General features: G+C 45.1%; 1 protein-coding gene and 1 pseudogene across 1 annotated transcript; both read right to left on the bottom strand.

The window, feature by feature from the left end:
* Positions 1-10,413: 10,413 nt before the first annotated feature.
* On the bottom strand, positions 10,414-14,799 carry LOC106646725 (dynein axonemal intermediate chain 3-like; annotated as a pseudogene).
* A 22,809-nt stretch (positions 14,800-37,608) lies between these two features.
* LOC106646724 (neural cell adhesion molecule 2) lies at positions 37,609-239,553 on the bottom strand. The gene is made up of 14 exons (XM_089591267.1): positions 239,129-239,553; positions 82,483-82,612; positions 62,315-62,520; positions 60,619-60,729; positions 57,791-57,997; positions 47,670-47,824; positions 44,210-44,354; positions 43,997-44,127; positions 42,869-43,028; positions 42,487-42,786; positions 41,255-41,554; positions 39,791-40,039; positions 39,273-39,427; positions 37,609-38,047 (listed from the first exon to the last, which is right to left on the bottom strand). The coding sequence occupies exons 1-14, from the start codon at positions 239,220-239,222 to the stop codon at positions 37,625-37,627; spliced, it is 2,766 nt and encodes a 921-aa protein (XP_089447393.1). The 5' UTR covers positions 239,223-239,553; the 3' UTR covers positions 37,609-37,624.
* Positions 239,554-269,950: the final 30,397 nt, after the last annotated feature.

Genomic DNA, 269,950 nt, shown 5'->3' with positions numbered 1-269,950 from the left:
CCCTCCACCACTTTGCCCCTGTCTACGTATGTATACTTGGGTGTCTCGCGTCACCGAGGCCGAAAGTTTAAGCCTGAAATATTTAAGACAAGCAAAATCGACAGCGACAGTTATATGACTTTGCGCGACTTTCAATTACATTTTAAAGCGAGAGGCCCCCCGGGACGAAGTTTGGTGAATAATTCCCTTCCCTTCCCGAGTCATATTGACGCCTGCTCGCTTTCTTCTCCTCTTCCTCCTCCTACTTGTAGGGTAGCTCGAGAGACGAGAGGCACGTGTCCCTTATTTTGCAGCGAAGGGGAAGGGGGGCGGGGGTGGAGATATCGTGCGCAGGCAACGTCGAATCCTCGGGGTGGAATTATGGGCTCGCTTGGAAATTCATGGCCGGCAACTTGGACGGAAGAATGGAGCAATTAATGGCCGTCATGAGTCTTCCCGCGCGAACGTGCTGGACAATCTCTTTCTCTTTCGCTCGGAGTGGCCAATATAGCCGGGGGGATTTAGACCAGCCAGCTCGAGGGAGGGGGTGGGTGTAAGGTAGCGCGGCTCCAACAACGAGCCCAAAGTGAGTTTCAATGGAATTCCCGTTTTCGAAGACGTGCCCCGACTGCCAATACCCTCCGTGCGGATAAGACCGAGATGTTCCACCCCACCCCCTCCTGGCTGTCGGCTCTTCGTAGCAACTCTCTCTTATCGATTTGTTAAATTCCAAAAGATGGTTGTTTTTTTTTTTTTTTGCAGCAACTCGGAAACCTCGTACGATAAACAATAAAGCACAGCACGCAACAACGTACCTAATAGGAATTGCGCGCCTGCTATGATACAAACTCGACTAAGCCGGGCAACAGTGAGACAGTGAGATGTATACACCTCGTGCACAGTGTAAGAGACATACTCGTGCCGGCTGCCGACAAGAGATATACAGACATGGGGAGGAGGGGGGGCACAAAAGTAAACACACGGCACGTATCGCGCACCTCTAGACGGAGTAAAGAGCTGCATGTCCTCTTGCAGTGTTGTTGCAGCATAGTTACACAAGTTTGCGCGTCATGTGCGCGTTGGGAAATATACATGTATAGAGAGAGAGAGAGAGAGAGAGGGACGCACAGCGCGCAAGAGGATCTTTTAATCTGGGGGGGAGGAATAACAGTGTAGGTGACGGTACACCTGCCGGGTAACAAACTGCCTTAAAAACGCGTCGCTCGATAAAACTTTGCTCGCGCGTTTTGTCCGAGTTATCTTTGTTTCCAGGGATTGCATTGGGAAAGAGAACAGGTGGTCCAAAACGAGTCCAGGTCAGAACGTCTCTTCGCATCCCTGTCCGAATTCCAGTTTTTTATTTTTATACATCCGATTGAATAAAAAAAAAAATAACGGCACGGTTGCTCCTCACAGTCAATTTGGGCACATCTCGTGTTGGATCGTCATGTCTCTGTGGTGATGGGTACGTGTCATCAGTAGCGAGGAATAATATCAAGTTTGACGATGTGCGGGTACACACGCGCAGCGGAGGAGAGACGCATCCGCATCGACACACGCGTCGTATCCAGTGAGCCTTATCGAGTCAAGCGAGGTAATACGCGGATCTATTTGAAGCGGGGGAGGAAAAATAATGCAGGATGTGAATGTATATATATATATACACGTATCTGACCCACTTATACTTCGACTCGGTGTTGCGAGGAAAATCCATGCTGGCAGGGCTTTCGAGGTCGGGTGGAAGGAAAAAAAAGACGGAGCTAAGAGCAAGAGGGGGAGAGAGAGAAGAGCTGACAGGGGCATAAGGACACTGGCACTGATCGTCCTTTTCCTCCTGCAGTGGTATACATTTATATATATATACGCCTTGCTTTTTTCGGAGCCGAGTTGGGACGGGGTGGATGCAAATTACATTAGGAGGGAAGGCCCGGGAGCTCTTGGTGATTCAGTTGCAAATGGGATCGATTATATATCGGCGCGCGAGCCGAATCCCGAGCGACCGGTGGATTAAAACGTTCGCCTTTTCTCCTTTGCTCCCCCTCCTCTCCTTTTAAATGCAGCTGGATACCCTTTGGAGGTCTTGCTTGACTCGGGAATACGATTTTTCTCCGCCATGCCTGGGCTTCTGTAAGGTACTTAAATCCCAAAAGTGATTGTACCGGGAAATTTGCGAAATTATGAAATAATTATTTTTCTTATAATTAAGGATACGTCAAATCTGTGCACACTATTCGTGTAACAAATTAATAAACTCATCCTATTTTATTTGATGCAAAACAGCAATTCACACCAAGGAAATTGCTGTTTTACCTGTACCATACACTTTAAAATCACGTCTGACCAAACTCGATTTGTACTACTTGCGATCGCTCGAGCCTCGCTCGAATTCCAAACCTGCGTGGTTTTTCAAACTCGTGGCTGCGAACGTGAACTCTTACTACAAAAAGAAAGAAAAACAACACCTTCCCTGGCCAAGGCATTGAAATTGGGTGCACCACAAAAAAAAAAAAAAAAAAAAATTAGCTTCCTGTGATTTGTCGTTTCTCCCCTATGGAGTACTTACGCCTCTGCAGCCTCGTCTGTTTTACTTTTTCTCCTCGTTCATCTTCGGCGTATCGCGTGGGTGTACCAACACACCCATACACACACACACACCCGTTATAAGGGGGGCATAAACATAAACTCGCGGGAGCATAGTATACGCGCATATAAACACCAGCGGGGTTTTTTCACGTGAGATACGCTGCTCTCTGCTTGCCTCCTCGTAATGGCCGTAATGTTGCTCGTGTACGCACCCGGTAATGGTCGCGGTGGCGGGGTGAACGAAAGCTTCGGAGAAATGCTCGCATTTACGAGACTCCGGGGTGCAGTTTTCCCACCATCCGGTCGATCCACGCCTTGCCGATCTCCAACTACCACGCGATTAGAAGAAAACCATCCAAAGGACCTCGACAGGGACGCTCGAGCTTAGATTTTACTGCTCCATGGAAGAAATGTAAAAATACAGTCCAGCAGAGTATAGTCCCATAAACCATCGATAGCCCGAGCTCGCTCTTTTTTTTTACCGATCTACAGTGCACAAAGCAGCAAGTATCGGATTTTAAATATTTACCACGTGCCCATTAGGGAAGCGCAAACAGCACCAGCTCAACGACAGATTGTGCAGCTTATCGCGAAAAAAAAAAAAAAATTAAAAGTCTTGTATCTGGAATCGTGAGGAGTAGCAGTGTACGTATACTATAGAAGATCAAGATTGACAAAATGATTCGCGTGTCATCGTCGAGGTAATGGGAGGTCCCCCCGGTACAGCCGAAAGCTTCTCCGGGGATACGTACGAGTATATATATACACTGCACAGAGGGGCGCGTGTGTATACGTGTGTTATCGCGAAACGAAGCGCGTGTACCAATTTACCGGCATAAACAACGAGCCGACGGGGGTAGGTATACCCCACAGCGGCTTGGAAACGAGGGGGAAGGCAGCGGCTATCGGTTATTGCTAATCGACGATCGTTCGTCCCTACTCGATTACACGCTAATCACTGGCGCGACCCACCATCGATTACCATTAGTCCCTCTATCCGCCACCCCCTCTCTGTACTCTGCCCCGTCTTGTATACGGTCACGCCTGTACACACGGGCGATGACATCGACGAGCTCCCTCGTCTCGCCGAAATAACACGCTGCAGCAGAAGGATCGAATAGTATAGAATATAATGTTGAGTCGGTGTTTATGAGATCACCTCCGTATTGCTTGTTAACAGCGCCTGCCGGCAAGTTGTTTATTCGATATATCTGCTTGTGAGTTGGTTGGGCTTATGATTTACATCGAGTTTATGTTGACCGGCTGATTCGTCTTTAATCCAAATAATGAACAAAGTGAATGATAAAACGTGACAAAAGGTTTTAATAATGAAAAATGCAAAATCAATGATGAATGTGTGTAACGTTTCATTGGAGCAAAATTTTATTAAATATGCAATTAGATTTGGTGCTCGCCATTTCTTTTGGATGTTTATTTTAAAGTGATTCGGGAAAAAATACACTTCATGGAGCACCAAATGAATAAACGATTGCTTTTAAGCCCCATTACGTGTACACCTGCCAAATGAAAATCTGATATCCGTGTTTTCGAAAAAAAAAAAAAAAAAACAATGAAAAAGTGATGGCGACGAGCAAGGGGCATTCATTATTCCTTGAGCGGCACGTAAAAGCTTGACGAAAATTCACGCGCAGCGGTATAAAGGATTACTTCGTTCGTTATGAATGATTTTTTACGAGGGACCTGCCACAAGTATATAAATATTCATCAAACATTAAAGTTGAATTATTTTTCAAATTGACAAATGATTTTTCCATCGCGAGGTGGGGTATGGAAGTCGTTCGTTCATTGGCTATTTATGGAGAATCCCTCGAATACAAGTAATCCTTTTTACCAGTGGTATAAATTATACTCGGTTGTCAAGGTATAGATTTTTTTCGTGCAATTTAAATTTAATTAAAAACCGGAAAATAATTGGCACAAAAAATGAGGAGGAAAAAAAAAACCCTATGCTTTTCATTGATTTAATATTTCTACGAGTACACCCTATTTCTCATTAATTCCCACTGCTCGCCAAATAAAGGAAAAGTTTTTTAAGCTTCGGCACTCGTGTGTCATACAGTAAACCACTCGAATTTCCAATCTAAGAAAAAAAAGTGCGTATATAGCTCGGAAAAAAGGTATAAATCAAGCGGGTGCTCCTCCTCCATTGAAAACCCGAAACTGTCGAGTGTCCCGGAGGACCCTCGTTTTCATCCCATCTCCAGATACTGACGTCGATGATGCTTGAAGTACAACATTTCACGATACGAGCGCAATTTTTCATTATCCTCATCTTCCCCTTGCAACATCAGCTGTCGAAAAGTATTTCGATGAACGTGCACGTACAGCAACCCACGAATCGAGCTGGAGCGATCAATCGGGTGATTCGCGACGGCAAGGACCACCAACGACGATGGGGGGGGGGGGGAGTTTTTTAAATTAGTAATCAAAGCGCGAGCGAGCGATCCGCAGGCGGTTGCATTAGCATTACCGAGTCCGCGGAACTATCGGAAAATTCGCGGAAGAGGTTGCTTGGCATCGGAGGGGCGGGCGAATGGGAAGTTTCGAGGAGTGTTATAACGCGATTAATATCGCGGGTGCTTATGCTCCGGGAGTGGAATCCCTCGGCTAGTGCCGAGTTGCGGAAAGTTCATCGGAAGGTGTTCAGCCAGCTGGAAGGGAATTGGATCGCGCGGTGGGTGTGCGTTTCACTGCAATTGGTATTTAGCGGTGCGTGTGCCTCACCCCCCCCCCTCCGCCACCCCTAGATCCATTTACTCAGCTGGCAGCTATGGAGTGCAAATGTACTTGGTGTTCCTCCCTCCCGCTCTCGACGCTGTCGCTTTACTTTTCGCGATACCTTACACAAACATTGTTTCAACTCACCATTTTTTTTTTTTTTCGTTTTCACGCACCACTACTGATTTTACTCGTATACGTTATGTTCTCGCCAAAACGAGCGTGGCGTCGATTAACGCGATTGGCAATTAGCTTTATTAAAAGTAAATAGTCCCACGAGCGAGAGTTAATTTCATTTTACGGAATTTTTGCGAGTCCATCCTCGAACGCTGCATATTATTAAAACTCCCATCGCCCGTACATGCCGCGTCCTCGAGTGCTGGAGTATCGCCAAACTCACCCTCCCCTTTCCCTCGACTCGTTCCATTCATTCCGGCGTGAGTGCCTCGAAAAATAACTTAATAAATATCCTTTCTCTCTCTTGTATTACCGAAATTGGCTCGTATACAACGCGTACCTCCCCCTCCATTTTTTTTTTTTTTTTTTTTTTTTTTTTTTTTCACCAAAAAGCAGCAACTCAGCGTGATACGCCACACCGCAGGCAACCACCGAAAATTACAAACCCCATCTCAGCTTCCTGGCGTTCGCAAAACAGCCTAATAAACGATAATATTGCACGGTGACAACGAAAAAAACAAAACAGGATACACGAGGGGTAGGGGCATCCTCGGCAATATTGCAGTCTCACGAGATGCGCGGGGCTCACGTCGCCTCGCAGGGGACTTCCGGCGCCACGTACATACGCGCAGGAGGGCGCGCGAAAACAATGGAGGAGCTCGGGCAGGTCATTATCTTCCAAAAGAGGAGGGAAGCGCAACTACAAGCTCCCCAGCCCGCGCTCGTCACAAAAACATGTTGTACCACCTGTATAACGATGGTTTTCAACCTTTCAAAAATAATACTGCAACGATTCGTTCCTCGGCGTCGCGGCACATGGGACCTTTGCCACCAGAATCACCCACATCGGTAAATAACGTCCTATGGATATCGGAGATAACAGCAGGAAACAGAAAGTATACCCGATCTCGGTTTCCCTTTGGATCCCGTTTTTATTTTTCAGCTTTCAGACCAGCGTACACGTACGCTATGATTTCTCTCTGCACCAGCGCTTAGCCCTTCGTCAGCAGTATAGAGAGAAAGAAGCAAGCGTTAACCAGTGGGGCTGTGAGTGCCGTACCCTAGCCTGCGTATGTTGCTAGACGATGGCAGATCGAGTGGGGTACCTTTGACACGATCCGATTCAACGAGGCTGTTATTTCATTCCGTTGTTTGGTCAAACGTCATTTAGGGACGATTTTAACAGCTGGTAGGAAAAAAAAAAAGAAATAGAAGAAGAAGAAGGGTTGGGGAAAGTAGGCGATGGGCGCATTACCAAGTACAGTTGTAGACTCGAGAGGTGGTGTCCGAAGTCAAACGCAAGCTCTCGAGGATGGAGTAAATAAATCGAGTCGGAGCTGCAGGCGTACCGAGGGCGCAGCCCATCTTTCTCCTTTGGGTCAATTATTCACTCGGTGCCCCGATATAGGTGAGCGCGCGAGGTGCCGCGGATGTATTTTTACACGTGAAGGATGAATTTTCCCCTCATTGGTGCGGGGCGACCAGGCTCGGCTCTCGTACGCCCTTGCACCGGCAGCCAAAGGCACAAGTTTCGTTTTGGAACAGTTGGCGCGTGAATTTCCGCGTGATTAATTTTCAATTTCAAACTTCGATCCTCCCCCTTTGAACCCCTTGGTGGATTATTGTTTGTTGGGCTGTTTTTCTACCCTCCACCGCGTGGGTCTTCTCAAATTTTACTTCATTTTTGCGGGCAGGGGCTTACAAGTGCGTGGTGCCATTGTTGGGGACAAAAAAAATAACAAATTCACGTGTCACTGGAGGTCCTACGAGACGAATTTTGCATTTTGCTCGAATAAATATTCCATCGCTGAAAAATCACTTCCTCCCCTCGAGCCCGTCCGCTTCGGCCTTGTTCTATAATGGATGGCATTTGAAGACGCGAATCTGCAAGTTTATAATTACACTTTTTGTTCTGATTTACCGGGCTCTGCCAACTTTTTTCGCTGGCTTAAATAGCGAGTATTTTTTTTTCTCCTCTCTCCGCTTGTCGCCGTTATAAAAGCTCGGAAATTTGTCATGATTTTGGTGTACCCTTCCCTCGGTACACACAATTATTTTTCCAACTCGCCATTCCTTCGATACCACCCGCACGATCCAACCGGTAGAAAAAAAAAAAAAAAAAAAACAATCCTCCCGTACACTCGATAGGTAACACTGCGCACAATGGCTAAACGCATTTTCACGACGTTGGTCCGTGTACACACGGAGGGAGGAAAAAAAAAGGAGAGGCCATTGAAACGATCATCTGCATTATTATGCCGTCTTTGCTATCTCTCTCTGTTTTCCTTCATACACGAGAAGAGAGAAAAAGATGATAGCCCTCCTCCTCCCTGTAGCCCGGCTCTGATCTGCTTAAAGGCTGCTCATACGTACGCTCGTACTACTGAAAACATTTGTTCCCCGACTTTACCTCGCAAAAGAGCTGTTCCCTCTTTTTTTTTTTTTTTTTTTTTTTTTTGCTCCTCGTAGTTGTGTCCACACATTCATATACTTTCCCTTCAACAAGATTCGGAGTATTATCCTCGTTGTTTATTTTTCGCACCAGTCCAGTCGCTGGAATTATTTTTTTTCCTTCCGAGCGCCAAAGCCTCGGCACGAAATAATCCCAAAGCTGTTTACGGTAAGCAGATCGAGTGAAACGGTCTATACTATTGAACGAGAGTATGAAACAAAATCGATGACCGTTGAACGATTTGCGGGTGAAAATACATTTTCTTTTTTTTTTTTTATTCCCGAAAAGAGAGAAAGAAAAAAAATGGAATTCCCGCATCGGCGAGCATCCATGGAGGTGGAGAGGGTGGAATAACCATTTTCTCGTGTACGCGGCCCAGGGGCACTCGGGCGCACTCGGTGTACATACGGTCTCCCCGTACCGGGCCAATCGAGAGAGAGAATAATAGTTTTCGGGGAAGAACGAAATTTTTCATGGGTAAAAATCGCGCTCGCGTCACATTATACTACATACGCCGGAAAATCACATCCCATTACTCTCTCGTTTTGTAAAAACCAGGGGCCCCCCTCCCAATAACGCAATTGGCCCTAATTTATCTCGGCGACGGTGTAATATTTACCTGCAGTCCGAGCGTATATGTAACGTGTGTACACGCAGTTGGCAAAAGTTTTGGGTACATACTAGTTTTAAGACGAAGCGGCCAAATGGATTTTAGATATACGTGTACGGGTCGGGTTCCACCGTTGGGGAATTTATTACACGCGATATCGCGAATACGGTGATGCAGGACCGACGTACCGACTGTACATGTATATATACCATACCGCATCGGGGGCGGTGGAGGGAATGTTTCCGAACTAAGGCAATAATGCCGCGCGGATAGTTTGCGAAACTCGTCCCTTTATGGTTGCCCTGTCCCTGTGTTTTTCCCGGGCAGATCACCACGAGGCTATAGTATACACTATAGTGCTCCGATCGGTCACGCGTGCAGTTTTATTGCGCTTGCTCGCACACACCGCGAGGTTTACTTGCCAACTGGCGCTTCTTCCACTGTATACCTGAACCAACGAATCCCTCGAATATTAATTTCTCTCTTCAATACAGCCACTTACAGGTTTTTTTTTATTGGGAAAGCATTTATTTTTTACACCCCGTGGCTCCCCGCTGGTTATTATTCCACGAAGGGCGATGGGGGGGCAGCGGCAAACTTTTTCAAATCAATACGTCGCTCTTGCTTTTTATTTGCACGTATATATATATATCCATCGGAACGTTGGTAGGGTAGCCAGGTATTGTGTACGGTTCGTATGACTGCGCGTCACGTTTTTCCATCGTTCCCGCTGCGCTGGCTCTCGAGTACGGGAGGGAGCCTTTTATCTTCCATCTCGGATTTCATTTTGGTGCCGCGGGGCGGGAAAAACCGATACTTTTTTAATGTTTATACAATAGAGCGACTCCCGACGCTCGACTCCTCTTTTGGCCTCTTTGTACATGTATATATTATTAGGTTTGCAAGAATCCAAGTTAAAAGTGGCGCGATGAAAAAAAGGACTGAATCTTTCGGGGGCGATGATGGCCAGGGTATTAAGCAGTGGGGGGGGGGGGAGAAATTTTCCGCAGTTTTAGCGTTTTCACGTTGCCATTGGTGCCCCGACCCACTTTGGCCAACGCGTTTATCAACGACCAGAGCTAAAAGTGGTGCATATAGCTAAGGGAATGAAATAAAGGGAGGAAGGAGGGAAAAATCCAAGAGCCATGTACACAATGACTCGGCGTTTATATATGGTTCTCGGGTAGATTTGGCGTCTCATTATTATTGACCCGCGGAGCGTTTCATCGGAGCAATGGCCAAACGGTAGGGAAGTTATTTTCACAGCCAGTGGTGTTTATTCATCGGCTGGAAAGAGGAAGGGAAAAGCGAAAATCAACAAGGGCTCGCATTTTTTATTTTCCAGGAGCTGGCGGCGTCGTACCGGGGGAAAAAAAAAATTAATTTCCCTTTTCACCCCCAACTGCACGGGTAGAAAATTTTCCGTCAGACCATTACGGCGAAACGACAATTTTACCCTTGCGTAATATAGCCCGTACACGCCACGGTGTACGCGTGCGACGACAGGGGTGAGTTTGGATCTCGCGTCGTTTGATGGAAATAAGGCTTTCGCGAAAGTCAGCGCGTCACTGCTGCCGTTGAAAGAAGGGAATGAAAAGGAAAAAAAAAGGATGGAAAAGTAGACGTCGCTCCTGGGAAATAAACGCCGGAAGACGAGCTCTCTCGTCGTGACTGCGGCGCCGTTGTCGCCGTTGTTGCGAGGAATCGGGAGAGGAAAGAAATTGAGGGAGTACAAATGGTCGGGAACGTCAAATTCATTTGCATCGGCTGTGGTGGACCGACTCGTCCGGCTGATGGGCTACTTTTTATTCGTTCGTCGCGTGTGCTCTCTCCCTTGCCAACCCTTTGCTTCCCTTAATTTAGACACGAGTGCCTAAAACGAGCTATCCTGTCCTTCCGAAGCATCCGCAGCTTCTTTGACACTCCGAGACTTTGACTTGCCCTCGGTTTGCTCCTGAAAACCATCGACTCGAGTGAAAATTTGTAGGAATAAAAAAAAGCCAGGCCATCGCGACTCACGTCGTCAGCCGTTCCAGCCGAGTCGGGGGTCCCGGGGGGCAGGGTGAACGCGGTCAGGAATTTCCGGCGATGGCGGGGAAAGTGACTGGCCACCGCTTCCTGGAAGAGCTCGGGTGCGCTGGCCATGATCCGCCGTCGGCGCGCCTCCTTCTCCTCGGCCTCGCGCTTCATCCGCAGCACCGGCTCCTGCCGTCGCTCCAGCTCCTCCTCGCGCAGGCCCTTCTTCGTCAGTATGGCTCGCTGCATGCGATCCAGCTCCCTGCCCACCCAACGCTCCCGTGACTCCTCCACCAGCTGCTTGTACGTCTTTTTCTACGCACGGAGGGGACGGCATTTTTTTTTTTTTTTTTTTTTTTCACTCGTCACGCATCGGTGGAACATTGTAGTATACCTTGGTCTTTGTCGCCCCGTCGGGTTTCTCCTCCACCGGCTCACGCTCCACCCCTGATTTTTCAGTGGTGCGCTGTTCTTCGGTCTCGGCCCGTTTCTCCTCCTCTTGCCGGGCAAATTTCAAGTCTTCCAGCTGCACTTACCCATCGGAGCGATAATTCCAGGAAGGGTGGGAAAAAAAGGAGCTTTGTCTCACCCGGCTGATTTCGTTGTCAGCGTAGCGGCGCATCCAGTCGAGGCTAGCGGGGTCCTCGAGCCTCGGTGCCACAAAGATCCGGAAAGCCCCGTTGTGGTCGCAGACGCCCACGCACCGGGAAGCCAGGGGCAGCTCGTGCGCGTGCACGCCCGTGACCGCGTTCCCGGACAGGCTCTTGGTAGCGCTGGGCTCGTGGACCTTGACCATCAGGTCCCAGATCTCGACGGTGCCGTCGTCGCGGCCCAACAACACCGCGCTCTTCCTGCCCCCGTCCCAGCAGCAGCTCGTGTACCTTGAGAGCGAACAAAAAATAAGGATGGGGTAAATGACTAGGGATTAGAGCAACACACCCAAATTCCGATTCCCTTTGGAAGATGGGCTCGTCAAAGTCGTCCCTCCAGATGGCGAACGAGCGACCACCCACGGTCAACACGAGGTCGTGCAGGTGGGGCGACCTCACCGCGTGGCTGACCGGGCCGTCGTGCGCATGCCGGAGCCAGAGCCACTTGGTGTTCTCTTTGTTGAGGGCCAAGCCCGTCGAGTACTCGAAGCCCTCCCAGGTGACGAGGCCGCACTCGCCCAAACCCGTCCCGACAAACACCGCGTCTACAATATGGACCCCGCACTGTCGAAAGGACACTCCAATCGGATGTACGGTCCGACAATTTTTTTTTGCTCACGCAGAGGGGACTGGTCATGGGGGTCCTTTTTCGCCAGTAGGTTGTAGCATCCGCGCTTGGTCACGTCGGTCGAGCGTGTAATCGGTTCCTTCTCGAAGCTCGGGTAGCGCAAGCTCAGCGCGCTCACGGGGACGTTGCGCTTCGTATCGGGGTTCGTCACGATTAGCACGTACGTGGGCTTGTAGGTACCGTCGAGGCGGTTGTACTCCGACACGGGCTGCTCGGGATCCCGTGGCTGCTTGGCCAGGTTTTTCTTCTTCTTACCCTTGGGTTCGTCCTCGTCCTCCGGGGGCAAACTGGTAGCGCGCACGGGACGGCGGAGCTTTTTTTTTTTTCACTTTCAATTTTGGAGGGGGTGACTTACGTCAAGTCCCAAAAAGCAATGGTGCCCTCGTTGCTCGAGGTAACGAGCTGTTGGCTCAGGTCGGCCTCCGCGGTGTCCGCTGGTAGATCCTGGACCATGCCTCTGTCGTTGATCTTCCGGTACGGTGACAGCCACTCGATCTTTGTGACTCTATCCGTATGGCTGTCCCTCGAGCTGGACGTTGCCGCTTGCCTCACGACCAACGCGTCGCGTCGCTCCTGCATTTACGTCAATTTTTTTTTTTTTTTTTCTTATTTTCATTTTTAAGGTTTCATTACCAGGAAGTGGGCCTTCATCTGGACTTCGGTTCGCACGATCGGCCGCTCCGCTTCCTCGATCTTACCGGCTATGTCCCAGATGACTACCTACGTTTTTTATTGCCAGTTAAATTTCACTCCCCCCCCCAAGGCTCGAATTGTCTTTGGTTTTATCGATGATTTTAATGATTCGACACTAATAAATCCTTTACCAGACCGTTGTCGCAACCACCGATGACGATGTTGCTGTTGCGAGGACAAAACGAGACGGACGTTATGAGCGCCTTTGCCTCGAGAACGAGTTTCGGCTTGAGGGAGTCGTCGAACGACCAGACGAGTACTTGATTGTCGCTCAAAGTACACTCCTGAAAAGGATTTTTTTTTTTTTTTTTTTTTCAAAGTGCCCATATTCGAGCAAGCACTGCAAGTACACGCAATGGAACCTTTTTACGCGACTTGCCCTCGACGATTTTCGGCGTGTAGACCGCGGCCATGACTCCCGTCCACTATCGAGATTCACAATGTAGGGATGGAGAAGAGCAAGATGTAATAATACATAGGAAGTACGAGTCGAGGACCACCTGGGGATGCCAGCTGAGGTCGCCAATCACCCGGTCCCGGCACAAGTTGCCCTCGTAGTAGATCTGCCGCTCCTCGTAGATGACCAGCGTCCTCGTCACCTTTGCTTCCGATCGCTCCGCCAGCTCGGCGTAGTCGCTCTTGTACACGTCCCACGTCGCGTTGGCGTGCACCTCCAATAATTCCTTTAGATACTGTTTTTTTCCTTTGTTTCCCAATACGTGTATAAAATAGGCACCTCGTAGCACATATTCTCGATCTTGGCTTTGATGAACTTCTCGAGCTCCTTGCGTATCTTCTTGTCGTTGGGGTCGACCATAGGTGCCCCGGACTCCTGGTCGAGGGTGCACTGGCTCCACGCGTTGACCCGCACGGCCGTCTCGGTTTGCGCGTCGTTAGTTTTTATCCTCGGCACCGCCCTCGAGCCCCTGTCCACGAGTATCTTTTCGACGTTGGCAAAGATCTCGCGGTGCGGCACCACCTCCACGTAACCATCGCGCCGATCTTCGCTCCTCACGCTGACCAGATGGGTGGGCAGCTTCAGCTGCTCCACTTTCGTTTTCATCTGCGCACAATTTTCCCCTTTTTTTTTTTTCCTCTTCACAAGGTAAAAAAAAAAACCCGCCATGTCACAGGGGGGTCGTCGGGGGCAATATGGGAATTATAATCACGGGCCACCGGGAAGGGGGAGTAATAAAAGTGACCGAGCGCCCCGTATCCCCCGGTGTCGCGAAATTTACGGCTCAGCCGCGGCTCCGCGAAATTTATCGCATCGGCCGGAAATTGAATTAAGCCGAGCGTCTTCTTTGCCCCCTCTTTTCGGAATAGAGGAGGGGAAGGGGGAGGGCAATTTACATGCGAGCACCTTTGGGCTTTATTTTAACTACCGATCGAGCAAACGGAAGGGAGGAAGAAAAAAAAATGGCCCCACCTCAATATCGAAGAAGGGCCGAGTTGGCTTGACGATAGCATCGTCGACCACGGCAGCGCTGCCCCACTCGATCCAACTTCGGGGTTCCTTGAACACTGCGGCGCGCACCCATTCCTGCTGCTCGCGCCTCAACTCGTCTATACGGCGCTCGACCTCCTCGCGGCTCCGTTCCGTCAGGCATATGTAAAATTGTCCCTCGTTGGGATCGATTGTGGGCGCGTAGCCCACCAGCACCTCCGGGGCACGGTAGCGCTCGATTTCCGGCTTGACCGGCAAAAAGTCGCTGCTCTTGGGATGCAGCTCGAGGTTGTCCTCGATTATCTGCCGGCGCACGTACACCCACGGGTACTCGGTCGTCACGTTCTCGTCTATCACGCAGCCGATGATCTTTTGCGTGAGAGGTGACAGGCTCAGCCGAGCCACCCCCGGGACACCCTACATAGCCGAGGAGAGGTGTTTGCGCTGTGTATATTGGAAGGGGGTGGAGCGGGAAAAATTCAAGACCAACCATGGAATCGAAGTAGCGGTCCTCCCATCCTTGGTCCTCCGGTAGATCGGAGCCAGTGGTGCTCGACAGCATGGCGTAAGAGGTCGAGGTAGAGTTGTCGGTCTGCCGTAGCTGGCTGCTCGTGCCCGATGCTGATGCGTTATCATCATCATCATTGTCGGAGCACACGTGGAAAATTGGGGGATGGGGTTCTGTGTTCTCTCACCTTCGTGTCCATCGCACCAGGAGCCGTAGTACACATCGTCGTCGATTCCCTTGCCAATGTAGTAATCTTCATCGTCGGCAGGGCGCGACTCCTTGGTTTCGATGTGATCCTCCGAGTTACCGTGGCTCATGTTCTTTAAATGATCTCTTTATTCTATTCTTTAGGTGGCCACGCGGCTTTTTAACCTCAAAAACAACGATATTCGCTATTTGCAGCAGCTGCAATGGTTGTTCGGTTATAGGTTACTTTCCCCGCAAGCTCTGCTCTTCCTTTTCTTTTATTTTATTTTTTTGGCAAAGTAAGATGGATTATCATCAGCAATTAAGACTGTTGTTTTTTTACACCTCAGTACAGAGATATTTATATACCCACTCGTGTGTACACTTACGGCTCGATTCAACTTCTTCGCCCACCACTGACACGTATCATTGCGAATATCATTATTTCATTGCCCAGAAATCTTGAGTGGCTTTTCCAAAGAATTAAAAATACACTAGTTTACGTTTACCTGATCATTAACTATTAGAAAAGACAAAATCGATGAATGGTCATGCAAAAAAACGACCTATATTCAATAAGATTTATCATCGCGCGCTGCACTGACAAAACAGCTCGACGTCCGAGTATAAAATTTACATCCATAGAGTTTGCTCGCAACCGACTGATCATCGGCGTAAAATTCACTTTTCAGCTACTTGCTCGAATCTGCGACGTGAAAAAAAGAAAGAAAAAAAAAAAAACAAAAAAAAAGGAATCCAGCTCCACGTTTGAACTTGGGGACACACCATTAAAAAAAGCTAGCTAAATATTATTTTCCGTGTAGACAACAAAATAAATAAAACGTAGGTATGCATGCTCACGCGATACAAGCCCAGTTTTGAGCTAATTACGCCGTAAGATAAAAAAAAAAAAAAAAAAAAAAAAAAAAAAGGTCAAGAAACAGAGGGGATGGAGATGGGTCAAAAGAGGAAACAGGAAGGAGAGGGATAAAGATAAACAGCCAACTCTCCCGGACGCTTGCATATACACATATACATACAAGTACACGTCATAGAAGGAGAAAAGCTGCGAAATCGTATCCCGAAAACTAATTTCAGCCACTACCGCTGCCTAACGTATATGTATAGGTACACACACTCACGGTCCGCTCTGCTTTTATCTTTTTCTCTCGAGAGTCGAGCTCAAAAGCCGACCGGCGTGCACGAGAGAGATAAAATCATCCTCAAAGAACTGGGGCAGGTTGTACACCCGTACCCCTCGAGGGAGCCCCTTTTGACAACTGTAGCTGACGAATGGGGGAGGTTCGTTATATAATCAGCGAAAAGTTTCGCACGCCTTAAGAAAAATTTCGTATACTCAATAGTCGGGGATGACAGCGGTTTTATTGATACCATGTTATACACACGTCCCTCGTTTGTATTCACGTGCCCCCCTCCATCCTCCATTTTTCAGGTAAATTGGTCTGTTATTATACATATAATACATGCATGTGTGAGTATACACGGAGGGCAAGCGGGAGGGGTTGGGCGAGAGGGGGGACGCGATTAAAAATAAGTAGCTCATTTTGATGGATTGCGCGGACCGAGACGTGAAATTTACTCGGTTGGGTGGAACAGGCTGGTATCGATTTTTGTTTAATTGCCACCCCTTCCCTCGAACCCGAGTCATTTGCTTTTTGCATGGTTTTACAGTAAATACAGCGGTTACTATTGTTAGCGTTACAAGGAGATGAAATGGAACTGCCGTGATTAGTTTTTTTTTTTTTTTTTTTTCTTCCGAACCATTTGGGAGAAACAGGGAAATGTTACTGAATACTAAGGTGGACTGAATCAGGTCACCGAGGATACCCTCACTGGTTATTTAACATTCACTCGTCTAAAAGAAAAAAAAGTGAATATACCTGGGACTGACTTTTCAGGCCCAATAACCAAATGTAATCGATACGCGCAAAGAGACTTGTTTTTTTCCCTCGCGGAGCTCTCGTCGCGAACATTGTCCTATTGCCCAGCGCATGCTAAGAGAAAAAACGCGAAACAAAGAGCCGCAGACAGAGAGTAGGCGCGTGTATATATACAATAGAACCTGCATAATGTCTCGCTTGGGTTATAACGGCACGTTCGCGGAAACGATATTACGTCACCCCTCCCGGGCTGCAGCGTGCAATCCACCTCCTTTTCTTCCACACGTACACGCCCGCAAAAGGCACGAGGTGGCGTTTCACTCCTCTCTCGCGGCTTACTCCTTTTCTTTTCCACCCTCCCCGACTTTTCCTCTCTCTTTTTTTTTTTTCGTGCGAACGCACATGAAAGGCCCTGACCCCAAAATGCACCCCCGACTCGGGATTTTTTAATTGAGTTTGCCCCCGATTTCGAATAGCAGTCGAGGCTAATGAATTTTCACTTGTTTGCCGCTATTTCCTGCCTACAGCTTTACACGTGCAGCTACAGCTTTGGGGGGGTGGAAAGGGGTATAGCCCTAATTTCATGGTTGTAAAAGTACAACGCGCCAACCACGTCCAAAAAGGAAGGGAGCGGGGCTTTTTGTCAGTTTTGGTGTAACGAATGAAAAATGGAAACGTCGATTGCGACATATAACGACGCAAAAACAAGCCCTACGTGTATCTACAGTATACGTAAATTCGCCAACTGTATAGCGGTTGGGGGGTAAAAAGGGATCGGCAATCTGATTCGGATCGTTTGTAATTTCGGGGCTCGTCCGCATAATGCGCAATAATTTCGCCGGTAGCAGCACTGGCCCGTTGTAAATACACGCGCGCGAGTTTCCCATCCTCCTCGAGCTAATCGCATGCGAGTACAATTGCGTATACGGGAGGGCAAAATCACGCGATAACGCCCCATGGGCGGCGTAAACCATCGGCGCGCGAATTTTCCACGAGCAAACATTTGGGACCGCATAGGCAACGCGCGATGGACCCTCGGCGCGAAATCATTGTTGCCGAGAATTTGCCAGTGATGTGATTTTTGGACCGGACGCTGTTTACGTTGCAAAGAGCGGTGATTTGGTGTACAGTCGACGGGAAAGTGCACCGGTGATGGGGGTGAAAAAAAAAAAAAAAAAAATACTGGGCTCTGGCAAATCCCGAGTATATACGGGAATACTCGAGTTTTGTGCGTGCCCGCGCTTAAATTTTCGGACGAGTCTCGTTCAAACAGAGGATCTTTGCCGCCTCCTGCTTTTCCCAAAAGTATTTCCACCCGCTCGGAGGAATCGCGTCCGCAAAAGGGCTTGCGTGGCTCCGCCTTGAACTTTGAGTTTGAATTTCGTCGGCCGAAAGAGAGCTCAGCTGAAAAATTCCCCGCGCCACACTTCAAACTCCATTTTAAACACGCGCGGCCGCGCTCGTACAAAGTTATGAGGAATTTCAATTTGCAAGCTCGCAGCCGCAAGCTCTCTCTCCTTTTTTTTTTTTTTTTTTTTTTTTTTCGGATATCTGGTGAAAATAGGGGCAAACGCGGTATACGAAAAGTGGTGGCAAAATAGCGAGAGCTCTGCAGCTGAATCGCCGAGAATACCGTAAACAAACCATCAGCGCTGCTTTTCATACCAATCTTCTTTCCGCACATTTGGCCACTTTTCTAATAAGAAGCAACAAGAGTCTCTATACCCCTGTGTTTTTGTGTTTAGCGTTGGCTATAGCAAGCAAATAGTAGTATCTGCGAGAAGCAAAGAACATACTAACGTAGAGAGAGAGGGATAACTGCGTTGTCACGGTTGACGGGAGGCTTGAAAGCCCACGCTCACGCCACCGCTGTTGGACAATTTTAGCAAAGAGCACCAACACTACTTTTTTTTCCAAGAGCTACGCCCGAGTATAATTTTTATGACATTGCCACCCACGATTTTATACGCTAGCCACTGCTGATCCGTACGTATATACACGTGACCATACATAGTATATATATTAGAGCTCATATCCCGTATCATTTTTCTCGGTAAAAGTGGCCATAAATAACATAGTTACGCCCAAGTGAAGTTATATAAGCTGTAAAATATTTACTCTCGCTCCTTTTCTTCGATTTTAATTTATTGGGAAGGAAAAATAATATGTGTATCCCTCGCCTCTCTCATCGCTTTTTTTTTTTTTTTTTTTTTTTCAATCGGGAGCGCACGTATATAAATACGTAACCCACAAGCGTCGACCTTTGCGATAAAAGTACCGTAATATCGGTACCGTATATGACGTAGGGAAAAATTGTACTTCCAATTACGGCCAATGCATCATATTGACCCTCACATATAGAGCAAAAGTCGATTGTGATCGTTATTATTATTATTATTATTATTATTATTATTATTATTATTATTTTCATAAGTCTCTTTCTAGTTCTACGTTAATGTGTCACAACAAACAACACGTAGGTCAGGCCTACCGATCCACGGATGCCTAGTTAATACCGATTTCCGAACTCTGAAATAACTAGACCAATTAGCACTCGCGTCTCACCCCTTTGATTTGTCTTCCCGTCGTATACGTATGTACCACCGAACTTTGCCACTGTATACCTCGCAAACACATACGCGTATTGTTGCAGATTCCACAAAGTACCTTCCCCACATGTATATAATACACACAGATGTATGGTTGTACATGCATAATATATGTACACCCGCATCGAGCTCGTTCGCGCGGCCAAAGATTTATCGCTCGACCGCGCTTCCTTTCCCTTTTGCTGTGTTGCGTTGTTTCGAAAGTTTCGAGGACATCCGCCATAGCAGCAGCTGGTTATTCATCCGATTTCCAGGCTCGATTGAAATTAACTGTCGTGTTATACTTGATATAGATTTATTTTTTGATCGGTTGAAACGTGATTTTTTAACAGCTAAGCTAACTTTTATTCGATAGTATGTATCCACAAGTTAAGAAAATCACGAGAAAAAAAAACATCATAAGATCACGAGTACGTACATGTACGTTTGATTAGCGGAAAAAAAGTACGTATATACAGTACACCGTGACATGTCCATTGTACCCAAAAGAAAATATAGGTCGATGATCTAACGTCGCCTGTAATAAAAGACCATATATAGCCCTGCTGCAGTGCACTCCGATCGAGTTAATAAGAGAGACAGTCGGAGACGCGCGCACGAGAAGAGAAGAATAGAGGGGAAAAAAAAAAAGAAAAAAAAAATGGGGGACTACGGGGCGTGTATAGGTACAACGGTACACATATATAGAGGTGGGGTGCTCGGGGCAAGTCTGTGATTAGAGGGCCGCTCCCCTGGATGTAGCTGGTAATTATCAATTATTCCAAGTGCAGGCCCTCTCGGCGCGACTGCGCGGTGCATTCCCATCCCCCCAGACTATCTGCCATGTACGACGTTTATACGTGCGCATTGGTGAAACTCCACACGATGACGTTGTGCATTATATTTTATACTCACTTACGGCACGAGGGATATCGATAATATCGGTAATCGTTGTTATTTCCGCGAGTGGAAAAACAAAGGACACGTATCAGAGACAGGGGGGGGGTGAGGGGAGGGATATCGGTTACCAAAGAGTGCAAGCATGTGGTAAAACAGTGGCTTTGAGAAGGAAGCATCCCTTGAACAGTTTCACGGAATCAGAGAGGGGGGGAGAGAGAGTAGGTAGTCGGGCGAGCTGTCCTATATTAACGGGCACGATTACCTTTTCAACGCCAGAACGGAAAGGAAAGTTTTCATCGAAGAGGATAGTGGTACTTACACCCGTTGGCCCGAAAATTTGAGGTGGGTAATTACACGAACGAGCGAATGGATTCTCCAAGGAGAGGGAAGAAAGAAGCTCCGAGCGGATCAGAGGGGAACAAAGGGGGAAAAACTTTTCCGTTTGAATCTGATTCCAACGGCTGTATCCCTTCCGCTCCTATATTATGAACGCGGGGGGTGTCCGAGTTATCGAAAAGAAAAAAACCGCCCGGGAAACCCCCCCCCCCCGAACTTTGAAATTTCGTTCAGCTGGGCCGTACATTGCAGGGAACCATCGGATGCTATCTGCAAGGAGATACCGGCTATCGCATCGCCGTACCAAGTATATATTTAATACCATACCGGCGCGTGTTCAGATTACACCTGATGCTTTGACATATACCGGCTGATTTTCCTTTCCCGTTGTACAGGGACTCGTGTACGGCAGCTTCGATGATTGGATGCTCCGGCGAGCTAATTGAGCGACGTGAGCCGGTGCACCCTCTTTCTTCCCTCTCGTTCCACACACGTAGGTATACATTGGCATATACAAGCTGCCGGTGTACCTGTGCACACACACGCGCGCGCGCTCTCGTTCGATTGGGTTTGATGAGGCACGTATAGCGCATATGCCCGCCGATGCGTAAAGTCCTGGTTACGGTACACGTGTGTGTATATACGTATATACGCGTACGAGGATCCTTTCGAGGATTCTCATCGCCTGAACTGTTGCGTGTATACCTTGTACGAGTCCTCTCGCCAATCTGCCCGAGCGAGGATTCCGTAAGTAGTTTGCGCTTTTGCTTCCTCTCCCGTACATACCTTTGGCTGGTTTTGGGTGTATATTGGCGCCTGTTGTGCCCCAGAGTCAATGAATTCCGGCTTGCCCGCAAAACCATTGTACAGAGGAAGCGTCGGCATATCCCTCTTTCGAGCTGTAAATGACGATGCTTGGAGCGCGTGCAAGAGTTAAACGATGAGCGATATTCCAGAGTATTGAGCAAAAGTAGCCGAGCCCTTGGTGGAGGACAACCACTTCGAGGGGGTTCACGGGTGTATACACATATATACATACGACACTCGCGCGAAAAGGAAATTGAATGTACCGGCCCCCGTTCCTTTTCGAGGGTGAAAATGTAAAACGGAAATATGCCGGGCTGTATCGTAAAGTATGTATATACACGCTCGCCCAGCCCCACCCTTTCTCTCTCTCTCTCTCGACTGCGGGACTCGCTTGGATCATTTAAGTTGGCATATTACAACTATCTGTTTGAGCAAAATAGGAGTACGTAAGCAGTTATCTAGCGCAAAACAGCAAATTATATAGCTCTTCGTTTTCGTTGTCCTTTTGTCCGATACTCATGATTTGTATTGTCACTATCCCTGCGTCGTGAAGTTATAACTTTGTAAACTAAGATGTATATTGTAGCGATACCATACACTTAAGAGTTCATAATGCTTTGTATTGCTGATGTAAATATTGTAAATGCTGTTAATGATGGCGTTCTTGCGATTTCTTGTGATTTAGATTTAAATTTAATGTTTACTATTAATAATTATACGATGTATGCCATGTAAACTTGCTTTTGCCATACGGGTGTCTACCACCCTTGGCATGAATAAATCCTGTTAAATTCAAATTCTCTCGAATACATTTTTTACGGCCCAACTTTATCGAGCGCTGTAAATTTTACCTTACTTTTCTCCTCTCGCGAAATTACGGCTCCCCCGTCTCAAGCAAGGGCACTTGTTTTCCGAGGACCGAATGTGTATATATATGCATTCACCGTTTCCTTGGACAATCCGGGGCCTCGCGATGTTTATGCTCATCGTTATTCGCGAGCAATCATGGGGGCTGCGCTCGTGTGTATGTATATATAAGATGCGAACATCAGCGCCAGTATATATACATGTATATGTACGCTTCGAGGGTACAACGGACGGGTGCGGGGGATTTATTAAGCCGACGAGCTTAGCGGGGTCGCGTGGCTGGATTTATGGGGTTAATTAATCCGGGACGCCTTGGAGCGCTCGTTCTTTTTTTTTTTTTTTTTTTCTTTCTCCCCAATTAATTTTTCGTCTCCATTGGTTGTTGCTCTTTTTTTTTTTTTTTTTTTGCCTTTTCTCTCCCTTTCTTAGCCTTTTCCGTCTCTCGAGTGGACACCGTAGTCTACATGACGTTTCTCGCTCGTCACGCACCCCCCGGTTGCCAAAAAGGCCAATCGCGGAGTATCAGCAAAGTGAAACATCAAAAGAGCGAGAGCTAAGGGGGAAAAAACAAACAAAAAAAAAAAAAAAAAAAAAAAATATATAAAGAAAATTCGCGTAACAATGTTCTTGGCGTCGAGAAAGGGGTGCAATTAACGCCCCTGTAATCATCGGTGCAGGCGACGCACTCTGTCCGCGCCCTTTTATCTTCGGCAGCGACACCCCGGCAGCGTCGCTTCGTTATACCGGCAGCCTCGTTAACTCCGGCGAGGGAGTATATACACGTTGTAGGCGACGGTAAGCCGACACTTTCTTCGCTCCAACGGAGCTTGCCCGCGGAAATCAATTTCTCAGAATCAGCCACCCCCTCCCGTCCCTCTTGCTCTTCTGTCTTGTACTCGTCGCCTTTGAAAGACGAGATTCTTTTTTTTTCCACGCCGGCAACTTCTTTCCCTTCGAAACCCTCGACTATATTGCGTGCAAAAAACAAAAGGAAACTAAAAAAAAAAAAAAAAACGCATTAAAACTATACGCGAGGTATTTTCCGTACACGCGAGCCGGTGTAATATATCGTAGACAGAGGCGTGGGAAAAGGGAATAAAACGGCTCGTCGGATCGATCAAACAAACAATCAATCGAGAGCTCTTGTTTTTTCCCCACGAAGCCCCTTGAAGCCCTTATACACTATGTTTTCATTCGCAGCGGAAAAATATAACGAACGCCCGCGTCTGCCGATTCGCACGGGCGTTAATCCTCTATCTCTCTCTCTCTCTCCCGCTGCGGAACTTTGATTCGCCGACACGAAAATTTCAAGTCGACGAAAGAGAGCCATTTGCATTGCTGATGCAGCAGTCGTACTATATAGACGCAAGTCGCGGGTGAAGCGAGGGGGATGAAAAGTTTTAATTTTATACTTTGAAACACCGTCTCGCGAAAGGAGTTGGGGAGGGGCGAGAGAAGGACTCCCTTCTTTCGCGGACCGTTCGGGTTAAGTCTTGCGATTTCAAACTGAAATGCACCCGCCGGTCGATGATGTTACATTTCTCCCTCCGATGGACCGGTAAACCATATAGGCACAAACACGAAATCTCCTTCTTGTACGGAAAATGGCACTGCACGCATTGTACATCGCGGATTCGTTGGACTTGTTGAATAATTTTGCACGGGAAAGATAAAGGGACGTATTAGTATATTTTGGCAATCACGACGAGAATGGCTTCAGACTCCCGATGGATCCAATATACATACCTGTGGATACATATGTCGTTCGAGGGAAGGGGGCAAAGAGCTGCCTGTCCGCCCGCGGCGACGCTCGATATTGTGCACCTCGACCGATAGACGAGATATCGAGTTTACGATCGATTAACGGATGGGAGATTGAGCCCTCGGTGCTGCGTGCACTTGCACAGAGGGATATTTTGGAGCGGCGAAGGGCAGGAGATGGAGGGGGAGAGGAGGGCAAAGTCACGGCGAAGCTCATCTTGTTCGGCTGGATGATAACATAGGACAAAGAGGCACCTGGCGGAAGGCACCCCCCCGTTGATCGTTAACACTACAAGTAAACGATTTTTAAGACAATTAAAGTTACATTTTGAAATACGTTGTGTCGCATACGCAACGAAAATCTTCGGCTTGCTTCTCCAAGATGCTCCTAAGAGAACACGAAGAAAAAAAAAAAAAAAAAAAAAAAGTATGACGTTCCACATGCCCCCTTTGCTCCCCTAAATCGTGTAACAGCTCCCCTAATCGAGTCAAGATTTCGCAGCAGCTTGAACAGGTACACGTTACATACATGAGTCGTTGGTGCCGTCTATAGTTCAAGTCCAACGAGACAATGTCTCTCGGTTGGTCGCGCCCGCGCTCTAAAGGTACACCATACGTATATACATACATATATATATATCACTGCGTGTACCGCATTTGCAGCCTTGTTCGGTTCCCCGGAAGATTGGCACATGCCGTTCGTTACGCGTCGACGTGTATATACACATATACCTACATATGTATATATTATACTATCAACCACCAGTGCAGAGCCACAACACGCGAACAGAACTGCCGATGCTGTGCAGAAAGAGAGAGAGAGAGAGCGTGGATCAGAGGGGGTTTGGAGGCTTGTAGCCTTTGCATTATGTGCGGTAGAAGGGAACGTATACGTATACGCAACCCTTTATCAGATACATCGTATAGAGTTCCCACGCGCGATGGTGTTATGCGTGTATTGAGGGTAGAGTTGACGTCGCTACGTATATCGTTACCACGGGCTGTTTGCCGTATGAAGCTATACCATGCGCCTCATACCGACGACGGCGGATGGATGAGCTCTTACCGATACCTCTCTGTCTGTTAATTAATCATCGATCCTGTAACGCGGTGTGCGAACACCCGACGTAAGTAACCTACGTAGCGATAAACCCTTCCACCGCCAAAAGCCGGATAATGAGACTTCTGTGCGAAGCTCTTACAATTATGTCCTTTTGTTCGAATCATATGTATGTATATTGTATATCTCTTGTGCATGCAGTTTGAACAATACCGATACCTGTACATCCTGGTACGAGTTGTTAGTTTAATGTGAAATCAGGCTTCAGGAGCTCCGTGGGCGTGATTTTTTTTCGCCCCCAGCCTCCGGCCCTCCCGAAATCAAGAGACAAATGGGCGTGCGCGCATAGTTTATCCAAAGTAAAAACAACCGCGCACCCACACCAACACGAGTCGATCTACATGGCTCCGCTGGTGGTGCTGTACAGTCTTTTTTGTGTCTTACCTCTCTATGCATCGTCATCACTGCATATGCATGTATATATATATATATATATATATATATATATATGTTGCGTATCAATACGTACGCGTGTAAAGCTCAAAAGCCTTTATGTGTGCAGCATCATCCCATCTATTTGAGTGCGTATAGGGTAATCCAAAGGTATTTTAATTACAGCTTTTTCCTCCCCTTGGCATGTACAAGCAATCAGCCTTTTTTTCCCTCCCCTGCTTGCATATACATCGCAGGTATCGCTCGGTGGTTTTTACATGATTCGCAGGCGCCTACACAGTCCACCGTTGTACAGTTGATCGACCGGTTGCAAAGGGAATCTCCAGCTGCACGAATATTGAATGTCAATCAAGCGTGACGCTCATTAGGGGAGCTTTTGCGTTTTCTCCTTCGATGTTTGCTTTCGCCGGCAAAGGAAGAGAAAAATAAACGAGGCGCGGAGGAGGTAGCGATGAAAAAAGGAGCGAAGGAAAAGTAAAAGGGGGATGGAGCCGATAACGCATTTTAATTGCCGTTTTAGCGGGAAGGCGAAAAAGCTTTGCTTCCTCCGCGCCGCGCCTGTGATTTGTGGTGTGTTTTGCATTTTCGCACTCCTCCCCCCCCCCTTTCTCTCTTTTTCTCGTTTGCTTTCACCTCTTTCGCTCTGGACCCGATGCGTGCACCCTTTCATCTCTTCTGCTTATTAATTAAGCGCGTATATGCGAATGAAGAGAATTCCGGCGACACGTACAGATTGAAAGGGAGAATTTTCAGTGCGCGGATGTGCTCGAAATACTCCCTCCTGGAAATTGCGTGCTTTTTTTTTTTGTTTTCTTTCTTTCTTTGCTTATTTCATGTATAATGGACGTATGGATGTGACGAGAAAAGTGCTCTTTTGAAACGAAACGTGTTTTACGTTTTTTCTACGAATCAAATAAAATTTTTCAAATGCCAATTATCTTATAGTAACTGGATGGCTATTTAGCCCCCGGGTCGTTTCAAGAGCAAGAACTTTTTATTATTTTCACAAACGGTGTAAATAAATCAAAAGACGTGGTGAGCAAAGTTTGAGAAAATTCCGGTAAAACACTAGTGGCCCTTGTGGTATTTTACATTTCGATTAACTCTATTTGTTCACAGATGGGTAGTTTATCCAGAGAGGTAAGATACAATATGGTCTTCGAGTCGCAGGCGCAACAGCTTACCCAGTGCTTTCGTCTACCCTACCCCACTGCAGTGGATATCAGTGGAAAAGAAGGAACGAGGCAACAGAAGAGACATACAAGAGGAAAATGCGATTTTCTGCAGGAAGATAATGCATGTATACACATGCGCACTTACATCCGAGGCAGATACAGGTATACACACGTATGCGTGGAAAAGGAAAGGAAGCAAAGTACGTGGAACCTTCCACCCTCCCCTCCTTCTCTAGGGAAGAGAAAAAAAGAGTCCAACGTGCATATAAAAGGAGCGAGGGCGAAGGGTAGGGGGAGGGTTACAAATGACCCCGCGTATAGCATTCCGTATTCACGGCCTCGTACTACTGGCATTTCTCATAAGTTTCGCCCCAAACTTTTCCCGTATTCAATTTGTGTGGCCCGAGAGAGAAAGAGAGACTGACCCCACCCTCGCTTATGATCTCCTAGTCGCCCAGCTTGTTCCGTCCATAGCATATACCTTGGCCATAGGTATGGGTTATCCTGAAAAATAGACAATAAGGGAGGAACTCTTATTCGTTTGGGCATATAAGAAAGGCAAATGTCTCTAAATTGTGCCAACATTCACAAAACTATAAATGACAGTAAGTAACCGATAAATTAGGTAAGGATAAACTTCATATAATTAGCTTTATTGTGTCGAAATGAACAGGTGTTGTCACCTTCGTTGTTTGTTGGCCATCCTTAATATACGTTTGCCCCTCCTGTAAATACCAGTGTGACCCTTTTCATTTGCGACTACTGCACAGCGGGCAGTGGAAAGAAAAATAAAAACAGAAAGAAAGAAAAAAACAATTGGTTAAGGCGGATATGGTTCAATAAGACCAAGTGCATTAAAGACTTATTATTATTTAGCATACAAAGTTAGCACATTTGTCAAAAGTCATTCTGATAACTATATTATGCATACCTACACCTGCAGTACGTATAATTAAGGTTTGAAAATGGCAACGAGTATCGTAAGTGCGTGTGTGTGTGTAGAGCTCATTTAAGTTGACCGATATCAGGGGTGAAAAGAAAAAAATCGTTATTAAGGTTGACACATTTGACTTTCCGATGAATGTAATTTATAAAATTCGGTTTGAATGAATCGCGCTGGTTGTACGTATGAATGTTCGTCGCTTTTTCGACGATATAAGAATATTTCAGTCCACAGCTCAACGAAGTTTGCTAGAAAAGCTTTAATATTCGCGAAAACAAAAAAAACAAAAAAAAATCGTGCGTGGAAAAAAGTTTTTGGATTAGCAAAGTGTCCCTCAATCATATTAGGCCAATCAGCGCACACGCGAAAGAGCGCGTACTCCAAAGGGGGTGTATAATGCCCCTGATGAAATCTCGTATTGACGAGACGATGAAGTAAATTTTTTCCGTTCGCCGGTTTTAACCCCTAGATAATCCCACCTGTAATCCCGTGATTTAACCTTATACAGTCTTCATCGGTCAATATAAAGCTACGGAAGCAGCTTATACACTCCCTCTCTTTTCTCTTGCGTCCTCCTCTTTTTATTTCTCTACTCTTCTCCCCTTTCCCCCCCCCCGGATTTTCATTGCTAGCTTCTTCTTGTTATGCAACGTGCAGCACCGAACGTTGATCCAACCCTCTGAGTAAATTCACTCGTTTCGTGATGAATGTGATGGAAAATAATCACGTTGAAAGCTCAAAAAAAAATCCTTCCAGTTTTTTTTTTTTTGCCCTCCGAAGATGATAATTATCCTGCAAGCATTTTTTTCGTTTAATCAGTTAATCTCAAAGAGGGTGAGTGCACCCACCTACGCGAGCTTTTGTTATTAAAAATATATATTTTTCATTCCGGAAAATGAGTTTGCAGATGTTGTTGCGTTTGACGCTGTGAAAGTGATTTTCTTGCGCTCGTGGAGTTAAAAAAAAGGGAGGGAGGGATTTGATGGGAGATTTACACCTGCAAAAGATGCGACTCAAGAGGTGTGGGTGGAAAATCGAAATTGACATTTTTATAATAACTCTCTCTTGAATCCGTGTGGAGCAGAGGAACGTCGCTCGCAGTGTAGTAGGGCGTGATTGCTTGTCAGAGAGGAAATATTGCTTAGCCGAGCATCGGCGCTCAACAATATTGGCGTGGAAAAAATAACTCTGGGGTAATTTTTTTTTTTTTTTATTTTTTTTTTAAAGAAACTGTCATTTTGCTTAAAAAAATCCAACAGGGGATGAAGGAATTTCTTATTCTTATTTGTCTCGGGTTGCTCAATTTTTCATTCAAAATAGCTTAAAGGGTATTAAAAGCACGTAACCATATTCTTTTAACTTTTTTTTTTTTTTTTTTTTTTTTTTTTTTCTAGCTTTAAAAGCGTAACTTTTCTTTTGGAAGAGAAAAAATTGAAAATAAAATTTCACGCATCGCTTTCGCTACCTTTTTTTTACAGCTGGATTTCCATTTGATCCCTGGAGCTTGTAAATTTGACCATGTATGCCACGTGCTTTTTGATATTTTTTCGTCATTCTGGCAGGCAAAAGAAAAGCTAGCAAAAAATTCATCGAAATGGAAATTCGATGGTACTTTTAATTTGGCGGTTGTCTCTCTATTTGCGTATCTAGTTTAGCTACGTATTCCACCTATGCCTTTAGAGTCAAAAGGTTGCGTTCAACGTGTACTTTTTAACATCTTTTTGTCGATGATAGCGTGTATCTTTTTCGCTTTCTCATTAAAAAAAAAAAAAAAAATTTTTTTTTTTAATAAAAAACAATCACTGGCTTTAATTGCACATAATGCACGATTTTTTGCTAAAAATCTAATGTTAACAATGTACACCTTTGGAGTAATTAGAGCAATTTTGAAGGAAAAAACAATTTTAGAAAAACATTCAAAGTATTGTAATACGTGATTATTAATAGGACACAATAAACTTTGGTATTTAATATCTATTAAACTTATCTGCTTAAAAAATGTGTTTTCTTCAATATTTTATTATCGTGAATAGGAATGAATGAAAAATTTTTTGAGCATAAAGAAGTTACTTGATTCGAGAAAAAAAATTTTTTTCATTTTAATGCATTTAAAAGCCTATTTTACACGTTAATAATTTAGACCGACAAAGCTTTTAGGCGTGGGAAAAAAGAATCCCTTACGTATCGTAAAACAAACAGATATTGATTAAACAGCATATAAGAAAATAAATAAAACAATGAAAGAAAAAATACCTTACGCGTCAAAGTTTAATTTTCTTTGATTTTTGTTTATCAGTTTAATTTTCTCACAGACGTTTAGACAACACAATACACGCACCTCAAGTACAAAGTACAACATTAAAACGCCATCAAACTATACTAGTGGCCTTTTTTTTTTTTATTTTCCTCTCGAGCAAAAGTGGACCGCATGCTTCCATTACCCCGTACCACGGCTAAAGTGCCAGTTCTTGTTTAAGGTACAAGACAGAAACGCAAGAGGACGGCGCATGGACGGAGAAAAAAGCGAACAAACAACGGGACACAATCAGAAAAAAGGGATTAAAGCGAGACGAGGACTTTTTGTACACACACTCTATAAATACCGATGTATATACGCGCACGTGACTCGAGCTTCGGACGAGGAAAAGTAAGAATCCGCACGGAGCACATCAGAGAGGAGAATCAAAGTGCGAAAAGAAAGAAAGAAAGGGAGAGAGAGTGACAACGATCGGCAAGACATCGGTATAGGAGACACTCTGCTGCTTTCTAAAGTACCGCCCATAGCGTTCGTGTCCATTCGTACAAACCCACGAGAAAGATGAAGAAGGACGAGCCAGTCGGACAGAAACGGGGTGGTATAGTAATAGCTCAGCCAAAGGTACATTGCACGCACGCTAGCTCGCGCTCTCGAAAATCGCTATCGGGGATAATTCGAGTGAGAGAGAAAGCAGGGGTTCAATCGGGGTATGCGATACATCGCAATATATCGAAAAAGTGTAGTGGTATCAAGACGTCAATCACCTTAAACTGCATTCAAAATAGGTTGTGGTTACGTCACGTTTCATCTTACTCTCGATATATCGAATACCCCGATTGAACCCCGTATGTCTCGTAGTGGTGCTGGCGAAAATTGCCTCCCTGTCCACTTGCAAATGCAGGGTGCATCGTCGCGATAGAGACGTGGCTTTTTTGTTTTTTTGTTTTCTTTGTCTTCTAATTCGTGCAAGACGGAAATATGGGAATTGAATCGAGCGGACGTGGGTGATGATGTTCGTAACAGGCAGCCGGGATGAATTATGGATTTAATTTTTGGCCCGCCGCTGTTCCATTGTTGCCTGCTGTGGAGGACAGGTGAGGGGTATGACGTGCCTCCCTCACTTGGTCAGCTCTATACCTCGTTATACACGTGTGTACCTTGTTTGGAAAAATAAATTTAGTACATTTCATCGATGATCGCTTTCGGAGAAGCTTGCAGCGACAACGTTGGCATTTTTGGTCAAAAGTTGCTTACGTAAGACCAGAGGACTGGCTCTCCCTCTGTACTTTAATAATGAATCGTTGTTGTTCTGGCTGCTCGCAACGAACCAAATCAATCGTTAATTATCCAACGACATTTTTTATGGAGAGAGTTTCTCCCGGTTAGGTATATTTTCATAACACATGCACCCTTGGGCTCTTTCGTGAGCACCGAATCCTACCTCTTTAAAATTTATCCTCCCCGAGTGTGTGTATGCACATAGGGTGTACTTTTGCGAGGCATCCATCTCTTCTTCCCCATACGCCTTCCTCCGGCCCTGCAATAAAAAATGCGCTCAACCGGGGTAAGCGATTCACAAAAATAGGTACCTGTGCCTTATACGTATAGTGCACCTTGTACACAGCAAGTAAAAGGAGGCTTGTCACTCCTGAGGATAACAAGACGATTGCACGAAAGGAAAGAGCCAGTTGGAAAGGTACAATATACTTTAAAAGTTTCCCTTAAAAAATTTAATGCACGTTGTTCCTCTTTGGCCGTATTTACTACATATAACTTGCTCCTTCCTCCGACTCCCCGGGCTGTAGCGCATGCATACACGTACACTCTCGCTTCTTTTTTTTTTTTTTTTTTTTTTTCTCTCTCTCCCTCTGGACGTCTTTTTTCCTTGCCTCTCTTTCGCGTATTAAATTGCTCGCGAGCGTTGTGTCTTCGTGAAGAATTCAGAGGCGCTAAAAGCACTTCCGTGCCCCCCGTCTGATGGGAGCAGGGCCCCCAACACTCTTCCTTAGGCTCTTTTCTCCAGACTTTACCCTAAAACGATCGGGAATTTCCATACGAGACAATCGTATAGTCCTCGTCTGGCCTCCCTTTCTGCCCCGTTTTTTTTTTTCGTATTATGCACGAGCGCGGGTTCTCAGGACGTCATCCACCATCACTCGCAGCACTTCCAGCTATGACATATAAATATATATACCTACCTACTGCGCATATAGAAATAAGTGCGGAAAAAGTACTAAATCCAGCTCACGGCAAAAGTCGCGGTGTTGCAGCTTGTATTTTTCGAGGTAAAAGAAGAGCATATACAATATCCTACAAGTAGTCAGCCAAATTATTGACGAGATGACTCTTTTAATGCAGAAAAGGGCATTGAATAAAAAACAAATTCCCATCTCATGCGAAAAATAGGGGAGGGGGGCAAACGATGCAACGTAATCTGGAGATGTATGTGTAGGTGTGCGTGTATAAAAGTGTACACGCGTATAGCCAAGAGGATTATTTACCAACGAGTCCTCCTCGTCGAGATCACCGCACCGATCTCATTTTCAGCGGTGCTTTTCGCTCTGTCGGCAGGGGTAAAACAATGGACGGGTAATGAGATTTTTATTGACACGTCCTTCTTTCTTCCAGCCTCCCCTGCTGGTTGGCTCAAATCGAGGGCAAACTCTGCAATTACAACCGCGATTGGGAGCGTCTCTCAAAAATTGAATCCCCGTCGTATGCCTCCTACTTACCCTCGTGTTGAAAACTCCTACTTGGTTGTTGACCAACGTGCAGGCTGCGGACGTCCTTTTTTGAAACGGGGCGGGAAATGCAAGGTTTGTTTATTGGGTTTTCTCTTACTTACTTGGAAGCTTTAATCAAATGTATCATTGTTCCACGAGACTTTTTTTTTCAAGCACAATCGGACGATTGACTTTTGGATGATAAGTAATTTACAATTGTTGCAACTATTATTCAAAATTACATTTTTTTATTTAATTGGATCACAAATCCTTCGGTTAGGGGATCGGATGAAAAATAAATAAAGGTGACATCAAAGTGGTGGGACATTGGCTAGGACTAACAGGTAATGTAAAGTAATAAAAGAAACACCAGTTGTATTTTCTCTTTCCATATCAACACGTTTATTTCATAATACGATGACGTATGTATGTATGTATATATATTTATAGATCTATAATTATTGTAAATACACGTATTATGGTCGTCGGTCTGCCATCCACCCAGTGTCTTTATTTTTTTTTTTCTCCACCACAAAGCGACAGCTTACAACATCGGCTCTCGAATTTCCACTCTTCGACTATTTTTTTTTTTTTTTTTTTTTGACCATCGCATCGTGGCGGTAACACGTAACACGCGACCATCGACAAAAATCGACGCGCGGTCGTGTAAGTACGTGCATAAAAACACGGATAAAACGGCAAAGTCGCGTATATAACATTAGGAATTTCGAAATATAGGTATCTCTTTCTTCTTTCGCTCTGGCGCTTATTCCGCACGTTTATAGTCAAATTTTTTCTTCTCCCCCCTAACCCCCATGTCAATAACATTATACATTTTTCAAACGCTTTTTTTTCCTTACTTCCAAAAAAAGAAAAAGTTAAAACATCGCAACAACAACACGACATCAACGTCGATAAACAAATATACTTTATTTATTTTTTTCCCCCTCCTGATCCACGCGCGACTCCCCCTTTTTTTTTGTTCATACATATAAAATTTTATTTTCCCCGGCATTTCATTGGCAGACACTTTTCACCCCGACAATTTGTATTTTCCTCCGGGGCCCCTCCGCTCTCGAACGCGATAAATAAAAATCGAGACGTGCCCGCGGTCGCGAACGTGCACGCGGTGTGTACAAAAAAAAAAAAGAGGCGTACAGATAGGCAGAACAAAAAAAAAAGGGTCGCACCCCCCTGCCCCTATTTTTTCGGGTGTATAGGCAGGAAGAGAGATTGTCCCAGCCGCGCACAGGGAGAGCCCCCCCCCCCGGCCGAAAATATTCGGGTGACGTCGTGCTTGCGGTGCCGTGCAAGCTCTCCGCAAATCGTTAACGAGGCGCGTGCTTAAAATACCTGAATCACCCCCCCCCCCGTTGCCCTCTCTGTTCCAATATGTACATGCAGGGCACTGGGGCTATCTCGGCTCGGCCCACAAATATACAGCGGAAAACTCCGAGGGGTGGAAAAAAAAAAGAAAATAATAATAAACCAGCACGAGATGACGATTCGGTGGAGGAAGGGGCGAGACGTCCGAGTGAAGTGTCTCAGGTCCGAAATGTACGCGCTACGGGGTGAAAGTTCCTTATTCAGGCTACCCGTTTTAAATACGAAATTTACAATATAAATGTGAATCGTCAACGTGTACTTACATGCAGAAGAAAGACAATATTTGTTCACTCTTCTTTCACGCACTTTTCACTCCAGTTTTTTTTTTTTTTTATATATAATATACGTATACGTACCCATAACTTTATTCACTCTCTTTGACTCCAATCATCATATATTTATACACTCATCGTCATTTTTTTTACCTTTTATTTATTTTTGTTTTCTATAATTTCAAGTTATCCTTCGCACAATTCTCTCCTTTCGTAATAATGTACATGTACAACATATATTTATATATATATGTATCTTTTTCATAAAGCTTACATACTTCGAAACTCTCTGTTTACAATATATTATGTATATGTATGTATAATTAATACGTACCCGCAAAAACGCATGTCAATTCACTTAACGCACTTTGGAAAAATATGTATGCTGTACAATGAATCATATATGTATTTTTTAATATTTATATTACAAGATAGTTCGAAAAGAGTCAAGATGTACCGCTGAATCGCATGGATCAACCGATACGGTAACATCGTCATCATCATCATCATCATCATCATTTTCTTCACATAAGTATTATTATTATTATTATTATTTACATCATCGTTGTTCGCGATGGAAAACTTGCATGCACTATTTATACAAAAAAACGCCTCCTAATTGTTTAAATTAAAAAAAAAAAATGCAGAAAACGTACGTGCAGTAATACAATACGATGCCTACACGTACGTATATTATATGCATATGTAGAGCTCGGAAAGAAGGCAAATACACCCGGTAATACTCATCTTTCTCTCTTTCGCTCCTCGAATTCAGACGACGCTCTATATGTATAAAAGAGTGCAGCCGCATACTCGTGTAAGCGCCAGTCTCTCGCTCATGCAAGTTCTCCATTTCAGGGCTGCGGAGGAGGAAATAAATGGGGGGTGGCGGAGGAAAAAAAAAAAAAAAAAAAAGAAGTTTAGCAACAGCAGAGGCAGAAAAGGGAAGCTCGCTCGCTCGCATGATGCATGATGCATGAGGAGGAGGCGGCAATCCGCAAATTCCCTCGACCCTCCTCATGTATACGTATACATATATACTTCTCCTCCAGTGTAAGTGGGTACACATATATACATGTATATGTATACCTCTCTTTTTCTTCATACACACACCCTCGATCTCTCGCTCACGGTCCTCATTCGTTGTTACAAGATTATTCTCATCAGCTCCCCTCGATTCGTTTGCCACGATGATGACGATGATAGTTATAATCATACGCCTCGCGCCATCGAGGACGACGAGTCGCGTACAAGTAAAAGATATATATATATTATATATTGATAATGGTATTATGTATAACATACGGTATTTACAGAATATGTACATTGTATATATGGTCATACGTGGAGATGGGAATGGAGGGAAAATCAAGTCAGACACGGGATGTGGGGGTGAAGGAGGGAGAAAAAAAAAAAAAAGATGATTAATCCATGTTTTTTGCGCGTAGGCTTGTACACGTTTGTTTCATGCGTTTTCGCGTATTATATTACCGAACCCACACACCAGCGCATAAATTGTCAAGTATAACCGTGGAGGGGGTTGGAAAGGGATGTTGGTACGCGTTGCAGGTAGGACAGCCACGCCGAGTATGGGTGTACCTGGTAAAACTAATGCCCTAATGCTCGAATAAAAAAGTCGTCCGGGGAGAGGCGCCCACTGAAATTAGAAGCGGCGAACACGCGTTCGCGGGCCAAAGGGGGAAAGGCTTGTCATCCTCCTCTTCGTTGTTGTTGTTGTTTTTTTTTTTTTTTTGGAGAGCGTCAGAGCGCAGTGGGAGAGAGTCCCGGTGATTTGTAACGCGGCTGTATGCGGTACACTCGGTGTAAGCATGTTTCAGGCACAACCAGCCCCGCTCGTAGATGACCTCTCCAAATTGCCAGGAATTCAAATGAGCGCTGTTAACGTTGTCGCGCTCGTGCATACGTGTGTATTACACGTGGCATCGATCGTGCGGCACATTTAGCGTGTTGTACTTTTTTTTTTTTTTTTTCTATTTTTTTTTCTTTCTCGTTTTCGTTCCGTTTGTTCACGTAAACAGGTATTTACGTACAGCGTCTCTTCCGGGAGGTCAGTCCTACTTTTTGCCTGACCCGTAGTCGTTGCCGCGCTCTCCTTTTCTTCCCCCGACCCCTTCCCACCCAGGTTTTTGCCCCTTTCTCTCCCTGACTTTTGGCAGTGCAAGATTGATAGTTCCATTATACCCCGATGCCGGTTGTTTCTACCTACATACCGTTGTACCCTGTGCTGCCCCGGCGTGTAATTAGCTCCTCGCGCTCGTTCTCGGCGTCTGGTGCAATAACGGATACAAAATGTACCCGTTTGTCGAGAAAAAAAAAAAAAAAAAAAAAAAAAAACCAAGTGATAGTTACACCGTACGTATACGTTAGTTATTACAAAATCATATACATTTGTGTTGGGTATATAAAAATATATATCTGTGTGATTATACAGTACCGAAGTTTGTTGTTGAAAAAGCAAGGGTTAAAACTATGGCACACGAAATCATACACATGAATAAATCAATCTTTGTGAATGCCATAAGTCGTTTTATTAAAAAAATCTATAGTATAATAATTATAATAATCTTATATATATGTATATAATATCATACAAAATAATACTATTGTGTATGTATAAGACTCTCGATTCGCCGGAGCTGCGTGATGTCGTTCTTGTAAATACTTACGAAATCCAAAAATAAAGCCTCGTAATTGCGAAAGCCCTTCGAACCAAGCCTAGAAATACCCTTTTAGAAAAATAATAAGCAATAAAAAAAATGGTCCCCACTCCGTTGCACATAAAATTACGAAAAAAAAAAAAAAAAAAAAGAATTAAAAAGGCGAGTGGTATCGGTGACTTTGGTATAAAGGTGGGGTACGGGGTAACAAAAAAACACTCATTCTCGTATCACTGTTCTCTCGTCACTCATGTGGTATGTACATAATATATAATATATTTTCACCATCCCGCCAATGGCTTTCCCCGGATCCTCGATACAAATTGAACGTACACGCATGATGTCTTGTGCACATGTTATACGTTTGTACATATTATTATTATTATTATTATTATTATCGTACAGGTAATATATATATATATGTATATGTATAGAGAAATATTTGTGTGAAAAAGTGTGGCAGTCTTGAACAACACGACGTACAATTGATTTGTAATACCGAGAAAAAAGCAAAGTTGAGGTATATCGTGAAACGAAGGGATAGATGAACGCGATGTACTTTGTCCCAGTGACCGTAACGCAAACGCCAAACCTATATAAAAGTGTATGATATATAGACAGTGTAGATCCCGGAGTGAAGGAAAAGCTCTCTGTCGGACACAAATAGACGCGCACAGGTTTACCCAATTCCGAGGCGCAAGAGGTGTCAAAGGGAGGAAAAAGGGGTCAGCGAGTATATATATATGGGATGGGTTGGTCGTGCGGGGAGAGGGTAATTTCGAGGTTCGACGCGTTCGCAGGCAATCAGACGTAGTACTCGTTGACGTTGAGCGCGCCGGGGTCGCGTCCCTATACGCAGCTCTCCTGGCTGGATATAAGGGGCGTGCGCACCGTCACGACTTCCCGGGGGTAGGGGGGCGGGGGGTGCTGGTGGGCCTTGAGCGGCAGGGTGTCCTGGTGTTGGAGGAGGCTCGTCGAGTTGATTGGCGGCGTGCCCGGCGTGGCTATGGTGAGGCCGGGCGGTGACAGCTGGTCGATCTGCTTGACGGGTGGCCGGGCGTTGTGGTCGATGCACGCGTAGACCGTGGCCTCTTTGGGGTAGCTCGGGGACTGGTGCTTGCCCCCGATGATCACGCCGGTGCCGTTGTTGCCGAAACCAGCGAGGCTGCTCAGGCCACCGAGGCTCGCTAGCTTCGCGTCCGCTCCGGCTGCCGTCGTCAGGGCTGAGGGCCGCGGCAGGCACAGCTCCGCGTACGTCACTTCGCCGCTCAGCTGCGAACAAAAATCATCACATGTTCCAAACAAGGATCCTCTCTCTCTACCTTATTGGTCACTAACTATACATAATGTGTACCGATTGCTACGTGTACATCATTTTTCCATTCTACTATCGATACAACAAAAACACCCCTATTTTTAGTTTAGTATATGTTGTAGCGCTTGGATTTACGGTGCACGGTTTATCTTTGTATAATCATGTGAAATTTGTTGAATGGGCCTAATGCCAAAATCGTTTTTATGCCAGAGAGCCTTAATGAATTATCTACCCATGTCTAACAGAACGAGGATTCAGGATCAAGGAAGCGCGTATACATTTTTGTGCCAAGCAGCTGCACAGAAGCTTACGAGGAACAGCTTACATTTACCCTCTGGCTTAGGCAAACGGGCAGATAGATGTATATCGACGCGGTGAAGGGCTAATACCCGTAAACCTCGAAATAGGGCTCGGCTAATTTGACGTAACCCAGTCGTGGGCTGCATACCAAAACCGCGTCTTTCCAATTGGTCCGGAACTCGGGGCGTCGCTTCTAATCAAGACGGTATAAAGTATTCACGGAGACGCGAGCGAAGAAAACACAAATCAGCACGACCGATGCTGAGCTATACTCTCGACAATCGCCGCGCACATCGAAAATGCTCCCTCCTCTGCACTATGATCATTACAGAGGGGACGGGGCGAAATTACTCGTTACGAGTATAGTAGCTAATACAGAGTTCGTGCTGGTAGAGATGAGAGAGATAGAGAGAAGGGGGTGCCAAACTCTGACGAGGGCGTTGCATGCATGTGTGTATGTACATAACGGGGTTGGGGTTGGGGATGGGGGGGGTGTGCAGTATAAGCATAGTAGCACATACTTAAACTCGTTTCGCCGGCTAAATTAACGCGATTTGTTAAAGCATGAAACGCGAGTCGAGTGCAAGAGAGGGGGTTGTTCTTGTTGTTCATGCACGGGTGAGAGGTAGGGATGATGTTTCAGGGGTGGGCTTTTGTTGTGGAACTAATTAACTGAAAGTTCGCCGGATGGAGAGTTGTGCTCGTGATGCCCCAACCTCGTGCCGGCGCGCGTGTCCGGATCCTGTGTGCGATATGCAAGTTGGGCGGCGATGCCTGATGCGCGGTACTAAAATCGATGGGGGTACAGCTTTGGATACGCGCGTGCATGTGTGTAACGTGCGGGTGTTAAAGCTAGAGAGAGAGAGAGGGAGAGATACTCACCGGCAGCGTGGGATAATTGTTGTAGTCGTTGTGCGATGAGTAGGTCGGCAGGTGATTCGGTTGCTGGCTCCCCGTAAGCGAGGTCGTCGAGTCCGGCGTCGTTTGCACTGCCAGCGGCGTGCCGGCCGTCGACCCTGTCAGCTGGTAGTCCGAGTCTGTGGGCACGACCATTGCAAGGTTTTTTTTTTTTTCTCTTAGTCCTCCTTACTACAGTCCCGTTTTAATGATTTTTAGGGTCATCAAAAAGAAAAAAAGAAAAAAAGAAAAAACCAAATATCTGGTGGCAAGTTACTCGTGTTATTGTACAAAATTAATTGAATGCTTTTAATTTTGTAAAACGAGTTTTCGCGCTTTCGAAAGTTACAACCCTTGATTGACGTAGTTTGTAAAGCTCGCGCGAAATACTCCCCCCTGAGCCCTTTACGCGACAAATTGTTATTCCATGGAACGAGTACGTAAAACTTTTTTAATTGGAACGAATGTAGCAAAACACGTGCACTTGTAAAAATGAGTCCTACCTTTGTTCGTGGGCACGACGTCGGGGTTGCGATCGTCGGCGTCGTACAGATCCTCGGAGCTCGGGGCCGTGGCCTTTTTGAGGGGCAGGTCTCCCGGCCTCTGGGCCCTACGGTCGCTCCTTACCTTCAGCGCCAGCAGTACCATGACGGTGCACAGCAGCAGGACGCTTATCACGCCGACGAGGATCCCGAGTATCGGCGTCATTTCGAAAGGCACGGGGGTCCCTGTGAACAGTACGCGCACTACTCCTGCGCATGCATTTCTCGAGTTTGCCAACAATAAAACGCGTGACGCAAACAAACAAACAACACGTGCAGCATACATGGGTTTTTATTTTTTTTTTTTTTATTATTATTATTATTATTGTTTATAAAATATAGCCACGTATGATCGATGAGTACAATTTCCCGAGAAAAACGGGACGCGGTGCTCTTTTTCGCCCCACGCGCGAGCCGTCGTAAATCCCGAGCGATCTTTGAACACGGCGAGCCCGTCGCGCGAATTTATTTCACCCCGTAAGGTATATGCAGATCGCACACTTGTGCGCGCATAATTCGAGCCCAACCCCCCACCCGCCCATCCGTATACACACATTCGGCTCAGCCCCCTTAATAACTTTGATTCTCGAAGCGCGTGCTCGTTCGCCCGCGGAGGTGTATACCTGCGGAGCACCACTCGAGTTCCTCCGGCAGCGACGGCGCGTCGGGGAAGAGGACTTGAATATTCTCTCTACTACTTGTACCTCCTCTCTCGTCTCCCGTGATTTTTCCGGGGCAAAACGTCGAGCTCCCCCGCCCTCTCCTCCCTTGTGCTTGCATATTAACGACGTCGTCGCAAGGGAGCGAGAGGGGAGCTTTTGAAAGCCGATATTCATTAGGGCGAGCGAAGGTCGGGATTTTTGTACTTGAAAAAATGCTGGTGCCGTCTACATCTGTATTTTCGGATGCATCTGTTTACCGCATCGACAATTCGTATATTGCATAAAAGAAAACATCAGATTGGAAGTTTTCGAGTTATGGCTGTAGTGCCGAAAACGACGCCGATCACGAGGAAAGAATAGGAGGACGATTTTTTTTTCTTCAATTTTTTATTTTCGAGTAATGCTAACGCGTCCCCGGCTCGGCGATTATTATTATAATTATACGACTCTGGTAACATTTTTCGTTGGATATCAGCCGAGTTTTGAATTATTGACGATGAATTAAAACGAACGGCACCTCGTATACTGTGCGACTTTTTTTTGGTCAATGTCAATTTATACACACACATTTTGCTCGGGTCGCTTAACCAGGTTTACTGACATCGCGTCGATACACCACCCACATAAAATTGACGGAGAAAAATTATGACATTGTATCCGGAAAATTGTCAAACACGTGACATATATACCAAGCACGTACACACGGACAATGAGCTTCAAGGGGTGGGGAATTAATTTAAAAAAAAAAACACAGTCAACTTACCAGTCTGCTTTTCGGCGACCTTGAGGGTGAAGCCCTCGAGGAGGGCGGGGTCGCTGCGTCCCTTGGAGTTGACCGCGTAGACGGCCATGCGTAGGACGCGGCCGGGCTCGAGGTTGTAAACGCCAAAGGTCGCGGAGTCGCGGGCGCTCACGTTCGCCCTGAGCTGGCCGCTGTGCTGGTCGTAGACCTCGAGCTGGAAGTGCTGGGTCTGACCGCCGTCGAAACCCGCCGTACACTCCACCGACAGGGATTGCGTCGTTTGGTTCGTCAGCGTGCAATTGTACGGTGGCTCCGGCTTACCTGTCGACCGAAGGGGGGTGGGTTTAAGTACAAATCAATAAGCTACAACAAATTTACTTTGAATTGTTTTTCTGTAAGAGATAGCGACACGACCACGTTAAGTTTGTTTTTTTTCTTCCGTTCTTCCCCCAGAAATAAACATCAAACGTGACTAGCGAGCGACGAAAATGTCAAGTAAGTGTGCAAGTAGATAGAGGCAACTAACCAGTTGTACGGTAACAAGAGTGCAAGGTGACGCGCTAAAGAGCTCGTCGGAGCTCGTGGGGAAGATTTTCAAGCGGTTGCTGTTGTACGCATACGTAGGGGTGTAGAAGTGCGCGTCGCGTGGGTAACGAATCGCCGTCTCAAACGAAATGCTCGCGGGCACGATGACAGTGAGCACATCGCGCGTGCCGTTGTTGTGTAACAGTTGCGCTGGATTATACGTATGTATATATACATAGGAGTTATCGCGCGTGTCGCGGTGTCACGGCTCCTGATGCCGCCACGGCTGTCTTCATTATCAAGAGCCGTCGTCGTGTAACTCGTTTGCGTCACGTATAGCTGTCGAGAGGCGAGAGATTACTCGCACACCCACGCCCGTTTGTTCGTGGCTTTCGGAGAGTTTCGTCCTTTTTCTTTTTCTTTTTCCTCTCTCTGACATCGATCGATTGTATGATTGTTCCCCGAAATAACAACTGTACGACCGTACGATCGAGTTATTCCATTAGGTGTATAATTTTTCGATTTCCGCTGTATACATCATTCAATCGAGTTAAAAAATCAATGATCGACCGGATAATCGGATAACGATGCTGCAGGATCAGGTTAACGATAATCAAGGATCGGTAAAACGAAAGTCGCGTCCCAAATGAAATTTCGCGTATATATATAAATATATACGCCGTTAGTTGGTGTGTGCGAGTAGAAAAGGATGAAAAAAAAGGGCTCACCAGCGGCGATGATGTGGAAGACGCAGGGGGTCTTTTGCTGCCCGGCGGCGTTGCTGGCCCAGCAGGAGACGGTGCCGTAGTCGAGCTCGCTCGCGGGCTTGTACGTGAGGACGCTCTGGGCCAGGTCGGTCGAGTCCTCGTGGCGGGCATCCGGACCATTTGCCATCTCCTCGGTGCTGTTGAAGGCCCAGCGGAACTTGTCCGGGGCCGGGTACGCCTCAACCTTGCAGAAGATGCGGGCCTCCTCGTGCCGGGCCACCCCGTAGATCCGCTTCTGCTCCGGCAGGCAAATTGGCTTGTCTGCGCGGGGAGAAAAACACCCGTCAATTCTCCACCATCTCTCTATACCCACGAGTTGTTTCGCTACGATATAGATACTTACACATGATCTTGAGCTCGACGTTGTTGCTGAAGCCGTCGCCCTCGACGTTGCTGGCCGTGCAGGAGTAGTTGCCGGCCTGCGAGCGCTTGACCTTGCGCAGGGCCAGGCTCGTCATCTGCACTATCATGCCCTGCTTGGCGTTGTTTTGCAACACGTTGCCCTGCCAACAGGATAAGAAATGGTAAATAACGTCACTTATATAGGGCACAAAGTACAAATTTTTTTTTTTTTTTTTTATACTATAGTGCTCTACGTCCGGCTCCTTTTTAATAAGGGCACTACTATGGGCACTTAGCACTTGGGAAAGGGACAAGGAAAGGGATGGGAGGCCTCCCATCACTGGGAGGGGGGTAGGGGGAATTAGGCAAATTTGCTGCGAGAAGGTCGCCTAAACCCTCCTCGAGGAGCATTGCGTGGTGAAAAAGCTCATGTGAAAGACACAGAGGTACTTTGCCCGTAAAAGTCGCACTGGCCGGGAATTGAACCACGGTCTCCCGCGTGCCAATCCACGACCTAGCCGACCGAGCCACCGCGCGCTCTTACACAAAGTACAAACATGAGCGCCCGAAGGTATTAGTGCACGAGTCGCGTGTAACGTTTTTCTTACCGAGGGTGAAAAGTGGGCCCAAAGTGATACGTGGCTGATGACGCCAAGGGAGGAAATTTCAATTTAGTTTCGAGACGCGAAAGGAGAGCAGAGATAGAGGGAAATAAAAGGTGGGTTGTACACAAAAGCAGCGAGTCGAGTTTCATTATATGCGGGGCACGGCCGAGGCATACATTTTTCTGCTTATTTCGCCGGCCGCAATGAATTTTCACTGGCTGCCGGTGTTGCAGTGGATGAGACTTTTTTTTTCCCCTCCGTCTCTAAACTCGGAAAACTAGAAATTCCGGTGTAAATCGGCAAAGGAATTCGCGCCCAAAGGGGAGGAACCGCAAATACTTTGTCGTCTCTGCACTTTCTTACACGCGAAGAGCTCCACCAGCCGCTGCTGCTTCGTTTTTTTTTTTTTTTGCATGAAAACGCGGAGAAAGGGAAGGGAAAATTCGAGAGCGGAAGCGGTGGTTGTTGCTAGACGAGTTTCGGATGAATTTTCGGGGTGGGAAAAAAAGGGTGCAATAACTCACGTTGTGCTTCCAGATGACTTTGTACGCCGGGGGATTCGCGTTGACCTGGCACTCAAAGTACACGTCGTCGTCCTCCTCGATGTCGTTGGGATTCATGCTGGCGCCGAGTTTCAGGTTCAACGTAGGGACGTCTGCAATCGACAACGCGGGACCATTTCGTTAAAATCAGCCTCTTGATTCGCAAAACTTGAAAGTGTATACCGAGGTACTTACAGTAGACGTTTAATTTCAACGAGCCCTCCTCCACCGCGCCAGGAATGTGTGAATTTTCCGCTCTGCAGGTTATCAACTTGCCGTTGTCCTCCACCTGCGGGGTGAACGTCAATATCGACGACGTCACGTTTCCGTCCTTCGACGACTGAAATCAAACATTTAAATCACCCCGATGACGATGATTAATATACATGTACATTGCCGTTTGAGCGCGGCAACTCGTACACGACGATTATGATCGTACGTTGCACGTGAAACCACACACACGTTTGTATATTATTCAAAGGCTTACAAAGTGTGCCAACCATTCGAGTGACCTCGATATTGCACTTTACCCGCAAACTACCGGAGGGCTAATCACTTCTCGTTTCACATAAATTTAAATTAAATATTTATACCAAAAAGCGACAATAAGACGTGTGTGTATATTATAGACGTGGAACGTAAATTGTTTCTAAGGTTCGTTAGCGGACGGAGACTAGGTCAATTTAATATTCATGTGCGAGCGAGCACTGAAAATATAGCAGGTGGGCAGTACATGTACAACAGCGGCCGAGCGTTGTGGCCGACGTTTTGTGTCCTTTAAAGGAAATGTCTTGATTTCATCGAGCGTGAAGGGAGTTTAATTAGAACGGGACCCTCGAAGCGTCCCTCCTCTCGTGGGATAAAACTGGCGAACGTCTGCGTATAGGTGCCATTCGTTTCCAGCGAAACTCGAAATAATAGCTATAATTGAGCAACTATTTCCTGCAAGACTGACCCAGTTGTACTTGTCTCCTCGGGGTAAATTTTGAAATTTCGAGAGAATGAAATTTGAAACATCTATAGGCTAAAGAAGAAAAAAACAAAAAAACCCCCTTTGTTCTGCCTGTCGAAAATCAGCCGCGATGAACATCGCAACCTCTCCATATCCACAGTCGGATTTGCTAGTCCAGCGGTGGTACGGCAGCCTCTATAGATTCGGGCGCGACAGCCCGTTATCTATTACACGGCCTCATACAGTGTATACGTATACACGCGGGCTCACGCGCCTGTACTCTCAAACACCCAACCAGCGTGTATAATTTCTCTCCAGCAGCAGGCCTTGTGCATACCCCCTCTGGCAATTCAAATCGCGGATCACGTGAAGTCGGGCTGCGTATACGCCACCTTTACCATATACATACACACACCCCAAGCCCCCCCCCCATATGTGGGTGCATGTCTGTCTGTGTACCAACTTCATCTGCGGTCGACGCGTGATGTACTGCCTGATGAACGTCGATTCCCACCGGCACTAGACTCCGACATGACAGTCATCCCCGCCCTGTACACCCATGCATTCGTGGCCTATATACGTACAAATATATAGGGAGCATCGGAACCGCGGGTATATAGTGTTACTGTACCGCGCGTTTCCGCAATGCATTCGGAATCGTCGTGTTCCCAGCCTCTTCCGGCTTACTTGCACGCGCCTATACATGCATACACCTAAGCTCCGCGGGGTAGTTAACCGACTGCCACTGGATTATTGGCCCTGATCTTGGGGAATCAGCGCCGTTCGTATATGGGCTCGAGAGTAATGAATCGGAGCTTTCAACTGATGCACGCTATCGTGTATGGCTACGTGCCATACGAATATAGACGTGATTGTTTTTCTACGAAACGCACGGCAAGATCATGAAATAATGTCTACTTTACGATGTGTACCGCGTGAAGTGTACAGCGTAGGGCGTAGGGTATAATATGTAGGCTGTGTAAGAATCATCAAGTAGAAATGTCCGAGTTTGGTCAGACCGGCCTTGAACACGATAACCGCATGAATATCAAATCGCCCGGGCTCTAATCTCCAACCTTCGACTTTTCCGAGTTGATTGATTGTACATTTCATGCCTTTGTATACAAATGTACTTGTTTACTCTGTTATACGAAACTCCAATTAGCGACCGATGCAGGATGGATGGATTTTCGATGAGAAGTAAGGGCAAGCGAGTTTCTTATTCTCAATCAAGAGCTGCACCCTCGACCGTAGGACGGTTTGCTTCGTTTTAACGCGCATTCGCGCCAGTTGACGTTTATTACTTTTGGAATTAAGTTTATCGGATTGTCGTTACCAAGCAAGGCTCTTCGATTGTAAAAAAAAAGAAAAGCAAGGGGGCTTCCGATCGTAATCGAGAGACGCAGCGAAACCAGATCCAGCGGTGGAGGGTGGGCCGATCGTAGCGAGATTATCGCGCGGTTTTTCACTCCTCGCGCCATCAACCGGTGCCCGTTGTAATTGCCGCATAGCGTGTGCGCCCAGCTAATGGCCGAAATGATGCAAATACCGATACGGCACGAGCTGATGCCGGTGATTCCCGGTGGCGCGACCACCCGGGCGAAAAGTCCCAGATGGGAGATTTCGGCTCGGAGTAATGGCCAAGAGGGCGTGACGCTCGTTTCGCGCGCTTTGAATAATAATAAACTTCTCGGAGGCGAAGGTTGATTTTTTTTTTTTTTTTTCAGGGAGTGTAGCGTGTAGTCGTTCGTGAAAACACTGGTAAAGCGCGACGGGGAGTTTTTAACGAGGTTAAAAATACCTCGAGAGTATGATTGAAAAAAAGTGTGTAATTACCAGCTCCGACCGGTGTTTGCTCTCGCGAGTGCGAAAAAGACGCGCGTCCTCGGCAAATACAACGCGGGAATCTGCATGTACTTTTAAAAGCAAAATCGTGTGCCCGTCAATTAACTTTCACCCATTTTTCTACTCTGCCGCCGAAGAAAAAAAAAAAAAAAAAAAAAAAAAAAAAAAACCCTCAAATGCAAATGATAATAACGAGTTTACGAATTCGCTAACAGTTGCTACCTGCTATCCTCGGTTATATAAAATACACAGACACGCACGCTCGTTTCCAGGGAGTCACGAATGGTTTAATTTTTGGCGACCAGCAGCTAAAAGAGTCCACAGTCATCCGGGTCACCCCCTTTTTTTACACTCCAGACGCGGTGACACATCTCCTTTTGACTTCATTAGGGGACGAAGAGCCAAACCCCCCGTTCCAGCCCCGTCGTTTTAATCTCGCGATTAATGAAAAGTGTAGGACGAAGTGCCCGCAACATCGCGCTCTCCCTTTCTCCCCTTGTTTGGCGCTCCTCCTCTTCTCTCATTACTTAGCGTTAATTCACTTTGAAACGTCTACTCGAATATCTTATAATCTCGGCTCTCGAGTCTTTCCCCCCATCCCGCCCATATCTTTCTTTCTTCCTCGTCGAATTTTTCTTTTTGACCCGTCTCTCCTTCGCACTCCTTTTGTTTCGCCCCGATTCTTTTGATAAGGAGGACCGACGTTTCATTTATCCGCTCTTTACGGGGTCCCCCAAAGCTCTCCTCTGTCGCTTAATTGATGAAAAAGACCTTCTTTTTTTTTTTTTTTTTCATTCGTCCGCGATGGGTGAAAATAATCCAGAGTCGTCGAAAACGAGGATTAAAACGTCTCTTTACCTGCGAGGTGTAATTGGTGAGGCGCTGGTTGTCCATGAACCAGGTTACCGTTGCGGACGGCCTCGAGCCCACGGACACGCAGTTCAGCTCGTACTTGCGACCAGCGCTCAATGGCGTGTCCTTGTCTGTGTTTATGGTCACCTTCAGCGGACGAACTGAAACAAAAATGGACAATTTTCGTTTTCACCTTTTTCGAGTAAATTCTGGTTTGTCAAGATTCCTCTTAACTCCGGGTCGTCCCTGCAAAAATTTTAAAAATCAAGCGGCACACGGGGTATGTGGGTCAAAACGACATTGGGCCAAAGTAAGGGGCTCCCCGGCTGGTACTCGCCGAGACTTAAACTCCGGCCGCGCTGGTCCTAATGCATTTCGAACGAGTGCAGCCACCGGAAACGAAAATCCAAGTGGCACTGGCGGCAAATCAGCGAACTTCTGTTTCCCAGCGCGAAGCGTCCGGATCGACGACCTATAGCCCTACTTACGGTGTAGCGGGCACGTTGGGTACGTGGGAGCCGGGAGCAGTTTGTTTAACGTAAAGTTGGCGGTTGGAATTTTAGTTTTAGCCGGTTGTGAGACAAGGAGGCTTTGCGTATCAAATCCGTGGGGAAAAATTTTTACGTCAAAAGGGCCATTTTTTACCAATAAAAAGGCTTTCGTTAAACTCGTTCAGCAAAGACAATTCGCAAACAACAAAAAATGTACAAAAAAAAGAATCAAATCTAACGTTTATGTTTTTACATGAAAATAAATTGTGAAGACACCGAAGCAACTTGTAAAAATCAATAGAGTATCCACGTCGCGCAAGGGGTGAAAAAATTTTTTTTCTTACAGCCATTGGATGCACGGATCACAAAAAAGAAAGAACTCTCGAGCGAAGGCTCACAATACTCAAGTGCGACGAATGGGACTGCAAATAAAGACCAGCGAAGGGGGGGGATGAGGGGTGAGGGCGAGAGATTAAAGGAGGAAGAGAGCAAAAATCAGCACAGTGAATTAAGGGGGTGCGAAAGGGAGGGATATAAGAACGAAATGAGAAGGAAAACAAGCGCGGGAAAGATCAAGAGAAAGTGGCGTGAAAAGGAGGGAGTTGCGAGATTCTCCATTCAAGCGACTCGTCTTTTCTCCCCTTCCCTTGCGAGCTGCCGAGCTCGGAATTAAACTTTCCCTGCTTAAAACTTTTGACTCCCAATGAAAAATTTTTTACGTTCCCTCCTTTCTCACCAAGTCCCTTTATCCCGACTGCTTAAGCTTTGCCGACTTCTTTCGCTTTTGCTTACATTTCTATAACTAGATGATTTTCTTTCGTCGCGTTTCTACCTTTTCATTCCCCCTATCCCCCTCGAATTCGAGTGCTGCTCTTTTCTACCTCCCGTCGCTGAATCACTTTTCATAAGAGCATTGAAACGATCCACACGGGACACGGGAATATTTCAAAACTTACTCGTGGCACTTTTCTTTTCAATTTTCCAGAGTTAAAAAAAAAAAAAAAATAAAAAAATGGGGAAGGGGGATCTACGAGGGTCGTAAACACTAAAGCCCCCGCGATCCGAAGCGATAATTCCCGGGGATTACGTACGTACATGGCGTGGCGTAAAAATTAACTGGATACTGGATACGCGACCAAAACAGCGAAAAAGGGGAAAAATAAATACCAACTGCTCGATATTTGCACGAAGCGCTAAGGCCAAAGGTAACATACGGACGCGCGAGTAGTCCCCGGACTTATTGCCATCGCGAATTGAAAATACGCTCGAAGGGAGGGGGGGGCTTTATACGCACGCCTGTAGCGTGGCAGGAGTTTTTGCGCGCAGCCATTACCGCCTGTTTGGCTTTTCCCGTTTGCTCCCCGGGTTCTATGTGTATATACTCCGCCGAACATTATCACTCGTGGGGTAAAACTCTTAGTACAATTTTGAGAGGATTTACAAAATATTTCCGTCTCGGAGAAATCCCTCGCTCCGTTTTGTCGATCGCGAGACCGAAAAAACTCGCGCAGCGTGAAGAACAAAAAAGGCCTTGCTCCGTTAACCCCCGAAAACAAGCGGGAGCTCGGTTTTTTTGAAAATGAATTCGCCGGGAGCAATCTGCGACAAAAAGGGAAAAAGGAGAATAAAAACTCGGAAAAGATGGTCGCTCGACGCGGCTAAAAGGATCGAGGGACTTATTGGAAGAACAGACAGCGCGAGAAACGAAGGGGAGTAAACAGAGATAGAGGAAGGAACGAAATAGAAAAACTTTGGTCCCGCTCCGCGTTTTCTTTTTTCCCCCCGATGGGTCAGAAATTCCAGGGCACGGGTGGGTCAACACGGAGGCGCGCGAGAGAGAGATCAGCGAGTCGAAAAACCAAATGGGAGGAAAAAAGAGGGCTGGAGATGAGGAGGCCGAGGGTGAAAAATAAACGAGACAGCCGTGGGTGAACCAAACGGGAGGGAAAAGCGCGCGATGTATCGGGGAGGTAGGGACGCGTGCCGTACGCTCGCCAACCCTCGTAGTTGTCGCTGCAGTACAGGGTATAAGGGAAGGGGTCACCCGAGACTCACTCGACTCGCACTGGCGCGATCCACGTCTGAGAGGGCCCTTCAGACTCTTCGAGCATCAAAAGCAGTCCCCTCCCGTCTTTCCTCCCCTCGTTCTCTTTGGCCCTTTTTCTAAGCGCGCGGGTCTCCCTTCGTTTGCACACAATCAGACTCGAGAGGGCCGAACTGTTCCGCTCGTGTCATTTCCCCCTCTACACCCTTTCATTGCACCGGTGGGCCGTTTTTCACGGGGGAATTTCGGTTCGTTATTTTAAGCACCATCCGGGCTCAATTTCCAGGGAAAGAAAGAGTTTTCTATTAACTCCCCCACCAAGAGGGGGGGAGGGGGTCGCCCCCCGTGGCCGACCTACGGCGGCGTTTTGTTCCCGCGTGACCAGTCCGTCTGCCTCCTTTTCTCTATTTCCTCTTTCACCCTCCCCTTAGTTATCGCGTAAGAAAAACCGGGGCTCGGCTGTATAGACTTTCCAATTTTGCGCAGTGCGAATTCTTTTGTCTTCGCGGGGTGGTGGCTTTCATTCTTTCGAGCGCGCCGGCCGATCTTCCCTCGGCTTTTAGCGCGAAAAATAAACAAAGAAAGCGTGCGCGACGAGAGATTGTGTAGGTATAAGGTACAGGAGAGTGGCCGCGCCGCACAATGTGGGCATCCCCACCCCTTCGCCGCCGACAAATGCAGAAGCTGTTTATTGTCCGAGCTGAGCTTTTTTAAAGCATCTTTTTCTCTTCCATCCATTGTGACTCTCGCTCCGTTATTGTTACCTTTTTTTTTTTTTTTCCTCTCGTATCGTATTATTTATCGTATCCCACTCGCTCTTTAAACGGGCATTTTCCGAGTACTCGACACATACACGCGTACTTGCGGAAGAAATCGGGGACAAGTGGCAGAGACATGGGTGCAACTACGCAAAGAGATGGAAAACCGGTGAAACATTTCCCGGGTGGGTGTGTACACATGAGCGCGCGGAACTACTACCAAATGGATGCAGCCCCGGTGCGAAATCGTCGGATAAGTGCAGGGACAACCAAAGCGAAATTTTGGATCCCAAGTCCTGAACGTTTTTGCTCGGAAGTGCGCCCGAAAGCGTCACTCTGCCGTCTCCGTACAGCCAAGATGGTATTTTATCGCTGAACGAGGAGGAAAAAGTAGAACCAGCAATTTTATCTACGTACATCCAGCTAAAAGTAGTCGTAGTTCGCGGTCTGACCAACGAGGGTCTGGATCTACTGAAATCAGCGCAGTAGTACTTGCCAAGGCAGCGTCACGTCCCCCGTCGTTTTCTCAGTGACAACGTAATGAAAATAAAATAGACGTTTCGCCCTAGAAACGTTTTCCCTCTCACGCGACAGACAGCTGCTAGACAGTCCTCCGAGGGGGGGGGGGTGAAAATCCTTGGAAAAAAACGAGGAGGAGATCGACGGTCGGAGGAAGAATTTCACTTGTCGCGACTCGCTTTTTCTCCTCGTCTCTTCCTCTTTGGGGGGGAAGAATCGAGGGGTAAATCGCGAAAGAGAGCGATGTACCCTCGTAATTCCCGTGAGCTCTGTTACCGCACCGTCATATCCCCGCCGTTCGCCCCCTTGGGCACCTTGGCTCTACGAAATTTTCCCCGGCCATTTTATACGTATAGTCACCTGATGCAGGGAACATTCCGAAGTTTAATTTCATCAATTTTTCACCCCCCCCCCAAAGTTCGAAGCTCAGCTTTATTTTAAACTCATGCCACCACTGCAGAAAAAAAAAAAAAAAAAAAAAAAAACTGTATGACGTTTCGCAAAGTTTGCTTGTTTTCAGTGTACATGTGTGTGCTCTTAGCCTGCAAATCAGGTGCCCTCCCGTACACGCGTCGTCCAATTTCAGGTGGAAGAGCTGCGGAGAGAGGGAGGTAGACTCCATTACCGGTAAACTGGGCTCTAATTAGTCAGGCTCGATTAGGGAGTAATGCAAGCGTCCCTCCACCCAACCATTATTCTCCATACTGTTCCCTTCTTACGGATAAGTGGGGGGGGGAGGAACAGCCGCTCGATTCAATCCCCCGGCGTTTGCACTGCTTTCTCTCTATCTATCCGAGTCTGCCTAATAATCTCCCCATTCAGTGATTATCGTTCTGCTTATTTCTTCCCCCACCCCCTTTGGCTCTCGTTCCATCTACTACTGTTCTCTCGGGTGCTGCTGGCCCTTATTTCATTGGCCTCTTTTCCACGCCAGAGCTAAGCTGTACAGAGGAGGAATTAAGGGGGGGGGGCTGTTATTGTGCTCAGACGCGCGCTGCTCTGATGCCGAGATCGCGTGGATTAAGGAGAATCCGGGCTTTCTTTCTCTCTCCCTGGCTCGAGGGATTCTCTTTCTCTGGTAGTATCGCAGGAATGGACTGCAGCTCGTTTTTCGGACCCTCTCGTCAATTATTGCGCTTACTTCTGCAATGAATCGGCCTTATTTTCACCTCGTCATCGAAGCACACGAGTACACGCGCAACCGAGGATCTTTATAAATACATCACCAACGAGATGAGGGTGTTTTATACTCCAAAATATTTCCAACTCCACTAGTGAAAAAAAAAAGAGTCAAGCAGAGCTTATCTTCCTTCCATAATGCTGAGACAATAGGTAAAATCTCTTGGTGCGCGGAGTTACCGTATCTCGATGTTTAAGCTATCGAAGCCACGCGGAGCAAAAACGTTCCTCGGTAAGTAAAAATAAAAAAAAAAAAAATAAAAAGAGGGAGAAAAACAGAAAAGCCTGGTATAAAGGACGACGAGAGAAAATCGTTTTTCTCGAGTGCAAAAATAAGACTTCTCTCTCTTTCTTTTATTTTCCCTCTCGTTGTCTGCCAGCACTTCTTCGGGTTTATTTTTACCTTTGTTTTTTTTTCTTTTTTTTTCAGCCAAACTTTGTTATAACACTAAGTCGGCCAGCCGGCAGTGCAGTGGACCAAAAGCTGCGAGAAAAACAGAGAAGGAGAAAAGGCGCAGAGCGTCGATTACGTTTCGACCCGGAAACAGCTTGGCCCCCTCCGCTCTCCCATTGTGCACCAATACTATATATATATATATATATATATATATATATATATATATATATATATATATATATATATATACATGCACCCTTGCTCGCGTTTATTCGCCATCGATTATTCCGCTTCGAGAATTCGGCGATCCGATTTGTCGACCCCGCCCCACCTGACCCCACGGCCCTACGCTAAATACGGGCAAAACTAGCACTCTCAATTAAGGCGCATAAGCAGCTGCAGTAAATACGAGATTTAGCTCGGCGCGATCGTTAGTGCTCTCGTTTGAAAAAAAAAAAAAAATAAATAAATAAAAAAAAAATAAAAGCTTTTCAGAGTGAGAATAAAAACCTACAGCTGCCCGAGTTAAGCTTAATTAAATAAACACCCCACGCCAAGGGCCCTTTTTCCACTGTCGATATTTTCTCGCCATGCAATAACTAACATCGAGTCGCGTTGATTGGAGAATGAAATAATTAACTTGCCTACCTCGACTTCGAGATACTCTGTTGTAAGTGCAGAAAACCAGAGGTGGACAACTCGAAGGCGCAGCACCTCCGTGTGGGCCCTAATCCCGGCCCTATATCTCGAAAGCCGATGGCGCGAGGGTATACGAGTCTCAAAAGACAGCTCGCCGGACACTATACCGCATGGATGAGAAAACGAGAGAGAGAGAGAGAGTTCGCGAGGGAGTTTGGCGGAGAAGATTGCAAAATTACAGCACCCAAGAGAGAGAGAGAGAGAGAGAGGGGGGGGAGATAGAGCTTTGGCTGAAAGCTCGCGGGCTGTACGTATAATGCACGAAAGTCAAAGTTTCGTGCCTTGAGATAGTTATGACGTAACTCTGTCGATATTTTAGTCCGGTTATTAGGCTTTACCCCCCCGCATAGCCTTTTCCCACCACACCCGGGTTATTACAGTGTTCCTCTCCGGCTGGCTCCTCTCTCTCTCTCTACCCGGTAAGCAGGATGTGTCCCTCCTCTAACCCACCCGACACTGTCGCTAAATCACGATAGAGCTCTCCGATGTTCTCCACTACACTCTTCCTCCTCCTGCTGCTGAGCCTCGAGGCGCCAGGCGAACGTCGGTTGGATAGGTAAGTGGTGGTGGTGGCTTGCGTTCCGCCGTTTGGGGCTGCTTGCGCGAAAATCGATTGCCCGGAATAGCCTCCCCCCTCCCCCTGAACGGTTCGGAGCACTTACGTAAGTACGCGAGATTGCCACGTGAATTTCAATTCGGATTAAGATTAGATACATCCCTTTACCGTCTCGGGCACTTTCTCTTTGCGCTTATATGCCGCGCCATAATACTGCAGTATCGGCGCTTTACCGATTTTTCCAGCCTTTCGTTTTATTACCGCTTTCCATCGATTTCACGGGGGAGGTAGATAAAGAAAGCTCAACACGTGTGTAATTATATTATAGCTCGTTGGGAAGAGACGAAGGGGTTACGTGGACAGTGGTGAAAGGATTTGTTAATATCCCATGCACGCAACTCGCTTCTGGCCCGCAGCGTACATGTATGTACGTTTGTACGTATACTTACTTGAGATATGGTACACGCGCGCGTTAACAACAACGCCAACACGTGGAGACACGCGTATACGAGCGCGTGGTGCATAAACATAAACTTTCCCTCCCACGCGCCTCGTATCGGACGTTGATGGTATAGTTAGGCTCTTTGCGCCGGGGTGAGATAAGAACAGGGGGGGTGGGAGTGGTATGGCACTTTACGTGGCGCCACTGTATACGTAGTCGTGCGTCCCGGGAGCACTGATAGGATCCACCGGGGGGACGTATTCTCGCGCCTTGTACGTGTATCCCACTCGAGCTCCTTCTCCTTCCATTTGCGCGGGTGGTGCGGAGGTTTATAGGTGCTTGGGTTAAGGAATGCGTGCATGCAATTTGTATCTACGGGAATGGATGCGCCCCTCTTCTCCCGAGTGACGATGGCTTTTCATTTATCAACTCATTTCGCGACCTTTAATCACGATCGTTTTAACGCGTACCTTTTTTTTGATACGTTACATGCGGTATACGTTTGTACGTCCTTTTTTTTTAGTGTTTTTCAAGAGTTGCGACCGCTTTAGTTGTTTCTTCACTAAGTCATATTACAAGTTGTACTTATTGCTGCAATTGGTTCCAGTCTAGTATTTACTGCAGGATCTACTATACTTTTCGTTAATGATACTTCAATGTGACTAGATTGTTTCTGGGACAGTGTTAAAATAAAAAATAAAAATTTCAAGTCTTAGTTAGACAAAAATGGTCCTAAAATTATACAGACGAAGAAAAATAACAATAACTTTTATTTAAACAACTTCAACCGATATAAAGCTACGGAAAAAGGTGATAACGTATACCATATTTAGTATTTCAACAGTTTTCACCGTGTACCTGTATAAACCACGTTTTTTTTTCATCCGGAAATTCAATAAAGACTCCATCGTTAAAATAATGCTCGCATGTCCTATCAGGAATGACAATCAATCACGGATTGGAGGATAGGAAACACACACGTGTGACCAAGCGCAATTTTTCCGTTTATTATTTTTTCTTATCTCTCCTCGTGTGTGTACACACACTGCTCTGTGCAAACAAACAATCACGTGCCAGACACTTTGAAGCGGCCACTTCGTGTTCCTTCTATTTATTCGATTCGATTTATTTTAGTTTTCTAGCAAAACAAACTTTGTATTGGTCTAACAACAATTTTTTTTAACAGGGGTCTATAGTTTATTTTACCAGTCAAAATTATTCGGGGACGTAGAATTTTACATTTAATTTTTTTTTCCTTACGCAACTCTAAAAATGATGTATTTATATCTATGCGAATCTTTTATTATTCGAACCATCTTATGATGGGAGTGGTGCTGATGGTGAGTTTTTAGCAACTGGCAGACATTTTCTAAAAACTACTGAATTATTCGACATCTATACCGCATATAGCTTCCAGACGAATCGGAAACGAATTAATAGGCTCATACAGAAAGATGATAGAGTAAACTTTCCCTACAGTTATACCTGTCCTTCCGGTTACGGTCCGCTTTATGGTCCGGAAGGACAGATTTAACTGTCGGTACTCATCGTCTCTTCTCGAAAATTTTTTATAAGCCCCCTATCGTCTTGAGGAAACTTTTTGACCTCTTGCCCTGACACTTGTATTTTGTTTATACAGACCGTCTCGTCTCTTCTCGAGATATCGGTATTTAACATAATCAATTTCCCTTAAACGTATACACGAGGAAATCGCTATTACACCAAAATTGTTTGGTTTCTCTCTTAGGACTCGGATCTCGATAAAAACTCAATTTCGTCAAAAACGTCAGGCAAGCTTTTCTATTTTTTTTTTTTTTTGCGCCCAAAACTTTGGCGTATAACCAAACAATGATAAAAAAAAAAAAAAAAAAAAAAAGCAAAGGCACCTCTGCTGCCTCTTTTACGTATCGCGTGGCTCTGCGACACACGAAACTCACCAACGTATTCAACGACAGATCCCTTTCGCTCGAGCGCGTATTTTCTGCCGCTCGGATCCAACCCCGAGATATATCCAACCCCCCCTAAACACACCCCAACGAAGAATCAGATTGATTATGCGCGAGTGCGGGTCTCCTGTGTGTGTGCGTATACGTGTAACCTCGACGGTCACAAAAAGTTATCACGCCAAGATGATACGGGGATTTATCGCGTGGCCTCTGTTTTTTTTTCCCCCGTCAACTCGCTTGTGTACGTGCCTGCGCGCATGTGTATGTGTGCGATTCGAGTACAGAATAAATATTAAAGTGGAAAGGACAGGACGGCGGCTTTTCCGCGTGGGCTGCACGAAAACGATAGCTATCGTGACACGCGCGTCCAACCCTATATGTACGCGCAATCGACAATAACGTTTGCGTAGTTGAGCACCCATGTATACCCGTATTGTGACCGATCCTTTTTTACTTCGTACTTTCTCGTTATGTATACACGTGTAGGGTAATCATCGTATACAAATACAAAAAATTATCTCACTCAAGGATATAGACACGTAATAATATTAGTAATAGATATTATATATCTTTGGAAGCCATGGCTTCAACAGCTCTCTTTCTCTCTGCTCCTCGCCTGCGTGCACGAGCTTATCGCGGGTTGTTATTTTTTCTTCTTCTGCTCTCCTTCATCAACTCCTCGGTCTTTCTCGCGCGCGGCCGCGTGTCTTCAGCAGCCAAGATTTATTACGGCGATGATTATCGTAGCTTTAATACGCTTATCTCGGGCAGTGGCTCCGACACGTTGTAGCGTGGGCCTTTTATATGCTCCTCGGCTGAGGGAGGATAAATCTCAATGTCTCGCTCGACGTGAGTAAAAGCCGCGAGACGCCGTGTATACAGTCGCTGGGTTGAATCGCGATGCAACCTCTTATCTCTAAACGGAATCACTTTGACTGGGATCGCGTATGAGTCATGCTGGTTTTTTTTTTTTTTTTTTAATCATAATGCCAGTGTACCGTTCTCACACGAGGTGACAACAGAGGGTACAAAATGCCAAAAAGTAACCATACGAACAATAAAATTTTACGTGTAATGTATACTATTTTATACTCACGGTGTATCTCGATGGCCACGTGGGTAGAGATGGGCATGCTTATGTTGTTGTTGGACGCCTGGCACTCGAACCTCGCGTGCAAGTCCGCCCTGCTGAGGTTCTTCACGATCAGCAGGTTTTGCCTCACGTTCGGGTAGCCACTCGCTTCGTCCTTCGCCTCCAACAGCATACCGTCCCGCCACCATCGCACCGTAGGCACTGGATTACCTGTTGATCGTTCGACAATTACTTACAATTCAAGTATATACGGTTGTATAGCATGACAAGCAATCTCTGGCGATGCTGAATTTTGGGTAACGACCCCTGAAAAGTTACCGCTTAAACGGCGCTTCTTTTCGGTACATAATATAGGATCGTGTGGTGTGGGTATTACTTTCTCACCTCGTACGGTACTTTTAATCAAGATGTTTCCCTCAAAGCGCGCACGTGTACAACCCTCGTAAGTTAATCCACCAGCTTCGAGGGACTTTTATTTTTTTTCGAGTCTTTGCTCGTGCCGTGTGTACGCGCGGAAGCAAAAATGTTTCCCTGGCAGGGAGAAAATGATGAAAAAAAGGAGGGGGGGGGGAGTGGGAAAAGCACACGGTTTTTAATCCACCGAAAGGAGCTTCAAACGTGAAGTGTATGCCAACGCCATCAGAAAAAAGGGGGTGACCTAAATAAGTACATGTAAAAAGGAACATAAAAAATAACAATAGTCGTTGCATGCGATTGTACATAATATATATGGAGCGAGGAGGGAATAAAATAGTATAGTGATTTAATTTGCCGAGAGTTCCTCTCTTTATGCGCGCGGTCGCGCGAGTGGAGCATTATTACGACGGTGGAGGGACAATGACACTCGCGCACCATACATACAGAGTCGCGTTAACGTGTCCCGACTACTTAGCGTCTCCTCCCCGTGTAAATACCCATCCTCTTTCCCTTTTTTTCCCCGCATCACGTGCCCGTCTGTATACGTGTATTACTTGATGCGTGTGCACGTATATATATATAGCCCCACCGACGACGGTCCTCCGTATGCGCTCGCGCCAGCACACGTTAATTCATAATTCATAATGGACGTTGTTGCGTGCGGATAATTTTCCCCCTCGAGGTATACACGGCAAAGTTGCTGTCTGAGCGAGAGAGGGAGGGAGCGTATAGGTACCTTGTACTACCACCGAGGAGTATAGGAGGAGGATACACCCCGCGATGATGGAGTGGGCAAGAAAAAAAAAAAAAAAAAAATGCAGCGCACGCTGCTCTAAATACGCATCATTCCGCGGAAAATCGGCTGTTTTGTGGATCCCAAGCTTTCGCCGATATCGAAAAAGTCTCGTAAAGTTCATCAAGTTGCGTTCGGACTCGATAAGTGAATTTTCTTTTCTGAAATTTTTTTTCTTCATCGTCTTAGGTGAAACCTTGCGTTCGTCCTTTGATTATGGTTCAACAGAAATCAAGAGCATCGATCGCACATTCTCGTCGGAGAGCTGTATTGTCATGAAAACAGAACAATCTAAAAGAAAAAAGGTTTTTTTTTTTTTTTTTCATAAAATGGAAAATTTTTCGCGGAACTCCTCGCAACACTCCCCCCTTTCCATCCTCCTTTCCGCTTCGCTCTCGACTCCCGAGCTTTTTTCGATATCATTGTTGTTTCCCTGTAATTTTATTTTCATGCTCGCACGTCTTCCCTCCTCCGTTATATACTCAATGCGCACACCACATATGACGACCACTGCAGTAGTTTTGCGTATAACACACGTGAGGGTGCATGCAGACGCGAACTTTTTTAACTCGGTTACACAGGAGCCGCGAGTTTTGAAACGCGAGCAGGGAAGGATTCGGCTTCCGCGATATTAAAAAAGATTGCAGTTTTTGCCCCCTCGAATCCCTCGTGGAGAATAAAAAAAAAAAAAGAGTTTTCATTCCTCTCCGAGGTGGATCGGATGTTGAAAAATTACATTATCAACTGAAATAGAAAAGAAAAAAAAGAAAAGAAATTGGTGATAGAGTGACAGAAACGACGAGGAGGCATGAAAGTATTTATGGGCGAAAGTGGATGAAATAATGAAGCGCTCGAAGCGATTTCACGCGAACGAGCAAATATACGTATACATATACGGAGGGGTGAGCGTGCCTCTAGAGCAAGTTTTCAGACAGGCGAGTCCGTATACAGAAACATCAGAACCAGCGCGCACGAGCACGTAAAAAGAAGGAAATGTGTAGGAATTTCGACGGAGCACGAGACGAGAGGGGGTGTAATTTCGGGCAGTCGGACGCACGGCGCGGCCGAGGCGATAAAAATGAATTTATCATCGGGAACGTCGGGGGGTGATGCTTCGAGAGCTACATTGTACGATATGTTGTATATATATATATATATATACGTATATATAGCTACGAGGGGGGTAAAGTGTGCAGCAGCGGGATCGATTTCGCGGTCGGCTTGCGCGATAAATTGACGAGAGCTCTCGAGACCGCGGAAAGTGGGTCTGCGGGCAGGGCGCGCGGGTCAACGGGAAAACGATAATTAAGTGCACACGGGGGGCTTCGACGGACCAACCGGCCGCGGAAATGGCAGATGGAAATGATTGATTTTCGCATTATACCGCACAAGCAGCGGCAATGCTCATTTGTAAATGACGTCTGTATCACAAGAGTGTACAACTGAGCGTGTTTGTCTATTTTTCTTATTTTTAGTCAATCCTGTGCAATGACGTGTATCGTGTACAGAGAGAAATTTTCGTTTTAAATTAGCGTCTTCCAATGATTGGTACTGGCCATCGAAATGTTTTTTTTTTTTTTTTTTTTTTCACGGAAAGTTCAAGGAGAAATTCGTCATTTACCTCCAGACACGAGACACTTGAGCTGCATGTCTCCGCCTTCCGTGAATGGTCCTGCCATCGACTCGACAGGGTCGCCGTACTGGTTAATGATCCTGGGCTTGCTCGGCGGTACTGTAACAAAACAAAAAAAAAAGCATTGATTTTCGTATGTTTTCATGCCCGACGTGAAAGCCCAGCCCCGCTACCGGCAGACCAAAGCCATTAATTATACGTATACGTACACCCTATACACTTTGGATATGATATCCCCCCGCGAATAGAGAAATGCCCGTGTCATAGCTCTGACGTCGTATTACTTAAAACAGCTCGATGGAACGTTAATCATCGCGAGGGGATGGGGGGCGACTCGACAACGAGCGGGGGGTGGAAAAAAGCAGCTCAATTTTTTTCGCTTTCGAGTCCAACGAGAGTTTTATTCCGGGGAGCCGACTCGTAAGCGGGAGGGACGTTGATTTACGGTCCGGCCAATCAACTTTGGCTTCTCCTCGGAGTGGTGCACAGACCTCGTGCATGGAACCGCCAGGACTATACGAGTATGTGTAAGTGAAGTATAGGTACTAATGACCGCCGCTTTCGCGGCTCCGATGAAACGTTCATTCGGGTTTTTTTTTTTTTTTTTTTTTTTAGTACGTGTGAGCACGGCGAGGAAAAGAGGAGAAAGTCGTTCGTTCTTTCGAGCTTAAACTGTAAAGTCTGGTGTACCTACACATATTCCGGTCAGCGGTAGAATATCCCTATTTTTTGATCTCGCGGGAGTCGAGAACAAAAAATAAATCGTCATCACGATTGCAAAGGGTTGTTGTTTTGTTCACCAACTTGGCGATTAATGCTTCGCGAGGAGGCAAAGTGATGGCGCAAGCCAGAGGGTTCGCGTCGAGGGGGGAAAAAAATTATTATTCAAGTGCGAGTTCAAAAGAGGACTTTGGAGCGTATGTTGATTTTAAAAACTCGGTTAATTAAAACTAAAGGGAATGGAAACGAGATTACTGATCAAAGACTTTGTGGCGAGCGAGTGAGTTCACGGAGAAAACTAATTTTGCTGGGGTCGGGGGTTTGCTTGATCCAGAGTTATTTTGGTTTTTTTTTTTTTTTTAACTGTTTATACGCGTCGAGTATACAATTTTTCTGTACGACTTTATGATTAAAAGAAAAATTGTTGTTATGTACGTATTAATGTGTCGCACAAAAAGTTCGTATCAATGCACTGAGATCAATAACGTTTGTATCGATGAATTGTCCGAAAAACAAAATAACAAGTATAATCTTGTAACGAGAAGAACAAGAGTATAATAATAAGTTAAAACTAAATAAATGTTAGAGTTTAGATACGACGCTGAGTCAGTGAGGCTGCCAAATTGAAGGGGTAACACCATCAAATACCACACCCTTAAACCTAAGACAGGTGCCATCTTAATTTAGTAAAATAAAGGGACATTGTCTCAGTTTCACGGATATCCAAAGTTCAATTTGATTTCTGACGGAGTCGGTTCTCCGATTTGGTTGCTTGTTTTGTCATCATATTTTACAGAACTCAAAAAAAGGATGAAATTGATATTGATCAATACATACTTATTAAAAAAAAAAAATAATAATAATAAGATGTAGAATGAGAAGAAAAGGTATCATTAGAAAAAAAAAAAAAAAAAAAAAAAAAAAAAAAAAGAAAGTACGATAGAGCAGTGTATAATATACTCACTGATGATGGTCAGATTGACTCGCGAGTTCCTCGTGGGATTTTTCTTGAAGTCGACGCGACACCTGTACTCGCCCGCGTCGGTGTCCGTCACGTGCTCGATATTCAGCGTCGCAGGATGCCTGTTTGTCTGAAAGGACGTCCGGTGATTCAAGTACTCGACCATCCACTCCGACGGCTTCAGCAGATTCTTTCCCCTTATGTCGTAGCTGAAACAGCAAACCAACCACGAGAAGGGCCATTATTACGAAAATCCATGGTAATTTCCATTATCATCCCCCCAATGTCATTCCAATGAGGGATCAAGTATCGATTCACCGTCCAGGGTCCACGAAAAAGCCTTCCAGGGGTTCGAGATTGAATTTTTCCGCGATACTTTTTCCCATCGCCACGCATGAAAAGTCGTATTAAATTCACCCAAAAAGCTCATATAAACGAGCAAAAAAAAAAAAAAAAAAAAAAACACCTCGAGCATCGCTTTCGCGGCGGTGGGAGGCAAAAAAGCGTTATTTACCGCTACGTACGTACGAGGTTGAAAAACACTGATAGCCGCGAGTGGTAAAAGTGAAAGCAGCGCTCGGGTGAAAAAAAAAAAAAAAGTGCTTGGGAAACATTTCATTGCTCAACTCTTGATGGCTGTATGTATATATAACCTGCGATGAAAAAAAAAAGGGGGGGTAGAAAGAGTTGGTTTGGCGAGTGGTGGGAATCCGAGTACACTATACACGAGAGATCGAAGTGGGTGTCTCGCCCAGCCGTCAATTTCTTTTCACCACTGCTGCCGATGCTCAACGAGCACTCGTGTACATAGACGCGCATGCTTTCTGCGCGCAGATAGGTATATATATATATGTATGAGTACACGAAAGAATAAAAAAAATGCCGCGTCGACGGTTAAAAAAGGGCAGCGGGAAACCCTCCCTCCTCCCACCCTTTCTGCCGGTATCTGCATGAAGTGCTTGATTTATATTTGATCGAATATATCCCGCGAGCAGCGCTTTCTCTTGATATATACCATCAACGCACACGCGCGTAGAGGCTGAGCTGTATATTATATACCCACCAGTGTGACGAAGAGGATAACAAACATACAGTATATATGTATGCATATAAAGGTACATAGAGGGCGAGAGCGCATTACACCGACTTTCGTTATGTCCACGCTGCTGTTGTCAACCGCGATGTACATCTACACACTCGCGCACGTCCACCCATCACGCGGGTGGTATATTTGCAAGTGCCCATCCCTTGCCTTATACATCTCAATGGTCGATTGTACGTAGATGTGCGCCGGGGCGAGGGTTGAATGCAATTTTTGAATGGCTGAACATTCTGGTTATCGACGGGACCGTCCGATTGTGCATGCATGCGTGTGCATTGTGTGTGTATGTATACGAGTAGAGTGGCTGGATTGTCGCGCGTGACGTTCGGCTTTGGTACGCGCCAATAAATCGGTGAGAGCCACAGTAGGGTTGGCGACCAATGACTCCCTCTCTCTGCGATGCTGATGAAAAGTGTACATATTTGCGTCGACGGAATGACGAATTTTTCGTGAAAAGAGTCTCCTCGCGGGTTTGTTTGGAAAATACCACACTGGTTTCATTTTTTTTTTTTCGTATCCATATCTATTTGGGATTTGGGCCGAGCAAAAGCACCGTCAGCTCTATCGATGCTGGCCAAGGCCACGTAAAAAAGTAATAAAATAAACGTGGTATTCGAGCGGCTCGCGCTTTATTTGTACGAGTGCGGGAGGCACGTAATAACGAAATTGATGAGATCGCGGGTAATTTTAATTGACAAGCATCGGAATCCCGTTCGTTCGGGGTATGTGGGAGTAACGCGGAGATGCGAGGAATTCCCCTCCCCCCCCTGCGTAGATTTTAATTACCAAGTGGGCTGGTGGGAGGGTTTCCCATTAGGTGTACTTTGTGCACTCGAATTCAATTTAAGGGGTTCATTCACGGTGCACGTACGCACTGCACTCGTGAACCGCAGTTATTAAAACCGCCCATTTGGGCTGAAAAGTGTATATAATAGCGTTAACCGAGATGTACAGTGAGGGTTAAGTAGCGAAGAAATTCTTGAACCACGAGCGAAGTAAATATACGGTGTTTCACACCCTTTGGGCCGTGTCAAATTTTCCGAGCAAGAAGCTACAGTTGACCGCGCAATTGCGAAATTCTCGTGCCGTGCGAGAATGCGACTCGAGTCGGGAATCCTAGAGCGGAAGGGCCAAATTCGTGTGAAGGGTCCCCCCTCCCCGAGCCCCTTCTCTACGTGTCACGTGGATTGCTCGGTTGCTCCAACAATTGTTTTGCCTCTGCAAATACACTGTTGTACCTACCACAGTAAAATGGACAATTGACGTCTTGGAAATTTTGCCGGATGAACATTACTTTGCACATTAACTTTGTCACGAAATTATAACTCCACAAGGTCACTGAAATCTCATCGCTTTCAACAATACACGTATAGTCTCACTGATGGAATCAACAGAATTTTTACTTGTGCGAGCGATCGTTGGAAAAATATTGGGTATATCACGTGGACGGGAGAAGCGGAGTTGCAAAGTTTTCATTTTGGTCGAGAGAGAAAGAGTCGACGGTGCATTGGTAATCGAGGGAGTTTGTACAGGTGTAGATATATATATAGGTACAAGAGGTATGGAAAACGTCGAAAGCGAAGTAAGTACGTGGCAAAACAAACGTCATAGTCATTAAAAGTTTTTAAACGCGTGCCCCAGTGAGGGAGGGGGGAGGGGGTAAAGCTCTCGGTTTGTCGATGTTGTGGTGGAAGTGGCGTTGCTCGAGAGGGTGCAGTTTCAATGAACTTGGAGCCAAAAGTTATTGATGGAGCTCCGCAAGTAAGTATACCTGCATTAGTGAAATGATTGCGCTTCGTATCAAAGCTTCCACCGACTGATCTCGCACAACCAATCATACGGATTATATTCGCGTCGAGGATATGGGAAAACGAGTTGACGAAACCGAGAGAAAGTTTTTGAGTGTGTATACTAGAGAATGGAGTGATTTTTCATTTTTTTTTTTTTTTTTTTTTTTTTTAATTCAGCAATCAAACGTGACTTGGATCAAACTTTCCAAGTGCTATCGCTGCTCGAACTTCCGAGGTACTCGTACTTTTTCCTACTTGGTGGTACAGCAGCAAGAATCGTTACGAAGTTTACATCATCGATTTAAAAAAAAAAAATGTCTTGTATTTCTTAGCTTCGGGGAATTTCATAGCGGTTTATTGAACAAGATAAGCAAATTTATGCACAAAACAAAAATTTTGCATTCAAGCGTGACTGCTACAGTGTAGAAAAGGCATATAGGGAAATGCACCAAACTAGTGGGGAACCGAACGATATAGGTGTATACCGAGATAACAGTAGGTGGATATAATCGGCTATAAAATGTCTAATTTCCACTGTCAAATGATGAAAGTAGTTTAGGGTTCCCGTGGAAATGAAGCTTATACCCATTATTGTCCAGTAATTATCAAGGTTTTTAAAAAACATAGTTCACTTGTTTGTTTCTGTAAACGTATTGATTAATATTATTAATCGCATGAAATTACTTTGTAAAAAAAAGTGCAAAATAAGCCTCGTGTTGTCCTGCCCAAAAAACAACCACAAACGATACGAAGCCCAATGATCGATGAAACCATAGTTTTGTCCGGTCCACGGGACCCATTATTCAAACCCACGGCGTAAAAGATTCAATAACCCCGCGTGACTTTTTGTCCCAAGTGGTTCCGACCTCTCGCGCGCACCGGCAGTGATTGTCTATTAATCTCGGCAGGGCGTACAAGAAGTACCACTCCCCGAGTAAGTATATACACCATGGCTGAGTTTGTATCAACTGTATATTATACGAAATAAAGTTATATGAAATAAAGTAGCGTCCTGCAGCAGACAAGATGAAGCATTATGGGCTTGGCGCCGATTTGCCGCAAGAAGAGAATGACTACTCGGCTGCCCACCATAGGGAGGGGCTGGGGGTGAGCTGCATAATGTAATATAGGTGTTGGGGATCCGCCTCTGTGTACGTGTGCGAGTATATGCAAATCAAAGTTTCTGGCTCCAAAGAAGGTCGCAGTTACCCCCTCTCGTATATATATATACCGCGCACCTGCCGGCTGTATGACTTAGCGCTTCAGGATATCCTCGGCTCGGCGTTGTAAATTTCTCTCCCCCCTCTCGCGAGCCACGCGTGTATATAAATTCGCTCTCCAAGAGCCGGACTTATGAAATATTAATAGCTCACCTAGTTGCCCAACAACCATATACACGGCTCGACGTATACGCATGGACTCGCACTGGGGGGGGGGTGGGCTACCCACCCCCTTGTGCCATTGGCACCCAAATTGTCCGTCCTTCGGTCGTGTCCTCCCGGGGATATCGCTCGATGATATCCCCGGTGAATTAATTCTTCCGTCTCCCGTACCGAGGGTTATATTTATACGCCACCACCATCACCTTACCCCCCACAAAAACGAATGTTTTTTTTTTTTTTTAAAAAAGGCAGCGCTAGTGCCAACGAGATACGATGCGTTTCAATTAACCTCCGGAGCTCTTGGCAGCTCCTCACGAAGAAGAAGAAGGGAGTCTTTGGGCAGTCCCTGGTAGATCGATTTCGGGGAATCAACAGCGGGTGGCTGGCTTGGCTCATAGTTGCAAGCCAATTTCGAGAGACCGTGCAGGGGGGTTGGGGGGTGAGAGCGTCAACGACAGCACGGAGGGACGGAGGGAACCATTGCCAGTTTTATATACATACACGTGTATGTGTGTGTACAGGCAGTGGAGGTAGGGGGGTGGGTGGGTGTGGCAATTCCCGCGTCTGTCCTTTTGCCAAGAATTCCAGCGGCTCTCGGTACTTTTGTACCCTTGCGGCAGAAGCTGCGAGAGAGACCCTCTGTCGTTACTCGGGGCTACGTAGGAAAGAAATAGGAAGCTTTGAAGAGGCAAAGGGAGGACAGAGAGTGGCTCTCCTGCAGCTCAGCTGGGGTGGAAACGCGAGCTCTGGTGGGATACACACACACACGTAGTGAAATTGGTTCTGTGAGCGCGCGAACGCGACAACTCTATACCTACGGTGCTGTCGAGCTGAGGGCTCTCTCTCTCTCTCTCTCTCTCTTTTGCACGCTCGCCCACTCCTTAACCTCGGGCTCTTCTTCGCTTCGACTCTGTGGCGAGTTGCGGTGGCGGCAGCAGCGTCGATTTGCATATTCATTAAATGCTCTCTCTCTCTCTCTTCCCTTCTCTTTCGTTCGCTCGGTGTGCCATAGGTGCCTACGTATATACGTATACGGGGTCGGAAGTGCAAGTACAGGGCCAACTGCGCCAAGCCCCAGGTATATGTGGTTCTCGCTTCGGGCTCCCGTTAGCTCTTACGCCCGAGATACGGGGAGCATCGAAAAAGCACCTCGTGCTTATCTGCATGCGCGCGAGTTAAGTCTGCGTGAGGATCGAATTTAACTTATTTGCAGGGGACGAGTCGTACGTACGTACGTACGCGTGTGTGGGTAAGATACGATAGGTGTGGGGAGGGAAGATGGAAATCGAGCCCGGCACCCGACAAGACAGCCGCGAGAAGAGTGCCCCCTCCCCCTCTGCTTCTGTGTTTTTGCAGGGAAAGGTCTGCCGTTAATGACCGAAATTTCCAGCGGACGGATTTGCATTTTGACTTGCTCTGTACACTCCGGAGCCCAGAGTTCAAACTCGATTTTCACCCCCTCGCCAACCCAACCACCGGCTCTTTCATCCCTGCAGCTGCAGCGAGATAAATGTGTAGACGGGGCGGGAAAAAAAAAAAAAAAAAAAAAAAAACAACGGGAAGGAGGACAAGGTGCTCGCTCCGAAACTTTGGGACGAGTCGCAAGGATCCGCAGTTTTGTTTTTCTTCCCTCTTATCTCTCCTCTGCCAGTGGGCAACGAGCAATTAAGGTCCTTCGTATGCGGAACCAAAAAAAAATGATTTTTAAAAATAACCGAGAAACTATACGCCCATGCGAGGAAGAAGCATCGATAAATAAATAAACAGTCGGGCGAGGTAGGTCCTCTAGGGTGTAAAATTGTCGCGTAACGAGCGAGTGGCTACAAAGTAGACTAGTTCATAATGCAAGCGCAGGGATACGTATACGTACTATGTGTGTGCACGTCGCACGCGAAACGCCGGCTCGCTTTGTGCACACACATTTTTACCCCTCCACTGGCTGGCACCTTTCATTAGGGCATACTTACACACCTACTGCACTCACAAGCTAGAAGAAGAAGAAGCGGGAACTTGGGCTGCGTGCACTTAGCCGCGCCTGCACCTGCTCTGCACCCGTATACTTTAACGTATACCTGTGCTCCTCTCCGTTCTCTTTGGCGTTGGTAAAAGATAGCGTCAGAGTTCGAGAGAGGAAGGGACTATGGGGTGGTGCAGCTGTAGCTGGTGGGAGAGAAGAGTTTACCTCCAATCGGATCGCTCATCTACGACCCTCCGTTGCCCGCTCCTCCTTTCCATCCATAAATACATGCACTATCCTTCGCCCCCGTGTAATTTCTCTTCCTTCGTCTTTTTATACACCCTCGGGCTACTGCTTTTACCTTACACCACATTACCCCCCCACCATCGCGGGCGTTGATTATCCTGCATCCCGACTCCTCGAGAGTTTCGTCGCTCGAGCATCTCTCCGAGGAAAATTTCGTCACAACACTCGACTATCGCGCCGAGGCAGGCTGGGCTTTCATTATTCATGACCTCGGCTGCCTTTGGGCATCACGCTCCTAGGGGCGGTTCATATAACCACCGTCATTTTCGGGGAGAGGGCACGGCATTATGCAACCCCGCGAAACTTCCGCGAATTGGTTTCTTAACTATCGCCAAGTGCCTGCTTACAGCTCCCGTGTACGCGCGCGCATACGAAGACGTAGCGATGAGAGGCTTTTACGCTAAATTGCGCTTTTAACGCGCTATCCACGGCTGATGATGGCTCTGTCGAGTCTCGTTGTTGTTTCGCGATGGGGCACATGTGTAACTACAGCTTTGCCCATCTGATCCTTTGGACGAGTGTGTGTTTTAGCTAGAGGAAAAAGTTGTCATTCCAGGGGCTACTTGGTGAATAATGTTATCGTTGAAGGTTGAAATGGACCAATCGATCCACCGCCTTTTTTGCATATTCAAAGTAGACTGACGGAAAGAGGGGAACTTTAACTCCTTGGCCAACTATATACATACGGGGCTCGAGGTATCTATATTTAGACAAAAATTTCTCCTTGGTTGGGAGGGAAAAACAAAAAATCCAATTTTCAACCCATAGGTATATTTATGCGAGCTCTTATCTACTATCCTCTCGGATAAAAAATGAGCTCGTAACAACTGTTTTGAAGTTCTTGTAACTTTTACAGCGTATTAAAATTATTTAAATGCAACCCCAACACCAGCATCAAAAGTCCTTTGGGTGTACGCCCTGCATACCTGAGCACGCAGAGCATCATATATGAGTCACCCAAACACGTACTATACGCAGTCTCTGTCACGGCTTGATGAAATTTCCGCAGAGGTGATGACGCTCGTTCGATACAATGACACGTAAAAGGGAGGATTTGATTAATCAACTATTCTTTACGGAGAAGAAGAATGACGGAAAGGCTGCAGAGAAAAAAAACACCAGCGAGCCTGCACGCACGTACACGATGCTCGTGCGTGTACTACGGAAGGTATAGCATAGGATGGAGTTTCAAAGTGACGGAGAATGAAGGCCCGATCCTTTTTTTCTTTTCCTCCCGCGAGGTTCAATAATATCACGCTGACTTTTGATTGCAGTGGAAAGCTGGCCTATAGTTACGTATGATACAGGCCATGCTCGTACGTGCAGCACTGGTAACGAATGGCCTCAACCGATAAACGTCGCCTTAACTCATTGCCGCGTACACGCACGCACATGCTCCCTATAGCGCGCTTCGAGTAGCCGCTCCGTGTACGTATACCCCTTTCTAGGCTCACCCATTTCCTCTCCACACACACACGCACACGTATATACTTTTATGCCCGGTGAGTGCGTGCCGTTGCATCGGACGTCTCTCTTCCGCTTTAAATGGCTCTCGAGCGGGTGACGGGGGAACGAAGCCACCCCTCCGTGTGTGTTTATTTCCAAAGGACGTTTACTATACGGTGCGCCATTGTACGCTCTTGGGAATAGTAAATGAAGGACTTTAATCTCTCGGAAAATTATTATTAATTAAAAGAGCCGTGGCAGTGGATTATTTATCACGCGGAGCTACTTTTCTTTTTTTTTTTTCCTCTCCCTCTCTTTCTTTCTGTTTTTTTAATCAAGTAATGCACTCAATAGCGTTAAGAGCATTTTAATTTGTAAAATGATGGATTTCAAGAGCCACCGTATAGGCAACCGTAACATACCTATACTATATATAATAAATACACACAGTTTCGCCACGGCGTTGGAAATAAAAAAATCAGGCGGTCGCCGCGTCTGACCAATTTCGGGTATTACTACTTGCTCGCCGCGAGCTCTTTTTTTTTTCCTTTTTGTCCCTGGCGCAAACCGTGTCGCACCGATCAATGATTCGCGTCTTAAAAATCACCGTGTATATAAAGTAGGGTACACGTCGTGTGCACAAGTGCGCGAAAGCGTGATGATTGCAAAGAGGGAATGCATCAGGTCCTCGAGCACGTTCGAGAGCTTAGCGCTGTCTGACCTCGTGCACTACTTTTCTTTTCCCTTCGGCAGTGCCGGGAATATATAACCGCAGGATCATTCGGTACTGTCGTAAAAGACGATGCCGGCCATCAAAGATCCCCTGCCGTCAGAGTAAACACATGACGCCGAGTCGCACTGCGGATCGGTCCGTGATTATATTGCGATGACGCGGCGGGTCTCGGACACGCATGGCTTCCTTCTCCTTGCGCGATAATACCCATACGTGCATATAATGTATGGCCTTCGCTGCAGCGGACGAGGAGAAAAGGTTGAAACAATAATTACCCGAGAACAAAGGTGGAGAGAAGGGGGGGTTTAAAGCCTCGCGGAGGGTAGTAAATGCTTATCACCTCCGAAAGAGCGTCGCCTCAATGATAAAACACAAGAGTGCGATGCTTAGGTGTGTACATACGTGGCACAATGCGCCCGTAAAAGGTATACGTCCGTCGGAGGAGAAGAAGGAAAAGAGCCGTGGAGTGATACGGAAGCCGAAGGAGCTTTCTCTCTCTCTGTTTTTCTCCGTATGTTGTCGTAGTTCCGCGCTATCGTTTCCCTCGGCTCGGAATTGCTTGTTTTAACGTAAAGCCAGAAGTTTTCTGAGAAAACATTTTCGCGGAGTTTACTGATACCCAGCCTCCTTTCGCTCCCTCGACCTCTCTTTTCTTTGGTTCCTTGGCCCACGATGATTTTACGCTCCACCCCTCCCCTTCGGGTAATTGTTGTTGCGCAATCGTTGAATAAAACATGCCCTTTGGTGAATAAGCTTTTATTTGGACCGACGAGAGAGTCATGTTGTAATGTACCTTTGATGCTCGATTCGCGAATGTTATTTTGATTTAGTACAAATATAGAGAGGATGAAAGAGAAAATGGGGGGAGGGGGAGGTTGGTTGCATTAGGAGAAACGAGCGGATTACGCGGAGAGCCAGAGATGTGGGTCCGAAGGGGAAAAAAAGAAAATCTTAATTCCAGGGCGATTGAAATAGAGTGAGTGGATTAAAGTGGGCATTTTAAAAATTCGGCTACCCGTGAAGGACCATTAGAGTGATTACCATGTCGGCTACCGGCCAATGGATCGTTACGTTCGAACACCGAGAAAGGGAGGGATGGGCGAGGAGGAGCGATAGAAAATGACGCTGAAACTCGCTCGAATGAACTCTCTCTCTTACTCTCCGGTCCTTTAATCACAATGGGAGCGGAATCGGGTCTACCCAACGGCAAGGGAGGGGGGACTCGATCGAGAGAAAAGGCCGACTGTGTAAGCCCAAGGACATTCGCTCGCTCTCTGGCGCCCGTAATTAACTGGAAAGTCGGACAGCCCGGGCTGCCGGAGATTCACCTATGCCTATACACACCCACACACGGGCCGCTCCGACCGGCAGAGCGCAGATATGGAATTTCTATTGCGCGCGCGCGTGTGTGTGCGAGGGGGTGAAAAAAAAAAGGAGGTCACGGGATTGTTGCTATTGGGTTGGCTCGTGGGACCATTTTTTCGAAAATTCTCCGCCTTTTTTTTTCCTTCCACAAATTTAATGCTCACCAGAGTGCATGAATCAATGGACAAACAAAAAGTGCATCGAGTTGCGAGTGGTGGCAAAATAAAGTTGATCGAACGGAGCTTTTTGGAATTTCAATTAAAATTTGGCAGCGATTGGATGTTTTTTCCATCGACCCAATTGTCGTCGAGTGATTTTTGATTAAACTCGTTGAAACCTTCGATTGCACTATTAATCAGACTGTGAATTTTTAAAAGACACAGAGCCACGCACAAAGCGCACTTTGGAAAGCCCGGGGGTGCGACAACCAGCTCGATAAAACTTTCAGCTCTATTTGTGCCATGAAAAATTAAGGCCCATCTCCACCGAGGGTTTTTATAATGGGATTGTTAAATTTTTAACGTTTTTTTCACCCACAAAGCGAACCAATCGTGCGTTCGTTGCGAACAAGAGGGTTAATAAACAGCACTTTCTCTCACATTCTCGTTGACTCGTACACAGCCACATATACGGGGGGTCGGTGCAGCGTAGGCGTCCGCAGAGGGTCGCGAGACAAAGGGCCCACAGTCATCAGGCAGCCGCGCCAATTAACGAATTCAATTCACAGCAGCGCTCGCTCAGCTCTCGGTTAACCACACCACCTTGCCCACGGCTGTGCGCGTACACGTGTACATACACACACACACATATATTTATATACTTAACCTAGCCACCTGGAGGGTAAGAAGCGATAATTCTTCGCGTCGCACTCGGCCAAGACGAACCGTCGTAATTTCCATCCGCTGGATTTCTCTTGTAGCCGAGAGGGAGGGGTGAAATCCAATTCCGAGGCGCTAGCTGGTAGTTAGCTGCCGCTGCCAGGGAGGCGGCTCTAATGCTCGGTGTACACAAGAGGGAGCGACGTTAACAACGAGACGGCGGCTGCATAAGACGTCACGTAGAATTCCTCGGGGAAAGACAAATGACGACGACGACGGCAAGGAGAGAGAGAGAGAGTTTCGGCGTGTTTGTACAAATAAACCGAAGGAGGATTCAATTAGAATATTTGTTCGATGCTGCGCTGCTGTAACAATGTAAGACAAAAAGTTGCTGCCTCTCCAAAGGGGAGGGGAGGGCGGGTTCTCCTAGAGAGATGTGGAGTTAGGGGCTCTCTCGCGAGTTCGACATCTCGGCACGTTGGTTCAAGGGGGCGTTAAACAATGTTTTGATGTTTTGGTTTCACGAATTATCATTGAGACGCGTGTACGCGCGTACAGAGGGTTCGTCTTTTATTAGCTCGAGTGAATTGTTGTTTAATCGAGTTTATCGAGTTTGTTTCATTTGGGGACGTATACATGTGATATGCGTATGAATTACGAGTGTCCGTCTGGTTCGACGCGTGAGAATAAATCGCTCGGGTGTTGTGAATTTAATTAAAAATTCATGGCTCGCGCTGCATATGACGCTTTCGAGCGCGGCGTATCGGCAAAAAGGTCGAAAAATTCCGATTGCGAAACACTGAACCTTCATAATTATAATAATAATAGTTAAGCGCGCAACGATTAATCATCCGTGAATTATGTTGACGTTTTTTTTTTTTCATGTATTATAATCGGAAGGGGGGAAAGACTTTTTGTATTATTTATGCGCGGTGTATATCATAAATTATAATGAGTCCCGGTGTTTTATCATCTGCTGCTTGGACCATACTGCATCAGCACTTTTAATTTGAATTTGAAAATTTACAAAGGATAAACCCTCTCCATCCCTCCAATGTCTCTCCACCCCTACGATACACAGCGACAAATCATCGATAATCATCTCAATGCGGAGTTTCTGCTCGTTGTGGTCTATACAGCATTTTTAATGGATCCAACAAATGTTTTTTTAGATTATATCTTACAGACAAAGAGTCGTGAGAACTATAATAAAAAGTTGTAGGTAAAGGATCAGGGAATAGATATGGATGATCGGATAACTTTGGTATCTGTAACGAGAAGAAAATATTGTGATACTTTGGCTATGATTACTAGTCGTTAATAATAATAAAAAAAATAAAAATAAAATAAATTTGTAATAAAGATTGAGTGTCAGACTAGTATACGTATAAATGTAATACACGTTGTTACATCAACACCTTGTTTGTAAGGATTTTTTTAATGAACGTGGTTGTAGTTACATATAAAATCAAAAAAATCCTTCAATATAGATATGCTCGTTCAGTGTATGTGTCTTGTATGTACAGCTGTCATGTACAAACTAAAGGCATGTTTTCAGTTTTGCGTTGAATAATTCCAGCGGTGTACAACGGAGAATAAATTAACTTGAAAATTCAAGATGTCGTTCGAAAAACACATCCATTAGTGTTACGAAATAGTACGGTCCGTACACAATAAAATACTGTAGAAGCACTATGTCACGAGCTTGAATGTACGCGAAACAAATAAACGACACTCCCTCATACCAATTAATTTATGCTTTTCCTTATCAAACTCAACAAACGCACCCATTAAAAAAAGCTTTTTTTTTTGTTTTTTTTTTTGTTTTTTTGTATTTATTTGCCACCGAAACATTTAAGGAACGTTAAAAACGTAGGGCTAAAATGTTACTATCCGATCACGGCCACACTAAAACGAGCCTTTAGCATACCGCCAACGCACTGTTGGTTCAACGGCAATAAATCATACACAGCAAAGATTACGTTTCGTGTTCCATATAAGCCCCGTCTAAGCGCTGTATAGAAATTACCAACAAACGAAGAACCAAAGGTGTTGGGTGTTGGCTCGACTCGTGGGTAATCTAGGGAAGGGGGGGGGGGGTAACATCGGCCGTAACCAGGGTATAATGGTAAAGGCCGATGTTTGCTCCTCCACCTCCGGTCGGGCTCTATCCAGCTCTTTCCAGGCACACGGGTGGCCGTGTTGCACCTTCGCTATCTTGGTCCATTACGTGCGTGTGTGCAGTATCATAGTGCCCTCGTTGCCGAGCGGGCGAAACAACCGGCCAAATGAAGACACATCGTTTTCATTATGAGCTACCTACCCGGGCGACTTTGCCGCCAAACACCCTCCCCAACGCCGTGGCTGTACGCGGACAATTTCTCGCCTCTGCGCCGCAGCTGTATACACACGCGGGTATACAATACTATACTCTTTTCTTGTCCGCCGTCGTGGCGGGGTGTATCCCGACGCTTGTGTGCTCTCGCGTCATTTGACGTGACTGCGCTATCTCTCGCTTGACAGAGTGCCCGGGGAAATTAACAGCGCCACATAATATTGTCCCGTGTACCTGGCAAACACGGTGGCTGCACGGTTGTGCAACGACGGCCTGTCGGTCATCGTCTACCTGGCAAGTCTTTTTGATGTGACGCGCTCCTTTGTGGCCTTTGCGAGGAAGGGCATAAGGAGTCAAAGTCATAAGTTTCAATGTGAGAGCGCACTTTGTTAAGTATCCTCGTTTGCAAAGGGAAAAATCATTTCGAATGAAGTGTTGCATTAGTAACATGACTCGTTCGAGTATAAGGAATGCGATTGAAATGTTAAGTAGCCAGTTGATCGAAGGGAATTGAATTTGTGAATGATTATTTTAATCGGAAATTTCTCAAAGTAATATCGATTTATGACAACTGAATAACTTGGTATATTCTCGATTTGTAACTAAAACTAACGCTTTTGACATGATTGATTATCGATAATGACGCGTAATTTCATTGTACACGTATGACCCAAATAAACGTAAAAATACATTAGTATCGATAAAACTTGACATTTGTAAGTTGATTGACAATAATTTTGATACTCCACAAAATCGATAACTTGAAGATGCAATTAATACGGTTACGTTAGTTATGTTAGTTTTATGCTGTAACGACAATTCTAGACAACATGTTTATTTCGTATAATTGGATTGCTTTTACGTATGCTTATTGGAGCTTATAAAAAAAAAAAAAAAAAAAATTAAAAGATACAAATTTCAGCAGCATACAGAGGTAAATAAAATGTCAAAAGAGTTCGTGGCTGGCGTATACCTTGTTAATGAAAAAATAAAAATTTAATGAATACCACAGGGACTGTAAGTATCGCGTGAACCGACCCGAGCAGTGGTTAATAAAAATAACGTTCAACGCGTTTCGGGAATAATATATTAATGCATTGAGAAGATTAAACGATTTTCATTTTATTACTGAAAAAGTATGAATCGCATTTCGTCCAATCGAGTGTATACAGTGGATTACATGAAACACCAATAAAGTACATTTTTAATTTAAATTTTAATCGCACACGACGTTGTTGTTGTTGTAGAAAAAAAATTTTTTCCCCAATGGCAATCCCATGAAAAAAAAAAAAAAAAAGAAATCTTGAACCGAATCCCTATACATATACCGCGAGATGCAAGCCCGTGAAAAATTTGCCTGTCATCTCCAAAGATGCGCAGAGAGCTGTACAGTAGGAAAAAACAGAGACTCCTTCTCAACCCGACCGAGTATACTCAATATGCAGATTTTCCCATGAATTTCTAGATTTATTCCGCAGCAAGCGAGGCGCTACAGTGCGTGCCGGCGATTTATAAGAGTGCGCGCGAAGAGAAAGCTAAAAAGTGCAGGGTTTGGTGGAGGGCCGGAAAAAGGCCGCGCAAAAATACAGGAGAAAGATGAGAGGCGAGAGCCCCAGAGCGCGGGCCGCATTTATCTTGTTCCAGTGAAGGTGAGCCCTGCACCAGCCGCGTGTCAGGTGGAAACTGCTGGCCCAACTCCCCGGCAGCTCATCGCTGAAAAATTTTCGCGCGCCTCAACAAAAAATCTCGAGAATATTACCCGCAATTTATGTGTAAATTTCAACGCGAATCCGTCACTCCCTCCCTCCATCTTGCTTTTGTGCTCGTTCTCGTTGTTGCCGCAGTTAGCTACATTTATCTGTACCCCTGTAAAAATTACCCCCCGCGTTGTACTACGTAAGCCGAGACAGTTTTATTTTTTTAATTTCCCAAGAAATTTCATCGAACACACACTGTCAATCAATTTCCACGGGGGAGGTACGAAAAGCAATTTCCCCGACAAGAACACTCAAATGAAGAACAAGGGAGCGAGGGATTAGTTTCGGCGTACACACTTCCGCTGTTTCAATATTATCTTTAATTATCGAGTTTGAATTGCGATTAAACTCCCTGAGCTGGCCCGGTCGGGCGTACATACATATATATTTATTCGAACTCGAAACGAAATGAAATCAACGGGTCAAAGAGGAAACTCCGATAAAACTCTCTTAATCAGGATTTCACGCCCACTCGCTTATAATCCACATAAAAGTCGGGTTGGGGAGGGGGGGGGGGGCGAACTTTTGATCCTTGGACTACAGCGACAATCGCGCCATTGCTCCCAACTGCTCTTTTTACTCGCCGCCACGGGAATTTAATTCAGCGTTAAAAACCAAAGAAACAATTCACCAACGAAAAAAAAAGGCAAGCGCAGTTTTTATCTCGCGAAGCGAACGAACGAACGAAAAAAAATGGGGGGGGGGTAGTTAAAAAGTGCTTATCGACTAATTGCTCGGTATTTGCGCCAAACGCACTGCTCAACGACTACAATAATAGCAACACCGTTGTCTTTGGCAACAAAAGCGCCGGGGCGACAGCAAAGTACCGCGGAGAGTCTCGGGGGTGCGATCGAGGGTCTATATACACATTCCCCGAAGCCGCGAGGAAAAACAAGGGCCGCTTGTCAATTAGGTCGCGAACAATGTAAGGGGGCTATACGTACAATAGGCGTATTATACACATACCTGCTCATTGGCTGGTGACAATGAGCAAGTTGATTTGCGCGGTGGAGCTCGATGTGATACTATACCCCCAGCCATATCGCGACTGCGCTTGAATGGGGCTTCGTTTTGTCAATTAGCAGGAGCAAAGAGAGGGGGGGGGGGGGGCAAGGCTACAGTGACTTCGATGAGGCCGGTGTAGCGAACGTCGCCGATTGAAAATTAATTGGCTTCTTTTGACGGTACGCCTTCGCGCGGTGCATTATGACACCTATAGTCGCAAACGGGATCACAATTTGGCTCGTTTGAGAGGCCTACCGAGAAACAATGGCGACTCCATGAATCGATGAGACGCCGGGAGTGAGAAAGAGACATTTGCCTTTGTGCGCTACTTTCTCGCTTCGCTCGATGGATACTCGCGAGTGATCGGTAATGGAAAAAAAAAGAAAAGAAAAAAAACGACACCAGAGCGCAGCTGTTGTTTATACGTCACGCTCATAAGCGTGGTGGGCACGGCCGATATTATATTTACCCTCGATCGATTCGTTCGCGGTTTTACAGTCGAATAAACATCGAATTGTTGTTATTGACTGGCGATTCGCGGGCCAATGTATACCCCACCTATATGCAGCTCTCGAACGCTGACCCGGCCTACTTCTCGGCAGCCGCGCGAGTGTGGATGATTAAAGGGAAAAATGGCCCACTTCTGGATTTGCTGGGTCCTTTGAAAGGCAGCCCGCTGAATAAGAGCGGCAATAAACGGGGCGTTAATGAAAATGATTCGAGAACTTTGCCCGGGGGCGACTCGGCGCCAAAACAAAGAGCCGCGAGGGCGTCGTTTTTCTTTTTGGTCCGACCTGACGCGCGTGTGAGGCTTGGCTTGTTTCAAACCTCGCGGTGTACCAGACAGCGTAAACTCGATTTGATGGACGTTATTTCTTCAACCCGAGGTTTACTGTAAAGAAAATCGTGGTGGATGCGTTATTTATTGGTGCGCGGCAAATTACACGTAAACTCGATAATTTCACTTTTAATTAGTTGGTACGGCCCGTGGGGAAGTATAACGGCTCATCCGACGACTTGATAACTGGGCCACTGCCACTCCCTCCCTCGTCGCCCCACTGACGTTGAACATTGTTTTCTGAACTACGTTTAACAAAAATGCAAATGACTTGTATTCAATGGATTCCAATTACGGGCAATGGGACATTATTGTATACGCAATATTACGGGCGAGGGGTGAGAGCATCTCGTCAAGTGTCCCTTAATGAATGCCGACTTATAAGTAACGTGCATCTTCGCTCAAGTTAGATATGCATCAACTTGAGTGAGATGACAGTGATGCAACAATACGTAAAAACTAGGGCCATATTTATTAATACCCTCTAAAAGCTATTTCTTTCCATAAGTGTGAAAAAATACTTGGCGTGCAGTGTACACGTACACGCGTGTAACACGCACACTCACAGACGCCACGGGGCTAGGTCAGTCGGTTTTTTTTTTTTTTTTTTTTTTACAGCCTCGTCGAAGCCCGTGTTTCCGCTACAAGCTGCACTGGCGTCATATCCATAAAATATGCATACCGCAAACGAGATAGAGAGAGCCAGCCCGTATACGGTACTTACGCGTATACAGTTATGGGCGCCGCTACAACCGCCCGAGGCTTTTTCAGTTGCTCATGGCTCCCTAACCACGTCCCTCTCGGCGTCTCATATGCGTTTATCCAACGAAAAATTACACGCGCGCGTGTTTAGCATAACAATTGCGCGCCTCCGCAAAAACTACCCGCACATCCTCGACGGTTACCATCTCGCGGCGTCGATTGTTTCGCGAGTCATCGAATTACAATCCTCGCCCAAGTAGAACAAGTCGGGCTTTGGTGCGCCACGAAGGAGCGAAGGCATAAATGCCGTGGTAGTTGCCTTCGTACCGGCGTTTTTCCTACCCCTCGTTTTTAATAAAAGTTCAATCACGCGTACGCGCCGTGGCACGGAAATTTCCCGAGGTGGAAAATTTTATCGTCGCCGGGGGCGCGCCCATATATATATATACACATGCATACGTACAGGGAATATTCCCGGCCGGTGAAATTCATCTTTTGCAATTAAAATGTTATTGGATCCGTCGCTTCGGCGAGTGTTGTTGATAAAACGTGAGAGCGCGCGTGTAATATCGCTCGCCATGTAAAGCAAAAAAGAACGAAAACCCGAGCTCGTCTCTGTGCAATATTCTTGGGAAACAGTGGATAATCGATAGAAAACCCTCGAGCAGTACGCGCAGGTATAGTTACAGGACACATCTCCCGCTTCAGTATAAACACGTCTTTGCTCATAATAAACAGGACATTTTACGCCCAACGCAACTCGACACCCCCAACATCATCATCATCATCATCATCACCAGTTGCAACTGCATGCCCAGCAACGTCGCGTTGTACTACCCGTTGACACGCCAGCCTCATTATACCGCGTATATTACACGCGTAGCGGCGTACGTACACGGCACCCACCCGCCAATTGATCTCGCCTCCGTCGCATGATACGTATTCGCCGGGTAGGGTGCTTGTACGTAAGGAAGGATCACGCGTATGTCGCCGGGGGGTGGGGGCGCGGAAGAAAAGAGAGCATTGTATGTAGCGAGCCTTATCGCGCAACGGCCGATAGTCACACGTCTACACGGCTGCCCCGTACACGAGGGCTGCAGGTGCACGTCTACCGCGCCAAAGTAACATCAAGATATCCCGCACTCGCGTCGTTGTCCCGAACGTGTTGCTGTATCACGTAATGTACGCGTCGTCGAACGGCCTATGCGCTCCTTCTTCTCCAGCTCCTATAGAGTGCGCCTCGGGAGAGAAAATCATTACCACGGCGTGGCCTCGTTCTGCCCCTTCTCTTTCTTATTTTCTCGCGAGCCGAGCTCTTTATTTCGCCACGACTTTATACATCACTCTGGTGAATGTGGCGCGGGTCGTGCAGCTACGGGGGCTGGCCATTAATCCATCTGGTAACGCGACACGGGAGCTCGCCGAAGAGATCCGTTTGATAACCAAACGACACTCGCTCGTGATTGATGCGGAGAAGCTACCGCGGGGCCGGTTAAAAGGACTACTTTACGACTTCAGGGGATGGGCTCCTGTTGACTGACACCGGTAGTTTTTTTTTTTTTTTTTTATGAACAATATCTTGCGGCTTGTCGATGCAACTTTTTTTTCTTTTTTTTTTCTATGTTTTGTTGTGATATCGTACAAATGGGCTTACGGTTAACGATATTCGACTTTAGTTGAATGTGTGCGAGGCATTGAAAGCTCATATTGAGTGAGCGTCAATCGAGAGTGAAGTTTGCTCTCCTTGTCTCAAGAAAACAGTAAAGATTAATGTAAAATACAATTGCAATAAATGTCATTGGATATTAAACTAAACAAGTATTGATATGTTATGACGTATAGTGGTAAGCACATCTGTATAGTGAGTTATGTTACTACGGACGCTGCACATGAAGATTGAATCACGTTGCTTATGATGAAGCAACGTACAATATAATGTATTCATCAAGTATGAAAAAAGTAATAATGATGTCTTTGTTTTGATTTGGTACGGATTTAACTCGCATAGCAGTTCATTGAAAGAAAACACGTATATATTTGAGTGAATGGACAAAAGTCAGTTTCGTCAAACCAAATTAAATAATGAAAATCCAATGCAGGACTCGAGAATTTACTATTACATGTGCCAATTATTCGAAACGGCGCTTTGTAACGATACCGAACAAACGAACGCGTCATTCTATTTCGAGATTTAATTATCTCCTGTAATGAAAAGAGCGCCCGTGAGTTTTCGTGTAAATCAATTTAACGTAATTCAACGTTGTATTCTCGTTACGCATTGGTTCCGATAAACAGGGAAAATAATCAAGTCGAGCTGACATTTACATTTTCAGTGCGAGTACGTGAATACAAAGAACAGAGTACACGAGTCCCTCCGCCCCGCACGGGAGCGTAGAAAACCTATTGGGGTGTTTTTTATCTAGAAACGGGAGCGACCAACCTTGTACAGGTACTCGTGGAATAAATGAATAAATTAAGCCTAATCGCGTGACAGCATACGCGTACGGCTTTTGGTATCTATATAAAGTTGAAGCGCGTGTGAAAACACAACAGTTATGGTGTTAGCTCGATCAATTTAGAAAAAGTAAAGACAAAAGATGTATAGGTATACGTGTCAGAGAGGGGGTGGACTCACCTGTAGATGGGAATGATGTCCTGCCTGTACCAGACGACGAGGATGAAGGAGTCGTTGGCCGAGGGTGTGCTCACGTCGCAGGGTAACTCGGCCGTTCCGTCGAGCACCGCCCTCGCGAGCTGGAGCGGTCCTGCAACAGAAAATACTGATCGGATAGTCGCCACCTGAACCCAACGCTACGCTGAGCTATGTTGCTTGCTACCAAACTACCATCTATCACGTTTAACGTGCAGTCAAAGACACACTTTTCAAATAATTTCCCTCCGTGTGCGTATGTGTGACTTTGATTCGTTTTTTTTTGCCACCCCCACATCCCCCCCCCTTCTCCCACTTTACCTTTTCTTCTTTAGTAAAATACGGCCATGTCGTTCTTTCTCGTGTGCACGACGTGCGGTGTTTGAAATTACGAGAAAAATGCTTTACTGGAGCACAACTTGTATGTAATATTTCTTTTTTTTCCTTCAAATGATCAGCATGAATTTTCGGCGTGAAATTTTTCTCGTAATTTTTACCACAAATCGGTGATGTTGATATACCTTAGTTTAAAATGAAAAAAAAAAGGAAATGCACAAAAGTGCGCTCCATTGCAAAGTTTTTCAAAAGGAAATTACTTTTTCGACTATCCCGGGGAATACAAATAAGACAAGAATGTCGGTTGATCGTATTATTGTTCCATCTCCTTCTGGTTCACTTTCGCAAAACTTTGACAATAAACATCAACTCCCGGGGTAGATATCTCAGGCATTACCCAGAATTTTGAATCCCGCCCCGAGGAGTGTATACGTATATAGTAATTTCCACGGAGATATTTAATTTCACGTCTTTGGAATTTCAGGGCAGCAGAAAAAGAAGCCCCCCCCCCTGCATAGTACGAAACATCTCAAATACGGCAGAGGAGAAGAATTTTCCAGAGCCGGATGAAAGACGCCCCCCTCTTTAGCTCCTTTTCGCGGAGTCGGAGGAAATCGGCCAATGACTTTCCGTCCCCGCGCACACCCTTGTACACATACCTATAGATCTCTATTAATTCTCGTCCTGAAAAGAGCTGCAACTCGCGCGCCAAGAGCTTCCAAAGGAAACGCGCCGCACAGAGAGAGAGAGAGAGTCCGTACGCGAGAATGAGTAAAGACTTGCAGGCAGCAAAGAGAGAGACGGGCGACCGGGCAAGCACAGACGGACGAGGGAAGCGGCGGAAACGGAACCGGACGCGAATATGTCGGCCTCCAGCCGCGCGTCCTCCCCCTCTCTCGGCACGAGAGCTAGTCCCTGCACGAAAATTGGTAGGGTCTGAAATTTACGAACAGATTCCCGAGGTACCTTTCCACAACCCCGACCGGTCAACCGCGCGCTTCCTTCCTTCTTTTGCTCCTTCCCTTCCTTTTCCTGCTCTCTCTCTGCTCGTAATTCCTACACCTTGTGCTTTTTTTTCTCCTCCTTCTTCTTTTTCACCGTCTGGTCTACCGGCGCACGACCGCACACGCCCTCCCGCGATCGTCTAATTCTTATCGGATCTGGCAACCACGGGGATTCGCGTCGACCACTTGCGCCGAGAGCCGAACCATAAGTAATAAAGCCCCCCTCTATTACTCGTTGAAACGTGACGATGATTTTAAAGCAAGTCCCTGGTCTTTCAATGCTTGCTTCTTTTGTTTTTGTGGATTTCAGTTAAACAGAGGGAAAAAAGAAACGAGGTGAGCCCAAGCGCGGCAATAAAAGTAAAAGAGGGATCACGGTGCATGAGGTCAAACGGGCCGGAAAGCATTAACGGCATTATCGGCTCACCTGCAATGGCCCGGCACGTGTTTACGGCAGTTCGATTCAACACAGGGGTGTGTAAGTATATATATATGTACGCTGTGTGCGCGCAAGCAAAGGGCCCGAGCGAAAAGCTCTCTTTCAAAGACTTTGCTGCGTCGTAGCCGCTGCCACTTTCGTGTTTATCCCCGGCGTAAACACTTTTCGCGTCTGCACTCATACACGTATCATCCCCCCCTCGCTCTTTTCGGGCAGCGCCCCGGTAAATATTAGAAGCCACTTTCAGCCCCTGGAAGTTTGGCTTCGTGGGTACAGGTCGGGGCTTTCCCTTTTTCCTCCCTTTTTGCCGTCATGGCAGGGCAAAAGACTCCGGAGCTGCACGTGTTTTCAATAACTTTCCCGCAGCTCTCGAGCCTTTCTTTCTTTTCCTCTTCTGATCTTCCGAGCGCCACGCGAGAGCTGTGGCTGCACTCGTGGAAATTCCTTTGCGGAAAATTCAAGTGGTTCCCTTTGTATATCGGCTACTGCTTTTGATTGGCCCGTTGGAGAACTAATTTTCGTTCCTTTTTCTATCCCCCCCGAGTTTGCTCCACGCATTTCGCATCAGTTTACTCTTTACGGTATAATTTACTCTACGTTCAATCGTATTTTCAATCGCGCGAATGAATCGGAGGGGCAAAAAACCCTATTAAAAAGTCACAATGAGTCAAGCGCACGGGAGCGCGAACAAACTCAACTGCGCGTAATCCGATGAGCGATGAAGAAAAAAAAAAAAAAAAAAAAAAAAAAAAAACCCACTTGGCACTAATTATTTCGGAAAAGTAATTACCCGCAAAGGAGTAATGAAGTATATCGAGCGTGGAAATAAACTTGAGATAATCGCTTTGGAAAAAGAAAAAAAAAGGGGGGGAGCGAGGGAGGAGGAGGAAAAAAAGCGTTAACAGATGCCCCTTTAATCTAATAACTTCGCAGACCCTCTTGAGCGCCCTCGATCTAATTATCCCCGCGTAAAAAGATCCCCTTCAGCACTCATTTTTAATTTAAACTTTGAGCAAACAAAAAGCTAAAAAGTAACAATAACAGTGATGATAAAAGGGAAAAAAAGAAGAAAAGACTAAAAACGTAGTAAAAATGTAAAGAAAAGGAACGAAATGACAAGAGCTGGGTAACGAGCGAGCACCGTCTCCCAGGCGCATGAACAATTTTTTTTTTTTTTCCTCCCCGTCTCCACTGTTGCTGCATTCTCGTGTTTTACTTATTTCAAGGATAACTTTGAGAGAACGCCAGACCGTGTAACCTCTCTCTTTTTTTTTTTTTTTTTTATTACATTGTATTATATATATGGTGTACATACACCCAGGAGGGGGAGCGTCGACGAGTACGCTCGGGTGGAATGACATTGTTGCCTCCCCCTTCACCTTTCGCCCTCTTGCTCTTTTCCTCGCGGGCGCCCTCGTCCCTCCCGAGCAATAGTGCCATTGCCGTCGAGTTTTACTGCGGTGTTCTGATCTCGACCGGAAATTGTGCCGAGGACGCTCGGAGTCTCCCGTATCAAGGCGACGATGCCAGCGTTATATCTGCCTTCCCTCGGCTAAGACAGGTGGGGGTGGGGGACAAATCTCCCGGCTCCCATTGTTTTTATACCACCTCCTTCGCTCCCCTGCTCCCCCGCGTTCCATTATCGTAGGCGTCTAACGTGTATTTATTTGTCGCCGTCGTGGCTAAGGGGACAGCCTCGATGCTTACACCGTGTGGAGTGTGTCGCGCAATTTTCGCGCGAGTGGGTGTAAAAGTGCAGAGATGCGGTATAATACACGGTGCGCATCGCGTAAATAATTAATTTCTCCGATGAGATGTACGTTACGGGGGAACGGTGGGTACCTACAGGCTTTAGGGGTGAAAAATTTAAAGCATGCAGCGCTGGTTTTCACGTGAAATCTCACGGTTCGATTTGACGCAATTTTTGACGTTTGCTGGTTATATTGTGTATTGTAGGGGATTCAGTTGCTGACGTTGATCGAATCAGATGAGCGCGCGCGAACAAACTTTTTAATGATTCCGAGAACTAAGTGCTGCGACAGCCATGTGCTTGAAAATTCGCGCCTCTTTTTGCTCATAGAGGATTCATGTGGATGCAAATGGTAGCCATGATATCGTGAAATTTGTTTTATCGAGCGAGAATTAGCGAGTCCATTTTCGTGATGTTCGTGTTCATGTGTTTCTCTGTACAGAAGTGGATGATAATTTATAGTCAAGCCAGTTTATTTGTTATTTGATTCCGTTTCACTTGTAGAGTTATTATTGTGTTTTTATGTTGCAGGTACATTTTATAACGGGAAATTCAATAAATACTCAAAGCATGTTTAACATAATTGTGAAATTATTCCTGTAATAATTCACAAAATATCCAGCTTCTCGCTACCCAGCATTTCGAAAAATTTGCTTGTCAAATGTAACAAAATAATATTAATAACCACAAAAGCTCAATTTAAGAGCACCAGAAATCAAAATTAGAATAAGACGTAAGTGATACACAATTATCGTATATTCTTTATGTCTGACCCAACAGTGATATTACTACTTGAAAAGTTCAGAGAACGTTAAATTTTGATTGAAGCAAGGTAATTTTATGATTAGTAAGCGAATACAAAATGTATATCAAGAAAAACACGTATTTTCTGTTCCACCTATGTATGACCAAAAAGGGATGTTTCTACTTAAAAAGTTTAGAGCATGGCAGATATTAATAATGGCAACATTATGATGGAATGAAATCAATAATTGGGATGAAAATAAAGGTCAAGTGGGATACTTGTTTGTCCAAAAAAACGGCCTAAAAAATAATATCGATGATGACGATTATACTACGCAACAGCAATTAAGATTAAAATAAAAGTTAAGTTAGATAGGTTTATCATCAGTTTTATCCATGTCTGACGTAACGTAGAAATTACTACTTAAAAATGATGATTCCATTAAGAACAATCAGCATTCAAGATAAGAACAAGTAAAATACGTGTTTTATCTTTTCCATTTATGTCTGACCCAACAGTATGACTATCTAAAAATACCAAAACCCAATAATAGTACTAAGTAATGTTCACTTAAACATACTCTGACGGATGATAATTCTGATATGGCTCCAGTAAAATACAAATTTGATCTGTTTCACCTATGCATGACAGAAAAGCTGTATTACTCATTGAACAGCTTGAATTAATACAGAATTCATTGACACAATTCAACAGAACCAGCAATAAAAATACCAACAAGGTTCGAGCGAATAATGATATTAGTGATGACAACACAATTTAATAGAATCAGAGATTAAGATAACGGTCAAGTGAAATATGCGTATCTGTTTGACATCAGTCTGACCAAACAGCACTATGACTACTTAAAAACCCAAGAGCCCATTTTATAGTAATGAGTGATGATTGTACCAAGAAATTATGAAAATTATTAGGATGTGGGTCAATTAAAGTGCTTCCCTCCTATTCCTGATCTAAAAGCCATATAACTATCAAAAGTTGGTCTGATTGGCCTGTGTCTGACCAAACATGGGTATTACTACTTGAAAAGTTGAGAGCACACCGGTTCCATCGAAAACCATGCAGTTGCCAGCTTCGATCCGAGTCATTACGACATCACCACAGCTCGATGATTCTCCCTGGACTGCAAATGGACGCAAATTAAATCAAGCCAGAATAAACAACGCAGTATAAACCACTTGGCTGGTCCCCTCATGCGTGCATGGCTTAGCTTCGCGCGCGAGAAAACAGGAAGCGGGGTCAAACAGACGCGGAAATCTCGGCGTGGTAGCTATCTACCGTCATAACACGGCTGGGGAGAAAATCGCGCGTTTCCCGGTAGCCGTAGCTGCTGCAGTAGCAGGGTGGCTAGCGCGGAGTCCAGGTAAGCCGATAATCCGTGGGTCAGCCGTGTCGGGAAGCCACACAGCTCGGCTTTTAGCCCTCTGCGGCTTTCTCTTTCTCTCTCTATTACGCGAACCCCACCCCGTGAAATTCCGTCGAGCGAATGTATGGGAGCGTACTCGAGTTCGTTGGGCGAAATCTGATATTCCGTTGCTACTGGTATTTGACCTTTTTTTTCTGTTCCCACCTTTTGTGGAGCCACTTGCATCTGTTGCGAAAATGTGCTCTTTGGTCAACGTCTCAATCATGCCATGATACAGAGAGAATGTAAAATTAAAATTTATTAGGTGATAAAATTGTATTGTCTTTCTCTTTGTTAATATGACAAAAAAAAAAGTGCGAGTAATAAAAAAAAGGTTCGTTCTCACTCTACTTCAGCTGCAAAATTGCGTCTGACAGATTGCGACGCAAGGGTTTTACTTTACTTATTTATTTTTATATTTAATTACAAACCTTCAGCAGCTGCACAAGCGTAGGAGTAACAACGGAAAAAAGAAAAAAAAAAGCCGTGTTTGTATACACATGAAATTCAAAGGGGTTCCATCAAGATATTATCATTGCACCACACGCGCGATTGCAAGCAGCAGCAGCGACAGTGGAATCTGTCTCGCAGGGAGAAGCAAGCGCAAACGCGAGGGTGCTCTCGCTCGACTGGTCGTGTTTTTTCGCCTTCTCTATTTTTTATTCCCCGTCGCCTGCTGTTGCCACCACCGTTACTTCTGCTCTCTCCCATAACCATATATATATACATATACCCGTACATGGGGGTAGGTGGGTATACGTGCACGCTCCCTTTCTCCGCGCTATCTCCCCGGCAGCTTGCACACTTCAAGCTGTCGCCGATCGCAAGAGTCGCCTCGCCTGCCACGAGGGAATAGCTACGGCAAAAGTAGAAGCAGCAGCGACCGGGTCGGGCAATTCACTCGGCTACTGCTTTTTCGTTTTGCGGACTGGATGGAGGCGCCGATCAATGCGTCGGCTCCTTTCGTTTTCCCGCGTCTCTCTCCGAGCGCCCGCCTTTTCCCGACTACTTTCTGCCACTTTGCACTCGGTGACGGAGAAAAGACAGAGATAAAAGTGCATTAGAACTTAGAAGGGGCACACACATATATTACCTATACCCTTGACGCGCTCGACGTGGCTGGGAATATTTTCAAGTAAACAAGTTGGCTGACAAGTGAATGATATACAGCTCAAATTCGCCCTGCGTCAATTCGGCTCTACGTGCAGCTTCGAAATTGACCATTTCGCTGGAATTACAGCAGCTTACCACCTCCTTCGATCGCACAAACTTGGCTCGGTCCCAACTTTTTTTTTTCTTCCCCCACTACCAACAACAACTATTACGACGACGATAATAACCTTCATAATAATTCCGGCACCGAGTGAGATTAGCAATTACCAGCCATCGCAATTCGATCCTGGCCCGTACCAACCACTTGTAACCCGCCAACGGAGAGCAGTTCAAATGCAGGGGTGGGGTCCGTCGAACGATCATCCTCATCGAATATCGTTGATAAAACTGTTAACTTTTTATGCCCCCCCCCCCCCGTGGCCCCTTTACCTAAAGCGCGCGTAAACTTTTACGACGACCGTCTCCGAGGATGGGGGAGCGGTCGTAAGAGAAAGGGAAAAAAAGCCCAGACTTGTAGCGTCGCTCATTGATAGAGCCCTGAAAATCTCGGGCGATTGTCCTGAGAATCGCGGCAGCTGGATTATTACCCCGAGTGGCGCGACGCCTCGAGAAGTACGGGGTTGTTACGGTGGGAGCCCCCTCCTGCTCCTCGGGGCCGTTCGGTGCTCTGGGCAGCTTTGCGGGAGATTCATGCCCGATCCGGCCGGAGAGATAAACGCAGTAGGTATGCACGCCGAGCGATCGGTGCACGTATACTCACGTGGGGGAACTCGTAAAGATAGGGGCCCCGAGATACGGCCAGAAGACGGTCCAGTTGTTGCGAGGATCTATGTGTACGGCAGTTACACCAACAGCAGCTGAAGTGCCGTGTGCAGTAAACCGCACTGCGTTGGGGGAGAAACACCGGAAGCCCATCGTTGCACTTTGGAAAAGGCATTTGTCATAGCGACGAAAAAAAAAAAAGAGAAAAGAGCGCACAAATAGTAACACGGAGCTAGAGTTTTGCCCGACCGATGCGAGAGGACCGCGAGTGGAAAGATTACCACGCGAGAAGGTTGGAGGGTTGGGGACCGATGGCGCGATAAGATAGGACTGGAGTGCTATACCGACGGCATTATCCCCCCGTGGCTTAATTTCGTGCAATTAGAACTCACGTGTGTGTACATGCAAGTATACGCACCGAGTGATGGGGGACGGGATCCCATTTGCAGGGTTGTCCATTGTACATCACGAGTCTTTGGACCAATTATCATTTGGGAGCTTGACTGTTGTACAAAGTGTTCAATGTTCGCCTTTGATATCCCAAAGTGAGTGTTGATCGACGTAGGCATGGTAAATTCACTTGGGAGGCGATCGATCAAAAAGTCAGCTTTTAAGTTGGAGGGAAGGGAAGGGAAAAAAAAGTCGGGTTCGTTATCCGGGGCAAACTTATCCCGCAAAACAGTCTCGCCCCGGTAGTTTTCCCCCGAAAATTTTACATTGGCCGTGTAACAAGCATCAGCCCGGCGCTACATTACCGCGCGACAACAGCAACCCGAGAGGGCTGTGCGGGAACTTTAGGCCGCCACCCGTCCTTCCCCTCCTCCTCGAGGCTCGTTCAAAGTTGAGGTAGGGAGGGGTGGGGGGTCGATAGCGTGCCTCGTTTCCATCGTGCGGTAGCTTTCGCTCACCCGGAGGAGCGCGCTGGAATTGGGATTTCCACCTCGAATCGCTTCGAAACTAACCACAAGACTCTCGCTCGCTCATCTAAGTTTCCCGCGGGGGCGCGTGCACCAGTAGCTATTACCACACCGGGAGGTGCCCCGTGCACCACCAGTCATCGGCACGCCAGCGTCGCTGTGTACGCGAGCAACCAACCACCAGCCATAGCTCTCGATCGCCCATTCGACCGACCGTGCCCCCGACCTGCATCTTCTCCGTTAGCAATTAAATTCATACGACACGACTCTCCCCGCGATGTCACCCCTTTATTATACTTTGGGGAAGAACCTACTTATACTCATGACCAGTGATATATGTTTGAACATGTACATGGACGGTTAAAGATAGCGCCTCATGTATTTATTCTTTTTATGAGATGTCCTGTTTACGTGTATATGTATATTACAGAGGGTAGGAGGATCGATAAAATCTGTGCTCTCGTACGGCACCCAAGGACGTAGCTCGAAGGAAATGGAACGAGCGTAGCGGAGATGGGTACTCGTTCGGAGGGGATGGAAAACAAATGAAGAAGCGAACGTCTGCATTGAAGATGTGGGATGAGGAGGAGGAGGAATCATCGGGATGGATGTTTCCCGTTTGATAGGTGAGCCTCCAAGGGGAGTGAGCAAAGGGAGTGCGGGAATTATTCGCTTTGCAATGGTGATTTTTCTCGGGAAAAACAGAGAGCATCGAATGCCAAAGGCTCGTGGCTGTCGTTGTCGCGTATCTCCCTCCTGGATTTGAAAAGAAAACAGTCGACGGAAAAAAAGCCCTTTGACGAGGGAAGAGGGTCACATCGCCGGTCGATGCAGAGAAAAGATAAAAGCGGGGGGAGGGGGTGAGACGAGGGTCGGAGTACCAGCAACGAGAGAGGGTCAAATTCCTGTCACGCAGGCGGAGGAGGAGGCCGAACGGCTGGAAACAATAAGCCCCCCCCCCTCTACGTGACGCTCCTCCGAACGGGGAAACGGAGAAGAACCCTTCCCTCACCCCGTTTGCCACATACTCACGTGATAAATACATCCTAGCGCATCATTCGCTCCTCGTCCACCCACGTACACTTGCTCCGCACACGTGATCCAGCTCTTCCTTGGCCCCAGATAAATCATTTCTCCGTGGAGCTGAAGAGTGATCATACGTGTACAGCTCTCCGAGTGATAAACTCGCGTATGCCCTGCCACGTCTATGAATGTAGGTATATATATATATGTTTGTGTATACGAAAACCGAGCTGTTACTCCCGGATCGACTGAGTCGGTGCTGTTGGTGCGGGAATCCTTTATCTCGCTGGCCCCGAGGCTCAGGCATGTAGATACAGTTGCGGGAGAATCCAGAATTTCCGATGAGCCGGGCGTGTGCTATACCCATGACTTTGTATTGTGTGCAGAGATTTCAGCTATACCTGTAGTTGGAATTTTTAAAGAAGAGACGCTACTTTTTTTCAGGTATGCGTTGGGGAAAACTTTAGGCTTTACCTTTGGCAATATACCCTAATCGTTTACATGATTAACGAGCTCCCCTTTGTATCGTCATTGCACCATTCGCTGATTGAGTGGTACAATACATTGTCCACTTTAATCATATAAATAATTGTTATTCCACGATTATCTAAATTATCGCGTTTCACCCTCTGTACTATAATGGCAATGAATAATTTACCCACAAACAATTAGCTAATAGAGATCCTCCAATCCGATTGTCATTCAATGGTATCCAACGATGCTACTAGTGACACGATCCGTTATTTATTATCCAATTAATTAGTAACTCGTTACAATGAAATTTCCCTTAACGAGGTTGGAAACGTTGAAAAAGAGCAGATGAAAAAGAGGAGTCGTGTAAGACGCGAAAGAGAAGTACCACTACTACGGTTCCAGGGAGAAGTAAATCGAAGTTGTCGACGTCATCGATGTATGGAGGCGACATGGAGCACGACCACTGCGGACTTGTTGAAGGCGAAACGAGAGCCAAAGAGATAGGAAAAGGGAGCTGTGTGGGTGGATGAAAAAACAAAGAGCGGACAGTCCACTGGCCGAGCAAACGGACGTGTTTCTACCCGCTTCTTTTGCTCCTTACGTGTGTCCCTCCTTCGACCCTCTTGGTCCTTAACTCTTTTGGATTTCCACTCTGCAGACTTGCAGGACAGCAAGGACCCACTTTATTCCCCAGCTGGCCTCAGAGTAGTCGGTGGTGCTGGTTGGATTTCCATTTGCCCGATGCTCCTCTGCGGGAAATCTTTTTTCCGGTTTCAGGTTGGGAAGAGATTTTTATCGCGACTCTGCAACATGGCCGTTGACCACCCTTCTCCAAGTACTTACTCCTCGTTTCGACCCAATGGCACGACCTTACACGATTACTACTAACTCTACCACGAAAGATTTCACCAATCAAATTTAGGGTACCTTCACTACAACAAACGAACGAAACGAAACCTCTATGAACATGTCACGTATATCCACTTGTATTTAATCTATAAGAAAAAAAAAAAAAAAAAAAGGAGAGGAGGGGACATAAAAAACGACACTGCGGTTATCTCGTCATTCGAATCAATTACACTGATTGCCTCCCGTGGGAAAATGGTGTCCGCGCTCGGTAATCGATTTCTCATAGCGCCGTGGATGCGGTTCCCTCGCTCTCTTTGATTTTGACGTTCCCTCTCTCTCTCTCTCTCTCTCTCTCTCTTGTGTTTTGTTATTTCTAAGTGTTTTGTATGTTATTATTTTTTATGTATTCATCTTATTGCGTATGTTATTTATACCTCAATTTACTCATGTGATCTGTGCTCCAATCTATAGCTATGCTATTATTTTAAGCTACCTGTACTGTTTGTAAATATTATGTTGTCTTGTACTATATAGGGCCCCTGAGCCCTTAGTACCAAATAAATAATTCAATTCAACTCAATTCTCTCTCCTTCCATCTGCTACACTTGGCTCGTTGATGAGCAATCGAGCGCAGATAATGCGGGGACTGCACGCACGCACACGCGCGATTCTCGTCTATGATCGATTCTCTCTTGCCTCGACTCGTCGGAGCCTCATCAACTGCCTCTCCATTTCCTGGATTTTCCCTCTCGTTGAGACTCTTTTTCTTTTCTTTTTTTTTTTTTTTTTTTTTTATACGTACATCAAAGGTGCACTTGGCCGTATCAGTCCTATCGGAAATCACACACTTTGTTCCGATTTACCACCGTTTGTAAGTATAACCATTCGGAGTCATTGGAGTGTGCCCACGGTACTTTAAAACGATTTTCCACGATATTTTGGGTGCTACATTAACTTGGCAGCTAATTAAAAGAGTAAAATTCATTTGGATAAACAGCATAAAGTCACAGGTGTTTCTCTCTGACAACAGGAACAAAAAGCGATTAATAAGAGGAAAAAAAAGGTTGAAATTGGCAGTGGTGCCAAAATTGATGACTCGCAACAACTGCTCAGTTTATAACGGGACAGCGGCCAAAAAAGCAAAGTAATTACGCCGCGGCACTGCACTCGAGCTCACCCTCCCGCCGAGAGCGTTTTAACCCCCTCCCCCTCCGGCTCTTTTTTCATCGGGCCTAGATACGTACGCGGCAAGTTTCGCCACACCAGACGTCGAGCTAGTTCTGAAACACCGACGTTTATTAATGGATCGAACAATGGGGCCGATCCTCCTCGGGAAAACGATCGCCTTCTCGCCCCTTTTATCCCCTGCTCTTCCCCGAGGCTATACACACCCCCTTCTCTTTGCCTCTTTACTTTAGACAGGCGCTCTCGCTTCTTCGTACTCGATTCATTCATCTTTCAAAGCGATGAAATATTCGCCGAGATCGTCCATCAAAACGCCCCGCGCTAATTGGGAAGTATGGGTGTATCATACAATCATATATTATATACTCGTTACGTTTTACAAGGATTCAAGAAGCCGGTTTGGATTTATTCGTCTCCGAAGAATCGTTTGTGCTTTTATTTTATTCTTTTCCCGCCAACGGTCGACCACACGATCAGTCAAGTCAGCGCGACACGAGTGTGTATACGTATAATTCAATCTTGTTGTCCGAAAGAGAGTCGGGACAACCGGAGCGTCGGTGTATCATCCGGGTGTGGGGAGGGGAAAGAACACGGGGGATTAGGACTGATGTATACACGCGTTCGGGGATGGGGAGGGGTAAGGAAGAAGAATGAGGGTCGTTCCCGGCGTCATCTCTCGGAATAGGGAAGTGGGAAGAGGGCCGCGGAGGCAAGACACGCGGCCGCCACGGAAAAAAAGGGGGCAGTGCTCTCTCGGCTTAAAGTTCCCTCGCTGAATTTAAGGGAGATTTAAGATCATCGCCGCTCTTACATCTTTAATGCCGGCGCGCGCTCCTCCCTCCTACCTCTTACTTCTTCTTCTTCTTCTTCTTGGGGGGGGGGGGAGTTTAGGGCTGTATAACGAGCTGCCTCTATTAGCGCGACTATCGCGTAATTTTTCGACACCGGGCGCGGAATGGCTGCTTTTAGCCAGCCCTTCCCTCGTACCCCATAAATAGTTGATGTTCTCGAAAGGGGGTGCCTCGTTTTCAAATTAAGAGCTCGTTTCAGGGAGAACCTCATGAATGCTCCATCATCCGATACACCGAATGTACATTCGCATATTTTTAGGCGCACTTCCTAGCGATCTCTTTTTTCCGCCATTTAGTTCCCTTAACCGAATAAATGGAGAGTAACTTTACGTTTCTCCTCTCTCCTTCGACCGGTGAGTAATTTCTTTTCCCCACACTTGCGGTAAAGTTTCGGTAAGTCGGAGATTGTCGAACTTCGCCGAGAAGAGGAGAAAAAAGAGAGAGAGAGAGTTCGATCTCTTGCGAGGCAGAGCGAAAAACGAAAGAAAAGGGGCCCGGCAGTGCGAGCGGATTGAAAGTCTTGGATGGAAATTTGCCCACTCCCCGGTGCTGCTGGCATAATTCAGAGACCGTTTTTCGAGCGTCCAACTTTAGCGAGGAGAAATCGTAAACACCGCGAGAGAGAGCTTTCCCCCACCCCCTTTAGCGATCGCACGTCAGAGTGACTTTAATCCAAAGTTCTGGCCAAACGGCATTTTTCCCTTCCCCCTCTTCCATCTGCTTCTTCTTTGTTTTAAAGTTTACCCACTGAATAAATAAATCCCTTCGAGTCTCCCTCGAGGCTGTCGTTGACTGATGTAACTACTTGTAAATTTCAATAGCACTGCTCGCACGAATGGTCATAGGATCGTTTCAAGGGGACGATCAAGTGTGCAAGTTTGAGTTGTGCGAGTGGCACGTTCGGGGACAGGGCTATCTATCCTCGAACCTAATGAGATAGGTCCATCCGAGGCCGAACGAAATGTGGGGTAATGGTTTACCTGGAAAGAGTCCATTACTCAGACTTTTTTCACTTTTTTTTTTTTTCTCAACCGAGTTACAGTATAGCTTCGAGTACTCACATTTGGTTGCAAATGAGACTCTCGCACTCCGTACCATATAGAATTTTGACCTTCAGTGGAAACCACTTGTTTGGCAGCGAAAAAATCCCTTTATACGATGCCCCGCTTGTTATACCCAACCCCATCGCAATATGGAAGACATGATTTATTCCAGCGAGTGGTTTTGCAGCTAGTTAGAGAAACTACAGGGAAGTACCAACTCTGCAGGATTGACCTTCGCTCGCGTACCGGTGCTCAAAGATTGCCGCCAGTGGTTGCGCAGCCGGCCGAGGCCCAGCGGAGTGGCTAATGGAAATCTCTTGTAACCCCTACACTCCCCTCTGAACTTTCGCTCCCCTCCTACCACTCCGCCTTGTGCCCAGTTTCCTATGGCTACTACTCTAAGTATGAAGAGGTGTCGGAGGACTCAAAGGCTCACTGTTTTTTTTTTTTTTTTTTTTTTTTTTTTTTTTTCGCTCAAGATTGGAGGAAAAGACGCGAGACTTGTCGCACCGTCGAGACTGTAGTGGCTGATTTGTCCCAACGAAAAATCGCAGGGAGAAAGTTGTTTGTCCCACATCTGCTGAGCGTGAAGGATACCGAGTACCACAATTTTCGCTAGTCGTTTCCTCCCTTTGCCGTCACGGTTGTATCGTTTAAATAGGTATCTCGATTTGCTTGGAAAGTAGTTCAAAGCTTTGTCATTATTTCAGCAATTGCGTTAGAGGAATAAGAAAAAAGAAAGCCCAGAAAATTTGGCTCTCCAAACTCGCGCCGGAGGCAAATAATTTCCAGCCAAATCGCGCACATCAGGCATTTTCCAGCCGAGAGAGCCGGTAGGTGCGGAGGCGCGTTTGATTTATACCGTCCGTGCAACTTGGAGCCCGTAATTTTCGTCTCTGGCTAATTATACTCGTTAGCCGATGCCCGACTCTCGAGCGCGAACCGAATCGGACACCAAAGAGAGGGATTATACGGGTTCCCCGGGTTTTTTGAAAAGCCCGCCCGCGCCCTGTTTACTCCCCGGGAGTACAGGCGACGGGCCGTGTGATTGAACGAGTTTCGTAATTTTTTTCCAAGTGGACCAGGCAAATGATAAAAAAATCAATTTCATTCGTTTGAGGCAAACAAGCGCCGTCCCCTGGAGAATCGGAAATCGACGAGCTGTACTTTTCATTTGAATCCTTACTCTCTTCCTCTCTCCCGTTGCAACGCAAACACCCCTCATTGTACTCTCTGTCCAAAATAATCACCGCGCGATGTAGCTCGCTATGATATATGTACGTATTAATACACTGGATGTTTTTTACGAACACGATCGCAACGACTTTCCTTCCTCTGTAAATGCATACACTCCGTTAGTTGGTTAAATCAATCGGTTGTGAAATAAACGAGCGAGCAAACCCATCGAGTCACGAGGGTGCGATACGTTTGAATCACGAACCACGCGGGTATGAATTTAATACGATAAAACAACAAACTCGAACGCAGAGAGAGAGAGAGAGAGTCTCTTGGCCATTACCAAAAATTTAGCCACCCGAAAACGCAACAGCGAGAAATGTAAAAATAACTGGCCTCTCCATGCGCGCGTGCAAAGCGCCCCAATATGCGCACCGAGAGGGTAGTCCGGCCGTATGTACTTGTCAACGGGGGCGCGGGAGTTTAGGGAGTTTGTCCACAGTGGTGGCCCGGAAATCGACGTCATTATACGATGAAGTATGGAAGAGCCGCGCAATGATTATCGATATCGATTTCCCGACCGCCACTGTCCCGCGCTAATGGTTTTTACAATTTATCTCTTTTCCCCGATTTGGCGAGCAGAAAACTCCCTCGATTAATAGGATCGGTGGCCGTGGATACACAGGAGCGCGCATGTATACGCTATCGCGATTAAAATTTGTTGATTTCATTTGTCCGCCGCTACGTGCACATGCACCGGAATTATTAACATCTGCCCGTGTGTACTTTGCTCGCCGCCGGAGCGAATGAATGGTGGGCCAAAAAATGTACGAGCCCACGCGACGGAGATACTTACTCATCGGGGGGGGGGGAAATTAATTAAAACTCGGGGGTGATTTTCTTTTTTTATTTTTCGCGGGTGGAAATCGGCGGTGTTTCGGGCCCGGATAAATAAATTTTCCGGGTGACGTGTCGCGAGCTCGGAGGCAGAGGGGCAAACGGGAAAAAAGGTGATTTGGAGAAAATTAAAAGTCGGAGCGCGTGAATTTGAAATGACAATTTTACGAACTGCGTGATCGAAGAAGTTGGCAGAGAGGGAGGGGGGAAACGCAAATATCCGAGGGAGGAAAAAGTGACGGAGAGCGGGAAGAAGAAAAAAAAGGGGGGTGGGATACGTCAGCGCAAGAAAAGCTCGGGAAAAAAGTTTGGAGACCGGCAGGTGGGAGGAAGGGGGGGAGGTCTATCAACATCCTCGATATTCCTTTCACGATCCGACAATCTTGCCGAGGAAGGGGGGAGGGGGGGGGGTTCACAGCCAGATGATCCGAGGCCAGTCTTTGAGGGAACGGGGTCAGAGCGCCGTCACGCCCATCCATCCACGTTAGCGTTTCCGCGGATCGTTACGCGGAAGGATGATGGCTAAGCCGCCGGACGCACGGGAATGGCGAAGCTCCACTGTACCGCGACTCATCGCCCGGCAGCTGCTGCAGCAGGACGATAAATCTTTGATAAATCTTATCCGAGCACGAGCCAGTTCTTTTTCGTTCGGCTGCCCTTTTTTTCTTGTTTCAACCATCGGCTGTACCTACAAGATAGGAGGGGGGATGAAGAAAAGATAGAAAGGCGGTGGCTGTTTTTTAGAGAATTACCTCTGACCTGAACGAGATTTTGCCTTAAGCTGTATTATTGAGTTTGATGAAAGGCAGGGAAAATAAAGGGGAGAACGAATTAATGGCGATGAAAGGGGCTATCGTTCCTCCTTGAGGAAGAAAGGTGTCTCCGCTGTAATGCAATAATCTCCCGAAAACAATGCCGGCTGTCTCGTTAAAGTCATCGTTCGCTTCCCCCTCCCCCGGGAGAAGCGGGATTAAATAAGTACTGAAAGAAGCCAGCTGGAAGAGATTTAATATCGATGAATCCTGGCTGGATTTGAGGAAACACTCGTCCCAAGTAGTACGAACCGAGTATAGTCAGGCAATGGGCGGATCATCGTTTTTGATCCGGGCGTATGCTGTATTGTCTATACATTTTAATCTAAGGAGGGTAATGATAAGCTCTGCGTGAAAACGCGCTGGGAAAAAGAAAAAAAATCTCGTTCGACAATGATCGCTCCGCTTTACGCGAGGAACATTCCATTCGAGCGACATTCCGACTCGGAAGGAAAATGAAAGAGAGCCACGAGCCCCATTTCGGAGCACACATTTCTCCGCGTGAATCCTCGACATCTGTTTTTAAGAATAAAGTATGACATTTTCTTTGTTTTCTTTTTTCTTTTTTTTTCCAAAAAGCGAAGGGAGGGTGGGTACAGGTGAAAAGAATGGGGGCTCGAACAGGAGCCGAGAGAGCGAGAAGAAGAGCGTAAAGAATGAACGAGATGGGGGAGCGTGGAGGAGGAGTGAAAAATAGAGCGGAAAGGGGGGGGGCAGGCCTCTCTCTCACACCCAAGGAAAAAGCCAGTGCGGGAAGAGAGATGTATAGACGACGAAGCGTGCCGCACTGAATGCCAAACGAGCTGCGAAAACGCTCGAGTGTGCGGCTTCTTACCCCCCTCCTTTTCGCTGGCTATATTTTTCTTTTTTGCTTCATCGCGCAGGCGCTCCATTGTTTCTTTTTTTTTTCGTCCCCAGCCGCTCCTCGCGTTTTATACCGAGGATTCCAGGGATTTGTCGTTTTGAGAAAATCGGATCACTCGATACATTATGGACGAGGATGGGGCGCTACTTGTTTTCCTTCGGATTTTCATTTCAGCGGTTACCAAGGGTAATGTACATCAGCCTTGACCCACTTCACGTTTTCGCGCAAAATCACGTACCCAACGACCACAAGAGCCCCCCCAGACGAGGATCCATTAGGCGTGCTGGACCATACACACTCGGGGTGGAAAAAAAGACCCCGATTCATCGTCTGGTCTGATACTCCTGACAAATGACGACGCACTCGTCTCCCCGGGCAGTTTACATCCACCTTCCAAAAATCCCAACACCCGAGCGAGCCACAGTCTTCGTTACGCGCTTGGCCCGACCTCTCTTCCTCGGAAGTCTGCTCTTTGTACCTGGCACCCCCGCGAGCTTCATCCCCAGACGAGTTGCCCCCGGAGCAATCGCGCCGGAGACAGTCGTCGTGACGTTTTCATCCTCACGAGCACATGGTATAGGGGTGAGGCTGACGGCGCACCTCCTACTCCTGCGATGTTCTGCTGACGAGTCTTTGTTACTGTGCCCGTGGCGTCGCCTCGCGCATTAGGGGCGAGGCCAGTGAGTGATAAATTATGCGAGGACTCGTTTGATTACGTGATACACTGGTGGAGTACAAGTGACGCCGACGAGGCCTCCGGCTTTTGCGCGAACATACCGATGATGGTTAATCCGTGCCGACTTGTATCGGCGGAATGGGTGCTCTTACGGGAGTAACCAAAGACACAATTGACACTCGACGATTCGATGGAGGGAGAAAAAGAAAAAGACGGCGGTGGCGAAGCTCCATTAGGAAGACAATATCATATCCCGCATCGAGACAATACCCCGGTTCTGTACTGTAAGACGAGAGGCAGCAACTTCGACGGCGGTACAAGTGTACATGTTCAAGGGAAGGGGGGGGGGCAGAGTAGTATCGTCACGCTGTCGTAGCAACCCAATACCTCGACTGTCGATGTACACACTTGCGCGTCCGTCTATAGCATCTAATGAGGATGTCGGAAGTGAGCTTTTTTTTCCTTTTCGGTGTACGAGGGGGAGTAAAAGAGAAGGGCAGTAAAGACGATACAGAGGAGCTCCGTTGCTGCAGCGGGTGAAATTGACGAGTGATTGTGTTTCATGAAAATTGGCGGAAGGGCAGCGGACGAGACAAAGAGAGAGAGAGAGAGAGAGAGAGAAATGTAACGGGAGAGCTTGCGACGACCGAGTGGCACTTTTATGCCCCCCTCCCTCCATCGCATCGTTCTCGAGAGCCCATGGCTATTGTCTGCTCCCGGAAAACTCGAGAGTACACTAATACTCTCGGTTGGTTTTGACCCTGTGCCGTCACTTTTATTGTCCCCCCTGTACACCAGCTCACACACGGTTTTTCCGATAGAGAGACAAATTCATCCGGATGTTGGCGGTACTAGCTCTGGCTAGCTTTTATTGCCGGCTGCGGATGTATCGAAAGCGCAGAGCATGCCTCGCTCGCCGCTAATTGATTTATCGCGGTGACAGCGGGGGTAGTTTGCATCGACGCACGGGCGAGCTGTCCCCGATTTCCCGACAACCTTTTTTATCGTCTCGTTGCTCACCTCATCACGAAAGTATCGCCAAGCAGGAGGTCGCAAAAGTCTACCATTTAACGGAAGCACCTTATACCTGTACGGGGTGAGCGTTATCTCCTTACCAGGATGGGTTGAGCAGAGCTGTTTACTTAATCAGTTGACACTTTTTGTCACCACGTGCGAATTAGCCTTTTTGCGCACTAATTTTTCGTGCCACATGTTTTGCGTAAATGCATGAAAAAAAGCTCAATGTGTTAACAATAAGAAGCTTGCGGCTTCAGGGAAGCTGTCAAAAGCCCCTTGCCCGAATAACCAACTGCACCAAATGCAAGCAGCCCACTTTTAGGAAACGGTGAAAAACCGAGCAATTATCCAGACCGACATAGCGCTAAACAAAATCAGCGTAACGCCTCATCGCATCGGTGTCATCGGTGCCATTGATCGAATGAGCAACGAAAATCTGAAAGCTTGCACGGTTATGATGGCTGATAATTATCCAACGAGCTGGATCTCGGTAATGCGATTTCATGCCTCCAGTCTCTTGCGCATTACTCTTTCATAATAATTAGCACCCTCTCTTGCCGGTGCCTCCGAATCCAGGCCAACTCCGCGGCTCCGGGTGCTGATTTTTCTCCCTCTCTCGCAGCCGCACTCTACAATCAAGTAAATGAACCCCCTGCTCTAGAGGCGTTCGATGAATTGTGTGCACGCCATTCTTCTTTTTCTATTGTAATGTCCTTACAAAATATTACAAAATCGTGAGACTCTTTACTTTCTAGCGCACGCTTGACCGAACAAAAAAAGGATCTCCTCTTCTCTATACGCCCCTAACATGGTACTGTCGCATTAAGATCTCCCCTGTTGCTCAGTTTGCTACATCCACTCGTGATCATCGAGCCGTCGGACCATCAACCGATCACCGGCAGAAGAGAAAGAGGTTTCCCCCTTTCCAGACGAAGGAAGACTTTACGACGACTGTGTACGTTTCCAACGATAATGGCCGACGATCGGAGGATGTGCAGCCGGCTTGTCGCTCCGCTCCACCCCCTCCCTATTCCTTTGAATCGCAGCTGTAAACTCAAGTAAAAGCCTACACGTGCGTTTATCGTTCGAGTCTACGCGTGAATTATGGCTTGGGTTTTTTTAGGGGATGTGGTTCGTGAACGGGGATGCGAATGAGAGATAAAAAATAAAAAAAATAAAAAAATGCAATGATTTTAAATAATATTTGCGAGTCTGATGTTATCCAAAACTATACTCCCTATTTAAATCTCGCTCTTTACTGGTTTTGCCCTCCGACCCGAACAACCTTCATTACTTCAACCTTATTAATTTTCTAGGGCGGAATGTCTGAGTGTGTGCACGTATATAAAAGCTAAAGCATTATGGACACACACGATACGCCTCATTAGTGTTTTTTTTCTCTTTTTTTTCTTTCTTTTTTTTTTTTTTTTTTTTTTTTTTTTTGAAGGCCGCCAGACAAACCGAGCGCCTCCTCGTAATTGCAAGGGCGTCGATTTTTCAGACCTCCTTACCCTTGCCCCGAGTACCATTAGCACACCACTAAAGTTTACTTTTACGAGATGGAGCCTTCTTATGCTTATTTTACTATTTTTATTATTATCTTCTTTCATTTCTCAAGAGATCTAATTTATTTCGTTGCGCTATTTTTCCTGCAACAACGTGAGTACTTTACGTTGAACACTCTCAACGAGGAAAAACACGAGCCAAAGTTTTAAAGGAATTTTAATTTAATCTAAAGAGAGAAAAAAACACGGTTTAATTATACATGCAACAGGTGAATAATAATCGTCAAACAGTTGTAAATAATATTATATTGTAAAAGCTGAGGTTGAAAGAAACAGGAAAACAATGGCAGTGAGTCAACGTCGTGTTACTGCATTTATAACACACGGTATCGTCGCGCGAGACAAAAGGGAAGCTGGGGGGAAAGTGGGTCGATCGCGATTCGTCACGGCACGTCGAGTCTCGCGCGCGAAACAAAACCATTAGCCAGTGGAAAAGTTGTCGTCACCCTCCTAAGCGCGAACGAGCGGGGCAGGGGGACGAAGAAAAGATACAGAAGCACATCGCTACAACAATGCCCAAGTGTCCGCGGAGCGGGTGATTTCACGCTACGCTGCCGAACAGCCTTTAAAATGCACGGGTTTCACGGTCAAGGTTCCACCCGTTTTCGCCAGCGAGTTCTCTATTGTCAAGAGCGCACACCCCTATCTGCTCATCTCGCTTTGTTTTTTTTTTTTTTTTTTTTTTTTTTTTTTATTCTCGCCTTTTACAGAGAGAAAATAAATAAGGGGGTCACAGAAAGTAGGGCTCCATCAAATGACAATGTTGCACGTGACACTTGCATTAGAAGCGAAAACCCTGACACGAATGCACCACTCGGCCCGAACCTCTCTTTCAAGTCTCAGATTGTAATGGCAAGCTTCTTTCTTGTTCCTCGCACGCGCGTTTATATACACCTCGGTCTTTTGTGTGTGTTTATTTTTACGCGCAAGCGATTACACGCGAGAGAGCAAAAAGCCCTGGCCATTCGAATCCTTTCTTCTTCTTTTTTTCCGCCCCAGCTTTTACTTTCGGCAAAAGATGCGAGGGACAAAAGGTTTCCGCGATTTTTTGAGGTCGACTCGATCTCGGCGATCACGCTCGAGCCCTTTGAAGCTAAAAGCTCGCTCGGCGGGAGAGCTGCACTCTGCTTTGCGAGGGGCAAAAACATCCCCCCCCCCTGGCCGCGAGGACTAATTTTCCCCGCGTTCATTTGGATGCTCCTACTAAAGTTCATCAATTGACTCGGCGGCGAGACAACTATTTCCTTTTGCCAGTCCCTTATATATATTCACCGGTCCAAAGTTTCCTAATCGATTTGCCCAACTATTTCGTCGGTCGATCCGACGAAAAATAATTCACCCGCCATCACCATCTCTGTACACCCAACCCGTACAGCAAACAGCTCTTGTACAGGGGTGTGTAGGGTTGGTGCGATGCATCTCCGCTCTGAAGAAAGATAGCCCCACGGGGGCAGACAGGGATGAATTTCAGCTGTTAACCGACGGGCACCTGCACGCACCGTATATATATACAGACACTCGTGCTCTCGCAACATGTATATACGTACAAATTTAACGTGGCGGTGCTTCCGCCTCAACAGCAGCGAGGGAGTGCACACACACACACACACACACACAGAGGGTGTCTATAGGGGCAGAGTACACGAGAGCAAGAGCAAACTGCAAGTTCAAATCGAGGTAATTGACTTTGAGCGCGAACGCTTCTATACCCTCTCCCTATCTCTCAGCCTAAACTCCCGTGTACTATACTACTACTACTCCTTTTGCTCCTGGAAAGTGTCTCTGTGAAGCAGCAGGCTCGGCCTTAAGCTTCCTCCGTCTCTTTGTTTGAGAGCGCGCGCGCGTGTGTTTAGACAATGTGTATAGCCTAGTCGGTAATACGTGTGTATATGCATACGGATCACGCCGCGGAAGCCGATAAGAGCGAGTTACTCGCCTCGCGGATTCCTCCAGCATAAAGTTGCTCCGAACCCTCCTCCCCCCACCCCCCTCCTACCCTATACGCGCGTGTACATACACACACGTATAGGTATATTTATATTGTACACGTGTACTGCACCGGCTTTCTATCTGTCTTACTTATTTGGGCGGGAACTCGTGTCTGCGGCCCCTTCCTTCCCGACCCTCCGGCTGCTGTTTGCCGAGGATGTGGTGTAAGGAGTATAGCTCTCGTGTGTGTTCACGAGGGTCGGGGATCACGCGAATTTCGCAGCTGATTCTCATCGGTACCTCGTCGGGAAATTATTCGAGCGCGCGATCGGCCACGATTGCAACAACTTTTCGGGTAAATTTTAGAAAATTCATTCGTAAAAGCCTATCATGGAACAGAGCGAGTGTGTTTTTGTACGAGGAAGCAATCACTTCCCCCTCCCCCCCCCCCTCCCGAGACGGAACAATCAAGCCAGCCAATTCGAATCTTAATCAGGTAATTGCAGACGGAGGCTGTGTGTATACACGGCTGCAGAGGAAAAGCAAGGAGGGAGACAAGCGTGCCCCGCAGGTGGTGGCTAATGAAAATACCGCTACGAAAATAAGTATACGACACGAGGCAAAATATACATACCCCGTGAACCTAAACGTGAATCTACCCTTTTGCGGTGCAAAAGGACGCAGAGAGAGAGAGACAGGGGGCAAACAAACGTCATAATTATACCACGCCTTTCTTCCTCGCTGCAACAGAGAAAATAATTAACCGATGCAAATGAAAGCGTCTCCCGCAGTCCGCGCTACTTCGACTCTATTACCCCCATCCCAGGTCTATATATACGATGGTGGAGCCTATGAGGCCGGAAAAATTGCGGAGTTTATGTTGCCTGTGTACAGAGGGAGTAGGTATATATGCAGTAGCGGTGCATTAACGACCGCGAAAACTTGGGCGCGTGGAACACTGCCAGGTGCGGTGTTATTCGATGGCGTAAGTATATTAGTCGCGCTGCGGAGCATCATTCACAATGTATACAGGCAAGAAAGTTACAACCGTCTGTGTATATAGTGGACCTTCTTTGCGCGCGTTAGCCCGCAGGTATGTAATGCTCGGTACCAATGGATACATACGTTTGCCGGTGCGTAAAGGTACACATACAACATGAGCTCGAGCTAGCTTGAACCGGCTATTAATGATTTAGGTGTGGCTCGAGTGTACTCCAAGTATGGGAGGGGAAATGGTTATTTGCTCAACTATATACTATACATATGCCATATGTGGCAGCACAGGAGTAGGTGTAATCGTAGACTGTTTGTGCCCGTCGAGTAATACGTGCGAGTGTCCGTTAGACCGACCGATCCAAATCGAGGCTGTGCAAACTTGTTCACTAGGTAACCTCTGTTTTTGACACAGATATCTAACTACAGCCAAGTTGCAAGCTCGCGCGCAAGTATAGACGTATTGTTTAACTCGAGTTCCATCGGTACTTTTTTTTTTACAACGACCATCCTCTCGAGCATACATACGTAAACTGTTTTTTTTTTTTCATACCATCACGAACTGTGTGTTGTATGATGTGCACTCACACAGTTGAAAATGTACCATCACTCGGTGTACACTGGAGAGACAATGGCCCGTGCGTAAGTTGTGCGCTCATTACTAAGCTTTCAGCTCGGGTTCCTTTTCGAAAGTGGCACTACCTTTTCTACTTGCGAGTGCAACCGATTCGTGGTACGTGTAACAGTTTACTGTATACCTCCCTCTCTCTGCCATGGAAGACGTTGAAAATGGTGTGAAAAAAAAAAGGAGTACAAGGAAGGAGCGCGAAATAGGCATGTACAGAAAGTGAGGAGAGATGCGCTGCGACAATGGGGTTGGTGGCGAAAGTGCGCGCCTACTTACACGGAACGTCTTGTTCGCACATGTAATGCATATTACATATATATATATATATATATACGTACACGTATGCACGAGCCCTGGAGTGCTTACGAGCACATATTATATACTCTCAGTGGCGCAAAGTAGGTCCCTCTGGCTTACGCTTCCCTATACGCCTGTCCCTTGCTTCCTCTTCCCGTCGGAGACGCCCTCCCTGCATAAAGTCAACCGTGCAAGTATACACACAGTCCCACACTCCCCCAACCTGCAGCCTGGCTTAGTGCTTCCGGCTTTTCCTTGCACTTGCCTGCCACACTCTCTGCTCTTCTCTTTCTTCTATGCTACCCGCTTCCCCTCTGGTCTCTTCCGCAGTTGCTTCGTAGCCGAGAGAGGGATATGGATGAAGAAATTTGGCATTAAAAGTTACAAATTTTAATGCGTTTTACCGGGTACTCGAAAATCGTGACTATAGCTCGCAAAATTATTCATTACTTTTGGAAAATCACTCGAGCTGGACAATTGATGTCGCTCCCGTGAGGGGTGTAAGCGTAGAGGGAGGAAAAAGCCTAATTGACCGGAAGAATGAAGTTACCCACGAAGCGAGCCATCAACTTTGTTAGGGGGGGGGGGGGGAATTTAACTTTGAGAAAAGTTTAAATTAAATTTTCAGCTGCCCGCGCGCCTTCTCAAGAAACGCAGCCTCCGAGCCAAGGAGCCAGCTAATCGACTGGTTACTCCCTGTACCCTTACACGCGCACAGGTGGATTAATAAACTCAAACATCAAGTCCATCATCGATTCGGGGTGGATGGGCATGAACGTATAGAGCTAAATGGCCCGGCGTTACGTACAAACGAGCGGGAAATTTAGCGCAACGATTCGACGCGATCAGCGTTAAACAAAAGCGAAAACACTTAGCCGGGGGCCGAGATAAGAAATATGCCAGTGGGGGGAGAAAAAGAAGGGGGAGATAAAAACACACCCGCCCATTCGGCTGATTGCCGGGGTCACGTGCACGGATATACATGTAGATGTGCTTATGGCGTGGCTGCGACTACTTAGACTTCGGGAAAAGAGAGCCGTTCCTTTTTTTTTCTCACGGGGAGCTTCCATACGGTAAAGAGCTCTTAGTCCGAACTTTATGTGCGGGCACGTACTGCGAGGCCGACCAGCGAAGATTACCGGGCGAGGCGTACATACGGCGCCCGACTAAGCTGGCGTCGTTATCGTTTTTTCGTAAGTCGGGGATTGTTTTTCGTCATTTAGGATCTACCCACTCTGCAAATACAAACGAATTCGCGAAACTCGAAAAGGCTCCAAAATTGTCGCTCTGCATCTCAATGGTTGGATTAAAGAGACAGATCTACTTGAACTCGTCTTTTTTTTTTGCTGAGACAAGGGGACGCTTGGACCAGTTGGCTCTATACATGACCAGGTCGCAGGGAAGGGAGATACGCAAAGGGGACGGTGTATAAGGTTGCCCGAGTAACGTGGCCATTATTTACGCTCCACTTTGGTCCGTACACGGGGCACTTAACTCGCGCAGCGTCTCTCCCCATTGGATATTCAGCGCGGCTCACTTTTGACGCTGCGGCTGCTGTTACGCACGCGTCATCGGCCGTAAAATCGGACTCTTGACAACCGATGCGTGAATTCCCGGCCCGTCCGACCGTACGCTGACTCGTACTACTTGTCCCTGCCATTGTCGGCGTCACCGGGCGGACAAGGGTTGGTGCGGGTTGCTCTGTACGCGGCCCTTATATTTTTTAGCCCAAAGTTTGGCAACGGTGCCCCGCTCGGAAATTAATTTAGCTTGACCCGCGGGAGGGCTCGCAACGCGTATGCACCGCAACCTCGACTCGCTTGCTTTTCGTAGCTCTAATTATTTTTCATTAAAACTTTAATGGCTGCTTCGCGAGTCTGGGGGCAAAAATCATGATATTTTTCCCCCCCTCTCTCTCTCGGATGATAAGACTCTCTTTACATTAATGCAATTAGAGTTACGCGAGGCGATAAAAGTTAAATCGAGTTTGCCGCTCGGGTCACTCTCGAGCCATGGGGGAAATGCACGATCCGTCCATCTTTAACGAAATTAACACTGGAATCTAGCGTATGTATATTAATTTGGTAAAAACTTTATGCGCTATTTCGTCTTTACAAAATACCAATTTCCACGCTCGTATACGGCACTGCCGACATCTCTAAAATGCTATTCGCATAGTCAGCGTTTCTAGCACACACACACACACGTACCCCGGAACACTCCTTTTCTTCCGTATCATTGGCTTTCGGCCCAGCCGTGTAATTTACACCCCCTTGGCTCTCAAATTTACCCGAATTGAATTCCGCGAGCAATAAGTGGCCCGCTGATGTGAGAATGAAACGCCCCGTCATCGTCGAACGGCAATAAGGTATATATACTTGCGTGTACAATCGAGCTGGAATTTCGCGCAAGCTCTTCCCTTCGAGCGTCGCTCCAACCTCGTCGTCGTCGGTGCTGGTGGTTAATTAACATTGAAATTAGTTCGCAGCACGAGTTTGCTTCTCGATTAATGACATTCCACGCGATGCGGGATCTTGTCTGCGCGTGTTCAGTCATGCCCGGGGAAATTTGACGCGCGGCACAAGTTTCGTTCCAACCGATCCCGACGAGTTTCAAAAAACCACGATTCAATTACATTTCAGCGCTGGTTTTCAAAAAATCCACTCCGTTTCCGGTTCACCCATCCCAGATAAACCCGAAATCCCAAATGTCCGAGAATATAGCCATGCCGTCACCTACTTTGGTCAACCCACTTATACCGGAGCGGGGAATTTCATTACCCACCGTTCGCCGCTAAAACCCAGGGCACTTCACCTCCGTATCTGCCCGCACGCGTGGACCCCGAAAAACATTAGCACACGCTGCCGAGCGCGGAATATCGCCCCGTAAGCAGAACAGAATCCGAGGGCCGGTGGGGTGCTATCGTGCACAGCAGTTTTTATTATTAACAAGTGCGGTCTGACCGTACACGTGGCAATTGTCGCGATATCACCCACCACTGCACGGCGATACGGCTCGAGTGTCCGGTATGGAAATGGCCTCCCTCCCCACCTCCTGCTTATTTCTCTCTTTCGAGTTGGACGCTGCTCTCCTCGCTTATACAACGCGTTTGTTGTTGTACACGAGGGGAGGGAACGTGAGTTTACCTATACACGCGCAGGGTATAAGAAAGGGGGAAGGCTCCGATGTTGATTACAGATCGAAAGGGGGGGATCGTCTAGTGTAGACATTTCTTCGCTGTTATGTGAGCGCGTATTCGCGAGTTTCCGTGATTAGTTTTCCCTTCACGCGAGAGAGATGGTGAGAATCGTACAGCCTTTCCACCCCTCGTTACTTTCGATATTTCTCGGTGATTGAAAAATGTTATGAATACCGCGAATGATGCCTCGGTAACACAACTCTCGACGAAGCCCGTAACTTGGAGCTCTCATAGTTTTTTTCTTTTTTTTTTCTCTCCAAACAATTTTCCAACTGGGCTCTGGCGCTTGTATTTGCTTACCGCGTTTCTCACGCTCTTTTACACGCAGTGCGTACGAGGGCGCGAGCGCGAGCCGAGAGAAAAGAAAAATTTAATTTTCCGGCTGAAATTAAAATTTACCATTTTTCCGCTAAATCTTCCTCTCTCTAAAACTTCTTCTCAGTGCATATACACACACACACACATGTATCCACGTATACGCGTGCAAATGCGTGGGAGGGCAGCAAGGCCACGGGGTGTAAGCGGAATGAAGGATGAGCTCTGTATGAAAATCCCTCTTTCATTTGAGATTCCAAGTTCTAGCGCCGTGTCACTGCAAAACTCATTTTCAAGGTAATTAAGAATTTAGCCCGCCAACTTGGGCCCCCTGCAAACCCTTTGCACTTCCCTCTTGCTCCAAATCTCTGTATGCCCGTGCATGTGTGGCTGGGTGTGCGCGCTTGGATGGCACTCGTCGCAGAAAGTTCCCTCTCTCTGTGCACGTATGTATATACGTCTTACGCGCACAGAGTTTGAATATCTCGACCAGCTGCGGCGACTCTCGAGCTCTTCGTTCAAAGACGGGCCACGGCTCGGTACCATCGAAAAGCACATTTTTCAAATACGCCCTCTTTCTTGCGCTTATTTTTTTTCTTTTTTTTTTTCAATTCAAGCCCAAGATGTTCCGGGTGCTGATTTGAAATTGATTCTCGTAATGTCCCCTTGGGCAGGCGTAATTTCAAAATCAATGGCACGACAGTGACACCAGCGTTGTTGGATGACAATTGGAAAAAAAGAGCCCCGAGCAAAAGTCCATGAAAAAGCACGATGGCCGTAGAAGGGGCGATGAAAATAGCTTCATGAATCGGCAAATCGCTTGGAAAAACTGTTGCGTTTGCCCATTGGGGAGGCGATTCTCATTTCACACCCCACACGATCTCGTTCGGTTTGAACTTTTGACGCGCCCGATGCACCACTGCGAAACTTGGATAGCGCACGAATACTCGCCAACCGCGACCAAATTGAAACACGCTCGCCGAGTGCTCGGCTGGGCAAATCAATGCCGTCCCAGCCGTGAATCGCGGCACCGGCAGATAATAGATTCGAAAGGAGAGGGGGCTGTGCGAGCGAAATTGGCTTTGAATCGATGCCCCCGGGGCTGACCTTTACACCTGAGACGTCGCTGGCCATTGTTGTGGCCTCCCAGCTCGCACTCCTTATTTTCATCCCCGACGATTGTTCGGCTGACATCAACTGCAGGCCCGTTGGCTCCGGTCATTATCTGCTTTTGAAATCGAACCCTCGACAGCTCGCAAATCCGAAGATGGGACATACCAACCAGGCTAATAATTGATCCGGTCGCTGTGTTGATTTTTTTCACTCCCGAGTGCTCAACGCTAACTCGATGCATCATTCACACAGTGCAGGTGGGCTTTGACACTTATTGACAAAGAATGCGTATACACGAAGCTATTTTGTATTCTCATCATCTCCAGTGAAACAGCTTCCCCGGACGCTTGCATCGCTCACGAGCGGGAGAAAATCGCCAGACAGCATATCGAAAGTGTAAATCAAGCTCCCGGGGGCATGAAAGGCAGCAGCGATAATTCCCGGAATCACTTGTGCGGGCCCGGTAACTATGAGGTAGGGTCGGCGAGTGGACGTGGGCCGCATAAATTCGCCGGGCGAACTTGGGGCTCATTTGAATAATGAAACTACGCAGAAAGAGAGCAGTGCTTTGCGCGTCAAGGAGCACACCGCAAAGTCGATCGGCCTTCGTGGAATTCGATTATCGATCGCAGCCCACGGTTGCTTGCGCCCCTTTCGCCCCACGGGCCCGGCTGGACGTAATGAAAATCCTTTTGAGGGTCGTACCTGCCCCCCGTGCGTGCCTCTGAGTCGTGTCGCGTTTGCGGTGTACGTGCGCTTGAAACGGCAAATGTTGAACGTCGTGTGTGTGTGTGTGTGTGTTAGTGGTGTATAGAGTCGACTCGGCTAAAGGGGATGAAAGAAGTAGCAAGGAATTCATGCTCCCTTTGATACCCCGGCCCGAGGAACACGATGCTTTGGAATATCAACTTGTTGAGTGGGGGGATCGTAAATTTGACATTCAGAAAAATAACAGTGGGGTAGTGCCAACTACATTAAAAACACGAATCTGTTGGGACAAAAGTTTCAATCCACGAACCTTTTGTTGGAGGCTTTGGTTGAATATTTGATTAAATGACGAAAAAAGGGATTTATGCACAAAAAGAGGAGCTGGAGAGGAGAGGATGTACCTTTTCAATTCATCCGCGTGCTTCCAAAAACACATTACGTCATTGGTTGGGTCGCTATGGTTTTTATTTTGGGGCTCATTGCCACCCAAACGTTGGTAATAATCATCACTTGACGGACACTTGATAACGTAGCCCAACAGTGTAACTGACGAAAATTTCATTAAACTGATTTCATTGGTATGGTTGACGTTACGAGTATTGATACTAAATGAAGAATCCTGCTCACTGAGAATACGTTTGTCTCAAAAAAAGTTGGATTGAATTTTGATTGTCAAGGTACTTTGTAAAAATGCTCTGGCTCATCACTGACAAATGAACCGTGTAACTCAAGTTTTTTTTTTTTTTTCACATAGTGCCTGACAATTATTTCGGAAAATTTATTAGAATTACTATTGCAAGTACATCTCACACTGATGTCATTTAAACTAATTCTCTAACGAATCGAAACTACCATTAATATACCGGGATTGACAACGTGTTAGATTACTCGTCTGACCATACATTGATCTATACTACTAATATCTGCATACCTCCGGCGAACGAGCGTACAGTGTGTAGTTCGTAGTTTCACAGGAGTATTTCTATTTTAGAATGTAATATTCGACTGGCTCGTATGGTTTCGTTATCAATTATAAAAATACAAGATGATAGATAAGACAGTTAAACCAACTTGTTAATTGGAGGTCGGTTGAATTTCTAAAACTGTCTCGGCGAGGCAGACAAAACCTTCCCTCTGAAAGTTAAATTTATACACCGCTCTAATTCTCACATGTACGTTTCGTGCGCGAGAGTGAATATTATGTAAATGACGAAACGTCCCACCCACGGGCGCATACATACACACATATACGTGCTACAAAGACTTTTCATTCCCGATGAACGTAAGATAATATTGTACTTTTCGATCCAGCGATTCTCGTGTACGCTTTTAATTGTGCTTTTTCGTGCGAAGCGAGTTGCTTATCTTTCTGTCCATCGTTCCATTATTAAGACGTGTTTTTTTTTCGACATCTAACGACCAAATTTCATACAACACTAAACGACGTGGAAAAAAACTTACCTGTTCGTGTGGTTCAACGAATTGAGAGGTGACATAAAAATACATACGTGCAAAGTGGTAGTGCCAACCGATTGAATTCTAAACTCACCTGGAAACAGACAAAAAAAAAATCGTTAGTTTGAGTCAGATCGCAAACAAAAAAAAAAGAAAAAGTTAAATAATCGTAATTTATTTTGGGACTAGTTTTAACATTAAAATATGTTATTTTATAAGGTAGAATATAGAACCAAATGAAAAAGTTTACATGGAGAAAGACCAAAAATTTAATTTAAGGGACGAGCCCAATACTTAAAGAGCTGCAGGTAGAAACAACTGTTTTTCCATAACAGCACAATGTTAAAAAAAATCTCCAATCACGAGCATGTACAGAGCACGCACCAGTGCACGTGCGGCAAAACGACATCCGGCTCCACCGCCGGCAAAGCCGTCCCGAGATTAGTCTCCCTCCTCTATACGTATGCATGTGCACGTATACAAGGTACACAGGCTCTTCAGCCGATGGGTATATGAAGTGCCGGATCGACCGTCGGTGATATCCTCCCCGAGTCGTTTAACGTCCGCGTCAGCTGTACTTGTGCGACTATTCCGATACTACAGCTACAGGTATATTTGTCGAGCGCGCACGTATCGTTTATTACCCCTCGCAGCGTGACTCCTCGAGTCCGTGGAATCCGGGTATCATACGTCCACACAGGCGTGCGCTCCTCGATGGGAGCAGATAAGCTCGCGATGAATTGGATTTGATTCAGGTGAAAATCGACTTCTCTCTCTTTCTCTTTGCGTTTCCAACTATTTTTTTTTTTTTTTTTTTTTTTTTCGCGTGAAGGACTCGTGAAAATAATCTCTTGCCGAATATCAAAGCGACTTCGAGTTGCCGAGATCACGCGACCAATCACGGGAAACGGCAATTTTCGTCTGCTGTGCCACGAATGACCTTCTGTGGTTTTAACGCGAGGCACTTTATTATGTTAACGATCGAAACGGCAGGTATCGGCTCGAAAAATCGTATGACCTTGCACACGTAGTTATTTCGCGCATGTTACTCGACCTCAATTGAACGATTGCATCTTGCTCTGGAAAAACATGCAAGGACACGCGCTCCTTTAGTTTTGTTTCTTGCCTGGAGCAACGTAAGCGTCTGTCACACGAAAACTTTTTGTTTCGCACAGGTAAAACGTGTCACGGGTGATACAAAGGTCCAAATGAAAATATTGTTTTTCTGCATCAATGATGAGGTGTTATTTAATTTCGTACTGGAAACGTATAGGTGTAACAAATCAATCGCCGATACGGCCGTTATTTCACTTCCTCGATAAAACACTCATGGTTTAAAAGTAGTCGGGCATTGATGTCATGATTTTCGAGACAGCGCTTGTAACGTAGACTTCTCGCTATCGACAGTCGCCTTCCTCATCTTGTGACATTTTTAGCGTTAAATTATCTTTGACTCACAAAATTCGTTCCTTCGAGCTACAAGCACGTGTGCGAATGACGCATGATAAAGACAATTGTGTGACACGCTCATCTGTTTTTTTTTTATTTTATTCACTCACGACTACGTGACGTGTATACACATGGACAGACGTGTTTGCTCACAGTTACCCATACACAGTAGCGGTGCAGGTGGTAGTAGTAACAATGTACGAAATTTCGCCAACAAAATTAGGCTACGCATTGAATTTCGTATTAATATAACACAGACGGTGGGAGCAAACGAAGGGAAAGCTTGTTCCCCTCTCTCGGTCTATTTGGAAAATCATAATGGGGTGGGGATGAACAATCGGGGACTCGCGAGCACCGGGGCTGAACTTATAGGAGCAATATTTGTTCAGTATCGGTATAACAGCTATACAGGGGACGGGCGCGCTCGCTCCGCTCTCTCTTTCTCTCTCTGCATCAATGTATACTATTATACACATGCATAGCCCAACGAGATCCACGTGGCGCAATAACAATAACACGCGTTCGCGTTAACGAGATTCCCGTTAATTAAACTGAATTGACACCACCACCGCTGCCGCTGCTGCTACAACAACTATACTGGCATTGTTCGATATTGTTATCGATCATTATCCGACGTGACCTGCATTACTTTATTCTCATGTTATGCCCAGGAGTGGGGTCTGCGTGGCATATCGAATTTTACCTGAAATCGGATTCCCCTGTGTATATGGTCCATACAAACACATGCAGACCACTTTTGACCAAACAGAGAATACCGTGTGAGCCGTACTAGCCGCCACAATGAGTATCAATGGAGAATAATATTCGAAAATAAACTCGCAATCAATCGACAACCCTCGCGATGAATACAACGTTTCGCGTCGATGGCTATGGCAATCGATCATTCGAAGAGCTTTCCCCGGCCAAATGGATGGAGGAGAAAGGAGCTCGATAAACTTATCTGCCCCGCGATGCAAGGCACACACACGTGGCTTATGGTGACGAGAGAAAATCCACGTCGTTGGAGGGAGCGGGGAGGGTATAGGCTGGTTTTTCCCGCAACGAGGTGCCTTTTCATTACAGTGGAACCACGTTAACCGCAGCCCCATTGTGCAGCTTTTCGGTCCAATTAGAGCGCGAGGGGGGGGGGAAGAGGGGACTGTGGCGACTGATTTTTTTTTTTTTTTTTTTTTCTTTCTGGTATTATTTACTCCTCGGAAACCGTGACGGGCGTAATGGAAATTTAAAAATAGCCAAGCGTAATCGAGACGTGTTTGCCCGGTGTCTTTCCCCGTTAATTGATTTTTCAACGCCGACAGGGGACGAAACAATTTTTTTTCCCTCTCGCCCGACGCCCAAGGCTAATTATCATCTTTTTTTGACGCTGCCATTCGCGTATACCATCTAACGCCCCGTGTCTGACTGATTTGTCATGTGTGTCTCCCTCGGCAACGTATACCTTTTATGTCCTTGTACCGAGTCGAAACAAAATCGCGAAACGAAGCAAAGTTCGGGCGAGTAATCAGGACCCATGGTGTTCGCGGGTGTTAATGAGGCCAAAACGCGAGGGGTGAATCATTGCCGCAATCGTCGCTCATATACACCAGACACTCTAATGCCGAAAACTGAATTTATCAGTGTCGCTGGTTCTCGCTGCTCGTTGTGCTTGTGTGTATAGCGCTACCAGCGCGACTACGACGAGATAATCGAGACACCCAACAGTTGGCGCACACAACTTACTCTGGCACACTCGAGCGGGAGTGAACTCCGAACGGGAGGAGGTACACTTTCCTCGGGAGTCATCGATGCATATTCATACACGGTTTAACGCCAGTGCCACACTTTGCGCTATAGGCGGTACTGGATTGCACGCAGAGTTAGAGAGTACAGGGAATAGATGGGGGTGGGGGAGGGGGTAGTGTATACACGCACAGTCAAATGGGAAGCACGTATACGTAAACATAGACACGCACCCATCCCGTATAGAGCAGAGACTGTTCATTCCACACCAGGTACACGAGGGCGTGTGACTGTGGTCCGTTGGTTGGGAGCAGTGGCTACAGGGCTCCTCTATATGCACAGGTAGCCGCGTTCAGGTGTTGGGCGGGGGTTGCGTAGCAAGGGTGCCGCGGGCGCGAGTGGAAAGTTACGAATCATGTTTGTCGTACGTAAATTAGCGAGCGAGTTTCGACGCGTTATTCCCGCCGCGGCTGCCACCAGCAGCCCCGTCTCGGTGTGTCCGTACATTGTACGTATGAGGCATAATACCTGCACCCAATGGTTTTCTATACGTAGCTCATTCTCGTGTGAAGTAGTCGCCACGAGGACGACACGGGTGATGGGCTGAAAGTGCTGCTCATCCACGTGATACGTTTGTTTGGAAATGACATCGGAGTCGTAGTAAATTGTTGTGATTAAGGACAATCGATGATATTTTCAAGGATTTGGGAACAGATGAGGAAAGATAAGACCTTTATTGAGTTATATATTTGTATATAGAAACGAAATGAAGACTCCTCTGGGAAAGACGGATCTTTTCGATTTCCAAGCACAGCCGGTCGAGTCGATGATTTAACAAACATCACTCCCGCATGGGCATTTACAATGTAGGTATATATATATATATATATATATATATGTGCTCGATTGGACAATCAAAAGGCCATCGATCAGAATACAAAGTCACTGACTGATCAATCTGTTCCTAGATCCACTCCCCCGCGTGCCCGAGGCCACGATAGTCCGGTTCGTGGCCCAAGACGCATTTCAATGAATAATCCTGGATAGGCCGGTTAGCCCTATACTCTCTCCTCCCTGAGCTCCTCGGCTCCTGAAACACAGAGGGCTTTCAGCCACGTGTATGGATAAGCAGCCCCCGGGAGATGCAGATAAGTGGCCGGACATCGCAGAGAGAGAGGGAGGGAGCCGTCCCCACTGTAATCAATCCGACGTCCGGTGTATAACCGGGGATGGGGAGGCTCTCGAGCTTTAATTTATCGATGGCCGCCAATTATGACGGATATCCCGGGCACCTGGGAGGGGGGGTGCGGTTAATTTTCTCGCTGTTCGTCAATGCTCTCCCGTGATTTGCACCCCCTTGCCGCTCTCCTTGACACTTTTGCCCTTTGCATGCATTGCGCGTGTATGACCATCGGAGTGCAGGTTCGTTTAACCGGAGTTGCCGACAATTTTGGTGCGCAGCGAGCCAGAGCTCGTACAGCTAAGCCCGGGCTGATACGCGAAATTCGTTATCATTGGCTGGTCGCGTCGCATGTAGATTAATACCATCTGACTGTACTCCCTTTGGACCACGAGATCCTGTTTGTCAGTTGGATGCGGATTTGCATATGCATCGGGAACAATCGTCGAGCCGGTTTTTAGGGAGAAGCACGGAGTGCGTGTAGTGTACAATGTCCCGAGTGAAGCGAGTCACTGCCGGGGGCTTGGCTCTTGACGGGTACTCGCTCTCAGCTTAATATAATACAGGGCTGGTACTGTCGAATACGAGATATATAGAGGGTAAAAACGTTGAGAATCTACTCGTGTATTGTATGATATACAAAAAACGCCCCCGGGGCCATACATATTTGGTATACGTAAGGAACGAATAGAGCAAACGCACCAATGTAGCTGCATTCCTGTAAGTATAACTCCGTGTCCTCAAGGACACGTACGCATACTTGTGGGTCTATTCGATGCCACGACGCGTGCCAGCTATTCTCGATCTCCCTGTTGGAGACAAAAAGTTCTTATGCAGCGCGTTGGTGTGGGTATACGTGTACTATTTCGTGAAAGACCAGAGATCTTTTGATTGATGGTCGAGACCTCGGTGTCGTTCCAACCGATGGACACCCGTCCTTCACCAAATAGAAATAAGAAACACTTTTGTGCGTCTCGCGCGTGAGGATCATCCCTTTTTTCTATAAAATATGCGAGTCCTTTCTCCCCCTCTTTTTTTTTTTGGTGCTGTTAAGTAGAGAAAGGAAAAGAAAAAACGTAGGGTCCGACTGTGCACGTGTTGCCACATTCACGAATTGCAAATGCCTTTCTTTTTTTGACGTGTATGCATGACGAATCCAAAAAGATTCCCGAGTTCCCTGATCTCTTCGTGATCGAGGTTTGATACACACGCCCATCAGAGAACAAGGACGAGGAAATTTTACATAAATCAGAATTCTCCAGATGTTATTGTACAAAATAACATTACAATACGTGTATTGTCCACCTCGATTTTTTTCTTTCCTTGTATACCGGGTGATATTAAACCTCCTCTCGATAAAAAAGAAAAAAAAAATCTAAAGAAACTCTCTTCCGGAGGCGAATTCCAGCCAACGTGCTTCCAACTTTGGAAAAAAATTCAACTGCAAGACCACAGAGGAGCCAAGTCTCGCAAAGGTGCAGAGAGAGATCAGAGGGAGGTATTCTCGGCGGAACGACGCCACCGATACACCGGCGCAACGGCAGAAAGACCCGGCTAAATGAAGAAACTCGAGTACTTTCACCCCCTTCCAACCCTTTGTGCTCTCCTCCCTCTATTTCACATTCCCGGCAACGACGACAAGGAGGGGGGGGGAGCTCTTTTGGAGCGTCTCGCGGCTGATACTTCCAGCTCCTTTCGTCGTGTTTCACTTATTTTCGACTCGCGGAGCTTCTTCAGCCACAGTAGCGTCCTCCCTCGAGTTCCTGGGATTCCGCAGCGCCAATCTCTGGACCGCTCCGTCTGATGCGAGTCGTATACAAGGGGGGGTGGCTCTCGGAAAGGCTAAGGAAGCGGACACGGAATAGCGACTTGTACATGCACACCCACGTATTTACGGGGGGAGCCGTTTCGGGCTCGTGTGTGCGAGCCCCGAGGGACGTGTGGCGCGAGCCTTTGAGGATGCCGGCGTCATTTCGAATGCGAATGGTAGTGGCTTCGATTCCGCGCGCCACTCACCCGGGCAAATTCCCCGAGTCACCTCTGGAGATGCGCGCCCGGCTTACCTGCTTCGCTGGCTCCCGTGCGTGCGTGGCTAACGGATCCTTTTTTCCTTTTTTTTTTTTTTTTTTTTTTCGCACGAGAGATTATCCACTGCTGCTGTACTCTTGAAAGGATTTTTTTTTCTCCGTGCGTTATAGCTATCCACTTTAAATGTCTTTTTAATTGTATAGGCTATCCGAGTAGGTACTCGAGTCTAAATGATACTGTCAAAAGTTTGGTGGTTAAAATATGCAGGTATTTTTTTTCGCTTAGAGCCCGAAATTTCAAGCGTGCATCATTTTTTGCGTATTTTAGTACTTTCGCACAGTCTTTAGAGTTTTTGATGGATGGAGTTTTATATTGGAGGCAACTTTATTTGCGTGGAAAAAATATATAAGGTGCACTGCACGCAATTTCAAAATTCGCGGGAAATATGAAGTGCCAAATACGATTAGATCGGATGGAAAGAGCAGAGCACGGCGAATTTTCGATTTTCTTGGCTCCCTTCGAAAGAGAATTTGTAAGGAGCTCGTGCGGTTTGCACCGCTCGGGCTTCAATCTCATGTACTTGGTAAAAAAAGAGTTACGGCTCACGTGGGAAAACAATTAGCTCCGCATTGACCGCAATTGTTTGGACAGGAGAAACTCTCAGCCGGTGTCAACGAGGTCCCGGGGAAAAAAGCAGGTAACAAAAGAGACGAGAAGCTTGCCCGTCGCACGCGCAACACACGGAGGGAAGGGAGAGCCGATTGATTCCACGGCGATGGTAAATAAGCGAGAGCAACTCTCCCGTTTGGGGGTTGGTAAATCGGAAATTGACATCGCACTAACTCGGTCGACCCTCACTGAGATAATGGATGGCTCACGCCCTAACCCTCTCCCCCCTCCCCTTCATCCGTGCACGGATATAGCAAACGTCATTCCCTGCTCCGCGCATCAAAGCAAGCTCTCGTCGTTTATTGTCTCTGCGTTGGGTTGGACCCACACAGGAGGAGGGGAGCCCAGAGGCAGAAAGGGGTTGGAGCTTCATTGTCGAATATAATCGTGGTTAGGAGCTATGGGGTTTCGGTAGCGCGAATCCACCGGCCAAGTTCTCTCGAGGAGTCACTTTTGCACTCCTCAGGGACTAAACTTGTAATTGCGCCCCACTCGGGTGAATATCGTTTACGGGACGATCTACTAGTGTGTGTGTGTGTGTGTGTGTGTGTGTGTGTGTATGTGTGTGTATGTATTTCTTGTATAGTTAACGTATAATAGAATAGGGTGGAGGAGAATGGAAGGTTAACCGTGTTGGGTCCGTGCAGAAAGTGAGTTTAGGCCATTTTCGGCTATTTTTTTTTTCCTCCCGTTTCTCGCTATACGGACGCTTGGTTTTCGAAACGATTGCCCCTGTTTTAACGCTAATTTTGAAAATATTCAAGCCGAGGAGAGCAATTGCTAGGTTGTTTTTGTTGCAGACACATATAGTTGTAGGTATATATTACACACACTGCATGTAATTCAGCACCAATTATGGTGTGGCTTGTTCGCTCAACCATTTTTACCGCGAAAAAGGAAAATAATTAACTTTATATGCGCGCGCGTGAGATATATAATTCAAATGAGGCGTTTTACTACTTGCTTTGCGCAATTTACCGTGAAATTGACCTACCGAGTGTTTTTACACGGACGCCGTGCAGGATATACCACGCCAGAGGATAATTTAATGGCGCGTAATGAAACTTTTTACAGCATCCCTGAGTAAATCTATACGTTATTGTGAGCTAGAGTTTCGCAATTATTTTGTATTGGTCCAGAAACGCATGTAAGGATTTGCTCGTTGTGTTTTACTTGAACTCGAACTAGAGTAGTTGGCTTACACGAAATAGCCGAAAACCGAAAAATCATTGAAGCGTGTGATACTACTCGCAACGAAAAGTAAATACAGCAACTGGTTGCGCTTATAAATTATGGCAAGTGCCGACCGCAATAGATTATTTCTCAAAAAGTGCTTTCTTTCCTACAAGGCTACGGTGAAAAATCGAATTCGCAAAGGCAGTCGCAATCCAAAGTGGGTCTCGGGGAGGTCAGAGAAAAGTCGTACACACACGTGCGCGCGATAGGGCAAAGTAACGTGACGAGCGACCATACGATTGCTGATAAGACATCGCACAATACAGGTACACAACGTGTGTGACAAGCCCTTAACTTTCCAACTTTCTCGCACGCAACTGCGTCCAGCCAAGCTTAAAAGCTAAACGCAATATCAGCACTTCGCTTCAAGTGCAGCAGTTTGCACCCCGAAAAGACCCTTCAAAATGGACTAGGGGATTTTTTTTTTTTTTTCTTATTTAAAGCCCGTGCCGGAAGTACTTACATAGGCGAGAAAAAACACAGCGCAAGGGGCTTCTTAATGAATTCCAACACCCCATTTTCTTTGTCGAGGCCGCAGACTGCAATATCCCACTCTTTTGAAGCAGGTCAGCGAGCTATGGTCCAGTAAACGTCTCGCGCGTTGTTCCCGAATGAAAAACACGCGCCGCGGAGCTTTTCCTCCTACTTTGGCACATTTTAACTACGTGTCCAAGGACTCTTTGATACCCGAACGGCGAGTCCCTCGACTGTTTCATCTCTCCCCCCTTGCGAAGGCTCGTCGTATTGTTGTTGTCCGTCTGCGCGCAAAAGGAGCCCCATCTCTCTCTCTCGAAAAAAAAAAAAAAAAAAAAAAGACAACACAATTCTCGAGATACTCTGCGCCGTGCAAGATTACAACGAGCAACTCCAGTTTTCTCCGGCACCGCAGGTATTGTGCCAAAGCGTCTTTTATTTCTGCGGTATCCCGGGCACAGACTTACATACACGTGCAATGTGTGTCCAATGCACACGAGGACGCATCACGTGTCTGTGCTTTCCCGAGTCTCGTGTTTGCGATGGCCCGCGTTGGTACAGCCGTAACAACGTCGCAGCGTCTCCGTATTATGTGTGCAGGGCGCCTATCTCTAACGGCTCGCATTATCATCCCCGCGCCGCGGTCACGGGGATAGTAATGAAACGCGTCTCTTGTTTCTCTTTTCCCTGTGTTCTCCCGGGGATGATGCGGCCGGTGATGGCGACTCTTTTGTGGCTCGGAAAAAGATTATGTCGCCTCGGCGTGTGCACGGCTATTTGTTTTGTTGTTCATTAGCGCGCGCTGATGCACAGAGACCAAAAGCTCCGACTGATAAACCTTTTTCTCTTTGTCCCCAGCTTCTTTTAAAAGTATACCCACGAGGGAGAGTTGCCATGTCGGGGCTTTGTGGTTACACGATACAAGTTGTTGCACGGTAAGGACATTACTGATCGAGAGATCAATTATCGAACCGAGTAATTTGTCATTCGTTTCCTCTGATAAGCTTTTCACGTAAAAGCACGAAACGAGACTGAGGATAGTTGTATTGTGATTTTTTTGCAATTTCACGAAATTTATTGATACGTGAAAAATAGGTGTGCAGCTTATTCGCAGTGGGTATTTTCACTAGTCAATCGATGAAAGCTTGCATTTCCAGATCGGCGGGTGCAATTAAAAAAAAAACACGCTACAAAGCGGATACTTGTAACGGATTCTATCAATTGATGTTCAATTCACGGTATTGAAAGCAAACGCAAAGATAAGAAGTATAAACAAAACGGGGTAATGGGACTATTTGGTATATCAAATTATACTCGATCAATTAACTGAATGGCAACTGTTACCACACCGTCCAACATTGCCCTAAAGTCATTGCGATTGGTGCACTCGCGGTTTATGCAACAGACATGAAATTGAGTATAATCAAATCACTTCGATCAAACCCCAATCTCGGAGCCTTTATTACGGCTGTTTGGCGCAGTGGCGATACTATATTCGGGTCGACATGCATTTTTTTCAACTCTCCCTCTCCCAAACGATCAATATCCCATATACGGCGGCCGTAAACCCCAACGACTGCAGGCTGTCCTGAAACAACAATGATAACAATAAACGACAACTCGTCCGTCGTTATAAAGCAATTAATTGATTAAAAGCGACAATGCAGTTCCACCGTCGTCACTGACGCGACGAACCAATTAACTTCACCCCCTTCCTTCACTCAGCGCGCCCGCTGCAATTTATTTATTTTTTTTCTCGCCTCTCCGCACACTCGCAACAATTTATTCTTCCTCTCCGGCTGGCTGGTCTCGATCGGCCATTATTCCGCGGTCACAAAGGCAGCTTACGTGAACTCGGGCGCGTACACATACGCTCGCCGGACGAACAGTTGGCCAGTACCGACAAAAAAGGGCGAGAGGGGGGTGGCGGTAATTTTCCACCGCGTCTGTCTTTTTTCTCTCTCGAAAATCGGCCAACTGTTGGACCGCGAGCGGAAAAGCGCCCGCTTTTGATGTCGGGCACGCGTGTACCCTCTTTCTCCGTGGATCGAAAGCCCCGCAGTTTTAATTCGGCTCTGTACGTCCGAGCTTTGCGCAGCAGAGATTAATCACACCACTGGATGAACGCGGGGTTTTGCGTGTTTATCTTTGAGCCCCTTTGAAAGAGACGCCCGACGAGATTTCGAAGCGTTATTTGTCTATTTCAGACTACACCTCGATACACGTGCCTGCATGTTGTATCCTTGGGTTCATTGTTTCCGAAATTGAATTCCTTTTTTTTCCTTATTTACTAGATTCGCCGAAACAAAAAATGAAGCGACCCGTGCTCCAATCCCAATAAAATTTGCGCGAGCTTTGAGTTTACGTCTTTAGTGATCTTGTTCTATCTCAAATACTATACAGCCCGACGAACGCATTTTCTCCAACTAAACTCGAGCGATCGGCAATCAATCGGTTCCCAAAGCGTAATCGATCAATCGTACGGCTTGCAACGAGGAGAGATGTAAAAAAAAAAAGAAAGTAGTAAAGAAAACTTACGGCTTCCGGCTCTTGTACGGTATTAATTAAAGCTCCGATCGATCCACGCGTGTAGTCGCCCTTATCGCGTCAACCGTTTAAGCTCGACTCCACTCTCTACTCATCAATTAAATTCAGTGATGTATATGCACATAGAGAAAGAGAGAGAGAGAGAGAGAGTCGTGCACGCACGCATAATATTTAGTCGCCACAATACAGCCACGCACGGCTCGTAATTAACGCCTGCCACCCTGTCCCGTATACTCGTGCTCCGACCAGTGCATATAGTAATAAATATATAACTTGTACAATAAGTAAACATGTCAAATACATGGGCCTTGCGTGCGCGCCCTGCTTACAACCCCTTCGAAAGCCCCCCCCCCCCCCAACTCCGTCCTCTTTCTTCGAACAAAAGAGCGCCAAGTGCAAACGCATTCCCCGCCGCTCGAGAGCGGCCAACCGTGAGCGCGTAGAGCCCGTGTTGCATGTACAACCCCTTCACTCGTTGGTCTATCCCCTGCGGACGGCGGGAGAATCAATCGGGTTGTTTATTAATGGACCGTGTATAATGTGTTACAAGCGGTACGTCAACGAGTGTCAAGTGGCTCGACGGTAATGGGAGAACCACCACAGCTTACACCCGTGATACTATATTACCCGTTGTATATACTGCACTTCTTCTTTTCTTGTCCATCCGAGTTCCATCAATGTCGCTTTTGTTGATTCATTTGCACGGTTTAAACGCCTACAGTTGCTTGAATTTTAGTGAGCCTGAATTTTACAATAACGATGGGCAAAGATGACGAAAGTCGACACGTTGACGAGCATTGTCATTTTCAACTCGAGGATTAATTGTGCAGGTATACATTTAGAGGGTAAGAGGGGGATGATCGAGTATTGCTTTTCGTACAGGTATACATCGAAGTTTGGGGACTTGAGCATCCCCTTTGCGAGGACAAAGTTACTTGGAACTATATCGGCGCTGATGACGCGTGTACACAATCGAGCGCGAGTGCGCGTGTCATCCCTCCCCTGTTTCCGAGCATCGTTGAAAGACGCCAAAAATGTTTCGTGCAAATTGATAACGCCTTTGGAGGTAAAAACAATTGGCTCGTATGCAATCTTATGTGGGGGTAAAATATTTACGAAATAAACCAAGGACAAAAAAGTAAGATTGACAACCGTAGCGTAAAGTTTGGCTCAAACGAAAAAGAGTAGGGCCCAACACTAACAAGAAGTGAATGAACGTCTACGAATAACACATACGAGCAAACTCTGGGGAGGCGATACATAAATATATGTACACAGAGAGGCAGCACGCGCCAAGAAGAAAAAGAGACAGATGGATATCTCGAGGGGTCGCAGACGAGATGTGGCCCCGCACTATACCCTCCGACAATTGGACCCGCGCGGGGCTCAACGAGGAGAGCGTTTATCGTCACCGCTCGATGGGGCTCGCCTATACAACAAGCCACCACCAGAGGCGAGAAAGATCAAGAAGACTCTCCCAGTATACACCATACCCTACTTACCAAATGCGAAATCGTTGTACCTACGTGGATATATGGGGTGCCTGTACGTAAAGCACACTTTGGTGTGTTTATTGTTGTTGTGTATACCGTGCAGGCGCCGATGGGAGGACCGGCAGATTAAACGACCGTCCAAAAGCTGAGGTTGAGCCTTCGCATGTGCGTACGAGTGCAAGGACCAGAAGGGGACGAGAGGGGGTAGGTTTCACGAGGATAAAAGGTGCTCTTTCGACGGTAAGGAATACAGGAAAAAAAAAAAAAAAAAAAAAAAATGAAGGCGTCGGGGTCCCTCTCTCTCTCTTGCTCGGCCGATTTAATCGTCTCGTGCAACCCTGCATGCCCACACCACGAGCAAAATAGTGCACGTTTATGTATAATATCTGTGTATATACATCCATTGACGTGTAAGAGTATTCGTTACAAAGGTAGTGTACGAGGAGTCTCAAACTCTATACTCTCGAATGAACGATTTTCTGCTCCATGTAAGGGTATATATATATATATATATACAATAGCCCAACGCCAACGAGCGGGGCGCGGACGCGCACACACACTTGTTTTCTTATCTCGTTTGTTCAGCATCAAGCGAAAGTATTGTGACATACTTATAGCCGAGGGAGAAAATCGAATGTCATTGCAGGGCCCTGAATTAGCCAGATGCTCCACGTTTTAGACTCCGTCCCCGTGGTGATGTATATATATATATACATGCATATAAGTACTTGAAGTACTTGTATTTACAGTGTGTATGTGTGTACGCGAGCTCGAGCTTTCAAGTACTTATGCGTGTATACCATCAGTAAGAGCCCGAGTTTTGAGGACGTACTTACGAACGCCTCGTCGAGCGTCATACGCCAATATCAAATAGCCGGGCTGCAGGTAGGGTGTATGGGTATACTCCCCCATTCATGTGTATATATATATATATATATATATATATATATATATATATATACACTTGTGTTCTTGGAAAGTTTGTCGAGCGCGGTGATGCTTGATAGGCGCGGCTCGAGTGCGACACAATGTGACGTAGCGTAAACCAAAGCTTGGACTCTTCAGACTTGTTTGGATCAAGTTTTTACTTCCTCCGGCCAGCTGCTGCGATATATACTATACCATACGTAGGCTCTAAAGAATCAAATTGTGTGAAAATCGGGTGGAATTAGTATTAACCTCCTCCATTGTAAATCTACGTTGGATTCGGTCTTTTATTTGTCAAGTTTTGGAAAAATTGAGTCTATAAAGCGTCAGGGATTTTACCAATTTTAACGCAAAACTAAATTGTTTCTCGTCGTAAAGTGCATAGGTATTCTCTGGTACCGATACAAATCGCTCAACAGGTGCACGTGTGTCCATCCGCTTTATTGTTGGTCGCGCGTTTAATCGAACGATCGTTCCCAACGCCACGTACCAGTGTAATTAAGAAACAAAATTAATAACGGCACCCGGAACCGTGTGAAGGGACCAACCTTCGCTCTAGTATATACGAGCATCAAATTGCACGGCAAAATTCCCAACAGCTTACTGTATACCCTGTACATGTATACTCGTAGCACCACTGAACTCTTATTGTCCTATATATGCATGAATAAACCCACGTGTGACCTCGACGCGGCGACAATCACTCGAGCATTTGATAATTCTGTTGGCAGAGCCGAATTAAAATTTCACGGTGAGCCGCGAGCACCATTCGGCTCAATAAATGCGCTTAAAGCGTCCCCACACACATAGAAACTCCGCTATGCTGGACTCGACTCTCCGCTCTACAATACTGTGTTGTACTATATATTATATAAACGGGTGACAAAGCATTCCCGTCCCTGACTGTACATAATACGATAATATTCTACACACACACACACACGGCAACAGCTGGCCACTGACAACTTTTGTTTATAGGGTAATCCGGCAGCGGTGTTATAACGACACCGTAAATAATTTACAGCCGCGTCAACTCCATTTCTTTGTTATACATGTTATATACCTGTATATAGATGCACACCGGGCCCCGGCGGATCATTAATCGCTGGACGAACGACCCTCTTTCAGGTTTATCCTTTGCACTGCTGTGACAATCGAACGGTCATACCAATATGTAGGTATATATAAGGTAGCACTCGATTTCAACCCATAACCATTACTTTTGGCTTTAATTTTCTCTTTTGGGACTCATCCCCAGCATGATTCTCGCGGAGCGATTTAATACGCAGGTATATTGGGTAAAAGGGGGGGGGTGAGGGCAACAAAAGAACGCGTTAAAAGTAGATCCATCAAAACGAGGCGTAAAATATGTCCATTATTCGCGAGGGCGAGCGTGAATCGTCAAATATTAGCCCGGCCGATGGATAAATACATATAGGCACCGGATCTACTTGCGGTCCCTGAGCGCGACGGCATCAGAGAGACACTGCGATAAATTTAATATGAATAACAAACGTGACTGTAATTTTTGTTTTCCCTCGTGCGTTGGTTCCCCTTCGCCTATAAATAATACGGCCACGCGCGAGGAGCCCCGAGATTTTGGATATCTCCATTCGCGTATATACGTTATACGTGTGCGAGGGAGATCCGAGGGACAAAGGTCCCTTCCAAGGACGGCTCCGACAAAAGATATACATCTTACAAAAGGAGCGCGCGCGGTGACCGAGGAAAAAAGGACCTGCCAGCGGGAGCCATTATTCCCCCCTCGTTCCACCGATCGTATGTGTATATAGGTCTCTCTGGGTATGCGCACGCGTGTGTCCATCTATATATACATGTCCCAGCTCTTTTTAAATTCACGACGATGCCACGCATCTGATGTGTGTATAGATACGTACTTACCAACAATTGCTAGGTGCCATTGTCGCCCCGACCGCTCGTTCGTCCAGGTGTGAAAATTTCATTATCCCCTGGTGCTCTCGATTTTCGGGGCTGCGACGGTAAACGTGTGTACGCACGCGCGTGTCTGACCTATTTCGCGTGGTTTTTCAATAAAAGTGTAAATTCCGTCCCCGGCGTCACCTCCTCCGTTTTTGGTTTCATCCCCCTCCCCCCACCGGATGAGTATATATAAACAAACGTAAATGTGCAACAAAGTTTCTTTCGTCGTTTCGGGCGACAGCCAAGGCTTCTCGTGCCCTAAAACATAAGTGTATACATTTTTTTTTTTTTTTTTATATTATAGTGCTCTACGTCCGGCTCCTTTTTAATAAGGGCACTACTGTGGGCACTTAGCACTTGGGAAAGGGACAAGGAAAGGGATGGGAGGCCTCCCCATCACTGGGAGGGGGGTAGGGGGAATTAGGCAAATTTGCTGCGAGAAGGTCGCCTAAACCCTCCTCGAGGAGCATTGCGTGGTGAAAAAGCACATGTGAAAGACACAGAGGTACTTTGCCCATAAAAGTCGCACTGGCCGGGAATTGAACCACGGTCTCCCGCGTGCCAATCCACGACCTAGCCGACCGAGCCACCGCGCGCTCTAAGTGTATACATATATAGGCGCATTGTTACGTTACGTACTCATGGAAAAGAGTTTGAATTTCTACATCACCTCTCTCTGCTCCTTTTTCTCGTTGTACGTGAATCGTATCGATTTCTTATTATTATTTTTTTTTACGAGAGCAATGAAACTTCTCCACCACAAATCAAAATAAAAGCAGAGTTTACGTGCTCAAGGGCCCCATTCATGTTTTCACGAGGAATAAACCAGGCGTCCAACAAAAAAGCCCTCGCATCTCTCGTTAAAAAAAAAAAAAAAAAAAAAAAAAAATAGAAATAAACAATTTCCGGCGCGTTTTATCGTTGCGTACCCATACTATATATATATACCTAAGCTTGGGCGCATCAAATATGCATTTTCCACCATCATGCCCGGTGCACCTTCCGACATTACACCCCCTCGTTCGCGAGAGTTTAACGTCTCGATGGATCGCATCCCTATACACCCACGTAACATAAACATGCACGCGCAGTTGGTCGGAATAACAACGAACGAAAACTCAACGTGTGTGTATTTGTATACACCGAGGTTTTACGTTACAATATACATATATATATATATATATATATATTCCGTGTGCCACGGACTATTATATACCATAAACGCGGAATGCGCTTTCCGAATCCGCAATAGGTTGTACACGGTGCAGCAGCCGAGCTGATGGTGCAACCGGCATAGTTTTCCCAGCCAAATGTCGGATGTATGTATATGTACGCCTATACACGCGCTGCCATTACGAGCCGTTTATGTGGCAAGTTATACGGCGCCGAGGGAGCGGCGCAAAGTGTTTGTGATGTTTTCTCGCGCCCGAGTGCTTGAATACTTCATCTCGAGCAAAGGATAAAGAGAAAACCACAAAAGGGCTCACCCGCGAGGAAGACTGGGGTAGGGAGAGGGCTGATGCGTATACTTTGGTCTCACTTTACCTTTATTGTGTTTATTGTTACTGTTTTGGAAGTTTGGCTACGTTTTGCCACGGTATGCGCAGCCAACAACGTACAGCTTTTTAACGGACAAACCAAAATTCATTGACTTGAATCCATTGCAATGACATCACGGGTCTCATTTTTTATTCGACAAACATTCTCTCCTTTGATTCTATATGTTAGTGACGATGGTTTCGCAATTGAGTCTTAAATATGTCGGTCCAGATTTGGCTTCGAAAATACCCAACAACGCTTTACTGTTCGCCGGATTAATGTATGATAGACTGTGTGCTTGTGAAATTAAACATATGAATGAACGACGTGGAAATGGCCAACACCAAAATGACCAAAAAAGTCTCGTGTGCCGTGACGAGTCGAAAACAAACGTGGTGAAAATAAAAAAGGTTGTTATTGTCAAATGAGGATCACTGCCTGATAACCATAAAGGGGTAATATATATACCGGTGGGGTCATGGTTTTCCCCCAAAGTTTGCACAGCCATATCTGCAGGCTGTACAGCTTTCATCGCTTTGAGTCTCTCTGCGCGCGTATACAGTTTCCCCAAAGCCGTAATAAAGCTCGTGCGCACTGTTTGTTGTTCCCCCCCTTGCTACAGCCACGGAAACTAATGCTTTCGAACGCGAGCCGTCGTACGGGTGTAATTCAAACTTGTACGCGATTATGAATAAGGTGGTGCTCGAGAACGAAGCGTTTGGCTGAAAATCACGAAAGCGTATATCGGGGGGTCGTGTAATTTGGCCGCTGGCGCGCGTTGCCCGCATGGAGAGGAAATGAGCTGTTCGAAAATTGAGGGACGGAGCGATGACTAATGGATTTTTTTTTTCCTCTCCCGAGCGTGACTGATGGATGCACGCCGTGTGCTGTTTATTAGTATTGGCGTTTTCCTCTTCAAAGTTTGACGCGCCCAATTGAGTCGAGGTAATGTGTACAAGCGGAGGATTCACATTATCGCTTCGAGAACCCGAGATTATGCACCTACCCTCTTCGTTTTGTGCGCGTATTATGCATATAGAGTGTATTTTTTGGAAGATTTATGAAGCGCGGTATTATTACAACATCAATATTAATGTTCATCAAGTCAACGAAGTGCACCGCCTACTATTACGTTATCAGAGTATTATCGCAGCGTGTATTGCATTTCGGAAAGTTACGTGTAAGCCAAACAGAGGGTAAGGAAGTTTAAATACTACTATACTGGTGTTATGTATAAGTAACTTTGAAACTCAAATTAATCATCTGCATAATATACAGGCAAGAGTTACTGGGGGCTATTATCAATGCATACTTGAAACTATTGTTAAAGTCTTGATGGTAAAAAATTGTGATCGAATGATGACAAACTTCGTTATAAGTACCTTTTAAATGCTATCGGAAACTGAATACACTATTTATGTGAAGGACAATAAAAATTCTATAATCTTGCAAAAATTAATTTCATAACTTTGGTTATCAGAAATATGTTGGAGGGTTTATACGTACATGCAAGGTTTCTAACGCTACTAAAAGGGCTTTCGTTCGATGAATAGGAAAATTTTATACATTTAAAAATCGAAGAAACAAAAATTCTAACGAATCGACAGATATGAATTTTAAAGGATAGTTTTTGGAATATCCTGCTAGAAACAGTAAAACTGTGAGTATACGTGCAATACGTTTATTGAAAATATCTCGAAAACAGAATGAAAAAAAGTTCCATTGTGTGCTTCTGCTCGTGAATTTATGACAAACAAACTAATAGAGAAAGAGAACAAAACAGGACACTTTTTTTTTTTTTCTCAATTATTAGTGTTTTAAAGGTATATTGAATCTGCCCGAAAAAATACAAGCTCAGTTTGATCAATAGGACGTATATAGGTACGTGCTCCCTCTGCGCACAAACGAAACGCAGGCAAAAAGGAATTTTCGCTCTTTCCGTTCAGTTCGATCCGCAGAGCTTAAAATTTAATCCATCTTCGCCTTTATCAATATTTCGCAGAGCACACTGGTTCATTTGAAAAAAAAAAAAAAAAAAAAAAAAAAAAAAAATGTACATATAGTACTGTTAGCTCAACTCTGGCTGTACCAATCTATTGGATAATAGAAGCTGGTGCGCGTTGCTCTTTTAAAAGAAAGAAAAATCGAATAAAACATATCCAGTGCTCTCTTTTGTGAAATGATAACCATTTCTTTTTGTCAGAGAATGTTACAACTTTGTCAAAGCCAGTTGCTGCGTGATTGAGGGGTAGAATAAGGATTGTAAAGATACCCTCCAACGTAATCAGATTGAAAATCTTGCTTATCAAGCTAATCACGAGTCCATGGTGGAGCACCGAGATTATATTCCAGAGTAGAAAAATGAAAGGAGGGAGGGAGACTGGTGCTCGACTGGCGCAGCATAATACCTCGAGAGGAGAGCCATCGGCGGGGGGTTCGCAATTTTCCGCGTCATAAGATACCCTACCACTAAAAAAAGGCGTGGAAAGGAGGGAGTTCATCGATACGGCGTACAAACCTCCGAGTCTTGAGAAAAGAGGCGCTTCTCTTTGCTTTTTATTCGCTCGGGTGGAACTTTACTTTTGCATGTGTATATATATACGCAGTGACAACTTTCCCTGGGATACCGAACCCTTCGCTCGAGCTGTAATATCATACCAGTTGAAAATTACCTCGGAAAGTTGAAGTCTCAACTTCTGACGGAACGCCAGAAGCGATAAGGAAAATTTATTTTTAACTTTCACCCACGCAAAACGAGATACGTACCTATATATACATGCTCGTCCGATATACAAAGTAAGTACAATGTCTCGAGTATCCTTTATATGTTTACCATAAAAGTATTGTTTTTTGCGAGCTTTAGTAAGTGTCGATTTGTCAAAACAGTACTCGAATTTTCCTTTTTACCACCATATTATTGGACGAGCAATTTCTTTACGATTGTTCGAGTATTGGTAAAAGGACTTTTAGGTACTCGAGGAAAATTCTTGTTTTATCCACGCTAAATTGTATAGTATACGTTGGTTGAAGTGTTGGGAGAAAAAAAAGTACCTACTCGACCGATTTAGCTTGAGAGAATGTTAGTGTATCTTATATGTTTAATACCATCGAGACGTCTCGAGTCTGGCTCAATTATATCTATCGGATCGATTGGCAAAGATCCGGTAGAATCTTTGACCACGTATATACTGTTTTTTTTTTTTTTTTCCTTGTAGGGCATTTTTTGCGCAATGATCACGGGCCAAGAATATAAGATGGAAGCAAAGGAGGGAAGAGTAATGGAGGCACATCGAGTTGGAACTAAATCAAGCGAACTAATAAAACAGGGACGGACGGCGACAAGGCACTTTGTCAGTCCAGATGGCCAACTTCTGTCTTCCGGACAAAAACAAGATTCATTTTCCAATAACTCCCCCACGAGGACATCAGAAGGGTTCGGGTGTAATGGGAGCCACTTTGAGATAAGGATAAGCGTTGTACCACTACTTCCGCGTAAGTATACCTACTCTCCCGTATACGTGTATATTATACTACAAGAGCAAAGGGATCTGCCACCCACGTGGGAAAGTCTCGAAGGCTGTACCATTACTGTACACCACCGCGATTTTCCGTAAGGGCTCCTCGTGCACGTATACGATAAATAGTTCGTATCGCAATCACACTTGGACACTAATTTTACGGGGCTAATCCCACAGGGAAGAGATACGTATGTGCACGTTGCCTCCCACCCACCGAGCATGGCAGAACGGAGAATATCTGATAAAATTTTCGAGCAAATTTACCAACTACACTGGCGTAAAATGAGGGAAAACGCAGCAACCCATCATCGATTTGGCAAACGACAGGGCGGGCCCTCTGGAGACGAGCAAGAAAGAGATAACGCCCGTGTGTTATTATCATTGTACGAAACCGTCTAAAATTAATTATCCCGCGCAGCCAGCCTGGAATATTTTGCTGCCAAGCGTTTTAACGAGTTTGGCACCACCAGCACCATATTATCATCGTGACAAACGCGGAAAATGGAGAGCTGATCGATAAAACAACGTATATACGTTACGGTCCCACCCTCTCTTCCTTTTTTTTTTCCTCCTGTATGTGCTATCGGCATTCCTCAATTAATGTCGTCCAGGGCCTATATATGTATGTACACACCCGCTGGAATTGATATTTGCCGTAGCGTGTCCCCCTCACCCTGTGGGATGATAAATATTTTCACAGCTTGAATTACGGTCTGCGCCCCAGCTAAGGCTCCGTGGCTTTTTCCGATGCCACCCTCGAAACACATGGGTTTTTGTATGTAATTTCCCTCCTCGAATGCGAATTTATTGGTCCGTGGGTCGAAGAATTTTGTCAATCTTTTTCACACACGTATTACCGATTTCTAGTTTTTGCATTAAATTAAAGATAATTTTAACACAATCTGAAAAAAAAAGCTTGGGGCTCCGAGGTTGTTCAAAATTATAAATCAAATTCAATCAGTAAAAAAGATAGATGAGGGTAAGTAATTCCCTTGGTAATATAACACGCAGATGGCTCAGAAAAACAATGATTTATCATCTACTCTGTAGTTCAACGAATAAAAGCTCATACATATTATTTTTTTTGTAATTAACGTTGAATCCTCACATAATTGGTAATCAACGTCATAATGAGCATCGACTGACTGACAGCAGACAAGAGGGACTGATAATCCGTGAAAGCGTTACGTACGTACATGATTTTTACAACTTAAAGCTCATTGTATACAGGTATAATCTTCGTATATACACGTGTAAGTATACACGCGGTTATATAAACTGTTGCATATAATATACGCGCGTCGAGGCATAATTGCTTCATTTGCGCAAAGCATGAAGAAAACGAAACGTAATTCGGTTTAATTTGAAATCGCGTGCGAATCGGACATGCACGTATTCTCCCGGAGCTCGAGAATTATTAACTGCCAGCGCGTTTCGTGTTGCAAATTCAATGGTACGCTCGTTTTGCACACGTGCACCCTCGCTCGAGGGTTTTTAAAGTCACACTCATCACGCGAGCCAGTCGATACGTATTTTGCGAGATCTCGTTTCTCCGTACCTCAGCAAATTGACCGGGAAAACGGGATATACGAGTACTACTCGTTGGAATTACAAAAAATGACAAATTTTCATCATTGAAATATACTACAGTCATGTTTTTTCTTTTGTTGACAACTTTACTATATGAAAGCTCGGTTGATCGTTTAAATGTATAAGTAAAAAAAAGGTGAGTGTTTTAACGCACTGCCAGTTCGCATTAACTGAAAAATCCCTGAGCTGATGAGCCCTTGAGCCATCCATGTAAGCGGTTCGCTTAGCAAAGGAAAAAAAAAAAGGAGACCGGCGCTTTTCAATTTGGACAGTGATTCGAGGGAATGTCCACGATAGCTTGCGAAACGCAGGGGGGACGCCACAATGACGCTGCCAAAAAAAAAGCGAGTGGGATTTTCCTTGAATAAAAAAAAATGTACAGGAGGGGTGAGATCCCGTGGATAAAAGTGTTGAGCACAGGAAAAAAAAAAAAAAAAAAAAAAAAAAGAAGAATGACAGGATAGACGAGACCACAGTGACAAGACACCGTGATTTATAAGGCGGATGCGAGCCAAAGTACTGTAAGTATATGGTAGAGTAGCAGGTGCTTGCGTGGCCGGAAAGTGGCACACGTGTGCTTCCCAAGGAGGGCTAAGATTGACTTTTTATCATGAAAAAAGCCACCGAAGCAATAGAAAAAAAAAAATGAGAATTACGTAGCTTATAAACTTTTTTCATCTATGCGCTGATGCTCATCGTCCGGAAGATTAGGTGATTTCTTGTTCCACTGATTTATCCTTATAGCTACGACTTTCCAATTGTTTTATCGTAAATGCACTGTGTCATCTCGCGTGCAACCTTACGACGAACAAATCGCACGCCCATCCCCCCCTTTATTGTACTCACTGCCATATTCCGTTTATGCAATTCACTTTTTTATTGTTAAATTCGTCAAAAGTAAATTTCAAAACCAACGCAAGCAATCGTAGCAATCTTGGTGATGTATCTTGTATACGGGCCATGTACCCGCTCAAAGCTTCCTAACTCGATGGGCGGGTGCTTTTTCAAGAAAACTCGTCATAGCAGAATTTCATTTCGAAATTTCACGTGGTAGGTAATCGTAATAACATGCTCGGCGAGTTCAAGCGAAAAATGAAAACACCAAAGTTCTGATGAAACGCGTCGCGGAATCTAAAATATTGCCTCAATGGAAAACATTGATGTAACACATGAATAAGAAAAAAAAAAAAAAAACAAAAAAAAAAAAAAAAAAAAAGAAACAAAACCCATAAAAATGATGATAACGGTAACAATAATGATATTCCGCTCGATCATCCCTCCCCCTTTCTCCCCGATAGCAAGTCATCCAAAAGATATGAGGAACGAAATTGCAGTTTTTCCAGGAATATCACGCGAGCTAGCTCCCCACGCTACATGTACATGTTATTATACTCCCTCTTCCCGGCTCGCAATATACGAAATCCTCTTCGCGCATGCAGCCTCGCCATCTTATTCTCTCCGCCGAACTCTCCGTCCGTTGCAACGCATGCACACTTATACATAAATATATAAAATATATAGACTGCACGGGTAAGACGAAAAAGCGACGGGAGAACGACGCGCAAGCGTTTCTTCCCGAGCGTGAAATAAAGAGGTGGGCACGGAGGGGGAAGGTAAGCCGGGCCCGGGAACCTCAAAGAATAGCTTATTTTGAAACGATCGGCGAAACGCTTTTCATGCCCCGGGAGGAAGAATAATGGAATCGCGTTTCATCTCCCGCGCCTCGTGAAAAATGATCAAAAGTACATACAATACTTGTACGCCGTATATCTCTCTCTCTCTCTCGCGGTATGGCTATATTGCCCCGATGAAGAAATACACTTACTTATCAGCCAATTCCTTTTTCCTCTCATTTTCGCTGTTCTCTGTACGCTAGTTCTCTCTTTTATGTATAAGTAAAGCCGGTATAAGGTGTAACCTATCCGCCAGCGATACTGAAAGCGATGTCCGTTGTATACACTTGATCGGATATTATCTACGCGTTTGACTTTTCCTCCGACGTTTTCTCCTCGCAGCTCGTCTCCCGGATACACGCTCTGGTGTGATTTGATTGGTAGTAGTATGGGTATTTTTTTTCTCCCATAGCTCGTTCCTCATGGAACGTCCGTTCAAACTGTTTGCACTTACGAAATTTTAATTAATTTTTTATCAATACCAACAGATTGCGACGAAAAATCGATCATGTCGAGGAAATTGTTTTATTTTGCAACAAACCTCTCTCCCAGCTGCACGGAATGATGTTTATCACCGAACATACGGTTGTAACCACGGGCCAATTGAAATATCAGCCGTACGATCGGTTCGCTTCGATTATCATATTCAATTGAGCCAGACGGAATTTGCTTTTTTCGATTTTCGATATCCCCCCCCCCAACCCTTTCCAATCGCTTGTTTGTGCGTATTATATGGGTACCTGGAAGACATTAATCGTCGATGCGTGCACTTATATGTATACGCGCAGAGGCCGATATACAGCCATCGTCTCTCGATTAAAATGATTAATGTATGTAACAAGTGGCTACGAGCTCGCTTCGTGCACACCTACACGTGTATCGTCGAAATACGCTGTCAGACTCTTTCTCCTCCCTTATTGTCTTCAACGCCGGTGCTGCGCTCTCGTTGATGCAGATTAAGAAAATAAAACGTACGTACCCTTTTTGTAGCCCTTCAAAGTACTCGGCACAAGCCGAATCGCGATATTATACATTGTGACGTATACGTCAAGGGCCCAATTATATTGAACAATCGACGTTTCCCGCGAATAGCCGAGCTGCTTTTCACACGGCGAGAGACATTGGGGATGAGCGTGTACGTCAAGGGCCGCTTGAATATTCCGAGCGACGTTTTAATCGCACTTGATATTTCGCAAAATAGTCCCTGCATATGCGCAACGCGTAACAGTTAGCTTGGGGCATCAACGTCAACTGAAATCAGCTTTAAAATTTTGTAAAATCCCCACGCTGTTCATGATGGATGCACAAAGTCGTACGTAAGCTCGAGAGTTTCAACATTTTTGGGAGAAATCCCGCGCGGTATATATATGTGAGGGGGGGGCGGAGATTAATTTCAAGCGCAAGCTAATACGGAACGGAAGAGAAATTTGTCGGAATAACGCGATGGAGCGCGAAGTAAATTATCTCCCTATATCTACGCTCGCGAGTAGGTAAGTACCTTTGGAGAAGCTGCAGTTGGCTGTTAGGTATAGCTACATCCCTTCAGCTTGAAAAACCCTTGAATTGAGTGATCTATTGGAACAAGAGCCATTTACCATGAGCTTTTGGGAGAAACAAACCTCTACCCTGCATATATATCCTTATTCGCGAACAACAAACGAAAGACGGTATAGTGGATACAACCCGGGGATCCCCATCTAAGAACACTGCCAACAACTCCTGATGAAAATTCAAGCATACGAGCACAACGGGGGAATACCTGGCAAACAACATCGTCGTCGGCTCGCTTTGAAAATTTGCGAAACAAGGAGTATATATACATCCTATATAAAATCTCCACGCACCTCGCAACGGCAACAAAAAGCGATTGCTCGCGCGTGCCGCACTCACGTGCAAAGAGATTATTGCGCTCTCTCAATCCTCACCCATCCACCACCCCCACACTGCATAAATTCACTCACGCTGCACATACAATAATACCGTGTTCCTTTGGATGCTCAACCATACATATGTCTACCATTGTATATACCTATACTATGAGAGCACATAGGAAGATCTTATCGCTCCGGGCGCAATATTTGCAACGGCGATACGCCTTCCCCCTTTTTTACCACCCGTACACACGTAAACCGAATATATGAGCAACGAACACACCTACATGTATGTATATATGTCTACGTACAACGACGACACAATCTTGCAGATTCGAAGGGCGAGCGTGCACGTGAGGGCGGAAGACGCCAGGGAATCATCCTCGGGGTACATGTGCGTACGTGTTTGTGATATATAGTACATTGTATCGCGCAGGAACCTTTTCAATCTAGCTACAGCTTCCCCCTTTTGTCCTTTTTCCAGTCCCTGCCCGATGGGTACATAAATATATACAACAACGGCACCCGTCAGTCGAGCAGAGAGCCAAAACGAGTAGGCGGAATGCTACAGGCATACATATACAAAGGGGAGGAGGAAGGGGGGGAGGGACAAACACTGCCGTGTAACACGTGATGCGCGTTGAGAGAGAAAATGGGGAGTATAGAGACGAGGGGGTGGGAATTATGTATTCCTCGCGAAACTTGACACCGACCACTACGGCAGTAGGTATATACACACCATCGGTCCCTCGTCTCGGTAAAATGACACTGTAATAGACAGCTTCGGATTCCCCCTCCCCCCCCTCTCTCTCAATTTGACCAAGGGAAGCTAGGACACGCTGTACATTGTACTACTATGCGCATCGGAGCACCCGCTGCGTGCACCCCCAACTTTGCTCTCCTTTTTTCGTGAAAATTCACCTCGTTAATTTAACCAGCTCCATTTGACACGCGTGTGTGTACAACACTACAGTATCCGACGGTGACGAGAGGATAAAATAAAACACCCACGGAGATTTGCCCGATTTCGTGGTTGGTTTGTATCGAACGGTCGTCACGGGCGCGATAAAACAGAGCCCGGCTCATCCGGAAGCCATCACCGCTTATAGCCGCGGCGCTGATACTCGAAGCCACGGACCCCCGAATGAAAAAGTTTATACCTCGCCACGGGTACATGCGGAGGACCGCGTTGATCCAGTGCCCGCGGGAGTGTGTGGACCATGTGTAGTGCGGTGGAAATTAAAGCTCTTCGCTACGTATATATATATATATATATGTGTATATGTACTCGGTGCGCGTGGTGTATCGATTTAAGCGTGACAAATCCGAACGAGTGGCGCGAGTTTGGGTTCGACAGGTGTTTGCACGCGATGACCAGGCAGACGCAAAGCCAAATCCAAGCGACCGAATTCACCCCTTTTACGTGATGCAATACATTATTTATCACCGCCATGGAAATATAAATATTTTGTTCATCGCTAAGCAATGTTAATGATGATGGCTCATATTTTGTGGATTCACAAGTTGCCGCACTTTTTCCTAGGATGCCAAATAAGAATAAAAAAAAAGTACCAATTCAATGTTTACACGTTGCAATAATTTTTTATCACTTTTTTACGGCGATTTTCAATATTATACATTTTACAAGTCAAGTACGAAAAAGTTTACTCATCAATTATATATATACGTGGATGTGGGTGAAACTTTGTATACTGATGTGCAAGCTGTAACTTTGCGTCCCCCTGAAAGGGGACTCGTACGAATGCAAACCAGAACGTTCGAGGGCAAACTCAAAATGAACTCCAAATTTAAAGTTTAATCGGATGGAAAATTGCTCGAGATTAAAAACTTTGATTCCGCGAACAATGTGATACGAGTTCTCGGACCTTTATCCCGTTGGATCGTTGATTTGTTTAAAAGTTAAAAATAAACGATTTCTGCGTAGTTACGGTGTTTGCACTATGGGTAATCCCGTGGAAAAGCCATGGGCTTGAGAAAGCAATGGAGTGAATTTGGAACAGCGCGACTGTGCGAGCATCCTGAGGCCGTATCTTCCCCATCTTTGGTTATTGTTGAATTCATTGGTAAACATATATTTGATCACATACAATCGTTTGTGCACATAAGTACAAATATTTAATGCTCTTGTACTGCTGCTGCTGGAAAATCAATGTCCATTAAATTATTATTCTTAAGTGCAAAGGGATATAAAGTACATATTATATTGTGAAAAATACACACCTACTTGTACATTATTCAAAAGACAAAATATCCCCAATAAGAAGCCCCACTCACGATTCCCATATTCCCCGCACGGACTACGACACGAAAATTGGATAAACGTCGGTCTGGCTCTCGCATACCCTGCAGAATTTATAATGCAAGAAGTCGAGGACATACTTTCCGGCTCTTGAATTACCAATGACAACAGAATACGTCATTAAATGGTAAACGGCCAGGTCGTACGGTCGCCACCACCACCAACACGAGGGCTTTACGAATATGTACAAAGAGTAAATTCAAAGCTCGAGGTTCGTGCTACTCTAAGCTCGCAAGCTCGGTTTCAAAGTATGTATAACACTAAAGCAGAATTGAGCGTCCATCCTGGATATACAGGAAATTCCTAATTCATACCGACATCAAAGCAATGCACGAGTGAGTGTCCTCGATTTCGGAAAATCGACCATTGTAGAAAAGACATGGTTTGCAACTCAGCATTGGGTACATACAAGTTGTGGAACATCACATTTTTTTCTTCAAGTAAGTAAAGTAGATATTTAAAGGGTACACTTTTTCTTTGCAATGTAAACAACGAAAATCTTCTTACAGAATATAGCTACTAATGCAATACTTTGGTGTGAAATGCATCAGTCACGTCTCACTTTTTTCGTAAATTCAGCGTTTGACGGTGAAAGTTGGAAAAAAAAAAAAAAAACATCTCGATATTTTGTAAATAGCGAGGAAAAATTCGGCACAGCAGCCCATCGGACCGGTCGTGGCCATTATGATTAAATATAACTCCCCGTTACGCGTAGCGAAAGCCATAATAACAATACGTCAGCAAGACAAACTACACCCCCAAGCAGGCTCTCGAGGCAAAGTTATTGCAAAGGTTGCCGCTTTTTTTTTTTTTTTTTGCCGGCTCTTGCTCGTAACAGCCGCTGGTTGGAAGTTATAGATCCCCAAGGCGCAAACGAACGAACGGAACGGGGCTAACTACGAGCGATGACTCCGAGAGAAGAACTGGGCAAAGAAAGAAAGAAACGAACAAACAAAAAAAAAAAAAAAGCCAAAAAGGATGATCCGAAACTATAAGCTACAGAAGACGTGTGTACGGAAAAGTGCGTTATTGTGTACACGTATACGCCAACCCACGCACATCCAGTCGAGCAATCCTCGGACGGAAGACCCGAGACCTCGAGGGAAAAGGGGGGGGGGAAAAAAAATTGGCAGGAATAAAGGGTGATAACAATACCCGCGAGACTCGTCGCGCCAGCAGGGGTATACAGTAACAACAGCAGTAGCTGCGGGACGCGTTGCCCCCTTCGGCAAACTTCGTTCTTAGCCTTCTTTGTCATCCGGCGAGTAGCTGACAATTATTAGCCATTGTGTAGCCGACGTCGTACCCTCAGCCACGTGGGAGCAAATTACACGCCGCATCTCCCCCCCCCTCTTTGTACTGAACGCATGTACTTTTTTGTTCTCCCGACTTATACCATCGGTGCTTCGATCTTTTTTTCGCTCGCGTGATGGGTTCGGGACTCCCACGCGACATTGAGATTTACTTACATCACCTGTATTGTGTGCACGCGCCAATAGGATGAAATTGTCACGTCGTTGTTGGCAGGTGGAAAAAAAAACATTGATGCGCCCGGAATATTGACGGCATTTAGCATCCAAGTCTGTGACGTTTTGACGGTTGGATATTTTTTCGCCATTATTTTTGTACCACAAATGAATTGACTTGGTGGGTAGTGGCTCAATCGATGGCTGTCGGCCTTTGTTTCCGATACCTTAGACGTAAGGGACAGTCACGGGTGGGATTGTATTCACGGGAGCATATATTAACCATTGCGGCAACGATGACGTGATTGGATTACCATCCATGTGTTAAAAAAAAGTTATGATCTATATTTCGGTACACAATAAAAACATGTTGAATAAACTTATTGGACAAATTTCTAGCAATTACATAACTAAGCACAAGTTAAACCTTGGAGATTGGAATTTTCTTTTTAATAAAAGTGAACATCTTATTGGTAAGTACACCCAACGAACATTGATTCGAATGAATGAATTAACAATATTCTACATCGAGATTAAATATGCACCAATTATACATAAAAGTGCAAAATACCGAGACTTTCCTCATGTTTTGACAGAAGGACACATTTCTTAAAAATTAATTCAAACACATGACCCGAAAAGTCCTCGCCGGTTGGACGACACGATAAGATATTCTTGATGCACTAACGTAACAACGAAAGTTTTCGAGAAAGATGATAATAAAGCCGACGTATTTAGCTTCATCATTAGCCTCCTCTAAAAGGATACCCGGCAAAATCGCGTTACGGAAAGTGGCTACTTTATAATTAGAAATATACACGTATATATAAGTCCGTGAGACGTAAACAACTCTAATAAACTTGGAATGAAAAAGAAGAGGCCGAATAAGGCGCCTCGGGGCTTCGGGGAGCTGGGCAAGAAGAGAGAGAGAGAGAGAGAGCTACTCCCGACCTAAAAGCGATATGAACTCTTATAAATTAAAAGTAAGTATACGTCAAGTTTCTGAAAAGCGTATCTCGGGCTCTGGCCGGTTGGCTCTCCGTTGGCTTCGTCGGTTGGTATAATCTTGATATTAATAGTATCGGAAAGGCGCAACTCCAAGGGACAGGACAAGTTTTAATTGTACACTACGAAATTGCTTCGGAGAGTACAAGTCATTACAAGATCCATCTTCTTTTGTTCCACCCGGAACTTGTGTACCATTCAGACCGTTTGTTTGTGCATTGCGAAATCATTCGATAATGAAATACTTTTCGAACTAAAGGTGCAGCTTGACCTAGTTTGCAAGATATCGCCAATTTTTAATTACCAACTTGGTCTTACCGATGTAGATTCATGAGTTCATCGTGTACGGGCGCGGAAAAGGGTTGTAGGACTTTTTCCGTTACTCACCTGGAATCATAAAAACGTAAGAGTACATGAGTTTGGACATCAAATAAAAATAAAAAATAATTGTCAACAATTTATATGTTATATCGAATTTTATACATTTTTCACGCTCAATCTAAATTTTAAGCAAAAATCTCTCCATACTCCTCCCGTAGATTTTCTATCGCGTCCCCCAACACACGCTTCAAACACGGTGGATGCAAAAAAAATAGCGGCTTCGTGTATACCAGTACACAGTCACTCGTGTATACAAACGAGTATAAAAATCAGTAGCAGAGAGAATAACAAACGAGAAATTTCCTATCGCAACATTTAGCACGTGTGCCACAAACTTCACGTGTACATAGACTACACGTCACAAAAAGGATAGAAATAGACAGACAGGTAGAAAGACGGGCAAAACTGCCTTGTCTCTCTATTGCTCGTCACCCACTCGTCCTATAAATAAAAAAGGAAGAAAAATAACCATCCCCTTTTATCTCTTAACATTACGTGCACGCCCAAGCGCACGTGCAGATATACGTGTACGTACGAACCAGATCGCACGTACATTTGTACTATAACACAGCTATACCTACGGGGAAAAATGTCAGCGCGTCGGCTCGGATTTTGGTTTTACGGCAGCTTCGTCATCACCCATCGGTCGTTGCCACATATAATACACGGCTTTTTTTCCAATAGCTACGTAGCATACGCACACCCACCCTACATTGGAAAATCCCAGCGTATCTTCGTCCATACACCACTTCCTCGACCTACTTTAAGCAACAATGATAGCTTAGGTGATGTACATACCTTATCTACGTATGTACAGATTTGTATTTGCACACGTACAACGAATTAATTTCAATTTTAATGATATAGTTGGTACTCGTTAGCAGTGATTCATACATAATGTGAATTGTACAAATTGCTTTATATCGCGTGAACGCACACCCCCCCTTTTCGAATGATCTGCGGTGCATCAGTGTTTATCTCTCTGAGAAATCGCGAATGGATTTTGTTTTTTCTGCCAAATCCTGTTTATTTTCATCCTGAAAAAGGAGAATGACTAAAGTACTACTGATTAGGAAGAACAAAGAAGTTGTTACGAGTTCAAAAAAAAAAAAAAAAAAAAAAAAACCAACCACACCAACCCATAGACTGCAGTTGCATCTAGGACATGGGGTTTAGTGTCCGTTTATACGATACATCTGCCAGCCAGTCCATTATTCGCGACTTGTGAAATTTTCCAAGGACTTTGACACACACGCTTGCATAATACCCTCACCCCGTGAACGTGTATACACCCGCATACCAACACATGGAAAACGCGTTGTTCTCGTTTTCCTTTTTTTTTTGTCAAGGTAAGCCGGCTTCCTACATTTTTCCCCGTCTCTATTTCTGGGCGAATGGCTCACTCGTTGGCTCGAATTTTTCGTTCCGTACCCACGAATCCGATAACAACCATCCAGCCGCAGCTTCGTTATTTCCCCGAAATATTGCTGACTCGAGGCATACCCTCCGCAGAACCCTTGAAAGAGGAGGACCCGACAAAAAAACTCTCCCAGGATCCCAAAATAAACTATTAACGTTGCACCACGATGTGGAAACTATGACAAAACACGGCCGCGCGTGAATAATTAAGCGCAAGAAAGTGCGACACGAGGCGTCCCTCGTTTCACGGCACGTATGTATAATATATGTAGGTGCACATATAATACCTATAATTTAAATACACAAACAAGTACACGAAGATCTGGGAAGATACCGATCTCCTCCGTGAGTGAAAATTAACACGTATATGCACAGATCCAGCGTGCGTTCCGATATTAATGTATGCCCGCGCTCCCCGGTAATGGCATTCAGCGCGAGTGACGTCGTTTTATCTCAACAAGATTGGAATAATATACGTGCATGCGTGGGGGCGTCAAGACAAGCGTGTTCGGCAGATTGGGGCCTCGGGAGCGTTTATGCACCAACGTCTGTATACTATACGGCCGATGTATATAACGTGGCGGAGGAGGATGGGCTCCACCGGCGCCGGGAGCAGCTTGTCCGAAACGTCGGCTCTCGGCTGTGGAGTTAATAACGGTTCGGCCACCGACTTCCTCCTCCTCGTATTATCTCAATTTATGCGGCCGGTGCTCGCGGACGTGTGCGCACACGCACCTCGAATAATTATCCGTACGTTATTGTATACCCTCGGAATTTACATGTATACCTTGGTCCGCATACATACAGTTGTCCGTTTTGATTCCTTATCGCTCTCGTAGCTATTATAACGAACGCCTGGATATGTACAATCTTTGGCTTGTGAGAGATCGTTATACCGATTTATTTGCTGGGTTTATTTTTGTGAGGCTGTACGTGTACGCGAATATAAGATCGCGTCGCGTTGTCCCCCGAGATATAGAGGTCTGAATTTTACGCCGGATGATTTTACCTCTAGATCTGATGGTGAGCTTTTTCTTCTATCTATGCCAACTAATGGATACAAGATTTGCCCATTTGAGGCTGGGTTAATGGTTTTGGTATATATGCTCTCTATACTTCGCATTTACTTACTTTACGTACGAATGAACTTTTGTACAAAACAAAAAACGCTGTTACAATCATCATCGTCAATCTTGAAATTACACGCGTGCACATCAGGATAAACGTATAAGGTAATAATCGGCCAAATGAAGCCATAATCGTAAACAAAATCGAGGCCAATTAGGCCAATACAGCTGGTACCAGCATTTACGTACGATAACTCCCACATTACAGGCGGAAGAGCCGATCCACGAAGCATCAATCGGTCGGGGCGCCTTTCATAAACACCCATATTACGCCCATCATCGAGTTGAAACTCTCTACCCGAGCCCATTATTAAACGGCCCCCCTGTAATTTCGAGCTTAAAAATACCTCTTTTGGTGAGCATTGCCACATCTATGTCTGATTAGTCAAGACAAAAAAATATCACCATATATCTAACGTCTAATATAGACAGATCACATCTCGCGCTCGTCAGCAGCGGGTACAGGCGTGAGTGGTCGAAGCTAATTGAATCATGTAGCAGCGAGCCATAGAGCGAGAGTGCCTTTTTCCCCCCCGTAACGCGGAGGCGTACGGTCCGTAATAGCTCCACGGTACGTATACCCGAACGCCGGGCAATCCCGCAGAAAGTGCGCCTCCGCGACGCGCGCACGGGTATAATATACCCCGCGAGCCTTGGAATCATCGCAAAGCGATCCTCGATCTTGGCTCTCCCTGTCGGGAACATTGAGGCGGCGCAACTGTGGCCGGGGCACCTTCTCCCTGTAATCGATCGCTCTGCCCGTACATGTGTATTACATGGGCAGGAGTAGGAAAAAAAAGGAGGGGGGCTCTTTTCGTAGTTGCTTTTTGAATTTATGGCCTCTGCCCTACTCCGACGGCTGCTATTGGTTTGCCCGGTCGTGTGCGTGCTTCTGTTCTGCGGACGGTAAGCCTGATGTCGGCGAAATTGGTCGAGGAGCTTTTTTTTTTCTCCCCTATACGCGTAGCAAACTAAATTGTGTTTTCACGCAAAGAAAGCTTTTTAGACAATTCACGTCCACGCGTGTACAGGTATGTTATTATGTATACGCGAGTGCTTTTTTAGGGCGCGCACCGTATCTGATGCGGTTGTCGCGTAAAACGTCCGTATATCCCTGCTTCGTTGAGTTGAAAGTACATTGGTACTACCGTGTTGTGCTGGTTTTGAGTAATGACACGCTCGCTTTTGCATCACCGCGTTGTTCTCCATTTATTTTTAGCCCAAAGTACAATATTGGCATCCCTTGGAACAAAACACAAATATAGGTACTGTAGTAAAATACCGCGTGGATCAATTTTTACATTTTAAAACTCCCCGGCTGGCGTACGAGTCGTGGTGCTTTCTCGTACAGCTAAAGGACAAACTCCAGCTTTTGCTTTTCCCTCGTAATTGATAGTACGCGCTTACGTGCAAAACTGTTGACGAGGGATAATTTTTTTTTTTTTTTTACCAAGCAGCACTTGCTTTAACGGGCAAGAGAACTGCGCAATTATCTTCCGAAGAGTCGCGTTGGGATAATTAGCGAGTGCTCAGGGGAGCCACTGTTTACCGGGGAATTATGTGTTTAACGCAAACTAAGTGAAGATTCTCAGATAAAACGTGCAAATGCCCAGTGTTGCGGCTAAAATCTTTATATACATCGTTGGCTGTGCGGATAATTGAAAGACAGGGCTGGGGATCGAATGCAGAGGAGACTATAATCACGCGAACAAAAGGACGACGTTATAGTCAAGTGGAGCTTCCTGGGCTCGCATGCGCTTACACGAAAAAGTCACTGACCTCTTCCTCTTGGGCATGGATTTGTTTCTTCCCTCCCATCGTTTCTCTTGTATAGGCGAAAAGAAACAAGCTATTGGTAATAACGAGTTAAGGCACTTGATGTTTTAGAAAAAAAAAATTTCGTGCTTTTTCGTTGCGTCCATGTATGCGTGTGGACGTAAAATCGAGGGCAAGCGTACAAAACGAGGCTGCGCTGGTTGAGAAACGCCGTAAAAGTCCCTTATCGCGTAATTAGATCGTTCGCCTCAACCCGAGTCCCTCCGCGCTCGCGTAAAAGTGGTACGAGCGGCAGAGGACGCCCGAAGCACGTGCGAAACGTAATATTTCCCGTGCCCTCGGGAATATGAATTATGCGAGCGTCGCTCCACCCCCGGCGTTGATGTATCGACAGAAATAGGGCGTTGGAAAGAAAAGGGGGCAATCGTTTCTGGGGAGTGCACGGCGTTTGGGGCATACGGATGGGGGGGGAGGGAAAAAACAGTCGTGACTGACCAGTTGAAAAAAGACATCCGCGATGGCATGACAACATCGTTTCCAACGGGAGCCCCTGTTTTCGTTTTTCCCCCATATCAACAATGCAAAATCACGCCCCAACGCGCACACGGCAGAGTCATAATACGAGCTTGCAAAAAAAAAATACGAGCACATTTCAAACGAGCAGTACTTTGAGCGCACGAAGCACCGGCTAGGCTCACCCCCGTACGCGTTAAAAATGCACGAGCTCTTATCACTTAAATTTTTCACGCGAGCGTGCTTGCAAGTGTATACACATGCACGCACTTGAAATTTTTATAAACAAAAAAATAAAGAGAATCGAGCCCCCGACTGCCTGCAAATCCGGGCGCGTAGCAGCTATACAGCAGCCTCCCGGGCTGAATAATGCGCGGCGTAAATTTTTATTTTTTTTTTCGAAATTTCGCTCAGCGCGCGGCTACGAATTTTTCTTTTTTTTTTTTTTTCTCACACACGCTCGGGCACCAATTCGCGTACACTCGGGTACACGTATAAAAGTGTCACGCGCAAATGTATACGTCTACGTGTTGATGTATACGCGACGAGAGCGAGAGAGTTGGCTTGATATTCCGGGCACGGTGTACCCTGGCGGGGGCTCATGAAATATTCGACGTATATCCGCGATACCGAGCGCGTCCACGCGTCTTTGGCTCCTCGTGTACATGTGCATGTGTGTGCACCCCCTTGGCATGTGTACAGCCTCGCACTTTGGCGCGTCAACGAGATTTATCGACAGGAGCCTCGGAGAGGCTCGTCAATCGACGTTTGATGGACTTGGTGATTCACCCATGTAAATTTCAATGGAAGCGCGCCAAACTCTTCGCTGCTCCATCGGGCGCTGACGCAGACACCCCCTCGCTTTTGTTCCCCGACCTCTGTGTACGTACATACGGATGTGGTTTTCGAAATTGGTCCTACATAGAGTATGAAAAAAAGTACCAACCGAAATGTAATATCAGCAGGAGAGCGCATGACGAGCCGTAAAAAAAAACAAAGCCTAAACGACGCTTCTCCGTCATAATCCGGAAATCTCGTTTGTCTCGGGAAAGATTGAGTCGTCACTGTAACGCGACTCCTCCTCGAGCTTCGTCTCCGAGTTCCAGGGGCAATATAGCACATACACGCGCGCTACGTATCCTATATATACATGCGCCAAAGTCGTAAATTTTTATCAAGATTGGCCTCCGGGGAGGAGAGCCGCCTCGCGTATACAGGTACGACTCGGGGCCCTTTAGCCGTACTGCCGTTGCGTTACTTTGTCCCTCCTCTTCTCAATCTTGTTTTAGCTCTCTCCCTTTGTTTTTCTTTTTTTTTTTTTCCCGACCTGTACGGTCCACGCGCGATGGTCGGTCCACCCCGGACGGAGGAAAATTGAAGGGGAGAGAGACAAGGATTTTGACGAGCAGGAGACAAACAGCCCGGGAAAAAGAGAAACGAGGGAGAGAACACTGCAGAGAGAGAGAGAGAGCTCGAGGGTCCGGGCCAACCCCGTTTCGAGAAACGAATCTTCCACTCGAGAGTCACTTGCCCCGGAGGTTTGCTATATTCTCAAGCAACAATGTACACCGCGGCAGGTGCAGCGAAACAAAAAGCCCCCTTGCGTTTGTGCATGGTATATTACGTGCAAGTAGAGTCAAGAGGCCCCTAAACGAACGGACATCGTCTCAAAGTTGGAAGGTAGAGGAATCGAGTGAGATTTCACACTCGGTGTACTTATGCGTGTGCAGTTGAGTCATCCAACCCCCTTTCGCGTACGGAAGTAACGTGGATGCTGCACACCGATGTACAAGGGGTAGTTTGCCCGTTGCTGCTGAAGCCACGGGAGATGCGTTTACGGGAAATTAAAACTTTACCGCGTAAGTTTGCGTGCGCCAACAGCTGACAAAAGTTTTTAACGATGCTGCCGCAGTGCCCGGGATAACACGGCATCCATCTAGCTCGATCTTTCGTGTGTACCTATATATACGTGCTTGTGGTGTCACGTGCATCGTCTGTCGTGGTTTTCGATACATCCGACATCTCATCGATTGTTTCCACGTCGTTTTTATGTTACTACGTTCTTCTCTTTTTCATTTTTTTTTTTTTTTTTTTTGGCTCAAGCCCTTTCTCGCGTAGTTTATGCCAGGACAATAGCCGCAGGCCGCGGTTGGTACGGCTCGCTTTTTACGAATAAAATTCAACTTTGGTGTACGTGTAGCGAGCGCCACCGGCTATTTCACCGATGGTACGTGCAACAGTCTTGGATCAGCCTTCGGGGGGATCCCATCCATTTCTAGCGGATGTCGCGCCTTGGGTCTACTGTGGACTTTTTCGAAAAAGATGCGCAAACAGAGTGCTTCTCTGTTTTGTTCTTCTTTCCTGTCTTTGCTTCTTGCTTCTTCTTTTTTTTTTTTTTTTTTTTTTTGCCCAGAGGGAAAACATTTGCGTCCGTCGTCGACATCGTTTTTTGTTTTTCTTGACGTTTCGTTTTTTGCGAAAGCACAATCCTATGTTTTTTTTTCGCAAGATTTAAAAAAAAAAAAAAAAATACAATGAGCTTTTATGCGTTGGGTAAACACGAACAAGAAAAGGGTATGCTTACTATCTGCGTGGCATTTTCTTCTTTGTGAATTCATTATGACGCGGATAAAAGCACGGCAAAAGGAGATTACAGTTTTTTTTTTATGAAGATGAAAAAGTGGCGACCGGGGTCGGGTGAAATCGTAATTAGTACCGTAAAAGGGTTAAAGACCTAATTGGTATGAGAAAAGATAATTGTCCTCAAGCAATGACTACAAGTGTTTGTAGACTAGTAAAATTAAACATTGGAAGGTTTACGACTACCGCGGGAGCACCAAACTCTATCTAATCTCTTGGAAATAGTGTTTTGACTATCATTTATCTTTAAAAACAGAAAGAAATAATTTTTATCTTCAAAGGAAAGAAACAAAAATTTCTTCATAGTATTAAACGATGAATTAAGCTTAAAAACATATGTAATTATGAAGGTGAACAATTTTAATTAAAATTCAAACAGAGCATCCAAAAGTCTTGAAAGTTCGTCAAACGTGCACTACTGCCAACCACGTGCCCCTAATCCCCGTACATGTACATACGGTATCTCCAGCTTTTCTCCCACACCCCAACAGATCTACATCACGACTTTATACTCTCCCGACCGACTGACTTGCTTTAACTTTCCAAAGATGGATATCTCTCGCGGGAGAGGCTGTAGCCTCCCTCCCCCCCCTCAACCCCCGTGTAGAGTAGCTCGGCGCAGCTTTGAGTGCACAAAGTCTCTACAAAAGGAATGCCGTGGTACAGGGAGTTGGGGAGCCAAAGGAGCCGTATCGCGGTTACGCGGGGCATAAAGAGAAGCAACAGCATCCCCGACCCACCGGATACCTTACGGATGCACCTGTACACGGAGATTCAGACTTTATTGCCCTTCTTATTGCGCGCACTTACGTATACATACACACACACACATATATATATATATATATATATATATATATATATATATAGATCCTTGCTGCCGGTGGCTTTCCTTTTAGAGGAATGTATATTTATATTCATGCCGTATAATACGGGCCACACATACATTATGTACTGCACGCTCTGATGCCGGGAATAAACCAGTCTATACATGTATACTCCCTGTATATAGCCGCGTGTACAGGTATTCCGGGGGATGATGCACATTAGCCGGAGGGGCGAGCAAGTCGGCCGGAAAATTGCGCGAATTCAAAAGCTCGGATCTGCGACTCTCGGAGATTTTTTTTTTTTTTTTTTTTTTTTACGACTCATATATATACTTGACGAGAAAAATCATACTGTAAATGGTACTTACCTATTTTCAAACGGCAAATGGGGGTTTATGCATAAAGAATACACGTGGCTGTGGAGGTACATAATAAGATACAGCACATTATTTCATACGAGCAGAAGTTTATGGTAAGAGAACGACAGAGAGATATCGTATGGACAAACACACGGCCTATCGTGTAATATATCAAAGGTCAGCTCACGAGGCAAATTATACGAGGGTATTACGAGTATATAGCCTATCGTTGTGTGATACACATGTATACGTGTGTGCGCACGTGCGTGAAAGTTTATTCCACTTTTCTCTGAAAAAAAAAAATAAAAAAAAAAATAAAAAAAAAAAATACAAGTGGACATACGAGGGGAGCTTTGACATAAGAATCGAGGGATGTTGTCGTATCGAAAACCAAAGCCAGCCCGATATTTAATCAAAGGAGCAGAAAAAGGGAAGAGGAAAAAAAAAAGAAATAATGCCGTAAGACACTCAAAATCCACCCGAACGCGTGGTACACCGGGGAACTTCCAGGGCATCTCGTATTCAGAGCAAGCAGCCGGCCGGGGATCTTTGCCGGTCATCTTTTAACTGTCCAATAGAATTAGACGAAGAAAAATGCTCGGGACGTCCAAGATTTTCCATCTCGGATAAGGAGCTACCACACCCTCCCCCTTGCCTTTTCTTTCCCTCCCCCATACACCTCTCCCTTCGCCGCTGTCGAAAATACGTAGCTTCAAGAAAATTCGCGCCAATAACTTTGGAAGAAGGGCTAACAACGTAGGAAAAACAAGTCTAACGCGTCATTCGTTTCAATTTGGGTACGGTTGCGTGAACGACAAACCGGAGGGTCACCCCCGAGAAAAACCCGAATTAAAATTCATCAGGCGTGACTTGTACGGGGGAGGGGAGGGAGGGAAGAAAGGAGATGGAGCTGTATGTGTATATATACACACGGCGAGGCTCGTCTCGTGCAAATACCAGTAGCAGGTCGCCAAGGGAGTCGGTGTGAATTACTCAGAAGCGGCGGTGGTGGGGCGACAACGTCCGTTTGGCTAGCCCCGATTCCCAAGGGATGGACCCAACCAGCCGGGTACATGGAGCGACGCAACGAGGAAGAGACCGAGCCCACAGTCAATTTTGCTGTCCATCCACCGTAGGGCCATACCTCGTTTGGATACAAAAGAGCCGCGAGGGCGATAATTTTACAGAATTAGCGGGGATTTCCGTGATCCCGGCTAGCCGCAATTTAAGCGGGATTAACGATGGCCTGCTGCTACATCGGATACATTCGAGAGAAAGAGAGAGAGAGGGTAGTCGTCAAAGTCAAGCGCGATGACAAGCTGAGTTTTCGATTGCAGCGCTGCCCGCCCCGACGATTGCGCGGACCTCGATTCAATTGCTCTCGAGCGTGGTTGGTTATTTCGCTAAGGCCTTTGTTCGCCCTCTGTTGCGTCCCCCTCCCTCCCTTGGTACTTGTAATTTAGTCCCGCGAATCGTTTGTACAGACCTGTAGCGAGCAGCGCTACCGTGTAATCGAAATTAGGTTATTCTTTTGGACTTTCCCCCCCCCCCGTCAATTGAGTTGGGTGAAAAAAAAGTTTGTGCCAATCAACACGAGCTTTTGGGGGTAGTTATGCTGGGGTTGCTACTTTGATATTTTTACGATCCACCGCCTACACTTGCCGAAACTTTTTCTCATAGCAAGTTTTAATTGATCGACTGTAAAGAGACGAACTTTGTCTTTCACGGCTGATTTTTCGACTAAAGTCCTGAGCAGCAACTTTGATGCCTCGGCGATGTGACCATCGGAAAAAAAAAAAGAGGAGCCACCTTTGGCGTGCCCTTTCTCCCCTCTCGCGTACCCTGGACTCGTCCGAGCGAGGTACAAAGGAAAAATAAAAAATAAAAAAAAATAGTGGCGTGGTGTAGGAAAATCGCGCGAGATATAAATCGAGTGGTTGCCTACGTGAGCCGGATACTGGCCGAATTTTTCGAAGCTTTCTTTGCTTCGGGCATCGAGTGTGGGAGAGGGAGGGAGAAAAGTAGCGGTGGATACGAGCCAATTGCCAACTACACTCCTACGTAAGTCTACCGCAGGCAGCTGTGTTTTCGAGGGCTAATCTTCGATTTGGGGCTTGGTTCGAGTGGGTATACTGCAACGGGAGGCTCTGCTGTGTATTAACCATGTATTTACGCGTCTGCACTGTTGCGACGAGCTCGCTTTTTGCGGCTGCTGTGGATTTCTCCAGGCTCGTACTTTCAAAAAGCTTGTTCTGTTTTTGAAGGGGGAAAAAAAAAACAAGAAAAACAATTTTCTCTCTGCTCGATCCGTTAGATTTTGCAGTGTTACGCTGACACTACATTGTAGTTTCTACTCCCCCCCCCCTCCAACCCATGTAATCGAGTTTTCACGGAGCAAATATTGGGGAACCGCATCTGCGAGAGAAAATTTTTTCAATTAAGTAGAAAACTGCCTTTTAGGTCAGACGTACAAAAAAAAAAAATAAAAAATAAAAAAAATCGACCAGTGAAAAACATTACACGCCACGATAAGTGGATTGAATTTTCACGTTCCATCATTTCGTGCAGTGTAATTAAAGTTATCGTGGATAAAATTAATTCTACGCATGTACATGTATTTATTTATTAACGCACTGATGAAAAAAAAACTGAAGTCCTGTTAATTCACTTCTTTTGATTTTCATGAAAACCTCGTAGATACTCTACGTTTTCACTAACAACTTGTACAACATAGCTCGATAAAATTTCATTGGTATGGTGGAAAAAAAGGGGTTCGTATCGAAAGAGAAAAAGGGAGTTATTCGATGAATGCGAGAAAAAAAGTTGTTTTACTTTTTTTTTAAAGGTGATGATTCCACTTTGCAATAAAAAATGATACTGCCTGGTAGAAATGAAGCCTACGTTATTGGATTTACAAAAAGGGGGGCTATGAATGATGAAAAAAAAAGTTGTAATTAATATTTCATTCGATATCAATCAATAATATCAACAATTTTTTAAAAAAGTGGTATTTCAAGTCACTTTTTATACATGAAAAAAATGTTAAACAATAAAAATTAATGCACAGACTCATGTCGTTCATCAATACAGATATAAATCATCAAAAACTGTGTAGTGTATAAAATTTTTTTTGTCACAAATAAGCCAGGATGGCTCTGTGTTTAAAAAAAAAACTTTCCTTTTTCGCCCACAAGTTCAGATAATATAACATACCTATGAGAAACAATGATAGTTGCTTTGACGCATGTTAGCTGTCTCACAGAAATACGTGCTTCGTGATTTTTTATTTATTTTTTTCAACAAACCATCAACGCGGTATGTAAAATATTTGACGTTCCGTTTCGTCAATATACCGTCAAACAGTCCATTCGGTACAAAAATTATTACTGTGCAGAAAAAAAAAAAAAAAAAAGGGGGAACAAAAGGGATCCGCCGAACAATACCGAAAATACAATATCTCTTTATCAACAGTTCGCGAAACATATTGGATTCACGGAAATTCCGTATATTTACATACCATGTACTCCTCTTCCCTACTCTTTGGAAGTACAAGCACACACGTGCGTACACAAGCGGAGCCCGATCAATTCGCAAAGATTAAAAGTTTAAAGTACAAAGCGCGAGCGAGATCTCGGTGGTATTCAGCGCACGCTCCCAACTTTCCAACGACGTAACTCCAATGAATGAAAAAAAATAATAGTAATAAAAAAAGAACGACAGGAGGACCATGTAAGGGGGGAGGGGGTGGAAAAAGTTGTTTCCATCGTTTATCCCCTGTTGGCGGACAACTATTCGCGTATACCCAGCTAATGCCATTCGTCAACGTAGCACGTCGACGATGAGCTGCGTGAAATTGTCACGGCAAAGAGAGAAAAGCAGAATAATAGACGACGAGGCTTATACACGTATGCATGTATATAAACGCGTGGGTGAGGCGAACTTTCAAAACTTTGGTAATATAACGCGCGTGCGGGGGCGCCCGCGCATCCGCGCTCCCGTGTGGGGCGTTGCGGTAATATACGTGCATCAAAATCCGTACAAAGTGAAATGATGTATTAATTACTCCTCCTCCCGCTGCTTACTGAAACTTCTCGGCCCGTTGACTCGGATTTTTGTTGCCGCACCCGCGGCAGCGGTATACTAGTTGGGACTGTTTAAATATTGAGCGAAAAGTTTTATTACGAAACCCGTGCTTCGGTTTTGGGAAAATTAGTTTTGCGCGCCACTGCGGGCAATGCACGTACACGTGGGAAGTTTTTTTCATTTAAACCCCATATTACACGGTGTCTTACGTAAACGTAATGTTCGTACTGCACCGTCGCATCGTAAGCCAATAAAATTCCGTATACAAACGGGAGAAAAAAGACCACGTACAGGTATCCACTCAAAACGAGAGGATCGCAGGTATATAATGCACACGCGCAGGGAGCAAAGTGGAAGGGAAGGGCTGGGGGGGGGCTTGAATAATTCACCGACTGCGGCACCGAGGGGGGGGGAGAAGGGAAGGGGGTGGAGGAACTGAAAGAAATTAATTGATCGCGCGTGCCCCGCTGTACCACTGTTGTTGCAGCGAAATCGCTCTCTTTCCGGCCGTGTGATTATTTCGGCGCGAGACAAATTGCGCACTGCTGGTCGGTTCGTTCCGCTGGTTGGCCGCGTTATTTATATTACGCATAAATGTCGCTGCGCCGTGTGTATGTATATATATATGGGTGTGTACGTACAGCACGGAGCTCTCCTAGCCATGAACTGCGGTGATAAGTGGCCGAGGGGGTAAAAAAGAAGCTGGGGAAATTTGTCAAACTCGGCAAATACGGGGATGTTTTACGATGGACCGGCACAGTGGGATATACAGGACTAAGGGATGGAGGGAGGGGGTAAATGCGTATTGTGTGTATACCACACCAACTTTTGTCGTAAAGCACGGGATATAGTCCTTCGTTGTCGGCTTCGTTTTTCTTCTCAGAAGGAAAGTTGGGTTTCAGCCTGACGCGCTCGAGGGCCGCGTATAGGTGGTTGCGCTGCTCCACTTTGTTGGAAAATAATAGTTTTATACCACCCCTCGTGATTTCATGTGGGTTTTTTTTTTTTTTTTTTTTTTTATTTCACTAGCCATCATAAAAATAACATCGCTCCCAGGGATCCTCTCAACTCTGGTGTACAATTAAAGTTTCGCCATAATCGGGCGCATCCATCTTACGACACGAATGGGGGCTATTTTATCTCAAAAACGTCAAATTCAAATTTTTTTTCCTTTTTTTTTCTCCCGGCCAAATGCACACCAGCTATATGTACATACGTATATTATGTGAGCCTGCTCTCGATCGTAAAAACGTATGGAATTCCAGCGATTTCTTTTTTCTCAAGTCCGCTCGAGCGGGAGTTCATAATTCACGTAGAAAAAAGCATTATGGATGCGCACGTCAAACTCCATATACGTAATGGCACGTTTCACGTGCACATAATATATTACACGTATACGCATAAAGACGTATACGATACATTTTTGCACAGGACATCGTGCACGTGTAGAGTAAAACGGGGGGGGGGGTAGGTAAGTATACCGAGCCCGAGAAAAAACGTGCAAGAAGAGGGAAAAAAAAAATAAAAAAGAGAGATCGTCGCTGGAGATTTGAAAATCCTTGGGCTTCCCGAGCAGCTGCAGCGCAAGAAGCTGGTCTGCTTATATAATAATATCCTGTACCCATATGCATCGCATGCACTCGCATGTACATTCATGCCTTGTGCCTATTGTGTGAGTAAATATCTTTTCGGATTCTTCGGGTATGCGTGGTTATTCCGTTCAAAAAATGTACTAGGGATAAATGTATACATTCAAACTATTGATACAAACATTCATTTTAATAATAAATACGTGTGAGCATGAATCGAGAAAACAATATCATCCAATTATCGTAATGACAATGGTATCACCAAGCAGGAAAATCATCCATCGATAAATTTTCTATTCAACTCAATTACAAATTCAATTTACAAGTCTTTGACTGTAGAAAAAAATAAAATAAAAAAGTTTAAATAGATGCCTATCTTGTTAGTACCAGAGCGTACAAGTGCTCGGTAAGCGATAGAGGCACGAGACTCCGCCAAAACGTCGTTGCATTCATTGCGCATAATCGGCAGTAAAAAGTATCCTTGAAAAATTATGAAAAAAAAAAAAAAAAAAAAAAAAGTTATTGCTCGAGCTATTGAAAACCGCTACAGTACTGGCGACCTTATACCTTGACGGTAGGATCCGATGGTTGGGCGCTTGGTCACCCGGCAAAGTAAATTTTCCCTCTAAGAACTCGCTCGAGGAAAGTACACAGAGCGTTTCGGGCCACTTCGGGGGCTTCCGGGCTCCTTTCCGGGGGGGGCTCCCAAGCTTCAATTAAGACGTATCTACCAGTTGGCAAACTGCTTTCGACGCGCAGTTCTGGTACACTTGTATATACATACAACAGTGCCAGAGTGTACATGTATATATATATATGACCGTCGTCGAATTTCGATTTCCTCCCTCCGGTGTGTACATATATATATACTTGTACAGTGGCAGCAACAGCATATGTATTTAGATTGAATCGCAAGTTGGTGTTTGTCTACTGGTTGGCTGGCTTTTGTTTAGCATCGTGCTTGGGGAAATACCAACTGGTGATGTACGTGGGAGTTGGACGCATCGGAATTCCTTTCCTCGAGATTCGCTTACCAAGTCTCTCTCTCTCTCTCTCTTATCCGAATTCCCCGTTTCTCTCGAATCGACGTCCGATCGGGCGCGTTTTACTTCCGTTTAGCAATAACAATAAAATGACCTCTTGACTCTTGCTCGCGTCCACACTTATATACGTATAAATGACGCAAATTGTTTTCGTACGGAGGTGTACATACCGAAACAAGAGTTTTTTTGTTTGGATAAAGCAGTTGGAAAATTAAGTTCTCAGCCACGGTATTTTGCAGTCCAAGAGTCCCTTTGCTCTCTCAGTCCTCAAACGAGCGAGTACGCGAAACGACAAGGTGAAAAAAAGGCAACTAAGAGCCTCCGTCTCCTGCGTTCGGTGCATGTTTACCTTTTCATGCCTCGGTCAAAGGCCAAAGGCGAGGAGGTGACCACAAAGCCTTTTATTTTCCTCTCGCTGAAAAGGGGAAAAACGTACCCGCTCGGTCGACATGCGCGTTCCTTTTCCTTTCGCTCCTCGCAGGTATTTATCATTATTACCAGCACTTGGCTAATTAGCGCGACATGTTATACAAGCAGTCTGAAAAAAAGGGTCGTCAAACTGATTGGCGAATAGTATTGATTATTAACGCCCCGTGGCAGAGTAGCTCGACTAATTGCACCTGCAAGCTGATTTCCGAAAGTCAAGCGCCCTTCATTGCACTTGCACCCACACAATCTGTTTCCAGTAGAGTGGAGCACACGAGCAGGCTTTGCTTTGGACGCGGGCGTGTTTGTGCGACTCGCAAGCATCGGGTGTACGGGCAAAGTTGCGCCCCGAAGGCGATTACGAGTCGGCCGATGCATGCACGTGTACGTACAGACCCATTCGTGTTGCGTAATTGAATCCTATCAGGCAACATCACGACGGTCCGGCTGCACCCGGATACTACATTCCAGATGCCGGATGTCGAGATGAGGAACTTGGTCGATAGTCGGCAGGAAGGGAGGAGTTGCCACTGTTGCTGCTGTTTCCAGGGCTAAGTGGATGATACAGTTGACGTATATACGTAAGGGTAAATTAATATTGATATTTTCAAGTGACAATTAAATTGTGCTTGTGAGCTTTTTCGTCCTCGTCCGGGAATGAAAAACTAAACGTGGCTTTTCGCAGAAAGACCAAGATTCTTCGTACTTCAATCACGGATGAAAAAAAAAAAAAAAAAAAAAAAAAAAAAACATTTCATTGGTGTGTGTACCACTGCAGATACAATTAACGCCATTCAGGGACGGAAAATTTTCGTCAACTTTCGCTACTAAACATACGGCATAGCGAATACCGTTGCACTCCCGTAGATAGGTGTATATTCACCCCTCGAAATGTAGCCAATACCGCGGAAATTTTCCTATTCCAATGTCGGAAGCACAATCGTGTTACGTACACATTCCACGGATCGTCCAGCGGCGCCCATCGACGATTATCTATATAAAAGCCCACGCATATAGATATTACCACGGTACATGTGCGTTATATGTCACGATGGAAAAGTACCCACATATAGATACTCGCGAATGAGGCAAACAGCAATCGAGACTCGGGCCAACCGAACAATCGACTCTGCTCAGGTATATGTATACTGTGCACCACGTGTCAATTTTCGGCAGCAATGACGGTGACTCCCACGCCTTGTCGTGTCACTAGGGGAAAATACAACTGCGAAGTGGATTCATATTTTTATCTATAACGAACACCTACTCGTTTAAATGTAGCTAAATCATTTTTAAAAAAAAGTGTGATGTGTTTGTTGAGTAGTATAATTTATGTTGGTATTCATCGAAACCTATTAATTGTCTGTACACTTTAAGAAAAAAAAAAAATAATAATAACTATAAAAATTGTACACAATATTAATGGTTTAATCCATCAAAGTCTGTTACGAATCTCCGAAACTCCAAAATTTCGTTCAAAGAATCGTTTCATTGTCTCTCAGATCTAAGTTGTGTGTGAAGAAATTTTGTTATTCCACTGTAAAGCCCCAAAAATGTGTTTGGGGGCTTTGAAAGTAACACATCTATACATTTATATAGTGAATTGTCTGGACAAAGCGAATAGTCCTTCTAAATCCACCCTAAAAAAATGGACAAACAGTCGAAAACTGCGTCTACTGCAACTAAACGTACTCACAAAACCCTAATGTATTATTTGTTTTACTATTCATCATCATTGGGACAACAGGAGGGACCCTTTCACCTGCTTTCTCTCTCACACATGGGATCACCTCATAGAGCTGGATGGGGATAGCGAGCTCTATTCTTATGATCTAGATGCCGCATACCGACGTATAGTCCTCAGTGCACGCGCATCCTTGTCCTTCCGAGGCTGCCGGTCCTGGACTGCAAGAGGAGGTACCGTGCGCAGATAAGCTGTGGCGACGCAGCACAAACTCTCGCATCAAACGTTCAGATTAATGCCCGCTGTCAGTATAGAGCAGTATAGGCTCCTGAGGTTGTTTGCGTGGGCGCGAGGGCGTGTACACGTCGCGCAAGGGCCTAGGAACTGAACGGGTGTGTATATATATATATTTATGTATGTATAGTCCAGGTCACCAACATTTGCGTACCCTATTAATATGCGCGTATACGTGTATAATGTATATATATATATATATATGTACACAGAGGGCCAGCATTCCTGCAACCAGAGGAGAGGGGCAGGGGCGACATTCTCGCAAGACAGCGATTTGGCCAGGCGCGGCCCTGCATCAGGTATGCGTCCGTGGCATCTGCAACCCGACGTAATGTACATATATGTACACCCATATAGATACTACGCCCGTCCAGGTCTATGACAATGCTCCCTTTTCTGTGTAGGTGAGGGCTTCTGTGGACACACACACACACACGAGGAAAGGGTGCAGAGTCCACGTAGACCTATATTATACTCTCATAGGCGAATCTCTTTTATAGGCGGGAGAAATAGGCATATTGCCGCCATTAATCATACAGTCGGCACATCGGGTGTCACTCGGGAGATACGATAGAAGCGACAGGGAGACGTATATATACATACAGTGCCGAGGGAATCGGCATTTGTCGTGTGTATAGGTGTACGTGTACGAATGGGGGATGCGATAAATATTTTACGTGCGATGTGATCGGTCAGCCGTGAGACAGTTCTGTTTTTGCGAGTCGAGGCCGAGGCGCTAATGACGCTTTCGTCGATTTTGCTGTTTGATCTTTTCACGCTCGTCAAGCTGGAGTTATTTGTTTTTTTTTTTTTTTCATTTGTTTTATCTGATGATCGGTGATGCTCTTACGAAACATTGCACCCTTGTGACCATTTGGACGTAATCGATTCGGTAGTTTTATTTTCCGCTACTTTTCCACAACTTTTCCTGGAAACTATTAAAATCTAATTTAGTACAGCGTTTCAACAGTTATAAATCTCAAGGAGTGATCGGACTTGCACCTTTTCAACCAGATGCTGGAATCCTGATACCATTGGAACTATATTGATCTTGGGGTGAATGATGTATATATAGCAATGATGAATTACCGGCTATAGTAAATAAAAGAAATTCAGAATTCGATATTGTCAGTAAGTAACAATTCAAACAATCCTCGATCGTTTCACTAATACAATTTACATTATTGAGGAATAATAAACGAAGCGGACAGTAATCAACTCGAAACATTCACAGCTCTAATTCGTGTTATGAGTCACGGAAACTGAACTTGGCCCGGATAATTGGACAATCAATATACAACAGAAGCGCGAGAAATTTCCCGGGAGTTGTGTGTCCTAATTTTATTTCGATAACAATGAAAGAGGAAATTGTTTTTTCCCACCCCCTACCATTTATTTTTCACTCATATCACAACGAAAGGTAGATTTAAAAAAAAACACGTATTTGATTGCGAATAAAAGCTCAATGGCATAAGTGAAAAAAACCGATATCCACCGATAGGCGCTGGGAAAAAAATATCGTTCGCTGTGGAAACGCCATTGCGTTGAGCGATAAAATTAATTCGACCAATCAGTAAAGCTCACCGGTTTGGCCATTTGAGCAATCCACGGTGAAAAAGTTTAACTATCCACATGTATCTGTAAATTCCCTCGCAAAACCAACGCGAGCCCATAAGCCACCAGGGAATAACGTAAAAAAGTTACCGAGACGACGAGGACGAAAATAAAAAAGAAAAAAAAAGAAAAGCAGCAACAAAGTCGCTCGCACGAGATAATTTCCAAGAATAATAAGGGCGAGCTTTAATCACAGGGAGCAGAGTGAGCCGCTGGTGTGGGTAGGGGAGCTATAATTCACAGGGTAAAAAGCAGAGAGCAGTGCGCCGGCAGTGGAAAGTAGAGGGAGAGAGGAGTTATTATACAAAATATGTGCATGTGCGCATACGCTATGCCGTTGGTCGCGCGTAAGCACACCCCGTGCAAGGAGCTAGAACGGAGTGTAGGGTCGAAAAGCTCTCCCTCTCCGTTGACATTAGCGGCAAGACATATTAACTGGACTCCCGAGAGTGCTATAATGTCCCGGGGCATCGCGTCACTACGCATTGTACAACCTTGCACCGGAGAGGATCCTCGGGGCAAGTTATAGTTACTCCCCTCCTCTGGAAATTCTCCTTGGATGTGCTCCTCGACTCGGGGCTGTTGCTCCAACGATGTACCATATGTATATACTTGTACCTCGTGGTTTGAGCCCAGAGCAGAGTAGATATGGGTGCTTGGTCGTCCTGTGTGAGTATGGACTTGCGACTACGCCAGATGCAACAACGCGATTTCTCCTTGGCTTTTCGCCTCCTCCTCCTACTTGTTGTTGTAGCTTCATCAGCAGCGAGAAACTTGCCTCTGCAACCCTGAGCTCGAGAAAATTCTCATATCGATTCACGGATGAAAAACGCTAGATCCGCGTGTTGTACAATTGTTCGTGCTGTACACGATGCGTCGCGAACAGAGAGAATAAAAAAAGTCCGAGCAAAATGCATTTTTTACCAATACACTCCACCTCCGCTGGCGCGTACAATACAATCGCAAATATTGCCGTGCCTCTCGGTACTGCTATCTTGTTCTTCTCTGCTTCGTACAGCTTTTCGTGCTTTTCGCACTCACAACAGCACAGACGGACGGTTTAACAAACAGCACGAAAAATAAAAAAAACATAGTCGGAGAAAGAGAGGGTTCAAAGCACTCTGGTGATGTACGCGCAAAAGAGAAAAATAAGGAAGGGGGGGGGGGTTGGCTCGTGCAAATATTGTCGTTAGCTGTGCGAACGACCGGCTGAGGAGGGACTCGAGAGGAGTGGGTGTACAGCAGTGACAAGTAGCTACTGCAGCTTGGAAACGTAAGGAGCGAAGGGAGGGCCCGAAAATGCAGAAGAGGCGACTGTACGCACGCACACGGCTGCCTCGAGAGGGAGGAAAGAACAAAACAGAGTATGGGAGGACCAGAGGTGCAATTGAAAGGCCTCTATAGTCTCGAGTCGCAGCCTCGGGCTCCGAAAAAAGTCCCGGCGGTCTGCTCGGTCCGTTGTCTTTCCTCCTCCTCCTCATCGTCGCGTCTCCTCGAGCGAGTATTCTATTTTTCATTCCGCCCTTATTAACCCGGGCGAAACCAAAAGCCAGGCTCTTCTTTTACATCCCTGGGAGATAATCAAAATAATTCTCGGTGCGAGTCGAGCTAATCCAATAGCCAGAGGGGGGGGGAGTGCAATTTGATTTACGTTTGGTTATTAAATTCGAGCTCTTCTTCTTCGTCCGCGGGTGAAATTTTACTGCACGCATGTAAATGAGATCCAAGGGCTTTCGTGGAAAGTACCCGGCAGTCGCGGGAAATTTAATTAAAACGGATTCCTCTGCTGACAAAAATTTCGATCCATACTACAGAGCTTCGTTTGCCATAATGCAGCAACGGGTAGCTTCGATGGTTTGGAAAGTCAGTAATTTTACGAAGAATTACGCTTTAGAAGCCGTGGCTGACTAGGGGTGTATACGTGAAGGGCTGAAATACGCTGGTTGTGAAAAAATTTAAGATCTTTAAGAAGCGTGATCGCTTTTAATTGTTGATAACTGTACTAACCTGATCCTTCACCAGTGCTTTTTTTGTTTTTTTTAATTTTTCCTCAAAGCTAAAATTGACTTTCAATTAACAAAGGCAGTTTGATGCACGAGCACGAGTCTTCCCGTAACCCATATATATAATCTCCGTGGATCTCGCGATAATAAAAAATAGGAGATAGAAGAGGTCGCGCTGAGTGGGGCCCACACTGTTCCGCGCGTGCAGTTGAATTAAGAGTACGGATAATGCACGCTAGACCCCCGCGCAAGTGCTCGTAAAATCTCTTTACATGCTTGAGCACATAAAAGCCGTGGAGAGCTTTACACGGGCGAGTTTTTAGAATCCGATGACAATGGTGGTGAGGTCGCACTTTTTTTCTTTATTTTTTTTTTTTTTTGCCCACCCTCGTCTTTGTTGATCCTCATTCTTCTCTTGTATTCTTGTTTTTTCAATGGAAGGGAAAAAATTCCAGAGGACCGTCGCAATGAGGAATGTTCAATTTTACGGATGACTTTATTAACTCCCGTGACGCTGCAGTATTCCGAGGGGGGTACGTCTACATTAAGATATACCTTCAGAAATCGCTCGGACTGACGTAAGGCTTTTTTTTATCGATTTTTCAATGCTTCGAGGATTTTTGTCACCACAACTCACATTTTTGTACAAACTTGTAAGAAAATTCGTGAATAGTATGTAAAAAAAATATGTCATACAATTTATATCGTCTTACCAAACTATCAGTGCACACGACCATTAGCCAACACGTAACAGTACTCACCTGAAAGCAAACAAAAATTCAACAATTAGACATGCTCACGGAATAATACATCGTATTTCACAATTAATATTGACAACGTGAGTAAAGCACTACATCTATATATAAATATAAATCAAGGCGTTTTGTTTGTGTCGTGTTTGCGCAATAGGCATTAAAAGATCACGTAGCTACAAGGGTACATGTACATATATGTATATATTTACGAGCGCCAAAACAGTAATAACACAATAATAATAAAACACGAGAAAAGCCACTCCAATAATTCTCGCACTCGCATTTATCCATCAGAAGGGTATACAAGTCTCTGAGGCGGTCGCCCGACCGTAATAACCAGCCGGAAGCCAAAAAAAGAAGAGGGAAAAATACGTCCAAGACCATCACATACAGATACATAATATACAGAATAGTTGGCGTGTAGTAAGGCAGACGGGTAAGGACCAAAGACTCGAAGAGAGAGAAGAAAAAACGATGTTTGCTCGGCTGAAAAAAAAAAAAAAAAAAAAAAACATATATGTACTTATGTGCCTACTCCAGACTGCGTGGTGTACACAGCAATAAAAGAGTAGGGGAGAAACAAAAGAAACGGTAATGTAGGGGGAGAAAAAAAAAAAAAGAACGCGACGCACAAATAAGTTTGTCCGGGTGAAATCCCATGGTTGTTATTGAGAATCGGAGAGGTTGCTCTTAGCCCCGAGAAACGCGGAGGAAAAGGTGATAGTGGAGGCTTCTCTATAAGCTCCTTTGCGGTCACCGGGTTCGCGTGTCCACGCGTCTGACCTCCAACAAGAGGAACGTGTACATGAAAATAAGCCCGGACACGTAGCTTCTTGAGAAAATACATACACGCGAGTATCTCGTAGCATGAGAGCTAAGGGTTTCTTAATTAAAAAAAAAAAAAAAAAAAAAAACAATCACCGTGCAGCCACGGAAAATTTTCCCCGTTAAAACAAAAAAGCTAGCTCCTTTCCCGCCATAATCCGGCTAACGAGGAAATTTCGGGCGAAGAACTGACTTTGGCCTCTTTGGCTTTCAATCTTCTTTGAAATCTAATTTAGCCCTCCTATTCTCGGGCGTAAACTTGTTTATCGCCGACCGAAAATTGATACTTTCGGTCACCCCCGGGGCTATACCTGCCTCTCGTGCGGCTCACATATATATATACACAACAGTGGCAGCAAGAAAAATAAAGAGAACGACGAACTAAGGCCATTTCGCGGCTCCCGGGCGTTATCAAATTTTTTTTCCCTTTCCGCGTGTATGTGTATGTTGTGGGGGGGGGGGGGGTGCGAGGAGTTTCGTGGCAAGCAACAACACCAATGAGCCATGAGCGACGCGCAGTGGCGTGTGCAGACGTTTACCAACGTGTGTGTGTGTGTGTGTATGTGCGAGCCAAAGTAGACGAGGGAACTCTTCCGGGGAAGTTTGTCGCAATCACCGTTTGTCTTCCTACCGCCGAGACACGCGAGACGTGCAACGGGGGCCCAACTCTTTCCACGTCTACTTTCTCTCTCTCTCTCTCTTTTGTTCGTGCGCGTCTTTTTTTTCTTCCTCTTCACTCGTTATATACTTTTTCCAACCGTGTACTCTCCCCCGACTCGTCTTCGTTTTCATCCTGTCTCTCCCTCACCTATACACACACACAAGCACACCCGCTGCACTTCTTTTCCGGCGTGTCGACCTTCTGCTGCCAGGAAGGCGCGGCTGCATTTGCTCGGACCACACGTTTCCCCCCTTTTCGCGCCGAACGTGCGCGGAATCCTTCAGCTATCGCCATCCAAAATTCGCTCTATCCCACCCCGCTCCCTCTTTGGCTGAATGTAAATTTTGTACCTTTTTTTTTTTTTTTTTTTTTTTTTTGTTTCAACCAGCCAACCCTGCCAGTGCGAAGTAAGAGAAAGAGTTTTTAATACGCGAATGGGCACCAGTTGGCCACACCAGACTCTGTCACCATGTATATTGTAATCATCCACAAGCGCGTATATACATGTGCACTTTCTCGATTCGTTTGCCGGTGAACGGCAACCCAGTCACACCGGAGCCTTAACCACCCCCTGGCAGATGAATCGGCGTATGTAATTGCTTTTTAAAAAGTTCCAGCTACGCGATTAAATCTCTTTCTGCAGAGTTTGGGGCGGGAGACAGGGAGCCCGGGAAATAAAAAAGCTCGTTCCAAGAAGGGCGCGCTTATCCGCGATTTCGTCCCCGTGACAAACGACCCCGGGGGTCCGGCCTTGCCCTCCCCTTCGGCAATATTAGTTTCTCGGGCTGACGAAAGAGCGCTCGGGGGCAACGGCATCGCTGTACTCTCGATCCCCCAGACGGTGTAATCCTCCTCCACTTGGCTGGGACAAATCCTCGGGCCACTGATTACGCCTCGGCCATCCGCAAAAAAGGAAACATATATACATACACCCGAGAGCAACGCCACGGTACACGGGGATATAGGAGGAAAAGGAGGAGGTGGAGAGAAGTTGCGGCGCAATCATCTCGCCCCCGGGAAATAACATGCTTACCTGGAGGAGGAGGAGGACGGACGCGGGTATAGTCTCTGGTGTACGAGATTCGTTCGGTATAGAGAAACAGCATCAACAGCTGCCCGTTTCTTCGATCCGATGGCGCTGGCTGTATACGTTGACGCCGAAATGAGATCCTCCTTGTACTCTCCTCGTCGACCGTTACGTGTATCTGTTTTTGCTGGTCCGGATCGAGTGTGACGCGACGTCACGTGCGCGCCAAAAGTGCTTTGCCGTGGATCGAGGGAGAACCCATGTATAGGTATATACGCAACACATACATTTGGACTATACGAGCGCGTCTGACCGCACGTTGGTGTCTACTACTTGCTCGTATGTTCGTTGCGCAGCGACGAACCGACGATGAATTTTCCCGGTGCCGTAATCGTGTACAGGCTGCATTTGGTTGACGATCCGTTGGTTTTTGAGACGCGCGCACAAAGCTCCCCAAACAGAGGGATACACGTGTTATACTTGGAGGTATAGGAAGGATACGGTCCTTCGCTCTCTCCAGCCCCGAAAGCACGTTCATTAAGCCAGCCGGCAGGCAGGCCGAAACAACTTTGCTTATTTAATTTTAATTCCGGCCATAGAGCTTGGATTATTACTTTCCACCCCCACCCCCTTTCACTGTTGTAGTTTACGTCGGGGTTTTTCTTTAATTACACGCGCCGGGCTCGCTTCTTTTAATAATAAGCACCGCGAGCGCTGTCGGTCTTATTTAATCGTAAACAAGGGCAGGGCGCACGGCGAGACCCGATAATCACGTAGGCCGCAGTAATTTCCAATAAAAACCCTCCGCGTAATTGCCTTCATTATTTTTACGAGCCAACGGCGCGCTGGCTCTTGCCCGGAGTCGTGGTGTCTGTGTGTGTGTACGTGGCTCTAATATTTATTGTACCTGGTTGATGTTGTGTTTACGTCGGCCTGTTATTAACAACGACGCGGAATTTTTCATGTCCAATTAATTTGATCGATTCGCTTGGGTCTCCGGCCGACTTCTCGGGGTAAACTTGATGCTGTTGTAATTTAGTACAGCCGTTGACAAGCAGCGGCAGGCAATTCATAGACGTAAAGCTTCCTTTGCGATTTTTCATCGAGAGATTTTACTTATAATAACAGCTTCTTATTATTTTATAACGTTCGTAAGCTTACTTATTTTTTCCTTTGAAAATATTCAGTAGAGTTCAACTATTACCAATTTTGGACAAGTTTTGGAATCGGCATCAGTACTGAAATATAAATTATCGGCGTACGATAGTAAATTTCACTTATTTAGGTATAAAGACCAAATAAAGACCACTTTTTTAGATGCATATAGTCGGTGAAATAGCACTTGCTGCTGTTAGAAATTAAAAAAAAAACAAGCGACGCTACACCAACTTCGACCGATGAGGAAGCAAAATGAAGTAAAAATAACCGATCGGCGCACACGGGTATACCTATCAATTACTCCGAGTCCCCGTGACGGTGAAAAAGCGTGATAATAAACATCGGACTCCTCCTTCGTTCCCTCCCTGTCCCCCAGCCTCATTAGCGGACCCCTCGGTCCGATTCGCGAAAGGAAAACAGCCGAGTGTTTTTTCCGGCGACACTGATTGCGCGCGAAAGGGAAAAAACGCGGGCGCGGTCTGTACGCGTACGAATCGACGCAAACACACACAAATACAGAGAATTAGGGGGCAGCGAGACAAAAAAAGAAAAGAAAATCCATCGGAGCGACTGCACCGCCGGACGGAGAAAGGAAATTTCGCGATGAAGCTCCGAGGATTCTCGTATACCTAGAAAAATGTAAGGTAAGGGGGTGGGGGAGAAAATCCCAGCTGGAAAATCGGGTGGAGAAGGGTCCGCAGTTTGTTAGCAATACGGCGACGACAGCAGTGTTGGACCACGAGTCCCCTGTGGATATACACGGAATTTGCGGCCTCTGCGTCCTACGAGACGGCTACCGTAAAAATAGTCGTCGCCACTGCCATATACGCGTCAGGCGCACACTGAGCCCCTACAGCCGCTCTCCTCTCCTCGGGGATACCCAAGAGAGAAAGAAAAAGAGGCCATGTATACGCCCTGGAGAAATATTGTTATCGCGCACGAGCTTACTTTTTCTCCATCCCCTACTTTCGGCTCCCCGGGATTTCCGCCCGAGCAATGTGTTTTTGTTCTCCCTCCCCCCCACACCCTTTTTTTAACAGCTCGTCGAAAAGCGGTCAATTCGTATTTCGCTCTCCTGACAACAACTGGACGAGCGTGGCGGTCCCGGGGCCGCGAAATGCACTTTCCCCCCTTTTCACCTGTCGGATTCGCGAGGATTACAGGAGCCCCGGAACGACTCTCCCGACGTTTTCCCGTGATCCGAACCACCCGTGGCGTCCATTAGTTGCTTTTCATCCCCCATCCAACTCCAGTGACCCCACGCGTTTATATCGCTTTCATCCGAAGTAATCGCCCTCTCGATATTTTCATCAGCGACACGAAACTCGATAATCAATTTATGGACGCCAACATCAATACCATACTCGGGTGTGCTAAGATTACGAAGCGTCGATTCGCTCGCTACGGTCCATTTGGAAGCCGGTGGGAAAGGAACGAGCGCCGAGTCTGAAAATAAAATGCTTTTAGCCCGTCACTCCGCGCCCTTTGAATTATCGACACGTACACGTTTTGGCCGCGAGCCGATTCGGTAACATTTTAATCGACGTGTCTGCGCAAGAGCCGACGTTTATCGAGAAAAATACGCGGCCTCGCGTGTTAAATATAAACCGTATATTTATCCTTTGGAGGATTTCATCGATAACTCCAAATGTGGCCCTTCGATCGGAATCAATTAAAACATCTCGATTACGAGGTATGCAACAACATTGCCCTCATCCCCCGGCGCGAGACTGACAGAATCGCTGGGGGAGAAAGAAATAATTTCCGATGATGGTTTTCCCGGGCAAAGGTGAAGAGAGTGATATGGTATATAAATATGTGTACGCAGGGCGCTTCGTAAGCACTGGTATGTTTCGTGTATAAGATATCGCGCTGGGGCCCATAATTCAGCGCACCTACGCGTGTTCTCTCTCTCCGGTATCTATCTGTTATGTGGATGGTGTGTGTGTGTGTGGATACGAGTATGTGGGCAAAACGACGCGAAATCGAGGCCGAAACAGTATGCGCGAACCGCGAAACGGGAGCCGAGTCTCTCTCTCTCTCTCTCGAAAAAATCGCTCCTCCTCTTTACAGAGAGGGTCAGATTTATGGGGGCGGAGGAAGACCGGTACTGTTCCACTGCGATTTAAAGAGAGCCGTTCTGCTTTTAAAACCCACCCTTTGGCTTCCCCCGTTTCTTTGGTTGCGTTGCCACTGCTGCTACACGCCTGACTGCGCATTTTGTACTTTATGCTGCCTCCTGTGTCTACTACCCTCGACGCTTCTCTCTCGTTCGATACTTACGCCTTAGAAATGCTGGGGAACATGCTTTTTTTTTAATCTACCTTTAGAGAGTGTGTTACAACTATTGCGTCGACAGGTGCATATAGACACCACCACGCGATTAGGAGGATAATACTTTTGGAAAAAACAACAAAAAATAGAAATGAGTTGCAACATTTTTTTTTTCATCGATGGGCAGGCATCAAAGTTTTAAGCGATGAGAGAAAGTACTCGTGTGGGGATTTAACGAAATTTATATTGCGTTGCAGGGCTATGACGATTTTTATCGCCAGCCATAAGATTTTACGCCGATGGTTCACTTCCACGTTACGCTGTATTTGAAAATAAGAAAAAACGTAATAATAATAAAACGAAGCAAACCCTCGAACGGAGGGTCCGATGATATTTTACTCGACCCCTCCCCTCCAATGTCGTCATCAACGTGCCGTGGTACCAAAGTGCGTCGGCTACAACGGAACCAAACCTCACGCTAAACGCACAAGTTTAATAGGCGGTGGAGCCACCCCCGTATAGACACAGCTGAGGGCAAAAAAGAAGGCAACCAGAAAGTGATAGCCAGCTAAACCATGTACCGAAGCTGCGGAGGTATACGCTATATTATCGGTCAGCTTGGCGGTCTCTTTGCTAACTACAACGTGCATCACGAGTCGCGGTCGTCGCGCTCCGAGAAAGACAACGTGCAGAGAAATAACAACTATGCCTACGCACGCATCCATTGTGGTCACTGCGGTATATACCCACAGTTATCAAAATTACCATTTTGGCTGTATAACACGGTATGTCTATCGACCCCTTGCGCTGCTGAAAGTAGTAGTATAGGAAGAGCACCGGTCGGGCATTCGCGTTCCAAATTACCTGGTAATGCACTCGACCTTAAATTTTCCGCGCGAGATGCCTCGCGGCCCCTCTTGCCCCTTCCCTGTGTTATATACAGTACACCTGTGTATAATCTCACATACACACACACGGTGCTGCACTCGTTCCTTTTTTTCCGCCCTCACTCTCTAAAAGCCAATTACGCTGGCGAGCTTTAGCTCCGACTTTCTTCTTTCTCTTGGACTTTTTTTTTTGTTTTTTTTTTTTTTTTTTGTTTTCGGGGCTTCTCGCCCTCCCGCTGCTGCTACTACTAATACCACCACCATTGCACTTTACTCTCTGTACCGGCAGCTGATATTACCTTCGCTCACCGGCACACGCGCGCTTTGGGGGCCTACCAGCGCTTAGCGCTTAAATTAATGAAAGGCCAAGAGAGAAAGAGAGCGATTGTTATCGTCACTGGGTGCTCTTAGGCATTAGGAAATGAAAATTTCAGCCGAGCTTTTTTTTCCCCCGAGCCCACCCTTTTCTCTCCGCGTGTGTGCGGCTGTTGTATGCAGGTTTTACGAGCTCGGTCGTGGCAGAGTCTCTAATTCATTTGGAAATCAACCGCTGACGCTGATGCGGCGTTGCTTCCTCCTTTCTCGCATCGGTTAATCTAACTGTACATGCCGGTAGTACACACCGTTACACGAGCCCCAACCATCGCCACACCATACGGAGTATACGGAAAGAGATACTTAAATTTACTTGTACGTGCATGTTCTCCACGATGATGTTATTTATAAGATTAGTACGTTTATAACAATCGTCATTCCTCCGGGTCATCTTCTGGGGTACGGACAACCCCATGGACAGCTCTTAATTTCCACGCACGAAGCAGAGACGACGGTATGGGAGCCTTCGGCCGTCCGTCCCTCGATTTAATGCAGAAAAGCGCGTGCAGAGGTATAATATTTACCAGGTTTACTTTGCATTATATGTTATACAAGCTGAAACGGGTGCTCCTGTGTTTACGTAATTTAAACGACTTTCGACCCCACCAATGCTCGCACACACTTATCGTCCTGGTTTTTTTCCTCCAAGATACGACAATCCTGGTGATACGACATAATTTACGAATATGTACGTATAATCTTTTTGCGAAAAAGCGAATGCGCTTTTTTGAATGATACTTCGTCATTATTGTGTATGCCCGTGCAAGCGATCTCGGCGAGTATTCACTGGTTATATGGCGAATCCTGAAAAAGCACATGTTCATCGGAAAAGTAAAAAGAAAAATCCCTGAATGCACATAAAGGTTTTTGAAATGCATGCGTGGCATTCAACTTTAAGTACACAGCGATCTGCTTTTATGGTTAAAAAAAAAAAGAAAAAAAAACTTTCAAGTACCTTATTCAACTTTTTCAAAACTGCTGCCTGGTAATCGACAACTCGGCGCAGTGAAAACGCAGTCCAGACGGCATTCGCGTTATTCGCATTTTTCAAGCTAAAAAGAGCTGGCGCGGCGTTTCATTTTTCCCGTCCAAAAACTAATTCGAAATGTCCACTCGCACGGCGAGCTTAATTACAAAAAAAAAAAAAAAATACAGCTTCGTTGAAAAATCGTCCTGAAATGTTTATCCACAGTATGGGTGTTTTTTTCCCTTTTCAAAGACGAATGAATTCAACTTTTTCCGAGTACTCAGAGAGCCGAAAAGAGGACACGCTAAGCAGGGGATATATACGTGCGGGTTTGCTTTTTTTCCGCCCACCAAAAAAAAAAAAAAAATAGAAATAATTGCGTCTACCATACAGACGCGTCCTCTAAACGTACTAATCTTATAAATAAAATCATCGTGGAGAACATGCACGTACAAGTAAATTTAAGTATCTCTTTCCGTATACTCCGTATGGTGTGGCGATTGAGAAAATTGACACAATCTCGGGAAATTTACATTTTTTCGTTGAAAAGTGTGCTCGCGTGAGGTGTACTGGTACCAATAAAAATGCTGAAACGGATACGACTGGTCCCTCGTCGGGTCAAAAGTAAACGTCAATTAATTTCTTCGTTGTCAATGGCGACCTGATGAGACGTGGCTCGCAAACAATGGACTTTTGTCCTATCTGGGGAAAAATGTTTCTTTTACCATGTAACATGTGCGAGGGCACGCGGATTGACGCGAGAAAAATCGCTTCTTCTTGTCGCTTTCAGAGACGCGGGGCGACTACCTGATAATTAGAGAGAATCATTTCAATGTAAAACCAGAGCTTTCATCTTTCCCGTTCCACACGCCCTGCACGGCTAGATGTATGCGATGGACCTGTGAAGGGGTTACGGGGTTTTGTATAATTCAATTAGAGCGCTAGAGTCAAAACTTTTTAGACTTAAATTTTTTTTTTTTTTTTTTTCAAGCGCTTTCTATAAATTTTCGAGCAAATTATATGGTGGCCATGAACGTCATTCCGCCAGCATTCAATGGAAATTTGATTTTTCTCAACTTGCGCACTCGCGCGCTCAAACTCCATTTAAATATCTCATTCGAAATTTCAGGTAATTGAAAATCATCCGAACTTTGGAACGAAATTGATGGGCATGAAAGGCCGTAATTGGCGCGATGGAAAATAGTTTTAACGCAAAATGGCTCCAAAGAGACGCTCCGACACGGGTGGAATGTAAAAATACATCTACTCTTTTTTTTTTTTTTTTCTTTTTTCTTTTTCTTTAAGTTACAATTCAAAAATGAATATAAAATTTTATCGCGGCTGGGAAAAAAGTCGAAGAAGATGTCGGTCTTGAAAAGAAAGGACAGTTGCGGGATGAAGTTGAATCTAGCAGCCAAATTATGATAGCATTACCAGCAAATACCAAACATTAATTTGGGTATCCTCATACTTGAGACACGTATTCCCTTTATATTACTTGATTAGAAAAATACCTGACCTATAGTCTTTTAAGGATACCCAAAGTGGAATTTGATATTTAATGATATCACTGCTACAATCGATCGAAATACTTTTCGTCTCGTGTCTTCACCACGTGCTTTTGACGAAGAGTAAAAATCGAGGATAAAAAGAAAAAAAGATTTAAAGCAAGCACGGAAAAACCTGCACTCAAGAGTTGGATGATTTTACGATTCGGCCCAGAGTACAATTTGATTTAACGAACGTAATCTTGCGAAAAAAAAATACATATATATACACATCAAGCAGTACCTAATTCAAACTAACGAACGAACGGAAAGTCCTTTATTTTTCGCTCCTACATTCCCTCGTTTCTTGATTACTCGGCTGTCCCGTTTCTTTCCCGTTTGGACTTTTTTTTTTTTTTTTTTAATTTTTTTTTCTTCCACCAAAGTGATTCTATTCCGATAGCTATGCTCCTCCATGGCCCGTCGCTTTACAGTAATGAATGAAGAAGCCATCCGTGAGATGAACTACAGCACGAGCGAGCGGAGCCCCATCTTTTTCCGCTCTCGAGCTCCGAACAAATGACCCCCGAGAGCGTTAACTGTTCTTTCATTATTCCCCGTCAACTGTCCTTTGTGACGTACGCGCACTTTCGTAACAAGTCGCGATCATCGAGCACTTTTTCTCTTGGTACGAGAATATTTATCTATAGGTACAGTAAGGATGAATCGATCAACTCACACATTATACACCAAATTGTCAATTTTATCTACAGCTCATACGATCCATAAAATTCACTCGTGCAAAGTGAAACGCGAATAACTACGAATAAACGGCGTTCAAAGAAATCCGTGTCAAAACTAAAACTAACCATCAAGTCGATCACTAATGGCATTAAATCAGCGAGACAAGAGTCACACCGGCGCGGAAGAAGAGACAGGGGAGAATAACGAGTAGCCCCATGCATAAATATTATGTAGGTACGGGGTTGTACGCAAAATCACCCTTTGGGCTGACCCGCACCGCGCCCCAAAGCGTATACACACACACACTCACGAGATAATTGCAAAAGCATGATGAGGAGGCGTGTGTGTATGGCTTTCCCTTTCCGCGAGCACACGCTGGGGCGCGAGAGGTAAATACACGGCTCGATTAGAGTCTCTCTCTGCGATGCAAATCCGGCAAATTCGAACTCTCTTTCTTCTCTTTCCCTGCCTAGAGCGTGCGAACGGATATATATATACCATACTGTGCATGTCGCGTGTGTATATAATCCGTCGTGCGCTAAAAGTGAGAAGGAAGAGCGAATTTCGAGTGCCATTAATACAAAGTGGTCGGGACTAGGTGGTGGCGGCAGGTGTGTATTTTCAACGTCGCATCGCTCCGTGATTCCCTAATTGACGCGAAATTTTCCAGGCCCCGGTGTTTCCTCCCCCCCCCCCTTGGAGATTCGATATTCGAGCGAGCAGCGTATAGTTAGTTACCTCCCGCACAAATACGCTCGCGGTGTTTATATATATATGTATATGTATGTGCAGGGGGTGTACGCCCCTTGCAGCTGTTGTTGGGCTCTCCTGTAATTATATGCATTGGCTCGCGTGCGGTGGAGCTGTCATGTTCGTTGATACCGCGCGGGCTCGAGTCGACCGTGTACATGCCGGTGCAGAAAAATCACGCCAGTCAGTGTGTTACGCGTGTTTGTGGCTTTTTTTGCTCGTCCCCATACTTCGTGTATTTGTACATACCGCGCTGATGCTTATTCTCTTTTCACGCGGCGTGTGTGCACATACTTATTGCGCGCTCGATGGGAACGGGCACCCGGGAAGCCTTTCCGATTCGATGCTCATGCCCACGCTCCCTCTTGTTTTCCTCCTCTCAAAGTTTTTTTTTTTTTTTTTTTTTTTTTTTTCAATGTGTAAAGTATAGAAGGGCCTCTATAAGCTCTGTCCCTGGTTTTATGTTGTATATGTATATATACGTATATATTTTCAACTAACGAGCACGCGAACACGTAATTAAAGTCCATTACCAAATTCGGGACGGGGGCTGGTAAAAACTCAAATCGCGATCAAAGTTTTCACATGCATGGTAATCACAAAAGTACGGCCGTGCATTTGATTACTACTATTCGTCTCGATATTTAAATCTATATTCTCGTCCCTCTCTTTCTCTATACACTTTTACTGCCAAGCTTAACAATCGATACATTTTTTTTTTTTTTTTTTTCCATCGCCTATACTGTTCGAACGCGCGGGAAATCGTCCACTGTCTACTTTATAATGCCTTTCGCGTGAATTTCGTTTGGAAAAAAACAAGCCCGCATCAAGGTAACATTGGGGGAAGAGGGAAAACAAATAGCAACAAGCACACCCTCGGTGGTGTATGGTATATAGTGGTGGTGCGAGACGCAGGTCACACCGCCATTAGCGCGAGCGTCTGGAAAAAAGTAATCAGTCGATAAAACGTCGCTGTAACACACTCTCCCTCGGTATAGGTGTACGTAGACGCCCGTTTTATCTTCCCTTCCCTCCATGCAGCTGGTGGGAGGAAGGTGCATTATTTTTATTACTTCCTTCCCGTGCCCCCTCGCGGTTATTCTTTAATGCACCGCATCCGACCTGAAAACGCGCGTGTGTGTAATAAAAGGAAGAGAAAAAAAAAAAGGGGGGAAATAGATTGGAGTGTGCGGAACTGGATGTAACACAAATCGGGGATGCAAACACGCGTAATATCCCCCACACGTGGTGCACAATGCGAGGGAAGTAAACGCGGGGCTAAGAGAGAGAGAAGACGAACGCGCACTGGGATAATACATCACGCCGTGCGCCCCCGTACACCCACGCGAGCTCTATAATTTCGTTAGAACAATCAGGGTGAGTTCTCCTCCGCGTATACAACTGCCGTCGGCTGAGGATCTCGTTGTTTTTTTTTCTTCTGAGCACTGCGTTTTCGCGATAAAAGTCTAGTTGCTTGATATTTCTCTCATCACCTCTATGTACGTGTATACCGTAGGATCGGTACTTTTTTTTTTTTTTTTTTTTTTTTTTAAATGAGAAATGTGTAAGAAAAAAAAAAAAACGGGAACAAGCGCGCGAGATTGCCGGAGGGGGTGGGTGGAAGAACTTATCCGTGTCAGGGGGATGGTAAAAAGCCCGACGGAAAAGTGGCGCTCGACGAGAAGGTGACGGGGGTGTCTTTTAGCGGTAATATCCTTTGGATGATCCAGCCCGGGACAAAAGGAGGAGTGAGTGCCGCTGTGGTATTCGGGTCGCGGAGGGATGATCTTAATCGCGCCTAGTCGGGAGTTTCAAGATTGAAAAAGGAGAAGCGCCATCGGGAGACAACTCGCTTGATCGATTGTGGAACGACTACGAGACGCGGGGGCGAGTGATTACGTAAGCTCGACTGCATCGTTGGGAAATTTTCTCGGTGGGGGGGAAAGAAAAAAAAAGAGAGCCTGGCCGTATTTTCTATGAATCTTATTTTTCGCGTAAACATTGCGCGGAGGAAAACACGGGATCCCCCCGAGAGAGACAGCAGCTCCGACACAAGAGGAAAAAATCGATCGTAACAAAGTCAGACGCGAAATTGCCCTTTCAGCGCAAGTTAGCGTTGTTTACACCCATTGTACCCTCACGCGCAAATTTTTCCTTATTCTTCTCTACTTGTTTTTTTGTTGTTTTTTTGTTTTTTTTTTTTTTTGTTTTTTTTTCAATTTTGCATTCAGATCCATCAAGACCCATTGTAAGCTCCATTTGTCGTACCATACACATGTGGAGTTTGCAGCAGTTCACAAAGAGTGACAACCAACTCTTCGAGCCGACCACCTTCGAGAGTACAGGTACAAACGGAAAATGTAGGAGCGGAAAAAGACGCGTACCCTACATACACGGCTGGCGCTCGTTCATCGTCCGCTCGGAGAAACAGAAAGAGAAAAAGAAACGGAAGAAAAGCAGCAGTAGCAGACAGTGACAAATGAATTTCCTTCGAGAGCGGCCGAGTGGGGGGGGGGAAACCGCGGTAAGGGGCCGATTATTTGCCGCTCGCCTGGGCTCCCGCGTATATATACACACAAGGGCTGTAAAAGAGGGCTAAAGCTGTTGCTTGCGTACACGTATGCGCGCGAGGGTCAATTTACGATCAGACATCCACGTCGGGGCTTGAAATACTCCCCGCGCGGGACTTATCGCCGCGACGACAAGGGAAAGAGAGACGCCACTGTATGGCTGTCGATTGCGCGGATGGGACCGTATAAATACACAGCGCCCGATAAACGAAGCACCGGTATTTATGCGCCTCGGGGTTGAAAAATCGACGTGCTCGCACGTCTTATCGAGCCAGCCCTCGGGGAGGTCCCAGGTATGGATACACACGGCGAGAGTTTAGCTGGAGACGCCTGACCATCAATTCATCGACAAAAGTTTCTCCCCCTATACATATATAAAAAGAGAGAGAACATATTCGGGGGTAGAAAAAAAAAGCACGAGCCCAAAGAAGCTTATCGGGGAGGCTTACATCCATACCCCGCGACTTTATCAGTTGGCTCACGTTTACCGACTTAATTAACAAAGTTTTGATGAGCACGGGGTCCCACGCACTATTGTCCCGGTGTTTTTTTTTCCATCCTCTCCGGCAGTTTGGAGCTACTATACGGAAAATCGGGAACTCGACTGTTAACACTTTTAATGCATAAATTTGCGTCCTTCGCTCGGAGGGAATCAAAGGAAAGAGGAAAAATAAAAGCCATTGGAGGAAAGTAGTCGATGCACGGCAAAAAAGCAAGTAGTATACACAGGTATACATGCCAAACGTCAGCAACAGCAGTGGATAAGTATAGCCGGTTAATTGCGAAAAAAGGATTTATTGCCTATAGCCATCCTCGGTCGATCTCGATCAGAAAATACTTTCTGTAAATACACATACACGTATACTATTGCAATTTATTTTATACCCGATCGTGATGAGCACCATCCATTTGTACGCCAGTGTGCATCTATCTTGTATAAATAACCTTTGCCTCATCGATGGTTCTCCGACTATAAAAGTCGTGTTCCAAAAACGTTCCGCGGCGCCAAGCGACTAACAAAGTGGCAGCGTTTCAAGGTAATTTGCTCGATGAAGAAGCGAGAAGGGAATTTTTCCACTGGCTTATCAAATTTCTCGGCTGCTATTTCGAGGACCGCGGACTCGGAGCAGTGCGCCCTTATTAATGGGGTCCTGAATAATTTCGAGTGCGCCAATTTTCATCGAGAGACAGAGGGCACCGATGCTTTCGAGCTCGCCTCGTTCAATTAATTCCAAAGCAGCTTATTATCCGGGACGAGAGAGACCTCCGAAGCAAATAATAAAAATTAAAAAATCCAAATTAACCCACCCCATTTGAAACGAGCCGGAGCGAAGGAGTACAGGAAAAAAAAAAAAAAAAAAAAAAATGATCCGCAAAATCCTTTAATAAGGATCTCGAAAAGCACCTGGGGGAGGCTTACTTAAGAATAATCTTCGGCTCAGCAGCAGCTCCCGATGCGTTTTCATTCCCCCCCGCCAGACACCTTAGCCGACTTTCGCGCCCCATCTAATTTTTCTACCCCCCTCGCCCACAGCCTCGATGGAGGCTTTCCTTGATTACAGTTTTTTTTTCCTCCCCCTCCACGCAAAAAATCCGCGCAGCCGAGCGAGGCCGAGAGCGAGTTAAACAAGTTGGCCGGGGCATTTATTGCCCTCGGCGTGGGGACTTTTTCATTTTTCTCTCCCACCCCCTCCCTCGTCCTCGTAATAAAGTGCGCGCGCGTTTTTTCTTTTTTTTTTCTTTCTTTCTTTTTTTTTTTTTTGCAAGAAGGACGCAGCACCCGTAACGAATAATACAAAGTTTCACGGCTGAGCTGGCAAAGACTCGAACTACTTATTAGCGGGAATAGGGCTCGCCCCACAGCTATCCCACCTAATAAGCAGGCGCTCACTTCGAGGGTTCTTTTAGTCTGTAAAAATGTTTTTTTCCCCCAAACTATGCACTTTTTACCGAGCAATGAGTTACAGTAAAAAGAAAAATAATAATAATTTTATACGCTCTTCCTTATACGGTATGTAGTTTCGAAGTACAACTGCTCGACATTATTTTTCGCGTACATGATATACCAGGGTGTGGTTGTATAAAAAACAGGAGTCTCGCTAATTGGCCGTGTCGAAGGGCACGTTGTGTACTCATCGTTGCAGGTGACGCAGTATTAAGCCGGAGGATAAATAAAAGATCGTCGGAATCCAACGGAGGGATAAAAGGAAAGCTTATCTGGCGGGGCGATATTGGCCCTCTTTTATTTCGCGTCTCCGTCTTTTTTCCTCCCCCGGCTCCTCTCTACCACGGAGTCGGCGAGTCGAGAGGATTCGAATCACGGGAACGGCCGGCCAATGAGAAAAGTTTTCGCGTAATAAGCGACGTCTCTGCAAAAAGCTGGGGGTGGGGGGGGGGAGTTCGGGCAGGGAGAGGCAATAGTCCGTACGATGCGGCTCCGCTGTTATAAATGGATTTACAAAAAGACAGAAGAAGAAACGATGTGCCGTCGCGAGTATACGCCGACTTTCATTGTACGCGCGTGTACGTGGGGGGTGCGGTCTCTCGATGCGAGTCTTCTCGACGCCTCTGTGATTTCTCATCCGTGGGGACGATTTCTCATGTAATGGGGGACAATGGGAGTTTAGTTTTTTTCAACTTTTACTCCATGTTTCCCTTTCTTTCGTACATACATACTAGTTCACTCGTACTATTTTAGTTGTTGGTAGTTAATATAGTTAATTTTTTTAATTAGTATTGTTTTTTTCGTATGGGGTGCAAAGCTTAAAATATTAATGCAGGTATACCGAGGTAAGAGAAGGAACGCAATATAGCTTAACTCGAAAAAAGAAAATTACAAAGTATTTCCATCTCGCGGACGAAAAAGAAGAAGTTACGTGTACGGGTGTGCGCAGGGAGCCATTAAAAACTATTACCCCCGGCCAAGTAAATAAAATCCCGAGCTTGAATCCAAAGTAAAGACCGTCCTGCAGCGATTCGTTATCATTCAAAACGACAAAACGGGGCTTGATCGAATAAACGAGCGGAATGGCATTTTATTTTTTCTTTTTTCCTTTCCTCGCCACGTTGAAAGAACAATACTGAGCTGGATGATAAAAGGAACCGCGCGATCGATGATGAGCTGGATGCATAAAAAGCGAGGCACGGAGGATTTAAAAGCCAGAGGTGCGCGTTCAAAGATCAAACTAATGAAAATTGAACCGCGAAGCCTTTGTACGACCAACCAAGTCGTCTACCGTGTAATCTCCCCCCTCCGTGCACCATTTTCCTTTCACAAGACGAGTCGGAAGGATTTTTTTTTTTTTCTAGTTCCTCTTTGGTGGCGATAAACTCGATGCTCGATTCCTTCGGACTTGACGGTGTAGACAACCAACTACGAGGGGGAGAGGGGGGAAAAAAATCACGGCACGACTCATTACGCCCCTCGGCCGTCCGTAATACATTTGTCTGGCTTCAAAAGGAGGGGAGCCCTTAGCACTTGTCGCCTCCCCCTATACCTGCGAGCAGAGCAGAAGGAGCCGTCACCACTGCCAACAGCTGTAGGAAGAGCAGCAGGGAGGTTGGGGAGGAGGAGGAGGGAGAGAAAAAAAACGGGTGGGTAAAACAAAGGGCGAGAGGAGTAGTGGCCCGAAAGAGCCAAAGGAGGAGGACGCTGTAACCATTCATTCCCGGAGAGCACGAAGGAAGGCGAGCGCCCCTGGGGCTGCCACTTGGTTCCGTTTCGCTCGGGTAGTCCCTAACGCGGGCTGAAAGCTGCCAGATTAAAAGTGGGTATTCTTTCAAACAACCCTATTCTCGGAAGGCGCGTGCCCTGCACTCTCTCCCCTCCTTTTGGACTCTCCGCTACTCGTCGTCCCTTCACCCTTTCTCTTCCTCCGTAGACGTCTGCGAACTTTTTTTCTTTTATAGCCCCCCTGCACCCACCAAAAAAAGCCGGTGTTTATTTTTTGCGTGCAACGAGCCGAAGGTGCAAATATTCCGCTCACCCATGTACAGCGCCGTGCAAAAACAAGATACAAACACCCACACCACAAAAGACGCGACTCTTTAAATTCAATCGGAAAATGGAATGGTGCGCGCCAAAGGCCTTTGATCAGCTTGATTGGACGGCCGTATTGTTATTTCTTTCCCTCGTTGATTTCTACGCTAGACAGTGCAGTGTGTGTTGTGTACAGACACCACCGAGACCATACTTGGCCCGTATATTTTCGTCAAACGTACGGCCATGGTTTTCCGGAAAAATTGGGAAAAGTCCTGATTACGCTTTTATTTGAAAAGTTCAGCCACGAGGGATTAACCGGGGTCCGGACTGTATCAAAAATCAATAAAAATCACGAGCACGCACGCAGGTCAAAAAGAAATAACACGTACACGTGCAAAGAAATTCGAAAGAGTATATTATACGTATAGCGTGCTCGGATTCGGCTCACGTAAGGTAATAAGAATAACTTGCGGATAATCCTATATAAAAAGTTTCCAAACTATAGGCTAAACAGCCTTCGTGTGCTTTCGACCCTTTTACTTTTTCTCCTCCTCCTCCTCCTCCTCTCGGATGGGAATTAATCGACGAGGAAAAAGAACCGATTTACCGCGTCCGCGGACTGACAATGAGACTCTCCCTCTCTGTTTACACTTGAAACTGAGCCACGAGGAGGAGAAGGGGGGGTTGAGGAGGCGATGGCCGATAGGCAAGTTAGCAACTCGAGCGTAAGTGCGCAGGGTTGACATTATTATACATGTGTATAGCCCCTTCGTAGCCCCAAGTTTGGAGGAAATGGGATTAAGTACAGCACTTTATCCCAGGTGGTACGGCGACAGCACCAATTGGTCCAGCTGTCGATGATTCGTCGGCCAAGTTGTTCGATGAAGCACGCGAGTGCCGAAAATCGATGTTGCACGTACACGATTGCCTGTGAGACAGAAGCAAAACAAGAAGAAAAAAATGAGTGTGCACCAAGGGTGGTAGCGCTTAATTACGTTAGCTACGTGTACTTTTTTTTCTCCCTTCGGTAAGACCGTTCCTCGCAATCCTGCACCCTAGTCTTTTTTTTCCCCGAGTTCTTCCTTCCGAGCTCTTTGCTCGCACTCGCTTGCCACAGCTATTATTTTCCTCATCGGGAGACCCCTTTTTTCCTTGGCTTTCGTTGGAGTCACGGTGAACCGCACTCCCTGCCTCGAGAATCGGAAAAAAAAAATTTTCGCCCCCGAAATGCAGATCCGAGCGACAATTAATATCGCGGAAGGCGCATTGGAAATCGAAGACTCGGTGGGGTGGTTTTCCCTCTGTTTTTAATATCGAAGACGCGGCTTTCGGAATAATCGAATCCGGGTACCACCTGCTGTTTGTTCGGGGCGACAAAACAAAAGGAGAGCTCGTGTGTTTTTTTTTTTTTTTTTTTTCTTTCCCAATACGGAATCACGGCTTTGGGATTAAAAATCTCGTATGGGTACCGCGTGTCATTTCGAAACCAGCCCTTATTACGAGATTTAACGCCCGGGACCTTGGGAAATAATTATCATACTTTGTGGGGGCGATTTGAATTTTTTAATAAAAACCATCCCCGTGAAACCGTTTTCACGCCGGTGGTGTTCTCCTACCCCTCTTTTGCATTTCATCTGCTGCGGTGCACCGAGGTAGAAAAGAAAATGAAAAAAAAGAAGAAGAAAAAAAAAAAAAACCAGATAAAACCAAAGAAAAACGAACAAGAGCAGCAGTAACAGCCGTATCGAAGCGAAACCGCAGCGCTTCGCCCTCCGTTTTTATCACTATAGCCGGGCGTGAAAATTATAGCAGCGCGTGGAGGTGGAAGTGGAATTCATAATAATATACCTATAAATTTCCGGGAGATAGGGACGGAGGGAGGGGGGTGCAAAGTAAGGGGGCAAATTATCGTGTCTTTCTACCTCCCCCCCCCCACCCTCGTCATCCCTTGGCTAAGCGAGCCAAGGAGGGTAGCTGTGGCATGAAGTTATCAATTTTTCGCCCAGAGCAGCCCCCGAGCCACTCCCCCTCCTCCTGCACCTATCGCGCCCGGCGATCGCGATCTTGAGAAATTTTATGCGCCACCGCGTTGCCCGGGCTCTCCTCTTTCCCTTCGTTTTTTCTACTTCCCCCTCGAAGAAAGAGATTTTCCCTACCGTTGGGTTTATTATTTTCCAACTGCTGTGGAACGAGCGCGTGGATTCCTCGAACGATCGGGTGACGGTGAAATTGTATCGCATCGCAGAAAAATAATGTAGAGGGACTTTTTTTTTCGTTTTTTCAAATGAAACGCTACAAAAATATCTTTTCACGCCCTTGCACTTGCCGACATAATTGGATTAACGCGCCCCGATCGTCACAAAACGCGCGGAGCTCTCCGCTTTTTCTCGCCCCGTGCAAGCATCCAAAATCCACGGAAATTTAACAGGCCGCGTGATAATCACGCAAACTCTACGGTAGAAAATTTCATTCGTACACATTCCCGGAATTGAAGTAAGCAGATTACCCATCTTTTTTTTTTTTGCCCTCCCCCACGCTTCTCTCTCTCTCTCTCTCTCTCTCTAATCTGTTTAGCATTTGACGAGCGAGTACAACAATATTTGTAGCGAAAAACAAGGTCGCGCGTTTTTTAATTAATCACCCTCGCCTCCGTGACTTTCACGTGTGGAAAAGAGCGAGGTAAATAATAATAATACAGCTGCGACACTTGCAGAGTTATAATCGGATTTTCGACGAGAACGCAGTAATGACGCTAATAAAAACCCATGCAAGCCCGGGACATTCTACTCCACGCACATCGGACTGTAATCCTCGAAAACCGGACTCTGTCCCCTTTTTTTATTCAATTTTCGCGGGCGTCCACAACCCGCATTTACACACTTAACCATTACGCTGTGGGGCGTGTAGGCGCCTACACACGGTCGCAGCTCATTTGCATAAAAGCTGCTGGAAGTGGGAAGCGGGGCAAAAGTTAGGCCGCCATAGATATTTATGTCCTCCATACGCGGCCAAATCGGTTATCGAGTGGGTATATACCTACATTGCACGGGTACCCGACCTGCCGAAATATACGAGCGTCACCGGGCTCTGAATGCATAATCCTGACTCCCCGAAATTTCTATCGGCGCGTTCGTGTGTTACATATACGTTATCCGTCCACCCTTCGTTTGCCGTTTTAATGCGCGCCAGTACCCTATAAACAAATGCACAAAGCAACCTCCGTTATGTCCCCGAGTGACCTTTGCCCCTTTGCTCGTTTTCCGATTATCAATTACAAGGACGCGCCATACATACTATATTATACCCTTCTGCTCATATTCTATAAAGGCGTATTTTCGCTTCATGTTTATGTATAGATTGACCGGCAATTTAAATGTCACTGTGGACATGTTTACATGCAGAAAAATGATAATCGACCAGCTTATAGTTCCTGTATACGATTGGAAGGAAAAAAGCTGCAAAAGTTTAAACGTCGATTTTGAAGCGACACCATTCCCGGCATCGGTATCCAGGGGATTGCAAGCCCATCGACACGGGATGTACAGGGACGAGAGGGGCTTATCTCGAAGACAAACTGACGCTGCGTCTGTACATGTGAGCGTACGCTTGATACTACTTTTCGACAGCAGCGGAGACTCGCAGATAGAGAGATCAGTATAGTCTATTAGCATAGAGATTAAGTCGTCGCTGTTTATGCAAATGCGAGCGAGTGAGAGGAAGATTCGTCGTCTGGGTGAAGTAAAAGCGGGGGGTGACAAGCAGTGTCAACTTGTCGCGAGTAGGGCGCCAAATGCGCAGTGTTGTGTGTGCGTACTTTGATTCAAGACAACCCTATCTCCGATCGTTTGCATGAAAATTCATTAGGACCCTCGATCCTTTTTTTTTTTTTTTTTTTTTTTTTTCATCCGAAGAAGGAAGCCTCGCGTTCATTAGCGGCAGGTGCCCGGGACCACCAGAGTCGCCATTGATATTCTTTGCGCGATTCGCCCTGAAAATTCGCTTACGCGGGCTTAATGGTCTGCTGCCCTCCCACCCCCGGTGGCCCTTCATCTGCATAGTTATACACCTGCCGAAAGCCTTATTAGGCGCGTCTACGGGTTTCGATACTTTTGACGTGGATTGTTCTTCCTCTCGGGAATAATTGTATACGCATCGACGTCTCCGGGATACGAAGAGCGATTGTTATTATTCTGGAAAGTGATGTATTTACAACAACTGTAAAAGAAGACAAGTACTACAATCAGATCGTATAGTTTAATTGGAATCCCATTACGGTTGAGTGAGCAGTGATATGTTTAATTTGTTACCTGAATCAACATTATCAGCTTTAATCAGTCGAAGCTTAAAGTATTTATGGTTTCTTTAGATTTCGACGTAGGCACGTGCATTCAAATCGACATTAAATTTTCATCCAAAACTCCGAAATGTTTATAAGGACATAAGTACGACAATCACAGGAGCTCCTCAAAGGGCCGAATCTTCGATCTTCCAGTACTTAACGAGCACGAATCAAGGGGAGCTACGCGGCGATACCGCACCCCGTGAGCATCAAAAGGGAGAGGGTGGAGACGGCACTTCTCTATGCGGATACCACAGCGACCCGCCCTTCCGTTTTCCCGATACAAGGCCCGATTAATTGGCTTACGGTCGGATTATTATAGAAATTGCTTACAATCAATTACCATCCGAGCGTTAGCCCGGGCTTGCGCCCCTCTGATGTATACTATACCACTCCCCCGTGGGCATCGGGGATGGCTTCTCTATACACTATCGCCATCAGCATCAACGACAGGCATGGCAGGCTAGTTTGGTTTCGGAGGAAGGCATCCGGAGAGAGAGAGAGGCGTCGGCTATTAGCGTCGACATTAGCATTAGCATCAAAGCCGACGGCATGTTGCACTGGCATTAACAATTAGAGCGCCTATTTCCAATCTGCGACGCGCTACCAAACTTGTCCCTCCGAATATGGCCCTTTAATATTCTATCTGGCTATTCTGCGGGTCTATTCGTGCTCCCCCCCATTTTCCACTCCTTGGAGGCTTATTGGCGATTTTTTTAAATTATTTTCATTCACATTCAATCGTCGATTACAACACTCACTCGGTTCATCGATGAACAACTAATTGTCTATTGTGTCGATTCATTGGTGAATCAAAACCACTCTCCATTCAACAATTCACTAATGTGCGGATGGTTAAAAAAAAACCTCACGTCAAAGGTTTCGATTTCAATTTGTTAATGGTACAAGAGTCAAGAAATCAATCTCTCAAGTTAGCAACACGTATATATATATATATATATATATATATATATATATATATATATATATAGAATTCTTTACATTAATGTACACCACATACAAGAGCATGTACAATATATATTACGTGAACATTCGAGTTTGTTGATTTTTCGCGCAAACATCACGATTCATTGAACATCTATACTACGTAATACGGTATATGCAAGTGTGCATGTATACACGCACTCGTTTGCTCACGCTCTAATTAATACGCTCAAATAATACATTAACCGTATTTGCCTTCGTCGTTACACGGCTAATTATCCGTAATTAGCGCTTACTCACACACACACCCGCTACACCACACGAGATCTGTTATGCAAAGGAAAAAAAGGCCCACGTGAGATGTACACACACTGAAACTAAATCGGAAATACTACAGTTCCGTAGATGGCGCGTGAGTAGCACCACTCGTTTCGGAACTACTAATAAGCCTAACTGGAGCGCTGGCTGAGCCGGTTTCGTGGTTCGCACGAGAGACGTCAGTATGGTACAGTCACTGCACTGAACGGAAGGAGCAGCTGCTGAGTTGCGTACTTACGCGACAACGCGACCCAAGGACTGTGTTCACAAGGGCAACAGAATGGGCAATGGTCATATATAGTAATATCGTGCGCTAACATTGTTTTATTATATAAATGTCCTTTATGTAATGTGTAGACGTGTATAGGCATACACGCGCGCGCACGCACACACACACACACATACACACACAGAAATATTGTATTGTAATACTTGTAGAACTTACAAAAAGTAAAACATATTTTTTAATAATGCGTGTTTTATTCAACGTTATCAAAACACTCTAAATGATAACTTTTTGAATTGATAAAAATAATCTTAAAAAAATATTGGGAACACAAATAAAAGTATTATGTTACATGGGATAAGTACGAGCCTTAGAGTAATAGTTCACAAAGTATTTTATTCGACTTTCCATTAGGATTGTACATTCAACAAGACAAAATTAAAAATACATCACTCTACCAGCTAAATTGAGTATTAATTAAATACCTATCAGAAAATAGAAAGGTGCACTTCTCACTAAAACCATCCAGTGGCTTTCACGTTGGCTATAAGTATAGTGTTGACGTATACCTATATAAGGAATATATATCTATATCGGGCGTTCTGCATCACACTGCTACGACCCCGACTCTCGGAACAAAGCTTATGCTGGCCACAGGACCTACGTACACGCTCAAGAGGCGGTGCTGCATTTGCTCTCAAACGAGACTCATACAGCTCCCTCCGGCTCAGCTACTGAGCCGGAGCCCGAGAGATGGGCTGCGTGCTCACTTGATACAGTGGTAGCATGTTGAGGGACAGTAGCGCCCCCGATTTGGTTTCAGTGCATATACTGTATGCAACGCGGATGGCCGATGGAAATCGTGACGCATCTAATTACACTTTTAACGATGATGTAATTGCTCAAATAAGAGAGAGAGAGAGAGAGAGAGATGTGGTTCGAAGGGGGAGGGGGGCAAAAAGGGATCCGCAACAATTACCCGGCCACTCGAGCGCGTGCCTATTGATTTCACGCCATACTTATCAAGAAGAAAGGAAAGGGGCAGGGGAGAAGCGAGGGAACGTTGCAATGTCCTCCTCTCTCGAGCTTTTTCGTTCGACCTATCGTTCTTATGTGTACATATACACCTCGTATGCTCCGCTCTGGGATGTACCTACACGGGGATTCTTTTGTTTCTGCTCCAGCTCTGCAGCTGAATGAAAAAGATGCGACGACAACTCGGCGCGTGTGGGTGTGTATACTCATGCGATTGTTTGTCCGGGAAATAGAGGGAGAAGTAAAAAAAAAAAAAAAAACGCATTCCGCGTAGGGGTCTCTTATCCGTCTCAGCGCGCGCTCGCGTTTCTGCGCTTCTTTTTTTTTTTTTTTTTTTTGTCCTCTGGTTCACTGTCGTCCTTGCTTTGTAACTTATTTTTTTCTGATAAAACTGGGCGAAACAGCAGTAACGGGAGGCCAAAGGAGAATAAAGCAGCGTTTTTCTATTTTTTTATTCTTTTTTTTTCCAGCTGGTGCGTGTGGATTTTTTTTCAATTTGGTAAAGTACCTATACACACTGTGTAAAAACCAGCGTGGGTTTGTTCTTTAAAAAGGAAAAATCTTCTTTTTTCTCCCCCTTTGACGAAAAGTCAATCAGCGAGTATTGCGGCAACGGCATCACAGGAAATATTACTCTTCAACTTCGACGGTGAAATTCCAAAGCTGTGGGTACGGGTACACTCGCCAAAAAAAAGTTATCACTGATTTCAACAGAGAGTAGAAAACAAGTTTTTTTTTTTTTTTTTTTTTAAAAGAAATTTGCGAGTAGACTATCATAATCTGCCAACTGAACTAAACCTTCTACGTAACAAAGATAGGTTATGGATTGAATTGCTATATATAAAATGTGATGTATTTGATTTCATCGCTTATTGTCAAGTAAATATTCGACCCACATTTGGTTAAAACCATGGAAGACCATGAATTGCGCGTTGAAAAACTTGAAACAAACGAAATGCAAACAAAAAAAAAATCACGCGGAAAGTTTGGCTTTTCATCTTTTATTTCCACCGAAGACTTTCGAGTTTCAGCCAGACCCCCCCGCCAGCGAGGCCAGAGTCCGCATTGTGCGCGCCTCAGCGACTCATTGTTTCACAATATTTCGCGCGCTAATTGGCCTGGAAATTGCTATTTCCTAGGATTAAAATCCAACCCTCTGCCCTTTTCCTCCCCCACACAAGCATACCCTTCCACCCCCTCCAACCCTTCCTTTCTACATTCGGAGCCGGGTACGACGACGTAATGGTACTTTGTTCCTCTATTTTTACGCTGGCGCGCCATTTCGCTGTGTATATGTATGCTTACACGATTGTATAGGCCGTCTCCATAGCTCGGCGCGTATACATACAGTGGATTCCGTACCAACGCGAGCTTGGCTGGCTCCTTTGTCGCTTGTTTGTTTGTTTCCCCCTTTCTTCGCGTTTTGGTTTTTTTTTTTTTTTTTTTTCAAATCTCCGTACAGCATACCGCAAAAATGAAAAGTGGAGCAGAGAGACGGCGCATTCTATCAAGTTACCAAAGGCTTTCGAGTTTGGTCGACTTTTCCGGCTTCAGGTAGAAAGCGCGTGCGGTTCGATAGACCGTCGATGGTCTTTGAGGAGCAATACCCCTGTACGGTTGCGAAAAATTTCATTTGCACGGGAAAAATTTTTATTTTTGTGTGTTTTCGCGAGCACAAGAAAAACAACGACAATAACAAATAATATACCCAACGACTACACATAATATGGCCTCGAAAGAAGACATAAATCATCATCCCGAGGGCAAACAAGCCCGTCTGCGAAATCCCGGGGCGCTACTTACACCGCTAAGCCCCGGTAGTTCGACGGGCGGTACCCCCGTGCTAACTTTAATTAAGATACCGCGAAATCGATTCCATGTACGTATATATATTATATACCCTGTCCCAGACCCCATAGTCGCGAATACATCGCCAACAAAAAAACACACGCGGCGAAGATCCGAGTGGGGGAAGACGAGATTTATACACGCGCGCATAGGTATATAGTACAACCCCCGCGCTTTATCGAAATAAACGATCATCATCTTCATCCCCGTCAGATGTACGTATGTATAAGTATACCAGCTGCGGGTGACTCGTAACTTTTTCCTCCTGTATACCAACGATCCGACGAGTATTAGCGTGTCACGCTTGTGCGCAGGGGGCAGGGTTGTATACGTATAGTAAACCAATTTCATCCGCGTATGCGTTACACCTATAAATGTATATACGTACTTGGCCGATATAACTCAGGAGGAGCCGACAGAGCCCGACTATACGTGCGGTACATGGACACAACCCAGGGAGGGAGGGGGGCACGTACGGGCGCTCCATCTCTTTTATCTCGACGCTTGGCTCTCTTTCATCGCGCGGTATCCAAAATCGGTCGCGCGACGGTACACGTATACGGGAGGTAGAGGGACGAAAATGGACGATAAATTTCATGGGACGCGAGATCGTCCAGTCCGTACCAGTGTGTATGTGTAGTCGTATCGGTGCGACGCGCCATCGGCATCAGAGAGTTGTAAAACGGTGATTTATTAACAATGCCGGTGCGCGAGCAGTGGGGGGGAGGGGGTTGGACGGGAGAATAATTGATTTAGTATCGCCGCGCTTGGGGCTGGGGGGGGGGGAGAGGGGCATCGACTGGTATCCGTAGGTGTCTCTAAATGACCCACGAGTGCGTTCGAGGTGCAGCTTGGGGTGCATGTAGGTACGAAATCGACTATGCACGGCTGGGCCACTGCGAGCTTTCACCCCCTCGTTTTTCGAGCGATCGGCTGCGGCAACTGGAGATTTGACTGAATCAAGATGAAAAGTACCACAGGAAAAACTTTGGTGGAAAAAGCGAGGGCCAAAATATTGACCCGTGCTCTTTTGAAGGGGATCCTCGTGGAGCAGTCACGGAGTGGATAAGGAAGACCAGAATCACCAAATGATGACTTTGACTGTCAAATAAATGTATCATACAACGAGCCTCTTTCCGACTCGGTCTGGATCTATACTCGATGCTTCTGCCACACGGGCTACCTATTATTATTCATCATCCTTGGCATTGATGATTAAAAAAATCTCTCACTCCCGATCTGCTCCTTTTGCTACGATAATTACACAGAGTACAATATATATATACCGTGATTTAGTTGGAAGTATAAGAAGCAAGTCGAGCGAAACTTGGCGTGACATGCAAGTGACCGTCGTCGTGGCGTTATCAGAGGTAAGCGAGATAGGGATAATACTTATGAAACTGAGTAATGCAGCACACTGCCATGGCATCGGGAAGACACCGCATGGCCCGAGGCTGCAGCAGAGTTCCATCAGACAAGGCTGGATCAAAGACAATGTATATATCGGTAATCGAATCTCTCGGAAAATCAAGCAATGAGAGAGCGAGGGGGCACGTTACGAAACTACTTGATGCACAGGAATTTTACGGGCAATCGATTACCGATATTATACATGAGTATATATACATTCGTGGAAAGGTATAAAGGGAGGAGAGCCAAAAGAGACGTATGTATTGGGTGTGAAAGAAGTAAGTATAAGTAGTTCTAGGGGCGACAAAAAATAAGAAGGAGCAGAGGCGCGCGACATTACTTTTCGTTAAGGCGTTCCGGCAAATCTCGGTCTCTGGGCTGCCCTGCTCACACACATACGAGTGCATAGGAGGAGAGGGCCGATTTACGGGCCGGGATAAGACTGCCTCCACCGATGTATCCATATAACATAGGTCATACGTGGTGCGCCTATGGTATGTATATACGAATGTAGCACTGCAAGAGAGAGAAAGGCAGTTGTGTAACTTTGGCTCTCCTTAAGCCCGATCGCACCACTCCACAGCTATATATACAATGAGGTGCTAGTGGCTCTCTCTTTCTCCCGAATTACTTTGTCCTCTCTCTAATTTTTCCTTCTTCTCCAGCTCCAGGCTGGCATGGGTAGGTATATACCTGACAGCTTTGTCCCCTGTACCTACTCCGGGGCCTCGGTTGCTACTTCCTTGTCCTAATAGAGAAAGGAAGACCAAGGAAGGCGGGAGAAGAAGCTCCCTATAAAGCCAAACTCTGCGCGCGCTATATACAATATACTATATATGTAGGGCCCAGCCTGTATATATACATATACACAAGGGAAAATATACCTTAATGGTGCACAAATACAGTGGGCGTGTATTAGGGCGAGGGAGCAACTTTTCTCCTTTGATTAGGAGGGATCTTCGTTTCTCTCCCAGCATATTTTCCTCCACACGAGCTTTGGTTGTGCGCCATAGTTTGCCGTGCCTCCATTGTACCACCAATATACAACTGATGAGTGTGTGTATACATATATATATATATGCATCCAGGGTGTGTATCGCATTGTTGGTATAGGTATAGGTCTTTACGGCTGTTTGCACGGCTCGCGCAGCTGATGCTCTCCGGATTAGTTTGAGTGCGCCAGCGCCTATACTGTTGGGGATTGATTTGGTCCTGATTTGGTGATAAGCCCTCGGCTCTCTACACCACCCCCCCCCCTCCATTGACCTCGGGATATCCAAGTTATGGAGGCAACAGCACTGTTCTGACGATAAACTTCTAGCTCTTGATGGGGTGCATTGATGTATATACACGAATGTTAAGGGTAACGGGATGCCAGGTCATGCATGCGATCCCCGTTCTACCGAATGTTCCGCAAAAGTAAAAGTAAACGAGAGATAAATCATTTAGCACAATACACCTTACTCCCCGAGTTAATGCTCTTGTGCGCCCTCTAATTTACATGCGATCCCCCCTTTGGCCTGATTAAGCTGAAAATCAGCTGCGTGAAGAGAAGGAGAGGTAAAGAGATGCCATACACCACCGGGAGCTGTTGGCGCATCGTTAGCAAAGCCGACGATTACGCGCATAACCTGTGCAGTGAGAGACGCATTGGGAGTCGGAGGGAGAGAGATACTCTGGAGCGCGACAAAAGGGATCGGGGAACCCGGATGCAGGGGTGGAGCCAAAGTAAAGCAGCTGCCGAAAAATCATCCCGGTCCTTCTACCTCTTTGATGTGTGTGCGTGCATTGACACCCGTACCAATTGTAGATTCAACAATGCGGTACACGGCTCGACGATTGAATTGTTTTTTTTTTTTTTTTTTTTTTTTTTTTTTTTTTTTTTTTTTTCGCTTAATTTATCAAAACTTAATTTTTAAGCGCAAACATGAGAAGTCGTGAGCATTTAGCTCGTTATTTTTTATCCCTTACGCAGTAAAAGACCGAATTATTATCTAGTCGCGTAACAAGCTGGCATTTATGACAGCTGGCACTCGTGTCCTGAAAAACCCCACGTCAAACAGAGACCCTTGAGCCATTTGAAGAAAAGGACCCTTACTTTTCACGCACGCGAAAGAAAAAAAAAAATGGGGGGTATTTGAATCAAGAAGAGAGGAAGCGAAAGGAGGCTGCATAAGAGCTTGGATCCCGCGCAAATGAGAGCAATGTTTTTCTCGCTCCGTTGAGCTAGATTTCTGAATAGGAAGAGGAAAAAAAAAAAAAAAAAAAAAAAAAAAAAAAAAAAAAAAGAGTAACACACGCTCACACGCTCATATGAAGGGGTGAAAAAAACAAGGGTCGCGCCTCTTCCGCGCTTTTATACGTGTCTATCCTTCAAAGCGCCAGCACGAGCTGTTTCGGTGGAAAATTGAAGCATATACAGCATCCTATGAAGTACACATACATACATCCACTATGTTTTATTACCATCAGTGCCGTAAATGTAAATTAAAAGGAGTTTTGTGAAAAAAATAAGCGAATCAGGACCAACAATTTCGAGTATAAACACAAGATATTGGAAATCCTACTGTGCGCATCAAGTTAAGCAGCTAGTAGCTTATAAGGCCATGTAACGATTGTACGATGACCATTAGTAAAAAATCTTGAATAGACGTCAAATAGTTTAGTTTGCGCAACGAGAGTATGGAGGCCGAAAAAAAAAAAAAAAAAAAAAAAAAAAAAAAAAAAAAGTAATTCCCAACACACCATCTGCGGACGCCAAACGCGTTTTATTCTCGTTTACGCCGACTCGTCCCCAGGCGCTATTCCGAGAAATGAGCAGCAGCCGGTGTGGGAAGCCAGCCTCGCTGCGTTAACGCGTGCCAATGAAAATCAAAGGATCCACGGTGCGTATACAGTGCCGAAGGGTGACCGACAATGCCTCCCGTCGGGGCGTTGTACCGCACTGCCCGGTTGTTTAAGGGTTTGCGCGTCCGGTGGCACAAAAGACGTGGATAATGCAGAGGCCCGACGTCAAACTCCCCCTCCTCTCCACCCCTCGGCTTACCAAACGTCATTCTCTCCTCGTACGTTCCGAAACTGCCGGGCGCACGTCCGACGCCCGTAGCTGTACATGCCCACACGTCTATAATATATATATATATATATAATCCAAGCGCAGCTGTCTGTTTATCGGTGTTACCTTCAATTATAATTGTTATTGTTAATTATTATTTTACGCTTTTACAACTCGCGGTGATGGATGAACCTCGTTGTTCTTCACAATAATGGGTTTTGCCATATTTTTTCATTTGAATAAACTTGAAGTAAGCACACTATATATACTTACAAAACGATTTTGGGATGGTGAAGTTTTTTTTTTTCAAAAACACTCATCGATTGAAAACGAGTTGCAGGTAAACCTGTACCAAGCGTAAAACTCGATTGGTTGGAGGGAAAAAAAATTATGGTCACCAGAAAGTTGAAAAAAAAAATTCTGACAAAAGCCGACGCGAGAATAAACACCAGCTTATACGCGAAAATTCCAACGACGCCGTTACGCGGCACTCGCGGTGTATCTACATCGGGGTGGAGGGAAGAGGTGTATATGGATCATTGTTATGGTAATGCTCGGTCGCCAATTACGAGCCGCGCATTCCGAGGAAAATACTTTTCCCGACGTCGAACCGGAGAAAGGAGGTATATGGAAGAGGAGGAGGAGCTTCCTGTAATCCCTCTCTCGCGGGTCACTTTCTCTCCCACTTGTGTACTCCTCGTTTTCTCCCGTAATGCCGTCGCCGACGAGACTTGCACTCCAAGTTTTACGACCAACACCGGCTCATCGGTTTTTGTACTCCCTGGGCTTTATTGGCGTTATGCCATTGTCGCTGTTATCATCGCAGGAGAGAGACATAGTTTGCGATGATAACAGCGATTCAAATGGCTCGTAAACAAACGCGAGCCGATGACGTGCACCAGTACACGTATATATGTATATATGTATATTTGCTCCGGCATTGTTTAGCCGCGACGCGCATATCGGATCATCCAAATTATTCGCGCGTCAAAGTTATTAATTTCCATCTGCCTCGGAAGCGCGCTCGAGCATCCCGGCTTTCGCTTTGTGTTTTGTATACATCGGATGCATTTTTGGTGCTTCGGATATTTTCCCGTTTCGAAAGCTCATCCGAATTTTACGGCACCGCAAAGCGTGAGAGTAAATATTGTATTACGTATATACCATGGGTACACCGTTTACGTGAGCTCGTATGAACAAATCACAAAAGTTATAGGGAGAGGGCAATAAAAGGAAAAATTTTACTTGAAACGCGTGTGATTCGATCGTCATTATGGGTACAGACCGGAAGCTATGTTTTTATTATAACGCATGTGAAATAACTGCAAGACCCCGGAGAAGTTGGCTCTTGCTTTCGTTTCGCTCCCGCGGATATTCGCGGAGCTAAAGAAGAGGACGACCCGACAATGGCTCTCCCGAGAGAACGAAATTCCACTGCTAACTCGCGTAATGCAGTTAAAGCAACCTACGGAGGAGTGGAGGGTCGTTGTTGAAGCTCGAACTTGTTGGTGAACAACGATGGGCTTTTTTTAATTTCACTTTGAGTTTCAACGTCCAAACGGTACATCCAAGCACAAAGAATCCAAAGTCATTCTGTATTTTTTTTTTTTTTTTTCGTATTTAGTCAACTTTCAAATCCATTTATCTGTAGAGAAAACGGGGCAACTCTCGAGCAAACATCTTTTACCACCATCACTGCAGAGCTTACCCCTATATACAGAGTCAAATAAAAATCACTGCGGGAGACCAAAAATGTGTAAGAACGATCTACATTGTACATGACGAGGGGGAAAAAAAAAACAAGAAGTGTACAGTCCCGCAGAGTTCGGCAAACAACTATGAAATGCCGTAGACGCGGGGAATGACGTTTCGCTCAGCGGACACGTGTCGTCGTCCTTGCAAAAGAGAGAGAGAGAGAGAGAGCAAAGAGGGTAGTTGGCTTTCCTTTTCCCCGGAATGCTTTTGGCAACTCCGGCGGAATACCGTTCGTATGGGCCGGTGAACGCGCGAGCACACACACACACACACAGTCAGACAGATAGCGGTAAAGCATCAGAAGGGGGAGGAGGGGGGGTGCGCCGCATATTTGCAAGTGGACGCGATACACACAAGGGGGCAAAGGGTGGACGAGGATCGCGAGGCGGGCGCGAGAGCCCGTATCGCAAATGAAATCACGTATTTGCTTGTGGAACTCGGAAACCAGTCGGTGCCCCTCGTACCCAACCCTCCTCCTCTACTCTACTCTCGATGTGCCCGTTCGGAGAGGTGCAGGGTAAAGGTGGAGGACCCATGGACCTGCACCCCCAACCCCCTCTCTCTGTATACGCGTTGAAATTTCGCGTACGCGCTTAGCGCTTTCGAGCACGAGGGGAAAAAAAAGGGAAGCTGGACCTCGAGGTAAAGAAGCACGAAACCAGGCTACGAGCTTGAAGACTATATACGTTTAAAGAAGATGGATCGCTATGTTTTCCATCCTTCCAGGCTCGTGCAATTAAGGATACTTGGAAAAACAAAAATTCAATTTAATCACCATACATGCTCGGCGTTACGCAGGCAATGCGAAAGCTCGCGGATTTTTCGTGGCTCGGATCGAAAATGAAAACATTAAAGCCTACGTATTATAAACACAGAAGTCAACTCCGGACTGCTTCCTCGTACTGTTTTTCGAAGCGATTCAATTAATGGATTGCAATCAAAAATCGAAAGGGCAGCGCTACACCTCGAATTCCAATTTCGTTTTCGGGGGAAGATAAACAGCCGAGCTGGAGAGGGGGTCGAGAAAAGGTAGCCGGGCCTGAAATCAATCGCAATCAAGCTCCACCTCACAGATTAATCAAATCCCTCTCCTTTCGTGGGGGAGGCGAGGGAGAAAAGCTCTTCGCGTTCGCGCGAGGGATTGCAAAACAAAAACAGTGGCGGTTACTCGGAGGAAGGACGAAGAACGCCAGGGGAAAACTTGATGGGTTTTAACGAGCTTGTTGTTGTTGAGCTAATATAGACACATCGATCAAGAGGTCACGCTTTCCGGGAAAACCGTACTCGCTCAACTCTGTCATTACACCCTGCAATTATAGAGTTTCCCGAACCAATACACCACGTAAAGCTTTTTTTCTTGCTGATATATGTTTTTTTTTTCTTTTCCCCCCGTGTACTCCTGGACGAAACTGTTCGGTCCCCGACAAAGGTAAAGAAACGAGGTCACCAAATAATGAAATCGATATACGTTAATTAATCGGCCCCAACGAAACTCTCCGCTCCGGCGCGATCGATCTTTGGAATTTTATTCGCGACTCTCGGGTATTACCCAAATTCACGTATACAGTGCCCAAAAAAAAAAAAGCCAAACATTCGGACCTACGCGAGAGCTCATTACGAGTTCAATGCCGTAACCCCAACTAGCTGGCCCCTGAAAAAAAGCTTTGCCACCCCCTTAAGATATATACTCGAGGGGGGTATAATTATATGCAGTCCACGGTGCATGGCAGATGAGTACCTGTAAGGGGTGACGCAACGCGGCGTTATACGCCACACCGCGCTCCGAAGGCTGTATAATATACTATACACCCCCGTTATATATGTACACGCGTTCGCGTGCATGTGGGATCCACACGATAATTCGTATGGTGCGGGAACGGCATCGGAGAACACGAGGAGGTAGCTCCGAAACTCGGTAATTCGGTTTTCATCGAGAAAGTTGAGAGCCGCGTCTGTCTGTCGTCTTACTTGGTAGAGCTGGTGACTATACCCGTGAGTGTGTGTGTGTGGGTGGGGAAGGCAGAGGATGAGACACTGCAGTTTCTTCGAGGAAGGAAGGAAGGAAGGAAGGAAGAACTAGTAGCGACTACGACGACAACTATATACTGTATACGAGTCGAGTTGCACTTCCTCCGCTATCCCGTAAGTCTGTCGCTTTAGCGGATGTATGAAATCGCCCAACAACAATAAAATATTATTTATTAAAATGATCCGAAACAAGAAAGGCATATTCATATGTACCTGTACTCCAAAACGCAGGTGCACGGCAGCAGCACAATTTCATATACAAGTATCTTGTCATCGTAAATGTGATGGTCATATTGTACGTATAACATGTACTTACCCCTAAAAGATACGCAGGAGAGACGGAGAGTTTTGCTCGCAATTATTCTTCTCAGTCGGAGGGTGAAAGGTAAGTATACCACCTATACACAATATATCATACCCGCGAGTTACGCTACGTACATCTGCACGTCGCGTTGAAACGGATGAATAAATTCGAGTTCCTCTCTAAGACAGCTCGGGGATGAAATTCGCGGGGTAAACTCGTGAATAAGGTAGATCTCGTTAATTTGCGAAGGGGCACACCCGCACCTGCCACACTTCAGCGCTCGCGGCAGGTATAAGTGCGAGGGGGGAATACATATACAAGGCAACTTATATATACGCTGTAGCGAGGTTACCTTGGAATTCAGCTTTTTTCGCGCGTGAAGGAGATACATTTTCTCTTTTAAAATATCATCGGTGGAAGTAAGGCGGGGTCTTTCGTAGCGTGTACCCTACATACGTCACACCGGTATGAACAAAATTGCGATCCTCATTACACAAGAGACAAAACAATGCTCGGTGAAACGCGAATCGGACACTCGAAGATTTTCATGGCTCCCGATGCGCACTTTGGTTACCGAGAAGGGTAGCTAAATGGGTTTGTACCCAGTTACGAGTGGAAGGGGCACTCCGGGCTTTTACAAAGCACCGAATAATACGAGCCAGAGAGCCCCGGCTGTGGTTGTCCGAAAGAAAAATAGAATGGGCCCCTGGACCATCATGCATATATATATATATATGATTTCGGGGGTGCGATGTTAACTTTGGCCAAACAGTCGAGGAGCTTCCAAGGTGCAGATGCTCATTGACGGCGCGGGCGAGCGAATAAATATTTGGATGATTAAAAACTTTCGCGTACGCGGAAAAGCACTTATTCCCGCGCGTTTGGATTACAACAGTACATGTATATGCTACTCCCGTTGAGGGAAAATCCCCGTCCTCGATGCGGATAGCGTACAAAGTTCTCAGCTAAACAAATGTTGTGTATCATCCTTATACTTTTGGCAGGATAACCGAAAGTGGGTCGGGGTTATTTTTGCCCCTTGCCCACACATGTACGTACTATATTTATGTAATAAAATGTAGGTCGGGTAATAAAACGTTGGAGACTTGTTGATCCCCGAGTGCGGTTGTACATACGGATTCGCGTTTGAGACTTTATTGTACCAAAAGGCTCGGCTGCGGCTGTAGATAACATGGGGAGCTAGAAAATTACAGCGCGAACAGTCGAGCTGAACGAGAAAAGCCAAGCGTCTGTGGGCGAGAAAAAATAAAAGTTAAAGTAAAAGCACAGTCGGGACGAGGACGACTCGAGACATTCAAAGCCCGGCTGAGCCTCGCCCCAAATCCGCCGGCCAGCGCTTTAATATGCAGCTGTGGCCGGTACATTCGGACTTTGCCGTTAACCCGAAACTGATGTCAATTTCACCCCGTTTGGTACTTGGCCGGCGCAGCTTCCATTGATTTTCCCCTTCGAAACGTTAAACTCGGCCACTGCCCCGCTCACAATGGCTATATACATATTTCAATTCAACCCGGACTCCCTCTCTTCTGCGTCCGAGTAGGCTACAAGGTAAGATAGTCTCGGTTCGATGGCTACGATGTCTTTTCGCGTAGGTCGACTCTCTGTGTAAACCCCGATAATGGAGCTCTTTCTTGCTTCCCTACCTTGCAAAAAAAAAAAAAAAAAAAAAAAAAAAAGAAGAAGCCGTATCGACTGGCTGTATACGCAAGAGATATCTGCACAGCGTGTATATAGGATAAAGCCACCCCCCTATAGCGAGTCGAAAATGTAAAGCTCATCTGAATGTCCACATACGGAATTCCGGTTGAGTGACATAAAAGTTATACCCCATACCGCTGTATTATTCGCGCGTGACTTTTTTTATCAGGAGCCCGTGGAATTTAACTTGGCCAAGTCAAACATTGGTTTTGCGGGGTAAAACTTGGCGCCCCCACATCTCACCGGGTAACCATTACCACCTCGGCTCTCCGGCATTCATTCGCGGTCGAGGAGAGGCGTAGCTATACATAGCTGCGGTAAATGAGGCTTTTTTCAATCCTTCGCACTCGCCTACCGTACATATTATATATATGCATATATACCGAAAAAGAAAAACTAGCGTACAAATAACACGGCTTCCATCATACATGTATACATGTGTATGGCTGCGCGTAATGTATATGTGTACAGAAGAGCGTACTTGTCGTGCTTTTAATTTGTCACTTTAAAAGCGCATTACGTGCCCGTCCGTGTATGTATGTGAAAAAAGTATACGCGCTCAGCTCGAGAGCCGCAGTGGTATGAGCTTCTCTATTTTTTTTCTTCCTCTTATCCCGACCTTTTGCTTTGAAAGGGCCGCGGTTTTTGTGCCAAAGGGGAGGGGGTCCAACTAAAATGCTGCTCTATTGGTAATTAAAATTACGTAGCTGAACAAAAAAAAAAAGCTTTTTTTTCGAAAAATCCTGACGTGCTCGAGGGCGCGAAAGCATTAATTGATCGCACGTTATTTAACGCGCGCTGCTTCAAAGGCTTACCAATCCTTTACTCGCAGAGATTCCTTCTCTCAACTGATATATTATTGTGTTTCGTGGTTTTATTTCTTCTTCTAAATAAATATATACTTTTACAAATACACAATTTATCATCACTATATCATATCAAGTGCACACATATTTTAGGGTAACAGGTGTGTGTGCGTGTGTGTGCATACAAGGAGGATCAACACAGCGCACGACAATGAATTTCACACATCTAAACATCGATAGATAGACTAATGTGTAAGCTGTACAAGTATACAATATGTATGTATACACGTATGTTATAGAGTAATAGTATAATAATAACAATATGCATATGTACATGGGCTGCTCTCGACGATGACCAAAGATTAGCGCATCAACGTGTGTACTTGTACAATATATGTATAATAATATTTGTCTCTCGCTGCGCGTCTAATGGGTCGTGTGGAGTGTGCAATGCAAGCTCGTATTACAGAGAGAGAGAGAGAGAGAGAGAGAGAGAGAGAGAGCTGTTTACAGGTAGTAATTTTCGTACCAGCGATCTCGTCGACAAACAAGAAACAGAGTAATAGTATTGTAATAGCAGCAGCAGTGGTATAGTAATGATAACAGCAACACTAGTAGGAGGTACACAGCTACTAGAGAACAAAGAGAAGGAGGTGGAAAAAATTGGAAAATTTAAAAATAATAGCTGTAACTGTATAGAGAAGGAAGCGATCTAATCGCCAAAAGTGAACAAATCTTGCTGCTCCGCATACGGTCGGGGTTGCTGCTACAGGTCGTACATGTATTATGGTAATAAACAACACAGGAACGAGCGAACGGAACAAGAAAAAAAAAAGAGAGAGAGAGAGAAGTCGTTTAGTTGCAGTTTCAATAGATATACAAATAGCTTTAGTCAAACATATGGGTCGCATGTACATAGGGGTTACACTCAAGTGCTACTAATACTTATGGCATATGCATATACGGATGTATAAATTTACGTTTATGGTATACACATAATATTTTGTATCATCGGGTATAAAAAGTATCAATATAGTAAGTCATTGTTTATGGTGTTTATATATACATAAAAGCTGGCGTAAACGTTATATTATGTGTTACGCTATATATTTGTATATGATTCGATATGTGGGGCTGTTGTCGAGGAAGATAATGGAAAGTGGTTTTGATGATACGAAGTACGGAATAATTATATGGCAAAGTGGTAAGTGTTTCGCTGAATGGATATTGTTGGAAAAGATCGAGACATGTGTATAGGAAAAAACATGAAAATGTAATAAATTATATGATAAAATAATAAAATACTTAAAACTATAATAAATAATAAAATAACAAATTAAATATAATAATAATTATTATTGTCATAATGGTATAGAGTTATAGTTAATTGTTAGTATTGATAAATAACCAAATAATGTAAATCATCATATAGGCTTAAGTATATATGTTTGTTAGGCTAGTGGTATACAGACGAGCGATACGAGGCGTTTTTCAATCTGTGAGGTTTACTTGTTAGGTTTTTAATATATAGTTAAGTAAGTGAGGTTAGTTTTTGTAAATACATAATATATAGAAAGATATAATGTACAGAAAACGTATATGTATGCATATAATATATGCATTGTTACACATATGCAGACATATTAGGCTTGTGAAAACAGCTAGCAGATAATATATAATCTGTAGGTATCATGAATATAAGATTGAAAAAAAATGTATATTATTGTGGCAAGAATAAGAAGAAAAAAGCGTTAGGAGAGAATATATACGGGCGAAGAGAAAAAAAAGGCTACAGATCTAATCCTAATTTTTGCAAACCAAACAAACGAACCAACCTCCTCGGAAAGGCCTAGTCGAAAATGTTCGCGGGACCCCTGTAACAAAAACATATATAAATCATAAGAAATCATAGCTCAACAGAAAATAATAAAATAAACTATTGGTGGAAGCGTTTTTGGATTCGACTTTTTTTTTTTTTTTTTTTTTTTTTTTTGACGTTGCTTAGGGATGTTGTTTATCTCATTTTTTTAAAATTCAGGTCACAAGCATTTGCACACGGAATAAAATGAGGGAAGTGGTCTTAAGACTGGAAGAGCTGCATTTTCGCGAAGACATGTTCGTTGACTTGTGCTTTTGCTTTGAAAATAGATGAGTCGATTTTGCCGTCTGTGAAATAAAGGCTAGATTATTAGAGATTTATCATTGGACATAAAAAAAGAGGATGAATAAATAAAGAAAAGAAAAATGTCAATTAAAAGAAAAAAAAACGAAATAAATTATGATAAATTAAATATGAATATATGTGAATGATGTCAATGAAAATTGAATTATTAATTTAATTATTTTCATTTTTTAATTAATTTACCTACGAATTGTATTTGATCACATAAAATTAATACTGTATGCTCTTTACGTATTACTATTTTTAACAAACAGTTTTTTTTATGTAACATGTGCTACTTTGATTTTAAACAAATGAAACATAAGATTGAAAGTGTAAAATTTATCGTTATGTATAGTATAAATTTTGTGTAACATGTTTTTTTTTACTTAATACATTATTGTAGCAGTAAAACCAAACAACCATTGTTTGCAAAAAAAAACTTGACTATGATGTGCGTAAAAAATAATAATGATCAAACGATGAGATGGAAAAAATAGAGTAACGAAATAAACAGAGGGAAAAAAAGCTGTTTCCCACGAGAAGCACCTAAAAACGTTTTAATCAAAGCATTAAATCCTCTGCATTTCAGAATGATTATCTTGACACGAATGATAAATAAACTTAATAGCACCGAGCCACACATTTCGCAGCTGTGTGTCACATCAGCTCATGAGCCGATTATTTGCTCGATTGACCCCAACCCACGTAGAAAGCTCATACATATATATATATATATATGCACCAACGCTCCCGAGACACGCGTCTGAGCGGCATCGTAGTATATAGGGAGTGTGCAATCTGCACCCTGTTTACTTTTATTCGTCCGCGTCATCCGCATTAGAAAAAGCGTGTCCGAATTTTCTTTTTTCCACCCCTCCACCAAGAGAGAGTCGTAAATTCAACCTTTCGACGTAAAATCGAGATCGAAAAAAGGGGGAAAATAGCTTACGATATACGGTTCCCTCGCGAACTATGTGGTATCCGCCGTACGTACTTTGCTTTGTGTCCATCTCTCCATTTTACGAGACTGCACTGGCACGATCCGCTTATGCGGCGCGTTATAATAAAGGGAGAACAGCCTCGTTCGTTGCCGAATATATTACCAGCCGACGCTTACACTCCCGCGATACGATCTTTCCCTCTTCCTGTGTGTACGAGTATAAACACCTATATACGATGCACATTGCGAGGGCTGCAAGGATGCTGGGCAATGCACTCGAAAACTTTATTACAGACGCGGTTGCACCACCACCGAGAAGCACCGCTCATCGATTATTGATGGCGCGCTGTAATATTAATTGCGAGGCTGCGGCTTTTCAGCCGTACACGCCGGCGTGTCTTTTGGCCCCCTTTTCGGAAGAGCAAACACAAGGGGGTCGGGTATAATCGCGCGATGGCCCCTTCCGATGCGCCACTCGCGTTTGCCAATGTTCATGTCTTCGTGAATTATTGACCGACACTTTGCTCACGAGATTCCGCATCGTCCCCTAATTGTATGATCGTACATTACCTTCAAATGACGTTTCCCACACCGCGCGATTCCCTGAAACAACCGCACTGAACTAAAATAGTTGGACCCTCATCCAAGCAAGGGCTAATTTCGACCTATATCCGGAGTACGAGTGAAAAAGACAGAAGAAAAAGAAACAGACAAACGCGGAATTTCATTAAACGCGAGCCGCAAAAATTGATCCTCGTTTCGGTGAAAGCGCAAGATATAAAAAGAAAATAGGCACACGGAAGGAAAGAAAGGAATAAAAAAAAAGGAAGAGCCGTCGATTCGGAACGAGATTCCTCCTGACGGCTGCTTCGCCGGTGCTGCCGCAATGCGGATGACGAGGAAAAAGGAAGGAGATAACGACAACGCGAGGAAGGAAAAAAACTCGACGCGCGAGTGGAAAGAATCGCATTGCTCAGGGACAGCTTCTAACTAAGCATTCGGTTATCGCGCAGGTGTTGTCTCGCGATCTAGAGAATTTTCATCGCATCGAGCCACGAGAGCCGCTTCCACCTTCCCGGACGGACGACAAAGGCGAACATCCCTGGCAGGGAAAGGAGGAGGATTGTGTGTACCACGATAACAGTTTGGCGATAGCGAACGTTGTCGGGGGGTTAAGAAAAAAAAAAAAAAAAAAAAAAAAAAACCGAGCTTTGGGAGGTGAACATGGAAAAAGTCGGAAAAAGTAGAAATGTCTCTGCGACGCCGCGGTATCAGCAGCTGCTGTATAGCCTGCAGTGGAAAAGCCACTAGAGCAGGAGGAAAAGTTGCCTTGAGCTGTTGCCGCTGTTGTTTGTCGCGAAAATAAAACGACCCGGTGCCGGAAAAGTGATGAAAGTAGGTCTGCCGAGAGCCTCTCTCTGAGCACGTGTACGTGCACGCATTTTTGCCGTGAGAGAAATAATTGGAGTGCGAAAATATTTTAATTAACGTACGAGGTTTGCGAATCCCCGCGTGCATTTTTCGCTCTGCTTTGCCGTCAATTAGCCTTTGGGGGGGGGGGGGGGAGGACTCGAGTCCAAAGGGCGAGCGGGGAAAATGTTCATCTTCAGCCCGATCGCGGATTGAAAATTCTTCGGAGGTGCGTCTCCCGCTAATTAAATTCCCCCGCGAAATCGCGGGCCGGCGATACGAGCCATGCAAACGTCGAATTAGCGCCGTCTTATTAAACCTCGAACTTTGCCACGGGAAAAACTTGGCAGAGCCGTTAATAAAACACGCCCGAGCCGTTCGCGCGAAGATCCATCTGAGCTGCCGACAGCCAAATTTTGGTTTCACGTAGGAATAAAATCCAGAGAGTAAGTAGGGCCCAAAAGAAGAAGAAGAAGAAGAAGAAGAAGAAGAAAAAGAAAAGGAATATACGTTGGAGGGAAGGAAGGAGGTCTTATAGCACTTGGGAGCAGGTGGTGCACGCAGTAGTCATCTTATTGCCCCCTCCCGTTCGTGCCCCTCGTGGAGCTTTGCGAGCTGCAAACTCTTGAACTCGATTGCCCAGCTAGCCGTCCGCCACCACCGCCTGCTTCCTCTTGGTACGTATACGCGCACCCTATAGCTAGTGGGACAACAGTAGTAGTAGCCGATGGGGCTACACAGAGTCAAACCCCCTTGTGCTTCCTAACTTTTCCTTCTCGCCGTGTTTACTGTTTAAGAGATCGCCAGTTGAAGCTCGCTTGCTCGTCTGCTCGACATGTATCGGGACCATCTATAGCCGGATCGAGCGATGAATCATCAAAGTGGCCTCCACCGAGGAGTTTACACTCTTTTTTTTTTCCACGCGAGAAATGAACGTCAAGATTGGGGGGAAAGCGTGAAATTTAAGTTTAAAAAAAAAAAACCAGTTGATCGTTGGTTGGAGTCGTTATAATGGTATATTTAAAGATTTGTGCATCTCGTGTAGCGAGCGGTAAAAATTTCATCACAGCTTGTGCGCATTTCTCGGGTAAGCCATAAACGAAGCGACGTCCCAACCGGATGAGCGAATCCACCGCGGGGGAAGAAAAACTAGAATGGAGACAGTTTTTTTTTTTTTTTTTTCTTCTTCTGTCTTTCCGCGCGAGGGTGGGGTAAAAGTTGACACTCGTTTTTCCGCCAGTCGACGCTCAGCAGTTTGCGATTTTCCTCGCTCCTCATCGGCGACCCTCGTAATTGGTCGGGATTAAATTTACCCACTGCTCTCTCTGCTGACCTGTTTTTTTTTTTTTTTTTTTTTCCTCATCCTTGGAGACAGCAAGGGAAAGATGGCAGAAAAAAAAATGTGCTCAGCTGCTCAACATCACCGAGCGTCGAGGGAGCGACTCGAGTTTGACGCTGACGCGGAAATAAGTTGTAAAAATTATAACCCCCCCCCCTGCATTTAGAAAATTTTCAACTTGCTACCACGTTAATTCGGACGTAAAAATAATGTTTGCGCGCAGTTTTTCACAACCCCTCTCTGCATCCCTATAATGAATTGAGGAAAAACTTTTGGATACGAGTTGGTACTACTTTCATTTGACCACCGTAAGGCACATTTTTCCAGTATCCGCAACGCAACTCGCTCAACCAGAATCGTGGGAGAGAAAAAATGGACCTCAATCGTAATGTATATGAAAGTACACTTGAATCGTCGAATCGTTTGTCATTGAAAGTGGCGTATCTGCGGCATAAATCGAGGCATAAATTACATCTTGATCACACCGCATGGCACATCGGGACGGTGATTATATGGTCAGAAAGTCAAACAGGTGGACTTTGTCGCGGTCGAAGGAAAGAGTTTGCAATCGTTCGGTGATTTGATCGAGAAAAAAAAAGGAAAGACGGAGTCGGAGGAGAAAAAAGACTCGTTGTGGGCGGAGAGACATCGGGATTCGATTATAAATTAATCGCCGAGCTGAGCTGGAGATGATTATGTTAAAGAGAGAAGAAAAATTAGGACTACGTTACCCACCCGTCGACGACCGCTCGAATCACACCGAAACGTTGTGTTCGATGCCGTACGGTCGCGTAAATTCTCACCGATTACTCAATCGATGGGCTGATTCTTTTAAAGATTTACTACACAGCTCAAAAGAATCTTTTTTGCTTTTTACAAAATTTCCTACGAATGGACATGTATAAGTCCAGGTGGCCGCAACAGCAAATATTTGTTAACGTCCAATCACTACAGACACCCGTACATTGCGATTGTTATTTATTTTCCAACGCAGTAAGGTATAAATACCCAAGAGCCCAAGCCAGAGAAAGAGAGACTGTCAACTGCAGGGGTACGCTATGCTGACCCCCGGCTCCTCGACCTCTTTTTCCGGCTCTCCGAGTTTCCGCGTCTTCCCTGGTCTCCGTCACTCTTCGTTTTTCACATTTTTCACACGTATATATATGTACACGGCCAAGCGGACAAGTTGAGAGGAGCAACAATGAGGCCGTCGACAGAGTCGCGAAGGGCTCGCGACGACGATGGCCCCGGAATAATTACAAGCTAGCCCTGCCCCTTCCCTCCCCGGCTCTCCGTACCCGAGGCAGCCTTTTGCGGGCCTCTTCTCTCCTATACCTTTCTCATTCTTATACTTGTACACTTATACAGGTAAGTGTAACCTACACCTACACACAACGACCGGCTTTTACCACGTTCGTGTGTATACGTTGTACCTTATACTCACTGCTCTCGCGTGATTAATCTTAATTTTCGTCGAAGCGCAATCTTTAATTAAATCGCCATTGATCCGTGGCGCCCGACTTTCCTCCTCTGTGCACGTAAACGCGTGTTTCGGTCGTGCGATAGCGGCGCGGTGGCACACTGCCTCTCGGGCGAATCGACCGCTTTGGGCTTGAAAAGAAATAAAAAAAAAAAAAAAGCAGCAAGAAAGGAGGAAATTTTCGATCCCTCTCTTCGAGATCCCGTGTGCGTCGTTGAATTGAATCAATTTCGGCAGAGGGAGGACTCCCCCCCTCGCTTCATCGGAGGCCTAATTATCAATTTATTGCGTCGTAAATAATAGGCCTTTGCTTGAAGGAATCACCTCTTTTGCTCTCCTGCGAGACTGTATATACACACACTGGACCAAAAAACGCGAGCACGCGCGTAAACGTTACGCGCCCAAACGTGGTTTTCTTTTTTTTTTTTTTTTTTTTCTTTCACTTAAACTCACTCCATCTCGCTTTATAGGTCGGATCTTTATTTTTTATGGGCCCTGAAAATTGAATCCACTTTTTATTCGCCCGAGAAGCATACGACGGTGCGTTAAGTGCTTATGATCACGTTTAAGCAATCGGGGATTCGTGTGTGGTATATGTATACATATACATACATATACGTATATGTACGTGGGCCGAAGTTGTACGAGGTATGAAAAAGGTCAGTCATGCATACAGGTATACGTACGTACGGCTGATTCTTTGCTGTAAGCGCGGAAAATTGAATTTTAATGAGGGTAATTTTTCGCGTGTAAAATATTGATTGGTCGAGCGGAAACTGGGAGCCATGAATATTCATTGTGTAGGGTACGTGTGTATATATATATTATACTGATCGAGTGTGTCTTTACGATTGATTCGCCTCGCACTTGAGCCAGAGTGCCGTGTGGTGATCGATTACCTCCCGGGTTTTGTGTAGTAATCACCTGCGCGCGGAACGTTACAGAAAAATATGTTATCATTGGGATTGAAATATGCATAAAGCTTTACCTATTGATGTGCCAAACACGCCGATGTAAACGCGATGAATAAGTCATGTATGAAGAACGAGCCGAGATTTCTATAGTATATATTATACGCTGAGCTGACTCGACTCGGGCACGAACGTGTTTTTCCGATTATTATGCTGATAATGAAGAATTTTCTTTCTCCGTCTTTCCAATATTCGTCCATAATGTTCGGATTGATCGTATCGCTTAGTACTACTTAGTGCGAATGGACAAAAATCCCCTCTTTCTTTGGTAAATTATCATTTACGAAAATTTGACATATTTAGTATGGATGATGTTAATTGCAAGGACTATAATAATAATTTTCATGAAAAAAAAGACCAAGAAAGTTTTTCTTTCGCAATCAGTACAAAAAATATGTTAATTTCAGAATCAAGTACACAAATTACGCTCTCGTGCCACTGATCTAAAAATCAAGTATGCAAAGTCAGGGAGAGAGAGCCTGAAAGGAGGTGGAGGAGGAAGAGGACGATCAGAGAGTCTGAGAGAGAAATTCGATAAAAAGCTGAAATCAGCATGTACAGAACTGGGACGAGGAGGGGGTAGGGAAAGGGGTTAGGAGGCCGCATTTACTTTTGCGCAAGCACGACGACAAAAATGAAAGAGGGAGAAAATAGCATGGAAAAAAGGGGAACCAGGCACGGAGGGAAAAACAATAAGAGATCCATTTTCTCGGTTCGTGACGGTGCATCTGCGGCCCCGTCGTCGTTCCACATAATTTTTTTTTCCTGCACCTTTTGTCCCCGCACTTTCGCCCAAGTTTGATCGACATTCGATATTAATTTCTTCCTTTTTTTTCCTGCGTTTTTTCCCTACCTTCTCTTTGCTACTTTTACCCCCTTCATTTCTATGGACATGAAGTACATGTAGTAAAAGACGAGCTTGCGGACATGTTTTTTAATTAAAAATGGCACCGATGCTATTGGAAAGTTCATTCCCGTCACTCCTTGATGAAGAAAAACCCCTGTTTCAGGGGAAAAATGTTTTTGTGTCATTCACTACTCTATTTTAGCAGAAAAACGTCAGAATACAATTGACTTTTATAAAAGTCAGTTTTTACTTGAAAAAAAAATTTGCTGTTGAATTATTGTTAAGAATTTACAGCGATTAAAAATTATGCTTCCTTCAATGCTTAATTTTTTATCAACCTTATAGAATATTTTGAGTTATTGCCCATCAACTTTTGGTTGGAACGAGCAATGTGGATTTTTCTTCCTGCTTTGCAAAAGCGGTGGAATTTTAATATTTGCTCAACTCAAATGTTTTTGCGCTTTTATTGAATAAAATGAAATTGGTCGTGATGACAAATTAACATGCGTAGCTTAGGTAAAAAAGTAAATTACACTTTTGTCTGTGGTAAAAGCGTTTGGTAGGCACCTAGTGGGTAGCGATTCCTTAACGACTTTAATTTCAAGAGCGCAGAGTCTTTACTGCCAAGGTGGGCACAATCGAGAGCAATTTTCTCGAAAACCGGCGCCACGTCGTCTGGGTTCTCGCATCCACCGCCACACTCATGTAACAAACAAGGTATATCATACAGCGTTGTTGGTGGTTGACAAAAGGCTTTGCGCGGCGCGACCGACCCCTCGCGTATACACACGAGTGGCGTCTTCCGTCACGAGCTGTAGTATAGAGCATATTACACTCACGTGTGACTTTGGAGAGGAGAGCAAGTCCTCCAGAGGGCCAAAGTTCATTGTTTCTTGTAGTACAGGTGCACCGACTACGGGATTTTGGATGGCTAAAATACGTGTATTTACATTCTCAGATTCTCAAGTACTCATGACGTGGTTGTATGTCAAGAGAAAGAGGGTATTTTGTTGCGTAAAAACAAAAAAGTTGACAGACACGTTGATAAAGTGCGTCATAAACCCCAGAAAAAGTCTTGGACGACGTTTCAGTCAGCTTGGATTTATGACAAATCTGCGACTAACATATATTATAGAAATGCGATTTCGTAAAAATCAAAAATGAATCATGAGTCCTTCCGGTATTGATCATATTTTTTCTTCTGATCAATGTCTTTTTATATACGCTTCCTCAAAGAAAAATTTCCATATTTATGGCAGCTTTTTTTATCCCACGATATTATTTCACGTTGAATTATGAGACTTTTTGGTACATTGAACGAGTTTCATAAAAATTGTAAGATCGTAGGTCACAGATTTCGTCTTAGCCACCACAAATGTGACAGTGCTTTCAACCGCGTACTTTGATGAAAAATATTATGTTTGAGTACTAAAAAACTATCATCATCATCGTTATAAACTGATCAAAATCATCAAAACTGTAGTCGGACCATTTTAATACAATCATATTTATTTCCATATTGCCATTTGCCTTGACATATGGATACGATATTTTATATTCTTTTTTAAAATCACGTTGGCATACATGAGAACATTATTTATTACTTTCAATGAAAATTCTTTGGGAAAGAGCAACAATCGTGAGCACCTGTGGAGATGAATCAACAAAAGATGTACATGTTAAATTAAAATCGTCACTTACCTCTCAGGTAGTGATATTTGTGAGTGTAATGCAAACATGTGACTTTTATTTTAACATAACCATACAAATAAAGTTGCAATACGATGAAACGGGACTACGTCCAAAGTAACAAAAGTAAGTGAAACAAATATTTACACAAAATACAACGTAAATAACAAAAATGATAAAATCAACAAACGAATTGTGTTTGCATTCCTTAATTACGTTTGGCGATATGCGATTGATGTACTAATCTGATACTTTTGCTGTATTTTTTTTGTTTATGAAAGTTGCATGCAAAGCGTGTGTACATTTTTGATTATTCGTATTTTATCTCAAACAATATAATCTCATCTTACTTCAATATTTAAAGTTTCTTATCGTTTGGTGCACAAATACCTAAAAACCAAAGACTTTAGGTACCTTGAATTGTTGGCAATGAAATCTCGAAATAGTAGCACCTGTACGTATACATCTAAACGACAACACTACAAGCGTGTTGATAAATGTGTGACAGATATGGATGAAGTATCGACAATTTGGTAATTGTAAAACTCTTATCAATACTACTTTTATATATTTTATGAAAAAAAAAAAAAGAAAAAAAATGAATTTCAACTATGACTCTTTAAAATAATGTAACGCTCGAGTTTCCAGTGCTTGGACCATGAAGAAACGACGGCACAGTAAAACCCACAAGTTAAACAAACAAAAATCCCCACAGTTGCGGTAAGGAGGCCCTTTTTTTCTCGGCAAAAATCTCGGGCCCCTCGTCCGGGAGTCCCGGCCGGAGGAACCAAATAATATTCCCGTCGAGCAAGAATCAGGGCGTCATCGACTCGCTGTTGCCGCGGCAATTTATTTTTCAAGCCGTACGTACGAGCCACGCTTTTTTTACGGCTCGCGCGGAGGGAGCCGCCGACAGGTTTGATGGAAGGAAAATAACTCGCGAGGAGGGGGCAGCAGCAGCGCAAAGTTAAAAGCAATCGCGGGAGCGAAAACCATCCCCCCACGTCGTAAATCTCGCGTGGCTGGAATTCAAAAGTGCTCGGGGATCTCCACGTGCGTGGAAGAAACGATGTATCGCGCCACGTAACACGTGCTGAGGCTGCGCTCTTTTCATTTCCCGGGGAATTTTTTACGTTGACGGCGCAGGGAGTGTTTTGCGGTACAATGGAAGAGACTCGTGCACTGGAATAACGTCGAATCGATATAGGTTGAACCTGATGTATACGTAATTCATTTGAAAGCTTCGAGAGAAAAGAAAGCGCCTTGTTGTTGCGTAAGGTGCGTTAAATGTAAATTCTTCTCTCAAAGGTAATAAACGAGACTTCGTATAAGGAAAAAAACAAAATTTTTATTCCGTGAGAATGTTGTTTTACGGTCCCAATCAGCTTCATTTTTTTTTTTTTTTAATTCCCAAGTTCTCGGTATTCCAGAGAAGAAAGAAGAACTCGCTCAATTTGAGTGGTAATTGGCCGGCCGAAAGTTTCACGGCCCAGTCAGAGAACAGCAGCTATATAAGTATACACCCCGAGTTCTGAAATTGAGCGAAAAATTAGTCCGATTGAAGAAGAAATTGACCAGAAGTGACGGGTTCCCCTCGTGCGTCCACCTATACATTGTTACTTCTCTTCTCTTGTTTCTCCTTCCTCGTATATATAATACACAGCATACGATCATGTGTATGGATAAAATAATGTGAGTCATCATCGAAACACGACGCGACACCACTTTTTCCCCGTCACGCATCTCTTCCCTCGTTAAGTTCATCATGACAATTAGTACCTTCGAATTTGTCCAGTAGACAGAAGCGAAGTGACAAAAGAAATTCGCGAACTCGCGCGGAAGGAGGACGCGATTAATTTGAAATTACGTGGTCGATTAAACGTATTATCTTGGAAAACGTGGACACAGGCGACGATCACTAATTATACGCCTCGCGATCGCCGCTTGAAATTCACAGTAACGGGGGTGGGGTGGGGGGGTCACATTTATAATGCAATTAATTCGGTCGAGCTGAGCAGATGCTTTTGTTAAATTATGGCAAAGGGGGTGTCGGGTGCGCCTATGGCGATTTTTCGATGATTGGCAAGGAACCGGTCGGAATTATCGTTATACGTACGTTTCGCGCGTGATTTTGACGTTTACCGATGCTGCACTAAAATCACATGATTGTTTCATTTTCTCCTCGCCGAGTGGTGTTGAATAAATTCGTACGACGTGGCTTGTTATCTTCGCTTTTTTTTTACGCATACCACGCGTTTGGATTCTTTTGGTGAGAGATAGAGTGAATTCTTGTTTGGGATATAAAACAAAGGCGATGACTGTGTAATCGCCGGACGAAAGGCAAATAAGGACTCTATACGAGCCAACACTCAAACAATTAACCTTTTATCGTGCAAAATGATACCGTGGCAAGGCTGGGCTAAGCCAATATTTTGTTTGGGATATGATTGGCCCCTAAGGAGAAGAAGAGAACAAAGGTATCCGACGGCGGTGCCTAATAATCAATATTTGGGCTACCCTGACGCGGAGCTGAAAAAAAGCCGCCAACCCAAAAATAACAGATTCGACATAATGTATACACGCACACGCACGTGCTTGCGCTTCGTAGAATCTCGAGCAGCGCATAATTTCGGGATTCCTCCTCGGGCCACGTGGTCCTCCCCCCAAACAAAAAAAAAGGGGGGCGAAGAGGAACGGAGGCGCGTGTTTAAGTATTAGAGGCGGGAGATGGGTGAAGGGGGGCCGGGGTGTTTTAATGGGGAGAACCGAACGAGGTGTTGGCAGGGAATGTTAACTCGTTATTTGCTCTGCGCTCCTATGGCCGGCGATTGCGCGATGATAGATGCGTTGCGAGTGGCCGATCATCCGAGGCGCCAGTGGGGCAATTTTTTTCGTCCACAGACCGAATAGCTTAATTGTACGGTCGGTGTTTGGGGCAACTCGGGAAAGAAGTAAAAAAAAAAAAGGTGCGTAAATTGTTCTTTCAAAGGTCTTTTACGAAAAGTTTTTACTCAACTCAACAAAACGGGGCTTACAAAGCGAGAAATGGAAAAATTCGTTTTGTTGTTTTTCCTACATAATCATGAATATTCCTTCGATGAAAATTTGAGCAAGCTAAAAACTAATTTAGCTTGAGAAAACACGAAACGCGTTTTATCTCATAAATTTCATCGACGTAATTAATAAACAAAATGTAAATTAAATTACTTCAACGAGCCTGACGATAATTTTAATAATAATGGAATTTTTAATTAAATTTACCGACAAGCTGGACGCTTTTCCACCCAACCAAAACACGATTATAATACGAAAATATCACAGGGTTTTACAAACAATGGCGTCAACGTCAGGGGCGTATTGCTACGATCCAGATATTAAACTTGACTTGCTTTAAGAATCACCGAAATTTCATTAACGAAAAACCCATCGTCGGTGTTTGTACATTGACAAGGATTTAATGAACCTCAAGTAACTCTCAAGAAGTACCTTTGTATTAGGTACATAGAAAAAAAAAAATAGGGGTACAAAAATTTTCCATTAACGATAAAAAAATAAAAAAGGTACTTATAAGCGTATGGGCTGCCAAATTTCAGGTGCATTAGCGTCCATTAAAAACAGGCGCACGAGTGAGCGAGCGATTGAGAAGTGAAACGAGATGTTCTTCATGCACCCGTCCAGCAGCAGCAAAAACATTCAAAGTGCACCGGGTGAATGGAAAATTCCGTTCCAGTACATGAGGTTTTCGTACACGTGTTGTGCACACAGTGCATCAGGTACAGCAGTGGAGCACTGCAACGAAGATGATGCGAGGAAGCCGAGAGTTAGGACCCCCCCTCTGGAACGACATTAGCTGCGTCCTTGGCTTGGAACTGGTAGTCGCTGGTGAAAAAGGAAAATGGAAATAAAAAGAAGAAGTGCTTACGAATAGCTTTAAAGCCTCGCTTAAAGCGCCTCTCCACGTTCTTTCTATATACGTATACACACACACACTCAACTGCATCTCGGGGCAGATTGCTTTCCAGCGCTGGACCCTGATGCCTGTGTATACGTGTAAGCACTGGTGCCTCGGTAAAATCTCAACAGCTTGTGCAGCGCAGTTATTCCTGCCTGCCTGGTTCTGTCTGCTGTATAGTAGGCAGGTCATGTAAAAGAAAAAAAAAAAAAAAAAAAAAAAAAACCGCTGACCCACTTATCTTCCTCAACGAAAATTCTCTAGATTTTCACTCCATTTTTTCCTCCGTCGCGCGCACTTGTCGTCGATTCTGTATTTCTTATGTATAATGCATATGTACACCCCCTCGTATGATATGCATAAACGTATAAGACACGCAAGTGCACACGCGGTAGTTGGGAGAAAAATGGGCCTCGCTCGATTTTTTGTACTCCAAAAGTGGACTTGTACTCCAAAAAAAAGCTAAGCACTACGTAAAATTTGGACTAATAGATTTTTAAAACAAAGCCAAGAGTATAATTACAATTATATGTTATTGACGCTGCTAAGTGTTTGCAATTATATGTCGGTATAATAGAGTATTATAATTGTTACAGCTGTACTGTTTTTAAATTTTAGCTTTATACATCAAGTTCAAACTTTGTCCTACACCAAATGCCGGATGATTTATGGGTGGTTACAATTTTGTGCCTCTCATGAAAACTTAATTAATTTATTAGTTATTTGTATATTTTTTTTTTTTTTAATGCTAGACCTAAAGTAACTAAAGTCCACCAGAGATGAAAAAAAAAAAAAAAAAAAAAATTCACGTGTAGGTATACTTGAAAAGCTTACGTTCGCCATGACATGCTGCACAACTCGGGCACGTATATCGAACGACGAGATTTTAATAAGGCCGAGTTGGATCGCGTGCCGCAACAACCACCGCGAGAACGAAGTAGAACAACGTTATGAACCCTCTCATGAAGCGTCTTGGTAATTACCCCCTCTCTACATACGTGTAATGTACATGTATGAATATGTGTGTGTGTGTGTGTGTGTGTGTGTGTGTGTGTGTGTGTGCACATATTTTTTGTTAGGCGTTAGTTGCGTGTACACTTTGGTCAATAACACGAGTTTTCACGCACATAAATGTACAAATCCCAGCACCTTCGGGTGCGCGAAAGACAAATTAAAACAAAGCCAGACCGACATGAAAAAAAACAGATGCAGGGAGGAAAAAAAACAACCCGATGCTCAGTAGGTCGGAAAAACGCGCCTGACGCATCATTACGGTTGCGTAATTAGAGAAAGCGAAGCTGCTGGTGCCATGACCCTCTGCTTTTCCTCTGTCCCAGTTACCGGGACTCGGTGCAAGTAACCATACACATGCACGCACGCTCGCCGCAGACCGATGTGTCCATTATACGACAACGTAATAAGCCTCTGTATTCTCGAGGCGCGAAAAAAAAAAAAAAAAAAAAAAGATCGCCTGTCGATTTTCCAAAGAGTCCATTGCCCCGAGTCTCCATAGGTGTATGTACGTAGGTGTGTGGGGGTGCCGTAGCCTTTTTATCTGACCATCTATCTTCCAATTTTTTCCCCCACCCCCCCCCCCCATAACCCTCTCGTCTGTGCGTTCAACCCTTAATTTCCTTCCACCTCTCCCAAGAAGCGGTATTCATCGATCGATCCTCGTTCCTCCTCCTACTCTTTTAAGGTTCGCGTAGTTACGATTTTTCCTGCCTTTCCCTCACGATTTTCTTTGAGCCCGCACCATTACGTGTCGGGGGAGCACCGCGGCGCTCTCGAACCGGCTACCCACGTATACATATTATATACATTTGATCTTCACGTAACATGAAAATTCATTTAATGCCAATGAAATCAATTCTACCGAGCCATCTTCCGTGTACCCTACGTGTACTTGTACACGTGTTGGAAATATCGATTGCTCCCGTGTAAATACAACCTCCTCCTCGGTATTATAGTCCTGTGTATACCTCCTATACACGTGCGCCGTGTAATGCGATTCGAGTGTACATAGATGTGTGGCTTGAATTAAACTTTGCGCCGAGAGAATCCATCGAATCGCTTCGTTGGCGATTGAATGAAATTTTTCCCTGCAAAGTAAAACCTTGGGCTTATCCCTTCTCTCACGCGTGTGTGCATGTCCGATAAATATTGCACTACTTTCGCGCAAATCGCGCCTACATACATAGCGAGCGAAAGCTCACCCGGAGAGGAGGAAAAGCTCGGGTGGTTTTAAATTCCCTACGATTATTATTATTATTGCCATTACCACTACTGGGTATTGGGGACAACGGGTGTGTGGTGTCGAGCCTCGCTTTTAAAGCCAACGGCCCGCGGACGTAATAATTGTTCATTAAATGACCACGAGTTTGAATTTGAATTTTCATGCAAAAATTACCTCAACGATCTGTTAAATTACAACCCCCGATCGTTTGCTTCATTTGCTAATATATATATATAAACCAGAGAATATAGGGGTTGGGGGGGAAGAGAATCACCTGTAGGTATTTTTTTTTGTTTTTTTTAGTTTCAAACGGCAAATTGGATTAAATTGCACGCGTCAATTTGCGAATCTCGAAACGCTAATGTAACGCTGTGTATCCGTTGGAACGGCGAATAATTTATTCGAATGTACAACGAGCGCACTTTGAAATATAATTAATTAAAGTAGATAAAGAGCCAGTAGGTGTGTATGTATAGGGGAGCAGTGCGAAGGGGGAACGGGCGTTGAAGTGAGCTATACAATGCGCTTAAAATGCGTGCGACCCAATTCTTTGAATCAAAGAAAATTTCTTTACCCTCATTCCGTTAAATACTTTTTTTTAATTGAAACAATTTTAGTCGATCCAAAAAAATATTTCGTACAACTAAATGAGAAATTCGTAATTAAAAAAAGAAAATTTTAATTTAATAAAATATTATTTTCAATTAACTTATATTTTTTTACTCATAAGAAAATATTTAACGGAATGAGGGTAAAGAAATTTTCTTTGATTCAAAGAATTGGATCGCTCAGTGATATTTAATTAAATTCCATTTAATCGAATTCTTTACCAAATATTTCCGGGTACTCTAATTTTTCTCGACATGCCATGAAAAGAATCGTCATCACCATTGATTCAAATACCTCATACCGATTTAAAACAACGGCTCAAAAAATAATACTCGACGAATGCTACAGAATTCAGTGATCGAACGATACGTTCTTTCTATATATATGTTGCAAATAAGGTTTTGCACAGTTGAAAATCTCAAAATCAAGCGATCCTCAAGTACCTACAGCTACGATTGATCAACGGACGATCAAATGCTAAGAGCAGATCAAACGTTTTTTTTTTAAATTTCAATACGAATGGATTTAAGTAGCGACAGGGGAAGAGTCAACTACTGGATTATGACGCGAGAATTGTAATCGAGGAGGATGAGAGAGTTTAAGCAGCTTACATTGTTACAAGAGCCGGGAAATGGTAATGTACGCGGGTGAGCTCTTTACTGTTGTGATGATTACTAGAGTATATACATCAGGATGTAATCGTATGGGCGATTATCCCCTTGGGTTGCGAAGGAAGATATTTTTCGTTCGGTATAGCTGCGCGGCGATTTTTATATACCTAGATCTCCGTGTCATGTCGTATACGATTTTTCAAAACCCATATACCAGCCCAAACCGGACAATTGGTGATAATATAAGCTAACGCGGGCAAAACGCTATACCGCAGCTACACGTATACGTGGGTGTCCGGTAATGCGATTTATCGGCCGCAAATGAGTGTTTCGGTGCATTAGCGGGGCTCTTTCTCTCGGCGCAATTAATTTCGATTCCCGGCCGAGTCTGGTATACAGTCGCGCATTGCATATACATAAGCCCCACCGCCCGATAGTCACAGCTCGGCGAATCCTCTTCAACTCGCGCTTACCTCCCATCTCCCTCCTCTTTGCACGCGACGCCTAGAACGTTTGTACGACTGTGCAATAATAGGGTGAGCTGGAAAAATTTTACATATACGCATGGGTCGCGCGTGTTGCGCAGATCGAGCATAAAAATATACGCACTTAACAATGAAACAGCCCGAAGGATGGGGAATGATTCGCATGCTCTGGTATTCGGTGCCTATACTTATGTGTACACAAGGTATAGCGCTGCGCCGTGAGTAAGTAGAACGGAAGCTGCGGAGTTGTGTAAACTACGTGTATACAAACCGTGTAAAAACAAGTGGAGGAATTTTATCAAACGGTGGGCGGGTGTGGGTCGGCAGCGGAGGATCGAGGGGAGTCGTGTATATATACGCGAAAAACCGTGGAGGCCGAGCATCAAATAATTGGTCGGCGCCAATTTGTTGGCCAAGCATCTTTTGGGTATATAACGCTGGTATACAATACGGAAAGAGGGCTGTGCTCTCTCTCTTTCTCTCTGTAAGCGCACGTATTATTACTCTAACTTGTAAATTTTAATGAAATTCCCGAGCTTGATTTATCATCGACCACGCGCCGATCCCTCCTTCTGAAAAATATACACTCTCCCTTGACTAATTAAATCTCATTTCGCAATGCCCTCGTATTTGAGTTCGTCCAATCAATTTGGCTAATGGACCCCTGCAGTCGATCCGAACGAATAAACTGCACGTACGTATTGTAATGTCTTGGATAATTGCCGATGAGAAAAACGCGAGCATAATGCTGCAGCGAGGTCGGGGGTTCATTAAATCTTCATTGTCCAAACGTATATAACTACGTGTGTATATTTATATACGTGAAAACAGAAAATACACGGTTGGAAGTGCATCATCCCTGCGAGCATGTTTACAGGTAAAAAGATAGATGAGAGCTCGTTCACAGTGGCGCGCTTCCTTGACTGTCGAGAGAAAATATAATTACCTACCGCAACGTGCACTCGAAAAATAATAAACTCGCGCAGAGAAAGAGTATAGGCAAAAGCTAAGGGGGATGGGAGGGATAATGGTGATCTTTTTTTTTTTAATGCCCCGATGGAGACCGGGGTGGATTTTTCTCGCTCTTCCGTGCGGGCGCTCACGAGCGTGAAAGGAACGGGGGGGGGGGGGGGGAGCAGAAAGGGAAAGGGAGATGTGGAAACTGCGAGCACAACTCGCTGGTTCCACGGACTACTCATCCGCGCCGCAAGTGTACTATGCATATGGAGAATTTGCCTGCGTGTGCGAGTGCATTATGCTCCACCTATCCATACATTCACCACTGAAGCGGTACGACATAAAGATAGAGGAAACCTCTGCTTCTCCCTCGGTAGGGGTACTTATTGCAGCGGTGCACGAGCCTCGATCTCATCGACTGAAAGGCATCAATTTTATCTCTCCTCGTCGACGGCAGTACCACAAATCGCGATGATAAGCTATGCATGTGTAGGACGTGTACACCGTATGTATATATCGGGGGAGGGCGCTATGACGGCTTGGATGCTTTGACATGCGAGTATCGACTTTGCGCATATGTACACGTAGATTCACGTGGGCTCGGAAATCCGGCTTTATTCTCATTCTTTGGGGCGTATAACCTGGATATACGGAAGAGACCGCGGAGTAGTACCTCTGCATCGCCGAGTATACATATATGTATAAGGGTAAAGAGTTGGCGATGCACGTGTTATACATCACTCTCTCTCTCTCTGTTGCGGCGCTGCATGGATTGAAATATTCCTTTCTCCCTGGCCCCTTCGTCTATTTGTTTTGCTCTTTTGTTGCTTCTACATTTTTCTCGCCATTCTCATCCCCCGGCATTGAATTTTCAAGTTTTCACTGTATTTTCGCTTCCACGCCTTTTTTTTTCTTTTTCCATCGGAGCTTTGCAAATTTTAAATCCGTCTCGGTAGTTTTTTCCATTTACGCCCGGATGTCGATTCCCATTTAGACCCTAATCGCGTTGTCGAGTCCGCCCCGAGAGTCCTTGTCGGATCCAATATCATCCCCTCCCCTCGCCCCTCTTTCTCCAAATCTCATCTCGGCGTGTAGCTGTGTATTTTTTGACGGCGTTATTCATAGAGTAATGGCATCGGCAGCCGCGTATTACCTGTCGCTGCCTATTACGTGCACTCGCTTTATCAGAAAATGTCATAGGCAGTCGTTGTCGCGCGCGCGGGCTAGCGAGTGCACACTTTCGGAATCGATATATACGATATAGGGGGGGGAAGTCTATATACGGCTCCATCGGATAATTGGGATGGATTGACGGATCGAGAGGGTCCTTTGGACCCCCCACCCCCCACGAACTTATTACCCTCGTCCTTCTTTCTGGTTTCTGCTCTCGGCGTCCACATCTGCGTTACTCCTGTAGACTCGGCACATAGGTAGTTGAAGAGCCAGGGCACGGGGATGATTAATCGGATCGAGTCTATTAGTCTAAAGTGGATATCAATTTGCTTGAGAATACTCTCGAGTTCCCTCTTGGCTTCTGCTCTTCTTTTTTTTTTCCTCCTTTTTCGTCAACTCGATCCTAATTTTTTTGGCAGCGACGTTTTTCGCTTAATCGTACTGAGAGATAAAAATACCTGGTAAAAATTACTGTACAAAAATGGTAATACGGTATACTAGAACTGCTAGGTTTTGCCATGATGTAAGCTTGATATTTTTTCGTGACTATATTTTCATTATAGTGCTTTGTGTCAATTTTCTATTTCTGCGGTGCTCTCTCTTTTACCAAGAAAAAAAAAAAGAATGTGGAAAAGGAGACCCGACTCGACCGCTGTATCTTAACCATGTATTTTTCTCATGTGTACCACGATGAAATTCAATTACGCGAGGTGAAAACCAAATGAAACGCAAGTACGTCCACTGAATAGAAAATTTTTGCCATTTTTATTTCGAATCTAAGGGTCTTCCCTTTTATATTTTTTAATCTCTTTAACTTCTCTTTTGACGTCATTACTTGGTTCAAAAGGCTCAAAGGGGAAAAGTCATGAGACGGCATTCGCTGTACGCGCAACTAAGTCGAGATACTTTAAATAATTAATTTAGAGTTTGACGGCCGAGCCAAGCACAATTTCAAAGGCACAATCAAAATTATCATCGATTTTCGTAGTTTTTGAAACTAAGGCCCCTCAAAGGGCCTTTCATGCGCACCAGTCCAAGCCAAAGACACTGATTACCCTTTGCTGCACAACATTTTCACAAATTTTAAGCTCTTTACAGGAAACTAGTGATTTGTGAGCCAAATGATGAAAGCAACGATGATTACTCGAAAGATACAAAGAGAGAGAGAGAGAGATGGGTGTATTGAACAAGCGTGGCTTTGACGCGTGAAGAAAACGTGCCAAGCTGTACTTCGAGACGCATTCAAAGACGAAGGAGGTCCCCGTGCAAGATCAGTGGCACTTAATCTTCCTTCGCTGCGAAAGTACAGACGAATCGATCAGTTCGTCTTTATCGCACTACTTACACTTGCTTTTTCACGAGACCGTGGCGTTCGACAATACCAGATGCCGCGCCACTTTTCAGCCAACTGCCAAAGTGGGAGAAGGAGAGGTGAATATATTATACTCGCTCAAATTTCGATTGAGCGAGCAGATTTTGTTTTAACGATGCAAGTTTTTGAGAGAAGCAGCCTAATGCTGGACTGCCGAGAACCAGACGGCACGACTTTGGGAGGTATCAGCAAAAAAGGGACGAGTCGAAGAAAAAGCGCTGTAACAATTGGGGCTATTCAAAAAGAATCTGGCAAAAAAACTTTTGGCCCTTTTCAAAATTTACTCTTCAAAAACTTTCTACAATTTCTTCCAAAGTCAACTTAAACACGCGTCGTACGATCCTCTAGATGCGCAAAGTGAAAATAGTGCAAGAGTTTCGTAAAATCATCTACACAACAATGTACCACACGACCGCCTACGCGATACAGAACCGAGGAGTTGGCTAAATTTACGGGGCAAGGATTGCGCTATTGGGTGTGTACATCAAAACGACAACGAGCACGCGAGATCTCCTGGCGCGAATTTGTGTCTCGCAGAGACACGCCTCCGTGGGATGAAGGAATTTAATTAGATGGATATTTCGACTCCCGGGGAGTGCAAGTGCCACGTATGCGCTCAACGGGTGGGGCCACCTGTTCTCGGAGCTCGAATTCCTTATGGCGTCGATTAGATTATTTGCTGATCGAGCCATTATAATATCGAGGGAAGCTGCGGAAGTTTACCGCGCGCGTATAGTTGGGATATGGGGCGAGAGGAGTCGATGTCGGGTGTGATTTTCAAGTATTTTCCAGCCAACTAGTTTTTGGGTTGGTACATGGTTTAATCCATATTAAAATAAATTTTTAAGGGCCTTTTTTTGCTCACTCGTAATTTAAGCGGTCAAAGTGCCCTGAAGAATCAAGAAGCATCAGACGTCAAGCAGTTGGATGAATTCATACTCGCAATTCAACCACAAATGATGCACGTGCGCTAGAATTTAAGGCATTTTCTGTTTGAGCGAAACACAGCCCAGAGCATCCTACTCCTATACATGTTTATCTGCACGTCTATTCAGATGCATGCAGTACACCTTTCCTCTACTCCGCTTTGTACGCCAAACAAGTGGATGCGTATACGTATAAGTCATCCACTTATTTGCCCAAACTCATATCGCTCCTCTTCCTCCGTTATCCCTTTGTTTTCCATTTTCTGTCCCTGTGTATACACTGCAGATATTATGTATACGTATATATATGTACATACGAAATCTCGGCGATATTATACGTGGGAGACGTAAAGTGCGGTGTCGGGTCATCCGTCAGACATTTCAAAACAAGCCGACATGAGCGAGCCTACATTGTAATGGGCTGTTTTAGCTGTGTTACATATACATATATGTGTAATACATACAACCATTGTACCAGGACTCATTCGCCCAGAATTTCCCTCCTAATGGGCCTGAAATACGATAATCGTATTTACGGTGGATCCTCTCGTGCAACGGTACACGTACTTATTAGGCGGTGGTGTCGATATACACATACATGTCTGTACTGCCGATGAACAATGCGCGAGGGAATTACAACCCCTCGAACAACGTTCCCTCATTGTACGCCTTACACGTAATTTCCATCTACTTTACTCCTTGTGGCTTACATCATGGTTTTCTTTGACGTTTGGTCGAAACCTCTCACCCTGGATATACGTGCTGAACTATACGGACCGTCGTGTGTTTTTTTTCAGCACACATTTTTTCAGATCTATACCTACACATCTGTAAAAGTACGATTTAGGTCGGAATGAGCTTTCGTTTGTTGCATCGCTCTGGGAAATCAAGATGATCCACCGATGAGTACCTGTACGCGGTATGAATATACGTGAAAACGGGACCTTTAACTCGACTTGCGGTCAAAGTGTATACTATAATCTACCAACTTTGGCTGTAGTAGAGAAAACCTCCTTCACTTTGCCGAATTGAACTCATATTTGAGTGAAATATTTGTGTAAAGGTATTGGAGGATGAAAACAAAGAGATAGTAGTAAAACCAAAATTCAACAAATCCTCGATTCAACACTAAATTGAAAAACAGAAAAGAAAGAAATCACACAGCGAACCGAACGAGTTGTGAAACTTTTGTTTGAGTTCCCAATACCGTATAAAAGACGATATTATAAAAGCACGGAGAAGAGCATTGAAGCGTTCGTTCAAAGTCATTCAATTTAATGTTGTTAATTTCGTAACTCGCAACATGAGAGATCACACAAGCGATATAAACTCACAGTATATAAATGCACAGAAAGGGTGTCGGCGGATCGATTTGCACACTAGGTGCCTCCTGAAATTCCTCCGCGAGTTGAAAAGTGAAATACCTGTGGCTTAGGAAAGTTCGACCGCGGCAGCAGTTAACAACCAGTGTACAACCCCACCCCCACCCCCTCGTCTCCAGACGTCGAAATAAAAGTCGTAGCAGTGTTACTACACAGGCATGTTGTACGGACCAGACTGGACTCGGGTGTACATGCGGCGGTTAGGCTTTTGCTCGTTAACTCGGCTTGCATTTTTGCGCTTTTTCCTCTTCTTTTTTCCCTCTCTTGCTTTCTTCTTGTTTTGCGGCTAATTTAGCAAAGTTTCAGTTAGTTAACGCTGAAAATTGCAGCTCGAAACACTCTGCATTAACGCTGGCTCCCTCGGACTACGTACCTTTGGCTCGCCTCGCGCATACTTATCGCGTTAAGCCGTAGACGCGCTCACACGTGTAGTACCCGAAATGCGAGTTTTCGGGGTGGGAGAAAAATAATGAATTTGTTTAACGATTTTTTCAGTTGACACTCAATTTTTTAAAATATGTTTTTCAGGGTGTATTAATCAACTATTAACCCTGTGGTGGTGCAAAAAAAAAGAGATGATTTTTACATTTCGGAGTCACGTACAAAACCCGTACGCCAGAAAAAGATGAACTGGCGCGTCGATGTAGCCCAAACATGCACACCCACATAGCCATAACAGAAGCTGAATGATCCACAGCCCGTGGAAAGAAGTCGATGTTATCAGCGGGGGAATGACCAACCTGAATTATAAATGTGCCCCTCCCCGCTCATCCTTGTCCCCTGGACCGCGTGTATGTGTGTATACGTGCGACGACCTCGTCCCACGGCTATACATACACTTGTACGGCCTGCAATATCGGGTAAAAACCCTTTTGATGCCCTCGACGCGTCCTCGAGCTTTTCTGGCCCTCTGGCTTTATTTTTTCTCCGCCGGTATATCTTCCGTCCGGTCCTTTTCACCCGAGAGGACGTCTAATCCACGCCCTTCCATCGCTGCTGGGCACACAAAAATTTTCATTCCCTCTTATCAGTCTCTCGCATCTTTTTTTTTTCGTCGCTGGGCATCGAAGCTCTTACCCTCGAATTTCTCAAGTTTAAAAAAAAAACACCAAACACTGAGATTTTTTTCATACTATTTGGTATTATTTTTCATCGTATACACGATTTTTCTACTTTTTTGCATACACAGAGCTTAACTCTTCATGACACGAGATTGAGATATGAATGTGATGTTGTATATGCTTGTGGCATTTAAACAAAAAGGAGAGAAACCCCGTGATAATTTTACAATTGCAATTTCTTTCCGAGCCCAAGTTGTGCCCTTTTTGCCTGTCGAATCAAGTTGACCTCAAAGCTGTGCCGTTATTATTCTATCGTACCAAGTTGGATCAATCTGTAAAATTTATTTCCAATCACAAGTACAATATTCCTCAGCGACGGCTACCATTAAAAGTACGGTACTCCTTTAAACCGTACCGTATAGGCGAAGAGAGAAGCTTCCGCCCCGCATTATAAACACCCTCGCACTCTACTGTTGTCGTGTCATAGATACAAAGAAAAAAAAAAAAAAAGGAACGGAAAGACAAACCTCGAGTGGGGCCCATCTACATACGAGCACACCTGCCGTTGTCGCGTAGGACGAAAGTTGACGAAAAACAGTGGCTGTACGCAGCAAACAACTCGAGTTGAACAACATTTGCAATGCTGAACGAGAAAAGTTGCCCGTTGAGAAAGGGCCGGGAGAGGGTATTTCACACCCCTACAGGAAAGAGAAAGCCTCGCCAAAGGGCTTCCACGGTTGTACAACAACACACACCGATACGACTGAAGAGCATCAGATATACAACTCATACGCTCGAGTAAAGCTCCGATAAAAACGCAAAGGAGCGAGGAAGAAGAAGTCGAAAATCTATGGCATAGGGTAGCTATAGGTGCCTACATTATACACATGAGCGGTCGCTCGCGCGCGTGTGTAAGGTACGCGAGCGCGCGACCCAGTAAGTACGTAATATTGTCGCTTTCGTATGAATCTTGAATGTGATATACGTAGGTACTATCTCGCGGTGAATGGATTTGTAAATACAATAAACGCACGCTCGGTATATACGACGCATTTGTTCGACTACGAGGATGTGCTACTTTCTTTTTTTTTTTTTTTCTTTTTTTTTTCTTGCTAACGTTGTTATCGCGTAAATAAAGCATCAGCGGCTCGTACAAAAGCGTATGAAATGATATGACCCATTGAAAAGTTTCGATGAAAAGATAAACTTGACTCCCTCGCACGTATATAATACACAGGTACGTTTGGGGTTCATCATCATTTCCTTGCTTGCGCTAACCATATTATGTATATGACACATGACTTGGTTGTTGTATTTTACTTTGTTAACCATAATTTGTAAGCAGTGAGTAAAAAAACGGGGGTGGAGGGTAGCGATTGTTGCACGTGCATTTTCCATTGCAGGGAACGCATACGCTGTATGAAAAAGAGGCAGAGAGAGAGAGAGGAGGGGAAGAGGCAAAGAAGCGCGGCAATTGCCATTCACGGTAAACGTTGAAGAGAGGAAAAATCGATTTAGTCCATCGCGCTTTTCTCCCCTTTCTTATTTCGAGGCGTAAAGTCTTCTTACACGGTACCTATACCTCATTCTCCCTCGGGCTCGTCAAACGCGCGAAAAGCGAGACGCGGTCTCTCTCGTCCCCCCCCCCCACCCCCCACCCTTTTTGTCGTCGTATATCTATATCTACCACCAAAGTAAGTGCTCATGAATAACTCGATACTATAGGACTCGTCGTAAACTCTCGAGTGCTTATTACGTGGATACGTGCCACACGTATATAATACACCCCGTTCACCAACCGCATCAAGCGCCGCCGACGACGACGTTTTTGTTGGGTGGCTTCGTGTAACCGCGAATTCGCGTGCATCTGATTTATTCACGATCTTATACAGTGTACACACCAACGTGTTGCTGCTCTATATGTATGTTTGCATACAATTTTTCACGAGTGCTCCTTTATCGCATTAATGGCGAATTTATTGCACTGTGTACGTATAAGTACATCGACCGTGTGTTTCAAGTGGGTCAAGTATACACCCTCATCAGGTACTTTGTATCTCAATGAGTATAATGAAAAAAAAACCTTATAAATATACTCTGCTCGTACAATAAAATTAATCGTTTAGCTTTCGTTATGACGTACGTACCATATGATACATATAGGGTGGGGTATACTCCGTATATATATATATATATATATATATATATATATATATATTCAATTTGATAACGAGAGCGAATCGATGGAAAATTGCAAAATTTAATGAACAACCACACACACGTGCAGGTCCAAATTTAATATATCGATCGCGTAAGCAATATGCGCGACCACATATATATTTATTATGTACGGCCTCCGTTCGGGTGTCCACAAAAAGACGGATGCCGGCAATCCCCATTGAAAATTACACGGTGTGAGTAATACGCTCGATAATTAACGCCCTGCCGCAATCAGATTCAAACGCTTGATTAGGAAAAATAACGTAGGGAGAGGGGGAGGAGGAGAAGGGACGAACAAAAGAGGGTACACACACCCGAGATAAAATACATCACGCGTCGGACAATGTGTGTATTGTGTTAACGCGTGCCATACCACTGTATGTACTACAACTCGGGCGCCGACAACACGACCGATATGCATACATAATATTTAATTACAATATGTGTCGTCGTCGTACGGCGCGTGTTCGTACACACACACCGGGGTACGCGAATGTATTGAGCACCTGATGCAGAGAGAGAGAGAGACATATAGTATTGTTGTATAAAAGCTCTATTTTTGACGCGCGGTACATCGCAACTATAACGTATATGCATAGTCATAAAATTCTTTCATGTTAAATATACAGTACAGTGTAACATTTATCAGCGAGTCGCCAATACAATAAGTGAACTTGAAAAAATTTGTACATTGTAACGTCTTGGGGGTTGGATTTTGAATGGCTCGCTACACATTACGCTACCCTCGTCGAGGTGATTGTCAATAATTATGTCAGTACGCGCTCGCGTACAGATTGAAAAACACGTGAAATGCCATACCACTGGAATATAATATTATGCACTCGTGGACTGCGATCTGGTGTGTATATATAAGGTACTCGGAAGCGCGGTGGTCAGCCCCCTCGTCCTCCGCAGCTTTGGTTCGATGGTATACGTATACGGCCACGCGGGAGCCGTCAGCATGTCGGGCTGATGCATTATTTATACACTCGACACTCGGTCGCGGGTACAGGGTGAAAAAAAAAAAAAAAAAAAAAAAAAAAAAGAGGAAGAGGAGGATAATGGCACACAATCGACGGACAGATAGAAAGAGGAGGACTAATCAAGAGTAATGGCAAACAGTGGATCTCGAGCGCACTTTTGACCTTTTCGTACTTGTACCGACGGTTTTGTCGCGCATTTTTGTACCCATCCTCTTTCTCTCTTTCGATTCAGTGCAGTGCATTGCAGACACGTCATCGACTCAGTTATAAAGCGCAATGACAACGATGCCAAAATGCTGCACCTTGGTATGTATATTTTATTATAATAATAATAATGACGGTAGTTGATACGTCATCTTTCGGCTCTCGATTCCCAATGTACCTATACATGTGAATTTTTCGTATACATTTTAATGATCTGCAGAGCAGTACTTTTTAAAAATATCATCTAAAAGCATTTTCGAGAACAAATGAAATAGTGCTACAAAGTTTGCCAATGGCAACACATGTACATATAAATATGAGATCCTCTCCCCGGCTTGTGTAACTTTGTCGGATTATCTCTCTCTGTATCGGATTCCATTCCACCCCGACTTCCCATTAATAATCGATTCTTCGTCGATCCTCGCAGTCGGAGCCCCTCGCCCACACCCATGCAAAGACCGTAACGAACAGTAGATACAGAGATCAAATGGGGGGTGGAGGGAGGGGGAAAGAAAGACGACTCTTGTGCCACCACGTGCTTTGGGATTGAATTAGTAATTCGCATTGGAGCACCCACAGCTCACCTCCTCCCCACCCCTGCGTGTGTGTGTGTGTGTATACCACATTGAGTTCTCCAGAGAAGCTCGCTCGCGCTCTTTATTATGCAAGCGATGCACACACCCCTGCACGAACCACGATGACGTTATTTTGTCGATGCTGGTCAAAGGGCAAAAATTATTATTCACCCGTTATGCCGGCTATATATATACGATACAGAGCATATCGAGTGTGGTGCGCGTATATGTATACACCCACGTGGTGGTAGTGCAGTCGTGCCACTCGATCGAGATCGATTAAAAAGGAATCGCTCAATTTAAGCCCGTGAAAATGGAACGACGCGAGCTGCAGTACTGTTTTTTTTTTTTTCCAATTTCTGCTCGACATTAAAGAGCTGCACACGCGACTAATTGACGTTCAGTAAGCGCCCCTTGCGTGCAAACTTCCCTGCCGTTGTTTATCTTAGCACTTGTACAAATTAGTCTAGGCGTACACGAGTGCGCTTTTTTTGCGCTCCTCTGCTACGAGCTTCTCTCCTTGGCGAGCAAACCAAGGACTTTGACAAAAACCCCGGTGGTTCGTCACAGTTTTTGTCTGGTTCTTTTGCATCTACTGATATACCTATCTAGCGAGCTCTGACCTCCGTACCATATTATTTACGTAAAATAATTCATACTAGTCATAGTTTTTCAGGATCATCAATTCTTATTCACCTACGCTCGGCCAAACGAGAAATCCAAGGGTGTATTTCGAGACACCACAGCACCATGAAAACACGACGTGATTGAAAACCAGCTGCAGCCACACCGTGAGGCTTTGTAAAAAAAAGTTCGCCAAACGTCAATTAACACCAAAGGCTTTTCCGTCACGTAACACAATACCCATCGCGTGCCCCCACCTCCCTCGACACTGTGACACCCCGGCAGAAAAACATCCCGCATCTACGTGGAGAAACGCAAGAGGACGTTCATGCGGTACGTACCCACAGAGGGACAAAGAAAACAAACAAGCGGGTAAAGACAGATTTGACGACGATCGCATGCCCACAGGAGGGGGTGAGTAGGTGTAGCGCCCCTGGCACGCGCCACAATACCCACACACATATGTATTTGAACAGACGGGCAGCCCCGCCCCCTACACCGTACGTATATATATATATACTTGCTCTCTTGCGAGCACCCAAGAGCACTATGGCACAGCTGGAGGGGCCGTAAGCAATAGCACGCGGTTAAAAATTATCCACGCCAGTGTCCAAATGACCGCCATGGGGATCATCACCCGCAACTTTATACATGCGTGTGCTTATTTGTATATATTATGTAGGTTGTACAGGGGATAGGCGAGCGCGTGCTCGTTCGAGGGCTTTGTTATTCTTTTTCTCGATGCCATGGTCACCGCCGCGTGTGTTTTTTTTTTTTTTTTTTTTTTTTTTTCATTTCATTACTGCCGAGGGAATCGGTGGTACTTATCTTTTTCTTTCTTTTTTTTGCAGCCCATGATTTATTGCACCAACTCATGAATCCGTCAACTCTCGGTTTCAAACAAGCGCCAAACTCTACATGTCTTGTCGATAAAATGGCTCTTCCCATTGATATACTATTCATCAAGTTAACTGTTTTTTTTTTTTTCTTTTTAATTTTTTGATTTTTTTTGTAAAAATAAAAAAAGTTGTTTCGCTCATCCTGCACGTGACGCTAAAATGTAAATAAAGCTGTTAAACATCGGCAGCTTGTGACCCGGGATATCCATCCCTGTGGCGGGTAAAAGTGATTTACGGGCGGGGTGCTAAATTTTATGAATCCATTAAACAGTGGCCATTGGCGTACGCCGAACCTGTACAACAACGGAAGAAAAAAAAAAAAAATTGCTACAGCAGATAACTCGCCGTATCGTTTCGACGTCAGCTGTCGCCTGCTACCCCCCATCGGACGATAATCCGCGTGACGAAGCGAGACATTTTATGTATATAAAACGAACAAAGAGGAAGGAGGTTCGCCGTCACGTGCGAGGTCAAAGACTTGGAATTTTATTTTTATGCGCGATCGGTTGCGTATTTTTTCACGGTGAAAACAGAAACAAGAAAAAAAGCCTTTCCACGCAGCACAAATTGTACAAGAAGCGCGTACACAGGTGGGTGTGGAGGGAGGGAGAGAGCGGACTTTAACCTGCCAATTTCGCGAGGTATAATCCAGGGGGCAAATGTACGTAGTACAGCAACAGCAGCGGGGGAAAGAGAGCAGCTTATGCCGCACCTGCAGCTATATAGCCTCTTCCGGGCTGAGCTGCAGCCCTACAGCGTTTAGCGGAGCTACCTACACACCAGTCGCTCGTATAAATGTGCACACGTCTACGTATACACGTAAAGGCTAATGGTCAAGCGCCGGCGAGTTGTCGTCCGCTAATCTGCTCCTCTCATCCTATACTCTCGGCTTATAGATTTTTTATCGCCCCGCGAGCGCCCGTAGGGTGTACACGTATACTCCCCGGCTTTTGGCTTCTTCGCTGTACAACCACCCCCCTTCCCCACACGTACACGCGCTCGGCTTTCAATGGTTTCGCGTGTGAATCAGAGCAAAATTGATCTCCGTGCCACGCTATTACCTTTTTCTATGTATAATCTCTCGTGTAAGGATGTCTCATGGCACACTTTTTTTTTTTTACATTTGTTCGAGAGCCCTGGCTGATTTTTAGCCCAAGTTTCGTCACTTTTCGTGCGAAATGCCAAATATTTGGAAAACCGTGCTTTTAACAAAACTATTATGCACATTTATGTATATATTTGAGTATTTAATTCAAAAAAGAGATACGATACAGCATGCAATACTGCCAAAAATATATACCATACTGTTGTATAATGATCATTGACGTAGATGCTCGAAACGTGCTTCATGGAAATCATATATATATATTTTGTTTACTATACGAGAAAATCTACCCTTTGTGTTGATAATCACAACTATAAATCGTATATATGTACATTTACGCACTATCTATGTGCGGATGATTTTTATTTTGTAAGAATGTATAATTTAAATGTGTTTTTTTTTAATTAAAAATGTAGTTTTTGGTTAAGAACTAATGTTAAAAATTAGCGAATTGTGATTAATATGGTCTAAGCTCAATGACTATGAAATTAATTATAACTATGGGTAGTAAATGAGCATTAAATTTTCTATTTACTACTATTATCATTTTTCGAAGGCAATCAAAAGTAACACATATTTTCAAGATCCAACGAAACATAGTCTGCATTAGAGGTGTCAATAATAACTAAAATAATAATTCAAAAATCGTTCATAAATGAAAATTCATCAAACAATTTTTCGCGTGTACGGTTGCGAATTTAAATTTACAAGCAATCCTCCAGCCTTAAAAGAACCAGTCAAAGCTCATCAAATCATTAACAACATAAATAAAAAGTTGCTACTTTAATAAGTGCAATAATCTTAAGCATGAAAATAGATCATTAAAGTAAAGAAAGAAAAAAAAAAACGCAAACAACATAGTACAAAAATATAAAATATGATAGAAAGGATGATTGAACAATAATGTCGTGATTTAAGGTGGAAGGTACAGGAGGACGGGTAAATATCAAGCAGCCAATTGATTATGATACTCTTTCAAGGAATTCGATTACATCGACTGTAATAAGTTAATTTTTTTTTTTTTTGTAGGACTATCGATAGGCGTCATACAGACAATGAAACTAGTTATGCTGATGAATCAAACGTAATTGTTGAATAATTTGGAGCTTAACTAGAATTAGCAGACCAAAAATAAAAATCAACAACACATAAATCAAACCCAAAAATGCTGTGTGATTGCTAAAAACTTGACAGAATTGAATGAATCGATTAAAAAAGTATCATAGTGCAATCAAAAGGGTAGCCAACAAGCCACGGTACCAATAGTAATTATAATTATGATGATAAGAGTAATTAAATGTAATATTGGGTTAACAGTAGTCATGAAGCAAATGCTTATTGAAAAAACTTGAACACGCATTGAATACATATGTAACCGAAAGCCACGATTGTTACTGTAAAATTCGTACGAATAAAAATACATAATGCCAAAAAGTATCTAGAATAGTAATCGTATTTAGGGTTTAAAAAATTGATGAACGTGTGCATAAGTGTAACCGATTGATGAAAAGTAAACAAATAAATAAAAACACATCATTTTTCGTTTGAATCAGTGAAAAAGCCACTAATTTGCCCAACCAATTATCAACCCTTGATGAATCTGCGAGATCTTTAATTTTTTTTGTTAGTTGTCTTTTCAATTATAATTATTCTTAATTTTTCTTTTTCATTAAAACGTCTCATGATTGATTTATAATGAAATATTGCGCATTTGCACGTACATACGTGTCGATTAATGCCAAAGAGAAAGGATAATCAAAATCAGAAAATGTGAAAAATTGCATATTAAATTCAGCATCGAAATAGGAATTTCTCTACCATTAATTTCGCTAATATTCAACTAATTTATCCGCTGCTCTCTACATTAACGTCATTAAGAGCAAACGCTGACTCTCCGAGAACGATTTGCTTTATTTGCCGACTGGTTAAATTGGAGCCTGTGATTTTCATCAAATTTCCACTGATTTAAATTCCAAAGAGTGCTCATATATTTATCAATAATACTCGGGGTACAATAAACACAATTGGTGTTCTGTTGGAAGGTGGGCGTGTGGGTGTATACATGTGAGTGTCAAATAGAAGAAGAACAAAAAAAAAAAAAAAAAAAAGGAAAGAAAGAAAGAAATAACAAGAAGAAAAAGAAGCAAAAAAACAAGAGACTTACCTTGTGCAAAGACGAAGTGGTTGCGGGCGAGGACGATGCCCGCGGCGAGCAGTACAACGGCGGCACCGAGGGATCTCTGCCTCCCCGCCATCATCTCCGCCTCCTCTTCCTCCTCGTAGTCACTTTGCCTCGCGTCTACCTTAACATCAAAACCCCCTCTGACGCACACCTGCTTCCCTCGCACGGAGTACTACGTATCACGGCAATACACTGCTTGGCGCACTATGTAATACTTGCACAACCCAACTGTGTTACAGTACGGGGCACCGTTTAGTCAGTCAGCAGAAGCCGGCTGTCTCTCTCTCGGGCGTCGCGGTCCACCGACTGCTCGCGACGCCGTCTCTCCGGCCCATGTCACGGATCGACGACAGCCTCCCCTCGGACCGTACACTGCTTTGTACACTGTCTCCCGGCTGACGGTGGTGGGTTGCTCCTTTTTTTTTTTCCTTCCAGCTGGTGGTGCCGCTGCGAGTCCCTTGGAAGTTGGGCTCCACCTGCGGACAAAAAATGTAACGCCATGCGCTGTAAAATCGGTGCGCCGAGTGGCAGAAAAGTTTGACTGGGCAGCAAGGGGTGAATGAAATAAAACTTTTTTGCTGAAACTTGATGGATTTTTGTTTGATCGGGCCAGTAAAGTGAAGGTAAAGTTCATTCCCTTACGCCGAGGTGGTGATTTTATTATTTTTACTTCGGGTTGGGTGGGAGGAAACGTTTCGCAAGGACGCGTCGTCGGGTGGGATTTTCGCAAAACTCCGGGTGATTTTTTTTCTCTCTCGTCCAGCAGCGCCTGAAATTCTTTCGGTCGGTCGCGTGCGCATGGCAGGTCCATTACTACCTACTGTCGGGGTACATATGTCTACCTATAGCGTGAGTACAGGAAAGACTGCGCCCTGGCCGACATTTTTCGAATGATTTCGGAATCGCGCTGACACCTCGACACTCGAATGGTGCACAGCCGCGAAATCCGTGATTTTTTATCCGATTCGAGAAACGATCTCGCGTGTTCGGGTTGAACATAGAAAACAGATGGAGTAAAGAATAAAAGCATATCCGCTCAGGGGTCCGTCCGAGCGAGCAAACAACTACTCGCGAATGTACTCTTAATTTTTTCCAATCCGGTACGGAAGGTGCTTCCAAAGTCAATTTATGGAGAAACCGATCGCACATGTATCGGTGCTCGTTGGAAGGAAATATTATTCGTTTAGGTCTCCAGAGAGGCTCACAATCAGTCTGATTCTTTTTCTCGTGATTCCGATACGTTTGTATACGATTCGCGGAAATTCCGGGGTTTCGTGCTCCGACGTTCGGTAAATCACGGGTGTGTAAGCGGGGAATTGATTTATTTTTCATGCGACCCGTATACTCGTTTCTAGCGAGCACGATTTGCTCCTCGTTTCCCCGTATACATGCGGTTTAATTCTGTTGACTATCATCGTCATGCGAAGGAAACAAAGGAAGGTTAAACTGTATTCGCGTCGTACCGATTGCCGATAAAATCAAATCGAACCATAACCTCGAAAACAAATAGAAACGTACATGATACGAGAGGACAAAACAAACAAACGAAAAAAAAAAAAAAAGGTTTGCCAATCAATCACGAAGATCGATTTGACAGAGATTTCCCGGACGGAAAGAGAGCGAGTGATTCCTCAACCTTTTTTTTCTTCCTTCCTTCCTTCATTCACCCTCAGCCGTCTCGGCTCATTCTACACGCCAATAAAAAGCGGATTTGCCTTGTTACGTGCGTCGTCCCCCTTTTTCCCGTATAACGGCCGAGTCCCCCTCCCCCCCTTATAAATCTTGCAGAAGCACCGCAAAAGTTAGACTCTATAAAAGACATTCGAATGTCTCACGAGACACTTACAGTCTATCTCTCGAGAAACGGGGGTAGGAAGGGAAAGACACACAGCGCCCAGAGAGTGAAAGAGGGTCGGGTGCGCGCAACTCGGGGGAAGTAAGACGAGTGGGGGGGGGGGGGGTTAGAAAGAGAGACTATTAGGTTATTCGGCAAAGTTTGGAGAGTTGCGGACTTGATCCCGCGCTGAAAAGGTGAATCGACTTTTCGACGGGCTCTCCTATCGCCCCCGATGATTGATGAAGCCGGGACACGTCCACATATATATAAATGTAACCCCACCGTGCCAGAAAGGAATCATCGAATGGATAGAAAAGGAAATCTCTTATTTTCTCGCGGGGGGGGGGGGGCTCCATACGTGTATACTATGCGCGACTCCCCCGCGGGGGGGCAACTGTCCCTTTTGTTTTACCGCGCACCGGTGCGCTAACGAAGCTCAGTCACGGGTGAAAGGGTACTCGTAATCATCCAGGAGCCAAAAAAGGGGGGCGAGTGGAAAAAGAGGATACTGGCATCTCCGAGAGAGTGCGTACAGGGGGGTTCTGGATATTTCCCCCTCTTGCGTTAATGAATCGCGACGACGGGGCCCGAGCGAGGGACGGCTGATTGCTTTTCCGTCGACGCCCCGATCTACCTACACCATAATAGTCTCTCTCCTCGATTTGTGTTTCTTGGGGGCAGCTGTTATTTTTTTCTTTTTTTCTTTTTTTTTTTTCATTTTGTTGTTTGCTACTTTTTTCATCACTCAAACAACTGGGTATACAACTGTAGGAACAACAGCGACGATTGTTTTAAACGTTGTTTCGATCGGTAATGACTGTTTCACAAGTCGACTTTGTGTGTTGTTTGGACGCGTATGGTATAACATACACTCGCTCGTCCGATGAACATTGATTCCATTATTCCGTGAATATACTATGGTGTGCTGCTGCAAGTGCGTATATTTGTACGAATTGTCGGCAAACTAAACAATCGCGTCTCGTTTGCCGACGACTCGATCAAATGTGTGTATATGAAAACGACCCAGTGATTGTACATTTACGGGAAATTGCACTCTCTCTCTCCGTGTTGTTTTTTTATATATTTTTTTTTAAAACTTTTTTTATAGAAAATAAGCTTCAATTTTACCGACGAAGATAACTTACAAACAATAAATGACAATGATGATCATTGGCGTTTCGATCGGCATCGTTGGCTATACTGTATTTTTTGTTTCAACGATCCGACCACGCCCACATCATTGGCACACAAACCATGCAAAATCAAAACTCGGGCAAATAATCATCATTCCGTTTCGCGCGCAGCGATACAAGTGCATCGGATCAATGTTACACGTATACCGACGAATCTTGACGTACGCGCTCGCATTTCCCGGAAAACTCGAGCGTTTTCGAAAAGAGTGACTAGAAAACAAAAAAAAATAGGGGTGTCAAGGGGTTGGCAATTCCATTTCGGGGCAACGATGTCGTTTCACGCGCAAAACCAATCCAAACGATCCGTGGAAGCGTCCGGCTAGCCGCGATCGCAACGATTTCCAGCTGCATACATCCCCACTGCAGTAGTGCAGCAAAAAAGAGGTTCCAGCCGAAAAAAAAAAAAAAAAAAGGGGGAGGGGAAGGAGGAACTACACACCGGCGGTGCGTTAGTAGAGTCACCGAGTGCAGCGATCAGCGTGGTTTCGACATTTGTCGAATTCGGTTTATTCGCGGTGCCTACCCGCGTCCCCGCCACTTCCATTGTGCAAGACTGTATGGACACAGCGCGAGAGAGAGAGAGAGAGGCTATACTGCCGGATCCAGAAGAGACATCAAAGCCACGGGTATATTACACGTCTCTTGCCCCGCGTTTTCGGGTTACAGCAAATCGTATAGAGCTGCACGCGATCAAAACCCGCCTCCGTTAAACTCTATTTGCCGGCTATCGATATTTCCTTTCCCCCGTTAAATCGAACCCCCTGTTTTTTTTTTTTTTTTTTAATTTTGTTTTCTTCTTTATTTACCCCGCTTTTTTCTCGTTCATTCATGTTTATTTGACCATACGGACCGGCGGAGTGAAAGCAGCGCGTTTGTTTGAAAAGCTGCAGGCCAGCCGCGCTAAATCCAAGAGAGCTTTCCTCCCCGCGGCCTTTGAAACGCAGTCTGCTGCTCAATTGATGGTGCATCTATACATAATGGCCACAGTGGCGAGTACCAGCATCCGAGGGTCAACCGGGACACTGGTTTTTACCGTAACATATATACATATTGTAGCTCTATATATATATATACAACTGCCCTTTTTTTCGTTAATCAGAGGTCGCTTTGACGAATTAGCGAGCATTACTATTTACTCGCCGTTTGACGGTGAAAAGCTGTACCTATACCACGGCTGTTTGAACAACTAACGCGCGTCTCCCTTTGACAGAGGAGAAACCGGCCGAATCCTTTTTTTGTTGCCGTGAGTTTTCGAGGATCGAGGAGGTACATTGATTTCTGTGATGGTTAAGGGGGAGGATCCGCGGCAATAAGTCTCGAGAAAATTAGCGCGATCGCGGAGTCACTGGGTTATAATAATTCACTGTAGCTCGAGACACGAGAAATTAAAACCGGCGCGCGTACGATCGGAGGCGTGTCGAGTTGAGCGATGAATCACGAGAGAGATGATCGACGCAGTGAGGTCATGGAGTGAATAGAAAAAAATAAATAAATTTACGGAAGAGATGATAAATTTTCGTTTCGTCTTTGCAAAGTATAATACGTGTATACGTGTTTTCTCAAAACCATACCGCCGATGGATCGAAAATTCTTTCGAATCACCACTGAGCCATGAATTATTGATGAGAGAGGCGTACGTCGCTCGCTCGCGAGAATTAAAAGCGTTACCGAATTACCACCAAGTGTAAATTAATGAATATCTTGATCCCTTCCTTTTCTTTTTCTCTCCTGGCTTTCTTCTTTTCGAAAGGCAATTTGTCACGTTTCGACGTCCAGCTACGCGTGATTCAATCATACCTCGCCAATATTTGCGTAATCGACGGGCCTCTTGTATATTATCCTCGTAAAGTCTACCTACTTACGAAACGCGCAACAAAAACAAGCCTCTTCTTCATCGTAATCCAATTATCACACTCCACGCGCGCATACGTGTAGATGCATCTTTTTTTTTTTTTTTTTTTTTTCCACCATCGGGCCAATTATAATTATTCAGCCAACCCGAGCGTACAACAACCCATTACCGAGCAAACAAGAAATTTCACGGAGCAACGGACATTATTTTGTTGTCGATGCATCTCTTTGGATTTTTTTTTTCTTCCAAATTAGCAATTTTACGCGTCAGCGGAACGAGGTTAGTCACCTGTGTGTACAGGTCGGCACGTACAGGAAGCCTCTTGACACGACTCTCGGGATAATCCACTTGACACGAAGCTCGCGAGTCGAATGGTAACCGATTATTTGTCGTTTGTGCGCGCACTGATTCGACACTGGCGTTAAAATCACGACTTTGGAACGTACACTTGACTCAATGAGGGAACCGCATAAATCATAACCACGAGACAGCACGGAAAAGAAGAAAAAAAAACAAGTGACAGTTTTCTGTCAAAAAATGGTATGAGAAGGGAGGGGCGGACCAACAGAATAAACGCAACGATAGGTACCTTGCAAGCTCCGTCCTCCAACCGATTTCTCTCAGTCAGCGGTATACGGATGAGGTGAGCTCCCCTGGTTTGTAAAATTCCCGCACCAAAACCACACTCACTTTCATCCACTTTGGCGCACCATCGTCACCACCCTCGCACGTCCGTCCCCGAAGTTCGCTTCGTATAGGTGGTGCACACGTGAAACTCCGAGATAAAAACCACCAAAAAAAAAAAAAGAAAAAAGAAAAACTATCCAGCGCGAGTCAGTGCCTAGGTCGGGGATACACTGCACGTGGACCGTGGCCTCGGGTATCCGGAACACTGTACCCACACGATCCCATGACTCGTGTTTCAGCCCTTTCGAACCTTTTCTCTTTGACCGAACGAAAATCAGTTCGCCGGCTCCGCGCTCACTACAAGCATAGCCGAAACCAACGATCGCACTGGGCGATGACTATTTAGTTTTTGGCTGCCGATGGGGTTTATCATGCAAACGATCGGCACACACCCGCACCGCGCACGCATCGGCAATGCGACACATAATAACACTGCACGCGCGACAAATGGTTACCGTATACGTGAGCTTTTGTATTTATATATATACATATATATGTATACGTATAGGGTGTATAGTAACCCTCGACGGTAGAGCAGGTAACAGGTAGGCGAGTGAGTATTGCCTGCTTCACTTGAGAGCGAGCGAGCAAGTAAGTATAGAGATATCGGAAAACGCGTACGCTCGCTCCGATCACGGGCACGGCACTGGCGCGGCTAGCCGCTCTCGGGCTTTTAGTTCTCAGCGCACCCGTCGAGCAGCGTCGCGACGCCCTTCTCTCTCTCTCTCTTTCCCTTCCTTCCTTCCCTGCCTCCACCTATACATACCCTACACCTACCCGTATACCCACCCTCTGCCGCGTATACACATCACCTATCTCTTTGTGTGTGTATATATGCCTTACGCGGCGAGGGTTATACCCTGATAAATATACGAGCGATTCCGCTGAAAATCAATCTTTGTTGTTACACGATGCTCACTTTTCTCGTACAGTAAAACGATTGGGAGTCGGTGTGACGTGTGGTTGTTTGAAAGTACATTTTTTTGCTTTTTTTATTGAAGCTTTTTTCGGATGCTGTTATTATTAAATTGGTCTGACTTTGAAAAGGTTCGACAAGTTACGCGTGGAAAGAAGAGACTACGGACATGACTCGATGAGTCAAATAATAAATTAATATTTAAATACAAAAATGTGCGTTTTCTTTGAGTTTGCGAATTTACTACTGATTTGATCGTGATTTTTTTTTTTCTTTTTTTTTTTTCTGTCTCAATAAGTGTCGTTTGAAAGTTCAGCTGACGCAGCTTTTCAACTTTCAATTTATTATTGAATTTGAAGAAAACCATAAATTTTGATGCGGAGACTAACAAGGGTGGGTATGAAAAAAAAACCGATGGATGATGAAAAACTACCAGAATATTCGATCCCAGCTTCCGCACACGAATCAAAAAATAAGGGAGCTTTCATCAAATCCAACTTTCCAAGCTAAATGTTTGTTCAACTCGACAAGCCCCGTTCGATATATTCCTTCGAGCGCTATATATTCTCTGTCTTTTACTTTATTTCGTAAATTTATTTTCCCAAAACGGATGATTTTTCACGTAATCGCTCCTTACAAAAACGTACACCCCCACACAAGCGTCGAGCCCACCCTTGCTGCGCGCTACTCTCTTTGCTCCAGTTTCTCTCTCTCTCTCTCTCAGTGCACTAACGTGTATGTATAGGTGTACACTCGTAGTACACGGCAGGTCCCTACAGCTGGTGGCCTACAGGGCGCAGCAGCAGCCCCTACAGCTGCGCTGGTTCCAGGAGGTGGAGTGTGCACGCATATATACGTATAGCTTGTACGGAGACTACAACGCCCCCCGCACTCGGCGCGAAGAGCTTGCAGCTCGATAACTATATATATTAATGCACTTTGATGCCGAAGCTCTCGAGGCTTGTTCCGATGCGCACCTCCGACACACGTATATTCGTACAACTGTACAAAACGATAACCTTTTTTTTTTCACTATGGGTATGGACATTTTTGTATTATAAGGTGCCCCCCGAGCACGAATACACAAACAGATACTTTGGGTGAAGGTAAGCGAGAGCGTGAAAAAATATCAAGACCCAATGAGTTGGGAAGCAGCTATACACTGTAGTCATCGGACCGAGAGAACTTTTCCTTCGTTAAATCTCTTCCATACGCCTATATACGCTATTGGTCTTTCGGAGCTTTAATCACCCATATGTGTTGTATGTAGGTACATGCATACACACTTTATATTTCCGTACAACTGCTGCACCACCATCGGTTGGGACACTCGAGATTTTTCTCTTTTACGGCACATCCGCTCCTCCGGCTTGTACCGAACGCAAGCATCGGGGAGACACATCGGGGCGCCGTGATAGCGGCCGAGTGGCTCCTACACGTACAACAACTCCGACGTACACGTGCCAATACGAAGCTCCTTTCCCGAAGACTGCGCTTCTTCCTCCTCCTCCTCCTCCTCCTTCCATGTGTATATATATATGTACACCTATACCTTCCTTTCTAAAGGGGATTACACAGTGTCGCGCGCACACGTGTCTTCTCGTTTCTTGGCTTTTTTTCTTTCTCTCCTTTATACACTCGCACCCGCCCATCTCTCTCTTTTTACTTTTTTTTCACGGTCTTGTCTCGTAACCTCCTGTGTCGGAGGAAAAAATAAAATAAAAACGAGGATCGGCTTTTTCAAGAGCGCTTGCAACAGAAGGCTGGAATGATAGTGCGTCCACCAGATTGAACTTCCCAAATGACCCGAACCCCACCCTCTTCCTTGCATAGGTACACACATACACCGAGCATTTTTTCATTCCGTGACTTTTCAAAGTTGCGCCAACTAATAGTTCAAGTATACCCATCCACCTACATACACTTTGTTACAAGTACAAACGTTTATTTCTTGTTTCTGGGCATTTTGTCCGTCATTCGATTTTACGTGGCTTTTTCTTTTTAATTGTCGATTAACTTTATTTTCAAAGCACTGACGCTTCCTTTGAATATTAAAGCGGCATTGCTCGGCAGAAAACTGATACAAGGGCAAAATGGCACGATTTTGCGAAGAGAAAGAAAATATATAGAAACCCGCGTTCGAGCGGACCTGCCTATAAATGAAGGAGCAACAGTATACAGGTGCTATTGTACGTCGAGCTTTTTTCCAGCCAAATAGCCAACAAGCGCAAAGTTTTCCCTCCAGAAGGGGGTGGATCGGTACTCTCTGCTTTTCTTCACTCACCCCGTTTTTTTTTTTTTTTTTTTTTTTTCTCTTTCGCCCCAACCCTCTGCACCACATGGGTGCGTCCTTTTCTTTCCTCCGCGACATTTTTCATCCACTCGCGTGTGCGCTCGCGCCGCCCGTTTTGTACATGTGACGATCGAGAGATAAAAAAAAATGCCTACCCTCGGGTATACGCACGGCAGGGGGGCAGGCTAAGTAACCTCCTTGGGTGAAAAATCGGCTGCTGTTTTATGCAGCCTCTAAGTGATAATAAATAATGTCGCAATTTTAACGACCGGTAATTGCAGGTTTGCCCGCGCCGACTACGTGTGTACATATACATGTGGAAGCTCTGCGTTATAGTAGCTGATGTTCTCACGCTCGTATAAAAAAAAAAAAAAAAAAAAAAAAAAAAAAAAAAAAAAAAAACCCATTTAGCAGAACTTTGGGGAAAATATATTTATAGTTTCAAGTCCATCGGTGTCCTGAATAGGTAGACAATTTTTTTTTTTTCGTCCCTCGAAGAATTGCTCTCGCATTCAATTTGCGGTACTGTAAGAAGAAAATTATCGTCATCCCTCATCATCAAGAAAGGGCCATCCGTCTTTTCTGCTCCTTGGGCGTTCCTCTGCTCTTCAGGATTCCTCTTTTCCTTTCCCTATATAATACATACATTTACTCGGGACAGCAACAAATTCCCTCGAAAATAAGCAATTGGTTTGGAGTGACACTATATATATATATATATATATATATACGAGTGTGGACGCGAAACACAAAAAGTAGGGTGGGGGGGAGAAGGATCGGTAAAGGGATGGCGAGCTCGAAACAGACACGACGAGTAAGGGCCGTCCCACCGCGGTGGAGAAAATGCGATGCACCACCACGGACACGGAATAAATCAAGCTGCTGGCGCTGCTGCTTCCGCCTCGTCGACGAGTCTTTGGGTAAATTTCAACGCTGCCAACCTCCCCCCAACCCTCGCTCCTCGTTTCGGGTTAAGTCTCATATAAATAAGGGATTATGCGGGTGCTGATGTTTCATTTGAATTTTTAAGGGGACAGTGACGACGAAGAGGAGGATTAATCCATCAAGCAGATTTTTTTTTTTTTTCTTCTTTCTTTCTTTTTTTTCAGAACTACTAGTCAATTATCCATATCATTTAATCGCTGTGGTGTACGTTATGATCACTGGAGGTTAATTGATTTAGTTGTTTTTCAATTAAAATCTTCTGGTTTAATCTTTCGTAATGATTGGAAATGACGGTGAGAGAGTGTTGGAAATATTATGTAGGTAATTGTCATCAGTTATAATCACTTGGTTATTAATAATAAGTCATTGCTTTATACTCCTGATTACTTTAATTCATACAATGAAATGATACATTCTCACCAACACGGAAATTTTAGCTTTTCTACTATTGACTTCTAAATAATAATCGCGACTTGGGATACAGTAAATATTTACTCATTGGATGGCACAGTCGGTAGATGTTTACTGAAAAATATCGTTATCTTATTTTATCGCTAAATTTTTAGTAAGATGAAAAAAAAAAATTATAATCAAAGAAACAATGTAATGGAATTTCCACTTGTTCGGATTAAAGGAGAAGAGTACGAATCAGCGTAAAGTTACCGACGTGATCTCTTTTAGCCAAAAGAACCGATCTCGAGCCCCGAGAATTTCCACGGAAACCCACATATTATACGCCACTGCAACACGATGGCTCTGGCGTGTAATGATGATGATTAAAAAGAGATTCGAGAAAAAATTGGAGCAAAAGAAAAGAAGGGAAAAAACGTAGCAAGCCGTGATTAAACATTCCTCCGCGGCAAAGTCGGTAAAGCAAGAGCGCCGTTCTCGAACGGATCAAACGAAAATCTCGACCGCACAAGGTATCCGGGCGCGCGAAATTCGCGGCACCACCCGCAATTAAACGCTCGCAGGGAAGCTCCATCTCATGTACACCCTTACGATCCCTATATATCGCTCTAATTTGGACTCTCTTTCTTCTTTGGCTTTATACGTATCTATACGTGTACCCACTCGTCCATGCGTCTATCCGAATGAGCTCGACCCCCTCGAATCGGATCGAGGGAGTACAGTAGTCGCGTCCTTTGTGCCCGAGCGAGCGAAATTAAGGGTGAGCGTTCGTGCGTGCGTGTGGGGCTCTTCTTTCGCTCTATTTTCTCTCTCTCTCTTCATACTGACGACTATATCCCCTTCTTATCAGCCGAGTTATCGACGATGAAAGAAGACGAAGACGGGGGACAAGAAGGAGGGACGCCCTGACCGGGGCTCTCCCTATACATATGTACTTACTCCTCGTTTTACCAACTCTCTCTGCGGGCGTGTGTGCCGGAAGACATTGGAGAGGGTTGATTACTGACAATACGGCTGATTTGTTGGGGACTTGCTTTATCTTTTTTTTTTTTTTTTTTTTTTTTTTCTTCGACCCGCTCGAGTGGTAATGATTACGCTCGATTGGCCTGCACGGCCTGATTGCGTAAGTTTGCGAGTTCGAGAGGAAGCGATTCTGCTGAAAAGTGACGAGATACGTGAAGCTGAATAAAAATCCCTAAAACAAGAAAGGGGTGTACCTAATGACGTGCTCGAATGTATCTGGCAATAATTACCACGCATTGCATCGACTTGTGATTGTATCTCACGTGCAACCATATATCATTAAATTTAACCAATGTAAAATCCAATACTTTTTTAAAATAATGAACAAAGATCATTCCGTTCGGTATCCAATTTAATTATCATCATAAAATATCACGTAAGGCAATTTTAAAAATTATGTCCCGTTCACGTATAAAATAACACGATTAGCTTTCATCTTGGAACCGCATTTATATTCTCTCGGGTAATTTTTCACATAAGTTAATCAAACGGATAAAGAGAGAAGAGATCCGTGTCACTACAAATAAATAATCGGGGCAACGCGGGGCAAACGAGAATTTTTAATCAACAAAATTTCGCAACTACTTCGTCCACGATGACGTTTATGGGAAGGTCCTTCCTCCCCCCCCCTCCCTCTCTTTTAACAACTGTGTGCAAGCAGTAAACGTCCGGGTGTATGTGCCTGTATGTTTGCCCCCAAGCTGCGACCCAAGAGTGAGTCACCAGTTGCCACACTCTGGCTATAAATTACCCCTGCGGGTCGTAAGCCATACTGTCGGTGCTGCAATACTCTCGATCTCGGGGCCGGAAACTAGTATCTGATTCTCAATATTCTCATCGGTTGGATCGAACTGCATAAGCTTCGCTCGTCTATTATTCATAGTAATCATCGATAAATAATTGATTCCAATGCGTACGCAAGAGATGGAACGGATCAAAAGGATGGCTAATATTATATTTTCCCTTTGCTCTTGACAGGAGGAACGCCACGTATATCCATCGGTCAACATGTTTGCCAACAATTTCCCAGGGAATCTATGTAGCGACCACCAGAGCTTGCACGCGTATGTATACATATGTACAACGGCGAATGACAACTTGTTGTGTCCATCGGCGTTGTTTGCGCGCCAATCTTCCCTCCATGGTGTACACGACTGAGAGGTATGCGCGTAATCGTATATATATATATGGGGCACCAACGTCGCCGAGCACGTTTGGCTTTTTATGCGTGTTTCTCTCAATGGCACCTGTACTATAGACCCACAGCTCCGCAGGCAATGTTTGACTCGAACCGCGCTATTTCACCTGCTGCAAGTTCGTCTCTATATACCCCATGCACTCTCTCTCTGGCACTGAGAAATGCAGCTCTGAAGAATTTCTCTCGTCAAGCGTATATTGACATGGATGTGGGTTTGCGAGAGAAGCCATCCGTATGTATGAATGCGCAGTGACTGTACAGTGGTATATTGATAAACACGAGCTTGTGGCTCAAATATTGAGACGATGCACATGCATGCAAAATTTGAATTTGAATAAAGCTGAGTTGCGTTGGTTTTAATCAAGAATACGAAATTCAGGAAATTTTCGTTTTTTCTAATTACCATATGGACTTTGAAAAAAACAAAAATTCATTTTTTTAAACTCCTCCGAGCTTTTGTTAACTATCCTCTTTTATAGAACAGCGGTTTCTACATTCGAAAAAAATTACGTTAAAATAATAAAATCCATCTATGCTGATTAAAAATTTCGCACTCGCTCCGGGTTGAAGTGCCTGTAGCGTATAGAGGACTTTCTGCATTGTTTTTATTAAACACTGATTGTCAAACTCGATTCTTCAATCACTGGAACGTAAAAAAAAAATAGTTTTCAATCAAAGGATGTGACATGTAATAGTCTTAAATTGGCCAAGATTTCAAAGAATTTTTCTTGAATAATCGGAAATTCTCGTTGTCCCAAAAAAGTTTAATGAAAATCAGTATCAGTGCGTCATAATTTTAATATCCAGCTCATTGTTAAAAAATCAGAAAGTTGTCGAAAATTTGAATTACTTTACTCTGAATTCAGTAAATTGCAAAAGCTTCAAAATTACATTTGAGATTATGACATGCGATATGTGTCTGCATTTATACAATTTCATTTTTAATATTCCAAATCTGTCTTATGCTTCACAGCCACGTCTTTTAAAAAATATTTCCAATAAATATAGCCATTTCCATCCAAACAAAATATTTCAACCACTTCCTCCACGGAAGTCTAAAAACACACAAATTGCGTTGATCATTAGACGTACGTAGTTATGCTTATATATTATAGTCTAAGTTAATATTAACGATGAGGAAAATCGTTAAAAATAATCAAAGGCAACTCGTGGCTGATCAAAGCAGCAGCTCGTTAGGGACGCCATCGACGTCAGTCTCGCGATCGCAAAATTATCATCACCATCTCTCAAGCTCGTCCATCAGTTCGCATCACGGGTGAGCCAAAGTGACACGAGAAGCACCTATGTACACGTATACATTACCACCGATCCTTTTAGATCTCACATCCTGTATCCAATATTATATCTACCCAACGACTTGTATATACGCAGCACGTGTGTACCGAATAGGTGTACGTACAAGGAGCCACGCCTGCTTCACGCTCCGTCAAAGTGTCGGTGTCGTGCGCTTACGTGTAAACGCATCGTGCATCATGTATCATGCCCAATCAACTCGTATGGCCTAATTATCCTCTGCCTCGTTCTCAATCTCACCTTATACCCATATACCCTGTGTAAACGTTACATTTTCTTTTTTTTAATTACTTATTTCTCACTCCCACACGGCTCGTGTATCGCTTGGCCGCGCGCCGATCGTTATCGGCTGTCTCCCGTCCTCTCCCATACACATCCCACCCCGGCCAAGCCTCCAGAGTATACGTATCTGGCCTTCCTTCTACTGTACCTTTGCCTTCTCCTCTACATATATGTACCTCCCGATTATATACCGTGTGTAATCGGGATCCGCGCGCTGTACCTATATACACTCGCCGATCGGCCGATGATGATCGATGATCGCGTTCACGGAACAGCGGATTGACGAAACTACGTTCGGAGCGATTACGATACGTGCAGTGTGTGTAATAATGGACGCGCGCGCCGTTGCAATAACGCGTGTTGCCCAACGGCGCTGCTACCGCATTATAATACTCGTGCCTTGTAGTTGTTTCCTTATGCACGTGTAGGATTATATGTTTTTTTTTTTTTTTTTTTTTTTTTCTTTTCTTATAATTAAACGAATCGCGCGGCATTAGCTGCAAAATATTCTCGATCGTGTCGGTGTTTAAGTACGATAATGACATTATTGCCCTGTTTGGACAGCCGGGCTGCGAATAATGTGTAGGTATAGGTGCCGGGAGGAAAGAGGTCTTTTTCCTGTCGCGATAGCGCGAATATTCAAATCGTCAGGGGGGGTTTTTAGAGAAAAGAGGAGGGAAAAAGGCGCAGACCTTCGAATATCGCTTAGCTGGTATAATGTGTATGTATATATGTACGGTATAAGTATCGAAGACGAAATTTGCATCGAATCAGAAGAAGGGAAAAAAGGAAGGGGGCTTAATTTATTTCTCTCCCGAGAGTGTTGATATGACGGGGCAGCTCGAAACTGTTGCTCGGGCGCTTCGCGCGCGCGCGCGCGTGGTAGGGATCTTCATTTACATTTATTTTGCTTTCGTTAAAATGTAAATGCGATTAGGACAATATGCTAATTCGATTGGAGAATTTTGTCCCGCAAGCTGCTATTTCTTTCCGATCGAGAAAAAAAGCTGCTTTCACCTTTTTCCCCCCAAATAATTGAGAAAGCGACTGGTTTTTTAACAAAAAAAAGTACCCTTTTAACTCATGAGAGACCCCTAAGTCTAAAGTTTAATCACTCCTAATAATTATCTTAGCTACAATTAAATTCAGTGCACTGAATGATTAATTCAACAACCAGTAAATATAATGTATTTTTTCATTATTAAAGAGCACTGGTTTATTCACCCACATACTTAATCATCACCAATATTGTTGAATAAATCAGTTTTGTACTTGTTTTTAATATTTTTCATCACTGCTTTTTTCTGTACATTGTACTAATGTTTCAAATACCTTTTCTTGGATTTATTACTTACTACGAAATTTCGTCCAACTTCTAGAGTGCCTACTATCATCTAATGCATGCTGTAAGTATTAAAGCGTAATGTTCCAGTATTTCAATTTTGTCAGTAGAGTATGAGCTGTTACGTTGTAGTTACACCAAACGGTGAGTCACCAAAAATTATAATACTATTAGAAAATGAAACGGGGGTAAAAAAAACAATATAAACGTAGTTTAATAAATTATTAATAATTTTTTTTTTTTTTTTTTTTTTTTTACCAAAATAAATGAGGCAAACTTAATATTTATCATACATGTAACGTGAGAGGATAAGATTTTTCAAGTGTTGTACCCAGCTACATCATTAGACAGTTACCCATTTTATCGTTATTTTAATATTTTGTCTTTTTTCTATTCACAGCATCAGTACGATGCTGGACCATTAGCTACATTCGAGGATCAAGCCTAACGTTCGTGCATCCACGGCATATAATAGCCCAACGGCATACTAGAGCTCGTAAGCGCGAGTTCGTACTTTCCTCTCTCAACTCAAAAGTATTCTCGAAACTTCGTTGCGAAAGATTTTTCGTTGCGCTCCAAAGGCACGTAATTATTTTAAAGACTCACTCGTGCGCGCGTGCAACGTTTTGCTGGAAATCGCTCGGTTCTGCTTTGTCCCTTTCACGCAGCGAGTGAAAACGCGAGCTTTGATGTGTGCCTAATCTCTCAGGGAATCTGCATTTTTTCCGTACGTACCAATGTATGAATAGTACAAAAGCACCTTTAGGTACATAAGAGGATGTTCGGGCTTTTGGAGAAAAGTCAAGTGGGACCGCAACGAATGCATAAACACAGCTATAGGATGCTCGTGCCCCTTTTTTTTGTTTTGCGGTTGATGGGGTATGCATGTACATCAAAGAAAGCGTGCAGTAATGCGTATCATCAGCTCAGCAAAAAATATTTACAAGCTTGTTGAAGGTGAAGCCGTATTTTACCACCGTCTATATTTAATATTTTTCCAAGGATCGACTAAAAAAAAGCACCTACGATTCATAGAGACAATTTATTAAAACACGACTTTCTGTTAAATATGTTACTTTTTTTAGATTTAATATTAGTTACAAATTTTATCAATAAACCGATAAAACGAGACAAATCTGATCAATTTGAACAGATGGATGAAAAAATGAACATTTATTTTTTCTACCTCGAGCGTTTTTGAAGCGCTGGTGTGCCCTCGGTAGAAAAAACAGTGTTTGGCACCGTACTTTTACTTCGCAGGACCCTTGGACCGCTAAAATAGTCCCGGAAGCGGTGGCACTTTTGTGACGAAAACCACTATTTTTATATGTACCTATGCATTAGTACGTCATACTGTATACCCACCATTCATTCATATAAATGGAGGAACAAGCAATTTGATGCTCAGTAACAACCAATAACACATGGAAAGTCACAATTTTAATAAAAATACATCGAACGTTTCATTATTTCGAGTGGAATAACAGTACACCAATCATCGAACAGTATGCATCAATCCTCGACTCGATCAGTACAATATTTCCTGCGTTGATAATTATGGAGAAAAAAAAAATAGAATAACGCAATGCACTCTACGGTGAACCATCAATTTTTCATAAAAAAAATGCGTAAATGCGATGTCCCGCCAACACAGACCTAACTCAAGGGACGACAGTGGATCCCGCACGAAAAAAGGGGCGCGAATGCGGGCGTGAAACGCGCGATCCACCGTACCCTCACCACTTACGTATTTATAAACACAGATTTTCAAGCACCCAAAGAGAAAATGTACACACGGCAAACCGCGTTTGATGGTCTTTCTCTTGGCCCCCCCAAAAAAGAGGGGGGGGAAGGGGACATCGCGCAAGTAGCGTGTACACGCGGATGGGGCAAGGATACGGGCTGAGACGATACGAGCAGATGGAAGCCGAGAAAGAGTAGTGTACGGGAAGAGTCGTAACCATATAGCATAGCAACGTGCTCGTACAGAGGAAGGGAGGGGGGGGCGTGGCAAGACGAGAAGTGGTCCTCTGGCGCGAGGAGAAAGACGACTAAAACTCGAGGGAAACACGAGATGAAACGGAAGCTCGCGTCAGTCTTGTGTCCTCGTACTTACACACGTCGCAGTAGCCGTCACGAAGATTCTTTACCGATTCAACGGAGGAGCCGCTCGAGTGGACACCCATTTTTTTTTTTTTTCTCTTTTCTTTTTTGTCTCTAATAGGTAATAGTATACGTAGTGCACATGTATATAGGCGCAAAGTTTGGCCAGTCCCGTTATAATTTGAGCCCAGCGTACACGCGACCGATACACTTCTCATCATTATGCATTCTGCAGCGCCGGTTTTGCGTGTAGTATAATGCATGTAGTGTGTAAGTACTGCGCGCTGATACGCCAAAAAATAAATAACGAAGAATTCGGCACCGAAGTTTGCCCTAATAAAGACTCTCGAATAATAACCATGTGCGTATACACTCGCAGAGAGAGAGAGAGTAGGTGTACAGCATATACATGAGCTGATGGCGCCTGCTGTATGCGATTTGACCTTTCCATAAAACTGATTGTGAATAACGAGTGTGTGAGCGATGGAAGCAAAAAGATAGAGGGGCCAGGGGGAAAAAGCTCGGGAGCTTGCAGGTGTACGAGTTGATTAAAAAAGTCGCTTGCGGAGCGAAAGGGAGGACGTGAAAGAAAAAAACAATGGAGAAAAGTCAGCTGGCGGAGGGGGGGGGGGAGCGTCAGTTTGCGTGGTGCTTTTTGGTCCATGTGTAGTGGGTATATACGAGGGAGCAGGAGAAAGGAATAATTAAATCAAAGCAAATGCGAGCAGTGAACAAACAAACAAAGAAATATTCAATCCGTTGTTGTGCTCTGCTGCGGTGATTTTCATGATTCGGCGGGTACCTGTGTGTTTCCTCCGATTTTCGTACCGATCCATGTTGGCGCAGTTACCGAAGCTACAATGCTTCAGGAATCACATTATAAAGTATATAGATCGACCACGAGCGTACTATTACGTTGCGGTGCGATATTGACACGTTCTCAATAATATCGTGCGTCGATCTTCCTTATACGCATGATGGGGCTCGAGTTTTCAGAAACACCATAAACACCGTATCGGCAATGTAATCTAACGCGCTGTGGTTCCCTAATTCGATTTAAAAGTCAGAAAACCTGCTCCACGGGCATATCGACGGAGGCCGAGCGATACATAATATTACATTCCTCAAAAGCACGTGTAGTATATATAGGTTGTAAGAGTTTCGTATGACTTCGCGTTCGTAGATCGAGGGCAAAAATATAAGTGTATCGTATGACACACCGGTCCTCGAGTAATCTCGCGCGATCCCCCGCCGCACGAACTTGCGGCACCGTAAGTAGCGTCAACTCTACTTATTTTCGCTTCTGGTGGACAATACCGCCAACAACATCTGTTGCTCGAGCCACGCGCCCACTACGATGTACGTCGTAGGTATACATATATATATATATATATCTCTGGTACGTGCTCTCTATATCGCGTGTCCATTCGCGTACCAGGTATAGGGATTACATCGCAAGTATAACGTACCTATATACCTAACATTGTAAGGAGAATCAGCCGCATCCTGCGGAGCCTCGCTTCCGGACGTCGCGGCAGCTGTGGACATGCGAGCGCGGCGTCTCGCTTACACTATATATGTATGGGTGCCTCCTTATACCATCCCCCTCTGTCACTCGTGTACCATGTTTATGTATCCGCGATGGGTGCACAGGTGTGTGTACGCGTGCATATACATAAGCCGAAACGTCGCTGTTGTTGCGGATTTCGGCGAGAGCTTCTCTTTCTCCCTTCTTCGTCCCATTATTCTCTTACGTTTGAAGCCTCTGAGGTCGGGGGCTCTCTTCGAAGGATAATCCAGAGACACAGGGATCCTGATGTATACTTGTAGACATGTATAACTGCAGTTTGCGTGCGTGGGTATGGACAACTATGTACAAGTACACACACACCACCGAGTATGGAGTTTGAATCAATGATTGTGCCGGTCACGCCACACTCTTGTACATACAGGTATACCTGTATATTATACACGGGGTCTTTTTCTGGGGGTGCTTTTTTTCTTTTCTTTCAGCCACACTCGTGCTCCTTTCTTTGTTCTCTAAATCATATCAAAAATATAGGTGGGGGGGGGGGTTTGAATTTGTTAAGCGATACCGATCTCGCTGTTGTACCTTACGTGTAGATCGGGAGAAGACGATAAAACGAGAGTTCGAGTGTCGCCCAAGTTTAAGGGGGCAATCGATAACGCGAGTATAATGTTTGGCGAGTTTGGGTGAAATAAGCCGAGAGATTCGAACGTTATTGCGATAAATGGTAGGGGAAGGGTGCGCCAAAACAACCGGTCCAAAGAGTGCAAAACAACCCTGCTTTGGAGGAGGGGGGAACAAAGTTCGGCGGGCGTTGAGTAATTAGCATATATAATTTCGGGAGCAACGAGTTCGGCGTTAATGAGCGAAAAAAAACCAATTACTTCGATGGAAGATACAAAAAAAAAGAGAGTTGAGCGCCAACAACGAAAAATGTATGTACCTCAACACATGCGGGCGCTCGAGGGCTATGAAAAAAAAAAAGAGGAGGGTTTGCCAGGTATGGGGCGAGAGCGAATTGGGCAAAAAAAAAAGTGCAGCGAGGAGCTGTAGTGTCGGGAAGGAGAGTGAAAAATGAGGAGGAGCTTCGAGCTGTTTGGGCACGCTTATTCTTCTCTTTCTTCGATCATTTTTTTTCTACGATTTTACACACGTGCACTCACACATACTTATACCTGTAATGAAATGCAAAAGTTCGTTTCTCCGAGTATAAAAGAACGTCGGAGGGGGTGCCTTAAATTTTTTAACGAGGCAAATAAAGTTCGACATGTAGTCCTCCCCTCCCCTCATCTCCAGCGAACCTCAACCAACACTCGCACGGTGGCCGTCCCCTCCTTTTTTTTTTTTAAGAAATCAACCTCGAGCCCTAACAGCAGCAGCGGAAAGTATACGTGCAAAAAGAAACGAAGTACGGGTGTATGCCTATATGTATAATATAGCGAAGAGTGGAGTGCGAGGCCCTTGGGCTATGCGAGAATCCCTGCATGCTCTCGTGCACCATACAGGTACACAGTATTACAACATTGGAATTCAACAATAGTTGTTAGTGTTTCCTTGGACGTCAAAATAACACCAGATTACCATTTTAGAACGATTATTTTTATAAATTTTTTTTTTATTATATCCCAGTTGTAAACGACATGCGCATACTAATAAGAAACGCGCGTGTCTATTACCTCAAATCCCATTTTCATCGTTCATGGCGTCCATGCACAAACCAATTTTTTCCCGAACCACGTAGGCCCCGCGTATTTCGTTAAAAAAAAAAAAAAAAAAAAAATTCGCTACGCGCAGCCAATCGTCGGATAAAATTGATTTATCGCGGCGCGCGTGCTGTCAGCGCGAAAATTGCCGCGGAGCTATTTCCCCGTGCACTGTTTTATATACCTAACGTCGGCTCTTGTGTTCCTCCGTGCGAAACAACGAGATTGAATTTTTTCCCGATAATTACGTAAAATAAATACATACATACCACTGTTACGAAGGCGAAACCTAAAGTTTCCCGTCGCAAGTAAACACGCTTTGATCAAAAGAAATGACGCGTCTAAAAATCTGCCGTGTGATTTTTTTACATCATCATCTCCCCACCCTCTGTCATAGTATCGGCATATAGGGGGAAAGGTATTGTATCTGTGTATAATTGGGTGAGCCCGTGATCTTCCGGTGGACGATTGGATAAAAAAAAAAGTAGCAGCACGTCCCCCGTGGATCTGGAGAACCCAAAGATACCCTTTAGTCATTCCACCCCCTATACCTATATACCGGCTGGTATTTCCTTTCTTTCTTCTTCCCTGATTTCGCAACCATCGGGTGCCATACCCACGGACTGACGGACTTTCAAATGTCGCATTTATCAGTTTAGCCGTGCTCTCTCCGTCATTATCACGCTGGATTTCCGTATCTTCCCGGTTACGAAAGTTGCAGGGGAGCGCGAAAATATAATAACGCCTCGCGGGAGCCGCTGACTTTTGCCGATAACTCGATTCGTCGTAATTGACATCGGGAAATGCTTATAATATTGCCGGGCCGTCCGCGCGAATCGGTATATAATTTTACTCGTCGTGGCGACGTCAATTGGCACTCGACGGTCCTTACATTTGCATTTCTCCCCATCGATCGCCCGGGTAGCAGAAACAAAAGAAGATGAGACTCCCACCTTCTCACTGCACGTAGGTGTACCCGCATCGTGGATGCACAATTAACGGCCAATATATATATACACACACGTGCCAAAGTATCGGTTCTCATTCTCCCTTTCCTGGGCACCCAAGGCCGCGAGTAAAGGAAACGACGCACCAGCTTCCTATTTTTTTTTTTTTTTTTTCTTCATTCTTCCCCCAGAGCCCTCCGGACGAATGGTGGTGAGCCGAGCTGGCGCGGAAGACCGCAGGAAATTGCATTCCTCTTTGTTTGGGCTTTTCCCGCTCCGGCCCTGTAACTGCTGCCTCCTGCCGTGCGCACCTATAGACTTTCGTTCTTTTTTTTTTTTTTTTTTTTTTTTTTGTCCTTCCAGTCCTTTCTGGTGCGGCTCCTCCTCTCTTCTCTCTAATACGCAAGAGGAGGGAAGTCAACCGAATCAAAAGCGCCCGGCTCCGGAGAATCGGGCGCGAAATTCGCCATCGGCTCCTCGGGCAGAGGGCCTCAATTTTTTTTTTTTTCTTGTTCACCCGATGCCTGGGTTGGTCCCGACGTAAAAGAAAGACCGCTTGGCGTTTGTAATTGGGATGCGGGGGGTGGTGGCTTGCGCCATCCGTGCCAGGGAGCTCATTAGGACGAAAGCATTCCGAATGAGATACGTTGAAAAAAGGGATTTAAGCCAGTATAGGTAGAATTTAATGAAATCGTTTGGTCGCACCCATGAAATGCGTCATCTTGTCGCCACGTACATACGTTGCAATTAATAAATCCTTGTTCTCGATCGCAAATAAGATGTATAAGCTCGTGCCATCATGGAAATTTCGTCAAACTCATCAATGCCCCACTTCAATGTGAAGTCACGTATACATAGAGAGCTTCCGATTCGCGTGTACGACTGTACTCGGTGTAGCGAGACGCGGGTTCGAGGATTATGCTGGACGACTTGGCGTATAACGTACAGGTGGGTGGGGGTGTACACCCTACGTTGCGCCTACATGTAACGCCAGGAAGGCGCGAATGGGCTCATCGAGGGCGAGAGAGCGAGACGTTTGCGTGGCGCGGGACCGTATCGATTAAACGCGCCGCAAATTAACCCGGGCATCGAGCAAAGAGCCACCAGCTCCTCTTCCTTCTGCACTCGCTGTCTGCTCGTTTCCGCTTTGAGGCGCCACGTCGTGACGTGCTTACGTGTAATGCGCTTGCGGAGGTACTCGTGTTATTTCGGAACTAGGGGAGAAGGGAGCGAGAGCTCCAAAAGGAGCCTGTGCAACCACTGGCCGGGGAAAAGGGGAGAAAATATGTACATGTACATACACGGGGTGAATTAGGGGAGTGATTGAAAAAGTGCTTCAGAGATTCGTGCGTTACTGTATTTTCTGGTACAAGCGTTGTGTGGAGACGCACTTTTTAATTTGATGTGAGAGAGGAAGGAGGGGTCTTTGCAAATATTGATTGAACAAGGGCATACTAACTTCATGTACGGTAGTGCATTATTTTTTCACCAAGTATACGGCCAACCATGAAACAATTGACTTTTTAGTTGGGCAAACGAATTTTCAAATCAATAACAAGTTGGTCGCTTTTGTATAATCGACTCTGCCAGCGGGAAATAGAATTTTATAACTAACTCGAGTACTTTATGTATTCTCTATGGTTTTTATTCAAAGAGGTTTCGTGATCAAAAAGAAAAAAAAGGACCATCGCTTTTATCGAGCACTAAAATCTTTATAAACTAGATAAAAATTCTTCAACAGCGGCTGATTTGACATCAAGTTCGCGACAGAGTACCACCAGTAAATTTTTTAGTCATACGAAAAAGCATGGTCATATCAACGAAATGGCAAAAGAAATAACACGCGGTACAATATTCGTTTAAACGTCCAAATGGACATATTTTCGCAAAAAAAGGATATTCGCTTTGGCTCTTAAGCTCAAATTGTTTCGCTGATTATTTGTCAGGCACAACAAGCAATTAAGAAACCCGCAGGAGCGCTCTCGTTTTTTGGGCAAATGGGCAGAGCGATTGCGCCAAGCTCGGGGTCAGTGTATACGTAACTATTCGAAACATTCGGTTTAAAAAATTACACAGGGAAAAAAAAGGGAGGAAAAAAAAAATAGCTCACAAAGTCAAAGCGAAGAGAATTGAAAAAGAGGGCTTTTATGAGAGACGGGGAAGGAGCAGAGCCCAGGGGGTAGTTCCGCAGCAGAGGGAACGAAAAAGAATAGAGAATGGAAAAAACGCGTGCAAAAGCCAAAAGAGAGAGAAAGAGAGAGAGAGAGAGATGCACCGCTAGCGCTGTAAATAACAAAAAGAAAATAGAATGAAGGGGGGAGAAAAAGTGACTTCATAATTTATTAAGACCTTTGAGATCTTACCCAGGCAAAGGTAAGCAAGCAACCAAACGAGTGTATAAGTAAGAAAACTTACAGGGCGTAATTCACGTCCGACGCGCAATGTAATTACTCCCGGCCGGTTACAGACTTAGCCCCGAAGCTTTTCCAATCTTTTTCCCAGCCTCCTCCTCTTTTACCTCTTCCCTCTTTTTTTTCCAACTCCCACCCTCGGCTCCTCTATCTCCAGAAGGTCTTACTTATAATTAAGAGCCGAGGGGATAAAAGAGCCTCTTGATTTTTATTTTACATGCAGATATTCAGCTGCAGCCATGAGAGGGGTAGCGCAGTCCGATTTTCATTCGAGCGAAGCGCTAAACGTACACCCGGGCGTATTAGCTAATGGATAAACACGGACCAGCGCTAGCTTGATGAATTAAATTTTACCATTTAAGAATATTTTTTTCTCTCCTCCTTTTTTTTTACCCCCGTTTAAATATAAAACATAAAGAAAAAAAGATCTCCAGCATCGCTTTCCAGCCGACCGATCCGCGTCCACCGGTAAGCAAACGCCCGATAAATTATTTACCCGGAAGCCGATCGGCAGCGGCCGCTCGGATTACGCTCCTTCGCTCATCCCTTAAAAAATTATACATTTAACGATACGCGCTCATCCGTTCCCTTGGCCCGGCTTTTTTTTTGTCCATCCATCCGCCGTCCTTTTTAAATCCTCGATCCCAGCTGCACGTACATGAGGCGCGCATCAATAATTGAAGCACCGGAGACAAAGCCGATTCCGCGAGGGCTTGCGAGTAAAGAATGAATGACAGGGGGGGGGACGAAAGAAATGCAAGGAGACCAGAAAAAAGTATGCATAGAGAGCGAGATAGTGGGTATGCGTGCGTGGTGCAGGGAAAGGGGGGCAAATCAAATTTTGAAACTATAGAAAGGAACACGAGCTTTCGGCCTCGGGGACGTGAGTAGGTACACACACACACACCAACATTTTGTATATTTATAACATCGTGCCGCCTAATGAGTGTACCCTTGCTCCCTCCCCTCTGAGTACACCACCGACGCGGAATGAGTCAGCGTCTGATTATAAATAATAATATCGTCCATTGCCTCCAGCTCGAGCGTATGTGTGTTTGCATGTATACACAAACGAGAGCCCCCGCACGCGTGAGGGCTCCCGAGGGGCCTTGCAGTATAATATATACTCTCGCTGTCTCTCTGGGCTGGCATCTCCGCGACCCTCCCATTTCGCCTCGTGCCCTGTGTTTTGGTCTTCTCGACCTCCTTTGCTCCCAACTTCACAGGGGGTGCACGCTCGTTTTGTTTTGTATTTTTCCCCCCCTCCGCCCCCCTTTTTTTTGCTTCGTCCCGCTTGTTAGACTTTTGCCGGCTTTTTACCCTCCCCATGCTCCCTCTCACAATCTCTCGTCATATCTCACAACTTTTTTTTTTTTTTTTTTTTTTTTATCACGACATAGTTTTCCGCCATCCCTGCCTCCCTCTCTAGCTTTATTGCCTACACACCACATCACTGCGATCGTTCCTTGGATATATTCAATTTCACGTGGCACCGGTGTTTTGGGGGACTCGGGAAAATCTCGTATAAATTATCCGCGACTTTTTCGTGAATCGTGTGGTGGATGGATATTTTTTTACACACGTCTGACTTAAGAGGACAAAACGTACAAGGAAACAATTAGAAATGTGGTTACCATTTGGGTCTATAACCCGATAGCACTGGTCAACATTGCCTTGATAAGAATTCACGGTAATGTTAATTTTTTACTTTCTTCGAAGTTTTTATACCTCTGCATTTTAGAAGAAACTTATTTTACAGTTAAATTTCCGTTTGAGAAAATTATCTTGACAATACAGCAAACGAAATATTACTTTATGTAAACATGTATTTCGTGATTATATATCTCTACAAATTTAATGGTTCGTAAAATTTAATAAAACCCCTGATCGATTGATCGTATGAAATCAAAATTTTCAACAACGAACGAGATTACTTACTTCAGTGTGGGAATATAAAAAACTCAAAATTCAGGACATATGCGTTTTAAAAGCACGTACCTAACTGACAAGTGTTCGATTACAGGATAGTTCAACGCGTTCAATTGTTGATGGACTTGACAAAAAAAGTCTTGGGAAAAACTCCTTACTGTAAAAATTCTTTTCCACGATTTTTAACATTTCAAGCTAAAGCTCGTTTGAGAGTGACTGTCAATAAAACCTTGCATGATTCCTTACGCACTTTTGTACACGTACGAGGAGATCAAAGAAAGATTGTCATAAAGCATAGCGATCTTTCTTTTATTTTTATTTTTATTTATTTTTTTTTTTTTTTTCTTCAGAAGCAGGTATGGCAGTACAGCGGCACAAAAGGTGTACAAGCGTCTTCCGTTAAAGGTTTTCTCGCAGTAAAAGTATTGAAATTTTCCGAACGTACTTCGATCACTTCCACTGCATTAGTAACGCGGAATGCAGAAATAGCTCGAAGTTACCTACAAAAGACGCGCGGAAAGATAGAGTCACTGGGAGTACAGGAGGAACGTCCCTGATAATTGTGTTACTCCCTCGAAGTACGTGGAAATTCATCTCAAAGAGCAGAGTTCCACAGCCAAGACTCCAATATATGTATACAGGGGGGTAGAAGGGGTAAGGAGATGGAAAGGGAAAAGAAAAGGAAGATGGGGAGAAGGGAGCGGTGTAACTTGGCAATCTCGGGGAATTTTGAAATCACGCGGAATGGAATGAGGACAATTCGCTTTCGCACAATTTTCTTCCGGAGCAAACAAGGAAAAGTTCGCCCCCCACCCCCACTCCCAAACCACCCGACCGACCCGCCAACTTTTCCCAACAAAGAAAAATTCAAAGTAATTACGCTATCTCTCGTCTCTTTATCGCTACTCTTCTTCCTCTTTTTCTTTTCTTCTTCCGTTGGTTAACTCAAAGCACATAGATCCTGCAGTGCTCGCCTCGCGTTGTCACTTTACGTGCCCAATTTTCACAAAATAAGGTAAACGCGTCGAAGGTGAAACCTGCAAGCAAATACGGGTGCACTTATCCCCGCTTGTAAATATACCGCATCTCTCCCCCATCCCTCACGCAAACTTAACTGCTCTTCTCGCTGGTTTTCACACGCGCGCCCCTACCTCGCCTTCTCCGTCTCGCGGATGATTGCAGGTTAGCACCTGGCCTCTCCCCATCGATTTGCTCAACTCGGTTTTTCTTTTTTATTTTGCGCGAAAAATTACACCTCGTCCGGTAGCTCCCAATGGTCCGCTATCTCCTTCCCGACACGCTATAGTAGACCCGCCAAAAGTATTTTTTCAATACACGCGTCTGCCCCCCCTTTGCCTCGATGCATCGACGATATAATAATTGCAGGCTGTCGTTGCACCAAAGGCGCGTTAAACCCGGTTAGTCGTGCACGCCAGAGAGTGTCGAGAGTTTATCCCGCGCCACTAATAATAATTAGCGGATCAGAGGTAATCGGAACTGACGCGTCGGATGCGAGGATGTTGCAGCGACGACGACAAGGGGCCTGTCGATCCATCAAATTCAATCGTCGTTCAAGGTATATAACCCACGGACGGGTCCGAGGAACAAAAAAAAAAAAAAAAAAAAAAAAAAAAAAAAAATACGAGCTCGTACCAGGCACATGTATGTTTCACCAGGGTAATCACGGGATTTATGGACTGCCGGCAGGGCTCGATCCCCCGTTGACTGGCGCTCTCGAAGCCGAAGATGAAGGAGAAAAAAAGCGAAACGGGAAGCAAGGGGTCGGGGGCTGGTAATGAAGAAAAATATATGTATCACGTCTCCCAGCCGCGTACAAGTTGGAAAGAAAAAGTGACCGACTGTACAATACACCTTATAATGTACACGGTCCGGTTAGCTCGTGGTTAGACACGCATCGCAACGTACACACGCGTGTTGAAAACTCAAAAGCTCCGTGGGCGTTGAAAACATATATATATATGCGCGACAACATTCGCGTGCGCGGCTCGTTACCTTTTAGTCGAATGAGTTGGGCAAATGCGTGAGGGAGTAGAAAAAAAAAGGAAAGAAAAAATACAGCAACCGCACGCGTTAAACAAAAGGGCCAGCGTCGACACGTGACAACCGCATGAATCGCGTATAGGGCTGCGAGTGGTATACGTATAAGGGACCGCAGTCGTTGGTCACGGGCCGTTGAGTCGCAGGGGATGCGAGAGCTAATCGTGAATTTAGGTGAGGTCGCGACGATTTTATCGCGACGAGCAGAGAACAGCTGGCCGACGACCCACCCCCAATACTTTCGGATGTGTATTTTGTATATATGTGTGGCTGTAAATAAAAATGCTCGTCCGGTCGATGCTTTCTCTTGCGCCATTATTTGACGCTTTTTGCCAAAATCCCCCCCCACGTATGGTGTGCCACGCGCGTGCGATAAGGGAGGAAAGCGCGTGGCGTGCGTCACTCGCCTGTACACACAGGCCAAACACCATATCGGACCAACCGGATGCTCTGGCTATTTATCCGATGCAGCTATATACGCACATTTATGTGTTTATATAAGTGTGTTTATGGACACAACGCAGTCATCGCTCGTATACATGATACCCCGCAACCACTGTATAACTGGGAGGGAGGGATGTGTGTTATACGTATATAATCTTGAAACAATAATACTAATCGGTCGAGATATCATCAGGAATGCAATGAAAGAAATGTACATGTTATATGTTTGCACGATAGGAGCCAGTGACTTTAATTGTAATTTATTGTCACCCTTACTTTTTTTCTTTTTAACTTGTATTGAATTTGCCAGAAATTGGAGATAAAAAATGCCGTGTAATAAGGCAGATTCCAATTTTTGGAAAAAAAAAATTAGAACCAGCCGTTGTCCAAAGTCAAAAGATTGATCAAGCTCCGGCTGCATCTATATTCATTATCCCGACATTGATGGATTTATTCATTTTTTATACCCTGTCTCCGGGTACACTTTCTCAGCCATTTTTCGAAAGGAGAAATAGAGTGCCCTGTCGAGCATTAGGTTTCTGGTCACACGCACAAAAAAAAAAGAAGAAAAAAAAATAGTTGGATGATTCTCTATGCGACACGTTGGACTTTTTTTCCTTATTAATGTTTTGGATGATAGTTTTTCCCCCCAATTAGAGGTACAAGCCAAAAGACAATAAACCAGAAATGATCCATAAAACGGCGAACGTTCAATTAAGCCCGACAAAAAAAGTACGAAGGATAATTAATTTCCCCCGCGTACCAATATACCTACACGTGTATATACTAATAAAGTCATCATTAACGAGTCGGGTATATGCTCATTACTCGGCGTCTGCCTCACTCAGCGCGAAAGCTTTGATTGCAAGGAAGCCAAATTGGAAAGCCAAGAGACGGAACGGCCGGGACTGCAGTGGATCCGAATTCGCTTGTCTGCACTTTGCGTATAAGATATACCGGCTTGCAGCGCGATTTCCCGGGCGCCTAGCAATTACATACCGCCTCCTCTCCCGTCTATTGTTGTGTCCCGGTGTACTTATCCCTGCAGTTTACGGAATCAAACCGAGGGGAACCTCGTTTTTCGACTCACCGCAAAAAAAAATTAAGTGAGAGGCGGTCGCAAGCTTGTTTTTTTTTTTTTTTTTTGTTTTCGCAGTAGTCGATTGCTCAAAAGGATTTTTCGAGTTGCGCGATCGTAAGGTGAGAGAAAAAAAAAAGGTATACAATACACCAAGCTAGTAGGAAGGAAGAAAATACGGAATATAATCACGCGAAAGTACGTGCAGGTTATTGCGCCTGCCACCACCGTTGTTGCTTGAATTTTTTCGATTTAAAGCACTTTTGAGCACGTTAACAAGAGACCCTGGCTCGTGTAGTTCTCTCGTTGCGTATATGAAAACGTTAAAATTGTACATAGCATCATCGCACACATACACCCTACACGATGTTTCCCCCGTGCGGTACAGGATGAATAAGGAAATCCCCCACAGTTATATCGAAAATTCAATGATTTCCGTATGATATAGCTCTCTCGTTGAATGTACGCCGATGTGTAATCGTACTTAGAGGGGTGGGGGTGGGTCACACGTGTATGTATGTATACATGTGCAAGCAAGGGAAGGGGTGGAGTCTCGAATTACCGTACAGATGTACATGTATATAGCCGGTTCATTAGCAGACCAGAGCGACGATGAACCTTACACCCGATTCCTCCCCCCTCGGCGGTGGCGGTAGCAGCCGTATATAGTCTCGATAATCACCGATACGTAACGAAGTTTCATTGCCCACCTGTTTCTTCGGCTATGCCGATCGTGTAGGTATTATATACAGCCTCCCCAAAGACATTCGCTTGGATTAGCTCGATCAGAATGACCCCATGTTGCGCCCATCGGCACCGGCTAACGGGAAATTCCACGCGTTTCAATATCCCTTCCCGCCGAGCTGAAGTCCTCCTTCGCGAGTGGAATTGAATAACTACCGGTGATGGGGGGAGGGGAAAAAAAAAAAGGAATCACCGGGTAATTTTGTAGTCAGCCGGCCGTATAGTCGAGCTTGTACATACACACGTTGCGACGCGCGTGCAATGAACACCCAAAGGGGGTGGAGATGTGATTAATCGTTTATAGCAAAGTGCGTATAGGTATACATATACTTACGCGCGCGGTTGACGCAATCAACAATTCTTCGTTCCAAAAGCTTAAGCCAACAATGGATTTGCACATATGTGTGCGTGTGCTCTCGAGACACGGCCACAGGATGTGTGAGAGAGAGAGAGAAAGCGACGCAAGGGGTGGGTGAGTCACTCAGCCCTCTACGCTCGTTGGACGAGGGCACAGGTCTCGTTAAGGGGCTGCACACGGCTGGTGTCGGGGGGTTTTGTGTTAGCTG

The sequence above is a fragment of the Copidosoma floridanum genome, unplaced genomic scaffold, assembly GCF_036245765.1.
Source record: "Copidosoma floridanum isolate Cflo_tuat_1 unplaced genomic scaffold, Cflo_Japanese_pri ptg000013l, whole genome shotgun sequence".
NCBI lineage: Eukaryota > Metazoa > Arthropoda > Insecta > Hymenoptera > Encyrtidae > Copidosoma > Copidosoma floridanum.
The sequence above is the reverse complement of the archived record's forward strand: the minus strand, read 5'-3'. Positions and strand labels throughout refer to the sequence as shown.

Coding starts and splice junctions, on each gene's coding strand:
- LOC106646724 (XM_089591267.1), bottom strand. CDS start 239,222: ATGATGGCGGGGAGGCAGAGATCCCTCGGTGCCGCCGTTGTACTGCTC. Junction 44,355..47,669: donor TCACCAATTACACCTCGCAG/GTAAAGAGACGT, acceptor GTTTGATTTCAG/TCGTCGAAGGACGGAAACGT. Junction 39,428..39,790: donor CGTCGTGCCCACGAACAAAG/GTAGGACTCATT, acceptor TCGTGCCCACAG/ACTCGGACTACCAGCTGACA.